Source organism: Homo sapiens, chromosome 3, assembly GCF_000001405.40.
Source record: "Homo sapiens chromosome 3, GRCh38.p14 Primary Assembly".
Lineage (NCBI taxonomy): Eukaryota > Metazoa > Chordata > Mammalia > Primates > Hominidae > Homo > Homo sapiens.
The window spans coordinates 135,332,198-135,620,555 of record NC_000003.12 but is presented as its reverse complement, the minus strand read 5'-3'; the positions used below and the strand labels follow the sequence as shown (position 1 = coordinate 135,620,555).

The window sequence follows — 288,358 nt, the reverse complement described above, 5'->3', positions numbered from 1 at the left end:
TTCTGTCCCATGGAGTTGGGGTTAGCATTTGGATGCATTCACCAACCTGGAAGCTCCTCATATCTCCTTCAAGAGTCTTTACAGAGCTTAATCTTCAGCTCCCCTACTCCCCTTCCTGAAAGTTGGGATGGGCTGTACAGTTCAACCCTTTAATCATTTGGTCATTCTGGTGACCAGGCAGCTAGGAGGCCCCACCCTAAGTAACCTTGTTAGCATAAATTCAGGTATGATTAAAACAGGGGCTTCCTATGAATAATAAGAGATGCTCCTATCACTCAGGAAATTCCAAGGGTTTTAGGAGGTCTGTGTCAGGAAACCAGGGCAAAGACCAAATGGATTTCTTATTATACCACAGGGACTAATTGACATCATGTGCCTCCTAATAAGACACACTGAGCAGGACACACCATCCTTCTGTGGTATTTCTGCTCAAAATGCGTAACTCAGATCTGACAATGAGGAAACATCAGACAAAGCTAAAGTTGAGGGGCATTGTAGACCACCTTCACTTCTCAGTGATGTCTCCTCTGGCCACTCCACATAAAATCGAGTCCCCTCCATGACATTCCCTATTCTTCTCTGCTGTATTTCTTCCTGTAACACCTATCACTGCTAACACAGTAAAGTTTTTATTGATCTTATTTATAGTCAATATGTCCTCATTAGAATATGAATGATCACAGTGATTGGTTTAGTGATAGCCATGTGACCCAGTCAGGGTCAATAAGAAAAAATGAGATTTTTCTGGAATACTGAGAGACAAGCATATCCTCTTTTTCTGTTGGTCTTGAACCTGTGAAGATATAAGCCTGGCTTTGCTGGATATCCCAATGCAGCTTGAGAATGAAGTGCAGACAGCACCAGAGCCAAAAGGTGGAGAGGACCAACTACTGAAGGCACATTTGAGCTCCTGGGTCAAGATAGGCCTAAAGCCAGACCTACACAAATGTATTGTGTGAACCAATGCTTTCTGTCTTTGCTTCAGTCAGTTTGAGCTGTGTTTCCATTAGAGGTAACTGAAAAAGTTATTGGACTTTTTCAAGTCCAATTGATACATAGAGCAACCTTCTGGTTCTGATTTGTCTTCTCCTGTTTCTTTGCTTATAGGGAAAGAATGCTGACCCAAAGTCTGGAGAGTTGGTTCCATGTTCTATGTAAATGAGTTGCTGGGCCTTTGGATGGTAAGAACCAAGACCTTTCTGAGTTGGTTGATGTCAGCCAGGCCCAAGATTGCATTTGCAGTGCTGACAAGATTTAAGGTTCTGGTTCTAGCAACAAGGCACAGACTCTGGGATGTGGCGAAATTCACTAAGGCCCACAGTAAGGGACATGATGGCGGCCTGGAGCAGTCTGCTCTGTGGACATCTTGAGAGGGTGCCATTATTCCTGGGATACATTGATGGTCTGTAGAATGATGCCAGGCTGCCTGCATTAGGCTCCCAGGGCAGATATGGGGCAGACTGAGTGCAAAATTATCTCTAATTCTTCACCCCTCCAAATACCCATGCCTCTGACAAAGGGACTTTGTAGCTCCTCCTGTGAAGACATAGTGTCTATTCCCTTTCCCCCATGAATCTGGGCTAGCCTCATGGCTTCCTTTGGCCAATAGAATGGGGTGGATGGTAGAAGCAGTGAGACCAGAAGTGCTACTCAGTTGACAAATAGATTCATGAAAAATAACAAATGTTTACTGCTTTAAGCCACTGAGTTTTGAGGTGGTTTGTTATGTAGTAATAGCTAACTAAAAACTGATTCCCAGGGCTTATCATCTGATATTCTAATTCTACTACCCTGGGGAGGGACTTCTGAATCTGTATTTTTAAAAAGATTCAATGTTGTTGCCCATACAGGTTCTGGAAGCAATTATCAACCCGCCACCCACCTGGAAGTTCTGCAGGTGTGTCATACACACAGGCCCTGACATTTTCAGCCAGGCTTCAACACTCATCTTGGGCACTGTTTTAGAACAATTGATGAGCCCCTGTAGCAGCAGACTTCTAAGGTGAGAAAGTCCTGAGATGTGGGCAGAAAGGGAGCCTGGGAGTCCCTGCAGTTGGAAATAAAAAAGAATCGAGGTTTCTAGACACTCGATTTGAACTCTATTAAATGAAACACAGGCCCTTTGAGAGAGGTGTTTGTTCTGGATTCAGCTGTGTTCTGTTCAGAGAATGGCCTGTGGGGACAGATCTGTCACAGGCATGCAGGTGTCTAGTTTAAGACGGAGGACTCCCTCCAGCCTGTTTGTGAGCCAGCCAATATTGTAATTGAAGGTGAGCCTGACCTCAGTCCTCCTGGCTCTGAGGAGAATGCCACTCGGCCTGGCCTTTGAGTGAGCTCATGAACAACAGTGTCTGCCTTCCAGAATACAAACAGTGCTTGCTCCATTGTAGCCCCTTCTACTTGGCCCCATGGGGACTATGGAATAATGTCAGTGGTCCCCACATAATGTGCATCAATAAGCAAACAATAAACAAAAATACTAGTTCACATAGACTTGCTGCCTGTCTTTCCAAGTGGTGACCTGTTTCATCTTGAGAGAGTTCTATCATGCAGAAATTCTTTATATATTTAATAGTAAGATACTACAGAAGGCAATTCATTAAGGGTGCCAGAAAAGAAAGATTATCGCTGTTATTTTAGCATTGATCTAGAAGCAACAACCAATGCAATGATAAGAAAAAGAAATAAGCATCAATATTAGAAAGGAGAAAACAAAACTATCAGTATATGCAGTTCATGCTATCACATACAAACCAAGAGAATTGACAGAAAAATTATTAGGAACAATAAAAGAATAGTAAGGTGGCTCATTATAAAATCAATATGTAAAAATCGATAGCTTTTTGTCTTTAACTTTTTATTATCAAATGTATCATAGTATAAAAGCATATATGTTTGTATATATAATTTAAAAATATATTTACAATTAAATTGAAGAGAGTAACCAATACTCCCTGATCACCTCTTCTTCTCTCCAGAAATATCCATTTTAATCATTGCCTTGCTTTATTTGCTTTACAGTGTTGCTACAATTACACATATCTGAATTAAAATACTGCTCATTTTGCTATTTTTGATTTGCTTCTTTCACTTATGTTTCTGAATCATTGATGTTGATCACATGGCTATAGTTTATTCATTTTCTTTGCTCTATAGTATTTCATCATGTGACTGACACTATTCCATCTCTAAAATTCTAAAAGTAAAGAACCTGACTTGAACTATTAAGGTATTTATTGATCCAAGTTAGTGTGAAAATGTATGTTTATACTGTGGAAATTTTATAAGTGTAAATTCTGAGTATGTGTTTGTGTTATATAAATGTATATTTGTATTTTGAATATGTATATGCATATACATTATCTATCTAGTATGTATATATACAGGCATATTATACTCGTTTTATTTTACTTCACTTATTGTGCCTCATAGATATTACATTTTATAAAAATTGAAGGCTTGTGGCAACCCTGTGTCTAGCAAGTTTTCCAACACCATGTACTCACTTCATATCTTTGTGACACATGTCTTTGTGTCACAGATAATTAAATATTAAAATTTCTCACAATATTACTAACTTTTAAATTATTATATCTGTTATGGTTGTCTGTGATCACTGATCTTTGATGTTACTATTGTATTGTAATAGTAATTGTAAAAATACAATTACTGTTGTAATTGTTTTGGGGCACCATGAACCATGCCCACATAAGACAGAAAATTTAGTCTATAAATATGTGTGTTCTGATTGCTCCATCAACCGGCTATTCCTTTCTCTCTCTCCCTCTCCTTCATACTCCTTATTCCTTGAGATATGACATATTAAAATTCATCCAATTAATAACCCTACAATGGCCTCTAAGTGTTCAAGTGAAAGGAAGAGTTGAATTTCTCTCACTTTCAATCAAGAGCTAGAAATGATTAAGCTTAGTGAGGAAAGCATGTTGAATGCTGAAATAGGCTGAAAGCTAGGCCTCTTGTATCAAACAGTTAGCCATGTTGTGAATGCAAAGTAAAAGTTATTGAAGGAAATTAAGAGTGCTCCTTGAGAGAACACGTGAATAATGAGAAAGCGAAACAGCCTCATTCCTGGTCTGGAGAAAGTTTTAGTAGTTTGTATAGAAGATCAAACCAGCCAGCCAAACATTCCCTTAAGCCAAAGCCTAATCTAGAGCAAGGGCCTGACTCTCTTTAGTTCTGTGAAGGCTGAGGGTTGGGAGGAAGCTGCAGAAGAAAAATTGTAAGCTAGCAGAGGTCAGTTCATGAGGTTTAAGGAACGAAGCCATCTCCATAATATGAAAGTGTGAGGTGGAGCAGCAAATGCTCATGTAGAAGCCGCAGCAGTTACCCAGAAGATCTAACTAAGATGATCATGAATGTGACTACACTGAACAACAGGTTTTTACTATAGACAAAATGGCCTTTGACTGGAAGAGAATGCCATCTCAGAGGTTCATAGCTAGAGAGAAGCCAATGCCTGACTTCAAAGCTTGAAAGGACAGGCTGACACTCTTGTTATGGGCTAATGTAGCTGATAACTTTAAGTTAAAGCCAGTGATCATCTATCATTCTGAGAATCCCAGGGCTTTTAAGAAATACATTTTGTAAGGCTACAAATAAATATAAACTGCCATAAATAGAGCTTCCTCTTATGGATCTGGCCAAAGCAAATTGAGAGCCTTCTGGAAAAGAATCACCATTTTAGATGCCATTAAGAACATTTGTGATTCATGGGAGGAGGTCAAAATATCAACATTAACAGGAGTTTGGAAGAAGTTGATTTCAACCCTCAAGATGACTTTAAAGGGTTAAAGACTTTATTGGAGGAAGTAACTGCAGATGTGGTGGAAATAGAAAGAAAACTAGAATTAGAAGTGGAGCCTGATGATGTGGCTGAATTGCTGCAATCTCATGATAAAACTTGAACAGGGCTGGGTGCGGTGGCTCACGCCTGTAATCCCAGCACTTTGGGAGGCCGAGGCAGGTGGATAACAAGGTCAGGAGATCGAGACCATCCTGGCTAACACGGTGAAACCCTGTCTCTACTAAAAATACAAAAAAATTAGCCGGGCATGGTGGCGGGCACCTGCAATCCCAGCTACTTGGGAGGCTGAGGCAGGAGAATGGCGTGAACCCGGGAGGCGGAGCTTGCAGTGAGCCGACATTGCGCCACTGCACTCCAGCCTGGGAGACAGAGCAAGGCTTCATCTCAAAAACAAACAAACAAACAAACAAACAAACAACAACGACAAAAAACTTGAACAGATAAGAAGTGGCTTCTTGTGGATGAGCAAAGAAAATGGTTTTGTGAGATGGATTCTACTCCTGGTGAAGATGCTATGAATGTTGTTGAATTGACAATAAAGAATTTAGACTATAACATAAACTTAATTGATAAAGGAGTGACATTGTTTGAAAGAATTGACTTCACTTTTGAAAGAAATTCTGAGGAAAATGCTATCAAAAAGCATCTTATGCTACAGAAAATCCTTCATGAAAGGAAGAGTCAATTGTTGCAGCAAATTTCAGTGTTGTCTTATTTTAACAAATTGCCACAGCCACCCTAACCTTCAGCAACCACCATCCTGGTCAGTCAGCAACCATCAACACAGACAAGACCTTAACCAGCAAAAAGATTACAACTCGCTGAAGGCTCAGACAATTATTAGCATAATTTAGCAATAAAATATTTTCCATTAAGGTATGTACATTTTTAGACATAATGTTATCGTACACTTATTAGACTACAGTATCGTATGAACATAACTTTTATATGCAATGGGAACCCTAAAAATTTATGTGACTCATTTTATTGTTATATGTGCTTTATTGTGGTGGTCTGGAACTGAACTAATATTTCTGAAGTATGCTTACATGCATATATGTATGTGTTTATACTTATGTATATGTATACATATGTGTACACACATTCTATTGTCTTTCTAAAATTTAAAAAAGCTCATTTTGAGTGTTTTGGATAAGACATTATTAATCTGTATTATATATTATTCATCCATTCTCACTTTGGTGGACATTTGGGTTGTACATACACTTTCATAAATGTTATTGCACATGTTCTTTTGGTGCACATATGCAAGAGTATAGACCTAGGGGTAGAGATGCTGGGTCATGAAGTATGCACATGTTTAGCTTTATAGAAAGACCTAGTTTTCTCATAAACCTAGTCAAAGATGACTAAACCAATTTTTATGTCTTCCAACAGTATATGAAAATTCCCTTTGCTCCACATCCTCCTAGCATTTAGTGCTGTTAGACTTTAAATTATTTTCAATCTGTTGAATGGATATTTGTATATCCTCATAGGTTAAAGTTTTATTTCTCTGGTTACTAATGAGGTTGTATAACTTTCCATGTGTTTTTTGGCTTTACAGAATTTATTCTTAGTGAAGTGCCTTATACATCTTTTGTTCATTTTCCACTGGGTGTTTGCCTTTTCCTTATTTATTTGTAAGAGTACTTTATGTGTTAAATATACAAATCCTTTTTTGGTTATGTATATATTATAAGTATCTGCTTCCATTTGTGACTTATCTTTTTCTCTTTCTCAATGCTATTTTTTGATTAACAGAATTTATTTTAATGTATTATAATTTATGTTACTTTAAATTTTGTTTTCTTTTGGTGTCTTGATGAATCTATTATTAACCTCATGTCATAATGACATTTTCCTATATTGTTCTATTATCTAACAAAGGTCTAATATCCTAACTCTACAAGTGTATTAGTCTGTTCTCATGCTGCTAATAAAGACATACCCAAGACTGGGTAATTTATAATGGAAAGAGGTTTAATTGACTCTCAGTTCCACATGGCTGGGGAGGCCTCACAATCATGACAGAAGGCAAATGAGGAGCAAAGTCATGTCTTACATGGTGGCAGGCAAGAGAGTGTGTGCAGGGGAACTCCCCTTTATAAAACTATCAGATCTCATGAGACTTATTCCCTATCACAAGAAAAGCATGGAAAGACCTGCTGCCCCATGATTCAATTACCTCCCACTGGGTGCCTCCCGTGACATGTAGGAATTATGCAAGTTACAACTGAAGATGAGATTTGGGTGCAGACACAGCCACACCATATCATTCCACCCATGGCCCCTCCCAAATCTCATCCTCACATTTCAAAACCAATCATGACTTCTTAATAGTCCCCCAAAGTCTTAACTCATTTCAGCCTTAACTCAACAGTCCACAGTTCAAAGTCTTATCTGAGACAAGGCAAGTCCCTTCCACCTATCAGCCTGAAAAATCAAAAGCTAGTTAGTTACTTCTTAGATACGATGAGGGTACAGGCATTGGGTAAATACAGCCATTCCAAATGGGAGAAATTGACCAAAATGAAGGGGCTACAGGCCCCATGCAAGTCCAAAATCCAACAAGGCAGTCAAATTTTAAAGCTCTGAAATGATCTCCTTTGATTCCACATCTCACATCCAGATCATGCTGATGCAAGAGGTGGGCTCCCATGGCCTTGGGAAGCTCTGCCCCTGTGGCTTTGCAGGATACAGCTCCTCTCCTGGCTGCTTTCTTGGGCTGGTGTTGTGTCTGTGGCTTTTCCAGGTGCACAGTGCAAGCTGTTGGTGGATCTACCATTCTGGGGTCTGGCGATGGTGGCCCTCTTCTCACAGCTCCAATAGGCAGTGTCCCAGTGGGGGCTCTGTGTGCAGCCTCCAACCCCATATTTCCCTTCCACACTGCCCTAGCAGAGGTTTTTCATGAGGGCCCTGACCCTGCAGCAAACTTCTGTCTGGGCACCCAGACATTTCCATACATCCTCTGAAATCTAGGCAGAGGTTCCCAAATCTTGATTCTTGACTTCTGTGCACCCACAGGCTCAATATCACGTGGAAACTGCCAAGGCTTGGGGCTTGCATCCTCTGAAGCCATGGCTGGAGCTGTATCTTGGCCTCTTTTAACCACACTGGAGTGGCTAGAGTACAGGGCCCCAAGTCCCTAGGCTGCACACAGCAGGGAGGTCCTGGACCTGGACCATGAAAGCATTTTTTCCTCCTATGCCTCCAGACCTATGATAGGAGGACTGCCACAAGGGTCTCTGACATGTCCTGGAGACATTTTCCCCATTGTCTTGGTGATTAACATTTGGCTCCTTGTTACTTATGCAAATTTCTGCAGCAGGCTTGAATTTCTCCCCAGAAAATGTTTTTTTCTTTTCTATTGCATTATCAGACTGCACATTTTCCAAACTTTTATGCTCTGCTTCCTCTTGAACACTTTGCCACTTAGAAATTTCTTCTGCCAGATACCCTAAATCATCTCTCTCAAATTCAAAGTTCCACAGATCTCTAGGGCAGGGGTGAAACACCTCCAGTCACTTTGCATAGCAGGAGTGACCTTTATTCTGGGTCCCAACAAGTTCCGCATCTCCATCTGAGACCGCCTCAGCCTGGACCTTATTGTCTATATCACCATCAGCATTTTGGTCAAAGCCATTCAACAAGTCTCTAGGAAGTTCCAAACTTTCCCAGATCTTCCTGTCTTCTAAGCCCTCCAAACTGTTCCACCTCTGCTTGTTACCCAGTTCCAAAGCCGCTACCACATTTTTGGGTATCTTTAGAGCAGCACCCTACTCTACCAGTACCAATTTACTGTATTAGTTTGTTCTCACACTGCTAATAAAGACATACCTGAGACTGGGTAATTTATAAAGGAAAGAGGTTTTATTGACTCACCATTCCACATGGCTGGGGATTCCTCACAATCATGGCAGAAGGCAAATGAGGAGGAAAGTCACAGAGTGGAATAATAGACGCTGGAGACTCCAAAAGGTAGAAGGGTGGGAAGGGGTGAAGGTTCAGAAATTGCCTATTGGGTACAATGCTCACCATTTTGTTGTTGGGTACACTTTTATCACAGGCTTCACCACTATGCAATATATGCACATAAGAAATCTGCACTGGTACCCCCAAACTTATTTTTAAGTTTCACATGGTGGCAGGCAACAGAGCATGTGCAGGGGAACTCCCCTTTATAAAATCATCAGATCTCATGAGACTTATTCACTATCATGAGAACAGCATGGGAAAGACCTGCCCCCATGATTCAGTTACCTCCCACTGTGTGCCTCCCATGACATGTGGGAATTATGGGAGCTACAATTCAAGATGAGATTTGGGTGAGGACACAGCCAAACCATATCAGCAAGGAACTCAAACAACTCAACAGGAACAAAACAAATAATCTCATTAAACAGTGGGTAAGGACATGAACAGACATTTTTCAAAAGAAGACTTACAAGCAGCCAACAAACATATGAAAAAAATGTTCAACATCACTAATCATCAGAGAAATGCAAATTCAAACTAAACGAGATGCCATCTTATGCCAGTCAGAGTGACTACTATTAAAAAGTCAAAAAACAACAGATGTTGGCAAGGATACAGAGAAAAAGGAACACTTATACACTGTTGGTATGAATGTAAATTAGTACAACCTCTATGGAAAATGGCATGGAGATTTCTCAAAGAACTAAAGATAGAAATACTATTCAATCCAGCAGTCCCACTACTGGGTATATACTCAAGGGGAAACAAATCATTATTTCAAAAAGATACCTGCAATCGTATGTTTATTGCAGTACTATTCATAACAGCAAAGATGTGTGTATTAGTCTGTTCTCATGCTGTTGTAAAGAACTGCCTGAGACTGGGTAATTTATAAAGGAAAGAGGTTTAATTGACTCACAGGTCCACAGGGCTGGGGAAGCTCAGGAAACCTAGGTCGTGGTGGAAGGGGAAGCAAACACGCCCTTCTTCACATGACAGCAGGAAGAAGAAGTGCTGAATAAAGGGAGAAAAGCCCCTTATGAAACCATCAGATTTCATGAGAAATCACTCACTATCACGAGAACAACATGGGAGTAAGCACTGCCAATGATTCAGTTACCTCCCACTGGGTGCCTCCCACGACATCTGGGGATTATGAGAACTACAATTCAAGATGAGGTTTGGATGGGGACACAGCCAAACCATTTCAATACGGAACCAATATAACTGCCTATCAACAAATGATTGGATAAAGACAATATGATACACACACACACACACACACACACACATACACACACACACACCATAGAATGCCATTCAGCTATAAAAAATAATGAAATAATATTTTATGCAGCAACATGGATGAGACTGGAGGGCATTATCCTAAGTGATATAACTCAGAAACAGAAAGTGAAATATCACATTTCTTTACTTATAAGCAGGAGCTAAACAATGGGTACACATGAACATACAGAGTGGAATAATAGATGTTGGAGACTTCAAAAGGTAGAAGGGTGGGAAGGGGTGAAGGTTGAGAAATTGCCTATTGGGTACAATGCTCACCATTTTGTTGTTGGGTACACTTTTTTTTGTCTTTTTTTTTTAAATTATACTTTAAGTTGTAGGGTACATGTGCACAACATGCAGGTTTGTTACATATGTATACATGTGCCATGTTGGTATGCTGCACCCATTAACTCATCATTTACATTAGGTATATCTCCTAATGCTTTCCCGTCCCCCTTCTCCCACCCAACAACAGGTCCCGGTATGTGATGTTCCCCTTCCTGTGTCCAAGTGTTCTCGTTGTTCAATTCCCACCTATGAGTGAGAACATGTGGTGTTTGGTTTTTTATTCTTGTGATAGTTTGCTGAGAATGATGGTTTCCAGCTTCATCCATGTCCCTACAAAGGACATGAACTCATCCTTTTTAATGGCTGCATAGTATTCCATGGTATATATGTGCCACTTTTTCTTAATCCAGTCTATCATTGATGGACATTTTGGTTGGTTCCAAGTCTTTGCTATTGTGAGTAGTGCCACAATAAACATACGTGTGCATGTGTCTTTATAGCAGCATGATTTATATTCCTTTGGGTATATACCCAGTAATGACATGGCTGGGTCAAATGGTATTTCTAGTTGTAGATCCTTGAGGAATTGCCACACTGTCTTCCACAATGGTTGAACTAGTTTACAGTCCCACCAACAGTGTAAAAGTGTTCCTATTTCTCCACATCTCCTCCAGCACCTGTTGTTTCCTGACTTTTAAATGATCACCATTCTAACTGGTGTGAGATGGTATCTCATTGTGGTTTTGATTTGCATTTCTCTGATGGCCAGTGATGATGAGCATTTTTTCCTGTGTCTTTTGGCTGCATAAATGTCTTCTTTTGAGAAGTGTCTGTTCATATCCTTAGCCCACTTTTTGATGGGGTTGTTTGTTTTTTTCTTGTAAATTTGTTTGACTTCTTTGTAGATTTTGGATATTAACCCTTTGTCAGATGAGTAGATTGCAAAAATTTTCTCCCATTCTGTAGGTTGCCTGTTCATTCTGATGGTAGTTTCTTTTGCTGTGCAGAAGCTCTTTAGTTTAATTAGATCCCATTTGTCAATTTTGTCTTTTGTTGCCATTGCTTTTGGTGTTTTAGACATGAAGTCCTTGCCCATGCCTATGTCCTGAATGGTATTGCTTAGGTTTTCTTCTAGGGTTTTGATGGTTTCAGGTCTAACATGTAAGTCTTTAATCCATCTTGAATTAATTTTTGTATAAGGTGTAAGGAAGGGATCCAGTTTCAGCTTTCTACATATGGCTAGCCAGTTTTCCCAGCACCATTTATTAAATAAGGTATCCTTTCCCCATTGCTTGTTTTTCTCAGGTTTGTCAAAGATCAGATAGTTGTGGATATGCGGTGTTATTTCTGAGGGCTCTGTTCTATTCCATTGATCTATATCTCTGTTTTGGTACCAGTACCATGCTGTTTTGGTTACTGTAGCCTTGTAGTATAGTTTGAAGTCAGGTAGTGTGATGCCTCCAGCTTTGTTCTTTTGGCTTAGGATTGACTTGGCGATGCAGGCTCTTTTTTGGTTCCATATGAACTTTAAAGTAGTTTTTTCCAATTCTGTGAAGAAAGTCATAGGTAGCTTTATGAGGATGGCATTGAATCTATAAATTACCTTGGGCAGTATGGCCATTTTCACGATATTGATTCTTCCTACCCATGAGCATGGAATGTTCTTCCATTTGTTGTTTGTATCCTCTTTTATTTCCTTGAGCAGTGGTTTGTAGTTCTCCTTGAAGAGGTCCTTCACATCTCTTGTAAGTTGGATTCCTAGGTATTTTATTCTCTTTGAAGCAATTGTGAATGAGAGTTCACTCATGATTTGGCTCTCTGTCTGTTATTGGTGTATAAGAATGGTCGTGATTTTTGCACATGGATTTTGTATCCTGAGACTTTGCTGAAGTTGCTTATCAGCTTAAAGAGATTTTGGGCTGAGACTATGGGGTTTTCTAAACATTCAATCGTGTCATCTGCAAACAGGGACAATTTGGCTTCCTCTTTTCCTAATTGAATACCCTTTATTTCTTTCTCCTGCCCGATTGCCCTGGCAGAACTTCCAACACTATGTTAAATAGGAGTGGTGAGAGAGGGCATCCCTGTCTTGTGCCAGTTTTCAAAGGGAATGCTTCCAGTTTTTGCCCATTCAATATGATATTGGCTGTGGGATTGTCATAAATAGCTCTTATTATTTTGAGATACATCCCATCAATACCTAACTTATTGAGAGTTTTTAGCATGAAGAGCTGTTGAATTTTGTCAAAGGCCTTTTCTGCATCTGTTGAGATAATCATGTGGTTTTTGTCTTTGGTTTTGTTTATATGCTGGATTGCATTTATTGATTTGCATATGTTGAACCAGCCTTGCATCCCAGGAATGAAGCCCACTTGATCATGGTGGATAAGCTTTTTGATGTGCACCTGGATTCGGTTTGCCAGTATTTTACTGACGATTTTTGCATCGATGTTCATCAGGGATATTGGTCTAAAATTCTCTTTTTTTTGTGTGTCTCTGCCAGGCTTTGGTATCAGGATGATGCTGGCCTCATAAAATGAGTTAGGGAGGATTCCCTCTTTTTCTATTGATTGGAATAGTTTCAGAAGGAATGGTACCAGCTCCTCCTTGTACCTCTGGTAGAATTCGGCTGTGAATTCATCTGATCCTGGACTTTTTTTGGTTGGTAGGCTATTAATTATTGCCTCAATTTCAGAGCCTGTTATTGGTCTATTCAGGGATTCAACTTCTTCCTGGTTTAGTCTTGGGAGGGTGTATGTGTCCAGGAATTTATCCGTTTCTTCTAGATTTTCTAGTTTATTTGCATAGAGGTGTTTATGGTATTCTCTGATGGTAGTTTGTATTTCTCTGGGATCGGTGGTGATATCCCCTTTATCATTTTTTATTGCATCTATTTGATTCTTCTCTCTTTTATTCTTTATTAGTCTTGCTAGTGGTCTATCAATTTTGCTGATCTTTTCAAAAAACCAGCTCCTGGATTCCTTGATTTTTTGAAGGGTTTTTTGTGTCTCCAACTCCTTCAGTTCTTCTCTGATCTTAGTTATTTCTTGCCTTCTGCTAACTTTTGAATGTGTTTGCTCTTGCTTCTCTAGTTCTTTTAATTGTGATGTTAGGGTGTCAATTTTAGATCTTTCCTGCTTTCTCTTGTGGGCATTTAGTGCTATAAATTTCTCTCTACACACTGCTTTAAATGTGTCCCAGAGATTCTGGTATGTTTTGTCTTTGTTCTCATTGGTTTCAAAGAACATGTTTATTTCTGCCTTCATTTCGTTATGTACCCAGTAGTTATTCAGGAGCAGGTTGTTCAGTTTCCATGTAGTTGAGCGGTTTTGAGTGAGTTTCTTAATCCTGAGTTCTAGTTTGATTGCACTGTGGTCTGATAAACAGTTTGTTATAATTTCTGTTCTTTTACATTTGCTGAGGAGTGCTTTACTTCCAACTATGTGGTCTCTAAGGACTTGCTTTATGAGTCTGGGTGCTCCTGTATTGGGTGCATATATATTTAACATAGTTAGCTCTTCTTGTTGAATTGATCCCTTTAGCATTATGTAATGGCCTTCTTTGTCTCTTTTGATCTTTGTTGGTTTAAAGTCTGTTTCATCAGAGACTAGGATTGCAACCCCTGCCTTTTTTTGTTTTCCATTTGCTTGGTAGAGCTTCCTCCATTCCTTTATTTTGAGGCTATGTGTGTCTCTGCACGTGAGATGGGTCTCCTGAATACAGCACACTGATGGGTCTTGACTCTTTATCCAATTTGCCAGTCTGTGTCTTTTAATTGGAGCATTTAGCCCATTTACATTTAAGGTTCATATTGTTATGTGTGAATTTGATCCTGTCATTATGATGTTAGGTGGTGATTTTGCTTGTTAGTTGATGCAGTTTCTTTATAGCATCGATGGTCTTTACAATTTGGCATGTTTTTGCAGTGGCTGGTACCGGTTGTTCCTTCCATGTTTAGTGCTTCCTTCAAGAGCTCTTGTAGGGCAGGCCTGGTGGTGACAAAATCTCTCAGCATTTGCTTGTCTGTGAAGTATTTTATTTCTCCTTCACTTATGAAGCTTAGTTTGGCTGGATATGCAATTCTGGGTTGAAAATTCTTTTCTTTAAGAACGTTGAATATAGGCCCCCACTCTCTTCTGGCTTGTAGAGTTTCTGCAGATCAATCCGCTGTTAGTCTGATGGGTTTCCCTTTGTGGGTAACCCGACCTTTCTCTCTGGCTGACCTTAACATTTTTTGTCTCATTTCAACTTTGGTGAATCTGACAATTATGTGTCTTGGAGTTGCTCTTCTCGAGGAGTATCTTTGTGGAATTCTCTGTATTTCCTGAATTTGAATGTTGGCCTGCCTTGCTAGGTTGGGGAAGTTCTCCTGGATAATATCATGCAGAGTGTTTTCCAGCTTGGTTCCATTCTCCCCATCATTTTCAGGTACACCAATCAGACGTAGATTTGGTCTTTTCACATAGTCCCATATTTCTTGGAGGCTTTGTTCATTTCTTTTTACTCTTTTTTCTCTAAACTTCTGTTCTTGCTTCATTTCATTCATTTGATCTTCAATCACTGATACCCTTTCTTCCAGTTGATGAAATTGGCTAATGAACTTGCCCATCCATCACGTAGTTCTTGTGTCATGGTTTTCAGCTCAATGAGGTCATTTAAGGACTTCTCTACGCTGGTTATTCTAGTTAGCCATTTGTCTAATCTTTTTTCTAGGTTTTTAACTTCTTTGCATTGGGTTCGAACTTCCTCCTTTAGCTCGGAGAAGTTTGATTGTCTGAAATCTTCTTCTCTCAACTTGTCAAAGTCATTCTCTGTCCAGCTTTGTTCCTTTGCTGGTGAGGAGCTGCGTTCCTTTGGAAGGGGAGAGTTACTCTGATTTTTAGAATTTTCAGCTTTTCTGCTCTGTTTTTTCCCCATCTTTGTGGTTTTATCTACCTTTGGTCTTTGATGATGGTGACATACAGATGGGGTTTTGGTGTGGATGTCCTTTCTGTTTGTTAGTTTTCCTTCTAACAGTCAGGACCCTCAGCTACAGGTCTGTTGGAGTTTGCTGGAGGTCCACTCCAGACCTTTGCCTGGGTATCAGCAGCAGAGGCTGTAGAACAGCGAATATTGCTGAACAGCAAATGTTGCTGCCTGATCGTTCCTCTGGAAGCTTTGTCTCAGAGGGGTACCTGGCTGTGCGAGGTGTCAGTCTGCCCCTACTGGGGGGTGCCTCCCAGTTAGGCTAGTCGGAGGTCAGGGACCCACTTGAGGAGGCAATCTGTCCGTTCTCAGATCTCCAGCTGCGTGCTGGGAGAACCACTACTCTCTTCAAAGCTGTCAGACAGGGACATTTAAGTCTACAGAGGTTTCTGCTACCTTTTGTTCAGCTATGCCCTGCCCCCAGAGGTGGAGTCTACATAGGCAGGCAGACCTCCTTGAGCTGCAGTGGGCTCCACCCAGTTCGAGCTTCCTGGCCTCTTTGTTTACCTACTCAAGCCTCAGCAATGGCGGGCGTCCCTCCCCCAGCCTCGCTGCTGCCTTGCAGTTCGATCTCAGACTGTTGTGCTAGCAATGAGCGAGGCTCTGTGGGCGTGGGACCCTCCGAGCCAGGTGTGGGATATAATCTCCTGGTGTGCTGTTTGCTAAGACCTTTGGAAAAGTGCAGTATTAGGGTTGGAGTGACCCAATTTTCCAGGTGCCATCTGTCACCATTTCCGTTGGCTAGGAAAGGGAATTCCCTGACCTCTTGTGCTTCCTGGATGAGGTGATGCCTCGCCCTCCTTCAGCTCACACTCAGTGGGCTGCACCTGCTGTCCTGCCCCCACTGTCCAACGAGCCCCAGTGAGATATACCCAGTACCTCAGTTGGAAATGCAGAAATCACCCATCTTCTGTGTCACTCACGTTGGGAGCTGTAGACTAGAGCTGTTCCTATTCGGCCATCTTGGAACTGCCCACCGGGCACACTTTTATCACAGGCTTCACCACTATGCAATATATGCACATAAGAAATCTGCACTGGTACCCCCAAACTTATTTTTAAAAAGTAAAGTTTTAGTTTCAACTTTTATAGTTAGAATTATAATTTACCTGGAAATAAGTTTTGTATATAGTGAGAAGTAGGTGTTAAATTTATTTTCTTTTTAAAATAAGGATAACCTACTGCTCCAGCTCTATTTATTGAGAAAACTTTCCCCTCTGATTTGCAGCATCACCTCTGTCATAAAGTACACACGCATAATTGGGTCTATTTCTGGGTTTCCATACTGCCTTATTTATCTTGTTTTCTTTTTTCCCTATTTCTATAGGACAAAAATGCCTTATTCATCTATTTGTCTCTCTCTGCATCAATTCCATACTGTTGTAATTATCACAGTTTTATAATAAATATTGATATTTCATTCTTCTTTAAGCCTGTCTTAAATATTCTTGGTTATTTGTACTTCGAGTCACTTGTCAATTTGCACACACACACAAACATAATGGGGAAAACCGACTTCTTTATAATATTGAGTCTTCCAAACTATAAGCAAAGTGTCTCTCTTCAGTTATTTAAATCTTATTTACTGCTTTTCAATAAAGCTTTATAATTTTCTTCACAGAAGTCTTAACACGCTTTGTCAGGTACTCAATTTTTTTTAATGCCTTTGCAAATGGTTGGTATCATTAAAAAATTTCAGTTTCTAACTGTTTATTGTTGGTGTACAGAAATGCCATTGATTTTGTAAATTGTTTTCTAAACAACACAATTAATGGGGTTGATTCAATACAGATGCATTTAGAAACATTTACCAATTAATTAAAGAAAGCATATTTTTGTTAAGCACACATGGAGCATCTACAAATATTGACCATGCTTTAGGTTACAAAACAACTCCAAAATACCAAAGAATCTATATCATACACACCACATGGTATGTCTATAATTTAAGGACATTTACAGAAAGAAAAAGAAACTTGGGATAAAAATCTAGTTCTTTTGGAAAATGTAAGGCATCTCTGAATCGACCAGAAAAAATATCATAAGGAGAAAAAATAATACTCAGAATTAAATAATAATGAAAATACTATATATCAAAACTTGTGACAGAGCTCACACAATACTTAAGAAAAAATTGTATCAGTCTTCTTTTAAATATTCTTTTTTTTTTGAGACAGAGGCTCACTCTGTCACCCATGCTGGAGTGCAGTGGCGTGATCTCTGCTCACTGCAACCTCTGCCTCCCGGGTTTGAGCGATTCTCCTGCCTCAGCCTCCCCAGTAGCTGGGATTACAGGCATGCACCACCATGCCTGGCTTATTTTTTTTTGTTTTGTTTTGTTTTTAGTAGAGACAGGGTTTTACCATTTTGGCCAGGCTGGTCTTGAACTCCTGGCCTCAAGACATCTGCCCGCCTCGGCTGCCCAAAGTGTTGGGATTACAGGCATGAGCCACCACACCTAGCCTTTATAAGTATTTTTAACAACTTTTATTAGAACAGGCTGAAGTTTAATGAGCTAGGTGTCAAAGCTAAGGACTTCGAAAAAGAACAAAAGAGTAAATACAAGAAAAAGAGAAGTAATGAGATAATAAAAAGTAAGAGCTAAAGGTAAAGAAATAGAAAACAAATATATAATAAGTAAGATCATCATGGCCAAAAGTTAGTTCTTTGAAAAGGGACCCCCAAATGATAAAGCACACACATGCACAAAATATAAATGAACAAAACTGGTATAATGAAAACAAAATAATCCTTCCACAACAAAACAAAGAAAATAAAACAAATCGATTCAGGTAGTTTTACAGATAATTTTTAAAAATGTTAAAGTAAAGGATAAGATTAATCTTGTCCAAAGTCATTTAGACAACTGAAAACAATGGAACACTTCCCAATTCAACTTATAGTATTAAAATAACCATGGCTCCAAAATTTGGCAGAGACAGTAAAAGAACAGTAAATTGTGAGTCAATTAACTTATAAACCTAGGTGCAAATATATTACAAAACCCCCAAAATATTGGCAGATTTAATCAGGGCAATATACATAAAAATATAGTAGGTGATGTCAAAACTGTTATATTGTAGGGACTCACGATTGGTTTAATGTTGAAAATTTCATTAATGAATTTACCACATTAATAATTTAAGCAGGGGGGAATTAGATGATAGTCTTAAAAGATTTGGAAAAACCATTTGAAAGACTTCAAATCCATTTATCATAAAAACTCTATGATTTAGAAATAGAATGATCTCCCTAGATATTTCAACTTGCATTATTAATTTATAAAAGTTTCATATTAATTGGAACTTTCCCCTTCCAAAATAATGCAAGGACCTTAGCACACATTAATTTTCATTTACTCTCTCTGACTTATATGTGTATTTTAATTTAAAGATACTTTAAACCTCTTGAGACTTTATTATTCCAGTTTCATAACTCAATATTTATATAGACTTATCCCTATTTTTATTGATCTTCATTCTGCCCTATAGTGTTATCCTTCCACAGAGATAATTTTTCTTCTGCCTCTGGAGAGCCCTTAGTGTTGCCATTGGTGAGAGTCCACTGGTGATGAATTCTGTCAGATTTTTTTCTGCAAGCCTTTTTTTTTTAACCTTTGTTTTTAAAAAATATTTTCACTGAAATTCTAGGTTTGCAGTGTTTTTATTTCTCTTACAGCACTTTTAAGAGGCCATTCAACTGAATTTTGGCTTCTATTGTTTCTGTTGAGAAATTAACTTTCAGTTTTATTGATATTCCTTAGAAGGTTTAGCTAACATTTTTCTTCAGCTGATTTTCTTGTTGTCTTTGCATAGCAGTAGTTTTATATGTCCAGGGTGTTTTTTTGTTTTTTTTTTGTTTTTTTTTGTTTTTTGTTTTTTTGTTTTTTTTGGCTCCTCCTGTTTGTGGTTCATTGGGCTTCTTGACTTATTGGTTGATGTCTTGCATATGTTTCGGAAAGTTCTCAACCATTATCTCTTCAAATACTACTGTCTTTTTATGGTCCATCTTGCCTCCTTCTAAGAATTCATTTAAACACAAGTTAGACTTCACAGAATCCTGAATATCTTTTGCCCTGTGATGGTTAATCTTATGTGTCAACTTGACTATGTTAAGGAATGGCCAGATAGCTGGTAAAACATTACTTCTGGTGTAGAAGAGATTAATATGTGAATTGATAGATTTAGTAAAGATGATCTACCTTCTCCAGTGTGGGCCAGCATCATCCCATGTGTTGAGGGCCAGGATGAAATAAGAAGTCAGAAAAAGGGAAACAAAACAATACAAAAACCAAAAACCATATATCTTCTCCTGCCTTTGGACATCAGAGCTTTTTGTTCAGACTCTAAGACCTACACCATCCCCCACCCCCACCCTAACCCCCGGCTCTTAGGCCTCTGGACTGGGAATGAATTACACCTGTAGCTTACCTGGTTCTCCAGACTGCAGGTGGCACATTGTGGGACTTAGCCTACATAACCATGTGAGACGAATCTCCTCTTATATATAGCTCTGTATATGCTATTGGTTGTTTCTTTGGAGAACCCTGACTGATGCATACCCTTGCTTCTGCATTTTTTTCCTCCTGTCCTTTTGTCTCCCCATGCTCTATGCTGAATATTTTCTCCTAACTTTACTTCTAAGCCACTAATTTGCTCTTCAGATGTTTCCAATCTGCATTTGAATTCATCTAGTGAGTAATTTATCCTTGTTATTTTGTTGTATTTTTCACTGTTAGGATTTCCACTTGATTATTTTCTATAGTTTCTAGTTCTCTTCTGAAATTCTGAATCTTGCCTCTTATTTCCTTGAGCATAAGCACAGTTATTTCACTGATAACTGATAATCCCAATGTTTGGATCCCCTGTTAGTCTGTCAGGGAAACATCAGCGCCAGAGACTGGGCTCTTCTCCCTGTACCTCTGTTCTCCCCCAAATACTAGCTTGCTAATTCTCCACTGTTTTGTTAACTTTTAAGTTCTTCTAAACAGTTAAAAAATATTTGATATGATTCTTCTGGTATCTTAGAGGAGAGTTGATCTGAATTACCTACTCTATTATTTCTGAAAATCAAAGTCAGGAGATTTTTACTATTCTGGTTTTTAAAATCATGTGCATATGTTACTTCTATAATTAAAAGCAAAGCTCACATTTAAAAAATAAGGTAGATATATGTGTTCTGACATGGAAAGCTTTCTGAAGCGGAAAGTGCAAGATATGCCAAAGAATAATATGTATACAATAATATTAAAACTAATATTCAATATGATTGAGTGCTTATTATGTACAGGAAACTGTTCTAAGGTCTTTGAATGTATTGAATAATTTACTTCTCATAAGATGCCTAAGAAGTAGCTACTGTTATTAGCCTCATATTGTAGATGAGGAAACTGAGGACAGGGAGGTTAATGAACTTGCTCAAGGCCACACATCTAGTATGTAATAGACACAAGATTGAAATCCAGGCTACAGCCCTCAAGAGCACATGCAGTAAGCCACTGTATTGCTTAGACATGACAGATAGCATACCACCCCGAAAACTGACCAAGAAATATACCAAACTATTAGCAGTGGCTTCTTCTTCTTCTTCTTCTTCTTTTTTTTTTTTTTTTTTTTTTTTTTTTTTGAGACAGAGTCTCATTCTGTCACCCAGGCTGGAGTGCAGTGGCACAATATCAGCTCACTGCAACCTCCGCCTCCTGGGTTCAAGCGATTCTTCTGCCTCAGCTTCCTGAGTAGCTGGGACTACAGGCATTCACCACTATGCCTGGCTAATTTTTGTGTTTTTAGTAGAGATGGGGTTTCACTATATGATGGCCAGGCTGGTCTCAAACTCCTTGCCTCAGGTGATTCGCCTACCTCGGCCTCCCAAAGAGCTGGTGGCTTCTTATTGACATTGAAGATAAATGTGGCTTTACTTTTTATTCTGTATCCATTCTGTAAAATATGGTAGCCACTAGCCACTTATGGGTATTTCAATTTAAGCTAATTAAAATTAAATAAAAATGAAAATCAGCTCCTCTGCTTCAGTAGTTCCATTTCAAATGCGCTCAATAGCCACAGGTGGCTAATGGCTACTGTATTGAACTGTGCAGATATAGAACATTTCCATCATCACAGAAAGTTTTATTGGACAGTGCACTTTGTAGAGTTCAACAGTGTTTGAATTTTTTATAATAAGTATACATTCATGATTTACTTTTGTAATTAAATAGAAAGGATCAATGAGAGAAAGGAAACTGTTTATTCAAAGCTAAATTTCTTTTTCCCTGTTACTTGACCATGACTTTCTTCCACCTTCTGGAGTTGATCGGTCTATTTTTTCTAACAATTGCCTCTTTGGGTATTCAAAAGCAACACAATGCATAAATCAGTGAAAAGCTCATTTGAATAAAACCATTATGGGTTTCCTAAGAATGTAGTGACATCTACATAGGGCTATATTCCTCTTGACTGTTTGGAAGCATTTAAAATGCGCCTTAGTTTAAGACATGTTAACCAAATCATGTGCATTTAAAAAAGGCTTTTTTGAAAGCACATTGGCAAAATATTTGTAATTTATTTTACTAAAAATCAAGCTAATTGATTGCATGTTTCTGTGAATTTTAAAATTGTAAAACTGAGGAAAATTTATTTTTAAAGTACTCTTTCCATTTGTGGAATATACAAGTAATCAGAGGACATTTGAACTAGAAAGAACATTTTTATTCATCCTAAAGAGTCAGAAGAACTTCAATCTCATCTTCTAAGTAATTTAACAAAGTAAGGACTGGAAACGCTTAGTTTGGACATGACTAAACTTCTAAAAACTGAAGAAGTTCTATGCTATGGAATACAGAGTGAATTTTTCTGGGTGGCTCCAGGTAGCAGAACTAGAACCAGTCGGGGAAAACCAACTGGAATATTTTAACAAGTTGAATTCCAGTAATGAAATGAACTGAACAATCTGATGACTTCCTTCCCTGATATCAAAAGAATTTGAGCAGAGTTTAAAAGGCCCAGGGAACTGGGCAAAGGATTGCTCTGTTGGATGCGAGGCTAATAGGATGACCTTCTTTAACTGTTAGGTTCTCCAATTTTATGACACTTCTTGTATTGAATATCCATGGCACTGTCACCAGCTGTACCTATAATTCAGCTTAGGCTAAGTTATTGTGCAATATCAAACAACTCCCAATCTGTGGCTTACAATAACAAAGGTTTATTTCCCTATCTGCATGGAAGTCAGTTTCACTGCAGATCAACTGTAGCTCTGCTCCACATCGTCTTCTTTTCAGGCTCCAGAAAGAATAATCAATCCCTATCTGGGACATTGTTGGTCTTGTGGTAAAAATAAGGAAATATGGATGAACCACACAATAGTTTTAAAGCTTCTGCTCTAAAGTGGTACATAACTTCCACTCACATTTCAATGGGCAACACTTGTCATATGGCTAAATTGGCTGCCAATGGGGTAGGGACTAAAATCTTCCTATAAGGATGGGCAGCATGTGCCTGAGAGCAATAATAAAATCTACCATACAAGTTAATGGAAAATAGTCAAATGTGAGCTGAAAAAGGGTTTGAATGAAGACACAGGTAAAATGGAACTGAATGCCAGGATTAATCCCTCCCTCTCTTCCTGTCTTCCTCCTCTCTCTCTCTTTCTCTCTTCCTACTTTTCACACATGCTTTCCTTCCTTTCTTTACTTCCAAAAGTGTATCCAATTATAGGCACTGAGTTACGGCTTGAGGATGCCTGAGGTTAATAATGCAAACTCTGTTCTAGACAAACTGATATTCTAGTGGCAGAAAAAGTAAGTAAACATATATATGTATATATCCACATCAAGTGCTATAAAAAGGTAAATACATAGTTATCTGAGTGCACAAAGGCCAAATATCCCAAAATTTTGTGGTAAGGGTTAGTGATTTATAGAACAGACCTTAATCTCAAACTGAGAGTTAACAAAGAAGAAAGGTCGCATTCTAGTTACAGGGAAGAGCATATGTAGAGACTCAGATGTGGGAGAGAGCAGGGCTCTATTTGGAGATCACAGGTTCAGTGTGCATGGCACCTGGACTGGAGAAAGAAAGACAAAGAAGGGTGAATATGGGTGAGGCTTTAAGTGATGACATTGTGAGGAGATGTATCAGCCATTCCACGCATGTTCATATAGTGCTGATTTGGGGCCAGCCTACTATTTACTGAGTAACTGCCATAAGCATTGTGTGGAATAAGGTCTGGTAGGGAAGGTTAATGTATAGAGAAAGGGGTGATGTTCACTGGTTTTATATTGAGAGACTTGTTTGAAAGGTGGCAGATTGACTACTTAGTTTTCATGTACTCTGAAACATCATGTAAGAGACAGTGAGGGATCCACAAAAGGAGAAAAATACCCTTATAAGGACAAGAAGAACAGGCAAGGATATGACATCTACAATAATACGGCATTGGGGAAGACTGTATGAGTGATAAATGACTTAGCCGCCAAAATAAAGCAAAATACTGTCAGTGACAGGAAAAGTCAAGAAGCAACCCAGCTTCTGTTGCAGAACTCTCAACAGTCTTTATAACTAGTGTTACCAGGTGCCCCTGGAAGTGGGGCTGAAGGCAGAGTTAAAATAGAACTAAGTGAAAGTCTACTTTATGATGAAATTAGAAGCTGCACAGCTCCCTCACCCCTCATCTTCTCCACTGCACACTGCCAGTCAGTAGACAAAAGGTTTACAGATTTGTTTTCTGGAAATATTAAAAGCAGAGAGTCTTTGAACCGATGTAACACCAGGCACAGTTGAAAGTGGGGGTACAATTGTGAAAGCAGGGTGATTAAGTGGCATTTACATATCAGATATTGAGATCCAAGTTTACCATCCTACTGGTAGCCAGATTTATGCCTGCCTTCTCTGCAGATTCTACTCCTTCTAAGAGGAAAGATGAAAGATAGCAACATTAGAAATACTCAGAGAAATGGTCCAGCCATACCATCCTATAACCCATGGCTGAGTAGGCCCCCAAAAATATTTTATTTGGTTTCTCAGTGTTCCATTTTTAAACATGAATGGACAGCTAGGAAATATCAGTCAATTGAGGAAGTATCTAATGTGACAGACTGGGGCCGAATCTCATAAATTTACCACTACTGGGAGGAAGCAGAATAGTAGAGAAAATAAAACCTGGGAAAATAATTATTAATATTCTCACAGAGATCAGAAAAGAATAGGAGGCTAAGGAAAAGTGACATTCAGAGAATACAATGACGGTACAATGACAGCAATACTAAAAAATTAATAGAAGGATTAGAAGATGAAGTTGAAACCATTTCCAGAACACCAGTCAAAACCACAAGATGGAAAATGAGAAAGAAGATAAACAAAATTAGAGGATAATTCATAAGACATAACTTTCAAATAACTGGAGTTCCAGAAAACAATAGAGAATTGGCAGGAGGGAAATCATCAAAGAAATAATTCAAAAATGTCCCAAAATAGAAGGAAGTGAGCTTCTAGACTAAAAGGGCCCACTTGTGCCCCACCTACACAATAGAAATTTACTGAGGTCAAGGCACATCGTGAAATTTTAAAACACTGGGGAAAATAGATCATTTACATTATCAAGATAAAAACATATGAAACCCAGTGATGATCAGGAATCAGAATGGTATCTTTTCAACACCAACACGGATAGAAAACAGTGGGAAATGTCCTCAGATTTCCAAGCAAAAATATTTTTCATCAGTTAATTCTATACCCCGTGTTATGAACTGAATGGTTGTGTCCCTTCCCCAAATTCACATGTTGAAACCATAACCCCTAATGTGATGGTATTACGTGGTGGGGCCTTTGGAAGGTAATTGAGCTTAGATGAGGTAGTGAGGGTGGAGCCACCATGATGGAATTAGTGTCCTTATAGGAAGAGGAAGAGACTAGAGAGCTCTCACTCTCTCTCTCTCTGCATGTGAGGATACAGCAAGAAACAGCCACCTGTCAGCCAGGAAGAGGGCCTTCACCAGAATCTGACCATGCTGGTACCTTCATCTCAGACTTCTAGCCTTTAGAACTGAGAAATCAGTGTCTATTATTTAAGCCACCCCATCTATGGTGTTTTGTTATAGCAGCCTGAGCTAACTAAGACATCCAATCTAACAATAAATTAATGTGAGGATGCAATAAAGACACTTTCAGACATTTAAAGTCTCAAAAAAATGTACCTCCCCTGTTTTTTTTTTTTTTTGTTTTTTTTTTTGTTTTTGGTGGTTGGGGGTGGATAGGGATGATAGTGGAATATGTGCTCCTTCAAAATTAGAGTAAATCAAGAAAGTGAATGACATAGATTCTGGAAATAGGGGACTGAGTATAGAATAGAAGCAAAAGGACCCTCCTGCATGATGAGGAAAGCAGATCCCAGGATGATGGCTGTGCATTAGGACGGAGCACTACCAGTTCATATTGGTGCAGGTCAGTAAGCTCATAAAGAAATTATCTTCAAGTAGATAAAATTGATACCTTAATGCATTTAAACAGATTTGCACAACTGGGAGAGAATTTGTTAAAGTTAGTATTTAGTACAAATATCTAGAAGCAAACAAATAACATAAAAGGCATTTACAAATGTGAGTGTAAACAAAAGGTACAGGAAAGGAGAAGTACACATAGTACATTACTCAACTCAGCTGAGAATGGCATTTAGATAGTTATGGTAATGGAATCACTGAATATTGATCTATAACTCAGCTTATTCATAGGCTGCAGGGACTGCCAGAATTTGACAAACATTTTTGTAAAGAGCCAAATAATAAATATTTTAAGCTTTGTGGGCAACATGGTCTCTGTCACAACTACTCAACTCTGCTATCCTGGCACTAAAACAGCCAGAGACAAGCATAAACAAATGGGCATGACTGTATTTCAGTTATATCTTATTTACAAAAACAGGTGGCCCTGGTTTGCTGATCCCCAGGCAAGAAATATGTGTGTGTAGAGAAAGAGGTGAGGTGGAGAACTAAGCCTTTGTATTTTATAGAGGGAAGACAAGAGTGAATGACTGAGATCGAAAAACAACAACAACAACGAAGTAGTAATCTAAGCCTATTTTTTCAAGATATGGAGATGAATACTAAATGAAAATGGGGGGATGTAGTGGGAGACTTCTCTTTATTGTATGAATATGACCTTTGTAGAACTGTTTATTTCTTTAAACCATATGCTTGTATAAGTTGAATAAAATAATGAAATTAAAAATTAAAAATATTAAAATTCATGTGGGCAGCAAACTGTAGTTCACATATGTTTAGGTGATTAAGAAAGATGAGGTCACGCTGAGTATTCTATGAGAAGGGGGAATTAGGACCCTGAAGCTCAGGCAGAGTTTTCATGATCTCCGTCTCCTCCTCCCCATCCCAAGGTGAAGACCCTGGGGTACATGGATAGGTTGCATGTCTGTTCTTCAAGGTTAGGTGTTTAGCAGTTGAAAATATCAACACCTGTAATGCCTTTTTAAAAAAAATTTTTAATTTTTATTTTAAGTTCCAGGATACAAGTGCAGAACGTGTAGGTTTGTTACATAGGTATATGTGTGCCATGGTGGTTTGCTGCACCTGTCAACCTGTCATCTAGGTTTGAAGCCCCACACGCATTAGCTATTTGTCCTAATGCTCTTCCTCCTCTTGCCCCCAGCCTCCCGACTGGGCCGGGTGTGTGTTGCTTCCCTCCCTGTGTCCATGTGTTCTCATTGTTCAACTCCCACTTATGAGTGAGAACATGTAGTGTTTGGTTTTCTGTTCCTGTGTTAGTTTGCTGAAGATGATGGCTTCCAGCTCTATCCATGTCCCTGCAAAGGACATGGATCTCATTCCTTTTTATGGCTGCATAGTATTCCATGGTGTATAGGTACCGCATTTTCTTTATCTAGTCTATCATTGATGGGCATTTGGGTTGGTTCCATGTCTTTGCTATTGTAAATAGTGCTGCAATAAACACATGTGTGCATGTCTTTATAGTAGAATGATTTATATTCCTTTGTGTATATACTCAGTAATGGGATTGCTGGGTCAAATGGTATTTCTGGTTCTAGATCCTTGAGGAATTGCCACACTGTCTTCCACAATGGTTGAACTAATTTACACTTCCACCAATAGTATAAAAGCATTCCTATTTCTCCATAGCCTCTCCAGCATCTATTGTTTCTTGACTTTTTAGCAATCGCCATTCTGACTGGCATGAGATGGTATCTCATTGTGGTTTTGATTTGCGTTTCTCTGATGATCAGTGATGTTGAGCTTTTTTTCATATGTTTGTTGACTGCATAAATGTCTTCTTTTGAGAAGTGTCTGTTCATGTCCTTTGCCCACTTTTTGATGGAGTTATTTTTTTTTTCTTGTAAATTTGTTTAAGTTCCTTGTAGATTCTGGATATTAGATCTTTGGCAGATGGGTAGATTGCAAACATTTTCTCCCATTCTATTGGTTGCCTGCTCACTCTGATGATAGTTTCTTTCACTTTGTAGAAGCTCTTTCATTCTATTAGATCCCATTTGTCAATTTTGGCTTTTGTTGCAATTGCTTTTAGCATTTTCATCATGAAATCTTTGCCCATGCCTATTTCCTGAATGGTATTGCCTAGATTTTCTTCTAGGGTTTTTATGGTTTTGGGTTTTATATTTAAGTAAGTCTTTAATCCATCTTGAGTTAATTTTTGTGTAAGGTGTAAGGAAAAGGTCCAGTACTGGTACCAAAACAGACATATAGTCCAATGGAACAGAGTCCTCAGAAATAATACGATATATCTACAACCATCTGATCTTCAACAAACCTGACAAAAACAAGCAATAGGGAAAGGATTCCCTATTTAATAAATGGTTCTGGGAAAATTGGCTAGCCATATGCAGAAAACACCCAAAATGTCTTAATGCCAGGCTCATGTTGGCAGTTTCCTGGTCTGTGACCTGCTAGTGGAGCTCTGGTGGCTGACACAGACCGCATTGTGGCCTGTACTTGTGGGTGGGTTGGGGATCTGTGGGTCAAGGCCCTCAGGAATGTCTGGCCTGGCATGATCTCCCATTAGCAGACACAGCTAGATCAGTTGCATGGCAGGTTGGCAAGGTTTCTGGAGAGCAGGCTGTGTGGGGGCAACTGCTAAGCATGGCTAGGTGGAAAGGCCCATGAGCAGGGTGAGGGTGCTGGACCTACACCTGAGCTGGGTTCAGGCTGGAGTAATAGAAGTGCTGGGGAGACTTGTGGGTCTGAGGCACTCCCTGGGTGCTGAATCATAATAGAGGGCTTACAGAAAATTAATGAAGCCAATTTCTGACTGGAATCATTGTTTGTGAATCATGTGTCTTTGCTCATTAAATAAATTATCGGTGTCTTCCCAGTCATTATGGATGCATTGTAAATTAGGGCTATTCATAAACAATTTGCTTCTGTTGTGTTTAAATGGGGTTGGGATTGGGGAGGAGAAGGAGGGTGACCAGTAGGGAGGAGAGGCTGGAGGCCAGAGTTGCTGAAAGGGGCAGCTGAGTTGGGAGGGGAGCAGGGTTGAGGAGGAGTCAGGCCTGAGGAGGAGGGGTTTGGCTCCGGCCCCTTCCCCCAAGTGGCGTACATTAGGTTCTACAGATCTGCCATCATTACCAACTGGGCAAAGACCTCCCTCAAAATTGTGTCTAAGACCCCATGCCCACCTCTTCTTAGCCCCTTTCCAATAGATCCAAATGTCCTTGATTGGAGGGTGGGTAGAGGGCACACGATTTCTCCGACATAATCAGCTGTGCACATCCCCAGCAGCAGAAGACTCGGGGAGCCCCTTGGCACTCTCTTCTTCCTGACCCCTCTCTCTGAGACCCTTGCTTCAAGCCCACGGGCAGCTAGGACCCCTGAGGTAAAGATGGTCAGGGGCTGACTGCTCATCCCAGGGGCCTTATGATGGCTGCAAAAAGACTGAGGAAGGGCCCAAAAGAGGAAAATAAGGAAGGAATGAAAAGCCAGTTGAAGCAGAGAGGGACAGAGGACGAAGAAGTAGTCTCCGAGATTGATTCTGTTTACCAGTGAGGAAAGCCCTTTCTTTTTTTTTTTTTTTTTTTTTTTTTTAGTTTTAAGGAGCAGGGAGTTTAATAGGCAAGAGAGAAGGGGGAGGAAAGAAAGAAAAAGCTCCCCTCTACAGAGACAGAGGGAGGGTGGCTCCAAAGCCAAGAGACAGAACCCCGCTTTCAGATAGTATCAACCAGCTATATTGGAAGGCTGGAGGAGGCGGTGTCTGATTTGCATAAAGCTCGGGGCATTGGTTTGACCAGGCATGTCATTCACGTAGCCCGCGAAAAAACTGGGCCTCCCATCCTCTCTTTTTAATATGCAAATGCAGGGCGCCATGATGTTCCACACACGTGGGGATATGTAGGGGCAGCCATACTGCCAGGCACATGTGGGGGCAAGGGCAAGAGGACAACGGTGGGAATTGCCATGTTAGGTGGACCCAGTTTCTTTTTTTTTTTTTTAATTATACTTTAAGTTTTAGGGTACATGTGCACATTGTGCAGGTTAGTTACATATGTAAACATGTGCCATGCTGGTGCGCTGCACCCACTAACTCGTCATCTAGCATTAGGTGTATCTCCCAATGCTATCCCTCCCCCCTACCCCCACCCCACCACAGTCCCCAGAGTGTGATATTCCCCTTCCTGTGTCCATGTGATCTCATTGTTCAACTCCCACCTATGAGTGAGAATATGTGGTGTTTGGTTTTTTGTTCTTGCGATAGTTTACTGAGAATGATGACTTCCAATTTCATCCATGTCCCTACAAAGGACATGAACTCATCATTTTTTATGGCTGCATAGTATTCCATGGTGTATATATGCCACATTTTCTTAATCCAGTCTATCATTGTTGGACATTTGGGTTGGTTCCAAGTCTTTGCTATTGTGAATAATGCCACAATAAACATACGTGTGCATGTGTCTTTATAGCAGCATGATTTATAGTCCTTTGGGTATATACCCAGTAATGGGATGGCTGGGTCAAATGGTATTTCCAGTTCTAGATCCCTGAGGAATCGCCACACTGACTTCCACAATGGTTGAACTAGTTTACAGTCCCACCAACAGTGTAAAACTGTTCCTATTTCTCCACATCCTCTCCAGCACCTGTTGTTTCCTGACTTTTTAATGATTGCCATTCTAACTGGTGTGAGATGGTATCTCATTGTGGTTTTGATTTGCATTTCTCTGATGGCCAGTGATGATGAGCATTTTTTCATGTGTTTTTTGGCTGCATAAATGTCTTCTTTTGAGAAGTGTCTGTTCATGTCCTTCGCCCACTTTTTGATGGGGTTGTTTGTTTTTTTCTTGTAAATTTGTTTGAGTTCACTGTAGATTCTGGATATTAGCCCTTTGTCAGATGAGTAGGTTGCGAAAATTTTCTCCCATTTTGTAGGTTGCCTGTTCACTCTGATGGTAGTTTCTTTTGCTGTGCAGAAGCTCTTTAGTTTAATTAGATCCCATTTGTCAATTTTGGCTTTTGTTGCCATTGCTTTTGGTGTTTTAGACATGAAGTCCTTGCCCATGCCTATGTCCTGAATGGTATTGCCTAGGTTTTCTTCTAGGGTTTTTATGGTTTTAGGTCTAACATTTACATCTTTAATCCATCTTGAATTGATTTTTGTATAAGGTGTAAGGAAGGGATCCAGTTTCAGCTTTCTACATATGGCTAGCCAGTTTTCCCAGCACCATTTATTAAATAGGGAATCCTTTCCCCATTGCTTGTTTTTCTCAGGTTTGTCAAAGATCAGATAGTTGTAGATATGCGGTGTTATTTCTGAGGGCTCTGTTCTGTTCCATTGATCTATATCTCTGTTTTGGTACCAGTACCATGCTGTTTTGGTTACTGTAGCCTTGTAGTATAGTTTGAAGTCAGGTAGTGTGATGCCTCCAGCTTTGTTCTTTTGGCTTAGGATTGACTTGGCGATGCAGGCTCTTTTTTGGTTCCATATGAACTTTAAAGTAGTTTTTTCCAATTCTGTGAAGAAAGTCATCGGTAGCTTTATGAGGATGGCATTGAATCTATAAATTACCTTGGGCAGTATGGCCATTTTCATGATATTGATTCCTCCTACCCATGAGCATGGAATGTTCTTCCATTTGTTGTTTGTATCCTCTTTTATTTCCTTGAGCAGTGGTTTGTAGTTCTCCTTGAAGAGGTCCTTCACATCCCTTGTAAGTTGGATTCCTAGGTATTTTATTCTCTTTGAAGCAATTGTGAATGAGAGTTCACTCATGATTTGGCTCTCTGTTTGTCTGTTATTGGTGTATAAGAATGCTTGTGATTTTTGTACATTGATTTTGTATCCTGAGACTTTGCTGAAGTTGCTTATCAGCTTAAGGAGATTTTGGGCTGAGACAATGGGGTTTTCTAGATATACAGTCATGTCATCTGCAAACAGGGACAATTTGACTTCCTCTTTTCCTAATTGAATACCCTTTATTTCCTTCTCCTGCCTAATTGCCCTGGCCAGAACTTCCAACACTATGTTGAATAGGAGTGGTGAGAGAGGGCATCCCTGTCTTGTGCCAGTTTTCAAAGGGAATGCTTCCAGTTTTTGCCCATTCAGTATGATATTGGCTGTGGGTTTGTCATAGATAGCTCTTATTATTTTGAAATACGTCCCATCAATACCTAATTTATTGAGAGTTTTTAGCATGAAGGGTTGTTGAATTTTGTCAAAGGCTTTTTCTGCATCTATTGAGATAATCATGTGGTTTTTGTCTTTGGCTCTGTTTATATGCTGGATTACATTTATTGATTTGCGTATATTGAACCAGCCTTGCATCCCAGGAATGAAACCCACTTGATCATGGTGGATAAGCTTTTTGATGTGCTGCTGGATTCGTTTTGCCAGTATTTTATTGAGGATTTTTGCATCAATGTTCATCAAGGATATTGGTCTAAAATTCTCTTTTTTTGTTGTGTCTCTGCCTGGCTTTGGTATCAGAATGATGCTGGCCTCATAAAATGAGTTAGGGAGGATTCCCTCTTTTTCTATTGATTGGAATAGTTTCAGAAGGAATGGTACCAGTTCCTCCTTGTACCTCTGATAGAATTCGGCTGTGGATCCATCTGGTCCTGGACTCTTTTTGGTTGGTAAACTATTGATTATTGCCACAATTTCAGCTCCTGTTATTGGTCTATTCAGAGATTCAACTTCTTCCTGGTTTAGTCTTGGGAGAGTGTATGTGTCGAGGAATTTATCCATTTCTTCTAGATTTTCTAGTTTATTTGCGTAGAGGTGTTTGTAGTATTCTCTGATGGATGGTAGTTTTTATTTCTGTGGGATCGGTGGTGATATCCCCTTTATCATTTTTTATTGTGTCTATTTGATTCTTCTCTCTTTTTTTCTTTATTAGTCTTGCTAGCGGTCTATCAATTTTGTTGATCCTTTCAAAAAACCAGCTCCTGGATTCATTGATTTTTTGAAGGATTTTTTGTGTCTCTATTTCCTTCAGTTCTGCTCTGATTTTAGTTATTTCTTGCCTTCTGCTAGCTTTTGAATGTGTTTGCTCTTGCTTTTCTAGTTCTTTTAATTGTGATGTTAGGGTGTCAATTTTGGATCTTTCCTGCTTTCTCTTGTGGGCATTTAGTGCTATACATTTCCCTCTACACACTGCTTTGAATGCATCCCAGAGATTCTGGTATGTTGTGTCTTTGTTCTCGTTGGTTTCAAAGAACATCTTTATTTCTGCCTTTATTTCGTTATGTATCCAGTAGTCATTCAGGAGCAGGTTGTTCAGTTTCCATGTAGTTGAGCGGTTTTGAGTGAGATTCTTAATCCTGAGTTCTAGTTTGATTGCACTGTGGTCTGAGAGATAGTTTGTTATAATCTCTGTTCTTTTACCTTTGCTGAGGAGAGCTTTACTTCCAAGTATGTGGTCAATTTTGGAATAGGTGTGGTGTGGTGCTGAAAAAAATGTATATTCTGTTGATTTGGGGTGGAGAGTTCTGTAGATGTCTATTAGGTCTGCTTGGTGCAGAGCTGAGTTCAATTCCTGGGTATCCTTGTGGACTTTCTGTCTCGTTGATCTGTCTAATGTTGACAGTGGGGTGTTAAAGTCTCCCATTATTAATGTGTGGGAGTCTAAGTCTCTTTGTAGGTCACTCAGGACTTGCTTTATGAATCTGGGTGCTCCTGTATTGGGTGCATATATATTTAACATAGTTAGCTCTTCTTGTTGAATTGATCCCTTTACCATTACGTAATGGCCTTCTTTGTCTCTTTTGATCTTTGTTGGTTTAAAGTCTGTTTTATCAGAGACTAGGATTGCAACCCCTGCCTTTTTTTGTTTTCCATTTGCTTGGTAGATCTTCCTCCATCCTTTTATTTTGAGCCTATGTGTGTCTCTGCATGTGAGATGGGTTTCCTGAATACAGCACACTGATGGGTCTTGACTGTTTATCCAATTTGCCAGTCTGTGTCTTTTAATTGGAGCATTTAGTCCATTTACATTTAAAGTTAATATTGTTATGTGTGAATTTGATCCTGTCATTATGATGTTAGCTGGTTATTTTGCTCATTAGTTGATGCAGTTTCTTCCTAGTCTCAATGGTCTTTACATTTTGGCATGATTTTGCAGTGGCTGGTACCGGTTGTTCCTTTCCATGTTTAGCGCTTCCTTCAGGAGCTCTTTTAGGGCAGGCCTGGTGGTGACAAAATCTCTCAGCATTTGCTTGTCTGTGAAGTATTTTATTTCTCCTTCACTTATGAAGCTTAGTTTGGCTGGATATGAAATTCTGGGTTGAAAATTCTTTTCTTTAAGAATGTTGAATATTGGCCCCTACTCTCTTCTGGCTTGTAGGGTTTCTGCCGAGAGATCCACTGTTAGTCTGATGGGCTTCCCTTTGAGGGTAACCCGACCTTTCTCTCTGGCTGCCCTTAACATTTTTTCCTTCATTTCAACTTTGGTGAATCTGACAATTATGTGTCTTGGAGTTGCTCTCTCGAGGAGTATCTTTGTGGCGTTCTCTGTGTTTCCTGAAACTGAACGTTGGCCTGCCTTGCTAGACTGGGGAAGCTCTCCTGGATAATATCCTGCAGAGTGTTTTCCAACTTGGTTCCATTCTCCCCATCACTTTCCGGTACACCAATCAGACGTAGATTTGGTCTTTTCACATAGTCCCATATTTCTTGGAGGCTTTGCTCATTTCTTTTTATTCTTTTTTCTCTAAACTTCCCTTCTCGCTTCATTTCATTCATTTCATCTTCCATTGCTGACACCCTTTCTTCCAGTTGATTGCATCGGCTCCTGAGGCTTCTGCATTCTTCACGTAGTTCTCGAGCCTTGGTTTTCAGCTCCATCAGCTCCTTTAAGCACTTCTCTGTATTGGTTATTCTAGTTATACATTTTTCTAAATTTTTTTCAAAGTTTTCAACTTCTTTGCCTTTGGTTTGAATGTCCTCCCATAGCTCAGAGTAATTTGATCGTCTGAAGCCTTCTTCTCTCAGCTCGTCAAAGTCATTCTCCATCCAGCTTTGTTCCGTTGCTGGTGAGGAACTGCATTCCCCTGGAGGAGGAGAGGCGCTCTGCGTTTTAGAGTTTCCAGTTTTTCTGTTCTGTTTTTTCCCCATGTTTGTGGTTTTATCTACTTTTGGTCTTTGATGATGGTGATGTACAGATGGATTTTTGGTGTGGATGTCCTTTCTGTTTGTTAGTTTTCCTTCTAACAGACAGGACCCTCAGCTGCAGGTCTGTTGGAATACCCTGCCATATGAGGTGTCAGTGTGCCCCTGCTGGGGGGTGCCTCCCAGTTAGGCTGCTCGGGGGTCAGGGGTCAGGGACCTACTTGAGGAGGCAGTCTGCCCTTTCTCAGATCTCCAGCTGCGTGCTGGGAGAACCACTGCTCTCTTCAAAGCTGTAAGACAGGGACATTTAAGTCTGCAGAGGTTACTGCTGTCTTTTTGTTTGTCTGTGCCCTGCCCCCAGAGGTGGAGCCTACAGAGGCAGGCAGGCCTCCTTGAGCTGTGGTGGGCTCCACCCAGTTCGAGCTCGAGGCTGCTTTGTTTACCTAATCAAGCCTGGGCAATGGTGGGCGCCCCTCCCCCAGCCTCGCTGCCGCCTTGCAGTTTGATCTCAGACTGCTGTGCTAGCAATCAGCGAGACTCCGTGGGTAGGACCCTCCGAGCCAGGTGCAGGATATAATCTCGTGCGCCGTTTTTTAAACCGGTCCGAAAAGCGCAATATTCGGGTGGGAGTGACCCGATTTTCCAGGTGCGTCCGTCACCCCTTTCTTTGACTCGGAAAGGGAACTCCCTGACCCCTTGCGCTTCCCAAGTGAGGCAATGACTTGCCCTGCTTCGGCTCGTGCACGGTGCTTGTACCCACTGACCTGCGCCCACTGTCTGGCACTCCCTAGTGAGATGAACCCGGTACCTCAGATGGAAATGCAGAAATCACCCATCTTCTGCGTCGCTCACGCTGGGAGCTGTAGACTGGAGCTGTTCCTATTCGGCCATCTTGGCTCCTCCCGCAGGAAAGCCCTTTCAAACAGGAGCTGTTACTAAAGGATGTGTGGTGATGTGTGGCCCTCAAGGAAGGCAAGCTGTAAGGATGAAGAGCCAGGAGCTGGAAGCCCACAGGGTACAGGATGATACGTTCTCGTTTTGTTTTGTGCATCTCCTCTTTCTGCAGCCTTCGCCTTCTCCTGTTACTCTACTGGACGTTTCAATAGATGAGAGACAATCCTAAAGAAAGTGGGAAGAGACAGGGGCTAAGCAGACACCCTAAAAGTATGTGCTTCATAAGACAAAAGCCTGAAATGGAGAAACAAGGAAGGCTTCCTTAGAAGGAAGGAAGGAAGAAGAGAATTGTCTACAGTGTTTATGACAACGTTAAAATATGAAGATAGAAGACATAAAGGATGATAAAGCCCCATGGGATTTTCACCTCTGAGATATGTAGAGAATATAGTGCCTTCTAATTTATGTCAGTGATTCTTATGAACCCAGAAAACCTGTTCCTATATAAACAATGTGTTAAGTGGAAGATGGGTTCCCAGGGCAGACTGTAAAAGCCTAGTGATCCCACCATGCTCCAAGTAGCTGGTACTTGGGAGCTACAGCAAGAGATCCCCAAAGTCCTAGAAATGGATGCACATAGGCTGTCCTCAGAGAGATGCCTGATGCCTGGACAGGAAACAAAGGAGGCAAAAAAGGACCCTGTCATGGTGGCTGGATTGAACATATTGAACCTGTGTCTAGAAATGACCCAGCAGTTAGGATACACCTGCTCAACAGTGCAATCCCAGATGAAGAGGGTCACATAGGCCCACCCAGGGGGACCATTCAGCACTGAGCAGTGCCATGGGGGCTGGTGCTCTGTCTTCCTGCACAGTCATCCCATCTTTTTAGTAGTTATGCACGTGTGTGTGTGTGTGTGTGTGTGTAGGGGTGGGCATCACACTTAAAGCCTTCTTTCTTGGACTTCCCACTTAGCAAGCAAACTTTCAGTAATGTGACCTGCCACAAAAGACCCTGTCATAATCAGGTATTCATGAGCATCTAATGGTTTAAAAAATTGGCTTCTGGCATCTCCATGAGTCTCTGGAGACATGTCTGGCATCCTGAGTCAGAACCACTCTAGGACCTGCCATCAATGAGATTTCTAAGCTCTCAAACCAGCTTGCCTTGTGGAACCCTCTTCAAACTTCTTCACAGTAGAATACCCATAATACCAATATTAGGGGTGTTTTGGGAGTAGGAGACCAGCCACAGAGTGTAAGAAGCAGAAAAAGGTAGAGCAAAATGGTGTGTTTTCCTGTTCAGGGTGCAGGGCTGGCCTTGGTGGTGGTGGGCAATGGAGCACTTTGTCCTACAATCGCATAGTTCACACATCCATCTGCTCCACAGTGTTTATTGAGCACTTTGTGCCAGGCAACAAAGTCCCTGTCAACAAAGTCCCTGGGTGTCAACAAAGTCCCTGTTCTCATGGAGCTTATACTCAGTTTGTGACTGTGGATGAGTTTATGTGTTTTGAGTTATACAGGAAATTAAAAATCAAATAAATGAGTCTGACAAATTCCAATGGTGATGAGTGCTATAAAGAAAATCAAGCAGGTGATGTGACAGTGACAGCAGAGGCTGGGTGGTCAGCAGTGGCCTCACTGAAAGGAGACATTTAAACATAGACCGAGTGAGTGATAAGGAGCCAGTCAGGGAAGAGCTGGCCAGGGACAGCCAGGTTCAGAGAGTTCAGGGAGAGGGAAGTGCAAGTACAGAGCCTAAAGGCAGAGAAAGCCACTGGCGCCCAGACAGGAGACAGGCCAGCACAACTGAGGCTTGACAGAACACAGGAGTGGGATTTTGTGAGGCTCGGGGAGAAAGGGGGCAGATTATCCTGGGTATTTAAGTCCAGGTAAGCAGTATGGGTTTTATTCTTAATGCAATGGGAAGAGATTCCACAGTCTGATCTGCATGTTAAAAAGCTGGTCTAGCTGCTAAGTGGAGACTGTAGGGGGGAAAAGAGGGAAGGAAGAAGCTGCTTTTGGTTATGGCAGTGATTCTGGGAGTGACTGAATTATCTTCCCTTTAGCTTTCCTCTGTCTTTTCCAAATAAACCTTGGTCTGGTAAGCACTGTCTATCTCAGGTAAAGGTTCAAAGGGAAGAAAGCAATCTCTTCTAACAAATTCTCCTTAGGGCTGGGTCATTAAACCACCCAGAGGTGTTTGACTTTTTAAAGACTGTTAATTGGAATGGATTTCTTATTGGTAGAGTTTTAGGCAGGAAGGGAAAGCATTTTGGCTATCTGGCCAGGGCTGACATTTACAGTAAGGCTTCTCAAACCTTTTGTCAAAATGCAGATTCCTAGTTAGCAGTCTTACAAAAGGGCCTAAAATGTTGCTTTTCTAACAAATTCCCAGGTGATGCCAATGCTGCTGGTTCATGGACCACATTTTGAATTATATGGTTTTAGAAGTCTGTTTCATGTGTTAAAGAAAGCTCTGAGTATTAAGAGCAGCTTTCTGGATATTTATTCATTCATTCTAAAGGGGATCAGGACATGTCACCCCAAAACATGCCACTTTGGCATAAGGATTATTTTGAGCTGAAGGCAACTGAGAAAAAGCAGACACAGGAAGAGATCTCTACCCTCCCCTTATCTTCCTAAAAGCAGAACATAAATTTCCCTTTGTGAAGGTGGCATAAATTTGCCCCCCTCTCCTGTACTAGTATGAGAAAAGCAACTCTTATCACTGGAGACAGAGGGCCCACACCTAGATGACTCTGCATAAACAAACCTTACTGAATAATTCTTATCTACCATTAGTTTCCTCCATATATTTACCTTCCCACAATTTACTGCTCCTGGAAGCCCAAACTCCCTCTCCTTTGACTAGTCACTTCTCCATAATTTATCATCCTTTGTTAAAATGGGATATAAGCCCCCAAGTCTAGCCACTTCTTTTGTTTTTTCACTTCTTTTCTGTGAAGCCTCCATGCACATAAAATATTAACACTAAATAAAATTTGTATGCTTTTCTTGTGTTAGTCTGTCTTTTGTCAGTTTAATTCACAGACTCCATTTATGGAACATAATAGAGTAGAGAAAAAGCTTTTCCTTCCCTACAGTTTGTTCATTCCAATGTTTCTTGGTTAGTAGACACCGTCATATTTAAGGGGATGAAAGAGTTTTCTGAGGAGGTTGCCAAAACGTATGTTTTTATTGAACCTTTGGAAAACCAGACACATCTGGAATCTGGTACTCTGAGTCCTCAGCCAGTGGTGTGCTGGTGAATGTTTAAAAACTGTCTTTCTGAGAAAAAAAAGTCCTGATTTGTAGCATTTGTTGATTTTTGTGATGTAAATCTCTTATCAGGGCTGATTGTCAGCTCCTAACATGATATCACTTAATGTACATACAGATAATAACAGATATAATAAATTAGCCCAAGAACATAGATAATTGTAAATTATATTCAAGTAATTAGGATAAAATGAGCTTTTAGTATCAATTACTTTTGTTTTCAATGTAATTTATTTCATTGTAAGTTTTATAATTTAAGTTTTAAATAATGGCTATGTTTAACAACTGGCTTACAAAAATCCTGAAAATAAAGCAATCTCTTCCTCAGTTATTTCTTGGCCTCAGGTTTCAAATAAAACCCCTGTCCTGTAAGCCTTGTACATTTCAGGTAAAGGTTTCCAAGGGAAGAAAGCAATCTCCTTGAACAAATTCTCCACTACTGCCTCAGGACCTTCCTATGCTCAGCCAATCCTCCCATTTTTGCTATTAGGTGAGTTTCTAGTCTCAGAATTCTAGTCTCTTTCCAAATTCTTGTTGTGAATGCTGGTGAGTAATAGCAGAGATGTTAGAGATAATGGATGACAGAGAAAATGAGGATGATAATGACAGAGGTAAATGGGGTGGGGGAAAGGAACTACCTGAGATGCTGCAAGTCTTGCACCCCTTGCCATTTTAACAATGTCTCATTAAATTTTCACAGCCCTGTGACATAGATGAGCAACCTGAGGCCCAGAGAGGGGACAGTATTTGCCTAAGGTCACACAGCTAAGAAATTTTAAACTTAGATACAAATCCAGATGTTTCCGGGAATGGAACAAAAATTGTCTTAACAAAAATTGTATAGATGTACATAATTAATATTTGGGCTGGGTATAGATTTCTTGGTTGGAAATCACTTCCCTGGAGGATTCTGAATACGTTGTCCTATTACACTCTAGCCTTGAGCAATTGATTGCCATTTAAATACCTGACTTTTTTTTCCTTTGTGAAAGTTTTTTGTTTGTTTGTTTGTGAGATGGAGTCTCGCACTGTCACCTGGGCTAGAGTGCAATGGTGCGATGTTGGCTCATTGCAACCTCCACCTCCTGGGTTCGAGCGATTCTCCTGCCTCAGCCTCCTGAGTAGCTGGGATTACAGGCGTCTGCCACCATGCCTGGCTAATTTTTTTTTGTATTTTTAGTAGAGACGGGGTTTCACTATGTTGGCCAGGCTGGTCTTGAACTCCTGACCTCATGATCCGCCCGCCTTGGCCTCCCAAAGTGCTGGGATTACAGGTGTGCGTCACCATGCCCGGCCTATGTAAGTTTTTAGAATCTCCTCTTTCTCCTCTGTGACTATTTTTTATTTTAGCTTTTACTTCCTTAGTGATGTCCTTGCTGTATATTCCACTCTACTGAATTTTTTCATTTTTGCAATCATATTTATAATTTCCATGAGCTAATTTTTTGTTCTGTGTATTTTTTTTTAATTAGGGCCTGCAGTATCTTCTCTTTTTACACTTTGAGAGTCTCAATTATTTAAGTTCCCCTTCTTTTTTTTTTTTTTTTTTTGAGACGGAGTCTCGCTTTATTGCCCAGGCTGGAGTGCAGTGGCGCGATCTTGGCTCACTACAAGCTCCGCCTCCCGGGTTCACGCCATTCTCCTGCCTCAGCCTCTCCAAGTAGCTGGGACTACAGGTGCCTGCCATCACGCCCGGCTAATTTTTTTGTATTTTTAGTAGAGACAGGGTTTCACCGTGGTCTCAATCTCCTGACCTCGTGATCCGCCCTCCTTGGCCTCCCAAAGTGCCGGGATTACAAGCGTGAGCCACTGCGCCCGGCCTAATTTCCCCTTCTACGTTCTTTCTGTTTAGTTCACATTGTTTTTTGGACAACAGAAGCCTTCTCAAATGTCTGATGATCTTTGTTTTTCAGTTGGTATTTAAGAATGGGCCACTGGTCAGAAGCAGTGTTTGCCTGGGCTGTATGTATTGATGGTAGATGTCACTGTATCAGGGTCTGTATGTCTGCTGGGCTGGTTATTTTGTCAGTGAGGCAAATGCCACCCTATTGCCCAGGAGGCATAATCTGGGTTGCCTGATTTCTGGGAGCCAAGTATGAGAAGGAGGCTCCTGATTCAGTATGTCAATTGGTATTTAATTTCCCTGTTTTTACCATGGCAGCCCTCCCCATAACTTTTCCAGGCCTCAGCAAGAATAAACTTCCAGCTTTGTGTTATGATGAAGTTGGGCATGTGGGAGTGTCAAAATGCTTCTTATAAAGATATTTAGCCCAGTGTTTTCTGTTGTGTCCCCACCTTCGGAAGTAGCTGATGCTTCTGATTTCTGAGTCTATCTGTGATTTTGTGGTCAAATCAGCTGCATGTCAGCTTTCTTTGATGCTGGCGTACATTCAAGCTTTCTTAAAACATCTCATGTATTTTTCTCCAGCTTTCCAGCTCTGAGAGACAGAGCAAGTCCTGAAGAAGTCCATCTCCCCAGTTCCAGTGTTCCTGAACATTACTCTCACCTCTGAGCTCTTTCAGGCTTGGTCAGTCTGGGAGCTACCCAGTATCAATTCTATAAATTCACCTTTTTGCTTAAGCTGGTTTAGAGGTTATTGTTTTTTTTGTTTTTTTTTTTTTATATATATATCACTTATAAACAGAAGAACCCTAAATGAATACACAGGGTTAGTTGGGCTGATCATTTTTTTAAATAAACAATCTAATACCACTTTGATCTTTTCCTATAGATAAATACCCCAATACTGCACTAGAGACTATCCCTAGAAGTGAGCACTAAGGGCTCTGAGTAGACCTCTGGCTTAGAGACCATTGGCTTTTCCCTGACAAGTCCAGATGAAGTCTCTCTGGGCTCAGTTCACGATCTGCATCCTTCCTTTTCTCACTTATCTGGCATTTAGCTGACTCTACCTTACCATCTCATTGTCATGTTAACTCTTTTTATTTTTATTTTTTTGAGACAGGGTTTTACTCTGTCACCCAGGATGGAGTGTGGCCGTGCAATCATAGCTCACTACAGCCTCAAACTCATGGGCTGAAGTGATCCTCCTGCCTCAGCCTCCTGAGTAGCTGGGACTACAGGCATATGCCACCATGCTGGCTTAATTTAAAATATTTTTTGTAGAGGCAGGGTCTTGCTATGTTGCCTAAGCTGGTCTTGAACTCCTGGCCTCAAGCAATCCTCTTGCCTCAGCCTCCCAAAGTATTGGGATTTACAAGTGTGAGCCACCACACCTGGCTGTGTTGTTTAACTCTTAATATGAGAACATCTTATCTCCCTAACTAATTCCTCCTGAGAGGTCCAGCCTAGTGCTGCAAATGTATGCAGCCAGTTCAGGAAAAAGGAATGTCTGTGGCTTTCTACTCTGGGTGTGAATGAGTTACCCTAACATCTTGCTCTTAGTATATCCTTTTAGCATCTAAGCCACTTTTAGAATAAAAAATAATGATGATACTACTTAATGATTGTTACTCTATGCCAGATCCTTGATCTTTTACCTAATCTCTTCAACAATGCTCCGAGATAGGCAATTTTTTCCCCATTTTATACATAAGGAAACAGAAGCCCAGAGAGCTATAACATATCAAGGACACACCATTAAGCAGGTGGTGGAGCCAGGATTTGAACCCAGGCTGGTCAGATCCCATGCTTTGCACCTCTAATTGCTTTAATTTACATCATGCTTGCTTCAGTTTAACCCTTTAATTTCTGACTGTTTCACCACAGAGCACAGCTTTATGAGACTGTGTATATTTTAACCATATAGGCACTTAGCAAATTTCAAATCTATCCATCAGTCCCTCTCCAAATTAAGAAAGAATTACAAACTACATGATGACAAGGCTGCTACAGCCAAGTGCCTCACAGAGAGAATGCAGCAAGAGCTATTGGAATCATTTTGGATGGTACAAGGAGCAGCTTATGAAATGGAGAAATTAGGATGGATCTTGGGTATACTTTCTAAGAATGAAATCTATTAGAACAGTCTCTCCTGGGGAGTTCTGTGATGAAAAATGCATTGTTGGAGTTATTTAAAAATGAACTATTGAAGCTCTTCAGGGACCAATCTCGTGCTGATAGGGGGTGGACAAGATACCTTAATAGGTCATTTTAGTCTCTGATTTCTGTAAAGACGACTTTTCTTATGGTACATTGAGATTTTCAATGAATTTCCATTTCTGTGTAAGTACCCAAGAAGTTTCCCAGACTGAGCTGAAAGTGAGTGAGGCATCAGGCTCTCGGATAACTGGGGGAAGCTTACCCTTGTGCGTGTATTCCTCTTTTGGGTTCTGTTGAACAGGCCCGAGGAGCCTGAGTCCTGACCAGGGCACCTTCTGGGTTTGCAGTGCTGTGGAAGCCGGTCTCATCAGTACCTGATTTTGAATGCTGTCACTTGCGTACACAAGTACACAAGGCTGTGGTCCCCAGCCAAGGCCCCAAGGCAGCTGGGAACAGTGACATATGCTAAATAGTCTGGTTCCCAAAGAGCTGGAGCAGGCCCGCTGAGAGGCCCATAAAATCTCTCCCTGCAATTCCCTGCCACCATATGCTCCAAGAGGTGTTTGTTCGGCATTTGTTCGGTTTCAGGCTGGTGGGTACAGAGGGAGCTTGACTAATGGTATTGTTTGCTGAGTTAATTGTTCTGTTTGATCTGAGGCTCTTTTAGGACGCAGAGGAAAATTAGGTGTTTGGTCAGGGTTTTCCTCTGCAGCAAAGTTTACCTCACAAGTTGGAAAAGGGAGAAAGGAAAATCGGAGTTGGAGAAAAAGGGGGAAAGGAAGTCAATGAAAGCCTTGCTGGGCGCCCTACAGGGCTGAAGGCTCACATGGTGTAAACAGTTAGCCAAGGCACTGGGGAGGGTCTGGAACCAAGTTAAAGCAGAAGTCTTCTCTGGCTGATGAATAAATGAAAAATAAACACCACATACCTCTATTTATCAATAATGTTTACATTATTTATTTCCAAAGAAGACTTTCATAGGTTGTAACAAAGGGTACATATGAAATAAGACTATTGAGACAAAAGATCAGATATTACACTGAGGATGGGGAGAAATAATACCCAAACCCTAGCCAGTTTGGCTACAAAAAGCTAAGTGTTCAACTAGTCTTGGGTACCTGGAAATTAAGCTAAGGCATAAATGAAAATACCCAGGAGATCTGATATTCACCATCTAATGAAGAGATACATGCCAGATCAGGAGGAGAGAAAAATTATTTTCTGATTTTAAAGTCTGAAAAACATAATGAGGGGATAATTTCCCCATTATCTTTACTCCATGAAATTGTTATAAAATAAATACAATTATTTAGGAAAAAGTATTTTCTAAAATATGCACAATAGTCACACATTTGGTGATCTTGTTACTGTTGGTGACATTCCTTCAACAGCAATTTTGTTTTTGGACTGGTTTCCCCAGGTAAACAAGGCAGGGTCAGGTATGCTGGGAGCATCTGAACTACCCACAATCTAGTTTTATTTGTTTTCAAACTAAATGGTTGGGGTTGGTGAGCAGAAGCTTTTTGTATAGATGCTAAGATCAAAGATCATGTTTGTAGAAGAAATTCGCTCTCATACAGAGGGAATTTCAGGATGGGAAGAGGAGTGAAGCCTGAGACAGCAGCCCCTAACGCTACCTAATAGTGACTGCTCTGACCAAATGCGGTGGCTTCCTTTGTAACCTATGTCAATATCCTTTCAATATCCTTTGCTTCTCAGCCTTTGTCTAGAGTAAATGGGAGCTAATCAGTCATTTGCAGATTTAGCAAATACCGTGTAAACCTTGATGCTCCTGCCAGGTTTAGCAAACTGTAGGCCAGGAGTTCTTGGAATAGATGTATTGATTGTGGATCTTCAGAAGATAGGGTCTGGTGTTTGTGTGTTTATATAAGCCCCAGTAGTGACTCTGATGTACAGCTAGTTTGAGGACTGCTGCCCTAGGCTCCACTGTGTGTGTAAATTTTAAGGTTGATAGACAGAGATGCTAAAAAGGAGGTTAGGAGACTGGAATTAAATAGAGATGTAGTTATAGCCCTATTTTTATGTACCACTACATCCATATTATTTTCAGGACTGCCAGAGAACCCAAAGCCAGTGTAACTTGCTATTTTAATACTTACAATTGTGAGTTTTCAACCATTTCCAGGGCTACCTATTTGGATGAATTATATTCCTAAAGTAAAGTATGTGGCAGCAGAAAGACTTGTCTTGAACTTCACTGTATGTATCATCCAGTATCCATTTACCCAATTTCCTTCTGAGGAGCTACTGTCAACTCCACTCTATCCATACGCACTTGAGGGAGTTGAACCAACTCTCAGCTCCAAAAATCAAGTTTTGACTCATCCTGGGCACTGAAAGCATCATATTCTCTGGTCACAACAATTGGTTTAGGGATGAGCATGTGATTCATTCAGAGACAATAAGGCACAAGAGCGCATCTTTTGGGACCATGGGGTAGGGGTATGCTCTTGCTACTTATTTGAGGCAGAAAGGATGAAGGAAGCCTGAAGCTGTAGGGGCCATTTTATGAACCCCCAAGTTGAAGGGTGAAGACACTGTGGAAGGCAAGAGTGAATGATGTAAAGAAACCAGGGTTGCACAACATTGCATGAGTCCCTGAATCAAACCATTCCTGAAGCTAGACCTTCCCCTGGATTTTTCTGTTTGGGGAATATGAACCCTTCTGAGCTCTGATTTCCTCATGAATAAAATAACAATGCTCACAGTTACTTCATTAGATTGCTGTGAGGATTGGATGCAAAAATCTAGCACACAGAACATGCTGCATAGTGGATATTCAATAAATGGTGGTCTCTGCTCACACCTCTCCTACCTTGCCAGCTGATGGGGGCTTTAAACACATCATGATTTCATGGGCATAGACAGGCAAAATGCCATTCCATTCAATTCAATTTAATTAAGCAGACATTCTCTGCACTCGGCCACGAGGTGCTCCCTCATCTCCTCCATGCTCCCCTGGTACCCTGTCCACATCTCTATTAGTGCTCCTATCACATGATGCCTCATTTTTTTGTCTGTCTGCCCTGTGGGACTGTGGTGGTGTCAGAGGACAGGGATGGTGTCCAGAATTTCTTCAGTGTGGCAGAGACTGCACTGGGCATATACAAAGGCCATTGCATTTTACTCTCACAATGACTCAGGGATGCTTCAGTTTGAGTTGAGGAATGCTTGAGCTTTTAAGCCTGAGCTTATACTTCTTCTCGGTGTAAAGGTCAAAATTTTTTTTTTGTACAAGTGCCAGAAATGCTATCAACTTTCATTAACCAAAGGGAAATTCCTGGCTCATGTAACTAAAAAGTTTACAGGTGGAGTTTATTTTAAACATGGGTAGATTTGCTGGTTTTCCTCCAAATTAGGAATGTATGTCCCTACATTTTTCACTCTGTTTTTCCTCTTGGATGAGCTCCCTGCATGTGGTGGCAAGAGCCACCAGCAGCTTGGGCTCTCTCCCTACTCATAATCCCACCAGAAAAAGAGATTCCCCCCCAATTCCTGCAAAAGTCGGTGTCTGATGCCCACTGGTAGGGGATGGGTCCTATGCCCAACTCAGCACCAATCACTGTAGCAAGAGGTATGAAACAGTCTGGATATTCCTGGGTCAACTGCCAGCTGGAGTGAAGGGCAGCTTCACTCCAAACCACCTGGGTAGAGGTGTGATAGAGTGTTGTTACCACAAGAAGGGGAAAGGATGCTAGAGATGCACAAAGGGGAGATGCTGACTTCTCTGGCCTGGCCTCCCCTTTCCTCGAGCAGCTCAGAGTCTTCCCTTGAACTCCCTGCAGCTGGGTAGGCTATACAGGCAGGTACCTACTACCAAAGTACCTAGAGCAGCTTCTGGGCCTGTCATTTAGTTCTTTCTGGTGGTGCTTTATCTTCTCAACCTCTCAGGGGTAATTTGAAGTGGTGGCTTGCATAATAACACCTTGTAGGACATACAAGTGTTGCATAAAACTCCTCAGCCCCTTACCCTTCTGGAATTACTTCCCTCATTAAGAAGTCAGGGGTGGCAAATAGAGCCCCTTGAGGAGAACAAAGCTTATGATGGAATAATGTCCCACTCATCAAGTGGAAGAAGTGGTCTGACCTTGTTCAGAGAGTAGGCAAAGTCTCCGTTTGTGTTTCAGGGTGGAAGGGATGGAGAACTCTATGGGTCTTTCTTGGCTGTCCTTGCAGTTTCAACTAATCTTAGTGGCCTGTGGTTGTTCATGAGACTTCTGATGTTATTTGTATGGTGCCCTGGCCCTCATCAAAGCCCATTTTCCATGCTCCAACACCCACTGCTCATTGTCCTGCAGCTCCTGCCTGAGTGATTTGGGCCCGAGTGAGCTGCAGATGTCGGGGAGAACACGGTCCCTCCAACGCTCTCTTGTGTGTTTCTTCGTTTCCTTTCACAGCAGCTTGTGTGAGACCTGTGATCACAGGCAAGCTTTAAACCACAAGAGTCTGTTTTCGGCTATTCTGTACCCTATCTGGGATTTTGTGGAAAATGTGTTCCTTAGTGCACAGGCGTTGGTGAGATGAACAGCTGCCAGCATCTGAGCTTGGTGATGACAAAAACCATTAATGCCAGGCCCGAGGGCCTTGCTCTCAAAACACTCTGAGTCCCTTACAGGATGGCAGACAGGCTGCTGGAGAGCGAGGACAGGGCTTGCATTGGCCCTGCTGTTGGCTCACAGGCTGAGTGAGAAACCAAGAACCCCACATAAGGCTCTCAATGCAGGGTCAAACGCTGTCCCCTTAGTCAACACAGGCAGGCTCTGACACTGGAACAGGCCCTTTCTCCCTGACAGTTTACTTTCACTACATTGTTTTTCATTTAAAATTTTTTTCCGGTTATCATTGTAATGCCTTGTAGCATTTTATGCTTTGCTCCCCTTAATCTTCTTTTCCTTTGGTTCATTTCAACACATTACCTTGTGTTGAAGGAGGGGCCTGGTGGGAGATAATTGGATCATAGGGGTGGTTTCTAATGGTTTAGCACCATCCGCTTAGTGCTGTCTCGTAATGGAACTCTCATGAGATCTGATTATTTAAAAGTGTAATGCTTCCCCTTTTGCTCTCTCCCTCTCTCTCTCCTGCTTTCATTGTGAAGAAGGTGCCTGCTTCCCCTTTGCCTTCTGCCACGATTGCAAGTTTCCTGAGGCCTCCCAGCCATGCTTCCTGTTAAGCCTGTAAAACTGTGAGTAAATTAAAACTCTTTTCTTCACAAATTACCCAGTCTCAGGTAGTTCTTTATAGGAGTGTGAAAAAAGACTAAAACACCTGAAAACTTGTTGGACAGGTATATTCTTGGTCCCTACCCCATAACTACTGAGTCAGAAACTCTGGAGATGGGGCCCAAAGATCTGTGTTTTAATAAGCCTTCCAGGCAATTCTGATGCAGCTGAAGTTTGAGACCTGCTGCTCTAGCATGGAGGTCTTCGAACCTGGCCACACTGAGAAACTTAAAAATCATTAATGCCCACGTTCCATCTAAAACCAATTGATTTAGAATCTCTCAGAATGGAGCCTGGGTAGCCACATTTTTTCAAAGCTCCCAGGTGATTCTGTTCTACAATAAAGATGAAGAACCTTTCGTGAAACCCAACCCAGCAGCTGGAGGTTCCTGGGACACATCCTGTGGGCAGGATTCCTCCTTGCCTTCGCTCCCCACTCACCCTTGGCTCTACCTTCCATCCCGCCAGTCCAAATCTTAATCCTCTTTCAAGGCCCAGCCTAAGTGTCAACTCCTCCATTAATCTCCCTGGGTGAGAAGTGATTGCTTGCTTTGTGCTTTCAGAAAACAAATGTGTAAATGCTCTGTAAATTCTCAAATATTAGTTAATATAATCATAACACATTAATCTTTTGAATCCTACACTAGTCATAACTGGCATGTATGAATGCTGACTCTGTACTTGGCACTGTTTAATTGCTTTAAATGGATAAACCTAGTTAGCCCTCTTGAAACACTACAGAAGAGGAAACTAAATTGAAGCTCAGAAAGGTTAATTAACCTGCCCAAGGTCACATAGCTAATAAGTGGCAAAGCTAGGATTTGAATCCTGGACATCTTGGCTCTAGAATTTATATTTTAACCTTTAAGCTCTAACACCTCAATATATACTATTATATGTCATAATAATAGCTATGTGAGTATCTCAAATATGTATACAATGGCACTTCCTGGTTTACAAAGCAGTTATAGTATCTTATTTTTCCTCAAGAGCCTTGTGAGGTAAGAGCTATTATTGCAAACCCATGTTCTGGAGAGGAGGATGAGGCTTAGAGTTGTTCAGTCACTTGCTCAGGCCACACACCAGTAGGGGTTGGAACTGGGGTTTGAGCCCAGGTGGTTGGTTTCAAATCCAGGTGTGCTTGGCTGGGCAGCCTCTGAAGTCTCTCTGAGCCCTCACCCTGGGCCTTTTCCACTTGGGCCTGTGCCTCTACTCTCTGCAGCTGGGCTGAGCTCAGCTGTGCTGAGCAGTGGAGGAGAGTGGTGGGGACTCAGTCTATGGATGAACAAAGCTGCAGACAGCTTGGACCTGCAGGGAAGATGGCAGAGGGTGAGTCTCCATTCAGAGCCGGTCCTAGCTTGGTCATCTGAGGGGCCTAGGGAGGTGCCAGAGGAAGACTGCTAAGTGGTTCATTTGGCAGAGGGGTCCCCAAGAGTAGGCAGGAATTCAGGTGGGGAGGAGTGGAGAGTCCAGGCAAGGGCCACTGCCTGGCATGGGGTTTAGGGCTGGGTGGGTCCATGGCAGGTCGAATTGGCCCACGTGTGACTGTTAGGGCCCTCTCAGTCCTGTGAGAGCACATATGTCCAGCAGACAGCTCTCCATCCTCACATGCAGACTTTGGTGACAGTGCTGTCTAGTTGGAAAATATTGTGTACCATTCAATTTCTCGGACACGTGTACCACAATATGGTGGAGTGTCCCTATTCTTCCCACAGAGTGGTGGTGAGGACTAAAATACATTAATACCCGTAAAGTGTTAACACTAATGCTTAGCTCGTGGAAACTGCTAAAAAAATTCACTGTTATTAGGAAAGTAGGGAAGGAAAGAAGAATGGAGGAAAGGAGGACAGGAGTAAAGATAGGAGGAAAGAAGGAAAAAAGGAATCTGCTTGGGGGGACAAAGTAGGCAGGCAAAGAAAGCTACACAAAGGCTTTGACATTTGAGCAGTGTTTTGCAGGGTGAACAGGAGTTTTCTGCTGGAGAGGGAGGTGAGGAATGGAATGGTGTTCCAGGTATAAATGTCTAAGTGCTCTGTAAACTTGCAAATGTTTGTTACTATGATCATTAGGTGAGAGCAGAGATAACATCTGTTTCTACTTTATTGTGATGATTCCCTGTGTTAGACAGCAAGCCGCTTGAATGACATCCTGTCTTTTTCATCCCCGGAAGTGTTTCTAGTACCTTGCATATAGTAGGTATTAAATAAATATTTGTGGAAGGAATAAATCACTTTCTTTGAAAGGTAACATTTTCAGCTATAGGATGTTCTACATATAAAATAGATTCTATAGATTACTTCTCATCATAAACACTGAGTAGGAACTTAGCTTTTTCCTGGAAAGATGTGAGACTGCCTCATTCATGGTGATGCTACTTCTTTACTGTTCTCTGTGACCCATTAAATGTCTCTCTCTGCTACTTCAAGTATCACAAATATGACTATGACAAATACTACCAAGGACGAGGCTAGCCCTCCACTCTGGGGCACAAGCCATGAGCAATTTTTTTCCCCTGGTGATGACAGGTTGTTAGCATTAAGTTCAGAAAAGATGGGTTTGCATCTAGGCTTTACTCAGCACCAGCTTCATTACTTGGTCTCTCTAGGTCCCCATTTCTCCGCTTGTCAGTTGAAGGAATTGTTTCTCCCAGGTTCCAGAGAGCTGTGGCTCTGTGCTACAGTCTTCTGCCTGTCTGGGATCTGTGTGTCTGGATCAGCTCCTTTTACCCCAAGTTACTGCTCCCTTTTAAGTTAAGCTCCTGATAGCAATGTGCTCACTGTAGAAGTCTGGCACTCCAGCCTTGGGATTGGGAAGACTAGCTGGGTTTGAATCTGGGTCCTGCCCGTTAGTGGCTGTCTGGCCTCAAGGAAGTTACTTGACCTCACTGTGCTTCATTCTCTTCCTCTGTATAATGGGAATAATATCAGCCCCTGTCTCATAGGGTTTCTGTGGCGCTTAAGTGAGTTATTACAGTGTTTAGAACAGTGCTTTCCATGTGTAAGTGTGAGATAAACCTTTCTGATTTGTTCTTTATCAGTCACTTGAGGAAGGAGCTAGTGCTGGGGGAATAGAAAGGCTGCCGGAAAAGCCCCCGACATGGCGGTTGGAGAGAGTCCAATCTGTGTTTCAGCTTGCCTGGTAGTCCTTGGAGATCCTAGAGGCTGTGTTACCTCCATCGCCAGAACATGGTTTGCCTAACCAGGTGCTGAAATGGAGAAAGAGTTCCTATCTTGTTGAAGGAGAGGGAGGCATTTGGAAGAATGAGAAGTGAATTTCTGTTGTAAAGACACAACGATTCACTAAGTGGAGACACATGGTGGCATAATATCTCAAAAATGAATGGCTGTTCTCTAGCCTTACTGTGTCCCCTTTCCCATGGCCTTTCTCCAGTTAACCTAGGCTATTCTGAGTTTATTTCTTAATGGGAGAGGTTTCATAATGTAGAGAAAACAAGATCCACTTTTGGTTTCTGGGTTTCAAAGACATAGTCCTTGGGGGGCCTAGAAGGAGCTCTAGGAGGTAAGAAGTGATTTATAGCAAGCGCCCTCCACCACCAAGGGCAGACTAAGATTCCTCATCCCGGGCTGGATTGGGGGCTGGAGAGAATGTGAAGAGTGTGCAGGTGTGGGAGGCTCCTGTGAAGCCATGAAGGTGTGCTGCTGGGTTCTCCTTTCCGGCAAGAACCTGTCTTTCGGCTGGGAGGAGTGCAGCTGGTTCACAGCCTGTAGATGCAGTGCCTCCAGGATTCACTGCAGCATTGGGGCCAAGCCTACACTTTTTCTAGGAAGCTCCAGCCAAGGATGATACCACAAGGCTGGGATACTAGGGCTTGGCCATTGTGCCCAATGCAGTGAGTGGTCTTTGCTCTGGTGCTCCTTACTGTGTTGGTGGAGACTTTCTTAGCTCTTCCTAGCAGACTGACGCTTTCCTGCCCAATCCTCCTTCCTTTCTCTTTATCTTTACATGTGTCCTCCCTCCCCATCAATAAACCTCTTACACTCCTAACTTCATTTCAGTGTCTGCTTCCAAAGGGATCAATGGGCACAGCTCCTGAGAAAGCTGCGGCCCAAAGAGGGAAAAATATGTTTGGGAATCCAGGGCAGAGGGAGTTTTACCGACACCTGGGAAGAACCCTGCTGAGGCAACTGAATCCCAGGGAGGAAATGGCTCCAGGTATATTATGGCACTGGGGGCCTAGCTTTATGAGTGTCTCAGCCTCACATGGTCTAGTATGGAGAGATGTGTGACAGTAGCTGAGAGATAGATGGACCTGAAGAGGCCTTATGGTCAGGAATCGGGGCTGACCTGAAGCAAACTGATTGGACAAATGACCAAAGACCAGATGGGCATGAGGACACCTTAGCAGATGCCAGCAGGAATACAGGAATATTTCTCTCCAACTCTTTCTATTACCCTAGCACTGTGTAAGAAAACTTCACAACCTTGCTGGTGTAAGGTTGGAATAGACCCATATTAACTAAGATTGTTTCTATCCCCCATGGATAAATTAGTAATGAAGTTCTGTTTTACAAAAATAAAGGAGATTATGAGACTAAATTTCTTGCCCATGTAAGCATGTGGCCTGAGATTTGCACCTAGTCCAGGTAACATCATCTGAAGGGTGAGAGGCTGTACCTTAAGAGGCAGGAAGATTCTCAAGACCAACAACTCGCTTGTCTTTCCCATTTGGGACACGTGCTCTCCCTCACATGGCACTCTGCAGGTCCTTCCCAAGCAGCTCCAAATCCCCACAGCTGGCCCTGGAGAGGCCCTGCCCCCTGCTGCGCTGTTGGGCCTGTGGTAGAAATGGCTGCTGCTGGGATGCTGGTTTATACTATGGCAGATTGTGAGCAGGCACGCCAAAACCAGACCTGCAGGAGACTCAAGGACGCAGCAGCAAGACCTGAAGCGATGTGACTGTATTCAGGAATCAGAGGCAGCGGCAGGCAGCCAGGAGCAGAAATGGGAGGGCAGAGTGTGGGCTGGATAGGAAGCAGCTTCAGCAGGTCTTGTAGGTTGGCCAGAGGAGAGTGGAGATGAATCAACCATGGGCAGGAAGGATTCGAGGCCCTGGCCAGCTCCAGGCTTTCATTGGCTCTGTCATTCCTCGAACCACAGAAAACATCTGGTTACAGAAGGGATGGAGGGCTTATGTTCATCTGCTAACCCCTGGACCAGAGCAGCAGATTGGAAGCCTTAACTTTTCTACGAAGGAAGATGGGGTCGAAATATGATAGCTGAATACATGAATAATTTGTCTTCCAATTTATCCTTCTTTTTACCGTGCAGATAGTCTTCTATTTTTCTCTACTTTCATTGTGTCACACTTTGCTTAAATAATTCTGATGCGGCCAGATGTGATGGCTCATGCCTGTAATCCCAGCACTTTGGGAGGCCGAGGTTGGCAGATGATGAGGTCAGGAGTTCAAGACCAGCCTGGCCCACATGGTGAAACCCAGTCTCTACTAAAAATACAAAAGTTAGCCGAGTGTGGTGGTGCATGCCTGTAATCCCAGCTACTCGGGAGGCTGAGGCAGGAGAATTGCTTGAACCTTGGAAGTGGAGGTTGCAGTGAGCTGAGATTACGCCACTGCACTCCAGCCTGGGTGACAGAGCAAGACTCCATCTCAAAAGAAAAAAATAGTAATAATAATAATTCTGATGCTTCCTGTTGCTTCAAAGATGAAAGTCCAGGTTTCCTCGGCCTGGTATTCAAGGACCTCCAGGGTTCCTGCCTTCTTTCCCACCATGACTGTTTTTCAGCCTCCAACTCCTGTTGAAATGACGTATGAGTCAGTTCCCCATGTGCCCTCCCCGTTCCTGACCCTGTGTTCTTGGTCAAGGCATTTCCAACTGCTGCCTTCCTCCATCTCCACCAAAGCAATTGTTTCTAATCTTGGAGATAAGCTGCAGTTCATCTCTTCCATGAAGCTCTTTGTGTCCATCTGCCTTCCAATTCTCCTTCTCGCTTCATTTCTCCCAGCTCCTGCCTTAAGTGTACAAGAACAAGCTGCTTCTCTTCACTGACCCCAAAGGAACACAAAACTGATCATCTTCTACCCTTCATCTCTTCTATAGTTCACTACACCCCCTTGTTTTTTTTGCCCAAATTAATTACAATATGTTAAACACCAAACATCAGTCTTTGATCATCAATGAAAAAATTAAATGTTAAATGTCAAATATTTTTAAAGATAAAAATTTTAACCACAGAGATGAAGCCATCTTTAGCAGGAATTAGTGTGCATTTGGCCATTTTTCCTGGCTCCATTTGCAAACATTCAGTCCCAAGAGGGGAAAGGAGATTTTCTTTCCATTTATGCTGCATAGCACTGGCCATTTGTAAGATCTGCAGAGGCATCTGGATCATCTCATTTTCATAAGCATCGAGATGTTTGTGGCTCTTTGAACACATTCAAGATGAGTGAGGAAGGCAAATGACCACACACGTTCATGTAAAAACAATTTGTATGAGTGGCAAGGCAGAGTTTTTAACGATGTTCTTTCGGACTTACTGGCCAGGGGTGGGCACGGTGCAGAGCCAGGGGGCTGGGTGGTGCTAGAGATGAAGACTGAGCTCTGATTCACAGGAAGAGGCAATTGTTCCAGATCCCTTTTTTTTTTTTTTCTTTCCATTGTGCTGGATGCAAGAAGCCTTAGCTCATGTGTTACAAATGTGGACCCAAGATACAAGGACAAGGGCCTGCAGAGGACCTCTGCTCCTGACAACATGCAGAGTCTCCACTCACACAGAAGCCCTGTAGCTTCTGGAAAGGAAGCTGCTTGGTGGAGTGCAAAGTGTGTGGAATTTGAAGCTGGACAAATCTGGGTTTGAATCTGATTCTGCTTCTCTGGTGGTGTGGTTTGTTTGGGGCAAAGTCACTTCAACTTTTGGAGTACCAGTTCAGTTTCTTTGACTCTAAAGTGAGAATCCAGTGTCTTCCACCATGGCTAGCACAGCACCCAGCACTTAGTGGAAACTCCATACAAGACCCAGCCTTTGGCAGCAGAACTGGATCGCAACAGGGGTTTATTCTAGAACTGCCAAGTCCAGGACCAGCTCACACGTGGCATACAGGCTGCTCATGGAGGGGATGGCTGACTTGATGAGAGGAGCTAGGAAACCATGAGCATCCATTTAGGCAGGGGGATTTTGGGCTTCTGGCTCTGACAAAACTTTGTTATTTGGAAACTGAACCTTCCTGCCACTCTGCCAGGAGACGTGCTGGGTTCCTAGACAGAGTTGTCTAGTTCTTTGCCTATTAGTGTGTTGTTTGTCAGCAAGGGGCCGAGGTAGCAGAATCCAGCGACAGCTTTCACCTCCTGACTGCCAGGAAAGGCAGCCACTTCACCTGCATGTGTTCTGCAGCCAGATCTGAGGCAACCTGCTCACGTTTGCCATGAGAGACATTGGAATCCTCACCAGGAATCCACAGGCTGAGACATTTCCCAGCACTGGTCAGTTAAAGTTAGTTATATTTAATTCAGGTGAAAGGAAAAACATTACTATGTTACACATATAGTCCACACTCTAAATCTCTAAATGGTTGCCTTTTTATAGTATAACTTTGATCCAGAAAAGTTAAATTTGAAAAATCCATATTTTAAATTCAGAGTAATTCCCTTTTTAATTATAAAATTAGAATAGTTCTTACAGGGGAAATGACCCTAAGGCATAATAAAAACACATTAAAAATGTAGTGATCTTGGATAAATTAATCTAATTAAAGTGAAAGATTTCAGTATTCAGTAAAATATCAATAAAATTTTTCAGTGTTGCTGAGGTCAATATGGATTCTGGTTCAATGAGGGGCCATGTGATAAAAGCACCAATGACTGCCTTCTCTAGCCTTGAGCACAGCTTGACTTCCTCACCTTGGTCTCCTCTAGGGCTGGAAAGCAGCCTATGAACTCACTCTGGTATTCCAGCCATCCCTTGGGGTCTTCCTACCCTGCTCCTGAACAATTCTAACCTAGATTAAATTGTTTTTTCTGTTTTGAACTCTGGGCTCAATGATCAAAGGCTTATTTTTCTCAGGCTCTTAGTCCTCCAGATTTGGAGTTTGACCCTCATCTCTCCAGTGAGACTGGGCTCAGTGCTTGGGTTCTTGTCTCCCTGTGCAGTCACCAGAAGTAGCTCCCAGCATCTGCACTGCCCTTTAGAACTCAATGCCCACCCCAACTCCCAAGGGTCTTCTACACTGAGTACAGAGGAGAAAACTGAAGAGAAGGGAAGATTCTCGTAGGTTGGAAAAATCTCCCTCCATACTTCTGTACTGTGTTCACCTGAGATGACAGCACCTCAGGTCAGCGAGGCTGGGTAAGTGGGGAGAGACAGGATGGAGGCCAGGGCCAAGGTAGGAAGGGGCAAAACAGGGAAGGCATAAAGGCATAAAATAACTTCTTTTTGAATTGTCACTCCCAAGAAATGAACCTGATCCACAGCTGAGAGGGTTGATGGTAGAGGGAATGAGTTGCCAAGGTACAGATGGTTGAAGAGGGAGGGGAGAAAGCGAAAGGAAAAAGAAACGAAAGAACACTTATTTTTATTGTTCCAAAATAAGGGTTGGAACCTAAGCTATAGAATAAACAACAAGAGCAACAATGTAAAAAAAACAAGCATAACAAGAAATACACTTTTCATCTTATTTTCTGCTTTTGCCCATCTTCTGTTCTTATTCACGTTTCTAGAAAGAGGAATCTGGGCCAGGTGTGGTGGCTCATATCTGTAATCCCAGCACTTTGGGAGGCTGAAGTGGGTGAATTGCTTGAGCTTAGGAGTTCAAGGCCAGCCTGGACAACATGGTGAAACTCCATCTCTACCAAAAAATAAAAATAAAAAATAAAAATTAGCCCAGCATCCTGGCATGCACCTGTAGTCCCAGCTACTGGGGAGGCTGAAGTGGGAAGATCACTTGAACCTGGGAGGTAGAGGTTGCAGTGAGCTGAGATTATGCCACTGCACTCCAGCCTGGGCAACAGAGCAAAGCCTTGTCTCCAGAAAAAGAAAATAAAATAAAAAGAGGGATCTGAACATCCTTATTTCCCATTTACTCATGGACCAATTGCCACCTGTCTTTTGTCCCTGTCCTGACATGAAACCATTTTTTTCAGTTACCTGTAGAATGTCAAACTCCATGGACTCTTTCATTCCTCATCTTACTTTACCTCTGAGTTGTGATGGATGACATTGATCACTCTTTTGTTCCTGGCTTCTGTGATATCAACCTCTCTTTATCTTCCTCCTTCTATGGTGCCATCTTTTCATTCTCCCTTATAAGCAACAATTTCACTCTTTGGATGTTAAAAATTGGTGGTCCCAACACTCCATTTCTTCATCTCTTCTCTCCATTCTCCCTACTGGTCTCAACTATGTCCTTGACGTCTACGACCATGTATGGACCATATCTCTAAACTCAATCTCTTTCCTGAGCTCTGGGTAATTGTAAATCTCCCTCAGATATGCCTAACCCTGCAAAACCCACTCTTCCTCCCTGTATTAGGTTTCTCATTGTTAGAACATGGGAAATTAATCATCTGTATCAGGTAGAGAGAAAAGAGAGAGAGCAGCAGCAGCAGTGAGCACGGTTGTTTCCAAAGCAAGAGATGCCTAGAAAGTCAGAAAGTAGGTTTCATGCAGATTTCAGAGAAAAGACAGGTCACTGGAACATGTTTAAGGGTCCGAATGGCTCTATTAATATCCATGCTCAGTAATTAAGATAGTGTTATATTGGTGTAAGGATAGATAAACAGACCAAAGGAACAGAATAGGGAGACCTAATTTATAGCAAAAGTGTCATTGCAGCTCAATAGGGGAAGAGGATGATCTTTTTCAGCAAATAGTGCTGTATTAGTTAAATATCCAGATGGAAAACAATGGACTTTGAAATCTACCTCACACCATACATAAATTAATTTGAGTTAGATAACAGAGCTAACCACGAAAGGTAAAATTGTAAAGCTCCCAGAGTAAACATACATGAACACCTTTATGATCTTACATTTCTTAAACAGGACATGAAAAGCACCAGCCATAGAATAAAAAAAAATTATAAATTAAACTTTATTAAAATTAACAGTGCGTATTCACCAAAAGCTACCAGTAAGAGAGTGAAAAGGAAATCCACATACTTGGAGAAGATATTTGCAATACAAATATCTAACCAAGGACTGAAACCCAGAATGTATAAAGAACTCTTAAAAGTAATATGTAAAGGACAAACAACTCCACTTGAAAATGACCAAAGGACTTGAATTGGTCCATCACAAAAGAAGTTTTATGAATGGCCCATAAACATGTGAAAACTTCCTGTCTTAAGTCTCTTTGGCTGTTTTTTTTGTTTTGTTTTTTGTTGGTTTGTTTGTTTGTTTTGGAGATGGAGTCTTGCTCTGTCACCCAGGCTGGAGTGCAGTGGTGTGATCTCGGCTCACTGCAACCTCTGCCCGCTGGGTTCAAGCAATTCTCCTGCCTCAGCCTCCCAAGTAGCTGGGATTAACAGGCACATGCTGCCATGCTCGGCTAATTTTTTGTATTTCAGTAGAGACGGGGGTTTCACCGTGTTGCCCAGGCTAGTCTCGAACTCCTGAACTCAGACAATCCAACCACCATGGCCTCCCAAAGTGCTGGGATTACAGGCGTGAGCCACTGCGCCTGGCCGTCTCTTTGGCTGTTATAACAAAATTACCACAACTAGGTGACTTATAAACAACAGTAACATTTGTTGCAGTTCTGGAGGCTGAGAAGTCCAAGATTAAGGTGCTGGTGGATTTGGTAGCTGGTAAGGGCCAGCTTCCTCAGATATGGTAATTTTTTCACTGTGTCTTCACATGGTGTAAATGGTGAAGGGCATTTCTTAGGCCTCTTTCATAAGGTCACTAATACTATTCATAAGACTGTGTCTCCATGGCCTAATCACCTCCCCAAAACCCCACCTTCTAATACCATCACCTTGGGGGTTAGGATTTCAGCATATGAACTTGGGGCAGACACAGACATTCAGACCACAGCAATTCCTCAACGTTATTACCTATCAGGGAAATTCAAGCTAACGCTATAACTAGATACTGCCACACAACTTCCTGAGTGGATAGAATTAGGAAGACTGACAGCTCAAGTGCAGACAAGGGTGTGGAGCAATTGGAGCTCTCAAACACTGCAGCTGGGAGTGTAAATGGGCACTACCACTTTAAGACACTGTTTGGACGTACTGTTCAAGCTAAACACATTTACTCTGTGACCTAGCAGTTATACTCCTGGAGGTATACACAAGAAAAATGACTCTTACGCCCACTGAAAGATAGGTATGAGAATGTTTATGGCAGCATTCTTTGTAGTAGTACTGGAAACAATCCAAATGTCTATCAATAGTAGGATAAATAGATAAATTATGCTATATTCACTCAATGGAATACTACACAGAATTATAAAAGAACAAATTATTGGTGTTTGACGTAATGTGGATAAATCTGACAGACATAAGGATGAGATAAAGAAGACAGACACAAGGATAATAAATTTTATGATTCCTTTATATAATACCTAAAAGCAGGCAAAATTAATCTGTGGTGACAGAGGTCTGAACAATGGTTACCTCTGGGGAGTCTGATGGGAGGAGGCATGAGGAAGCCGTCTGAAGTGCTGGAAATATAGGGTGATCTGGGTAGTAGTTAAAGAGGTGTATAAATCCATTAAAATTGATTGAGTTGACACTTAAAATCTGTGTACTTCACTTAGTTTTTAAGTTATATTTCAATTACAAAATAAAATAAAAATAAATATTCAATTCTATAGAATGAAAGTTGATGATAAAAAAGGAAGCCAAGGGAATGTCAAAAGCTACTGATAGTTCTCCTTGAGTATTTTTAATTGGAGTAGGATGGGGTGTATATAGAGGAATGAGGATGAAAACAGTTTTAAATAAGAAAGTTCATTAAAACAAAACTACATTGGATGAATTGGGCTTCATGGTCACCATGCCTGGCATCAGTGCCTGGTATTAGTGAATGGCAGGGGTCCAGGGTCAAGGGAAAGGCTGGCAGATACTGAAGGCCTAATGAGCGACAGTCACTGGCAAGCATGGCTTTGATATGAAATGCCAGTACCATCATCAGGAGACGAGCTGCTAGCATGATGCCAGCAGGTCTGTGAGTCTGGGAGCACTGTGTCCCTGGTCTAAGGGGAGTGGCCAGGGCTGGGCAGTCAGCACATCTGGAAGCGATGAGGATGAGCAGGGACCAAAGACAAGAGGCTGGATCCCTGCGGTAGCCTCACGGTCTTTCTTTTGGATCTCCTAGAACTTCCATGGGCAGAGAATAGTTCTGGAGGGCCAGTTTGCTCTCAGCACTGGGAATAAATAGATAAATTCCATGGTCTGGGAGGGTGAGCCTGGGCCTTGGGTCAATAGTTGCTTTTGGTAACACCTAAGTCTTCCAAGATGTGTAACAAATGTAAATGGACACACTTTGAGTGCTAATAAAATGTGCCTCGCTGTCATTGGCAAAAGATAAGTAAATATGGTTCTTCAAATGCTTTTAGCTCTAAAACACAATCCTAAAAACTCATAGTATGCCAACTCCTTAGAACCCCATATGAAAATAAACTTTTATTTTAAAAGTAAATTATGAATTTATGCTGAATAATGCAGAGGATTGCTTATAATCTGAAATAAATTACTAAAGACCTAAGAGTGGAGAGAACATGGGACTGTGCTTTAAGAAATTATTTTATTGTGCCAGAGCCTCATTTCTGACTTCTAAAGTTCTAATATTTATCATCACTTGAAGATTCTCTGAAGATAAATATTCTACAAGACAGAAAAGCAAAAACATATGACAGGGTTTAAAGCAATGCTTTTGGGGACAAGCACGGGCTTGACTCATAAACACTGGTAGAATTTCTTGAAAATCATTTTATTTCTGTAAAAAAATAAAATTATTCTCAAATGCTCCCCTGGTAACCTATAAAAATCCTCCTTGCTGTTCTGGTTTGGGGTCAAAACCACAAAAAGGAAATGTTTTAAATCTCTCTCTGTTCTGAAGCCTGTATCATGATGTCATAAAAGTTCCCTGCACAATTCCCTAATTCTTCATGTTCTCACATGGAACAAGCCCTGGGAGGCAGAATAAACCTTTCCTACAAATAGGAAGGTTCTCAAGGGGATGGGTAGGTCACTGTATTTCTGCTGCCCTGACATTAGAAGCGAGAAGCTACTAGCTTCAACTACGTCCATTTCCATTAATTGCATGTCAAATGTTTGGCCAAGAAAAAGGTCCAGTTCATTTAAGAATTAGCAGCAACTGTATAATAAATTACAGGATATAAAGAAGCAGAAAGTGGGGAACACAGTAAAATAGAATTGATGCACCTTAGCTATTTTGTCAATATGGCCTCAAAAGGGAGAAGATGAAGCATGAAAAGTGGATCTGATTAGGAAAAATACGCTCGAAAGAGACCATGATGAGAGATGCACACTGTGTTCTTTATTTCTTCCTGCCAGCAGAAATGAAGTAAATGGATCATGTAGGGGAAGTAAATGTAAGGCCTTTTCCACACAGAAGACAGCTCTAATGTGAGGCCAAGGCTCCAGCTGATCCTGTCTCTGGCTCAGTTGAGCTCCAGTGTTAGCTTTAGTTTTGCTGTGGTGGTTGCCTGGTTCTAAACAGACAGTGGAATCTGCTTTCACGTACAAATTTGGACGGCCAGATAAGGTTTTAAGCACCCTTTAAAATACCCAGAAGAAGGTATAGGAGCTGCCTAATGCATCTGAAGCTATCAAGTCTTACAACAACCCCTGCTGACTACTTGTGATGGTTAATTTTATGTGTCGACTGGGTCGCAGGGTGCCCAGATTAAACATGATTTCTGGGTGTGTCTGGGTGAGTGTTTCCTTATGAGGTTAGCGTTTGAATTCGAATTTGTAGACTCAGTAAAGTAGATTGCTATCCCCAGTGTGGATGGGCATCATCCAATCTGTTGAGGGCCTGAGTAGAACAAAAAGCAGAGGAAGGGAGGATTAATTCCCTTCCTGCCTGCCAGTGTGAGCTGAGACATGAGTCTTCTCCCATTCTTGGTCTGGGATTTACACCATTGTCTCCCTTGTTCTCAGGCCTTTAGAACTGGACTGGAATTGTACTTTCCTGGGTCTCCAGCTTGCAGATGGCAGATTGTGGAACTTCTCAGCCTGCATAATCGTGTGAGTCAATTCTTCATAATCTGTCTCTCTCTTTTTCTCTTTCTGCTGCCCCCCATAAGCCCTCTCTTCTATGAGCCTGCCAAATACACCACTGTATCTGGAATCCAACTTCTATAGGTGGGCTGAATATTTAAATTCCAAATGGTATTATTTCTCCTTGTGAAAAAAAGGACTTTGATGAGTTTTTTTTGTTAAACTTCCGGATTTTATCTTAGGCCTCAGCCAAGAACACCATTGCATTTAGCAGGAGGACACCATGTCTAGCAACCATTTTGAACTGCAGTGAAGGATATTACAATGAAGCTTCTGCTTATTTCCTTGAGTTCATAATTTAAGGCTACAGAGATATTTTTGAATCTTAATTCTATAATCCAGTTATCACATAGCCCTCCTAGTTTTATGTCACCCAAGAATGTGGTAACTATTCTCACTCTTGCTTCATAGGAATCATTTGATAAAGAATTAATACCAAACGCAGTTGAAGATCCTTACAGCAGGATCCAGGGAGGCCTTCCTTCATGGGAGAATGGACCCATCTCAGGGATAATTTCATACAACTTATTATTCAGCCTTAATTTCTTCATATTTACTACAAAAATCTTTTTCAGACTTCTTGAAGAAAACAAAGTGCATCAGGTTTATTTCCTTGATAAGAAAATATGGATGACCTACCAAAATGGAATTGTTTGTTGAACTTTGCTTAGTTTTGTTGTTTTTGGTGAGCCACTAGTAACCACTGGCCTTGATAATTCTCCCTGGGGATCATCATCAGGCTTTGTTTTTTTCCCCTGGGGAATGGTGACCATTCAATCCCTCAGCCTTTTTGGTATTGTTTTCTGGCTATTGTTTTCTGAGAACCAGCTACATACTAGACATTAGACACACCTTCTCCTATGTTTCCATCAACTCCAAAAGGAAAATACTAAGTGTCCTTCTGCTTCTATCCCTGTCCTTTCACCTAACTTTCCATACTAGGAAACTGGGGTTCTGAGTAGTTCAATGGCTTTCCGCAGACCACACAGTTGACCAGCGGTCGTACCATTGTTTGAACTGAGGACCATCAGGTACCAAATGCCACAGGGCCTTCCATTTTCTGTGCTTACCAAATCTTGAGAACAGCTTCACAGTCTTGTCTGTGAGTCTCTTCAGGGCCTTTGGGTGTGATTCATTGGCTTCTGGACATCTGAACTTATATGATGGAGGTCAGTGCTATCTGAGCATGTCTTTCTCTGCTTGTGACTTTGGGGCATTCTTGACCATTAAGCATATGCTCTGGGGCCGGGGCAGACCAGGCCTGCTGACTGCATGCTGCTTCTGTGGGAGGTGCTGTCCTCAGGACCACTGTCCACAGAGGCTGGGCCTAAGACTGCAGCAGAGGCAGAGGGAAGACTGTGTTCCCAGAGGAACCTGCCAAGCCCTACCTGGTTAGTGTTGTGGGCTCCAGGGACCTGCCCATCTTTCAATCACTTGGTTCTCCTTGGTAGATTCTTCTTTCGTCTTCCATGGGGGTGGGGGTGCTCACAGCCAACACAGCTTAGTTGTAGTTTCATGAGGGCTTCTCCTTTAACTGAGTCAGTGACTGAAATTACTCACAGCTCTCCTCTAAGTAGTTGAAACCTAGTTTCAAATTTCTTAGCTGTTTCCAAAGCCACAGCATATTTTACTGCTGGGAGGACAGATGCCTGCTCAAGTGTCTGATGAAGACACTTAAGCTTTATTGTTATTTGACATTCATTAGGGAACCATCTTCCGTAGGCAAAACACAAGACATTTTTCAGACAGAAGCCATAAAAGGACTAATGATGGGTCATAGGCCAGTTGGTATGAAAACAGGATGAACTGAGCCCTCGAGCCATGCCAGCTTGGTCCTGCACTGCCTCTGAGAACTGTGAAGAGTCTGGAGAAGAAATAAACAGAGATGATTCCAGTGCAAGGACAGTGAGGATGCCATTGCACAAACATGGAGCCACATGCATTGTGCTGAGAGCAACCATATCATCCAATGCCCTTTTCCAGCTGAGGTGCTGAAGAAATGCCTACCAAATTAATGATCAAGTTTCCTCCAGAAGAAGAGAACTGATGTTTACTGGACGCCAATTACATGTCAGCATACCCCTCGGGTTCTCACAGTAACCTGAAGAAGAATGTTGCTTGTTCCAGCCTTACAAAGCAGAAAGATAAGACTGTTGAGAAATGAACTTTACTAAGGACACAGGACTCATCAATGGTGCTGCCAGGATTTGACCCCAAGTGTGTTTGGGTCTCAAGTCCATAATTATTTTCCTTCACCTCTAGAATCCTGAGTCCAGGTACTCATTTTACTTCCAAAAAAAGAAGTGGAGTATGAAAAGAATATGGAGGGGGGAAAAATATAGAACTCATGACTATAGAATAGGAAAATAGAACCCAAATTTCCTCTCCCTTTGCTATTGGAATCTGGAGTCTCTTCCTTTTTCCTAACTGACTGTTGGGGTGTTGATGGACACATGAGAACATGAGAAGGCAGAGAGAGGAAAAATGTGCCTGTGAGCTATGGTGCTAAGTGGAAGGTGAGCAGTTTCCACTTAGATGAAGGCAAGAAGAAATGAAGTTGATTTGCCACAGGATGTTTTTAAATTAAATATATGGATAGAGGACTTTACAATGAAGATTCCTTTCTGATTAAATGTCTCTGGTTCCTTTAATCACATCTCTTTGGAAAGTTTCTCTTGCTACTTCAAATGAGGTCATGGAATTTTGCAATAGCAAGAGGAAAATACCTATCAGGCTAATATAACATTGGGAAAATTCACCTAGCTTATCTGTAAGATGTCTCCAGGCATGCTCACGCAGAGATGCTAATATTTCGTGCACCAACCCAGCTATTTTCTAACCATCTCTGCTTAGTTGCTGCTGCCTACTTATTCTTTTAACCTGGACTCTCCCCTCACTCTCCCCAGCCCCTGTCCCTTCATTCCAAGTTTACTATATGCACTTAGATGAAAGGAATCTCCCTCATGTTCAGAATTTCATAGTTGCTGGGACCATGTGACTTTTATTGGAAAGAAGTAAAGGAAAACGCCCTCCCTGCTACCCTTTCAGAGGGAAAGCTGCTACATTCTTTCTAAGACTCATTAAACTCCATCTGGTGGTTATGTCTTGAGGACATACTATCGAGGGGTTTCACCTCGATGCTGGTGAAGGTTTTCTCTGTCTGGGGGCACAAACCTCATATTATAAAATGTGGGAATTACCTGTTGCTCTCTGTCCATAAAGCCATGTCGTCAAATTAAGGAAATAAGTAAAGCAGATGTGAGTGAACCCACAACCTCAACATGGTTTCATTTTAATGCTAACTGTCCTATTTGGAGCAAGAGTAATTAGAAATCGGCAGCAAGTTAGTAGAAAAAAATTGCTGAGCTTCATAATTACTTGGGGTAGAGAGAGAATCCAGGATCCATTTACTGAAGGTTTCATTAAATTCTCCATTAGGAGAGTCAAACTATAGCCATCAGAGCCAGGAAAGAAGGAGAAGGGGGTGGCTTTGAAGGAAGTCAGGGATGGGGCCTGTGGTCACCTTCACTTTGCCCTAGGAAGCCCTAGGCTCACTGTGTTTTCCTTGCATTCTGCTAACAGTCACATACCTGTTGTGCCTGCATGCATGTCACGTCTGGCCAGGTACAGAGTGAAAGCTTCCATGTAGGTTCTCATCTCTTCTTTCGTCTTCCGTCTACCCCTCCCCCTTCCTTTCCTCATCAGCTGTCTCTCCAAAGTCTCCACTAATGGAATCTGCCCCATATTTCTTCTCTCCCTCCTCCCTGGCTGTGGCTGTGTTTGTGTATGTGTTTTAGATTTGGATATCTGTATCTCTCATTTAGTCCCCGGGGACACAATGCCTTTCTCATATACATCCTGTTGTAGATGTTCCCCCAAAATGTATGTTGGAGTCCTAACCCACTGTATTTCAAATGTGACCTTATTTGGAAATAGGGTCATTGCAGATGTCATGTTAAGGTGAGGTCATACTCAATTGGTGTGGGTCCTATTCCAGCATGATTGGCATCCTTCTAAGAAAAAACAGAGAGACACAGGCACACAACAGGACACTGTCATGTGATGATGGAAGCAGAGACTGAAGTGCTGCAGCTGCAAGCCAAAGAACGCCAGAGATTGCCGGCTAACCCCCAGAAGGAAGAGGCAAGGAACGTTCTCCCCTAACGACTGCAGTAGGGGCACGGCCCTGCCAACACTTTGTTTTTTGGCTTCTAGTCTCCAGAACTTTGTGACAATCAATTTTTGTTGTTCTGAGACACTCAGTTTGTGGCAATTTGTTGCAGCACTGTTAGGACACTAGTGTACACTCCTTCATAATAAATACCCAGCAGAGAACTTGGCGTGGGAAGAGCTTGCTGTTAGACTCTGTGGGGAATACAAAGACAAGCTAGGGAAGACCCTTGCCCTCTCAGTGATGCTCAGTTTTGTAGGGAGACTGACAATCATAATGCTCGTCCATGGAAGATGCAAATGTACATTATAACAGAGGGTTAAGTAGACAAAGTGGGGGGCATCTAGGAAGGCTTTGGGGAAAAGTTAGGATTACACTTTGAGAATACATGAGCTTTATAAAAAATGTGGACAGAAAGATACCATTAATAAGTAGAAATAGCTCATGTAAAGGTGTGAATTCTGGAAGCAATAGAGGATACATGGAGAATGGCAAGTGGGCTGCTCTGGTAGGTGGATAGGGTAAGTGGTGAGGATCATAGACATATATTTAAACAGGAAGAGTGAAAAAAGCAAGGGCAATGAGGGCTTGGCATCCACTATCCATATGCTTGCATGAAGAGATCTGGGGAGCCACTAATGGCTATAATTGCCTTCAGGTTCATCTTCCCAGAGGGAAGTCCAGAGCATCCTGGGTGTGGTCCAGGTCTTTGGGGGCAAGTCAAGTAAAGTGTAACAGAATGTGAGCTCAGGACCTGGGCTACTGTATCTCTGCTGCCCCATCACTTGACCGATAACCAGGAAGGGAAGGCTTCATAATCTGTAAGTCTACACCCAGGTTATTTCCAAAGCCATGATTTTATGCTTAGGATAGGAGTCACAGTGTTCCACCGTCTGAGTTTTACCCAGGCACCACCCATTCCCAATGGAGACAGGCCTGACTTTTGCCCTCCTAATGGTTCCCTCCCACCCTTGTATCCCTCTCTTGTATGGTCTCTCTGCCTGGGAACTCAGTTGTGGTCTTGACTATCCTATACCTTCTTGTCACTTTGGAATTCCTTAACCTGCTTGTCTCCCATTGCTCTGTAGCTGCCTTGCTAAGATCTTTTGTCCAAAGCACTACTCGACTCATCCTTAGCCCTGGGTCCTATGTTTCCTTTTAAGTCTCAGTCTTACTGTCATTTATTCATTCATTCAATTTTGAACACCACTATGATATACTTTCTATGCTAAGAGCTGGGGATACAGAGATCAATACAACAGCTGTCCCCAGCTTAGTATAGCTTATAATCCAGTGTGTAGACAGAAGACTTAATTGTCATCTGCATAATTAGAGATTGTGGTAAGTGCTGGAAAGGCAAAGAGCAGGCAAATGTGAGAGGGAATGATGAGGAGGGTTGCCTTACATTGGAGCCTTGAATAGGGTTGTGAAATAGGGAAGAACCCATTTTGCAAAGAGATAGAGGAAGACTATTCCAGAAAGAGGGAGTGACAGCCGATGCAAAGGACTTAAGATAGAAAGGTTTAAGGAACTGAAAGAGGCTAGTGTGGCTGAAGCATAGTAAGTTAGCTGAAGAGCTATGATAAGTAGATGGATTGAGGTAATGCAGAACTTTGGGCCATAAAAAAATGATGGATGTATACTAAGAACAATGGGAAAAAAACTGGAAGATTTAACACAAAGGAGTAATGAAATTTGGTTTAATTCTAACTGTATGCAGAATGGCCTAATAGGGTCAGAGGGGGAAGCCAGGAGCCAGCCAGGAGGTTATGGCAGTAGCTTAAGCCAGAGGCAGGGCTGGCTGTAGAGATGGACATAAACAGGTGGGATATGGGTGGGTTTTGGAGGTAGAGCCATCAGAACTTGTTTGTGGGTTGGTGGGGTAGGGTGCTGAGGGTGAAGGATGAGTGAAGAATTATAGCTCAAGTGATGACTTAGATTGGGACTGCTAGAGAAGAAATGGGTTTGAGAATGGAAAGTTTCAAATTCAGTTTGGGGGATGGGGATTTTGAGATTCTTGAGAAATTTCTGAGTATAGATGTCAAGCATGCAATTCAATTTGTAAGTCTGGAACTGTAAGGAAATATCTGGGTTGATTGTAGATTGTGTGTAAAGTCAGGGGAACAGATGAGATCCTCAGTGACAAGAGAGTAGAGCAAGGAGAAAGGAGGGAGTAGAGCCAAGATCTGAAGGACTCCAACACTTAGAGCTTTGGTAGAAGAGGAATTGGCACAAGAGATTGAGAAGCAGCATCCAGAGTGGCAGAAGGTTAACCAGAGGAGCAGTCTGCTGTGGAATTAGAGGGAAGGGGTTGTTTCAAGGAGAGAGCATCAAGAGTGTCAAATGTTACCAAAAAGCCAAAGGAGATGAGGACTTTGCACACCCATGGGATCTTGCAACATGGTGACCTGCTGCAATATGGCCTTTCCAACAACTGTTTCTTCTGCATCCACTTCATCATCATACTTTTCATCTTTACAAATGTTCAGGAGAGTTTAATTATACTCAACATGTACACATGCATTAGTTCATTTAATCCTCACAACAATCCTGTCAGATTGATATTGTTATTATGTTATCCCAATTGTATAGAGAAGGAAACAGGGTCATAGAGGCTAACTGTCTTGCTCTATATCTTCCTCCCCATTTCACAAGTCTTTCCCATAGTCTTCTGTTACATAATTGGGGAAGTCTAGAATTGGAAGGGAATTTAGAAATATTCTGGTCTTCTCTCATTCTTTAAATGAAGAAGCTAACCCCAGAGATGGAAAGAATTCATGCTTATTGACTAACTCTTATCCCTGTGCTGGGAGCAAAATGTACATTTCTCATGTAGTTCTTCAGGAACCCTAACGGTTTCTCCAATCAGGAAACTAAGACTCTGAAAATTGAGGCCAGTGCCCAAGTCGTATTGCTAACAAGCAGGGGATTTAGGATTTGAATCCAGAATTTGCTGACCGCAGTTTGTCTTAACTTTCTATGCCACATCACCTCCCAAGATCATGGCAGAAAAGAAACTAGAACCAAGCTTCCCTGGTCCTGACTTCTCCAACATAGATAGGCCCATCAAAGCCCCACGTCATCAGCTTTAAACACAAGCAGGTTAGGGCCCTGTCCACATGATTTCTTCAAAATGTGCAGCCCCTCCTCAAGTTGACAACATCACACACATGAGCAGATATTTAATTTTGTCTAATTTGGACCTGAATTTCCTGCTCCACCTTAGCTGACCAAGCTCTCAGATGTCCCATCCTACTGTTTTGGGTTTCATCTGTAAGTTGTAATCACTCCTCCCAGCCTGCCTGCCTCTTGCTTCCCTCATTTTCTGGCTTAGACTGTTCCTCATTATAGCTCATGTTTGCTTAAGATCATCCTTAAGTTCTTTTTATCTCTTCTTGGAGCTCCTTAAAAAAATCTTTCTGGAACTTTGATTTGTTGTGGTTTGATGCTTTTTTTCAAAGGCAGCTTTACTAAAGTCTTTTCTAGGCTTTTTGGCCCCATTCAATTAAAGCTAAGTATTCAGCCAGCTGTCTTATTTCTGATTTGAGGTCACTTAATGTGTATATTTCGACTCTTAACTCATATAGTTCTTTATTCTTGGCTTATTAAGTCTACTTGCCTCAGAAATACAGCCTTAATTTTTTTTTCAGCAGAAAAGTACGCGTTTACTATCATGATGAGTGAGCATTTTTTGACTCACAATGACAAGTTCTAGGCAGCCCAGGTGTCTATGATATCTTGACTAACTTTGATGGCACCTGGGCCTCCTGGGGGGTGGCGGTGGGGTAGGGACCCTGGGTGTGGGCAGGCTTTGTGACCTCTCTCTTCCTTGTTTCCCTCTGCCCTTCTTTCTAGTCTTCTTTTGAGGTCTCCCTCCTTGCCAGTTGTCTGCACTTCTCCAGCTCCTCCCCCTCCCTACTGACCCTTGTCAGTGTCATCCAAATGAGATGACACAGTGGGAGTGGGTGAGCTCAGTCTTAGTGAGACTGCTCCCCTGGTGGGAGGGAGGTAAGGACTGAAATTCTGAGCCGGGACTAGTTTCTTCCTGTACCGCCTCACCCACCACTCATATCTAACGTAAAATAGATGCTGCCAGGCCAGTGTAGGGATTCATTTCTTTCTGAAATCTCTCCCTGACCTTCCTGGGTTTATAAAAGAAATTCATATTCTGCACATTAACTTAAATTTTGTTCTACTTTTTGCCAACTAATACCCTGGCCTTATTATGGTAATAGTGTCCACCCCTTCTTTGTCTGGATTATGTCATGAAGAATTCTGCATTAACTTGACAAGAAAGAACCAGGAGCCCAAATTTACCTCCCCCTAATTCCTGGATGGAGGTGTGGGGAGTACATAATAAAGTTTTATTTTATCATGTCATGTAAATCTAATGAAGCTGCTGTAGATACAATGAAGTCAATTCACATAACACCCTGTGTAGTTGCCAGGCCTGTGCTAGGTAATGAGAATTTAGAGAGAAAAGAGGTCCAGTCTCTGTGGTAAAGAAGCTCAGAATTTACTGAAAAATGAAACAAAACAACAGTAAAAACAAAAACCATGAGAGGTCCCAGCAGGATACATGCCAAAGCTTAGATGTGCCAGCCCAAGGGTTTGAGGAACCTTTTGCAGTCAAGCCCTCCCCTCTAACTGGCATGCGACTAGGAGCACAGAAGTTGAATCTTGTCCATGGTTATGGTTCAAACACAAGTACATGCTCATTTGGGCCCCAGTGGATGCCATGTGGGGCCAACAAGCCCCCTAAGCAAGGAGAGTGATCAGCACAAGTGAGAGCCCGAGTGTGGAAGGTGGTAGATTGCTCAGGTATAGGTGAGGCTGTAGTTTAATGTAATCCGATGTACCTACCCCTGGGTAATGCTGTGAGGAGGGGCAGTCTGTGCAGCAAAACTGAGAGCTGTTGTATTCTCATCACAGAATTAAATCACATTGTAAGTGATGTAAATGATGTGTAAACCAAAAGTTTGGAGATGGACAAATATACATAATGTGCTTGGCAACCAATAATTTCAGCAGGGCAAGAGAGGTGAAATAGATTAGTGAAAAAAGAAGAGTTGATTCACTACCTGATACATGTCAGGTACACATTGTTCCCAAGGAAACCTATGGGAGTTTCTAATGTGCATATGAAGGTAATGTATAAAAAAGGCACCAGAGAAGTGAACAGCATGCACATTTACCTGGTTATGTATATTTGCACCTCATAAATTCAGCACCACAGTTGACCAGCTTGAGTTCTTGGAAAAAAGCAAATTGACATCATAAATTTGCATTTAGCTTTCATACAGCATAAGAGAGAAAAGAGAGCTATTTGTCCATCAGCATTGAATTATTGAACAGACAATTATATTTTTAAATGGTCAAATGATGCATACTTTTTAGTTTTCTTATTTATCTATTATGCAAACATATTAAATTAATAGGAAAATTCTCTATGAGGAGGGAGGGGGAAAGAAAAATTGGCCTTTGGGGCCCAAGCAGGTATCCCCCTTGCTGTGGTACCCTAGCCCAAACCAGTGCTTGGGACCCAAGAGGAAGAGTTTCCTCCAGTGGAAAAGTATGAGCCCAGGAAGTCGTGAGGCCAGTATAAGGTTTTGTAGGTGGTAGTGGTTGCGGCACAGTTGCAAGGCGAGTGGTCTAAGTGAATGGTGGGGAGCACATTGTGTCAGGCATTGTTGGTCAGAGCATCAAAAGGGCTAAGAAGGATGATGTACAGAGGAGGGGGAAGCAGCCTGAACTCTATGTGAGTCACCTATTTCCCCATCCACCAGGGCCTTCCAAAGAGAGATAGGAAAGTAGAAGGGATGAGAAGGCTATCATTCAGTGAGTGGGGTCATTGATTTGGCAGACTATAGGTCACAGTATTACAGTGACCTAAGCCAAGATTTTCAAATGTTGAACCTACAGGAAATTCAGGCTACATAAATATGTGAGAAAATAGTAGCATTATAATAATAGTTTAATAATAATTAATAGCTTAAGTCATTGTTCATCAAACCAGCTGATGAGTAAATACCCAGTGAGTAGATCATAAAATAAGGTTTGAGAGCAGGGAGAAGGCCCTGTGGGCTGGCTTGGTCTGACAAGATTTGATGGAGGGAATAGGTGAGGTAGTGCTTTCAGGTGGGGAGACTCTGGTAAGGTGAGAGGGTAAGGAAAGGCAATATTGTGATGAAAAGGGAGCGACTTCCAGTTTCAACCCTGATATGTAAAGAACTTTGAAGTCATCACTCCCAGTCTTATGGGGCAAGGAAAAGCTAGACAAGCTGAAAATCAACAACTTTTCTTGAACGTGTCATAAAACTGTGGCCACAGGGCAAACTAATACCCTCAAATCTGGAGAGACATAACATCCAGAAAGAGACTGCAACTAATATTTGCTTATCGGAGACATTCTTGAGCTATAAACTGGTGGGAACATTAATTGGGTGAGTTGCTGGAGGCTGAATATGTATCAGAGTGAGAGGGAAAGACCCATGAGAGCCATAGTCTTAGGGGGATCCCATACTTTTATAAGCTTTCCCTCTAGCAACCCCACCGTATTCTCACAGTGAGGATCCTAGAAAGATCCCCCCCTGTGGCTCTGGCAAGGGAAGGGGAAGAATGATCATTATGAAACAAGCCCAGAGCATCCTCCATAGCAAAGGCCCACTGCTCAGGAGAAGGGGTTTTGCTGGAGCACAATACTGAAACTTTATGCCAGCGGAAGAAAAGGATTTTTTTCTCCATCTTTCCTAAATCACACAAGGGAGAAAATACTCACAAAGTCGACTGGGGACAGAGCCTCAAGAAAACAGATTTGCAATAATGTAGTCAGGGAAAGGTGCAAGAGGAGGGGGAAAGATATACTACTGGAAGAGTATCAGAAGCCTTCCTGAAGTCCACAGCACCAAGACACAGGTCCTGTAAAAGACTCAGACTTAATGGAAAGATGGTAGAATGCTCTTCCTACTCCAACACCTTACCACCACCACAACAAGGCTCCAGTATAATAACAGTGGGTTGCAACTTAACGGGCAGCAAGACACAGACTCTTTCTGAGGAGTAATACATAGGGAAGCCCCTAAGACAAGAAGGGAGAAAAAAACAAGGACACAAGTGGAATTTGAAGCCCCTGGTACCTAAAACTACAACAAACATTAAACACAGTAAAACACCTAGCCAGATTAACATAAATCTTTACACTAAAGGCCTATTTACCTTAGTTTCTATTACCCAATAAATCATGTCTAACTTTCAGCAAAAAATTACAAGGCATGCCAAAAATCAAGAAAAGCACAGTTTGAAGAGACAAAGCAATCATTAGCATAGACTTAAATACAGTACAGATGTTGGGAATATCAGATAGGGAATTTAAGATAACTATGATTAATAAGTAAAGGGCTCTAGTGGAAAAAGTATACAAAGTACAGGAACAGATGAGTAATGAAATGGAAACTCTAAGAGAAAATCAAAAGCAAATCTTAGAAATCAAAAGCAGAGTAACAGAAATGGTACTTTGATAGGCTTATCAATAGACTCAAAATGGCTAAGGAAAGAATTAGTTTACTTGAAATAGGTTAATGAAACTTCCCCAAAACCAAAAACAGAACAGAACATTCAAGAACTGTGGGACAATATCAAAAGTGTAACGTATGCAAAATTAGAATGCTAGGAAGAAAAAGAAACATTTGAAGTAATAATGGCTATGAACTTTCCAAAATTAATGACAGACACAAAACTAAACCGTAGATCCAGTAAGCCCAAAGACTATCATATTCAATCTTCAAAAAACAGAAGACAAAGATAAAGTCTTGAAGGACGCAAGGGAAAAAATCACTTTGTTTATGGAGAAACAAGAATAAAAATTATAGTGGACTTCCTGTCAGAAACCATATAAGGAAAAGGACAATGCAGTGAAATATTCAAAAAGTTGAAAGAGAAAGAAAAACCCTGCCAATAGAGAACTCTATAGCCCATGAAATTATCCTTCAAAAGTGAAGGCAAAGGAGTCATTACTACTAATACCATGGCCATGAATATATAATAAAGGAATACTGTGAACAACCCTATGCCCACAAATTTGAAAATTTAGATAAAAGGAACCAATTTCTTTGTCTTAGTCTGTTTTGTTTTGCTAAAACAGAATACCTAATACTGGGTATTCATAAGGACAGAATACCTAATACTGGCTAATTTATAAGAACAGAAATTTATTTCTCATTATTCTGGAGGCTGGGAAGTCCAAGATCAAGGTACTGGCATCTGGTAAGGGCCTTCTTACTGCAACCTCACACTACAGAAGATGGAAGGGCCAAAAAGACACAAATGCTGCATCCTCACATAGCAGAAGAGCAGAAGAGAGAGAATCCATTCCCAAAACCCTTCTTATAGTGGCATTAATCCATTCATGAGGGGTCTGCCCTCAGGACCTAAACATTTCCCATTAGGCTCTACCTCCCAACGCTATTGCATTGGAGATTCAGTTTTCGACACATAAATATTGTGGGACATATTAGATCACAGTGTACTTGAAACACACATTACCAAAACACACATGGAGAGAGATGGGTAATTTGAATAGTTCTACATCTTATAAAGGAAATTGACTCAATAATTACTAACTTTCCAAAAAAGAAAGTGCCAAGTACAAATAATTTCACTGGTGAATATTGCCAAACATTTAAGGGAGAAATGGTACCAATTCTCCACAATATCTTCAAGAAAATAGAAGCAGAGGGAACATTTTCTAACTCATTTTATGTGGCAAGAATTAATACTAAAATGAGGTAAAGAATTATAATAAAGAGAAAAGCAAATCAAGATTTCTCACGAATACAGATGCAAAAATACTCAACAAATATGAGCAAATTCAATCTAACAATGCATAAAATAAATTATACTCCATGACCAAGCAGAATTCATTCCAGGTGTGCAAGGCTGATTCAACACAAAAATCAGTGAAGTCAACCACATCAACAGGCTGAAGAAGAAAAAACCATATGACCATATCAACTGATGCACAAAAACATCTGACAAAATCCAGCACCCATTCATAGCAACAACTTTCAGCAACTGAGAAATAGACATCATTAACTTCCTCAACTTGATAAAGAACATCTACAAAAATCCTGCAACTAACATCATTCTTAATAGAGAGGAATTGGACTCTTTTCCCTTAGATGTTCTCTCTGACTACTCCTATTCAACATGATGTTGGAAGTCCTGCCTGGTGCGGTAAGATAAGAAAAATAAATAAAACGTATACAGATTGAGAAAGAAGACATTAAAGTTTGTTTGCAGATGACACTACTGCCTACATGGAACATCCAAAAGAATAAACAATCTCCTGCAATGAATAAGTGATTATAGCGAGGTCACAGGATACAAGGTAATACACAAAAGACAATTTTTCCTACTATATTCCCAGTGAACAACTAGAATTTGAAATAGAAAAATTATCTTTTGTAATGGCAGGCCTCCAAAATAAAGGAAATACATAGCTGTAAATATAACACAATATGTGCAGGATCTATATGCAAATAAACTACATAACTCTGATGAAAGAAATCAAAGATGATTCAAATAAGTGGATAGACAGTCCATATTCATGGATTGGAAGACTCCATATTGTTAAGATGTCAATTCTTCCCAAACTGACATATAGATTCAACACAATTTCAATTGCTATCCCAAAAAGTTATTTTGTAGATACTAGGAAACTAATTCTAAAGTTTATATGGAAAGACAAAAGACCTAGAATAGCCAGCACAATATTGAAGAAGAATAACAAAGATGGAGAACACACATTACCTACTTTCAAGACTTACTAAATAGCTACAGTATGACAGCATGGTATTGATGAATGAGCAGACACATAGATCAATGGGACAGAATAGAGAGCCCCGAAATAGACCCCTACAAAAATAATCAACGTATCTTTGACAAAGGAGAAAAGGTCATTAAATAAAGAATGATAGTTTTTTTTCAACAAATGGTGAAGATAGACACAGCCCTTACAATCTGCACCAAGTTTAACTCAAGATGGATTACAAACAAATTTAAAATACAAAACAATAAAACTTCTAATAAAAACATGGTAGAAAATCTAGGTGACTTTGGATTGGACAATATATTTGTAGGTGTGACACTAAAAGCATAATCCACGAAAGAGAAAGTGGATAAGTTGGACTTTATTAAAATTAGAAATTTCTGCCCTGCAAAAAACACTGTTAGGAGAATGAAAAGACAAGTCACAGAGTGGGAGCAAATAGTTACAAAAGACATATCTGATAAAGGACTTGTAACCAAAACATGCAAAGAACTCTTAGAATTTAGCAATAAGAAAATAAGCTAATTGAAACATGGGCAGAAGATCTGAACAGACATCTCACCAAAAAAGATAATACAGATGGCAAATAAACAATTGAAAAATGCTTAACATCATTTGTCACTAGGGAATTATAAATTAAAACAACAGTGAGGTACCCCTGCATGTCTCTTAGAATGGCCAGAATCCAAACAACTGACAATATCAATTGTTGGTGAGGATGTTGAGGAACAGGAACTCTCATTTATCACTGGGGGAATGCAAAATGGTACAAACATTTTGCAAGGCAATTAAGCAGGTTTTTAATAAAGTTAAACATAATCTTGCCGTATAGTCTGGCAATTGTACTTCTAGATGTTTACCTAACTAATATGAAAACTTATATTCATAAAAAACATGAATACAAATATTTATTGCAGCTTAATTCATAATTGCCAAAAGCTGGAGGCAACCTAAATGATTTTTAATAAGTGAAAGGATTAACAAACTGTGGTATATCCACACAATAGAATATTATTCAATGATTGAGAAGAAATGAGCTATCAAGCCACAAAAGGACATGAATGAAACCTAAATGGATATTGTTAAGTAAAAGAAGCCAGTCTAAAGACATACTATATAATTTAAGGTATATAATGTTTTGTAAGAGACTAAACTATAGAGTCATTAAACAGACTCTATGGTTGTCATGGATGCAAAGGGAGGAAGGTTGAATACGTGATGCACATGGAATTATCTTAGGGTGATTAAACCATTCTGTATCATAATATAATGGTGGGTACCTGACATTATGCATTTGCTAAAACCCATAGAACTTCACAGCACAAAGAGTGAACCTTAATGTATACAAATTTAAAAATTCGTTTAAGAGGACAGGACGTTCCAAGATGGAATGCAGACTAGGGCAAAAGAATACAACTGTATTACAAATGTATGATACAACCTAATTGAAGAGATAGGGGAAAAAGATTCTGACCTAAGTATCTTTGGAAATAGGTGAAGACTGTAAAGATGAAAGGATCTGTACATAAAGACTATAATGCAGCTGATGATGTTGTTTCCCATTGGAGTGCAGCTTAACAATTCTGAAACCATTGTACATGTATACCGGAACTGAAGAATTAGGTATATGGATGGTGGATGATGAGAATCAAGTTTCTCACTCATGGACTGTAAGGTTATAGACAAGCAAGAGGAGGGATAATCCATGTGGTACTTGATTACAGTAGAAGACATTGGTCTATGAACTTAATGTTCAGCTTAATATAGAAACAGATGGATATATCAGAAATGTATATATATATATAAATATATAAATACAAATTATATATACATTTATATGTCATATATTACATATATGTGTATATATGTGTATATATAAATTATATATACATTTATACACACACACATATATACACATATAATACACATATATACACATTTATATATAAATTATATATACATATAAATTATAAATGTATATATAATTTATATTTATATAAATGTGTATATATGTGTATTATATGTGTATATATATGTGTGTGTGTATATATATATACACACACACACACATATATATACACACACACACATATATATGTAATATATGACACTCTGGTAGCAATGAGCATACCTCGATTGGGCTGAGATACCTACAGCCCAATCTTGGTTTCTAATGCTATTCTTTAATAAAAGGAACCAGGGATCCTGGAGAAGTCATTTATTGTAAGGCTGGGGCAGGAAATATAAGAGATGAGCCTGGAGCATCTTAATAGTCCCAGAAAGTAAGAAAGTGTTCAAAAACACACAATGATGGAGGTATGTCAAAGGGACATAGGAACCAGCTGAAAGAACTACTAATGGCCAAAGCAGGAATAAATTGAGCAAGAAAATAAATTAGGTGATATTGCATTTTAACCCAAAATATAAAGCAAAAATATCCATGAGACACAAATAAATGATTAAGTGAATACATGAACAGTATAGAATAGATAAATCTCCCATGTGAAAGAAGCCCAAATAATATATATAAATACTTCACCCTTCAGGAGGTGAAACATTCTACCCCAACTCTTACATGTGGTCTGTGAATAGACTTCCTTCTAAAGAATACAGTATGAAAAGGGGAGAAAAGTTACTTTGCAGTGGAGGAAACACTACCTCAGTCAAATGATCAAGATTAACATCAATAGTGGTAAGTCATGTTCATAGCTTGTACTCTGGATCTGATAGCACTTTGCCTCTATAAAAATCTTCCTGCCAGGAAAACCATAACTCTAGTCTAACCATGAGAAAAATATTGAACCAATCTAAATTGAAGGATTTCTACAAACTACCTGACCAGGACTTCTCAGGTTTTAATGTTAAGGCCATCAAAACCCAGGAAAGTCTGAGAAACTGCCACCATCTAGAGGAGTGTAAGGAGACATGATGACTGAATGCAATGTTGTGTCCAGGATAATATCCAGTCACAGAAAAATGACCTTAGGTAAAAGCTTAAGATATCTGAATAAAGTGTGGAGTTTAGTTGATAATAATGTATTAATATTGGTTTATTAGTTGTGACAAGTATATTAATGTAAGATGTTAGCAGTAGAAACTGGGCATGAAGGGTGAGAGAACTACCTGTACTATCTATGCAAATTTTCTGCAAATAGAAAAGTGTAATAAAATTAAAAGTTTACTGAAAAAGATAACTTTTTTAAAAAGGTGGTGGAGAGGAAGGGAAGGAAGGCAAAAATTAAGAGATGCTCAGCCCTATAGGAGAATCTAGCCAGATGTTGAAGCACAGATGTGAAAGGGTCCCCAAAAGCAGAGATTTGGCTGTCAGAAATGGGTCAATTCCAAGGAATCTTTGTAAAACTGAGTATGAATCCAAAGGTACTGCCCTGGAAACCAGCCAGAAGGAGTTCAGTGAGACTTTTATGGTCTATTTAGTGAGTGTCTACTTAGTGCCAGGCACTTTATAGACATTTTCTTATTGACTCCCTCAACAACTATGTGAAGCAATTACTCTTCTATTCTTTGTGCAGATGAAGAATTGAGATCCAGAAAAGTTGTATGTCTTGAAGGCTACAGCAGAGGACTGGCTGGAGTTGGAGCCCAGCTCTGTCTAAATCCAAATTCCTCATACTTCTTAATAGTTTCCATTTACTGAGCACATAAACTATCATCCAGTCCCCATGACAAATGCTTTAAATACATTTTAACATAAAATTCCTGATTTGGCTGTAGGTTCTATCATGATCCCCATTTTACAGATGAGGGAAGACTCTCCGAAAGCTTATCTGTAAGTTCTTCAAAGTCCCACAGATAGGACATGGTGGCGCAGATATTCAAATACAGGTTCTTTGATTTCCAAAACCCAAATGTTAAACCACTAGCCTGTATCACTTTCCATTATGGTGACTGGAGGTTTTCCCTGAGTGGTGTGTGGTTTCCCCTGCGTGGAGTATGACCTGTCAGGTCTGTCTCTGAACTACTTCCCCTAAGGCTAGGATTGACTAGAATGACCAAATGACTATAGAAGCCCTGCTTACCATTCTCATCTCTCATTGTATGGAGATCTATGTTTCACTCTGGAAGGCCAGCCTGCTGAGGGCATTGCTACAGTGAACACCCAGGCACTCTCCTGCCTCAGGTCATCAAAGGAGCAGCAATTTCCTCAACTGCCATCTGCAGACCTCTGGAATGGATCTTTAGATAAAGTCCTTTAGCAATATCTCAACATAATCAAATTGTACATTTTACTGTGGCTTCAGATGCCCAGAGTGTGGCCTGCAGTGAAAATGATGTCTATGACACACAGGGTGAAAACGACTAGTAATGGCCTCTGATAAACAGGTGTGCTCCTAGCTCTGCAGACACTGCAAGCCATTTAAGATCTGCCAATCGTATTTGAGCTGCTGAGTCCTACAGCTTGCACTGCTTGGCAATGCAGGATGCAGGAAGCAGATTCAATAGCAGGAAGAACATATAAAGAAAGCCAAGGGCTGGGCGTGGTGGCTCATATCTGCAATCCCAGCACTTCAGGAGGTCAAGGCAGGTGGATCTCCTGAGGTCAGGAGTTCAAGACCAGCCTGGCCAACATGTTGAAACCCCGTATCTACTAAAAATACAAAAAATTAGCCAGGTATGGTGGCGGGCACCTGTAATCCCAGCTACTCGGGAGGCTGAGGCAGGAGAATCACTTGAACCTGGGAGGCGGAGGTTGCAGTGAGCCAAGATCATGCCATTGCATTCCGGTCTGGGCAACAAGAATGAAACTCCATCTCAAAAGAAAAAAAAATTGAAAGCCAAGGACTCAAAGCTTATGAGAATGATGCCTAGGATATTCTGTACCTATGTGCCTGAAGCAGGCTTCAGAAGACAGTAGGGCTTTAATCCTAGACAGAGGGCCCAGGAGAAAATTCATCAGCAAACATCGCCATCCTCAACATGGCCAAAACATTGGGGATTATTAACTCTGGCAGTGATATGCCAGGATGCTTTCCATTAACATTTTCCAAAATATCAGTGAGCTACTTCCAAGATTGTGTTGAGCAAAGGGTTAGTCTTATGCTGTGACCCCGCTGTGTGGTAATGGCAATGTAATTTCTGTTTGCAACGGATACATTATATCCTAGAGACATTATCGCTCTTCCTTGGGAAATGCTGTTGCATAACAGTGTTGGGGCTTAAATTGTAAGCTGTGGCAATAGCCACATTTAATATGGGGATGCGCTTGTATTTTTACAATTTTGTGGGTTGGAATTGGTGAAGTGGTATTCTTATGTAGCCTGTTAATTCCCTGGCTTTTTGAGAAAATGGAACAGATGAGAGACTAGGTGGGAAGGTGGTGTCCTCACTTCCAGGGGAAGGTGGAGCATGCCACAGCTGCTGAAGAAGGAGTACAAAGGTACTTTTGCCTTGAGTGCGACCCCTCTGGCTGGGGTGAGCTGAAAGGAAAGCAAGTGGTGGAAGGAAAAAGTTTGCATATATTTTGGAATTTTACTCATGACAACAGGGGATAGAAAACTGATTTCTTTAGAATTTGGATTCTTCTGCATCAACAAGGGAAGGACTTGGAAGAAGGAGAAGGAATACAATGTTAAATTTTATGGGCCAGTTTGGGACATTTTATTATGTAGGCATTGTGTTCTTTGGACTATGTTGTTAATCATCTGCGGCATATTGTTTAACACTGTCTGGCGAGCTTGATTGGACAACATGGCTGGGCATTATTTAAGATGGGAAATAGGATAGCAGTGACTTCTTGGCCTACTGCCTGATGGTGTAGTTGAGGTTCCAGATATATCTTGGCATGAATAGAAAACTGGAGGGGCTATTCTGCCAGATTGCTGTGTTTAATGGAGACTGACAAGCCTCCTGTGTGAACTCACCCCAATGGGAGAAGGAGCCAGGCTAGTTCATGTGTCTAGAACAAAAGCCTTAGTTGTTGGCTGAGAGTCTTTATGTTTTCTCCTAGCCCAGTTCCCGTTTCACTCATCCCTTCATTTAAAACACTTTTACTGAGGCATTAATATGTAGCAGTCACTGTGTTATGTGTATAATTGCAACAGTGAACAGGATAGAGACAATGAGTATTTGTATTCTGTGGACATTAGGGAGGCTGAGAGTAAAATTTGAAAGAGCTGGTGCTCTGAACAGTCTGGCAGAAACTGGAGCATAAGCAGTTCGCTTTCTCTAAAACCAGGTGTTGAATGGAGAATGGTCACCCCATCACCCAAAGCTGACCACTTTGGCCCTTCAGCACCATAAGGACTCTGAGGTATTGTTGGTACTTTTTGGTAAAGCAAGAGGAGATTATATCCAGCAAAGCAGACATCTCTGGCTCTAGGACAGCATAAATGGAGACCATAGCACCTGCTATTTCAGTGACAAAGAGCACAATGCTTGGCAGATGTGCAGGTGAAAACAAAGGCCCAGCAGAGTGGTAATGTGGAAGATAAAGGGTCTGCAGTACCCTAAGGAGTAGTGGTAAAGAACTGGGATGAGTGTTGAAGGAGCAACAGTCATAGAAGGAGAATGCTTCGTTGTGAGTATATTTGTGAGATTCCCTGAAACCACTCAGAGACACTGGAGAGATTTTGCAGGACAGGAATATGTTTTCTTGTCTTTGATTTTTGCTGCTAATGTGACCTCGCACACACTTACAAACTGTTGAGCTGTGGGACAACTGAATTATAATACATATAATGAGAAAATCAACACAAAACTACCCTCTACTACTAGTGTCACAACCACCACAATTATTGCCATTATTGAATGCTTACCAGGGGCTAGGAACTGAGCCATGATCTGTAAGTATATTAAAGCATAATCCTTAGAACGATTACAAAGGACTACTTCTTTGGGCCCAGATAGAACCAGATTTATCTTTCTATCTGAAATAACCAAAAAATGACAAAATACATGAAATAATGGTTTTATATATATATATATAAAAATAATAGTTTTCAATACCATTATTTCATATATTTCAACAGAGGGCAGTAATACCTGAAAGATGAAAAACAAACAAGGTAATCCAATGATTTCCCCAGCTTCCAGGCCATGGGACAGGGAAGGGGAACTTTGGTACAGCCCAGCAGACAACCTGGATTAAGGAGGCTGCAAGTCTGAGAAGATCAGGACAATTAGTGTGTGGAACAGTGCACCAACAAGGAAAAAGCTGCACATAGAGAGACATCCAGATACCTGCAGAGGGTCTCTCTCAACTACTTAGCTGAGTACTGATCAGTATATGAGTATGGGGATAACAACTGAGGCCAGTAAAAGAATCACCCAAAAGGATTAGAGGTTACAGTGCCCAGTGTTCACACATGGCTGGGAATATGCCTGTTCGCAATAGTCAGACTGGAAAATATCATGATTTGAAAGGTGTTAGGTAGATTTCAGAAGAAATTTCCTTTAATAAGAATAATTAGCTCTAGAGAGCTGTGGTCCCATTTACCAAATCTTTAAAATGACACCTGAAAGGGTCAAACAGTTTCTAAGTAAGTTAGCTGCATCCTCAAACAAATCTCAAGAATACTTATAGGAATACGGAAATATCCAGCACCCAACAAGGTAAAGTGACAATGTCTGACATCCAATAAAAATTTATCAGACATGCAAAGAAGAAGGAAAATACAAACCAGAATGAGGAGAAAAATTTGTCAACTGAAATCAATTCAGAACTAATACAGACAAGGGCATTTAAAGAGTTGTAAATGTATTTCATGTGTTCAAAAGGTTAAGGAAAGACAGAAAATATTAAAAAGATCAAAATTAAACTAAAGACAAAAATTACAGTGTGCAAAATAAAAAATACACTAGATGAAATTAAGGGAAGATTAGACATTGCCGAATGAAAGATCCAGAAATGATCTCAAATGAAACAGAGACTACTGATAACATTATTCATTTGCAATACAACATGATGAATCCCAAAATAATTATGCCAAGTGAAAGAAATCACACACACAGACACACACACGCGCGCGCGCGCACACACACACACACACACACACATATGTATATATACTGTATGATTCCACTCATATAAAATTCTGGAAAATGCAAAAGAAGCCTGCAGATGTGGAGGACAAGAAAAGGTGGGAGAGGATTACAAAGTGGAGGAGAAAACTTTTGGAAGTAACGTTTGTGTTTATTGTCTTGATTTTGATGATAACTTCATGGGTGTATACATATATCAAAACTTAACAAATTGTACACTTTAAATGTTTGAAGTGTAATTACTGTACGTTAAATATACCTCAATAAAACTAAAAATTTTTAAAGGCATTAGAAGGTATTATCATATATATTTAAAGATGAGGAAATTGATATCCTGGGAAGTTAGTTGACTTACCTAAAACCAGTTTATCAGACAGTGACCAGGATTCTTAATTCTTCATGCCTTTTAGTGACATCAGATGGCAACATGAAAGCTAACATCCCTTGATCATACTTTTTGAAAGGATTGCATTTAAAACATATCTATAATCAACAGTGAGCATTTGTTGATGGACCCTCTCTAATATACGTCTACTGACCACCATCTGACATACTGCAAATATATTAATTTGTTAAATGTCAATCTTCCTGCCCCCCCGGCCAATAGAAAGAGAACAGGAATTGTGTTTAGTACACTATTTGTATTGGATATTTCTTATATATTTACCTCTGTCCGTACCTCTTTCCCTCTTGTCCCACCTGGCACTTTGGTGACCAAATATGCATAAACTCCAATGGTTTTACAAGAGACACAACTTGTCTCTTGTAAAACCATTGGAGTTTTGCCTCATGCTTGCATCTGGTGCCTCTTGCCTCATGCTCTAGAGTTTTATTGTTGATGCTGCTGCAAGACGCCCGTTCAGGTAACATATATTACTTCGAAGTGAGGTTTCCTTCATGGGATGAACCTTTTTAATGGGAGATGGGATTCAGTGGATACATTTTATCTCATCACTTCCTAATGGATGGACCTTACATTACTTCTCAGGGATGGTCCTGCAGGATTGAGCAATCAGCCTCACTTAGTGGTGGCAAATATAATGCTCCTGTATTCACTTCCCTGCCTTTCCAGCTTTAGTCTCTTTGACCCTCACTCCTACCACCTGAGATTGAACTCCTTAAGTAAGTAAAGCACATAAGCCCCTTGCATCGGGCTCTGTTTCCTGCTTTGAAAGCTGGCACTAGCAGTGGTTCAAGGAAGTCAACTCCTGGATGGCATTTTGGAGCTATGCTATCCATGCATTGGATGAGAATAAGAATTTTTATGCCAGTAATAAGTGGGATAGTGGTGACTTCTGAAAGGCAGTGGCATTATAACAACTAAAGTTTCTGTTTAGGTTTACTTGGGATGAAGTGCAGATACAAAGTGAAGTGTTATAATACATGGTGGTTATGGCTCTTGAACAGTACGGGGGCAATGATAATTATAGGAGTTGTATAATGTAATGGTTTAAAAAACCTCATTAGAGCCTTAAAAATGACAATCTCAGAACAGGCAACTGATAAATTATGTCGTGGAAATCAGAAATTCCTATGGAAGCTTTTAAAGAGATGTTTATCTCTGCAGCCACAGGGCAGGCTGTGCTGAGACCAGGCCCAGCATTTAATTGTAAGGGCATTGGAGCTGCAAAGGAAACAGAATGTGTAGCTGGACAAGTCTCCCATGTCATGGTCATGTCTTGCATGAAAAAATAGCGGAATCCTGAGACTTGGGAAAGGGCAATTTGGTAGATGAGCCAGAGGATGTTGAATTCTCAGATTTCTTTGAACTTTCTGGAATGGCAAAAGATTTCCATCCTTTGTTAGAGGACAGAAGACTCCTCTTTCCTGCAGATTGTGCAATGACCTCACCTGAGGTAGGCACCTCACTAGGTTTTGCTTGTTTTTCACAAGATTTTCTCTTACTCCTCCAACTCCAATTCATTTAGGCCAATAACAAAAGCCAGATGTCAACACATACTAAGTAGAGAAGTACAGCTCTTCTGCAGGAGAAAATAGCTTACAGTGTGAAAAAAGGACTTATTTAATATGTACTAGCAGGGACTAGAACACATGTGTCCATGGATCTTATGGGTGTTGAACCATAAAATAATATGACTAGATAGAAATTTATTGTTGGGGCACTTGCCCATGAATTAGGATTCAATGGTTTGACAGGGACACTTGCATTTGAAATTGGTCATAATAGTTTCCTTGGATGGCCCTTTGAAGCTTGTATATGACAATGGATTACAGTTCACAGAGATTTTCAAAGTGTGGTCCCAGACCAGCAGATTTAGCATCACCTGGGGACATGCAATTCCTCTACTGAATCAGAAATGCTGGAGTGGACTTCTACAATCTATGTTTTAATAAGCCCTCCAGGTTATTTGGATGATTACTAAATTTTGAAAACCACTGGCCTATAATAATAAGGTGGAGAAACTAGAATTTCTTTTGCACAGTATTTAAGGAAAGAGTCAGGGGCTCAGGGAAATGGAACTTTTAGAATGGATTTATTAAGTAAGACACAAGAACCATGTTGGATATATTCCCTTGGGGGGTTCTAAGTGCACCCTTTCCTTAAGGCAATACAGAAGGCACAGGCTAGGGGAACACTAGAATCTTTTAAGAAACTTGGTGGTGCTGTCATCTGTGGGACGGGGTTAACTACAGGAGATGCTGTCATGAACCTGGGCTCCCTAATGCCAATGGGATGATAAGATTATAGGATGATGGAGGCAGGTGGCAGCACTTAGGGTCAGAGGTTGCTATAATAGGCAAGTGGTAATTGGGGTGCATTGACTTACAGGGGCTTGTAGAAATGACTAAACAGATCATGGCAGTGGTGGGGAAGGGCAGTGTGCAGTGATAGAGGGATAGCTGATTACAGTGTTGCTCCATTTGTAAAATAACAAAAAAGGCCATCTCAGCTGCCACAATGGAAAGCCACAGTCCTTCACCTGTTCCAGTTCACAATCCCAGAGTCTGCTCTGTGAATAGAAGGCCACATCCACTCAGTAAAAACCTTGCGGTATAATTGCATGTGTGTATGGCAAGTATTTCACAGACCCTTCTCCACAGTGACCTGCAGTCATTTGCCAGGTTAACTGCATGCTTACAAAAGGGGAATACGAGATTAGCTTTGGAGTCTGAGCTGATGCTGATGCCAGGGGTACCTGCATCATCATGGTCTTTGAACCTAGAAAATGTTCACCACAGCAGCCCCATCCCTAATCAGTCTCAGCTTCCTTACAGTTAGATCTTCTCCCCATTTCCTGGCCCATATTCCCCAAGACCACTACAAAAAAATGATACACTATTTCAGCTAGCTTATATCTTCCTCATGCCTGCCCATAAGAGCATCTAAATTAATTACTAAGTCATCTACTTTATCTCACTTAGGTGAGACGGAGTTCAGTAATGTTAGGAGTCAAAGTCTCTCTTTGACAGGGTTGGGCTGATCAGCACAAAGTTATGTTATTCTCAACATTACACTTAAGTGTGACTTCTGCTGCTCTTTTCTCTAAATATGAAAAATGGTAATTGCCCATTCTCTGTTATTCTTTCCTTCTGGCAGGTCTCAGAGGTTAGGACAAGGAAAGCCACCCAGGCAACAGTTTTCCTGGATAGTCCAGTCCCAGGCCCATAGCCCTGGGCATTAGGAGAGGGAACACTCCGTTTTGCTGCCCCTAGCAATGAGGACTAGTTGGCAGAAAGCCAAAGTAATATGGCTCTGCTCATGATTATTACCTACACCGAGCTCACCAGGACCAGCAGGTGAAGTGGCAGGTGTGTAGTATCCCAGCAGCTCCCAATCAGGCTGGCTTGGATTTGTAAACATCAGAAAACCCAAGCCACTCCCTACCCAAGGTCTGCATATTGGCTCTGCTCAGCTTTCATATTACCATTACGTGGAGGTGGTTGTTTGTTATCCTTAGTACTCCTTCTGCAGTGATGACCCTGGCTGATTTTCCTTGAGAAGTGTGCAGACTGTAATGGACTTCAGTGATCTAGAATCTCCTCCCTATGACAGCTCTCTCACCCCAGTTGATATTAAACCAGCATATATCATTTTCCACCGTCCTTGTACTTTTCATTCTGTGGCAGAGCCTGTTTTTCTCCAGTTTATGTCTGTTTATAGCTGAAGTATTTTTCAGACATATTTGTATATTTCCTTTTATTCTTCATCGATGAAAGTATTATGAAGGAAAAGTCCTATACACAGACAGACCTTGCTGTACATTTCCTCATCCTCTAAGTTTGGATGATCACAAACAGAATTTTAAGAGATATCCTATATACAGATGAAACTGAGGATTTATAAGGCTCACAAATGAGCAGAGTAGACACCTCACTGTGCAGACTTCTTTGACCAATTTTCCTGGTTAAGTGCAGAAATATAAGTGTTGGTTGAGCATCTCTTGACAATTCTGGGAAGCAAGTCAAAGGGTATAATTCTAACCCTTAAGGATCCCATAGTCTAGCTAGGGAGGGACTGAGGGAGTATAAAAATAGAAAAATAATAGAACCATGTATAAGGTACCTAACAGGGGACAAAGAAGACATCTTTGAGGCGGGGATGCTTGAGCAAGATTTTGAAGACAGATAAAGTGGGAAAGCAAATTGCTAGCAGGAAGAAAGATATGACAACCACAGGCAACAGCATGATGTCTGTTGAGAAATACAGGTAGATAGTTTTGGTGGGGTTTAAAATATCAGTGGGAAAGGTGAAAGGAAATGAAGCTGGAGAAATAGACAGGACCAAGTCAAAGATTGTCTTATATACCTAGAAGCACAGCCTTTATTCTTTAGGCCAGTGGTTTTCAAAATGTTGTTCCTGGATCAGCATCACTTGAGAACTTGTTAGAAATATAGATTCTTGGCCAGGCACGGTGGCTTACGTCTGTACACCCAGCACTTTGGGAGGCCGAGGCAGGCAGATCACAAGGTCAGGAGATCGAGACCATCCTAGCTAACATGGTGAAACCCTGTCTCTACTAAAAATACAAAAAACTAGCTGGGTGTGGTGGCGGATGCCTGTAGTCCCAGCTACTTGGGAGGCTGAGGCAGGAGAATGGTGTGAACCCGGGAGGCAGAGCTTGCAGTGAGCCAAGATCGTGCCGCTGTATTCCAACCTGGGCTACAGAGCAAGACTCCGTCTCAAAAAAAAAAAAAAAAAGTAATGCAGATTCTCCACCCCTACTCCAGCAGCTGAATGATAAACTCTGGGGATATAGCTGAAAATCCTAATTTTAACAAGATCTCCAAGTGATTCTGATGCACACAGATGTTAGAACCTCTGCTTTAGGGGTTGAGGAGCCACAGCAGGTTCTGAGCATTGGGAATGCATAGTTTAAAAACATCTCTCTTACAGCAATGTGGAAGCAGGATTGGAAGGGGCAAACCCTGTGACAGAGTCACCAACTGGAAGACTGCTCCAACAGTCCAGTTGAGAAATGACCAAGATATAAGCAGGGCAGAAACAGAGGAACTGGGGAGAAGAGCACAGGGGTGAAAGGTGAAAATGTTTTTGACAGACTTTGAGACCAGTTGGATTTGGAAGGTGAGGGTCAGGGGACATTTGTTGCAGTGACTGAGGTTACAGTGAAATGGCCCAGTATGGTCAGGCCAGCTAATAGGGAGGGGGACATTCTCCAATGCACCTTAACACCCATGTGCTCATTAGGTACGTCTTTCCATTGACCTTCACAGTGAGGAAGCAAGAGCTCTTTCTGAGTCATCAGAACTACTTCACAAAGATGAGTGATTATTCCAGACAGAGAAAACATCTCAAAACCAGTAGTGCTAATGAAAAGAATGTGTAAAGTGTATGTGTGTGTGTGCACATGCACATTCTAGGGAATGCTATGGTATGGGATTTCTGTTTGGATTCCAATTATTTTGTTATCTTCCTGGTACCTGCATTTGTATGCAATAGGTGATGGGGTGAGGTGAGTAACTTAGCTGTTAGTGCTTCATGGTCTCAGCCTCTGTGTATTTGATTTCCAGCAAACAATGCAGATAGGTAAGTATGAGAACTTTTTGGGAGCATGGGGAGTGTTGGATGCTTCAGTTGTTGGTTTGTTTAGAGACTTAAACATCTCTTGTAGAAATGTTCCAAAATCCGGGCTGTAAGCCACAGGTTGTGATTGTGCTGCTCAATTGTTCCAGAATGGGGTTCCTGAGAGTCATATTAACAGATTATTACATTTCCTTAAAATATCATGTCATGGGTTGAATTTTGTCCCCCAGAAGAGATATTCAAGTCCTAACCCCAGTATCTGTGAATGTGACCTTGTTTGGAGATAGCATGTTTGCAAATATAATCAAGTTAAAATGAGGTCAAGCTTGATTAGGGTCAGCCCTAATCCAACGACTGTTGTCTGTATAAGAAGGGGGAAATGTGGATGCAGATGCAGGCAGAACAGAGAGAACATCATATGACTATGGGATCCATGATTGGAATGATGCACTTACAAGCCAAGGAACATGAAGGTTATAAGTTAGGAAGAGTTAAGGAAGGATTCTCCCCTAGAGGATTTGGAGATAGCCTGGCCAACACCTTGATTTTGGACTTCTGCCTCCAGAACTGGAAGGCAATACATTTCTGTTGTTTTAAGCCACCAAGTTTGTGGCAATTTCTTACCACAGTCCAATAAGTGAATACATGTCCCAAACCTTTAATAGGTTTAAGATACATAATTCCAAATTCAAAGCAGAAATGTAAAAAAGCAACAATAACCAGATATGATTTGAAACTTACACAAGACAGACTTTTAAATCAGGGGAGTTAGGGAGATGGAAGAGGAGCCTCCTGTGTGTAAAATATGAAGAAAATGGATAGTGTTTTTTTCTCAAATTGCCCAAAGGTGCAATAGACTGGCTTCTTCTAAGATGGAAGGAGAAATTCTCTGTAATTTTCAGGGAAAATAAGGACAACCAGATAACTCTCCTGTTCTGTGACAGCCTATCACCAAATGAGAGATGGAGAATAATAGAAAAGACAGTGATGATATAAAACGGGCCCCAGCCATGGAGCATTGCTGGATTAACTCCAGCAGCATTTGTGTACATTGTCATGTCAATAAAATTACTGAAATTGAAACCTGAAATTGAACAGAGTGTGAAAGAAAGAAGATATTACTCAAGGGACCTAAGCAGTAAATATTCCCATTAAGGGGAGGTGATATCATGGAAAGTTTCTGTGGTTTGTGATGCCATTGAAGTCCAAACAAAGCGGGTATAATTTCATTGTTTCCCTCTGTGGCATTTTTTTGCAGAATGAAGCACTTGGCTGTAATAAAATTGTGCTCCTGAGAAGTGAAATCAAAGTTCACAGATGCATCAGTAGGTTGGAGTGCATATTCATTTATTCACAAGCCTTGTGGGGCTGCTTTTTCTCAGCCAGGAGATGTGAGCTTTCTTTATGCACTAGCAGGAAGTTGATGGGAAGAACAGGCTCTGGGTTTCTCATTCTTGGACAAGGAAGAAAGCTGAGCCTGAACATGGCTGAGGTCAGCTTAGTGAGGTCGGCTTGGCAGTATGGCTGGAAATCCACCTCTCATCTCACCTCTCCTTGCTTAACTGTGGAATAATTCCTTTTTACCTACTCTACAATCCATGCAACCCTCACTAGATGCCCCCAGGCAACCCCTCTCTTTTTCTGCCATCTTAGGCAAAGGTTAGGGTGCACCATTCCTGAGGCTGAATCTGGGAACTACTGCAGGCCAGTTCCCTTTTTCCAGTCCAGAAAGCTCGTATGCCAGCTGTTTTCATCCCCAGCAGTCTGAGTGCTTAACTGGAAGCCTGATATCCCCACACCCCATGTGGCAGGACATTAGGAGCTCTGCTGATGATCTGTCCATAGGGTAAGCTCCTGACTCAAAATATACAGACACCAAAACCACTGCTAATGTTTCCCCTTGGAGATTGCTTTGTATTGAAAGAATTCACAGCCTGCTTAAAGTTCTTATCTTCTTATAGAAGCAAGTCAAAAGGAAACAGAACACAGCATCTAATCCATCATTAGATACATCTATAAAAGGCCCAGTGTTGTCAAACTGGTGAGGAAGACCTGTTTTGTCTTTCCTGGGGATGCTGAGCTCAAGATGACTGAACTCTTAGAAAGCAGTAGGAGATAGTTCATATTATGATTCTTATTTTATAATGGACACTGAGCTTTAGAGATGTTAAAACATTTGGCCAAGTTGGCAGAGTTAGAATTAGAACCTGGGTGTATATCTTGCCCAAGCCAAGAGGTCAAGAGAACCACTATGCCACATTGCTACTCACAAACTGCAATTTTCGGGGAAGCACAGAATGTCAGAGCTAGGTGACGGTCTTAGTCTGTTCAGGCTGCTATAACAAAATACTATACACTGAGTAGTCTATAAACAAAATAAGTTTATTTCTCATGGTTCCAGAGTCTGAAATGTCCAAGACCAAGGGGCCAACAGATTTGATGTCTCATAAGGGCCTGTTTCCTAGCTTATAGTTGGCAGCTTTTTGCTGTAACCTTACATGGTGGAAGGAGCAAGGCAACTTTCTTGAGCCTCTTTAATAAGAGCAAGAATTCCATTCATGAGGACATCATCCATATGACCTAACTACCTCCCATTAGGCCCATTTCTTAATACTATCATTTCGGGGATTAGGATTTTTAACATATGAGTTTTAGGAGGACACAAACATTCAGACAATAACAGTGACTTTAGGGGTCCTCCAAGCAACTCTGCTGCTGGTGCTTATAGCTCCTCTACAGCACTGCTGGAAAGTGGTTGTCTAGATTCTGCATGCTTACTTTTAGTGCCAGAGAATGCACCATCTCTTTGGATAGCCCATTATGTATATTCAGTCATACATAAGCATAAGAAAACACTATTTTGGTTGTGATTTGAGATCTGCCTATGTGTAACCTCTACCCATTCATTCTGTCTTCAGGGACCACAGAAAATAATCCCAATGCTTTGGCAGACTGTGGAGCATTTAAGAACAGGTTTTGGCTCTCAATAAATCTTCACCTTTTATTCAATCTTTGAACAAGACCTCATCCATAATGGTTTCCAGAAATTTTGCTTTTCTTGGAAGATGCTACAGTTTGTTAAAGTCCCTTTGTAAGTGTGGGAAACAGAATTTGAACACAATATTCCAGGTGTAATTTGGCCAAAAAATAACAAGGTGAGACTCTTGCATTCTATCTTTTTACCAACTTTGGGTCCTGGGAGTCAGCCTGGTATTGACTAAGTTTCACTTGAGATTAACTTGGACTCTGTTCTGAGTTACAATCTGAGATGACCCAGGAATACCTTTACACTATCGATGAATAGAGCAATTTTATGAACACAGGCCATGGTAAAAGTGCTCAGCCCTTTGTATATTTCATTGACCAACCTTTGTAAAGACATAAACAGTTCTTGGTTCAAATTGAACTCATTAAAATCCAACATCCCAATTGGTGTTATAAGTGTTGCTATAGAGATACCTCCTCCATGGCTATTTGCCAGGGACCATGACATAAATCTATAGATAAAACAATCTTATCAGTTCTAATACATTGGTTAGGGCAAATACTGTGGGTATAATATATCCATTTTGGACACAGCTTATAGTTTTCTATAAATCATCCAGTTCAGGAGCAAGAACCATTGAGAAGTCTAGAAATTTGTAAGAAATATGTTATCTTCAATTCCACATCTTTATCTTCTTCCAAATAGCAACTTACCCTTTCCTCTGAATCAACAGTGCAGTGTCTCTTCAGAGTCATTGTCTCCTCACTTTAAGATGGTTCTAACTGGAAAATATCTACGAAGATTTTTTTTCTAAAGTACTTCTGTGAATTTTGGAAGAACATACCATGTTCTTTTTTTTTGCTAAGATATGGTTTCACTCCACCTTCAAATAACAAGGAGGAAGCAATAAGTAAACATTTATCTGCCAGTCTCTCTCTCTCCATTCATGATCTTGTTTAAACCTCCAACATCCCTGTAAAAGTGGATAAAATTATTCCTATTCTATTTATCTATTTCATAGAGAAATCTGAGAAACAGGCTCAGAAAGGTAGGATGACTTGCCCAAGGCAAAGTACTGACAGAGTCAATCTTCAAACTCTTGTAAACTAATTCTAGGTATAGTTCATTCCACTACCCCCAGATTGTTTTACTGTTACAAATTGTAGTCCTCTAAAGCAGTTTGAAAGAGGCCAGTCATTTGCTCCTCAGAGGCAGGGTTTCCCCAACAGAATTATTCTATTGTGGTATCCATGAACTAATTTCGGGATTCATCTTAAAGTTAATCAAGGAGGACAAACACAGTTACTCATGCCACTGCAATTACTTTATCTAAATAAGATATGCTACTTTGGCTTCACTTTTCTCACTAGGTCAAATCAAACCAATGATTTTTAAGAATCTAAAAGTATTTTTGTTTAGAAAACAGGATAAAGTGAAATATTTCATTGAGTCATACAAAGATATTTTTGTCAATAAATTGATATTAATAAAATCTTTTGGATTCAAGATTTAAAGATAGAGGTAGAATGGGTCAAAAAATGCTTACTGAGTTTGACTGAACTGCAGACTAGCAACATCCAAAGGATTTGTGGCAGAAAGTGTTTCAAAATGCTGCAGAATACAGAGAATCTCTAAATCTTTGGGTTAGGATTCTCTTAGAATTTAGGGTCTGGGTCAGGGGTTCCCAACATTCCAGGGCCAGGCAGGTAATGTAAGTATGTGAGAGAGGTGGTATAAGTTTTTTTCTATTTTTTTTTATTATGGTAAAATACACATAAAATAAAACTTACCATTGATAGTGTAAAGGTATTCCTGGATCATCTCAGATTGTAACTAAGAGCAGAGTCCAAGTTAATCTCATGTGAAACTTAGTCAATTCCAGGCTGCTCAGTGGCATAATACTGAGTAACCATCACAACCATCCATTTCCATAATTCCTTTCATCTTATAAAATTGAAACTCTATGCCTGTTAAACCATAAGTCGCCATTCCTCTTTTCTCACAGCCCCTGGCAACCACCATTCTACTTTCTGTCTTTATGATTTTGATTACTCTAAGTACTTCACAGAAGTGGAATCACACAGTATTTGTCTTTTTGTGACTGGCTTCTTTCACTTAGCATAATCTCCTCAAGGTTCACCCATGTTGTAGCACATTGCAGAATTTTCTTCCTTTATAAGGCTGAGTAATATTTCATTATATGTACATGCCACATTTTGTTTACCCATTCATTTGTTGATGAACATTTGAGTTGCTTCCATGTATTAGCTATTGTGAACAATGCTAGTATGAAGATGGGTTACAAATATCTCTTCAAGACCCTGTTTTCATTTATTTTGGGTATATATACATTTATTTTGGGTATATACACATAAGTGGACTTGCTGGAGCATATGGTAATCCTATTTTTAATTTTTTGAGAGTGGATATAGAAAATCATGGTATATGCAGCTTTCTTTTTCTTTTTAAAATTTTTATTTTAGGTTCGGGGGTACATGTGAAGGTTTCTTACATAGGTAAACTCATGGCATGGGGGTTTGTTGTACAAACTGTTTCTGTAAAAAGGTATTAAGCCCAGCACCCAATAGTTACCTTTTCTGCACCTCTCCCTCCTTCGAACCTCCACCCTCAAGTAGACCCCAGTGTCTGTTCCCTTCTTTGTGTTCATGATTTCTCATCACTTAGCTCCCACTTATAAGTAAAAACATGTAGTATTGGTTTTCTGTTTCTATGTTAGTTTGCTAAGGATAATAGCCTCCAGCAATGCCTATATTCCCACAAAAGACATGATCTTGTTCTTTTTGATGGCTGCATAGTGTTCCATGGTGTTTATGTACCACATTTTCTTTATCCAATCTGTCATTGATCGGCATTTAGGTTGATTCCATGTCTTTGCTATTGTGAATTGTGCTGCAATGAACATTTGCATGCGTGTCTCTTTATGATAGAATGATTTATATTCCTCTGGGTTTATGCCAAGTAATGGGTATATTGCTGAGTCAAATGGTAGTTCTGCTTTTAGCTCTTTGAGGAATCACCATACTGCTTTCCACAATGAATTAATTTACACTCCCACCAACAGTGTGTAAGTGTTCCCTTTTCTTTGCAACCTTGCCAGCATCTTTTTTTTTTTTTTTTTAACTTTTTAGTAATGGCCATTCAGACTGGGGTGAGGTAATATCTCACTGTGGTTTTAACTTGCATTTCTCTAATGATCAGGGATATTGAACTTTTTTTCATATGGTTGTTGGCCACATGTATGTCTTCTTTTGGAAAGTGTCTGTTCATGCCCTTTGCTTACTTCTTTAAAGGGGTTGTTTGTTTTTCTCTTGTTAATTTGTTTTAGTCCCTTATGGATGCTGGATATTAGACCTTTGTCAGATGCATAGTTTGCAAATATTTTCTCCAATTCTGTAGGTTGTCTGTTTACTGTGTTGATAGTTTCTTTTGCTGTGCAGAAGCTCCTAAGCTTAATTAGATCCCACTTGTCAATTTTTGCTTCTGTTGCAATTGCTTTTGGTGTCTTTGTCATGAAATATTTGCTAGTTCCTATGTCCAGGATGGTATTGCCTAGGTTGTCTTCCAGGGTTTTTATAGTTTTGGGTTTTACATTTAAGTTTTTATTCCATCTTGAGTTGATTTTTATATATGGCATAAGGGAGGAGTCCAGCCTCGATCTTCTGCATATGGCTAACCAGTTACTCCAGCAGCATTTATTGAGAAGGGAGTCTTTCCCTTATTGCTTGTTTTTGTCAGCTTTGTTGAAGATCAGATGGTCATAGGTGTGCAACTTTACTTCTGGGTTCTCTATTTTGTTCCATTCGTCTATGTACCTGTTTTTGTACCAGTGCCATGCTGTTTTGGTTACTGTAGCCTTGTAGTATAGTTTGAAGTTGGGTAACGTGATGCCTCCAGCTTTTGTTCTTTTGCTTCGGTTTACCTTGACTATTTGGGCTCTTTTCTGGTTTCATATGAATTTTAAAATAGTTTTTTATTATTCTATGAATAATTCTGTTAGTAGTTTGATAGGAATAGCATTGAATGTATACATTGCTTTGGGCAGGGTGGCCATTTTAATGAAATTGATTCTTCCTATCTGTGAGCATGAAATGTTTTTCCATTTTTTTGTGTCTTCTCTGATTTCTTTGAGCAGTGTTTTACGATTCTCACTGTAGAGATCTTTCGCTTCTCTGGTTAGCTGTATTCCTAGGCATTTTATTCTTTTTGTGGCAGTTGTGAATGGGATTGCTATCCTGATTTGGCTCTCAGCTTGACTGTGGATGGTATACAGGAATGCTAGTGATTTTTGCACATTGATTTTCTATCATGAAATTTTACTGAAGTTGTTCATCAGCTAAAGAAGCTTTTGGGCTGAGCCTATCAGGTTTTCTAGATGTAGAATCATATCACGCAAACAGGGATAGTTTAACTTCCTCTCTTCCTATTTGGGTGCCCTTTATTTCTTTCTCTTGCCTGATTGCTCTGGCTAGGACTTTCAATACCATGTTGAATAGGAGTGATGAGAAAGGGCTTCCTTGTCTTGTGCTGGTTTTCAAGGTGAATACTTCCAGCTTTTGCCCATTCAGTATGATGTTGGCTGTGGATTTGACATAGATGGCTCTTATTAGTTTGAGGTATGTTTCTTTAATATCTAGTTTATACAGAGTTTTTAACATGAAGGGATGTTGAATTTTATCAAAAACCTTTTCTGCATCTATTGAGATAATCAAGTGGTTTTTGTCTTTAGTTCCGTTCATGTGGTGAATCACATTTATTGATTTTCGTATGTTCAACCAACCTTGTATCCTGGGGGTGAAGCCTACTTGATTGTGGTAGATTAATATTTTGATGTGCTTCAACCCAGAAGCAATGAGCACCCCTAGTATCCACACTATGGTCTCCAAGTATTTCCCTGAAAAGGACTGTTCTTTACAAAAAACGGCTTATTTCAGCTCTGAAACAGGAAATGAACAAGGCAAGCCTTAAGTATCATATTATACTAAAAATCAAGGAGATAATTAATGAAAGACTACTAAGGTTTTGTCAAAGACTCAGATTCCAAATTGAAAAGGCTACCACTATCCAAAAATGGAATGATTTGGCCACTGATACAGATACAGTTTAATGGATTGATATCATATCAAATATATTTGAATTCATAAATTCATGAGGTGGCTAAAAAGTAACAGTAAAGAAGAAACTCAGTAGTAACTGATAGAAAATTAGGAAATAAATTTATTATTCTGAAAACTGGTAAATACAAGGAAATTATCCAGGAATTATCTTTCCTTTCTACAAGAGCTATACCTCAGAGTAAGCAAATTAATGATAAAGGAAAGTTCTTCTTTATATTATTATACAGATAATACTAAGTGAAGAAGAAGTGATATAATTAGAACATTAATATATTTGGTAACCATGAATGAATTGTTGGATCTATGCAATGATCATCAATACTGCTAACAACACAGAGACACGTGGGCATTATGGATCTCCTGAAGAAAGTACACAACTCCACCAGTGAAGTGGTTTTGCCAAAAAAAAAAAAAAAAAAGAACAGAAACAAGAAAACAAACAAACTTGAATCTAATCAAGCCCTTAGCTCTAGCAATTTAGAGGAACAGAGGAACTCATCAAATGAAACCATGGGATCTAATTAGCAAAATCCAGACAGTGGAAAACCCTTTAGGAAAAACAATCCAGTTTACTTATCAACTAAATTACAAAGAAAAGACGAGAGAGAGAGGAAAGGGGAACCTTTAGGTTAAAAGATACTTAGGCTAGATATCAACAATTATAATATGTGGACCTTATTTGTATCTGAATTGAATCAAACTGTAAAAGATCAGAAGAAAGACAACAAAGAAATATGAACACTGATTTTTCCCAAAGGTCACATTTCCTATTACCATCTCATTAGGGGTTAGGATTTCAACAAATGAATTTTAGAAGGACTTCAGTCTATAACAACCAGTAACTTCATATTAAAGTTTATTTGGAAGCTGGTGTTTCTCCTACTTAGCTTTTAATTTAATATTTTGCTTTCCTGAATTTTGGATTTTTGCCTGTGCCTTTCCTACTTTGACCACTATTAATTTTCCATACATCTTTGCTTCAAGCTGAAGACCTCCCCAATTCCTTAAATCTATCCCAAGTTAACACTAACACATTTTGTGTGCACCGGAGACTTTTACTTAAGGACTGTCTATGGATAATGGGTAGAGCTTATAGGCAATCACTTAAAATTGAATAAGAGGCATTATAACTAATGCCACAATTCTAAAATTAGCCACAATCCCCAATAGGTCTGCCGTGCTGCCTTCTTTCTTCCTTCTGAGACTTCTATTCCATTTTCTGGCTCTCAAGTCACAAACCACAAACTCCCAGCTATTCATTTATTTTTTTCCCCAGAAGAAATAGCTTTATTGGGATTAGCATCTGGAGAAAGAAAGTAGTACCTGATACATCATAATGACTTGAGGAATGCAGATAGGGCAGGCATATGGTTATTAGACAAATGGACTCCATTTCCCAGCAGACTCTGTAGTAAGTCTAAGCAATACAAGGCCCTTTTGGGAAAATAGTTTCCCCACTCCCAAAACCCTCTACTAAGCTGCCATTTTTAAAAATGGATCAACAATCTTCATATGCCTTTTTTACCTCAACCACCACTATTATAAATACAAGGAAATATCATATTTTATTAATCTTAAATTTATCTTTTACATTTAGCTCCAAGTGTTCCTCATTTTCCATAGTTACTGTCCTTCTGAACCTGGGAGCCAGAAGTTCAACTGAAAATTTAGAAGGCAATCTTACTAGCCCACAGTGGCCTTTTTCCATTTTTCCTCATCGCTTAGGACCAAGTAATAGGGAGAGTCTTAGGCTTGGGCAATAGAGTTATTTGCCTCACACAATAGCACGATAAGGCATCAAATGTGGGATACAGAGCCAGGCTGGTGAGATTAGTAGACAGGAAAGCACAGATCCATAATTGGTGTAGAAAGAAGAGGGATGATTGCTGGCTTGTGTGTCTATGAGCTTTCTCCATCCTCTTCATCTTCTCTTCCAGTCCCGACCCTGCATTCCAGAAACCTAGAAATTCACAGAAGACTTGTCTGTGGTAAGTATGGAGGGGAGTAGGGAGTAGTGGGTGTCTGTGGTGGGGGATTAGTAGCTTGGATACTCTGGCTGCTACTTAAAGCAAGAGGGCACTTGATTTCCATGAGGAACCCTGGGTGGGGGTGGTGGAGAGAAAGAAAGAGAGGGGAAACAGAGAGAGAGAAAGAGAGAGATAGAGAGAAAGTGTATGTATGGGGGGACAGGATCAACAGGATTGTAGCCTTTGGGAATGTGGAGTTGGAGGAATATGGAGGACTCCCCAGTAGGCATGGACGGCCTCAGCTCCCCTGAACTGGGATTATGGTAGCTCAGTACTCCTTGTTAAGTCTGTGCTTGGACTCAATTTATCTTTATCTTCCTATCACTTTCTTAAACAGAGCAGTTCATTTCCCCTCTTCAACCCAAACCAAGCTCTTCACCCAGGTTCCTATATCCAAACACCCATTGAAGTGTCCGCTAAGCAGAGGGTCATCTATTCAGGGTCTCCATACATTCACAGTCCAAAATGCTGACAGAGGTTAGAAATCACATATTTTTGGTTACCTGATCACAGTCTAGTCTGTTTCTCTCCACCTTTCCTTCCAAAGCCAGATCCTAGAGCTTATGAGATTATTTTCTTCAAGTTACAGAAGCATCGGAAAAAGTGGAAACTTATGTACAGTCCAGAAAGTGTGAAAATATGGCAAAAGGTGGACTCCATGAGTTTTTCCTTTTTCATTTCCTCCCTTAGTTCCTTTTCTGAAAGAGGAGCTTTCTGTGTCCGCCTGAAATAGTGTGTTGCATAATAGCTGTCTCGGTCCTACTGTAGTTTTTGCTCCTGTTCTCAAGGTCTTGCTGCTTCCTGCAAATGAGCAATAACAAACAGATCTCAGATCTCTTAATGACAGGTGGTTTATCTCAGTTTGTAATCAAAAGGGTTCCACTACCACCATTAACACCCCCAAAATTAAACACAATGAAAAAAAGAGTAGATGTCTGAATAAACTGAACTTTAAATATATAATTAATAAAAATTGTATTTGTTCTTCCTTGTGAAGTGTGTCAATATTTACCTAAGTGTCACATGCCTAAGCCCAGTGGAAGGAAAGCCCTCTGTGGTCCAGGGTGTTGGATGGCAGAGACTCTGGCCTGGACCTACCCTGTCCAGCTATTGCCTGATCTTGTTATTCCTCTCATTATCCTTCAGCAGTCTGCAATCCCAAGCCAAGGGACATTCAGCCATACTTTGAAACTGTTGTTCTCAAGGGGACAAGTGGACTGCAAGTCAGATCCACAAACATCAGCTTATGAACCCTATCGTGGTTCGTGTCTTCTCCCAGCAGGCCAGACTTTCAGGGCATTGAGCACCATGTGCAGAGTTTCAGCAAGTGTGTCATTTGAGTCTTCTTTGAAGGAATCACTGCCTGACTGCAAGGTGGAGTACTTTTGTCCCCTGGTTTGGCCTTTACCTTATCTAGCTCAATAGAGAACAGAGATCTTTTGGAATGCAGATCCCCATCATATCAGCATGTTTTCTCCCCTGCTCCTACCTCAGCTCCAGAAGGATAACCCAGGTCTCACAGGGCAGAGATGGAATTGTTGGGTGGTAGGAGGGTGAGCACAGAAAGCAGCTGTCACTTGAAGTCCATCTGCCATAGAGACTTACAGTATGACTAGTGACAGTCCATTCCTGTATTTCACATCTGCTTTCCATAATGCTTTTTCCTATCATAGTCTTTATAACCATCACATCAACTTGTTATCTTGAAAACTGTTGAGAAATGCCACTTGTGGAGACCGCTCAGGGAGTGATTGTGACCTTTATTTCTCCTCCCACCTGACTGCCTAGAAACATCAGTTCCCATGGCCTCTAGACTGATAATTATGGGCAACCACTTTATCTTGAGTTTCTCTGTGTCTTTTCCTTCTTGTGTTGGAGGCCCGGAACATCTGGAGCACTTCCAGACCTGGGCTCACCATGCCTTGGATCTGAGTCCTGGCAGGGTCTAGGTCTAGGCTCCTGGGACTCCCAGCAGGACCTAACTTTTTACCTCTATAGGTTTTGTGTAATTCTAGAGAGTGTATTTTGGGAACCCTAAATCAGAGTAAATATCTGACATTTTAAACTACATTTATGGGACCTATGTAATAGAATATTTCAAATGAGCACTGACTGGGAGAACCTGTGGCATATGATGACCCTGGTGGGCACTGGCACCTGAATGATAATTACAAACTCAGCAACAGAGTGCTCTGCCACTGTGGTCACTCCATCCCATTTCTGAGAACCTGAAGGAGGTTGCCATTTCTGGACTTTGTACAGTTACTCATGGGCCATACATCCTCATCTGTGACTACATTTCATACCTGTAAAAAAAAGGCTTTTGAGTAGAAAGTCCTTAAAATCCTTTTCAGCTTTAACAGCTGTGTGATATTATGATCTGTACTTTTGATTTATTTTTCCTCCCCTTCCCATATATCCTGGAGAAATCTTAAGAATGAGGAAACTGAATCCTAGCTGACCACTGCAACTTCCCAGAATACAAAGTATTCCCCTCTTTTGTCTCCTAAGCCAAACGCAGATTTGCAAAAGCCCTATTGGGGCAAGTTGTGTCCCTGAATTGCTCACTCTGTTTATTTGGATTAAAAATTAGCATTGCACTGCATTAATAGAAGTAATATTTACAGGTTTAGCATGGATGCTGATCATTAATGGAAAAATAAATTAAAATCCCCATGCCCTCAATCTGAAGAATCTTGGCACACTTCTGGATAAGATTAATGTTATGAAACAAGGTTTTAGAGGAGATATAGGAGACTGTGTCCTTGATATAACAGAGCTCAGTGTACTTTATTGTGAAATTTCCAGGGAATTGATTTGCAGATGAAAGCTCAGAAGCCCACAACACTGGACAACAGAACTGTCTGTTGAGCAAGTCTGGGGGACGATAAGAGGAGGGGGGATAAAAGATATTAGCCGCCCAGGAGCTTTTAAGAACCATTTCCTCAGATAAGATATTCTTGTGTGACTACTTGGGGCCCTTGCTCTGAGAGTGTATCCTAAGCAGCCAGTGCTCCCTGCCATTCTACCAGATTTTCTGCTCCGGGAATGTATGGTTTTGGAGTCGGGAGCAGTGGCAAGTGAGGACCAGAGAGTAATCAGCATTCCTGCCAGTGTCGGAAGCTCTCAAAATTTAGTCTTGATTAAATGCAGTGCTTGGTATACCTCCCAGGCTTGGGGACAGGACAGGTAGGGTCACACACTCTTTCTTTCAACCCACATTTATTGAGCACCTACTCAGTACTGGCTCTGCCTCTGTCACATCCTCACAGAGCTCAGGCATATCAAGGAGGAATTGTAATACAGTGTGGTCAGAGCTATGATGAGTTAAATACGGGATGCTGTGGGAGCATGGAATGGGGATCCTGACCTTGCCTGGCCACTAGGGGAAATCCTTTAGAGCAAACACCAGCCCAGCCTCTAAAGACCATGCCTGCTTTAGAGACAGAGAGCAAGAGGAAGTGAGCAAGGGAGGTCATTCGCAATTCTGTCACTCCTAAATTTGTCTGAACCTTTTTGGAAGGCATTTGTATTTCCTGCCAGCACCACCTCTTGGGGGTGATGAATTCCAATAAGTTTCAATCCGTTTATTACTCACTGTGAGAGAAATTGCTTCCTTTTATGTCTGGAACTAAACCTGGATCACATTTCACAGGATATCCCCTAGTCACAGAGTTTTGGAATCTGGTGAGTAAATCCGTGCCTCATGAAACCTCAAGGTTCTTGTTTTTTCTTTTTTGTTTGTTTGTTTTGTTTTGTTTTTTGAGATGGAGTCTCGTTCTGTCGCCCAGGCTGGAGTGCAGTGGCAGGATCTCGGCTCACTGCAACCTCCGCTTCCCGGGTTCAAGTGATTCTCCTGCCTCAGCCTCCCGAGTAGCTGGGACTACAGGCGTGCACATCACACCCAGCTAATTTTTGTATTTTTAATACAGACGGGGTTTCACCATGTTGGCCAGGATGGTCTCGATCTCTTGACCTCATGATCCACCCGCCTCAGCCTCCCAGAGTGTTGGGATTACAGACGTGAGCCACCGTGCCCTGGCTGGTTCTTGGATGCAGATGTCTTCTCCTCTTGGCCTTCAGACTGAAGACTCTAACCTTTCCCCTTGTCTGATATTCCCATTTTATTTGTCTTTCTCAGAATCTCTAGTAGTTGTACCTTTCCGGGTTGTGGTGGCGAGAACATCTCTTAACTGCTTTGTTTAACAGAAAAACAAAAAGCGGCTTTGCATAAGGGAAGAAAGTATTTTTGCTTTTTGTTTCTGATAACACAGCATGAGAACACAAGACAACTGACTGAAATACTCTAGGGCAGGGCGCTTGCATCGGAAGCATCTTTACATCCCAGGGCCTCACCTAGAGCCTGTGACATGACCAGCACATGCAGGGTGGATGTCTGTAGAGGGTCGGGGTGAATGCGTATCCTGAGTATTGCTGCGAGCCCAGATTCCTTTACATTATGCTTAGAGTTTTGATTTTTTGTTTTTAAAATTTTATTTCTAACCCTTTTAATGTCTCACTAGATTTGTAGGTGCGTCCTCAGAGTCACTGATCTTTACTGCCTGGTGGACTTATTTGCAATGCTTTCTTTACCAAATTATTGTGTTTTTATAATTATGTAGTGGAAAATTTTCATTGTAGAGCATTTGGAAAGTACAGAAAAGATCAGATAGAAATGTAAAATTAGCCACAATTCAGCCACACCTCAATACATTTCTGCCCAGTTTTTTCTATGACACATTGATACTTTTTTATTTTATAAAATTGGAATCTTTCTATTATTCATTTTTTTTCATGTAATACCACACCATGAAAAATTTTCTGTGCCAAGGAATATTCTTTGGAAATATTATTTTAAATGGTTGCTTAATTGTCTGACAAATGGATATAAATTTGACTGGTTATTCATCTTTGAATAGACCAATTGTTTCCAATGTTTTCCTATCACAAGTATTTCTATCCTTCCTAATATTGACACAACCTACTGGGTCTGAGTCTGATTATTCTTGTCCGCTGTACATAATTAGAATGCTTTATCTAACTCAGTGGTCCCCAAAGTGAGATGTAGTCACCCAGTAAGCAAGGGAATATGGAGGGTAGGAAGAATATTATAATTCTGATTTTTATTTGTTTTTATCTTATACTTGTACTGTTTCTATTTTTGATGCTGTTTAAAACAAATCAACATGTTATATGGATATAACAGCATACAGGGATGTAATCTTGTAGTGAGTGACCCTAGTTAGAGGGCACATGCTCAGATTCTTTTTTACCTAAAGCAGATTGCAATCAAAATTATTTGGAGACCACTGATCTAAGTCATCCAGAAAATTTGTAAAGCTTTGTTTCCTCTTGGAGTTTTCCTGAAGTTCTTGGATTTTAGGGGAAGTTGGATTATGAAGTCCTCCAGGGTCTACTAAGCTCCTGGTAGCTTTTCTGTGTCACTGTAGACAATGGGGACTCTTGTTAAGCTGTGAGAAGCAATGGCAAAAACTTGACTGATCTCCCTTTCCCTGAACAGCCATCAGATAACGCCCATTCCTTGTGACTTCCTAATGCCATCTCATTCTACGGCTCCAGATGAAACTGAGGAGGTTGGGTTTTACTGCTTGGAGCCTGCCTATACTTATCTCCTCCAATCCCTGTTTTCCTTTCGTCTAGCTCTGAGGCACTTGCTTTTTCCCCCCACTCTCTGAAAACACTTTCATGATTCCCTCACTCTTTTACAGCAGTATCTTTTTATTTATTTATTTATTTGTTTGCGGGAGACCAGAGTTTTATTATTACTCAAATCAGTCTTCCCCATTCGGGGATCAGAGTTTTTAAATACAATTTAGTGGCTGGGGAGGGGCAGTGAGTCTGGGAGTGCTGATTGGTTGGGTTGGAGATGAAATCATAGTGTGTCACTGCCTTCTTGTGCTGAGTCATTTCCTGGGTTGGGGGGGAGGTCACAAGATCAGATGAGCCAGTTTATCAGTCTGGGTGGTGTCAGCTGATCTATCAAATGCAAGGTCTGCAAAACATCTCAAGGCCTGATCTTAGGAGTTTAGGGAGGGTCAGAACCTTGTAGCCTCCAGCTGCATGAATCCTAAACCATAATTTCTAATCCTGTGGCTAATGTTAGTAGTCTAGTACCCAGGCAGGAAGGAGGTTTGTTTTGGGAAAGTGCTGTTATTGTGTTTGTTTTAAGGTATAAACTAAGTTCCTCCCAAAGTTAGTTCAGCTTATGCCCAGGAATGAACAAGGACAGCTTAGAGATTAGAAGCAAAATGGAGTCAGTTAAGTTAGATCTCCTTCACTGTGTCAGTCATAATTTTGCAAAAGCGGTTTCAATCCCTCCTTTTAGGTTTTATAACACCTTAATCTTAGGGTGTTGGCTAATGAAGATGGAAAAAGGGTGAAGACTGCTCTAATTTCTTCCTGCTGATCAGGGGTGTAGTGGGGGTAGGTGTTGACCCCAAGGTGAAAGGAGTGAAACCACTTTGCAGCTGCCTGAGTGTACTCATGCAGGCCTGGCTGGGGTTCCAAGGCTTGCATGGCAAAGCCGTTAGTATTGTCATCTGTAGTTTCAGTATCGCATTTAGGGGAACAGTGTACTATAAGGTAAATACTGAGTGCTAGGATAAGGAGTGCAACTCCCAGTTTTAAAAGTAAAAATTTCCCCTTCCTGTGTCCATGTGTTCTCATTGTTCAATTCCCACCTATGAGTGAGAACATGCGGTGTTTGGTTTTCTGTCCTTGCGATAGTTTGCTGAGAATGATGGTTTCCAGCTTCAGGAAGGGGAATATCACACACCAGGGACTGTTGTGGGGTGGGGGGAGGGGGGAGGGATAGCATTAGGAGATATACCTAATGCTAAATGACGAGTTAATGGGTGCAGCACACCAACATGGCACATGTACACATATGTAACAAACCTGCACGTTGTGCACGTGTACCGTAAAACTTAAAGTATAATAATAATAAAATTAAAAAATAAAAAAATAAAATAAAATGAAATAAAATAAAAGTAAAAATTTGAAAGCATTAGTTTGGGGACTTGTAACCCACAAAGAATTTAGGATTTAGTTCAAACCGCAGAAAAAAAAAAAAACAAAACCAAAAATTCAAGTACAGCTAACAACAGGTATACTATTGTTTTTCTTTTGAAGTATAAGTTTTCTATCTCCAGTCCCCATTTAAAAGCTCCCCACTACGCCAAGATAACAAAATAAAATAAAACAAAAACAAAAGTATACTATCTCTTTAAAATGTTGCTGGTCCCTTGTACTTTTATAACTTGTGTTTTTAACAGCTTTATTGGGATATAATTGACACACAATAAATTGCACATTTTTAGCATGTACAATTTGATAAGTGAGGGTGCAGGTGCATGCATACTCCTGTGAAACCATCACCCAAATAAAAAAATGAGTATATTCATCACCTCCAGAAGTTTTCCCAAAGGGTTGTAATCTATTCATCTACCTGCCCTCACACACTCCTGTTGTCCACAGGCAACCACTGAAAGACTTTATGTCATTATAAATTGGTTTGCATTTTCTAAAATTTATACAAATAGAATCAAACAGTGTGTATTTTTTGACTGTCTTCTTCAACTCATAGTTATTTTGATATTTATCAATGTCGTGTCAATCATTCATTCTTATTATTGAGTAGTCTTGTATAGATGTAGCAACAAATTGTTTATTCATTTACCTATTGATGGACATTTGGGTTGTTTTCACTTTGGGCTTTTAAAAATAAAATTGTTGTAAACAAATGTTTACAAATCTTTGTATGGACATATGCTTTTATTTCTCTAGGGTAAACCCCTAGGAGAGGAATGGCTGGATCATATAGTAGGTATATGTTAACTATGAAATCCTAAATTGTTTTTCAAAGGGTTATACCATCTCACATTCTCACCTGCAGTATATGAGAGTTTCATTGGCTTTGCATCCTTTTCAATACTTGCTCATCCTCATCAATACTTGCTATGGTCAGTGTTTCTAACTTTAGCCATTCTAGTAGGTATGTGAGAGTGTCTAATTGTAATTTAGATATACATTTCTCTAAAGACAAATGATGTTGAGCACCTTTTACTTGCCATCTGTGTATCTTCTTTATTGAAATAGCTTTTCAAACCTTTAGCTCATGTAAAAACAAACTGGGCTGTTTTCTTATTACAGAGTTTTGAGAGTTCTTTACATATTTTGGAGACAAGTCCTTTATCAGATATATGCTTTGTAAAGATTTTCTCCCAGTCTGTATCTTGTCTTTTGATTCTCTTAACAGTATCCTTTGAAGAATAAGAGTTTTAATTTTGATGAAATACAAATTTATGATTTTCTTATGGATTGGGATTTTTGTGTCATATATAAGAAATCATTGCCTCACCCAAGATCACAAAGATTTTCTCCTGTGTTTTATTCTAGAAGTTTATAGTTTTAGGTTTTAAATTTAGGCCTATAATCCGTTTTGAAGTTATTTTTGTATATAATGCATTTTTTTGCATATAGTTATCCAATCATTTTAACACTATTTTGGAAAGGTAAATCTCTCTCCATTGAATTGCTCTTCTGCGTTTGTTGAAAATAATTGTCCATATATATATATATATATATATATATATATATATATATGCGTCTATTTTTGGATTCTCTATTGTGTTCTTTTGATATAGTTGTGTACATTGAGGTCTATACACATTGACTTGATTGTTGTAGCTTTATAATAAGTCTTGAAATTAGGTAATTTTAGTTCTCCACTTTGTTCTTTTTCAACATTGTTTTGGTTATTATTGGTCCTTTGCATTTCTATATGAATTTTTATAATCAGTTTATTTTATTCAAAAAAGCCTGCTGGGATTTGATTGAGATTACACTGAGTCGATAAATCTATTTGGGAGATTTAACATCTTAACAATCTTGAGTCCTCTGTTTCATCAACACAGTGTATCACTCTATTTAATTAGGTTATCTTTAATTTCTCTCAGTATTTTTTTTTTAGTTTTAATTGTATAGGTCTTTCACATCTTCTGTGAGATTTATTCCTAAGTAGTTAATATTTTTTGATGTTATTCTAAGTGGCATTGGTTTTTAAATTTCAAATTCTGATTGTTTGTTGCTAGTATATATTGAGCTTATAGTCTGAAAATTTTCTAAATTCACTCGTTAGATCTAATAGCTTTTTTTGGTGGAATCCATTGAATTTTCTACCTAGATGTTCATGTTATCTGTGAATAAATACAGTTTTAATTCTTTTTCCATCTGGATGTTTTTATTCTTTTTGCCTTATTGAACTAGCTAGAATCTTTAGAAAAGTGTTGAACAGAAGTAGTGAGAATGAATATCTTTGTCTTACTGTCAATATTATGCAAAAAATTCAGTCTTTCACAATTAAGTATGATTATAGTTGTAGATTTTTCATATCTGCCTTTTATTACATTAAAGAATTGCCTGTCTATTCCTAGTTTGCCAAGAGTTTTTACTAGGAATGGGTGTTTAGTTTTGTCAAATGTTTTTTATGCACCAATTGAAATGATCACATAGTTTTTCTTTTTGGTTTGTTAGTATAATAAATTATGTTGATTTTTTAAAAATGTTAAACCAAACTTGCCCTTCTGGGATAGACCCTACTAAGTTATGGTATATTATCCTTTCTGCATATTGTTGGATTTGATTTTCTAAAATTTTGTTTGAAATGTTTGTATCTATATTAATGAGATCTATTAGTCTGGAGTTTTCTTTTCTTGTAATATCTTTGTTTGCTTTTAGTATTAGGGTAATGCGGACCTCATGGAATTAGTTGGTAAGTTTTTATTCCTTGCTTCATTTCTTGTTATTTCTTTCTTTAATGTTTTCACCAGTGAAGCCATCTGGGCTTGGAGTTTCTTTATGGGACAGTTTTTAACTACAAATTAATTTTTTTGATATATATGAAACTATTCAGACTATCTATTTCTTCCTGAGTGAGCTTTGGTAGTTTTTGTCATTCAAAGATTTTGTCTATTTTACCTAAGTTGTAAAATCTATTGTCAAAAAGATGTTCCTAATATACTCTGTAAATATTTTTATTAACTGTAGAATTTGTAGTGATTTTACCTCTTTCATTCCTGTAATTGCTAATTTGTATCTCCCTTTCTCTCTTTTTCTGTCTCTTTTACTGATAAAAAATAAGCAAGAAGTTTTTGCCTTTTTTTGGGGGGGGGTCTGGCAAGAGGTTTATTGGTCTGCTCAAAGAATGAGCTTTTAACTTCACTCATTTTTTTCTATGTTGCATTTGTTTTCTTTTTCATTGATATTCACGTAGATAATTATTATTTCCTTTATTCTGCTTTTATTTGGCTTAATTTCTTTGCCATTTTTAGTTTCTTAGTGTGGAAGCTGAGCTCACTGAGTTGAGACATTCCTTTTCTTCTAATACAGGCATTCAGTGCTATAAATTTTCCCCTAAGTACAGCTTTAGCAGCATCTACAGCTTTTGATATGTTGTGTTTTCATTTACTTACACTTCAAATACTTCCTAATTGCACTTTTGATTTCTTCTTTGACCTGTGGGTTATTTGGAAGTATGTTGTTCACTTTTCAAATATTTAGTGATTTTTCAGAGATCTTTCTGTTACTGATTTATAATTTAATTCCATTTTGACCAGAAGATGTACTTTCTATGAACTTAATCCTTTTAAGTTTATTGAGAATTAATTTATGTCTCAGAATATAATCTATCTTGGTAAATATTTCATTTACACTTCAAAATAATGTGTATTGTGCTATTGTTAGGTGGAGAGTATTCTATAAATACCAATTAGATCATGTTGGTTAACAGTGTCGTTCAAGTTTTGTATATCCCTTACTAATTTTCTGTCTCCTTGTTCTATCAATTGTTGAGAGAGAGGATATTAAAATCTGCCACAATCAATTGTGGCTTTGTCTATTTCTTCTTGAAGTTCTATCAGTTTTTGCTTCTTGCTTTTTGAAGTTCTGTTTTCTGGAACATAAAAATTTAGGATTATCATGTATTTGCCTCTTTATCACTATGAGTTAAACTTCTTTATCCATTGTTGGGTGCTGGATATTTTTGTATTTCTGTAAATATTTTTGAGCCTTGTTCTGTGATACAGTTCAGTTACTTGGCAACAGTTTGATCTTTTAGGTTATTGCTTTTCATATTTGTTAGGTGAGACCAAAGCTGTGTTCAGTCTAGAGTTAATTATTCCCTACCAGTTAGGCAAGCCCTTTGTGAGTGCTCTACCTAATGCTGGTGCATAATGATGTTTTCCAGTCTTGCTAGTGAGAACAGGCAGTATTCTTGCCCCTATGTGAACACTAGATACTGTTCTCTCTAATCTTTTCTGGGGGTTCTTTTTCTATACTTGAGTAATTTTCTCAGTGCATGGTGCTGATCAATATTTTGTTGAATACACAAGGGGATCTTGGCTGACTTTAGAGTTCTCTCTCTGTTCATCTCTCTTCTCTCTGTCTTTGGAACTCTAGCTGCATTGTCTCCCAAGGCTTTTAGCTCTGTACCCTAAACTAGGGAAGTTTGCTGGTCTCCGCCTGATATCCTCCTTCTTGCTCCATGGTCTGGAAATGTTCTAAAGGTAGCAAGCTGGGGTAATTGTACAGCTCCCCTCACTTGTTCTGCATCTCTCAGGCATTGCCACACTGATATCTGTTGTTTTGCTGATAGTCAATGTCTTGAAAACTGTTCTTTCATGTGTTGTTTTGTCCTTGTTTATTTCAGACAGGAGGACAAAATTCAGTCCCTGTTATTTCGTCTTAGCCAGAACTGAAACAACTATAGTTTTTGATTCAACTTAAGTTTTCCAGCCTGCTTTCAGATAAAACCAGTTTTCTATAATTCAAATTTTAAAGTTAAAGTGATTCTCAACTGGGTTTTATTTTTTAAATAAACTTTATTGGGGAATAAGCTATATACAATAAAATTAACATATTTTAGGTGATTATTTTAATGAGTTTTGAAAGGTGAACATACCTGCTTAACCGCATTCAAGATATAGAACACTTCTATGACCCTATGAAGTTCCTTTCAATGAATTTTTAATGTGCAATTATGAGAATTCAGTTGAACTCTATGCATTGCCCTTTGAGCTCAGAAAAGGAGCCCAGTGACTGAGCTGCCTCCCATTGGTGGGTTGGCGTTACCCTGTTTTCCGCATTGCCCAGGTAGAGAAACACATGTGTAACTCCTTGCAGATTTTACAGGCTCTCTTGATGTATTTGTTACACAACGTTCTTGCCACAATAACTAATTGATACATGGTGCTTGATAGATATTGCCAGACTGCTTTCAAAAAGTTTCAAAAAATTGTTGTGTTTATATTTATACTGCACCAATAAAATATTATCTTTATTTTTAACTTCTGAAAATTTAATAGGGTAAATCATATTTTTGTTATCATTTTGTTTCTCAGACCCATGTCTGAATTTGTGAGGCACCTAGGAGCCATGCTGATATTATACATTAATGAATCTCATTTCCCTTCTGGTGGATGCACCAGAGGGAACCCTACATGGCAGCTGTTTGAACAAGAAGCCAAAAACACACTTTCACAGCAAATCATAAAGCCCCTGGGATTGTGTCATATTTAAACATATTACCTTGTTTCAAACATTCATTTATATTTTTGACTCCTTCTCCTCCATGTGCAATATTGTATTTTTAGTCCCACAGTTTTCTAGTGTTTGTCATGTGCCAGGCAGTGGGCTAGCCACATTAGGCACTGCATCCTGGAACAAGCAAAGCCACCTCTGTGCCGTTGCATCCCTCTTCTTGTTGTCCAGCTTCCTCCCACTCTATTGGCTACCAGTTCAGAATTCTCATTCTTGTGCTGTTCACTGTGTTGCTCTTTGCATCTCTCCTAGCCTATTAAGGACCTGGGGGCTTATACTCAAACAATGCCTCACCTTGCCCATTGAAATACAGCAGCAACAACGAGTCCTGCTGTGAGTGAGTAAGGCCGGGGTAAGAGGGGCAACCGACCCTTTCTTATCTCTGGATCCAGGTCCTATACCACACAATTGTTTTAACAGGCAAGGTTGGATATTTTTATATATTTTTATTTGCTAGTTAAGGCTTTCCTTATAGAAATTTTCTGTTTATGTCCCTTGCCTACTTATCTATTGAGGACTTTATTCTTTTATTTTTTAATCAATTTATATGAATTCTTTATGTAGCAAAGATATTAAACAATTTTTGCAATATTTCTGCAAAATTATTTCTCTGTCCAATATTTGCTTGTTTCCTTGGCTTTTGCTAGCCAGAAGATGTGTTTCCTGAGTGTTAGGTTTACTCCTATAAATAAGACGGACCATATTCAAATGTGTGTACCTTTCTCTTATCTTTACATAGCCTATAACATGTTTTCTCAGACAGTGTAAGTCTCACTCTGGAATGCTCAGATTAGCAGCCAAGGATGTATTCAGGGGGGAGGGAGAAATTGGATACTTCTGTGACAGGAATGGCTAGTGACATTTTCTCCCTGATGAGGTTCTATGTTCCACTCTTCCTTAATGCATTCTAAAATATTTATTGAGCATCTACTCTGTGCCAGGCATCACTGCCTTGTACATTCTAGGCCTTCGTTTAATGGCCACTGAGATTTAATTGAAGTTTGATGAGATGGATGCACTGTACACTATATCAGTAAAGTTGACTATAACCACGTTCTTAGAGTTATAGAGACTCTACAACTTTAGAGTCTGTAGAGATAATCTTGATTGAGCAAGACAGATATAGTTCCTCTCCTCCAGGGGTTCACAGAATATTGAAGAAGGCAGAGAAGTAAAAGAAAATTACAATAAAGTGTGGTAGGAGCTGTGATGGAGGACAGGGGGTGGGGACCTTGAAAATATATAGAGGGCACCTAGCTCAGATGTGAGGAACAAGGCAAAGCTTACTAGAGGTAGTGATATCCAAACAAAGACCTGGAGAATGTCTAAGAATGGCTGGGAGAACAAGATTGGAGATCAGAGTATTCTTGCAAAGGCACCAGCTCAAAAAACTCCTGAGGGTGAGAGAGAAAACTTGTGTCTTTGAGAATCCAAGGTGACAAAAAGCGAATCCTAGAGAAATGGGTTAAATATTATCATTATCAGCACTTGAATTATTTGACCCCCTTTCCTTTTGTTCCCCTACCCGTTTGTAAAATACACCACCATTATCATTTACTAATGAAAAGGGAGTTGGCCTGAAAATCAAGACACTTGGTTATTACTCCTTGTTCTGCCATAAAAGAGTTAGTTATGTGACTTTGGTGAGTTTAAGGTCCACTCTAGGCCTCTCTTCTGTTCTGTGAAAGCAGGGGACCAGGAAGAACAATGTCGCATACACATCACAGACAGTAGGCTGCATCTACTATCTTTGAGGCATAGTTGTTGAATGGCACTAGGGTCTGTCTTCTTCCCATTCATCATGTCTGTGTTGCTCAAGAAAGGCATCTAAACCTGAGGACAAATAGCCAGAGTCTAAGAAGAGGTGTTCCTATGCCCAGTGAACCAAATCCTCCAGCTAGAATCTGAACAGTCCCTACCCCCAACTCCATAAAACCTTACCCTGTGGGCTATTGATTTCCACAGACAGGAGTCAAGCCAATAAGTTAGAACTCCTGGAGGGCAGATAGGGACTGTTTGGGAGATTTTTCAGGCAGTACCTAATACATTAGGGGTCCTCAGTTAATATTCATTGAAGTTTCATTGAGGTTTGATGAGACAGATGAACCATACAATATGTCAATAAAGTTAAGTATTACCCTAACCACATTCTTAAAGTTATTAAAAATGTCAAGAGCAGGGTGATTTATTTCCTCATTCTATGGAAATATTGCAAAGAGAGTATGTATTAAAACGTGCAGAGCTTAAATAATAATGATTTATCTTTCTGACTCCATCTTGAGCTTAGTGTCAGTGACTGTTTCTGGTATCATCTGCCTCTTTCAGGTCTTTGGCCTTTTGACACCATTTTTAGCCCTAAGAGCAATGGGAGATTGCAGTACATGCTGGAGTTTAAGGAACTGGTGCAAATTCATTCCCCAGCCACCGCCTGTCTGTGGACGATCCCTAGCAGCTGCCAAAGTGTGACCTTTTACATTTGACATCATTGCCCCTGAGTAATAGGTACTTTAGCAGGGGAATGACAGAGCTCTGACCTTGAGCTGAAACCTGAAAAATGTGGTTCCTATTCTGACATAGTGTGTCTCCCAGGAGAGTTATAAGCAATAGCAACTGAGGGAACTCAGGAGGGAGAGGGAGTTAAGAGTTATTTGCTCTGGGAATTTGTGTTCATGTTGAATCCCTTGCAGCTGACTTGCAGCACAGCCTGCTGTGGAGCAGGGCTCCTGACAGGGCGAGCCTTGAGATTCTCCACCGTGGGTCTCAGCCACAGCTTCTCTAGGACACCAGGAGATACCGCCCCTCAGAGTATGTGCTTGTGTGTCTAAGATGCACATCCCTTAGGAGCTGGAATGGCACAAACAGCTTTGCACAGCTACAGCTAAGCACCATGTACCAAGAACCTCTTGTTAAAAAATAATTTTGATGCTTCGTAATAACTATGTGATTACAAACCCTGTGAAAAATGACAACGGTTAAAACAAAAACTAGCCTTGCAAGCTATGTGCAGCTTTGGCAAAGCATGTTCTCTTGAGTCCCCTCCCCAGCTGCTCAAGGGCACCCCTTCTTTCAGGATCTCCCCTCTGGACACGCTGCTGCCCAGGGCTTTGTGTACGCTGTACTCCAGCCTCCTGCCTTCCCCATAACCGGCCCAGCAATCGGTACCGTTCTCGGCCTCTCGGGGGCACCAGAGCTCTCTCATAGCAAGGTAGATGCTTCTTGAGACAAAAGACGGGGATTTTGGCTGCCAATTTGTCTTTAACATTGTGTAAGGTCTGTCTCTACACAGAGCAGGCCATATACAGACCCGAATCAGGGCGTGCATTGTTCTGGCTTTTCTGTTGCTGGGAGAGGGATAATGGTAGCACACGCCCTGAGGTGCAGGGGAGCTGGATTTTGGTGCCTTTTGCATCCGAGTCCACCTATGAGGGCGAGTGGCTGGAAGAACAGGTCCCTGGAGTCAGACCTCATAGGACAGGAGGCTTCTCTTCGCCCCTGCCTGATGCTTCATGGAGTCGCATTCAGCAGTGAAACAAAAGGTGCCAGAGAAACAAGGCAAGTGAAAGTGATAGGAGAAAACGGCAAAAGGAAAGGGGCAGGAAGAAAGAAAGAGAAAAAGGGATTGAAAGCTAGGAGCAAAATCAAGAATGAGACCAAGAAAAGCTAATGTATGGTGATTGTTCTTACCAGTGTTATGGATTTTGGAGCAAAACAAATTGTAGGAAGCAAACTTCCCCAAATGTGAGTACTTAATAAAAAAGAAAACAGAAGGATTGATAATGGAAATTAGGCTAATGAATAAACAAGCTGCTTAAAAAATAGGTTTCTCTCGCAGTCCGTTATTTTTAACTTAGTGGCAATTTGCATACTAGTTAATTTGCATATATTAAATACTGCTCCCCTTCTCCTTCCCACCTCCTCCACTTCAGAATAACATTTCATTACGGTGCTGCTGGGCCAGAGGACTCTGAGGCTCTGGAGAGTTTATTAATTTATCCAACACATGCTGTGTACATTTTTATCACTTGCCGCACAGTGGACCCGGTATCTTTGAAGTCATTAACAACACGAGGGGTGTTCTGCTCGAGGTATTCAAAAGAGAATGAGAAAAGCCAGCCTGCAATAACTGTACCAAAAAACAGGAAAAGATCGTGTATGGTTTATGTTCTTTCTAGGAATACAAAAATGAGCAAGGGATGACTCTCTCATCCGCATCAGAGAGCTTCTGTTTTGTTTATTTGTGTTTTTATTTATTTAAATTTTGAAGCAAAATGGAAATGATTCCCAGTGGGGTGCAGACATCCAAAAAAGCACTAGCCATGCATACTATTTCTCCTGCCTCTGCCCACACTGAAAGGCAGGCTAGAGAGTGTGGCTCTTGGGGGAACCTCCATTACTGCTGATGAGAATAATAAACCAACAGGTGAGGGCCACAAGCAGCCACTCTACTGTGGTCCTAGGGCTCTGCCTGCTGTCACTGCTGGGCGTCACGGGGACCATCCCTGGACTGCACCTCCTCCTTAGTGCGCTCTCCCAGGGCGCCCTCCCACCACTGTCTCTCTCCCTTGTAGCTTCGACCTACTACAATTTAGGGAACTACTAAATTGAGCTTCTACTGGCATACTTAAATGCCCTGTAGTGGGTCGTGCCACCTCCCATGGGAATAGAAGAAGGCTACCATTTCTAAGAAGGAGCTTTTAAAAAGTGACCACCTGCATTAATCCTGATGCCATTTTCTGATGCCATTTTCTAATGCCATCCTATCAGTTTAGCTATTTGTCCCTCTTTCTACTGTCCCAGGTGCTTAAGTTGAAGAGAAACCTGTGTATTTGTCTAGAGCTTGAAGTGTTTTCCCCAGATGCCAATGCAAATTAACAAATTTATTCAATCATTCATTCATCAAATATTTATTGAATGCCTACCATGTGCCAGACATTCTAGGCATGGGAAAAATGGAGCTTACATTCTCATGGGTGGAGACAGACAATAAACACATAAATGATAAAGTGATATTTTTCTAGAGTTAAAAACACTAAGAGGAAGGATAAGTAAGGTGTGGGGTAGCTAGTGACCTGAGCAAGGGAGCATTACTTTAGCTAAGCTCAGCAGGGATAGCATCTCTGAGGATGTGACATTTGAGCTATAACTAAGGAGAACTAGAAGTAGGCAGAGTTAATTCACGGTCTTGCGGCCATCTTTGTGCTTGGTTTGGTCCTAGTTGGGCTTTTAGTTCAGTGAATTTGCATTTAGCTGAAACAATCTGTCAGCCCCAATGTGTTCACCACCACTGATCCCAAGGTGAGTACTGGCTTGATGTTTCTGGCTTAGTGGAACAGCAGCTCTTTGGGCCCTTACACCATTCAGGTTACCTTTTGTGCAGAATGAGCAAGATTCAGACTTTGAATCTGAGAAGAAACTCCTCTGAAGGAGACAGTTATGTGCAATGGTTAAACCTGTCCGACAGCCTGGGTTGAATCTTACTAGGTTTGTGACTTTGGGTAAGTTACATTACCTCTCTGCAGTTTAGTTTCCCAACTTGTAAAGTGGATATAATAAACGTAGAGGACCTGGCATGTAATAAAGTCTCAATAAATGTGCCCAGGTTTTATTCTCCAGAACATGTAGACTTTCCTCCCTCCATCACCCTCAAGGATAAGGATTCTAGTCCATGAATGGAGGATGTGGAGACTTTTGATGTGTGATAGTAAGCATATACAAAGAAAAGAAAATCATCTAAGAGCAATTTCTAAGCCCCTTGTGTCTTGAATCAAGGAATCAGATAGCCTTGGGTTTGAAACCCACCTCCACCAGGTTATTAAAAATTTTGACTTCAAGCAAGTTACTTGATTATGACTCAGTTGCTCATTTGTAATATGGGGATAATCATAATGTCTACCTTATAATGCCATTACAAGGATTAATGATACAGTGTCTGTCAACCATAACACATAAATAAATGTTAGCTGCTATATTTAATATTATTTCACCTGCCTGGCCTGTGGCAATAAGTAGTTTGATCCTCTTGATTAACAAGCAATGCTTAAATTCTTCACATATTGTATTGATTTTTTTTTTTTTTTTTTTGCCAAATTACTCTCAAACTGGCTGCCACACTGCCATTTCAGTGTAGTTTTCTCCACCACCAATGCCTTTGTCCCTGCCTACGTCAATGTCTTCTTTCCCCAGGACAACTGCAATGGCCCTGGCTTGTCTCGCCACTTCTCCTCCTGCCCGCCTCCAAGTCCTTCACCACAAGGCAGGCAGAGGATCTTTGTAGAGTGTAAATCAGCCATCCAGTGGCTGTCATTCACTCCTCTAATAAAATTCAAACTCCTAACCCTGGCCTGCAGGCTTAATTGACCCTTCCCTTATATGTCCAACCTTAGCTCTTCTCACTTTCCTCCATGCCTGCTGTACTCTAGCCACACTGGCCTTTCTACCCTTAAACATGCCAAGCTTTTTCCTGCTTTAAGGTTTTCAGGCATGTTATTTCTTCTCCCAAAATGCCCTTTCTGTGCTGTGGTTGCTGGTATAATAGTGAGGGATTTCATTTGACTATGAATAACAGAACATTCTGATGACAGTACTTCCATATATACAGGGTTTTTTTCTTTTTCATTCAATTAGAAGTTTAAAGAGGTTGCCTTGGTCATTGGCTCAAAAATATGAGAGAAAAGATCCCTGTCTTTGCTTTTCCCTTTTGTTTGCAAGATGACTCCCATAGCACCAGCCATCTTATCCATATTTCAGATAAAAGAAGTTGCTGAAGAGAAGCAAGAAAGGGCAGTCCTTATATTAGGGAAGCAACACCTTCTCCGAAATTATAGCTTATACCTCAATGGCCAAAGCTGGGATATGCGTGTTTTAGTTAGGTACACTGTGCTGTGCACATAAGCAAAATAAGGAAGAAGTGAAATGTATTAGGCAAATGGTGGTGTCTGCCATAGCTGGCTTCTATTTTTTTGGGTTCAGGAAATGAGAGTGCATTTTCTTCTCAAAGAGGCCTTTTCTGAACATCTTGTCTAAGTAGTTTCGCTCCCTCTCATTATTCTCTGTCATAAGCCCTTTCTGTTTCCTTTGTAGTGCTTTTTATAATTGTTTAATTCTTTGTTTACTTGTTTGTCATATATCTTACCATAGGCACCATAAGGGCAGAGACTATGTCTGCTTGGCTTGCTACTGAATCCTTAGAACTCAGCTCAGAGCTGGGCATCAGTGGTTTCTCAAGAAATAATTCATTGAATGAATGGGTGAACCAGTTAATAAATGAATATAGGATACCTCTAGGATGTTGGGAAAGTTCTTTTTTCCTTTCCCAGACTACTCCAATCAAGGGGAATCACCCCCAGTAGAATTGCTAGGTAGAAATGAACATAGTAAACTAGTGTTAATAAGGGGCTTTGTCAAATTAACAAAAAACAAAATGTCCAGAAAATGAATTGCTAGATTCTTATTATCACATATTTTCACAAGTGCTCAGCTCTGATCATTGAGAAGTTTCAGTAGTTGAGAGTGAGTCAGATGTGGCAAGTTATAGAGATGTTCTGGATTACACAGGAAATGCAGAATCTAAGCTCAAAACTGTCCTTTGGGAATGTTATGCACCCAACACTTGGGTTGGGAACATATTGCACAATGATCTTGTTTCCACTTGTCCTTGAAAAACAAAACTAAACAAAATCACAATACATCATTTACTCTGTATTATATGTATTAACTGGTTAAATCCTTAAAACTCTCCGAAGAATAAAACTGAGGCTAAGGAAAGTTACGGTTAGGAAGTGGTGATGGAATCTGGGTTTGAACCTTAGTAACTAAGCTCCAGAGACTATGCGCTTATATTATGTTATAGTGCTCACTATTTTAATTTAGTGCAGAATTTCTTTAGGGAAGATTGGTTATATCAAATGGAAACCTATATTGTATTATACCTATGATTCTTCTGTAAAAGTCAGCTTTTAGGCAAGAGTGCAGAAAATGACTCTTTGGTGTATTACTGCAGAAACAAGTGCTTCAGTTGGGAGGTAGCTGTTCAGACAAAATGTAAAACAGGGAGTGGAGATGGTTCTTCAGGAGCCAGGACCAGCTGACCTCCATCCTCTTTCTGCCCTTATATCTAAAATTCTTGAGTTATCATCCTGAATTTAATTTCAGGGCCAGCTTCCTGCATTGCTGTAATCTATGTTTTCTAAAAGAGTGTTAATATTGCTAATCAAAGCTGTGTGGAGTGACAATTTTTTCCTGTGTGTTGCTGCAAAACAGACCATTCAAAAGAATGAAATTCTACAAGTAATTCAATAATTGCATCGCATGAAAACCTGGTAGATTTAGACTTTCCAAGCTAGAAAAGGCCTGCAGCAGGGATGAAATAGGCTGGAGGGTCGTGCTGAATTCAAATCCTGGCTCTGCAACTTGCCAGCATTATGACTTTGGGCAGGTTACTTAACCCTAGGAATCTCTGTCACCTCTCACTTAAAAGAGATTTAGACCTAACCAAGGGAGTATTGTGAGTATTTCATGTGGTAATGTGTGTCAAAAACCCTAACACAATGACAGTCACTGAGTAGGGGTTCAACCAGTGCCAACTCCATTCCCCTCCCCTTCCAGATGCCATGTGGCTCACTTAGTTAGTTGTCCTCTGAAAAATCTTAACAAAGAAGGCTCTTGTTTCTAAATAACTTCAGGGAGGAGACTTGATGAGCACTCTTGGTTGCCCATCCTATTGTCATTCACATCCCTAATTTTCTAGCCTTTAATAAAGTACTATGTGCAGTGGGGAACTCCACAGCTTGTGGGACATGCAGGGTTGGGGAGGGTCGATCAGAAGGCCACAGAGAAGCAGAAAAGTTTAGTTAAGAAGACCCTTGAGAGGCTGAAACTACTTAGGCCGAACCCTCAGGCCTGGTGTGAAGGATTTAAGCACAATACAAGACCCAAGTGTTCAGTGCAGGCACCAGTTAGGGACAGGAAGGCACAAGGATGCATGGATGGGCCGTAAATACAGACCACAAAGCCGCAGAGAGCCAGTTCAGGTCTGTGGTCACTGTGGTGATGGCACATCCTCAGGGTACCTGCCTGGTACTCAAGCTGTCTGTCCTGGCCCAGAGAACTCACATACCGTAAGCTAGGCCCACATCATAGCTTCTCTTAATTGTGAGTCTGTTTAACGTTCATTCAGTTTCTTCCTGGCATGTAGACTTTCATGGTAAACTGATATTTTAGCATTTTCTTATACAGCTGAACGAAAATGTGCTTTCTTTTAACTTTTACTCACTGGCTCCAGCCCTGCACCAAGGATTCACACAGAAAGAAAATTCCGGCCAGGCATGGTGGCTTATGCCTGTAATCCCAGCACTTTGGGAGGCTGAGGCGGGCGGATCATGAGGTCAGGAGATCGAGACCATCCTGGCTAATGCGGTGAAACCCTGTTTCTACTAAAAATACAAAAATTAGCCAGGTGTGGTGGCGGGCGCCTGTAGTCCCAGCTACTTGGGAGACTGAGGCAGGAGAATGGCATGAACCTGGGAGGTGGAGCTTGCAGTGAGCCGAGATGGCACCACTGCACTCCAACCTGGGTGACAGAGCAAGACTCCGTCTCAAAAAAAAAGAAAATTTCCTTTTTCTTGGGACAGTCTTTCAGACATTTAAAGAGAATCATCAACTGGCTAAACATCTCCAAGGTCTTTTAATTAATATAGTTTTCAGTTCTTTTCCCATTTTCTTTTCCTGCCTGTGACCTTTCTCCATCTGGTCAGTGAATACCCTGAACTACAGATCTCAGAACCTCTGGAAGAAGCAGACAGCAGTTAGTTACCACTGGAAAATGTAGTCCTGTGTTCCTATTAGCTTCCTTGGCAACTGCCCCCTTACTATTGAGTGAAACTGAGACAGTAGACTCAATTCTGAGGTCTTCTTCTCATGAGTTGCTATCAAGGTCTGTCTCCTCATCCTTTATGTGTGCACTTGATTATTTGAATATGACTCTGAAATGTTGGGTCAGGTTTGAACTACTGCTTTTGGCATGCTGATTCTGCCATCCCCCTCCACAGCCTCTTCTCTCAGCCTCATGTAGATGGGGTATGCAGGCTCAAGGGGACAAATATTTAATAATACTTGATAAAAATTTTGGACTGAATGAGGCAGAGGTCAAAATTCTTCATTATATCACAGTTCAGGGCATCCTATAGCGTCATATCACCCATTAATCGTCATCTCCAAATTTATTCAACCAGTTATAAATCCACTGAATTGTATTATCATGAGGTCCATATCTCTGTAATTTGTTAACAACAATATTATAGGAAACTCCATCAAAGACATTGCTAAAATCAATAAGCACAGTATCTACTGCATCTTTTTAATTCTCTATTGTGGTCATCTCACCAACAGGCATGTCTAATGGGGATTGCTCTTAGTGAGTCACAGTTGGTCCCAGGAAACATGTTCTTCCCAATAAGGGTTCACATTTCTTCTGTTACACAATCTTCTCAAGGAGTTTCTAGGGACCATCTTACTCTTTTGAAAATTAAAACCTGCCCTCTTCCCAAAAGATATTAAATAGATGAGGATAGGACAAAAGAGATTGAAATTAAACTTTGCAGAAATAATCTAGATCAGGCTTTATGAATAATTACGAGGCATTGTGCTAAAATTCTAAAAATGGCTATGATGTCACTTGCATAAATTATTAATAAATTATTATATATTTGATAATTTTTCTTTGTAGACCTGGAGGCAAAGGTATGGATGAGATCACATAGCAAGGAGATTGCTGCTGAGAAGGAGTCAAAGCCTGGGTTTTACTTGTGGCCTTGCTGCTACACCAACTTTACTGACATGCCATTCTGGGATAGTCTTTTCTCTCTGAGGCTTCAAGAGAAGATGAGAATACATTCCATCCCTACCTCTTGGAGTCATTGTGAGGACTCAGATGAAGTGCAGCATCACGCAACAGTAAGTGGTTATTAGTATGGCTTCTGGAAGAGTTTGTGTCTCCAAGTGGGATCCTTGGCTGTCAGATCCATGACTGCATCTATAAATACTGTGGGAAGTCGGAAGCACACACTGGGGTTGACCGTATTCTCTAATTGGGTGTCACCTTTCATGAGCCAAGCAGCTGCCAAAACTCATTGCCTCTGATTTAGTGTCTTGGAACTGATCAGCATATTGTTTTGTTAATAACCATCTGAAGTTCAAGAAGTCTTCCAAGTGGTACCACTTGAAATATAACAGCTGGCTCAGGGGCTGTTTTGTGGTAGGCTCAAATGGGACTTAGATGCTATTTCCCTCTTATGCACAAATGTGGTAACAAGCTTGAAAAGGGGGCTCAGTGATTCCCCACTGCCTCCAGTGCTCAGTAAGCAATTTGAATATTTCAATATGGAAAATATAACCTAGTTCTTTTTAGACCAATCTGCCTCTTATTCATAAATTAAATAGGATACACAGAGCTAAGGAACAGAATGAAGACAAGACAGTGAAGACATCATCTCAATAGCAGGAATCTATCCTGAGCCTGTCATTCTTCCATCTATATTCCTGTCCACCCATATGTCCATATATCTGTCAATCCATCTATTAATACATTAAAAATTAAATGAATATTTATGATACAAAAGACACTTAATGAGACCTAAGTCCTGCCTTCAAAGAGTTTATGGTTAAGTATATGGGAGAAATCGAATATAATTCACAGCAAAGCAATGTTATTACAAGATCAGAGAAAGATTACTTCCAGTTAGATAGAACCGGGGAAGCATTTAGGCTGAATCAAGAAAGTTGGATAAGATTTAGATGTATGGAGATGGGAGATATGGTTTTTCTAGGAAGAGGGAATAACCAACAATAAAGACATGAAGGAGGTAAACTATGGAGACTGCTTGGAGACTACTGTTCAGTATTGAGTTTTGCAGGAGATAATGAGAGTTAAGCTGAAAAGGTAGTCTGGGACAGAAGATAAAGGGCCTGGAATTCCAGGCTAAGGAGTTTGTACATCATTTTGGAGAAAATTGGGAGCCCCTGAGGATTTTTAAATATTGTAGCATTGTATCCAGAACTGTGCTTCAGAAAGAGTACTGCCGTTCCCAGTGTTAAATGTTAGAAGCAATACGCCAGAGCCTTGCCTCCAGGTCTTACCTTCTGGCTTTCACATGGCATTTGTTGGTGCCAGTGGCTGGGAAGATTATTCTATTTTACCCTGAAGGAGGAAGGTGGATGTAGTGGACCTGTGAATTCCAGTCAGATTCCCTTTCAGGACTGACACACTTATCTGCTCATGCTGAGAGTGTTGGCTACTGATGGCCATAGCCAAATCCCTGTCTGGGAACTGCATCTGGCTGGTGAGAGCTGCCTTTCCCAGGGTAATACTCTCTCCTTCAATGACTGGTTGATACAGGGGTTACAAAGGCCTGGCCCCTTTGCCTCAATTTGGAAGAGAACTCTGAATACTCCGCAGTCCATAACTCCCAAGCTTCCTGCAGGATTATCTGAGGCTTCTGCATTCCCTAGTGCCTGCTCCGACAAAACTCCTGCACATACATCTCCATCTCAGAGTCTGTTTCTAGAATCCTGAGCAAAGGCAATGGGTCTTCCTCTTCCCCAGCTTCCTCTGCAGTTGACTTATCCAGGGGATGGCTTGTGTCATCTCTCTTGTATCACCTCCCTTGGTAAGGGGCTGAAGATGGGCAGTGTTGCCCCTATTTCTAAGAGATTGTCTCTGTGAGTGTATCTGTGAGTGTAGAGTTTTCTCTTTAGGTATTGAGGGTCTCTGGACCTTCCCAGGCTGTGTTCCCCAAAATGTCTTCCATGGGATGTTTATGGAGGTACACCTTGAAAAAAGTGGTAGCCAAACGAGTACTCAGTATCTAAGAGGTTAGAATTGTAGACAATGCTTGAGTATATCCGATTATAGAGAAGTTTTCTCAAAAATCATGTCGGGGTTAAGGAACTGTTGCTTTATATGTTTGAGGAATTATTTGGGGCTGAAATACTCATTAGTGAGTATTTCATTAGTGAAAGGCAAGGCCAATGTCTACTTGGAATGATACTTGTAAAACAAGGGTTGAAAACTCATGTGGCTCGGCATCCGTTCAACATAAACAATGAGATAAGAATGTAGGGTCCTGGGGACCTGAAAATAAAGTATAGGCCTGTCCTAAGGGGACTGCTGCTATAGGGGTTCATGAAAAAGACTGGTGCTTCCATGAGGAAGTGCTGGTCCCTGTGGCCAGACCTCAGGTTTTGCAAGGTATCTGTACTTTAAAAAATGTAAATCTCCTGAGTTTTAATTTAATTTTTAGAAAATACTGTGTGCATGAAGCAAAATATATCTGCGAGCTGAATGTGGCCTTCAGGCTGTGGTTGTTTGCCTCTGTTTTAAACCACCGTGCATGCTGGAGAGAGCACCTGAGGCAAAAACAGTGAGCACATTTGTGTGCTCATCTCTAGAGGGGCCTCTGCCTGGTAATGGGCCACTGGGAGGCAGGGTGGGCTACAGAAATTGGGGGAGGGCTGGGGAGCCTATGCATGCATGGTCTGAAGAGCAGACAGCTTAAAACATGTTTCCAAATGTGTTTTGGCCGCTTTCGTTTATGAGAACTGGCGAAATCTGCAGGTTTAAAAAAATCTTATTTGTAAATTTACTTATTCCTTAAATTCCTTCTTAAAACATTATTTTATGTTATTTAATCTTCATGAGATCCTTCAAGGATTCCCAACTGTACCCAAGATAACAGTTGACAGTTAAATCCCTCCATGTTAGGGCTGCACATTCAATTCATTCATTCATTCATTCAGGTGTGAATTCCTTGATTTGACACATACACAAATAATTATACAAATAATTATTGAATGCTGTCTTGTACAGGGAACTGTATGAAGTACCTCTAGAATTGCAAAAATGAATAAGGTACTGTTTCTGCCTTCTAGGAACTCAGATGCCCTCACTGCATCTCAAATGCACTCAGGTAGGTACGATGATGGTAAGAGTTCATATTTACTGACTACCTACTAAGTGGTTGGTACTATTCCTAGTATTTTGTTTTAACTTTCGCATTTAATCCTATGACAGCATACCTAAGAAGTGACTATTATTTCTGACCTCCATTTAGAGAAAGCATGGAGACACATGCTGTTTCGGCACTTTCCCCAAGATCAGAGAGTTATAGGAGCTGGAGCTGGATAGAAGCCTGGTGTACACCTCTCTGACTATTGCTTCACTGGGCCACCTGGCATCCTGTGGAGGGGCTTCTGAGCACCTGTAATCTGATGGAGAGCATGGCAGAGGCAGCTGGATGCTAGACACTGAGGAGACACCTGAGTCTGACAAGTGGAAAGAGATGTGTGTGGGGAAAGGAGATCAGGCAAAGGCTCCGCAGTAGGAAGGCCAGAGTGGCCCCTGAGACCACAGGAAGAAAAGGGAAGCAATGCTGGACAGCCGGCCAGCTCCTGGGCTGTGGGGCCAGCAGCCATTAGAGACAGTCAGAGTAGAGGACCCTTAGACCCCACCAGACCCTGCAGAGGATGAAACAGAAGGATGCAAAGAGATTTGTCCTCTTAAGAGAGGAAACAAATACAAATCACAATGAAATGCCACTTTCCTGCATCGGATTAACGAATACTCGAAAGCTTAATACTACTTAGTGTTGGCCAGGACTTTCCTTTTGCACAATTTTGATGGGCGAGTCAATTGGGAAAGTGTTTGTGAGTGCAGTTTGGCAATATGTGTGTATCTACATTTTAAATGCACATACTTTTTGGTCCAGAAAAAGTCCCCTGAGGATACACATATACCTGCAGGATAAATGCACACATACATATATTTAGGGTTGGCATTTTTACAAACAGAAAATTAAAAATGATCTTCATCAGTAGGTTAAGCAAATAAATTATGATAATACAAACTAGGGAATACTGTGGCTTCGTATTACTCTTAAAATAAAACCCCAAGCCCTTTCCCATGGCCTATAAGGCCTGGGATGATTTGGTCCCTTCCCCGTTCTCACCCTAATTTTCCACTGCTCTTTCTCTCCTCCTGCTCCAGTTCCTAGAGGCTATAGCTGTTCCACAGACCAAGGCAGTTCCACCCTTAGGGCCTTTGCTCCTGCAGTTTCTCCTTCTTGGAAGGTTTTCTCCCCCAGATATTAATACGACTGTCTCCTCACTCTATTTATACCTCTGTTCAAATATCAACATGTGGTGAACAGCTTCGAAAATGACCCTTAACGACCTGCCCTCCTGGTATGGATTCCCTCCCTTCTAGTGTGAGCTGGACCTAGTGACTTACTAATAATGAATAGAATATTTTAAAAGGGGGGATTTCACTTCTGAGATCTTATAACAGAATACCATGACTTCATCTTGCATGCTCTTTCTCTCTCCCTCTGTCTTCCTCTCCCTGTCATTCTTGCTTGTGAGTAAGCAGGCTGCCATGCTGTGAGCTGCCCTATGGAGAAGTCCACATGGCAAGGAACTGAGGGATACCTTCAGCCAACAGCCAATGAGGAACTGATGCTCCCAGAGAACAGCCTGTAGGAAACTAATTCCTGCTAACAACCTTCAGATGACTGCAGGTCTGGCTGGCAACTCAACTGAAGCCTGAGAGAGATCCTGAAGCAGCGGGTGCAGCTAAGCCTCTGCTGGATTCCCATTAGACAGAAACTGTGAGTCATGAATACTGTTGTTTTAAACACTAAGTCTTGGGGTAATTTGAAACACAGCGATAGACCACTGATACAGAATCCCTGGGAGAAGTGTTCTATGACTATGCAATTTAAAACAGTATTCTTTGTTGCACAGTGACCCCTTAACCTGCTTTATTTTATTTCATAGCATGTATTTCTTGGACATTCTTTGATATCTTTTTGTTTGTGTATTTCTTTCTCTTTACTAGAATGTAAAGTTTTATGAGGACAAAACTCTTGCTTATCATTGTGTTCCCTCGTGCCTAGAAGAGTGCCTGACATTAAGTGGGTGCTCACGTTTGGTAGGTATTTGTGAAGGAATAAATATTGCAACCCATAAAAAGAATGAATAGTCATGCAGATCCAATATGGGGAAGGCTTCCAAAATATAACATTATGGCGGGAGAGAAAAGCAAGTTGCAAGGCAATCTATATATATCATGATCCCCCTTTCATATCTGAAAGTTTGCATATGCAATGAAAAATGTCTGAAAAGATACAGATCAAAGTGTGAATAGTGGTTTTCCCTACAAGATAAAATTATGGAGCCACACTGTCTTAAACATTTCTTTAATTTTTAATGGTTTTATAATTATTCTAGAATCAGAAAAATTCAATGAAGACATTTTATAGAATTCTTAAGGCCAACCAGCCACTTGCTCTTCAGTGTTCCTGTGTCTTCTCTTGGCAGACCTCCAAAGAGGCTACCTGCTGCTAGTCTGAACCCAGCAGCCTTAGACTTTTTCCTTATGGTGGCCAGAACCATTCTCCCTGCACCTCACCCAGCCAGCCTCCAGTCTCCAGGCAGTGCACAGGAAGAGCTCCCACATGACAGACTGTCAGAAACCTAGCATGTTTTCTGTGAATATTTCTTGGCAATAATTACTGAATAGGAAATAGGGAGTTGAAGAGAAATAAAAATACAGTACAGCAAAAATAACTGTTTTTGCAGTTCAGCCTTGAAGGGATAAAGGCTGCCGAGTAGCTGATGGATGGAGCACACTGCGCTGATCCTCTGCTTTGCTTGAGGGCGAAGTTCTCATGGGGACACTAAGGCTGGGCTTCATGGAAAGCTCCAGTGAGATCCCTGGACACATATCAGATTTCTCCCTGGTTATGCTGAGTGTATCTGTGCAGGAAGGTACTCAGAGTGCTCCATCTAAAGCCCAGCATTCCCTGTAGACTAAGAGTCAGTGTGGGAGAGAGGTGGGGGCGGGCAGCCTTGTCATTCTTCCCCTCACAACTTGGCTTGGGCAGTTTTTCATCTCCTTGCTATGTTATCAACTCTCCACTGCCTCACCCACTATATCCTATATGCTCTTAAATTTGCTGTATATGTTGACTGGGAGGCAAGGTAAGCCTCCAAGAGGAGAGCTGATCATAATCCTGAAAGACACAATCCAGAGTGCCACCATCCTGAATGTGGAAATCCTGAAAGATCACAATCCCAAAAATATAACTCTGAGAAAAACAATAAAAAAGTATTTTAAAGATATTTAAAAGGGAATTTATTTGAGAAACAAAAATGCAACAGAACACTTCACAGGCCACTTTATACAATAAAAGAGTCAATAACATACACATTTTTGGAGGCATAAAAATTCAGATATACTAATGACAGCCACATGGATATAACAATTATGAGCAGATGAACTGTATTCATAAAGAAATAGGTGAAAAAGGGAAATATATAAACACATATCACTATGGTTGTGTACGCAGCCTTATAACTGCAGTCATATGAAATACTGTTATGAGCAACCTAACAGTATTTTAAAGAGATCAATAAAAAAACAAAACCATGTTGGGTCACCATCACATATGCAGTCTCCCAAAGAGCCGAGATCTTGAGACATTTCTCACAAAAGCAGATGTAGCAAAAGAACATCTCTTCATTTATTGAGGAAATTTCAACATTTTTACTTACATGCACAATGCTTACACACAAAGTCAACGTTATGATAATGCATTTTCTGGAGTCAAATCTGCAAAAAAATGTGTAAAACCAATTAGAACTCTCCAAAAGTCTCTATGCAATTTATATCTTCAATATTGAAAATGATGTAAAGATGAAATACATAGCCTAGCAAATTGTAAAATACAACATTAACAATTTAAAATAATGAAAAAGACTAACAAAAAGAAAAGAAAAACATTAGACATGAAAAGTATATTAAGTGGATAGATAATGGCAATTGCACAGAGGTTGTCCATAAGGCTGGCTAACCTTCACTATCATTGACTATATTTTGAAGTCTTGCATCACGATGAATAGCTGCTTTTTTCTATTAGGACATGGCTTTCCTCAGAGAATATTTTCATATTCATTTTCTATGTAGTGCTGCTCTTTTTGATATTCTTCTGTGATTCGATATGCAACAACATGAACATTTCCTGTTAAACTTTCCCATCTTCTGTTTAGGAATTTTGATCTCTAGGGATTTCAGTATTTGGGATGATGGTGTTTGGAATTGTGTCTTTCAGGTTTATGATCCAAACCCCTCTGAGAGCAGGGACACAAGATGTTGTGTCCTCTGTGGTATCCTCAGGGCCTGTTATACTGACAGCACAAGTAGAGACTCAAGCAGTGTGGTTGGCAGAATGAATGGCCACTCTCACATTTGTGTATGTCCTTTCTAAAGTGTGCTCCAGCATGGCATGGTCTGACACTACGGAGTAGAGCAGGATTGTACACACCTTCTTTCTACATTCTATACTTCCATAAATGTAATCTAAGAGCAGATTTTTTGGGCAGCCAATTAAACAGTTATAAAACTTGTTCCTCCAACCTTTTCTTCTTAAAGAAGATGTCAGCTATTATTTCTTTAAATGTCACTTTAATGATGAAATATTTCAAACATATTATATTTAAAATATTCTGAACATAGCAAGTCCTCATGGACCTGCCTCTGGAATTTAACACATATTCTTTTTTTTTTTTTTGCTTTTTTCATAATTTTAATTTTCATATATTTTTCTTTTCCTTTTTATTTATTTATGCTTTTAATTTTTAATTTTTGTTGGTACATAGTAGGTATATATATTTTGGGTGTACATGAAATGTTTTGATGCAGGCATGCAATATGAAAAAAGCACATTATGGAGAATGGGGTATTCATCCCCTCAAGCATTTATCCTCTGAGTCACAAACAATCCAGTTACACTCTTCAAATTATTTAAAAATGTACAAGTAAGTTATTATTGACTTTAGTCACCCTGTTGTGCTATCAAATAGTAGGTCTTACTCATTCTTTTTACTGTTTCTGTATCTACTAACCATCCCCACCTCCCCTCCTTGCCCTCCAGTACGCTGCTATTTTACCATGATTACTTCAAATTTTTGGATAAATAAAATATACAGATAAAATCAAAGCCTCCTTTATTTTTCATTCTTTGCTTTTCATTCTTTCATCACAATAAATAAATATTATTCTGAAGTTGATGTATGTTCCTCCCACCCATGTTTTATAATTTTATTACATATATACTTATAAAATATCATATATAAAGTATCAAATCTTATTTGTCTGATATTCTGTAACTCACAATTATGTTTTCAATATTGATTCCTAGGAACCTAATTTTAGTTACTGAATTCTATGAGTGTGTCATAATTTGTCTATGCTCCAGTAGCTGTGTACAGGATTTCTCATTTCCCCATTTTCAACCATTCCTCAGTTTTATAAGGCTTTTTATTTACCAAGCCAGTAAATATGAAATGATATCTCATTTTAATTTGCATTTTCCTTTTACTAATAAGGTTGGACGTCTTTTCACGCATTTTTTTTTTGCCATTTGGATTTTTTCTTTTATCGATTTCCTATTCTTACATTGTGCTAGTTTGCAAAAATGGCCACAATAATTTCCTTCCCTGAATCGATATCCTTGGGTAATTCCCATCATACAGATTCTGGGCGTAGACATGTGATTTCCTTTGGCTAAGGAGATAAGAAAATGTGAGACTTGAAGAGGCCCAAGAGACTTGGAAAGTGCTTGTGCATTGGTGCTGTTTCTTGCTTCTCTGAAACCACCACCATGTGAAAAAGCCTGGGCTAGTCTGCTGAATGATGAGGGACACGTGGCCTGGTGACCTTCATTAGTCCAGCAAACTGCCAAACACATGAGTGAGGCCATTGACTGCCAGCTGACTGCAAACATGAGACTGAGCCCAGCTAATTTCTTGAGGATAAAATGAGCCATTTTTTTCTGAGCTCAGCCCAAACTGTCAACCCACAGAAATCAGAGCACATAGATATTTGTTGTTTTAAGCCAGTAGCCCTGGGTGGTGTGTTATGGCAGCTATAGCTCATTCACATTATTTTGCCCATTTTTTCCCCTTTTGGTTGCTTGTCTTTTTTTTATTGCTAAACTCTTTCTTTATTTCTTCTGGGTTTTTTTTTTTTTTTTTTTTGAAACAGGGCCTCACTTTGTCACCCAGGCTGGAGTGCAGTGGTGTGATCTTGGCTCCCTATAGCCTCGAACCTCCACCAGGCTCAAATGATCCTCCCAACTCAGCCTACTGAGTAGCTGAGACTACAGGTGCATGCCACCACACCCAGCTAATTTTTATATTTTTTGTAGAGATGGGGTTTCAGCATGTTGCCCAGCCTGATCTTGAACTGCTGGGCTCAAGGGATCTGCCTGCCTTGGCTTCCCAAAGTGCTGGGATTACAGGCATGGACCACCGTGCCCAGTCTGCTAAACTCTTTCTTAACATGACATTTCTCATTCAACTCTGTAAGTTTACGAGGCAGACATTATTATCATTATTATCATCATTTCCATTTTAGAGATGAGGGAGCTAGGATTAGAGGTTTAGTGATTATTCAAAGATCATGCACCTAGCAAGCAAGGAAGGTGAAATTTGAATCCATAAATGTCTGGCTGCAGGACCAGAGCTCTCAGGCCATTTCACTTCCCTGCTTCTCTCGCATGTTGAATTTACAGTCGCTCAGTTCGTGGAAACTCTTTAGGGCCAGGCACTATGCCACATTTTATATCATACTAAACACAGAGTTTTGTTTTAAACTTCGTTTAGGACTTTCTGTTTTCAGTGGTGTACTAGAACAAGCCCACAGCAGTTCACGAGAGCCAATGTTAGCTAGCATCTCTTCCCAATTCTGAGTTCAGGACATCACATGGTAACTTGACATCAGCTGTGGTAGGAGTCTTTATACCACAGGATTTAGCAAATACTGTGAATCAGGGGCTTTTATCTTCTAGAGAGCTGGTTTACCAGCACATAAAGTACTGGGCTGTGTTTATTCCTGTTCCTTGTATCTTGTTAGGTCTGTCCCTTTCAGTTGGTGGTTAGCATAGTGTTGGAACATTATTTGTCATCCAACATATTTGCTATTCCTATCCACTTTATATCATTTCGCAAATGGAATAAGTATATCTTCTATGTCTTCACTGGCTCACAAACTGAGCTTTCAGGGCTGGGAGTAGAAACTTTTCTCCAGGTTCACTTGTTCCATTAATCAATACGTTCATTCCTCTACCGACAGGCAATAGTCCTTGAGTATTTTCTATGTGACAAATAGTATTCTAAGTCCTTTACATGTATTAAATTATTGTAATCTCCTCAGCAACTGATGAGTTATGGATTTGAGGCACAAGGAAGTTGAATTCCTTAGGGGTCTACATAACTAGGTGATGGCTGAACTGGATTCAAATCCAGTTTGCTAGTTTGCTATCCTCTCTTTACTTAACTGCGCTACAATCCAAACTTTGAGCCTCTATCTGATCCATAAGGATACCACAGAGGAGTCTGGATTCAGTGAGCAGTGGGATTCAGCAGTAGTAGAGGGCCATTGTAAGTGTTTGAATGGGAGAGTGATACTTTTCACATGGTACTTAGAATGTTTTGTTACACTAGAGTATGATAGATTGTCCCAAGTAGGAGAAAGGCCAGGGGCAGGAAAAACACTTGTGGGATTGTAGCTATCATTTAGAGCTTGCTCATGTTTATGGAAATGAAATGACTCTTCTATATGGGGCTTTCACTCCAACTGGCTCAGGCTCCTACTGGCTCAGTCAAGTTGTCAAGGCTCTGTTCATGCTATTTCCCTGACCCACGGTACATTCTCTAGCTACTTCATTTCTTTATATATAAAAATAGTTAAAAAATAAACTACAGATATAATATTATTATTGGGCTCTTCCACAACATCATTCCCCTTAAATATTCATCATCTGTTTTATACACTTCTGATTTAATAATTTCTCACATATTTATTATTTATCACCAGTGAGTCTTTAAGTTCCTCAAGGGCAGGAACCATGTCTTATACTTTGGCATGCTCTGCAGTGCTGAGATCACCAGAGTTACTCCATAAATGCTTGTGGAATATAAAAATGCATAAATAACTCTTCTTTTTTTTTTTCCCATGGGCAAGCTCATTGACAGTAGGTACCTGGAGTAATATAATTAGGAAGCTCCAAAATAAAATTGTGTTAAGGAACTACTTAAATGCTGTAAAGGAAAGTAGAGAAGACAGCCAATTTGTATCTACGAGCACCCATGATTTCTATGTAATAGAAGAAGTCATTTATTGGATTTAGTTGACTTAGTTAAGTTCCTGGCTACAGGCTGCCCCCTGAGTCCTTAATTGCTCATCCAAAAGGAGGAAGTAGTGGCCCCACTCAGAGCCAAGTTATAAGGTATCCATTAGCAGATTTGAGAGTGTGGCTAGAGAATTGTGGAGGCTGAATGAGGGGAACAGAACCAACAACTACCAATTATCTAGCGTGTGCAAACACTATGCTAAAGCACATTTTCTTTTAGTCATCATTACTAACCTGCTAGGTGTGTTTTGCTATTCCTTTTGAGAGATGAGAAAACTGAGCTCTGAAAGAGTATGTAACTTGTTTCAGAGTACACAGCAGGTAAGAAATGGAGCAGAGATTCAAATTCGCTTTCATCTGGCTCTAAAAACAATGCTTTATTGTTTACCTATAGGGCTAGCCTAGTAATGTAAATGTGTGAATTGGGCTGGGTATACGAAAACTGGGAAAAGTTTCCAAACTCTGTTTAAAGATTCAGAATCAAACTTAAAAACTACACTTCCTCCCAAAACTTTTGCAGGCTAGCCTTCTCTATTGGATCATCACTTGCAACTCTTTTTTTTTTTTTGAGACGGAGTCTCGCTCTGTGGCCCAGGTGGGAGTGCAGTGGCGCAATCTCGGCTCACTGCAAGCTCCGCCTCCCAGGTTCACGCCATTCTCCTGCCTCAGCCTCCCGAGTAGCTGAGACTACAGGCGCCCGCCACCAAGCCCGGCTAATTTTTTTGTATTTTTAGTAGAGACGGGGTTTCACCGTGTTAGCCAGGATGGTCTCGATCTCCTGACCTCGTGATCCGCCCGCCTCGGCCTCCCAAAGTGCTGGGATTACAAGCGTGAGCCACCGCGCCCGGCCCATCACTTGCAACTCTTATTTTTAATAAAGCACTTTACCCAGTCAGAGGTGGGAGACATGGATTTGTCTGACATTTTCTATGATGGGATGCTGTTACTTAGCAAGGCCAGCCTGGAATTTCAACTAATTCTTGATGGGGAAAAGCATACCATTCAGAGGTTGTGAAAGCAAAGAGATCATCCAGGGACCCAAGTTAGATGGTACTCCTAAAGACAGCCAGAGATGGACTGTGCTAATAGACTTCAGCAAAGGCAGTGGGTGCAGTGATTGATAGGCTGGTCTGTAGCAACAGAACTGGGGGTTATGTCAAACGGAATACCAGGAGAGTCTGGGGACACACAGGTCATCTGGTTCCAGAGGAAGATAAACATAGCCTCAGAGACTGTGGGAAGATGATAGAGAAGGTAGATGGGAAGGTGGTTAGCAGTGGAATGGTCAGGAGTAGAGATCTAAACAACAGCACCAAGGCAGAGTATTCAAGGCTTCTCCCTCTGGATGCCAGAGGACTGGATGGCAGGCTCTATTCTGGAGAGCCAGGTGGGATTTACACTCAGCAGAAAGACATAACAGAGTTCTGGGAGGTATTTTCCAGAATATACCAAAGGCAAGAGTGGTCTCTGTCCTAATCCTTGCAATTTAAAGGACGATATATATCACGATCATGATCACACACACACACAAACACACTAGTGTCTCTCACTTGAGAACCAGCTGTTATTGCTGGCACATCATAACCTGGAACATTCACTGTCAATGCTATCACCATTCAGGCCCCAGGGAAATGCTTCTTCACATCTCTTGCTCCACAACACAAATCAATTCATTCAGGTATGTGGGTTTGCTGTTGTTATTAGAAAAAGACAAGGGAAACTTGAGCAGTGGAAGCACTTAGGTAAGGGAAAGGACAAATTAGTGTATCAAATCCTTCCTCTCAGGTACATGAATGCGATAGGTTCTGGCATAATAAAATAAGATTTTTTAGTAGTGTCACATATTCTTTTTTTTTTCTTTCTTTTTACACTCCAATTTGTGGGTTTTGGTAGTGCTTAGAGTTAATATGGTATTCACAAAAGTTGTTCACGGTAGATGAGGAATAGTTTAGGTCTGAATATAACATGCGTGAAGTTTGACACTGCTTCTTTTTTGTCTTTTAAAAATAATTATTATGGGTACATAATACTCATATATATTTATGGGGTACAAGTGATGTTTTGATATAGGCATACAATGTGTAATTATCAAATCAGGATAATTAGGGTAATCATCACCTCAAGCATTTATCATTTCTTTGTGTTAGAAACATGGCAATTCCACTCTTTTAGTTATTTTAAAATATACAATAAATTATTGTTAACTATAGTCACCCAATTGTGCTACTGAATACTAGATCTTATTCATTCTATCTAACTGTATTTTTGTACCCATTCACTAGCCCCACTTTACCCCCACTCCCTGCCACCCTTCCTAGCCTGTGGTAACCATCATTCTACTCTCTATCTTTATGAGTTCAATTTGCTTAATTCTTGGCTCCCACATATGAGTGAGAACACGCAAAATTTGTCCTGCTGTGCCTGGCTTATTTCACTTAACATAATGTCCTCTAGGTCCATCCATGTTGTTGCAAATGGCAGTGTTTTATTCTTTTTTATGGCTAAATGATATTCCATTGTATTTATGTACCATATTTTCTTTATCCATTTATTTATTGATGGACACTTAGGTTGATTCCATATCTTGGTTTGGTGATTAGTGATGTAATAAACATGGGAATGCAGATATCTCTTCCATATATTGATGTATTTTCTTTTAGATATATACACAGCAGTGGCATTGCTGGATCATGTTGTAGTTCTATTTCTAGTTTTTTGAGGCACCTCCATATTATTCTCCATGGTGCCTATACTAATTTACATTCCCACCAACAGTGACACTGATTCCTAACATGGTCAATTGCATGGGCATTGAATTCTCAAATTGCAGATAATCTTATTTTTATGACATATTTATTAAGCTTTAATTAAATTTTCAAAATATCGAATGAAAAATTAAAGATGATTTAAGTAATTATTTAAAAATGCAATATTCATTGATTACAATATATATTTTACCTCTAAATTTAGTAAGTTTGAATATTTTGTAAGAAAAATAGATTTATAATTCTTTAAGAAATTAATTTTACAAATGTTTGTACTCGATTTACATGTAGCTTAATTTATTTTATTTTTTTTTAAGACCGAGTTTCGCTCTTGTCACCCAGGCTGGAGTGCAATGGTGTGATCTTGGCTCACTGCAACCTCCACCTCCTAGGTTCAAGCGATTCTCCTGCCTCAGCCTCCTGAGTAGCTGGGACTACAGGCACATGCTGCCGTGCCTGGCTAATTTCTTTTTATTTTTTGTAGAGATGGGGTTTCACCATGTTGGCCAGGCTGGTCTCGAACTCCTGACTTCAAATGATCTGCCCACCTCAGATGATCCACCCAAAGAGCTGGGATTACAGGCGTGAACCACCACTCCTGGCGTCAATTTACATTTTAAATGAAAATTTATTCAAATTGTGTACACTTTAAATACAATTTCCTTGTAGAGTGAATGTCATTATTATCCTCATTTGTGTCAACTGAACACAAATTACATAAAACTCTTGATTATAGGAACATACTTAGTAATTTTACTTAACTGATGGAAAGAAAAATAAAGTTCACAGAATGCATATATAGTAATTTATGAATTATGTATGCATTTATTACTTAATGCAAATATTATACAACTATCAATAGGTCACCTACACATAGACAATAATGATTAAATTCAGTCTATCTTGATATTTTCTTTTTGGCCATATGAAACTATAGCTTGCACATATTTTTAAATTTTGTCATCATAATGGTATAAATATTAAGGTGAAACGTAAGTTATCTGCCAATTTGTCAGTTTGATTTATAAATTTTAAATATTTAGACATGGTATGTGGGTTTAGTAAGTTGAATTGTGGCCTCCAAAATGATGTGTCTAAATCCTAATCCCTGCTACCTAAGAATGTGCCCTCATTTTGAAAAAAGGGTCTTTGCAGATGTAATTAAGTGAAGCATCTCAAGATAAGATCATTCTGGATTAACCGTGTGGGTCATAAGTCCACTGACAAGTATCCTTATGGGAAGAGGTGAAGACACAGAGACACAGGACAAAAGGGCCTGTGAAGGAGGAGTAAGGACCAAGCCAAGAATACCTGCAGTCACTGGAGGCCGAACAAAGTGAAGAAGAATTCTCCTCTACAGCCCTCAGATGGCATGCTGCTGACACCTTGACTTGAGATTTCTAGCCTCCAGAGCTGTGACATAATAATTCTTTTTCTTTTAAAGCCACAAATTTTGTAGTAATTTGTTATAACATCCCTGGGAAACTAACGTAGAAGTCTTCTATCTGTATCCTTGTTCTGGGTCCTGCTAATATTAGGAGTCAGTAATATTAGTCTACTGGGTAGACTAGGCTTGGGGTGGGGATGTGTTACAAGAGCTTGGTTTAAAACCTGCCCAAATGCTTTCCCTGAGAGATTGTGAGATCTTTGGAGGCAGGTACTTATCTTTTCTTTATATCCCTAACTGCTAGCCAGGTACTCAGTATGAGCTAATGAAGAAATGAATCAATAAATGATTGAATGGTGGCCATCAAGCTCCAGGGCCAAACTTGCCTGGGTTAAAATTCAATTAATGGAGGTGGTTCTTAGGAGCACTACAGTGTGGAAAGCCCTGTTCTTCACTAACATTGGAGAGAAAGGAGTGCAAGACATAGAAGATGAGACATTTGTTCCAGGAATCAGCCCATCATTTACTGCCATGGGCTGCTAAATGTTTAACAACTGGCTCTCTAGAAAACACAAGACAAAACAAAACAAGTCCCCATTCTTTTAAAACTTTTCTGATTTCTATAGTGTAAATATTCCCACCACACCTGACTTTTTTTTCTTTCTTTCTTTCTTTTTTTTGAGACAGAGTCTTGTTCTGTCGCCCAGGCTGGAGTGCAGTGGTGCAATCTCGGCTCACTGCAACCTATGCCTCCTGGGTTCAAGCAATTCTTCTGCCTCAGCCTCCCAAGTAGCTGGGACTACAGGCATGTGCCACCACGCCCAGCTAATTTTTGTATTTTTAGTAGAGATGGAGTTTCACCATGTTGGTCAGGATGGTCTCAATCTCTTGACCTCATGATCTGCCTGCCTCAGCCTCCCAAAGTGCTAGGATTACAGGTGTGGGTCACCGTGCCCGGCCCTGATTTCAAAGCACTAACAAGAAGCTGCTGATTGTGGAGTTGGGAAAATATCATGGTGCACGATTTGCTCTCATAAGCCCCTCTGAGCTGGCTCCAGCACACTGTTATCTGTGACTGAAAATTGTCTACGATGGAATGATGTCAGCAAGATGGCAGAATAAGGGTTTTCTACTATCATCTCTCCACAGTTCACTGATTTTGACAACCACTGTGAATGAGAGTACCATTGTGGGAGCCTGGGTGTCCAGTAGAGAAGTTCTAGCATGCCATTGGAGCAAAAACAAAACAAACTAAACAACCAAAAGACCCAAAAATCCAAGAATAGATACATTGAATAGATTTCACTTTACCCATGTCACCACTTCCCCAAGGCATCACATCTCACTGCCAAAAGAGGCTCCTGTGGCCCATGAGTCCTTCCATGGAAGAAAGCAAGAGTAGTGAATGAGCAGCTGGATTTCCCAGCTGTGTGGAATGATACACAAGAGGCCCAGCTCTTCCGCACCACACACAGAATGCTGAGGGGATCACCATGGCTATATGGCTGTGAGAGGCTGGGAGCAGGGAAAAGTGGTGGGGACTCACAGCAACAGGGCTTGAAATTCAACAAATGACCATGTATTCTACTAACAACTTCACAGTCTCCTTCAGGAGGCTTACCCATGAGCCACTTGAGATGCCTTGCAAAGCCCCTTAACTGGCCCGCGGATGCCCTCAATGATCCATGCTCCTCACCTCCTCTCCCAGTACCCCTGCTGAATGGCTCCCCATGCATGTGCTCCATACAATAAGTGTGAGCCTTTGCAGGTGGCTTGCAGTCATATGCGGTCAACTGGCTTGACTCTGTGGGACTTGGAGGAGACACACAAACTTGAGCATTTTAGGGCATTGCCCTAAGGAAAACAAATGGGAGATTCTCAGCAAACAGTCTAGCTTTGCAGGATGCAGAAAAGGCACACAATTTTAATAATTCTCTCCACCAAAAAAGGAACAAGAGAGGTGGAGCAGGCCCATCCATAGAAAAAGTCTGAGAAAACCTCAGAATCCTCACCCTTGATGGCTACTGAAGGTGTTTCTTTCCCAAAGCCAGTCAATAAAGACTGTAGGAAGTGCCTGCTGTTTCAAATGTAAAGATAGCAACACAAGACTTCAAGGAACAGGAAAAAAAAGGAAGCATGACACAACCAAAAGCACACAATAATTTTCTAGCAACCAACCTGAAGGAAATAAAGACATATGAGTTGCCTAGAAAAGAATTCAAAATAATTATTTTAAGACAGCTCACAGAAATACAAAGGATCATAAGAAACTACTATGGACAATTACAGGCCAACAAATTGGACAACCTGGAAGAAATGGATAAATTCCTAGAAACATACATCCTACCAAGGCTGAATCATGAAGAGGTAAGAAAATCTGAAAAGATTAAAAATGAATAAGGGATTGAATCAGTTATAAAAATATCTCCCAGCAAAGAAAAGCCCAGGACCATATGGCTTCACTGGTAAATTCCATCAGTCATCTAAAGAAGAATTAATACCAATCCTTCTCAAATTCTGCCAAAAATTCAAAGAAAAGAAAATACATCCAAACCCATTTCACAAAGCCAGCATCATCTTGATACAAAAACCAGATAAGCACACTACAAGAAAAGATTACAGGCCAATATCCTGGATGAACATAGGTGCAATAATCTCAACAAAATCCCAGCAAACTGAATTCAATAGCATGTTAAAAGCATCATTTATCCAGATTAAGTGGGATGTATTCCTGGGATGCAAGGATGGTTTAACAAATACAAATCAATAAGTGTGATATACCACATTAAGAGAATGAAGGATAAAATCATATGATTGTCTCAATAGATATGGAAAAAAGCACTAGACAAAATTTAACATTTTTGATGATAAAAACCCTCAAATATTAGGCATAGAAAAAAAATGTACCTCAACTTAATAAAGGCCACGTATGATAAGCATGCAGCCAATACCAAAGGGTGAAAAGCTGAAAACTCTTCCTCTAAAATCAGGAACAATACAAGGATACCCAGTATCACCACTTGCATTCAACATAATACCAAACATAATACTAGTCAGAGAAATTGGCCAAGAAAAGAAATAGAAGGCATGAAAAATCAGAAAGGAAGAAGTAAAATGGTATCTGTTTGCAGATGACATAATCTTATACATAAAAAACCCTAAAGACTCTACCAAAAACCTGTTGGAACTAATAAACAAATGCACTAAAGTTGCAGAATACAAAATCAATATACAAAAATCAGTAGTATTTCTATACATTAACAATGAACTATTTGAGAAAGAAATTAAGGTGAGAATCCCATTTATAATAGTATAAAAAGAATAAAATACTTAGGAATAAATTTAATCAAGGAGGTGAAAAATCTGTGTACTGAAATTTATAAAACATTGATGAAAGAAATAGAAGAAGATAAATAAATGGAAAGCTATTCTGTGTTCATGGATTGGAAGAAAAAATATTGTTAAAATGTCCATACTACTCAAAGCAGTCTAAAGATTCAAACCAATCCTTATTAAAATTCCAAAAGCATTTTTCACAGAAATAGAAAAGACAATCATAAAATTTGCTTGGAGCTACAAATGACCCTGAATTGTTAGAGGAATCTTGAAGAAAAACAAACCTGTGGGCATCACATTTCCAGAAATTATATTACAAAGCTATAGACAGTAATCAAAACAATTTGGTACTGGCATAAATACAGACATATGGACCAATGGAACAGAATAAAGAGCTGAGAAATAAACCCATATATATACGTTCAACTAATTTTTCACAAAGCCTCCAAGAATACATAATGGGGAAAAGATAGTTTCTTCAATAAATGGTGTTGGGAAAACTGGATATCCACATGCAAAAGAATAAAATTGGACCTTTATCTTTTACCACACACAAAAATCAATTCAAGATGGATTAAAGACTTAAATGTAATACCCCAAACATAAAACTCCTCAAAGAGTTTTAGGGGAAAAATCTTGTTGACATTGGTCTTGGCAATAAGTTTTTTGGATAGGATAGCAAAAGCACAGACAACAAAAGCAAAAATAAACAAGTGGGACTACATCTATGTAAAGATATAGGGAAAAGCAAACTCAGTTTCTCCTTTTACGCCCTACTCTTACACAGTCACACAAGACTTCTGACACCAGATGTGTATGTGGAGGTATTTCCTCACACCCTAAGCAATCAACCAAATTCTCCAGATTCTGCAGTAGACACCAGCTGGGTGTCCTCTAATTCAATTCAGCTCAATTCTGACACTATCTACCTGGAGATATTGTCAGAACCTGCAGGTTAAGGGCTCATCCCCTACTTCAGATGCCAATTGCAAGTTTGGGCTTCTGGACCTTCTGAACAGTGGCCGTAAATCAGAGTTCCCATGACCCTCTCAGGGTACCCAGAAGCCCCCAGCCATCAGTCAACTCAGTACACTGAAGACACTTTTATCACTCTAGAGATTCCAAGGATTTTAGGAGCTATATGTCAGGAGACTGGAACAAAGGCTAAAGATATATTTCACAATGTCACAATCAAATTAAAAAGTTTCTGCCCAGCAAAGAAAACAATCAACAAAATGAAAAGGCAGCCTACATAATGAGAGAAAATATTTGCAAATCATATATCCAAAATATATAAGGAACTTATATATAACTAAATAGCAAAAACAACACAAAACAAAACACGAAAACACCACTAACAACAACAAAAGCAAAAGCAAAAACAAACAAATAACCTGATTCAAAAATAGGCAAACTATCTGTAATGTTTAATATTGAGTGCCAACTTGATTGGATTGAAGGATGCAAAGTTCCTGGGTGTGTCTGTGAGGCTGTTCCCAAGGGAGATGACATGATTTGAGTCATATATACATTTGAGTCGGTGGGCTGGGAAAGGCAGACCCACCCTCAATCTGGGTGGGCATCATCTAATCAGCTGCCAGCGTGGCTAGAATAAAGTAGTCAGAAGATGGAAAGAGTAGGCTGGCTGAATCTTATGGCCTTCATCTTTCTCCCATGCTGAATGCTTCCTGCCCTTATACATCGGACTCCAAATTCTTCAGCTTTTGGACTCTTGGACCTACACCAGTGGTTTGCCAAGGGGTCTTGGGCCTTCAGCCACAGACTAAAGGCTGCACTTTTGGCTTCCCAACTTTGGGGATTTTCGGACTCGGACTGGCTTCCTTGCTCCTAAGCTTGCAGATGGCCTATTGTGGGACTTCACCATGTGATTGTGTGAATCAGTACTCCTTAATAAACTCCCTTTCATATATACATCTATCCTATTAGTCCTGTCCCTCTAGAGAACCCTAATACAGGAACTGAATAGACATTTTACCAAAGAAGACACAAAAATGGCCAGCAGATATATGAAAAGGTGCTCAAAATCATTAATCATCAGGTAAATGCAAATCAAAACCACAATGAGGTATTACCTCACAACTGTTGGGATGGCTATTAGGAAAAAGACCAGAGATAACAAATGTTGGTGAAGGTTTGGAGAAAAAGGAACCTTTGTACACATTTGGTAGGAGTGTAGATTGGTACAGCCATTATGAAAAACAAGATGAGGTTCCTAAAAAGTTAAAAATAGAACTACCATGTGATCCAGAAATCCCTCTTCTGGGTACATACCCAAAGGAAATGAAATCATTATCTTGAAGAGATATCTACAATCTTACATTTATTGCAGCATTATTTACAAAGGCCAAGTGAATGAAGAAAGAAATTGTGAGGTATGTGTGTTTTTGTATATACATGTATTTGTATATGTGTTTGTGTGTGTGTGTATATACATATATATATGAATAGATCTAATGTACAGCATGTGACTATAGTTAATGTATTGTATATTAGAAATTTGCTGAGAGAGTAAATCTTAAGTGTTCTTACACAAAAAAGGGTTACTATGTGAGGTAATGGATATGTTAATTAGCTTGATTACAGTAATCATTTAACGGTGTATACATATATCAAATCATCCCACTGTACACCTTAAATATAAATAACTTTTATTTGTCATTCAAAGCTCAATATAGCTGGAAAAAATCAATTATTGGCTATTGGGCTGGGGCAAGTTTATATAACTTCACTCAACTCCAAAGTTGTAATTTGTCCTCTGTAAATGGGAATAATGGCACTCAGTTTTGTAAAGATCAAATCAGTTAATCCATATAAAGTAACCAGCATGTAGTAAGCACTAAATAAATGATAGACACCACCACTATCATTGTCCTCATTAATATTTTATAATGCCCCACCTCAGAGCTTCACTCATGCTGTTCCCTTTGCTGGGACACACTCCACTCTTTTACCAGCTCGTTCTTACTCACAGTCTGGTCTCAGTTTAAACCTCACTTCTTCAAGGGTACCTTCCCTGACCCCTGAGTTTAGATCGGTTGTAGGCTCCTGTACTTCTGTTCATTCATATTGCACAAGTCTGTGAACTTTGGGAGAGTAGAGACTATGTTCTCTTGAGCACTTTTCTGATGCTCTACCTAGCAAAGGACCTGACATATAGTAAACAAGGATAGTTATCGAATGAATGGTTCAACTCTGTTCAAGATGTGCCTGGAAGGAAAATTTCAAAGGAGGAGGGAGACTGTCTCTGGCAAGAAGATTGATTTGACTCACTTTTACAGGTGTTTGAACCCCTCACCTACATTTGATTTAAAGGCTGAATTTGGGCTATCTTTGCTCTCACAGCTACTTGGCAACCTGATTTTGGCTTGGGGAGACATAAGAGATGGGATCCAAACTTCTCAGACTACAATGGGCTCCATATTGCGTATAAAATGTCTGACCCTGGTCATAGTCTCAGCCTGACTCCCAGAGCGTCTATGTCAGTGCCTGGGCAGGCCTCTGTTGGAGAGATGGCACCCATCTGGATTGGAATTAAAAACCCCTGTATTTGACTTGCACGGTGGCTCATTCAATGACAGAAGCCAAAACAAATGAAAGACAGCATCAAGAATTGGCTGTGGTCCTGGATCTAAGTTGGGGCACTTAGGGCCTTGCCAAGGGATTGGGATGGGGGTGAGCATGATAAAATTATGATTAGATGATTGGATGGCATTTGTAAGACACAAGATAGACCAACCATCCACAGATCTCTGTACTGTTACATATGGGAACTGTTGCCAGGGACATAAGCCCCCTCCCTTCCTGACTTCCTACCTAGTCAGCAATTATGATCTGTCCTGCCTTCTCTGAGGGAACCTGGACATCAGCCACCTGCTGCAGGACACCACTTTGCAGCTGGGCAGGGAGTCACTGGCCCTCTTTCTACCAATCTTGAGCTGGTAAAGACAAGCTGCAGTGTGTGTATTATCAGGCAGTAACTGAGGACTGGGGCAGGTTTAAGAATTTAAGCTTAAATGGAATCTATATATAGTTTAAAAAACAAAAATCTTTTAGGTGCCTTCTTATCTTAGCCATTTACAACCATCTTCACAGAAACTTGACTTTGTGACCAAGAGGGAATCAAGGGCCTGAGTTCTACCCCAGCTCTGCAGTGCTGGCCTGCAACTTCCAGTAAGTCCTGTCCTCCTCCTCCTGATCTTCGATATAGTAGGGAGATAGGGCAGATATCCTTTAATATCTCATCTCATTTTAATATTTTGTTATTATATCTTAACCCTGTGGCCTGGAGCCTGGCTGAGTACCTGGCACATGGTAGGCCCTTAAGAAGCATCTGTATTAAGTACTTTTTGCATATGTAGCCTAGATTTTTGGTGAGCTAATAGATTTAGATAGAAAATTGCCTTGATTCATTTCTTCGGATTGTCAATGGACAGGTCAACACAAGTATCATTGAGAAGCAGGAAGCACTCTGTAGATACTGAGCAAAGTGCAAAGTAAAAACCTATTAAATTCCCAACAGCAACAGTTACTGAAATCTCCTCTCCTGGCCCTCCTGCAAAACACAATACCTTCAAGCCACTCTTTCATCATACTAGCAATTGACAGTATCCTGTTCTCTAAATCTGGAACTCCGATTCATAAAAAAGAAAAACAATGGAGACATTGATTTTTCAGAAGCAGGACTCCAGTCTGCTATGAAGGGCAGGTGTTTGGCCTATTCAGTTTCTGTTATTCTAAGCCTGGCATGGGTCCCCCCACTCCACCCCCCACCAAATGCTCTGACAGTGAGGAGGTAAGCAGGAGAAAAGGAATTAGTTCAGTTCTAAGTGTTAAGTGAAGCAATGGTGGGATCCATCTTCAGCACAGGGCATAAGGATAGAAGATGAGGCTGGCCCCAGAACATGAGGTTAAATGGGTCATCAAAAGCCGGTGTGACCCTCTGAGCTGCAGAGCCCAGATATATCCAGTGTGTTATAATAGAGACAGAAAAGATCTGCAAGGGACTATGTCAGTCACAGAGGTAGCATCAGGAGTTTGGAATTTTTTTCATTGTAACAGACTTGTACCTAAATGTGTGTACAAATCTGGGTGTAGTAGATATTTGTTGCATTTTCCTCTTAGCACCACTCTCCCTTACTGTGACAATAGGACTTTGATTTGATTGAGAGGAATTAATTCTTTCCTCTATTTATGCCAAGGGCTCTGACAAAGAAGGCAACCCCAGGGTGGAGCACATGACTCAGACTAAATCAACTGAGGGGGGCACTTTACCTCCAGCCCACCCTCTATAGTTTAGGGATGAACACTCAACCCAAGTCATGTCAGGTGGTATCAGTGAGTCCCAACCCAGGACTTTGGTCTGCTCTCTAAGGGAAGTGGGCTCTCCTAGACATGCTAATCATGATATGTGAAGATTGAAACTACTGGAAGACCCTGTGTAGATCCTGGACTTGGAGCCAACCCAGAGGCGGCTAAGTTGTGAGATGAACTCAGGGGATGTTGTGTATATCCTGGATTGTGCCATATCCAGGGGTGTTTCAGTTATGTGAGCAAATAATTTCTCTCTTGCCTAAGCCAATGAGCATAAAGTTTTTGTAACTTTCAACTGAAAGAGCTGACTGGCTCACTGACCTTTAGCTGCTATTCAATTTTCTTTTCCCCATGAACCAAATTCCTCTAATGTATGGGCTGGAACAACATAAAAATGGAGCTATGAAAATGTGTTTGAGGGTGAACTGTGACAGGCACTCACTCTTAGGGGAAAGTCCTATCTCACCAGTTTTGCTCAAATTACTCTTACCTTTGGTTTTCTTGATAATATCTGATAAAGGTAAACACTGCCTTCTGACACTCTGCATTTCTATATCTACTGTGAGTGCCATTGAGTGACAACCTGCATAACATTTATAGAAATATGTTTAATAGCTTTTCTTTTTTATTGGGATATAGGTAGAGAGGATTGAGATTCTTCACCTTTTCCAGGCTTGCTTTTAGGAGATATATATATATATATCTCCTATATATGCAGACTGGTGCTCCCCATACCCTTGTGGGAAGAGGCCAAGGCACCGGGAGCCATTTCCCACTCTGAGCAATATCTGTGTTGGGAGTGTCCTGATTCAGATGGTGATTTTAAAATCCATGCATTTGGAATCCCTGAGGTCACCGGATGAGAACACCCCTCCCCAAGCCTAATGTCAAAGACTCAGCCTTTCTATGATCAATGGTGGGATATGAATTGTTATGTTGGTGAAGGAGGAGTTGGCAGTGGTGTTGAGGTTGGGGGGAATTGTGAAAAATCCTGCAATGTGGAAAGTGTTTGGAGTGGAACCTTTTATGAATGTTTACTCCCGGAAGCTGGGATTGAGTTGGTGCCTGGTTTGGCTCCGCTGTGCAGATGTGTACCATGAGGTCAGCAAATCCTATAGTTCTATATAAGTCATACTGACTTCTGGGATCATAATGTTACCCAGGAACCAAAGGGAGCCATGATTACAGCATGGTTGGGTGTGGTGGTCTACTTCCTTGATACTTAAAGTGAGGTCTGAAGACCAGCAGCAGCACAGCATCATCTGTGAGCTTATTAGAAAAGCAGGATCTCAGATCTCATGCCAGACTTACTACATCAGAATCCCCAGGTGATTTGTATGCACAGTAAGTTTGAGAAATGCTGGTCTATGCCTACTGACTCCAGTACTTCTCTTGATTCAGCATATAATGAGCACCCACTGTGTTCTGGCATTGTGCTGAGTATTACAGATATAAAGATGAATAATCCCATCTTTTCTAAAGAGCTTTTCACTCTTTATGGCTTATTTACTTCTTACTTTTTCCTCCAGTATCTCCCCAACCCTCCACATTTTGGCTTTTGCTGTGTCTCTTCACTGAAATTCTTTCTTTGAAAACCACAAATGACCTGTTTGTTGTCAGATTCAATTTGCTCCTCTCTGTAGCATTGAGCATCTCTGATCAACACCTACTAAATGCTGTCCTCTCCTGGGTTTGCTGACATTGTGTCATCTTTATCCTTCCTTTCCCTCTCCCTACACCCCTGCCTCATATACTGGCCTGTCTTCATCTTGCCCAGGGCTCTCTCCCAACTCAATCCTTACCCTCTCACCAGGTCATCTCATCCAGATCCAAGACAGGAATTGCTTTTATTATGAAGTCCTTGGCCCTCTAGGAACTCCAGAACTGCTGATATTAAAAGGGCACCCTAAGCATCTCTTTCCTATAGACTTTTTTGCGAAGTTGTCAATTGATTCCAGTACGGAATTAGATTTGCTGAGTATCCATGAAATGAGGGGAGTAGGTATTGGTGGGTATTTCCGCTGCAACGAATTACCCTTTGGTGCTGTAACATTATCACAAGCTTGGTGGCTTTAAACAAATTTATTATCTTACAGTTCTGTAGGTCAGAAAGCTAATGTGAGTCTCATGGGACTAAATAAAATCAAGGCATCTGATAGCCTGTGTTCTTTCCTGGAGGCTGTAGGGGAGAATCTGTGCCCTTGCCTTTTCCAGCTTTTAGAGGCTTCTTAGATTCTTTGGCTCCTCCATCTTCAAAGCTAGCAACAGAGAGCTAAGTACTTTTCATGCTGCCATCACTCTGGTTTTCTGCAGCTTGGAAAGGTTCCCTGTTTTTTAAGGACTCATGGGATTGGATTGGACTCACCTGCATAATCTAGGATCCTCTGACATCTCAAGGTTCTTATCTTTAATCACATCACAGAATCTCTTGTTACAGAGGTTAACATATTCACAGGTGCAGGGATTAGCACATGGACATATTTGGAGTTTATTATTTTGTCACTACAGTGTGACTGAGCAGAGCAGAGGTTCGAGGAAGGGGACTGGAAGGGTGATGTGTTGCCGAGGTGTCCAGGATGAATCCAATAAAAAATGAGTTAACAGGACACCTCAGTGCCAAAATCAGAAAGGTGGGGTGGGAGTGAAAAGGAGGGGCGGGAAGGGGCAGAGATGTGGGTGAGGAGATGGAGAGCCTGGGCCCAGCTACTACTTACCCATGGCTCCTAAGTCTATGCCCAGTCAAATGCAGAACAACACTTCACGCTCATCGGGTTCAATGCTAAACTCATGGTGTCCCTTGTGTCTTTTATTCTTTTTGTTTTCCCTGTCTCTGTGAATGAGACCACCATTTCACTGTTATTCAAGGCAAAAATGTCAGTCATCCTGCTTTTCTCTTCCCTTATCCTCTCACCAACAGGTCCTGGATCTCTATCAAGTTCTGTAAACTCATGTTTCTCAAATACAGCCTACTGCCCCAGACACGCGCAGGCCTCCTACCCTCCACTGAACTGAGAGCAAAGCCTCGGGCCAGCCTTCCTGCTTCTGTGACTATCTGATTTCAGTCAATTTCCCATTCTGATGTCTGGTTATCTTCCACAAATCACCTTAGTCCAGCTTAAAGACTGCCCACTGCCTTCAGGACCAAGTTCAAAGTTGGCATGATTTTTAAAGCCTACTTGGCAACCATCTCCTTATCTTGCCTTATTTTTGACAAATTTCATCCTGTACTCTATACTTCAGCCTCACTGAATCTTTACTTTTCTTCAACCATGCCTTTTACTCTTTCTAGCTTTAGCAATGTTGCTCCCTTCACCTGACCCTCCTGATCCCACAAGACTCAGTTCAGCTACTCCCTCCCTTTGCTTCTTCCAGGTAAAGTTGGTCATGCCTCCCTCCCCAGACTTCCATAACTTTTTGCACAAATTGTGATTATAGCATCTAACATATTACCTTGTACTTGTGCCTGCATCAATGTCCCCTTCCAGACTTGCTAGGCAATGTTGGGAGAGCCCTTCTTTGTCACCATGAAATTTCATTTCTATATTTTGTTATGAACAAAGCTATTGGCACGTATGACTATGTCCATCTCCCCACTAGGCCACACCATCCTTCAGAATGGTGAATAAATGAATGCTCTTTTTTTATTCATTTCTGAGAGCTAAGAAATGAAGCCCCTACCTACCCACCCTGAGGAGAAAGAGACTTGTTCTACACTCCCCACCCTGAAGATCTATCTTCTTGGTCATGGTTTTGTCCTCTGGATATCCCAAGGAAGGTGTGAATTTTAGTCTTAAGGAAGGCTGGAGGGTCAGCCTAGAGGCAGTGACCTTTGGGGCCTCTTTCTAACTTGGAGATCTTGTAGAGTTATGCTTCTAGGGAAAGCTAATATTGGTTTCCAGGTACTATCACTCAGAAATAATTTGAGATGGATGCATGTGTCCTCTGCAGTTTTCTGTTTGGATACATTTAAGTTTGTATTGCCGTTTGTTTATTTAGTCAATTAATATTGGCTCCTATGTGCCAAGCCCCATGCAAAGCCAAGTGGAGAGGAGAAGGGAGTCAGAAAGGCTTCTGTCCTCATGGAGTAAAGTAGTCAAAATTAGCACTGTGCCAGGTAACAAATAACACTATAGGTGCTCAGGAGAGCTTAGGTTCTATTCTGAAGGCAGCAAAGAGCACTGAAGTAGTGACATGACTAGGTCAGACAGAGGTTGAGGGAAGCTTTGGAATGAAGTGCCATGTCGGTTGGGCCCAGGAGTGGGGTATGCATTTTTACAGCTAGTGAGGGAGAGGGGAGGGGTGCTCTGGAAGGAAGAAATGATGGGAGGAAATACTCAGATGTGGGAAAGCAAGAGAGTGAGTGTTCAGAGAATCCCTACTTTCTTAGGAGATTTGGTGAAATCCCTGCACAACTAGCCTGGAAACTACCCAGATGTGTCCACAGAGCAACAGCACATGTTTGACAGTTCGCATGTTCTGTATCTTGAAGGGCTCTTCCCAGGTGCGTCCACTGAGGGAGACTCTCACCCAGACATGAGAAATTATGGTCCGATGCTTTCACTTTGTATGCTGTTCTGTCACAACAGCAACAGTGGCTTCTGCTTCTTTGGGCCTGGCTTCCCTGGAGGTAGCCCCACAATGATGATACTCCAGGCTCCTGCTATAAAGAGAAACACTTGCTTAAGTTCAGCCTCTGTTCAGCTGAGGAGGCCCTTTTTTGGGAACTGGAAACTGCCGTGATTGCTAGGAGGAGTCAATTTTAGGAGAGGAGAAACTTCTCATGAAGACTCTGTATAGTAGATATATATAGGTCTTCTGATTACAGCCGCTTCAGTGACAGTGAAGCCTGTTCATGGTCCGCATCTTCTCTTTGGAAGTCACATAATGCTTTCATCATTTATATAGATAGCACTACTTTTGTTCTGCTCCAAAAGTTGTGGTGCTGTCTTAGGGGGCATATCCCGGACAGAACTCATGCCTGCCAGTTCTGTCCCACTGGCAAGGAGAGATGATGAGTGTTCTGAAGGTTTAAACCAAGGACCTGATTGGTGAAGAAATTACAGCCAAGGAACCAGGAGAAGACAGCAGGGAATGACAAACCTTTCAGTACAGTGGGCTAGGCAATGCATACAATCTATTAGATAAAGTTAGATGGTCCTTTCCCTTGATAACCCTAGTCTTTTGTTCCACTAGAGAGTCACAGGCTAAGATTTCAGAGACTCATAGCATCTGAATGTTAGTCAAGACCTGGGAAAAGCTCTGGCCCCAAATTTCATTTTTTTCTTAAACCTCAGCCTTGCAATTTAAATGGAAAATACCATGTATTTCCTCATAGAAATAGTTACACTTTTGTCAGTTAAGTGATTACATATGAATGTCTGTTTAGTGTCTCTATTTTGTGCCATCTCTCTAGCTTCTAGCCATCTGAATTTCAAAGGTTTGTAATTTTGTTGTTTTTAATGGGTATAAGGTTTAGGTTGCTAGTCCTTTCTGAATAATTTTTATTGAAGTGTAACTTACAAAAGTACAACAGGAAGAAGCATAAGAATATAGATGATCAATTTTTACAAAGTGAACACACTGATATATCCTCTACTAAGGTAAAGATATACATTACCAGCATTCTAGAAGCTTCTATCATGCCCTTTCGTAGTCATTTATTGAATGTATGCATTCATTTCTGTAATATTAATAGAGGTGAAATTGCTGGGTTATAGGGCATGTGTATATTTAGCTTCAGTAGATACTGACAAACAATTTTGCAAAGTGATTGTATCAATTTAGTTTTCCAACAGGAGTTTGTGAGAGTTCCAGTTCCTCTGCATCCTTGTCAACACTTGGTATTGTCAATCCTTGTCATTTTAGCCATTCTGGTGGATACAAAGTAGTACCTCACTGTGATTTTAATTTTCAGTTTTCTACCCACCATTAATAGTGAACAACTTTCCATGTGTTTGTGGGCCACCTGGTTACTGGCCATCCTGTTCAAGTTTGTTGTTTACTTTTTCCTAGGTTGTCTGTCTTTTAAAAAAATTAATTTGTAACATGATGCCTCCAGCTTTGTTCTTTTTGCTTAGGATTGTCTTGGCTATAAGGGCTTGTTTTTGGTTCCACATGAAATTTAAAGTAGTTTTTTCTAGTTCTGTGAAGAAAGTCAGTGGTAGCTTGTTGGGGATAGCATTGAATCTATAAATTACTTTGGGCAGTATGGCCATTTTCACAATATTGATTCTTCCTATCCATAAGCATGGAATGTTTTTCCGTTTGTTTGTGTCCTCTCTTATTTCCTTGAGCAGTGGTTTGTAGTTCTCCTTGAAGAGGTACTTCACACTCCTTGTAAGTTGTATTCCTAGGTATTTTATTCTCTTTGTAGCAATTGTGAATGGGAGTTCGCTCATGATTTGGCTCTCTGTTTGTCTATTATTGGTGTATAGGGATGCTTGTAATTTTTGCACATTGATTTTGTATCCTGAGACTTTGCTAAAGTTGCTTATTAGCTTAGGGAGATTTTGGGCTGAGACGATGGGGTTTTCTAAATGTACAATCATGTCATCTGCAAACAGAGACAATTTGACTTCCTCTCTTCCTATTTGAATACCTTTATTTCTTTCTCTTGCCTGATTGCCCTGGCCAGAACTTCCAATACTATGTTGAACAGGAGTGGTAAGAGAGGGCATGCTTGTCTTGTGCCGGTTTTCAAAGGGAATGCTTCCAGCTTTTGCCCATTCAGTATGATATTGGCTGTGGGTTTGTCATAAATAGCTCTTATTATTTTGAGATGCATTCCATCAATATCTAGTTTATTGAGAGTTTTTAGCATGAAGGGGTGTTGAATTTTATCAAAGGCCTTTTCTGCATCTATTGAGATAATCATGTGGTTTTTGTCGTTGGTTCTTTTTATGCGATGGATTACATTTATTGATTTGTGTATGTTGAACCAGTCTTGCATCCCAGGGATGAAGCCGACTTGATCGTGGTGGATAAGCTTTTTGAAGTGCTGTTGGATTCAGTTTGGTAGTATTTTATTGAGGATTTTCACATCAATGTTCACCAGGCATATTGGCCTGAAATTTTCTTTTTTTGTTGTGTCTCTGCCAGTTTTTGGTATCAGGATGATGCTGGCATCACATACACATACACATGAGTTCTTGGTCAGATATGTGTATTGGAAATATCTTCTCTCAAATGTATCAGTCTTTATCTTTATGGTTAGCACTTTTTTTATCTTGTTTAAGACGTATTTGCCTAGCTCAGGATTATAAATATATTCTCCTGTGTTATATCCTCTAGAAGATTTATTGTTTTACCTTTCATATTTAGGTCCATGATTCATCTGGAATTGATTTTTCTAAGTGATGTGATTGGGGTCAAGATTCTTTTATTCCCCATGAAAATATTCAGTTGGCCCAGAAATATTAATTGAAGACAGTAATTCCCCTACAGAAATCATAGTCACATCTTTGTCATAAATCAGGTGACTAAATATGAACAAATCTGTTCCTAGACTCTCTGTTTAATGCCAGTGCTTCATTTGTGTATACTGGCACCATTCTTTGCAGTCTTAAATATGTTAGCTTTATAAAAATCTTGCTATCTAGTAGTAAAAGTACCCTAACTTTATTGTCTTGGCCATTTCAGGCACTTTGTATTTTCATATAAATTTTAAATCCAGCCTGTCAATTTCCACAAAAATGCATTTTAGTTCTACTTATATATTAAACTCATCCAAGACATTATTTTAAAGTCAATATTTACTTTGTTTTATCCATGTATTTATTCTCTTGAATCTTCTTTTTTCTTTTCCATTTTACCTGTTTCTATATAAGGTCATTTTCCTTTTGCTGGAGAACTTCTTCTAGTATTTATTTATTTTAGTGTGGGCCTCCTGATAACAAATATTCTCAATTTTTGCCTGTCTTAAATGTCTTTATTTTGTTTTATTTTTGAAGGTTATATTTTTTGGGTATAGAATTCTAAATTAAGACTCATTTGCTTTCGTACTTCAAGTATGTCATTATAGTCTTCCCTTTTCCATAATTTCCATTAAAAGTAACATGTAAGTCATATTAGGTCTTTTTTTTTTTTCTTCTGGTTGCATTTCTAGATTTTTTTTTTTTTTTTTTGCCTGGGTTTATTGAAGGGTCTTAGTCCATTTGTCCTGCTATAATTACATGCCTGAGACAAGGTAACTCAAAATAAAAATTAATTTTCTCTTAGTTCTGGAGTTTGGGAAGTCCAAGATCAAGGTGCCAGTACATTTGGTTCTGGTAAAGCCTGCTCTCTGCTTCCAAGATGATATCCTCTTGCTGCATCCACACATGACATAAGGGGGCAAAAAGGGATGAATCCTGGCTGTATCCTTGCATGACAGAAGAGATAAAAGAGCCAGATAGCTCTGCAGTCTTTTTTATAAGGGCATTAATCTCATTCATGAGGGCAAATCCCTTCCTACTTGATCACTTCCCAAAGGCCCCACCTCTTAATACTATCACATTGAGGATTAACTTTCCACATGAATTTTAGACAGACACAAAAATTCAAACCATAGCAAGTAGTTTTCCTATTTTCTGCATGCATGCTTTTACTTATATTTCATCTATTTGGGGCTTACGAAGATCCTTGAATCTATGTATCGGTATCTTTTGTCAGTTTTGGTCATTTTCTCTTCAAATATTGCTTCTGCCTCACTCTCTCTTCTTTTTCTTTTGGGATCTCAAATACATATATATTAAATTTTTCTAAATTGTTCCATATACCTCATTACTTTTTTCTGTGTTTACCATTCATGTTGCTTTATGTTTCAGGTTGTTTATTTTTATTGTATTGATATTTCCAGTTTATTAATCTATACTTCTGCTGTGTCTAATCTACTGTTTAAACTCATACATTTAATTCTTAATTTCAGTCATTGTCTTTGTCAGTTTCAAAAAAAAAAAAAAATTTACATTTGATTCATTTTATCGATTCTGATAATTCTCCATTTGATATCTATTTTCTTGTACATCTTAATATTATTTTAAATATTAAATTTAATTACTAATTATTAATTTAATTATTTAAAAATCTGAATCTAATAGTTTCTAAGTGTTAACCTGTAGGCTTGTTTCTTTGTCTTTTTTTCCTCTTGGGTTTTGAAAATTTCATCCTGACTCCTGTCATGCCTGGTTATATTTTATGGAATGCTGGAAAATGTATATGAGAAATTACAGAAGTTCTGTTCGACATTATCTTCCTCCACAGAGGATTAAAATTTCTCTTCTGTGAAATAATTAAGTTAGGGGAAGGTCACCTTTACCTAATAGTGGCTAAAAATGTTTCAAAGTTTGGTTTCCTGTTTTAGAGGGCTCATTTATTCTCAATTGCCTTTAAACCTAAGGCAGAACATTTTAGAGGTCTTCAGTGAAGACATGCATTGCTTATCAGGGTATCTTCTCTTTGGTGGGCCCTAAACTTTGACATAAACTAGCATCAGTACACAAAATAGCACTTGATCACGATCCCTCAGCTTCCATACTGAGTCCTCTGAGGACAGTTAATCAATCCCCATCCACAGGAAACACAGCTGCTAATGAACCTATTCATACACAAAGGTATTACATCTTCACCTTCACTACCATAGAGTCTACCTCCATTCCCATTTCCATGGAACCATCCTACTTTTCCCCACTCTCTCCCAAACCCCAAGTACCAGACACTCTCATCCTATTCCTTCTCCATTCTATGCCTATTCCTATCCTATACCCTATGCATAGCTGAGGAATCCCATTTAATTTAATTTCTCCCTGTGAGCATTATTAGCTTCAAGGAATCGTACAGAGTTCTTCCTCCCAGATACACAGTGATTCAGGCCAGGCCTTGGAGACCTGCCATCCTATATGTTTCTATACCATTGAGGAATGCATTTAGGACCACAGCAATAACTGTTGTTATCCACCCTCCTCCAAGAACTATTAGGACCAGTCCCATCATTTCCGCTATTCCATACATCCCTGTTTAACTGGCAAAAATCAAATCATCCCTGGGCATCCATAATCTCCTATAGTCTCATCCCTGAACTATTTTGTACATCTACTAATCAGACTCCACATCTCTCCTACTCTGTGCCTGCTGAAACTCTCTCTGTGCAGTTATAGTCTCCCATATACTCACCTCTTTTCAGACATCCCTTGCATTTAGGGAACCAGACATTGTAGAATAGAGGTAAGCATTCCTGCTGTGTCATGCCTCAATTCCTGTCCCACATAATTTTTGAGAATATGTAACCATATAAAATAGCTTTTGTTTTACACTACTCAGTTGTGGGTTGTTTGTTACACAGTATTAGGTAAGCAAAACAGAGCCCATCCAGTCTCGGGAATATACATAAAAGTTTTATGCAAAGGACTCCCACATGTATGTATTAAGCGTAAACTTCTCTCCTGAGCTCCAGATTCAAAAACTCAGTTCTCTCCTTGACATCTGCCCTTGAGTGTCTAATAGGCACCTCAAGGTAATATTGAATACTCTCGAATATCTGACTCCTAAACCTGCCCCTGTCTTACTCCCAGTCTTATTTTAGTGCATAGCACAAATATCCACTTGGTCTTTTATCCCCATATCCAGTCTACTTGCAAGGTCTGTAGAGTCTGTCTACCTGTCTTCATCTCCAGGGTCACTTCCTGAATTCACGCACCTTTCATTTTGCACCTACATTTCTGCAAGAACCTGTAACTGGTCACTGTGCCTCAGAGCTCAACCTTTCTAGCTTCTCCTCCTCACTGCTCACCAAGTGATTATTCTAAGATGTAATTCTGGTGGGCTCACTGCTCAGTTAAAAGCACTTTGATAGTCCTTCAATACCTGATAAGATAAAACTCAAAGTCCTTGTAGTCACATGTAGGGAACTTCATAATCTGGATCCTTTATTACCTGACCCCAGACTCCCTCTTTCCCTCTTACATTGCTCTGGCTGCACAGAATCACCAGGTTTCCTGAAAACACTGTCCCCTTTCACACCACTGTGCTCGTCCATACTGTTCATTCGAACTGGCATTTCCTTCTCCCACTCCTCTTGCCACATACCTAGAAAACTCTACATCCTTCTGGACCTTGCTCAGGTGACATTTTTTGTGTGTGTGTCACATGGTTTCTTACCTCTACAACATCAGATAGCTGGAAGTTACTGGAGACTTAGCAACTAGAGAGAGAAATAATAAATCAGCTGTAATTGTTATATTCAATTTGTTTTATTTCCTTCTGTTTTCCCCCATGCCCATTTACACACACACACACATACTCACACACATTTATAACTATAACTTACATGCGGTTTTGTACTTTGCTTCTTTCACTTAACACAGTATCAACAAAGCATTATTAAAAGTGATTTAAGTGAGGTGATGCAAATGTTCTACGTTGTCATTGTGATGGTGCTTAAGTGACCATATACATTTGTTAAAATGTGATTGTATTGTGCAGTTAACATCTGTGAATTTTTATGGATCATACATTTTTCCTTAATAAAGTTGATACAAACTTTCATGTATGCTAAAATCTATAGTTTAAAATGTTAACTAGTAACTTGGAACCTGTTGTAGATTTTTGAGCTAATCTTGTTCCTCTTTTGTGATCTCTCTGTGCACATTAGTTTTGTCTTTTTATGTGCAGCTATTGGTTTGTGTGCCTACTTCTGCTACACTGTGAGTTCCTGTTTATTCACCTTTGTATTCCCCAAGGACATGACCAGGGCCTAACTCAGAGTACATGCTCTGTAAATGTTCCATCCGTTCAATAAAAAACTAGTTATTGCAACAAATTTTAAACATTATTAGCTCAGTAATCATTAAAGAACCTGACATATGTTGCTGCTCACTTTTGTGAGTTTGGTGGGTGCCTGTTCCTTGCAGGTTCTGTTCCTGTCTTGGTGGGAATCTATAAGAATAATAAATTTTATTTTACTTCGTAAAAACTTACATAACGTCTGTTCTAAGGGCTTTATAAATATTAATTTAATCCTCAAAGTGGCCCTGGAGGATAGTTAATATTACTGTTATCCCCATTTTACAGAAGAGTCAATAAAGGAGGCACATAGATGTTTAGAACTTGCCCCAGTTTGCACATTGAGTAAGTAGAGGAGCCAGGATTTGGAATGAGGCGTTCCAGCTTCAAGGTCTAGGCTCTTCTCCACTCTACTTGGGCATAGGATGAACCCATGTTGTGAAGTTTGTCCTAGAGGAGTTCCTCTGGGGACACATATCTGTGCCTCTTTCTGGAAGTGCCTGCCATGGTCACCTCCTGCTTTCATGTACCTCATCCTCCTGTTTTCTGCTTTCACGGCATTGGCTGCCCTCACCCTCCCTGGTCCCTGGCCTCTAGCCCTCACTTCTGTGGCCCAGATTTTTGAGACCTTGCCTCCTCCATGTGAAATTGGGGTGTGAGTTTCAGGGTATTCTCTGGCTTGCCTCAACCTGCCTCAAAAGGTGACCCTAGTTGGCATAGTCAACCTTCCACAGACTGGCTGTCTTCCTGAGTCTATTCCAGGCGCATGGGGTCAGATGGTGTTGCTGACCATTGAAGGTCTGTGATCTCATTACCCACTGCTAAGCAGACCTGCCCTGGAGTGGGTAACAGCAGGAACCGCCACGCCAGATTGATGACAGGACTGTCTTCATGGGGACCCGGGCAGAAGAAAGGCATCACCCTCCTCCTCACCTATGACACCCCAGGAGAATACACACAACAAAGCTTACAGACCTCTAACTAGGGAGAGAGTAGGGATGGAAGATATGGTTGAGGCTGTTCACTTCAGCATCTTGTGGATGGGAGGAGGCTGTTAAGAGCACACTGGGAACAATCTGTCTAAGGGAGGATAATACAATGTTCATGTTCTTCTCTTAGCCAAAGATTTCACATTCATTAAAAATGATACCCAACCCTCTTTCTCTCATTGCAAGCATTAGCCACCTCCCCTGTCAGATTGAGAGTGTTTGTATGTTTGGGAATGAGTGGGTGTTGGGAGGAGGCTGGCAGCATAGATTCGACAATCTCCTGGTGTAATAATGGAGCGGGCGGATTCAATGACGCCCAATTCAAATTAGTCACAAGGAAATGCATGATCATCAGTGTGCCAGCACTAGGGAATTCCTCCTATTTAGTGAAATAAAGTGTCACAAACAACGGCTAAGAGAGAATTGTGTGTTTCCACTTGTGGGAGTGCTGATTTTTAAATTTTATTTCTGGAAAAGGATTATAGAAACATAAAACAAAAATATTTCGACTTGAAAAATACTTCCTAATTATATGTCATAAAATAATTAGGTCATGGCAAATTAGCACAAATGTTTACAGCAAAATTGCCATGTAAAACATTATTGGTAATATTATGCTAATTGCTGCAGAAGCAAAAGCTGATTATGTTTCGGCAGCATTAAAATTTGCCACGTCTGCATTTCTCTCCAGCATCACCAGTTTTCCATGAGAGCACCAAGCCTGTGATTTCAGTAGAAGCTTAACTGCTCGTCTTTGAGGCACCAAATCTGAAAAGCGATCTTCCTGAAGACCATGCTAAGGCAAGAACATCCATATAAGGGAGAATTCCTGAAAGTGTTCTAACACTTCAGTGGAAACTCATCAATGCTCTGTACCCAGAATAATCCCATTTCGGAGGGTGCATGGATGGGGCAGATGCATGATGTGCCCTGAGGAGCAGAGGAAACATGGGCTTGGGTTGTGAAGGATCTCAGAGAAGCTCTCCTGGACTGGCCCAAATGTCTCAAACTTTAATGTGCACATAAATCTATTAAAATGCAGCTTCCACTTCAACACATCTGGAGTGAGACCAGGTATTCTGCATTTTTAACAAACTCTGGTGTATGCTGGCGGATGTCTGGAGTGCTGCTGGTCCATGGACCGCATGTTGAGTAGCAAGGCCCTGGAGGAAATCTTGTCCAAGGTTGCAAATTCAAATGTCTTGGGGACCAGGTAGGCAATGAAGAATGACAGAGATGGGAGTAAGACAATTTGGAATGGCAGAACCTGTGAGGAAATGGAGGACAAGCAAGTCCATTAAAGGTATCCAAAAGCATTGGAAGAAAGAGAGGAGAGAGAAAGAGAGGGAGGGAGCAGGCGGAGAAGGGAGGCTTTTTTCTGCAATGCTGCAGAAAAGCCTTTTAGCCTAGAGGGATGGAGCCCTGGGTTAGACTTCATGTTGGGGGTTCTTTGGTCCTGCTCTAGCCAGGCATCTGGGACCCTATGTATTGTCCTGTGTTCCGTCACTTTAACCCTGCCTGAAGTCCCTGAGTCTTGTCCTTGGGGTCCAGAGGGCTTCAGTTTTTAGTTATTTAGACTATTGATACTTACATTGGGTTTATCATTTGGTGAGTCCCCACTCTGTGACATGGACTACACTCAGGTGTTCATAGGAATGATTTCATTTCATCCTCACAACAATAGTAGATCGTCTTACTATGCCCATTTTACAGATGAGGAAACTGAGACATGGAAAGGATAGGCAATTTGTTCAAAGTCTCATAGACAGAGCCAGGGCTGAAATCCTGTGTCTCTAACTCTAAATCATGCCTGTGTCACCATGAAAGTCTGCTTCCCCTTAATTCTCACCCATGAGACCGGCAAGTGCCACAATGCTGTGTCTGTCCTCCTTGTAGTCCCAGTGTGTGGTGCAGTGCCTGGTGCTAAATATTTGTTAACGTTGCATGAGTCTTATTTCATATTGGTGGCTTCCTTCTCCAAGAGTGACTCCCAACATCTTGCAAAAGGCAGGTCTTTGTGAGAAAAGATGTTTCATTTCCCAAGATCAGTCCCCTCAACATATGCTGCTGCGTAGAGTTCCCAGAAGGGCGAGGGCTTGCAGAGCGAGGCTCCTGCCCACCACCTTCTCTCATGTTTGCATTTTGAGCATAAGATTCACAAAGTACAGTCCAACTGCTTCACATTATTTTTTTCTGCTCAGAATAATAACCCTCTCGATTATGTTATTCTTTTTTATTATTTATTGTGTGCCCTGGGGAATTTTCATTTTAACCAAGACATTGGTTCAATTGCAAACTGGCAAAGAATGATTTGTAAGGAGATCAGTGTTGGGAGCTTATTAAAACATGTATTTAGGGGATGGTTTGGAAATAGGAAAAGGAAATCTCTCAGGAGAGGAGATATTTTCCAGAGTTGAAAAGAAATTATGGAATATGAGGGAGGGAAAAGAAGAGGACAGGGGAGGAATATTTAAGAAATAAAATTGATAGCAAAATAGGAGGTACATGGAGGAAAAAAATCTAAAGTCATAGCTAGGAAAATAAACAAAACTCCTCAGAAATAAAATATAAATTTGACTTCATTTAAAAGAGAATGAAAAATGTACCCCTCCATCTTGCAAGCTCGCAAATGAGTTTGAGCCCTCAGCTGGATTATTCAGATGTTTTATCTGAAGAACTATTGAAATTCCTGGGAGGGGGCTTCATCCTTACTCTAGAAGTGCAGGGGTTAACCAAGAGCCTCCTGGACCCAGAGACGCCTGCGACGCCCCTCCCAGAGTGAGTGGTCTGGGCACAAGGACTGCTCTGGAGCCTGGCTGGACACCTCTGGAAGAAGAGCTGTGTTGTGTCGGCTTTGCAGAAACCACTCCCGTTCCTCCTCCAGGGCCCTGTCAATGTCAGTGGTGCCTCTTGGAGTTGTGCCACATGGTGGCCCTGTCCCCCTTCCCAGGGATCCTCCTGAGCTGACAGGGCAGCTCCCTTCTCTGGGAGGCTTCCTGCTCCCCTCCTGTTTGCCGGGCATCCATTCCTGCGCCGTTGCTCCCCAGGCCTCTAATGGCCTCCATGGAGCATCTTTATTGTGCAGCCGTGATTTATGGGGGCCGGCCAGATGCAGCCAGGCCCAGAGTGCCTCTGCAGGGGCTTTCCCACCCCGGTGTGCTCAAGAGGAGGAGTTAAGGAAGAGTGTTTTCACACAGGGAGCAGAAGAGCTTGTTACAAAAGGCTCCAAGCGTTTCGATTCTCATCAGTGAATCCATATTCAGAGGCCCTGTGTCAGGCTGCTGGGGGACTGACAGCCGACCGCTGCCCAGCCTCTCAGAGGCAGTTAACAGCAGTCAAGCCTGCGACTACAAACAGCAATTTGTTTTCTTCAGACCTCTGTTTCTGAAATGAGGAAGGCTGAATTTCCTGAATTCTTGGGCTTCCATGGAGAAATTAATTCAGCAATGAAGTCTGGGAGTCTGAGATGCATGTTTTTATTATGCCATTTTAAACAAGAAGGGTGCCAGGTACCATCTTCTTGTTCTCTCTTGGGGGGTGAGGGGGTGTTTTCAGCATTGCTTTCAGTACCTCACATAATCCCTTCCCCAACACATGTATACACACGTGCACACACAGTGACACCCACCCCCAAACACACTAGGGTCCTCTGCTGTTGTCTCCACTCACCTCACTCAGTCCAGGAGCAGCCTGGTCATCTTCACTGTTGGGCAAGGTGGCCTTTCCTCCACCTTCCAAATGCCTGAGTTTGTGTGCCCAGTCCTCACATTCCCTGCTTTTACATCCCTTGCCAGCACAGGAGCAAAAGTGAGCATGTGCATTATTAACTTTGTGGTAGGCAACATAATATTCCCCCAAAGACATCCACATCTTAATCTCCAGAATCTGTGCATATGTTATCTTACATGGCAACAGGGACTTTGCAGCTGTGATTAAATTAGGGATCTTGAGATGGGGAGATTATCCTGGATTATCTGGGTAGGCTGAATGTAATCTCAAGGGTCATGATAAGAGGGAGGAAGGAGGGCCAGAGTGAGAGCTGATATGACAACATAAGTGGAGGCCAGAGCAATGCGGGGCCACAAGTCAAGGAATGCGGGTGCCTTGAGAAGCTGGAAAAGGCTGAAGGAAAACTCCCTGCCGACACCATGATTTTCATCCAGTGCCACCTGGTTCAGACTTCTGACCTCCAAAGCCATGATGTTTGTGGGAATTTGTTAGAACTGCAATAGGGAACTAGTACAACCTGGGGCAAGGCCAACATGACAGGCGAAGGAAATCCTCCTTTTCTGTCTTTGAGCCAGCAGGACATCGCATCTGTATCAGCTTGCAGCATCTAGGCGGTGGTAGGGGCAGGCAGCAGGAATAGGTGGGGCTCAGTCATGTGTCATGAGGCTCTAAGAGCTGGGGAAGACTGGATGTCAGGTTGTAGAACTGTGGCAGAAAGCTAGTGAAGTTTTAAATTTAAAACTTGCTGGATTCAGGGTTCAGGGCTAAACAATTACTAACAGCCCTGAACCCAGGGAGTGGGAGGCAGCCTGTATAGGCTAATGGAGGAAGCATGGCCCAGGCAGGCAAGCTGGGGACGGGCAAACGGGAAAATGTGACACTTTCAGACCTTCATTTTTCTACTGCTATATAGTTTCCATGCCTGGCTGATGACCAGAATTATTTGGGGTACCTGATAAAAGTATAGATTTGAGGTCCCATCCTGAGGCACTTGAGGAACTCAATCACCGGCACGGTCTTCAGTAACTTTTGTTGCACCAGGTATGGTATCTTGTACCCTCCTATTCCCAGCCATGTGGATGGGTCCCTATGGCTGAGTCCCTGCCTCTAATTTTCATTCTTCCTGGCAGTCATCCACTCCCACCCCAGCCACAGCACCCCATTGAATGGCATTCTGACTTGACCAGGTGTGGGTCCACAGGCACCCAGTCTGCTCAGTTATCCATCCCAGGCCTTCCCAGCCTCAGCTTAATTCCCTTGTCAGGCAGCTGACCTGCTGAGGTCACAGCACAATGTCCAGTGGAGCTCAGAGGTATTGACAGCTCCTGCTTCTACAAATACATCACATTTCTACCTATGCTGGCTCAGATCCTTTTAATTCTTTCTGTTCCTTCCCTACCCTTTCCAACTGGACCCCAGAACTGGGGCAGCTGAACCATTTTTCCTCCAACAGTCAGGGACTGCTGAAATTCGTGCGCCATTTTCTGTACTAAGACTCCTGTATTCACTTCCATTTAAAATAAATATTTATCTATCATTTGTAGGTCATATGCCCGTCTATTTTAGATCTTGCTCCTTTGAGTGCTGGGAAGCATGGCATAGGCGTTAAGACTTGAAATCCCTCCTGAATAGTTCTTCACTGTTTGACTTTGAGCAAGTTCTTCAGCATCTCTTGATCTCAGTGTCCCCATCTGTGCAATGGGGATAAAAATAGAACCTTGCATATAGTTTTCTTGCCAAGATACAATGAGCTAATTTATTTAAAATCCTTAGAGCAGCACCTGGCAAGTTGTAGGTGCTCAATAAGTGTTAGGTGTTATTATGATTGGTGCCAGCCTTTGAGAGATTTATTTCAGAAACAGAAATTTTAAAAATTTCCCAAGTTTGATTGACTCCATCTTCTAAAACTCTCCTCTTGCCAGCTTCAACTCTCAGCAGACCTTCAAATAGAGAGTGAAAAGAGTGATTTCAAACTCAGCTTATCTTTCTGGCCCTACATCCTTTTTTATAGTTGAGCAAACAAATAGAAATAAGCTCAAAAGGCAGAGCGGAGGGTGGGAGAGGCCAAGGTTGCTCAAGATGAGACAGCTGAGAGTCAGCCGAGGCTGGTCCACATGAATCTAATCCTCACACCATCTGTTTGCTGATTTTCCCCTCTGCCCTCCTCTTTGAGGAGCAAGACATTCGGAGCAGACGGAATTGAGGGCCCTGCAGACAGGTGGTCCCAGCTCTTCATGCTGGAGTTTTCAATTATGATGCCAGTCAATGGGAGAGAGTGGAGGGCGAAAATGAAAATGGAATATTTGGTTAGCGCTCTGACAAGCCATGAATCAAAACCAGGTGAAATTGCTCTGGGGTCTCGTGGCCTGTCAGCCTCCATCATCCATTCTGCTTGCTCCTCAGCAGTGTAATTCTGCACGCAGACAGTGACGTTCACAGGAAAGCAGACTCCAGCCCCGCATGACTGGGTCTTCCGCGGCCAGCCCTGCCAGGTACATTCTCAGGCCAGGACAGACAATCTGCCTCCATGGGCCTGCCGGCAAGAGGAGGTGAAGAGGGCGGGAGGAGGGGCCGTCAGCAGGGTGGGCAGAGAGGTGTGTCTGACCCACATCACAGCGCTGCAATGCCTGCTCACCTCTCAGGGCTCTCTGTGGGCGCTCATCAGTTCCCTGCAGAGTGGCTATTCATTCTTACTTGAGTAACCCTGGCAGAGGCTGGGAGCTGTGTCTGCTGGGGTCAAGGCCATAAGGCTGCCTCTGGTCAGTAGGAGAAAGGGGAAAGCTGCAAAGGAGAGTGTCTTCTCCATCCTCTTCTGCTTCTCTTCTCCCCTCACAGCCCTGACTGATTGAACGTCCATCAAGGAAGGAGCAGAGAGTGCTGGACAGGGAGCCCATAAATAGTGAGTTTTGATGGAACACATGAGTGAAGGAATGCTTGGTAGAGAGGCCAGGCTGAATTCAATAAAGCAAAGCCTCACTCATTCAAGGGTCTGCCATCCAGGGTGTGGAAAGCTGGCTTCTTTTGTCCTTTTTGTCACTCATGTTCATCATGTAAACATCTGTTGAGCACAGTGAGGATTACAATATGATTCCAGCTCTCAGGACCCCCATGGTCTGGGGCAGCTCAGATAGTAAATTGGAGTAAAGAAGGCAGTGGAGAGGCCAGCCTTGGATTCCAGGAGGTCCTGCAGAGAAAGCTAGTGTCAAGTAGGCCTCTGGATTGTCAGTACCTATTAGGGAGATGGCAGTCAGGGCTGCTGCTTACAGTTATGCAGGTTGTTCACTGCCCAAGGAAAAGGCATGGGAGGACTAAGGTAGAGCTCACTTTCCACCCACTGAGCCATATGTTCTGGCATGGTTGTGTCTGTCCAGAAGAACAGGAGACTTTGGATTCACACAGAGCATCAATGGGCCAAGGATAGCCCTGCAGTCAGACAGCAGAGAAGTCAGATAGTCAGCACTGGAGCACTGCAGCAGAGAAAGATCATGAGCTGCCCAGAGCCTCTGTAGCTGCAAAATAAGGCAGGATCAGGTCCAGTGATGCCAGAATGAGGTCAACAGCAGCTGATGTTAAGTTGGAGAGACAGAGTAAAATCAGATTCCAAGGGGCCAATTAAGATTCAAACGGTGAATAGTGAATAGAAGGTGAGGAAAAGCCAAAAGTCTGTTTCAGGTTCTGGCCTATGATCAGTCATTCAGGAGGGCCCATTGCTGTGGCCATAAAGCCTGATGCCATTCACAAGTGTCTGCTTGGCTGCCACTATCTGTACTTGCGGCACCTGCCTCAGATGGGAATTGGGTGGGGTGCAGTAGTACAAGCCATGATCTGGTGGCTCAGATCATGCTGATGGTGCCTGGAGGTACAACCAGGATCAGTGGCTGAAAGTTTCTGGTAGGTGGATTTTAGCTCAAGATAGGCTACCTAGCTATGAAATCTGTCGCTTTGTTTGATGGTGACAGAGGTGTCACTGGAGGTATTCAAGCCCCCATCAGGGAGCTCACATGAGGGATTCCTTGTGCCTAGTGGAAGGTTGGGCTAGAAGTTTCTGAGGTCCCCTTTCAGCTCTGCATCATCTGAATCTGTGAAACACCAGTCAGCTGGATTTCCTCCTTGTCAGAGAGGATTGATTGCAGAGGAAGTTGAAATTGATGACTAGCACAGGGTTTTAGGTTTTAGTTGTATTTATTTATCTTCCTCCTCCAGGCTCCCTCCCATTTCCCAAATTTCAAATTCATTCCATGAATATTTGAGAGCAAATTGCTCATCCAGGTGCTAGAAGGATCCATGTGGTTATTATGCAGAGAGTTCCTGCTCATCTTCACCTAGGGCATTTTTTCAGTGCAGCAGGACAAGTGGCCATCTTGGCAGTGGGAGACCTAGGACATGGGGAACTAGTCATGCTGGACCTGTAGGAGAGAGGAAGTGTCTCATGTAGGGCCTCTGCTGCTACTTCTTCTAGGCTACAGAGTGAGGGCAAAGTCCAGCACAGGCCCTATAAGCTGTGTCAGCAAATGGTATTGTAGTGGGATGTTGCTGTACGTACAGCATCCATTTTCCCATCCTGAAGCTGTTCCTTGGTTTTCCTTTGGGGAACCATTTCTTTCCCCACTGCCAGGCCAGTGCATGTCTTCTCCAGCACATGTCAAAGGCCTAGACAATTCATGTCCATGGCCACAGCTATTGGCTCAACGTTGGGTATGTAACACCATCCAAGTCACTGAGGTGCAAATCTAGCATTTCACAGGAAATATGGGACAGTAGAAGCTTTATATTTACTAATGGGAATTGTTAAGACAGCAGAATATAAGCCTGAAGCTTCTAAAAGCCACTGCAAAGAAAAAGTGTGCATAAGAATGCAGCTAACACTGGGGAAAGCAAATTGAGGGATGGAAAGAGAGCAAAGCTCTGGACCAAGCTTCTCTTGAGGCTAGGCTTATCTCTGGACTTTTTAGTTACATGAGCCAATAAAAGCTTTACCTTGACTTTTTTGTTGAACCAGCTTGAGTAGAGGTTCTGTCCTTTTCACTTGAAAAAATCCTGGCTAGTTCAGGAATGTTCCTGGGGAAGCCCTGCCTCTGAGGCAGCAGCAGAGCAAGAGTAGGGAGCAGAGCTGGGATCCCAGCTATTGGGTAGCCAAGGCCTCAGCTGGGGCACCTGGCTTCCTTGGATGACTTGTGCCTTGGCCTGAGTGGCAGCCCCACCCAGGCAGCTGTCCTGTTTCTTGCTCATCATTCTCCAATCCATGAAATGACACAGAATGATCTCTGCAATTGGGGCATTTGACTGGAGACCTAAAATGTGTTCTGCAGAGCAGTGGGCCCCAGAGATGATCTAGAGCCAAGGAGCCTGTATACACAGGAGCATGGGTGCTGGTGTGTCTACATACCCCTCCTGGAGATTCACGCTGTGTGTTGGAATGCCAAAGGTTCTGAGAAGTCCAATAGGAAATGAATCTGTTTAACTTGGCATATCTTTTATTTTTCAAATATTTTTCGAATATTTTACCTCCATTTTTCTACCATCACCAGAACACCCTTGGGGCAATGCTGACCCGGGTTTCCTCATTTTACACTTGGTAATGCTTCTCATCCTGGGATATTGGGCTGTGGGAGCTTATCTAGTGGCTGGAAAATTATTATTATTTTTCCTTACAAAACTTGGGTCCAGTTTGAGAGAAGCTGCGCTACCCCAGGGATTTGTCCTCAGGGACCTTTTTTCACAAGGTACCAAGCTATCTCCCAGGAAAAGCAAGAGAACATGGAGGCACGTGATTTTGTTGTCAACATAAAAAACCAGGGCAATAGGGAGAGGTGGTTTTGACTGGATCCTACAGTCTCTTAAATATGACTGTTTCCCCACTATGGCACACGGTCCTGAGAGCTGAAGCTTCAGTGACGTGGGGGTGAGCAACTTTGAGCAAGGAGGGACTGTGTAGAGCCTTCACTGTGGACACTGGCCTTCGCTGAGAGTGACCTAACATCGGATTCCTCTGTTCTGGCATCAGCAGACACTGAGAGGGGATATCTATGAACAGCAGCACAAGCATTGGAGAACAAAGAAGAGGAGAAGAGGATGGAGGAGGAGGAGGAGGGCATGTCTCAAGATGTCTAGAGTGCAGCACCCATGCATCACCCCAGGACTTCCTAGAGAGATTTGGAGAATGTTTGGTAGACATGGGAGGAACTAGAATTGGGGAAAAGTGGTGGCGGCACTCCTGAGTGCAGAATTGTGAGGCTCACTTCCTACTCAGGCTGGTGTGGCCTGAGAAACAGGGTTTCTGGCAGGTTGACACTTCCCCACGGGAGCTTGATCCAAAAGGCTGCTGGCCCTTTGTCAAGATTCACTCTCCAGAAAAGGGACTCTGTCCCATAAGCAACACAATGGGATTCTGGGGCCACTTTTTCCAAGCAGCTCCAGCCCTGTCTTGCTGCCCTTGTGCCCTACTCACATCTCTGGCTCTGTCTTCCCACCATCTGAAGTTCCATCCCAGCCTGGGAGCCTCTTCTTTGGGGTCAAGGCAGGCCCAGAAGTTCATCTACTATTCTCAGCATGTAGAACTGTGAATGGCTCATAAAATGGTGTTTGGAAGAGTGGGTGGAATGGAAAAGTAGCTTGTTTAGCTGTAGTTAAAGGGGACAGCTAATTCTAAACCAGTTTGTGTCTGGCATTGAGCTCACGCCCATTTTGATGACACATGGTGGGGACCAAACAGCCTGCTGCTTTATCCTTCAGGTGTCCTTTTCCAGGAGCCTCCATCCCTGCTCCTCACCTGGCTCACTCCTGCTTCTCCTTTAAGACTCATGTCAGGAATCACCTCCTCTTAGACCTTTCTTGGCTCCTGTGGTGGACACTGCCTGATGCCATCCAGATCCCCCCTTTATCAAAGGATGTGTGGCCCCAGCTGTGGGGTTTGTGGTCAGTAGTAGCACTCTGCTGTCAGCCCCCTCAGGAATTGCCTCATCTGCAGAAAGCCACCCTGCTCAAGCTCATGCCTGTTATTAGTATGGCTCAATTCAATGATGGGTTGATGCAACAGTAGAAAGACCTAAAACTGCATTGGGCTGTTTTAGCTTCAGAGGCCTCCATGTTGTTGCCCAAGACTTTTGTTGGGTCTGATCATGGATCAAATCCTCCCTCTGCCCAACCCTGCTTCTGTCCCCTTCCTTCTACAGAGGTCAGTCCCAAAGACACTCTTTAATAAACCCTGCCTGCTGACTCCACATCAGTCTGCTTTCCGAGGAGCCCCAGCTTGTGAAACTCCTGGTCTGAGTGAGGTGCCCTTGACAGCCCTCATGTTTCCCTCTTACTCTGCACGCTGTGTCACTCCCTATACCATGAGCAAGTTGACTCAGGTGCTCTGCTTTCTCCGCGTTCAAATGCCTGATGTCTAGCACAGCACCTGAGCATAGCAGGCACTCAGTAGGTGATGGCTGGGCATGTGAATGAGTATCCCAGACCCAGGGGCTGTCACTATCCAGTGAGAGGGGTCAAGTGGTTTTTAAAGGCCCCTCAGCCTCCTTTCTTAGCTTTCTTTTCCTCTGTGAGGCAGTGATTTTGTTGGCAACAAGGTTGGGTCAGGGTACTGGCAGATGGTAGGGATCTGAGAAGGGTCAGAGTAGGAGTCTGACTTGAAGAAGCTAGAGAGGTTCTTTTAAAAGGGATGGCTAGGAGGCCGAGTGGGGCAGATCACCTGAGGTCAGGAGTTCGTGACCAGCTTGGCTAACATGGTGAAACCCCGTTTCTACTAAAAATACAAAATATTAGCCAGGCGTGGTGGCACATGCTTGTAATCCCAGCTACTCAGGAGGCTGAGGCAGGAGAATTGCTTGAACCTGTGAGGCGGAGGTTGCAGTGAGCTGAGATCACGCCATGGCACTCCAGCTTGAGCAACAAGAGCAAAACTCTGTCTAAAAAAAACAAAAAAGAAATGGCTTTGGCTTTCTGTGGTATCCTGTCCCAGCTCACCACATGTGCTTTGGTGCAGGGGCTGCACAGGGGAAGTGGCGTAGATGCATCCAATTCTGCCACATCCCAGTTCAAGCTCAGCAGTAGGTGGCAGGAAGGAGTGAGCCTGGCTCTGGCAGGGAGGTCCCCCACTTCCAGTTTCTTGGGTCTGGATCATAGAGTGCCATGTCCTGGGAAGCTGCCACAGGGCACCACCTGGTTCAGCCTCCTCCTACCTCTAGCTCAGGGGCTCCCCTCAGTAGCTTCCCTTCCCTGGGAAGCTCATAAAAACCTTTCGAGTGCCCTTCCCAGGGGCAGGGTTGTGGACACTGTGACTTCTCAAGCTCCTTCCTGTCTCAGGATCTGGATGTGCATGAATACATTTTAAAGTTAGGAACATTTGGATTTTTTGTTGTTTTTTTTTTTTTTTGCTTTACTACTTTGAAACAATCCACAGATAAGCAGTGAGGAATGATGGTGGAGATCAAATGTACATCAGTGATAATGGTTTGCATGATTGGGCCCTTTCTTGCCACTTGGAACACTGAGGCTGGATAGCATCCTTCTGAAACATTGTACTAATCAAACGTGAAATGACAAAACTCGGCAATACTGCAATCCATTATATAATCCTTTATGCTTTTCTGTTTAGCTATAATTAATTAATATTTTCCTAGATATTTCTGAACACATTTATCAAACAGGCATAAAGCAAGGTGCCTTATGTATGTGGATTAAGCCTAAGAGCTAAAATATAATGATAATAAAAATAGAAATAATCATCATGATAATATCTGTTCTGTTACAAATGCTTTGCCCAAATTATCTGTTTAATCCTGACAACAACCCTATGAAGTGGTTAACGTGATTATTTCACCAGGTGAAGAAACCGATGTTTGAGAAGTTAGTTGCTTGTCCACAACTGGTAAGTGGCGGAGATGGAGTAAACCCAAGGCCCTTGCTGCAAGCCTGTGCTCTCCTGGCTGCCCTGACCACCATGGGTTAGGGTCCACAGAAAAGGGCTGAGGACTCATCTCACCTACGAAGCTGCACATGAGTGAGGTGCTGTGGGTGGTTTCAGCAGATGGGGTTGACCTCCAAACACCATGAAAGAGCATCCTAGAGCAGGCAATTGCTGCGGTTCAGGAGAATGGAAACACTATGGTGTAGGGCCATTGTTTTCCAATTTTAAATTTTTTTATCAGTGAAATTCTTTATTTCTCTCAAATGACAAAAGAACCTTGGCTTGTAAAACAGGTAAGGTTTGATTGGAATGAATTGATTTTATAAGTTTAAATGTATGATATTCACTCATTGGTAACCAGATAGTAAGAAAAATGAGGCTGTTTAGATGAATACAGACTTTGAGATCAGTTTTTTTTTGGGTAATATTGGCAGTCTCAGTTCAGTCTCAGTATTCTATTTATGCCTGCATTTTGTTAGGCTGCATGATATTGAAAAAGTCCCGATTCACACAGCTAGATAGTTGTACATATTAATTCCCGAAAGCTTGTCTCATGAGCTCAGTATCCTCTTCCATTAAACTACTCCAGAGATTTGAAAGAGAAGTGGTAAGATAGTTTTGTTCCAGAGTTGAGTTACTCTCAGTCTCTCAGAATGGCCTGCATTCCTTAACTGGTAAGTGTACAAGCTGGAGGAAATTGATGAATGGGTTCTTTAGTTTAAAATCACAACTGTATGGTAGAAAACACTTTCCAAATTTATGTTGTAACATTATGAGATGTTTAACAATATCATTAAAAACTCTCATATATTCTAGTACCTGTCTCTGCCATACAGCCACTCAAAATTTCAAAACAGTCAAATTAATTTTCACTTTTCATTCATTTATTTGCTCATCTATTCATTTGAAAAAATTCATTGAGCACCTTCTATACCAGGCACTGAGTTGGGCACCTCGGATGTAGCAATAAGCAGAACAAAGTCTCTGCCTTCCTGAAGCATACATCCAACTTTGGTAAGATGAATAAACAAAAAATCCTGGCACTTGCCGTGGTGTAATAATTTTGCCCCACTTCTGTTCGTATGCACAATTTTATACATGACAAGTGTAAATACATCAATGAGATGAGGAAACTTTATTTTAAAATCTACATATTCATAAAATAATAAGGAAGCTTTATTTTGAAGCAGACGCATGAGCTAACCTGTCAACATGGGTTACCCATATTTGATATAAAATACATCGACTTTACATATTGCTTTAATTTGTAAATTTCTACATAAATGATTAAAATATATTAAAAGAAAAGTTGCATACAATATTTGTGGAATCCTTAGATCATCTCTTCTGGACTCTAGGTTCCTGGGAAATACAAACAGTATAATGGGGTTGGGGGGAGTATTAAGATCAGACAGCTGGTCTTTGGTTTCAACCAATCTGGTTTGAAATTTGGCTCTGCCCTTGTAAAGTTGTACAATGTCGGGAGTGCATGTAGACCTCAGGGTCTTCACCTATAAGGCAGAGAGAATCCATTTCCCACACTGGCTGGATGCCTGAAACAACATGGCACTCAAGACTTGTTGAAGTCCTTTTCCTTCTCCAAACAGCACAGCCTGGATCAGCCTTGGGGATACCAGTCAACAAGGAGCAGGGCTCTGGCCGTAGGGAATGGCTTGAGTCAGGGCACCAGTCTCTAGGGACAGAGGCGAGGGACCAAGAGTCACTTGGAGGATGGACAAGTTGTGGAGACAGGGACTTGGACACACAAAGCAAACCAGGAACATGATTACCAGAAAGGAGCCCCCTGTGGACACTGGCACTTAAGCAATCTGTTTAAAACCAAGTGGTTCCAGGTGTGAAAAGAGAAGGACTTTAGGGGCAGGGAAGTGAGCAGTGCTGTGCATGGACAAAAGTTGATCTGTATCTTTTAGACTTTGATGAACAATTTCTTCTCAAAAATAGCTTCCTGGTAGAAACCCATCTCCAGTTTATCTTATCTGCTTGGGCTTGGGAGTAAGACATGATTGTCATAGATGCCGCTATGATGGCTGAAGCTGGCTCTTCCTGGTTGAGGAGATGTGATTATGTACATCGTTACCTAAGTCCATTTTTTGGTGATGGCACATTGGTATCTTAAAATCAGTCGTGGTGGGAGCATTTACACCATGGAAATTGCCAAATGCAACAACTCAGGGCTTGTTCTTCAGAGCACCAGTTGTTAAACATTGCATGGTTTTGGAACTATCCTCTGTTGACTTCACCTTTTGGATGAAGATTACATGTGAAGTTTTCCATTTGCAAACTACCCAAACTTAGGTGAGTTTACCCTTAGGCTAACCCTTATCTCCATCACTGACTTCCTTATTGTAGTCACCACCATGGAGCTAGAAATAATCCACAGGTTCAGAAGGGGAGGGAAAACGGCGCTGTGAAAAACCAGAAGACGCTCATGGGAGAGCTGTTCTGTCTGCTGGCTGGTCCCCTGATCATTTTCTCTTCACTTCACCAAGCAGCCGGAAATCCCAGTAATGTAAATAAAGGCAGAAGGAGGCAATCAACCATTTATCTTAGTAAGAATTTATTCCCTGGGGGTTGGGGGAAGAAATTTGATAAGTAATTTTAGAACATGCCCTACCGGGGTGGAAGGTGCTGGAGTTGAGGGTAGGCTTGAAGTAATTCCACTGCTAGGGAGTGACCTTAGGGTTCCAGGAACTAGGAGAAAGTACCAGAGGGCCAAAGACAAAACTACATATTCTTTTTTTTTTTTTGAGATGGAGTCTTGCTCTGTCGCCCAGGCTGGAGTGCAGTGGCGCGATCTCGGCTCACTGCAAGCTCTGCCTCCCGGGTTCACACCATTCTGCTGCCTCAGCCTCCAGAGTAGCTGGGACTACAGGCGCCCACCACCACGCCCGGCTGATTTTTTGTATTTTTAGTAGAGATGGGGTTTCACCATGTTAGCCAGGATGGTCTTGATCTCCTGACCTCATGATCCACCCGCCTCGGCCTCCCAAAGTGCTGGGATTACAGGCGTGAGCCACCGCGCCCGGCCCAAAACTACATATTCTTAAATTTCTTCTAGCACTGGCCCAGCTCCCAAAGAAGAGATAGATTTTTTTTTTTTAATCCTTCTCTTTCCTTAGCTCATAGCCCTGGCCTATGGGGCTTATAGATTAGATAAGCGTTATTGGGACTCATGCTTAGAACATTTTGGGAAATATATTCTGAATATAAATCAGCATTCAGAGAACATAGAGTTAACAACTGTTTTTAGTTCTTCTCATTTAATCCGTGAAAATATTTTTTAAGTTTCACGTAGAACAAGATGGGTTTACTCACCAACTCACATGACAATTTCAGAAATGTCTTATTTTAATTTCTGATTCCTCCTCTGTGGGTAGAAGCTTTTAATCTGTTAGTATCCTCTGCACTCTGAGCATCCCTGTCAAATGGTTAATGATGTGAAAAAAGTACCTAAATGCACTAGGGTCTCTTGGCATTCAAATAAACACTTTCACGGAGAGTGAAGTTGCCCCACATGACCAGAGCCTGGCCTGTGTGGAATCTCATGGAGATTTTGCAGAGAGAGCATGGCCATGGCTGTGGATGGGTCTCCAGATGCTTCCTGCTGTGGCTGGTAATATTTTGCCTCCATGTCCTGGTTATCTACTGCTGTGGAAAACTCTACCAAAAATTTAGTGGCTTAAAACAATAACTGTTTTTATTATATCTCCTTTGGTGGGTCTGATAGGCAGGCAGGGCTTGGCTGGGTGACTCTCTGGCTCCCTGTAGCATGAGATGAGGTCATTCTGTGGTTCAGCTGCTGGATAGTTATTCTGAAGAGTCCAAGACCACTGACGTGTCTGATGTCTTGGAAGGATGGATGAAAGCTGGGATCAGCTGGGACTACCTAAAGGAGCAATTATCTGTGGCCTCTTTACCATAGTGGTCTCAGAATTATTAAACTTATTACATGGCAGTTGACTTCCCCTGGAGTGAATGTTGCATGAGAACCAGGTAGAGGCTTCATGGCCTTTACTGACTTTGTCTCGAAACTCAAGCAGCAACACTTTCATTTTATTCAGTCATTAACAAGTAGGTCATCAAGACAGCACAAATTCAAGGAGAGGGCAATTAGACTCCATCTCCTGATGCAGCATGGCAGGGTCAAGAGCATGTGGGATGGGAGCTATTGGGGCCATCCTTGGGAAAAACAAGCTGCCACATTGCATATCCTAAAATTGGTCATCTTTGCCTGTTGGCTGCCATATTATATCCTACTAAAAGCCTTGATTGACAGCATTTTCTGATGAGTTAACTAAGTGAGACTGAGCTTCAGTTTAAGGTCTGGATTAATTTCAACCTGATCTTCATCCTTACCACTACTCCATATCATGAAATCCAAATTCTGGTTTGCAGTAGCCCCATCATGTTGTCAATCATCTTGAGAGTTGTCATAAACATCCTAAAATATTACCATTAATTAAGTGATAAATATTTACCATTTATGCCTTTGAGGATTTCAACATTGTTACAGCTGCAATTAGACAAGCTATGACAGGGTATCAGTCTCAACTCTTAAAGAAAAAAATATGAAAATCACAGATGTGTAACCTAAATACTTGAATAGATAGAACACAGAGGGATGATTTTTCAGGGGTTGGGGCAAGCATGCAGGCAGATTTCTCTAAATGCAACTGGTTAAATTTCTTAAATTGAATTTTTTATTTGGCTAAGAATTGACATTTTTTTTTCCATTTTGCTAAACGATTTCTGTGCAGACTGTTGCCATTTTATTGTTTCTCTCCCACACGCAGAGATTAGGTTGTTCACGTTCGTGTTGATGAGCGTGAGCACCACTGTCACTGGTTGACACTGCGCTGCTGTGTGCCCTGCTCCTGGGGGCGGTTAATAAATTGTATTTGATGATTTGATGACATAACCTTTAGATCTGAAATTGCAGTTGTACTGGACTGTCAGGAAAAGCTCCTTTTGTCATACGTTGCCTGGATTTATCAGAAAACATATATTACTCTTCGGGTTTTTGAAGTCTTTTTGGTGTATTTAAATAATTCCTTGAGCAAATGTTCTAGGAATCAATTGAATTGTTTCTATTGTCTTGATTAAGATTTTTCTTTTTTAAAGTTGACATAAAGGTGCTTGATATCTTAAAGATGACTAGACTGAATGCTTAAATATCTGGTGCACTTAGGTGATCATTTGTCTTTTTTTGGTAAACATAAATCTTTTGTAAATTTTCTTTAAAAGTCTGCCAAATACAGTACTTCTCTAAAAATACTTGCAGGTTTTCATAATTAAATGTGCAGCTAAAAAGCATAAATTTGGTAGCATTCTGACATTTCTTTGTTCTTATTTCCCTCATGTCTACTCAACTTTTACAAATGCCACTTGTTCAGGGGCAGGGTGGGTTTATGTAGGAATAACTTAGAAGGCTATTAGGGTATCAATTTCCTGATTGGTCTGTCAGATGGGGAGGATAAACTAGCAGAAGTTTTTTATTTTTTATGTTTATTTTTTTAGAGACAGGGTCTCTCTATATTGCCTAGGCTCGTCTTGAACTCTTGGGCTTAAACAGTCTTCCCACCTTGGCCTCTCAAAGTGGTAGGATTGCAGACATGAACCACCGCATCCAGCCTAATAGAATATTTTTTAGGCCAGGCCAGTCATGAAACTGTAATTGGCACCAGGAGTGCACTGTGAAGTGAGAGCCCTAAGGGAATGAGACATTCAGGTCCAGGGGGAAGGAACAGAAGGGCCTCAAGCTCAAAGGAACACATTGCTTCTTAACGACCCTGGACCCAGGGCTTCCAAAGGAAACGTCTTTCAGCTTGCCTTGTCAGATAAGACTGTGGTTCTCTTAAACACCAACAGCCACATATCAGTATGAAGTTTGTTTCCTAACTCATGGATTCTCTGAATCTTTTAATCGAGCATTTCTCCCCCTTTTCTGGTGATGGGAGAGTGTTGGAAAGCTCAAATCCACAATTTTTGGCTCATCTTAGTACAGTGTACAGGACTTGTGTGTGTTGGGTTCCAACCACATCTCATATCTTAAATTTCCTTTGCTGTGATTTCATTAATTATTTTCCTGCTGCTGCTGCTGCTGCTGTGTGTGTGTGTGTGTGTGTGTGTGTGTGTGTAAGCACCCTCCAAATGAGTCCAGTTATAAAAAAAAAAAAGAAATCCTATGATCTTGTGAAGGTTTATGTCTTTAATGCTGTTAAATAGGGAAGAAAAATGTAAGGGGCAGAATTAGGAAATGTAGGAACAGTAGAGTGAGCTCTAGGACAGAGGGAATAATTCCCAGGTAGGTGCAGAGCTGTAGAATGATGGAATTTCAGGCCTGGCAGGGCTAGGAGGCCAGGTGGTCAGCATGGTGGATATCCTAGGGGAGAGAGATTTACTATGCTGGGTGTTCACTGTGAAACTTGGTGGAAATAAATAATGTTATTCTCACTTTTTCTTATTTCTTTTTCTTTTCTAATAATACATAGGTAATCAGTCACTACTGCATAAATACTAGAAAATGCAGATAAGAAAAGGTAAAAAATACTATGATCCCATCACCTATTATTAGCACTTTGGGTAGAATCTTCTGTACTCTTTTGTTTTACTAATTGTTTTCTTCCTGGGATTCTGTATTACTTTCTGCTTTTGGTTTGCTTATATTTCCACAGAATCTCTTTCCACCTCTTTATTTAGTATTTACTTCACTATTTTTTATGTTTATTGCAATAAACACCCAAGAAATAAAAATGTAAACAGTATAAAAGGATATAAAATGAAAAAAGCTTTCTTCCCCACCTTCAATGCTAGTAACATTTCAAAGACTTTTTTAGTTCTTATTTCATAATGCTAATATTTTTACATCTATTTGGGGAGGAGCCAAGATGGGGGGGAGGAGCCAAGATGGCCGAATAGGAACAGCTCCTGTCTACAGCTCCCAGCTTGAGCCACGCAGAAGATGGGTGATTTCTGCATTTCCATCTGAGGTACCAGGTTCGTCTCACTAGGGAGTGCCAGACAGTGGGTGCAGGACAGTGGGTGCAGTGCACCGTGCATGAGCCAAAGCAGGGCGAGGCATTGCCTCACTCGGGAAGCGCAAGGGGTCAGGGAGTTCCCTTTCCTGGTCAAGGAAAGGGGTGACAGACAGCACCTGGAAAATCGGGTCACTCTTACCCGAATACTGTGCTTTTCCGAGGGGCTTAGGAAACAGTGCACCAGGAGATTGTATCCTGTACCTGGCTCGGAGGGTCCTACGCCCACGGAGTCTCGCTGATTGCTAGCACAGCAGTCTGAAATCAAACTGCAAGGCAGCAGCGAGGCTGGGGGAGGGGCGCCCGCCATTGCCCAGGCTCGTTTAGGTAAACAAAGCAGCCGGGAAGCTGGAACTTGGTGGAACCCACCACAGCTCAAGGAGGCCTGCCTGCCTCTGTAGGCTCCACCTCTGGGGGCAGGGCACAGACAAACAAAAAGACAGCAGTAACCTCTGCAGACTTAAATGTCCCTGTCTGACAGCTTTGAAGAGAGCAGTGATTCTCCCAGCACACAGCTGGAGATCTGAGAACGGGCAGACTGCCTCCTCAAATGGGTCCCTGACCCCTGACCATTCTTTTCTTTAAGAATGTTGAATACTGGCCCCCACTCTCCTCTGGCTTGTAGAGTTTCTGCCGAGAGATCCGCTGTTACTCTGATGGGCTTCCCTTTGTGGGTAACCCGACCTTTCTCTCTGGCTGCCCTTAACATTTTTTCCTTCATTTCAACTTTGGTGAATCTGACAATTATGTGTCTTGGAGTTGCTCTTCTCGAGGAGTATCTTTGTGGCGTTCTCTGTATTTCCTGAATCTGAATGTTAGCCTGCCTTGCTAGGTTGGGGAAGTTCTCCTGGATAATACCCTGCAGAGTGTTTTCCAACTTGGTTCCATTCTCCCCATCACTTTCAGGTACATCAATCAGACATAGATTTGGTCTTTTCACATAGTCCCATATTTCTTGGAGGCTTTGTTCGTTTCTTTTTATTCTTTTTTCTCTAAACTTCCCTTCTCACTTCATTTCATTCATTCCATCTTCCATCACTGATACCCTTTCTTCCAGTTGATCGCATCGGCTCCTGAGGCTTCTGCATTCTTCACGTAGTTCTCCAGCCTTGGCTTTCAGCTCCGTCAGCTCCTTTAAGCACTTCTCTGTATTGGTTATTCTAGTTATACAGTCGTCTAAATTTTTTTCAAAGTTTTCAACTTCTTTGCCTTTGGTTTGAGTTTCCTCCAGTAGCTCGGAGTAGTTTGATCATCTGAAGCCTTCTTCTCTCAATTCGTCAAAGTCATTCTCCGTCCAGCTGTGTTCCGTTGCTGGTGAGGAACTGCGTTCCTTTGGTTTTTTGTCCTTGCGATAGTTTACTGAGAATGATGATTTCCAATTTCATCCATGTCCCTACAAAGGACATGAACTCATCATTTTTTATGGCTGCATAGTATTCCATGGTGTATATGTGGCACATTTGCTTAATCAAGTCTATCATTGTTGGACATTTGGGTTGGTTCCAAGTCTTTGCTATTGTGAATAGTGCCTCAATAAACATACACGTGCATGTGTCTTTATAGCAGCATGATTTATAGTCCTTTGGGTATATACCCAGTAATGGGATGGCTGGGTCAAATGGTATTTCCAGTTCTAGATCCCTGAGGAATCGCCACACTGACTTCCACAATGGTTGAACTAGTTTACAGTCCCACCAACAGTGTAAAAGTGTTCCTATTTCTCCACATCCTCTCCAGCACCTGTTGTTTCCTGACTTTTTAATGATTGCCATTCTAACTGGTGTGAGATGGTATCTCATTGTGGTTTTGATTTGCATTTCTCTGATGGCCAGTGATGATGAGCATTTTTTCATGTGTCTTTTGACTGCATAAATGTCTTCTTTTGAGAAGTGTCTGTTCATATCCTTTGCCCACTTTTTGATGGGGTTGTTTGTTTTTTTCTTGTAAATTTGTTTGAGTTCATTGTAGATTCTGGATATTAGCCCTTTGTCAGATGAGTAGGTTGCGAAAATTTTCTCCCATTTTTTGGGTTGCCTGTTCACTCTGATGGTAGTTTCTTTTGCTGTGCAGAAGCTCTTTAGTTTAATGAAATCCCATTTGTCAATTTTGTCTTTTGTTGCCATTGCTTTTGGTGTTTTGGACATGAAGTCCTTGCCCATGCCTATGTCCTCAATGGTAATGCCTAGGTTTTCTTCTAGGGTTTTTATGGTTTTAGGTCTAATGTTTAAGTCTTTAATCCATCTTGAATTGATTTTTGTATAAGGTGTAAGGAAGGGATCCAGTTTCAGCTTTCTACACGTGGCTAGCCAGTTTTCCCAGCACCATTTATTAAATAGGGAATCCTTTCCCCATTGCTTGTTTTTCTCAGGTTTGTCAAAGATCAGATAGTTCTAGATACGCAGCGTTATTTCTGAGGGCTCTGTTCTGTTCCATTGATCTATATCTCTGTTTTGGTACCAGTACCATGCTGTTTTGGTTACTGTAGCCTTGTAGTATAGTTTGAAGTCAGGTAGCGTGATGCCTCCAGCTTTATTCTTTTGGCTTAGGATTGATTTGGCAATGCGGGCTCTTTTTTGGTTCCATATGAACTTTAAAGTAGTTTTTTCCAATTCTGTGAAGAAAGGCATTGGTAGCTTGATGCGGATGGCATTGAATCTATAAATTACCTTGGGCAGTATGGCCATTTTCACAATATTGATTCTTCCTACCCATGAGCATGGAATGTTCTTCCATTTGTTTGTATCCTCTTTTATTTCATTGAGCAGTATTTTGTAGTTCTCCTTGAGGAGGTCCTTCACATCCCTTGTAAGTTGGATTCCTAGGTATTTTATTCTCTTTGAAGCAATTGTGAATGGGAGTTCACCCATGATTTGGCTCTCTGTTTTTCTATTATTGGTGTATAAGAATGCTTGTGATTTTTGTACATTGATTTTGTATCCTGAGACTTTGCTAAAGTTGCTTATCAGCTTAAGGAGATTTTGGGCTGAGACAATGGGGTTTTCTAAACATTCAATCATGTCGTCTGCAAACAGGGACAATTTGACTTCCTCTTTTCCTAATTGAATACCCTTTATTTCCTTCTCCTGCCTAATTGCCCTGGCCAGAACTTCCAACACTATGTTGAATAGGAGTGGTGAGAGAGGGCATCCCTGTCTTGTGCCAGTTTTCAAAAGGAATGCTTCCAGTTTTTGCCCTTTCAGTATGATATTGGCTGTGAGTTTGTCATAGATAGCTCTTATTATTTTGAGATATGTCCCATCAATACCTAATTTATTGAGAGTTTTTAGCATGAAGGGTTGTTGAATTTTGTCAAAGGCCTTTTCTGCATCTATTGAGACAATCATGTGGTTTTTGTCTTTGGTTCTGTTTATATGCTGGATTACATTTATTGATTTGCGTATGTTGAACCAGCCTTGCATCCCAGGAATGAAGCCCACTTGATCATGGTGAATAAGCTTTTTGATGTGCTGCTGGATTCGGTTTGCCAGTATTTTATTGAGGATTTTTGCATCGATGTTCATCAGGGATATTGGTCTAAAATTCTCTTTTTTTGTTGTGTCTCTGCCAGGCTTTGGTATCAGGATGATGCTGGCCTCATAAAATGAGTTAGGGAGGATTCCCTCTTTTTCTATTGATTGGAATAGTTTGAGAAGGAATGGTACCAGTTCCTCCTTGTACCTCTGGTAGAATTCGGCTGTGAATCCATCTGGTCCTGGACTCTTACTGGTTGGTAAGCTATTGATTATTGCCACAATTTCAGCTCCTGTTATTGGTCTATTCAGAGATTCAACTTCTTCCTGGTTTAGTCTTGGGAGAGTGTATGTGTCGAGGAATTTATCCATTTCTTCTAGATTTTCTAGTTTATTGGCATAGAGGTGTTTATATTATTCTCTGATGGTAGTTTGTATTTCTGTGGGATTGGTGGTGATATCCCCTTTATCATGGAATACTATGCAGCCATAAAAAATGATGAGTTCATGTCCTTTGTAGGGACATGGATGAAATTGGAAATCATCATTCTCAGTAAACTATCGCAAGGACAAAAAACCAAACACCGCATGTTCTCACTCATAGATGGGAATTGAACAATGAGAACACATGGACACAGGAAGGGGAACATCACACTCTGGGGACTGTTGTGGGGTGGGGGGAGGGGGGAGGGATAGCATTAGGAGATATACATAATGCTAAATGACGAGTTAATGGGTGCAGCGCACCAGCATGGCACATGTATACATATGTAACTAAGCTGCACATTGTGCACATGTACCCTAAAACTTAAAGTATAATAATAAAAAAAAATTGCCCATTATGAAAAATAATAAATTTCACTCACTTTTTGGATATAAATGTAAGGGGTACAAATGCAGTTTTGTTACATGCATATACTGTATAGTGCTGAAGTCTGGGCTCGTAGTGTAACCATCACCCAAATAGTGTACATTGTACCCCTAAGGTTATTTTGCATCCCTCACTCTTCTTTCACCCCCTCACCATTTCGAGTCTCCGATGTCTATTATTCCATACCCTATGCCTATGTGTGCACATTTTTCAGCTCCCACTTATAAGAGAGAACATGAGGTATTTGACTTCCTGTTTCTGAGTTATTTCACTTTAGATAATGACCTCCTGTTCCATGCATGTAGCTGAAAAAGACATAATTTCATTCTTTTTCATGGCTGAGTAGTATTCTATGGTATGTATCTACCACATCTGATCGTGTGTTGATGGACATAGGTTGGTTCCATATCTTTGTATTGTGAATAGTGCTGTGATAAACATCTAAGTGCAGGTATCTTTTTGATATAATAATTTCTTTTCCTTTGGGTATATACCCAGTAGTGGAATTGCTGGATAGAATGAAAATTATATTTTTAGTTATTTGAGAATTCTCCATACTGTTTTCCATAGAGGTTGTACCAATTTCCATTCCCAATCAACAGGGTATAAGAGTTCCCTTTTCTCTGTATCCTCACCAACATCTGTTATTTTTTGACATTTTAATAATGGCCATTGTGACTGATAGAAGATAATATCTCATTGTGGTTTTAATTTGCATTTCTCTGATGATTAGTGATGTTGAGCATTTTTTCATATGCTTGTTGGCCATTTGTATGGCTTCTTTAAAAAATGTCTTTTCATGTTCTTTGCCCACTTTTTAATGGAATTATTTGTGTTTTGCTGTTGTTGAACTGAGTACCTTGTAGGTTCTGATTAGTTCCTTGTTATATGAATAGTTTGCAAGTATTTTTCCCACTTTGCATGTTGTTTGTTCATGCTGTTGATTATTTCTTTTGCTTTTTAGTTTAATTAAATCCCATCTGTCTATTTTAGCTTTTGTTATATTTGCTTCTGAGGTCTTAGTCATAAATTCTTTGCCTAGCAAAGTCCAGAAAAAATTTTCCTAGGTTTTCTTCTAGGATTCCTGTATTTTCAAGTCTTACATTTAAGTGTTTAATCCATCTTGAGTTAATTTTTGTATATGATGGGACATAAGGGGTCCAGTTCCATTCTTCTGCATATGGCAGTAAAAATTTCCCAGTTCCATTTATTGATTAGGTTGTCCCTTCCCCAGTGTATGTTTTGTTGACTTTGCAAAGATCAGTTGGCTTTAAGTGTGTGGTTTTATTTCTGGGTTCTCTATTCTTTTCCATTGATTTATGTGTCTATGTTAGTACTAGTGCCATGCTATTTTGGTTAGTATAGCCTTGCAGTACAATTAAGTCAGGTAATGTGATGGCTCCCAGTTTTTTCTTTTTGCTTAGAATTGCTTTGGTGATTCAGGCTCTTTTTGAGATCTGTGTAAACTTCAGGATTGTTTTTCCTAATTCTGTGAAAAATGATGTTGGTATTTTGATGGGGATTACATTGACCTTGTAGATTGCTTTGGACTGTATGGTCAGTTTAATAATATTGATTTTTCTGATCCATGAGCATGGGATGCTTTTCCATTTGTTTGTGTTTTCTACAGTTTCTTTCATTTGTGTTTTGTAGTTTTCCTTGCAGAGATCTTTGAATTTCTTGGTTAAATACATTCCTAGGTATCTTTACAATAGCTATGGTAAATGGGATTGACTTCCTGATTTGGTCCTCAGCTTGATCATTATTGGTTTATAGAAATGTTACTAATTTTTGTACATTGATTTTGTATCCTGAAAATTTGCTGAATTTATTTATCAAATCTAGGAATATTTTGAAGGAGTTTTTAGGGTCTTCTAGGCATAAGATTATAACACCAATGAACAGAGATAATTTAACTTTCTCTTTTTAAATTTCTATTCCTTGCCTGATTGCTCTGGCTAGGACTTCCAGTATTATGTTGAATAGTAGGGGTGAACATGGGCATCCTGTCTTGTTCCAGTTCCTAGGGTGAATGCTATCAACTTTTTCCTGTTTAGTATGATGTTGGCTGTGGGTTTGTCATATATGGATTTTATTATTTTGAGGTATGTTCCTTCTATGCCTAGGTTATTAAAGGTTGTTTTTTAAAATTATGAAGGGATGCTGAATTTTATTGAATTCTTTTGTTCTGCACCTGTTGAGATAATTATATGGTTTTGTTTTTAATTCCGTTTATGTGGTGAGTCACATTTATTGATTTGTATATGTTGAATCATCCTCATACTCCTGGAATAAAACCCACTTGATTGTGTTTTTTTTTTAATTGATGTGCTGTTTGATTGGGTTTGCTAGTATTTTGTTAATAATTTTTGCATCTAAATTCATCAGGTATATTGGTCTGCAGTTTTCTTTTCTTGTGTCCTTGTCTGACTTTGTTATCAAGGTAATACAGGATTTGTAGAATGTGTTAAAGGGTTTCCCTTCTGCTCTGTTTTTTGGAAGAGCTTCAGAAGGATTGGTACTAGCTCTTCTTTGTACATTTGGTAGAAGTCACCTGTGAGTTCATTTGGTCCAGGGCTTTTTTATTAGGAGATTTTTTATTACTGATTGAATCTCACTACTTGTTATTGGTCAGTTCAGCATTTCTCTTTCTTCCTGGTTCAATCTTGAAAGGTTGTATATTTCCAGGAATGTATCCATTTCTTCTAGGTGTTCTAGTTTCTGAGCTTATAGTTATTTATATTAGTCTTCGATGATCTTTTGTATTTCTGTCGTATCAGCAGTAATGTCTCCTATTTCACTTCTGAATATGTTTGTTTGCATCATCTCTCTTCTTTTCTTGGTTAGTTCAGCTAGTGATCTCTCAATTTTGTTTATCTTCTCAAAGAATAAAATTTTCATTTTGTTGATTCTTTGTATTGTTCTTTTGTTCTCAATTTTGTTTAGTTCTTCTCTGATCTTTGTTTTTCTTTTCTTCTGCTAGCTTTGTGCTTGGTTTATTTTTGTTTTTCTAGTTCTTGAGGTGCAACATCAGGTTGTTAATTGTGGTCTTTCTAGACTTTTGATGTAGGCATTTAATATTATAAACTTCCATTTTAGCACTGCTTTTGCTGTATCCCAGAGGTTTTTGTATGTTGTGTTTCCATTTTCATTCATTTCAAAAAAATTTTAAATTTTGGTCTTAATTTCATTGTTGACCCAAAGATTGCTCAGGAGTATGTTGTTTAATTTCCGTGTATTTGTATAGTTTCAAGAGTTCCTCCTGGAATTTATTTCTAGTTTTATCCTGCTATAGTCTGAGAAGATAATTCATTTAATTTTCATTTTAAAAAATTATTGAGACTTGTTTTGTGGCCTAACATATGGTCTATATTGGAGAATGTGCCATGTGCTGATAAGAAGAATATATATTCTGCAGTTGTTGGGTAGAATGTTCTGTAAATGCCTGTTAGGTCCACTTGGTCTAAAGGCCAATTTATGTTCAGTGTTTCTTTGTTGATTTTCTGTCTTGATGATCTGTTTAGTGCTGTAAGTAAGATGGTATTGAAGTCCTCTACTATTATTGTATTGCTGTCTATTCTTTCTTTAGATCTAGTAATATTCGTTTTATGAATCTAAGTGCTCTGGTGTTTGATGCTTATATGTAGAGATTGTTATGTATTTTTGTTGAATTGACCCCTTTATTATTACCTAATGGCTTTCTTTGTCTTTGTTTTTTACTGTCATTGATTAAAAGTCTGTTTCGTTTTATATAAATATAGCTACTCTAGTTTCCTTGCATATTCTTTGCTTTTTTTTCTTTATCTGTTTGTCTTTACGGTTTGGTGACATTCTGTCATATTGCCATTTGATATTTTTCTCTTCTTCCTTTCCATGGTTGCTTTATAAGATCTCTGAGTTTTATACTTTTGAGTGTTTTTATGATGGTGAGTATCAACTATTTGTTTCTATGTTTAGAACTGCTTTGAGTATTTCTTGTAAGTCAAGTCTGAAGGTGCCCAGTTTCCTCAGTGTTTGCTCATCTGGGAAAGGCTATATTTCCTTCCTTTATAAAGCTTATTCTAGAAGGATATAAAATTTGTAATTGACAGTTTTTTGTTTAATTTAAACATTTTGAAAATAGAATTCCAATATCTTCTGGCTTGTAAAATTTCTCCCAAGAAGTCTACTGTTAATCTGATGGAGTTTCCTTTATAGGTGACTAGATGCTTTTCTCTTGCTGATTTTATTGTTTTTTTTTTTTTTTCTTAATGTTGATTTTGGAGAGTCTGATGACTATAAGTCATGGTGAGATCCTTCTTGCAGTGTATTTTCCTTGTGTTTGCTGAACTTCTTTCTGGATGTCTATATCTGTTGCTAGACTAGGGTTGTTCTCCTCAATTATTTCCTTTAGTAGGTTTTACAAATATTTTGCTTTTTCTTCTCCCTCAGGAATACCTGTGGGTCATAAGTTTTGTCATTTTATGTAATCCCATACTTCTCAAAGGCTTTGTTCATTCTGTTTCAATCTTTTTTTCTTTATTTTCATCTGACTGAATTAATTCAAAGACCTATCTTCCAAGTTCTGAGATTCTTTCTTCTGCTTGGTATAGCCTATTGTTGAAGCTTTGAATTGTATTTTGTAACTCCTTTTTTTATTTCCAGAAGTTCTGTTTGTTTGTTTTGTTTTACAAACATATCTATCTCATTGATAAATTTCTCATTCTTATGCTGAATAGTTGCTCTGATTTATTTGTATTGGTTATCAGGTTTCTCTTGTATCTCACTGAACTTTTTTAAAATCAGTATTTCGCATTTTTTTTTATTCTGGAATTTCCAAGATTTCTTTTTGGTTAGGATTACTTGCTAGAAAACTACTGTGTGTGTGTGTGTTTTTTTTTTTTTTTTTTTTTGAGTGTGATAGCATGTTTTTTTTTTCATACTTCCAGTATTATTACACTGATTTCTTCACATCTGGGCTAACATTCATTTCTTGTTTATTAATTTAATTTCTTTGGGGTGGGACATTTTATTGAGGATGTGTCTATGATGTATGTTGAGTAGGGTTGTTTGGCTTTGCTTCTGGGTACATTCAGTGGTGTAGACACTGTATGATTTCCTTGGCTATAAATAACGTTAATGTGGTAGCCTTCTCAAATTCCAATTGTAGTAGCAATGTATCAGGTGGGTGAGCAGGCTCAAAGACCCCTTAGAAGTGAGAGTGATGTGGGCAATGATGGAACAGAGGTATCACAAAGCTTGTCTCTTTCTTGAGTGCTGTGCAGTAGTGTCAGCAGATGAACTGTGCAGGTTGAACTTTCAGCTAGTAGGTAGCACTTGCAGGTGAGAGCCAGCTGTGGAGATTGTAGTAGGGTTTATGCTTGACCTTTTTTAACCAGAAGTGCTCAAGTGTCCCAGGCAATGTGCTGGGCTGTGGAACTCCCAGCAGTCCTGGTCCAATACTCTGCCTCTCAGGCAGGGGTGGGAGTATAGGCAATGCTGGGGAGGTCTGGGGCAGAAAAGCCTACATGTGGGCCCCCCATCAGTGGGCACAAGTGCAAGTCCCAGTGGAGGTCAGAAGGCAGTTCTCAGGCTTCTGGAACAATGCTCCAGGGAGAAGAAGAGCAATTGCTGCTATGCTAAATGGCTATCACTGGGAAAGCTGGGTGGCTTGGGCTCCATGGCCTAGTAGGTAGTAGTGGGATCCACCTCACTCTCATGCTCCTGACCTGGTGAGTATCCCTCCTGTGGCCTGTCACTGGCAGCAAGCTTGAGCAGCCAGCCAAGTCACAAGCAGTTTGTCTTCAGACCGAGAAACTCCCTAGGCCACAAAACTCCCTGTCCAGGACAAACCATGGCTCCTAGGCCAAATTCCTCCTGGTCTGGTCCTGCAAAAGGGTGGCACCCAACTCCTACACCAGCAGCTGGAGCCCAAATCACACTTGCTTCTCAATTCTGGCCATGAAGGCTCTTCCTCCTCTGGGAACAAGAGTGCAAATCGGATCTCCAAACCAGTGACTGCCTCCTGTGCTGGCTGCAGGTTCCCCAACATCCCACTATGAGTTAGGATCAGGAATGACCTCCTTCATACATGGAGCACTTCCCACTACCGTTCCTTCTCACAGTCTCCTAACTGCTCCCCAAGTCAGATTCAGGGCTTAGTAGGGTCAAGGAACTCCCCTGTGGCCTGGATTATCTGGCGCTCCAGCAGTAATGTGAAATTTTGCTTGCTTTTTATCCCCTTCCAATTTACATTTTTTGTTTGTCCTAAGTTTAGTTCTATCTGCTACTTTTAAAAGTGTCAGAGAATAATACCTCTCTAAACAATATAACTCTATCTTTATTACTTGATTTCTCTATTTAGACAACATCTTGACTCTTGACTATATAACAAGGCAATTAATAGCCCTTCTTTTTTTTCCATCTCTTCTTCCCTTCAGTTCTCAACTTCTGTTGTATGTGCCATTATTTTTAAATTTTTAGGTTTATGACATAGGCACAGTTAAGCCTTACACATTTTGTTTAGATTTATTCCAAAATTCAAATATCCAAAATTTATGGAATTTTCTAGATAGCCAGTGAAGTAACCTATAAATGGGAATTGTTTTATTTCCTCTTTTCCAGCCGGTATATATTTTATTTTTTTCTTAACTCATTGCACTGGGTAGGACTTTTTGTACAATGTTAAGTAGAGGTGGTGAGACAGTATATCTTTGCTTTTTTCCCAAGTTAGAGAGAAAGCATTCAGTCTTTATGTAACATTAAGTCTGATGTTAACTTTATGCTTTTTATAGCTGTCTTTTATCAGGTTAAAGAAGTTATATATTTCTAGTTTGGTGAGAACTTTTAGCAGGAATGGATATCAAATTTTGCCAAATGCCTTTTTTCATTTACTGACATAAGAGATATTGATCTGTAGTTTTTATTTTCTCTTTTTTGGAATGTCTTTGTCCAGTTTCTGTATCTGAATGTTTATTACTTTGATCAATTCAGATATTTCTTTGTATCCATGTATTGCTTGTTCTCTACTCTTTCTATTTTCTTCTTCTGGAGCTCTTTTCAGATGTATGTTAGACCCTTTGGTCTATTCCCCATATTCCTATTTCTCTTTCATGTTTTCCATCTGCAGTAATTTGCTAGGGTTAACAAAACCACAGATGGTGTAGCTTAAACAACAGGATTTTATTTTCTTACAGTTCTGGAGACTAGAAGTTCAAGATCAAGGCATTGGCAGGTTTGGCTTCTTCTGTGGCTTCTTTCCATGGCTTGCAAATGGCTATCTTCTTGCTGTGTCCTCACGTGGTTACCTCTCAGTCTGTGTGTTGTCTGTGTCTTAATCTTTTTTTTTTTTTAACGATACTTTAAGTTCTAGGGTACATGTGCACAACGTGCGGGTTTGTTACATATGTATACATGTGCCATGTTGATGTGCCGCACCCATTAACTCGTCATTTACATTAGGTATATCTCCTAATGCTATCCCTCCCCCCTTCCCCAACCCCACAACAGGCCCCAGTGTGTGATGTTCCCCTTCCTGTGTCCAAGTGTTCTCATCGTTCAATTCCCACCTATGAGTGAGAACATGCGGTGTTCAGTTTTTTGTTCTTGCGATAGTTTGCTGAGAATGATGGTTGTAACTCAAAATAATCTTCTCTTCTTCTAAGGACACCAGTCATATTGGATTAGTGCCCACCCATATGACCTAATTTTACTTTAATTGACTTTTTAAAGACCCCACCTTCAAATACAGACACATTCTGTGGAACTAGTGTTAGGACTTCCACATATGACTTTGGACAGAGGGCACAATTCAGCCTGTAGCACCATTTCTTTATTTTTCAGTGCCTCATTATAGTTGGTTGTTTTTAAAAACATAATTATTTAGATATAATTCTGTATTACCCTGTTCTTGCATTGCTGTAAAGAAATAGCTGTGACTGGATAATTTATAATTTAATTGGCTCATAGCTCCACAGGTTGTACAGGAGACATGATGCTGGCATCTGCTTGGCTTCTGGGGAGGTCTCAGGAAACTTACAATCATGGCAGAAGGTGAAGAAGAAGTAGGTGTCTCATATGGTGGGAGCAGGTGCAAGACAGAGTGAGGGGGGAGGTGTCACACACTTTTAAGCGACCAGATCTCAAGGGAACTCAGTATCATGAGGAGAGTATCAAGGGGGATGGTGTTAATCCATTCATGAGAAATCCACCCCTATGATCCCATCACCGCGTACCAGGCCCCACCTCCAATGTTGGGGATTACAACTCAACATGAGATTTGGTGGGGACACAGATCCAAACCATATCAAATTCACATACCATAAAATCAACCCATTTAAGGTATACAATCCAGTGGATTGTAGTATACTCACACAGTTGTGCAATTACCACCACAAACTAAAAAAACAAAATGCTCCACCTATTAGCAGTCACTCTCCATTTTGCTCCCTTCCTAAATCCTAGGCAACCACTAATTTACTTTCTGTCTCTATAGATTTGCCTATTCTGATATTTTAGTATAAATGGAATCAGACAGTATGTGGTTTTTCTATCTGACTTCTTCAGTTAGCATAATGTTTTCAAGGTTCATCCAAAGCGCATGCATCATCAAGTTGTTCTTTTTAATTGCTAAATACTACATCATTACATGAATATGTCACATGATGTGTATCCATTTATCAGTTGCTAAACATGTGGGTTGCTTCACCTTACAGTTAATATGAATAACACTATTAACATTGTAGACACACTTTTGTGTGGGCATATGTTTTCATTTCCCTTGGGCAAATACCTAGGATTGAAATTGCTGAATCATATGGCAAGTCTGTGTTTGACAATTTGCAAAACTGCCAAACTGTTTTCTCAAGTGCTGCGCCATTTTGCATTCCCACTTAAAATGCCTAAAGGTTTTGATTTGTATGTATCCTCCCCAACATTTATTAGTATGTGACTTTTTTTATTCTAGCCATTTTAATGGATATGAAGTTGTGTCTCATTGTAGTTTTGATTTGCATTTTCTTGATGACTAATAATGTGAAGCATCTTTTTATGTGCTTGTTGGTGATGTGTTTTTTCTTTATTCTATTAATGTGATATTTTATATTGATTGATTTTCATAAGTTGACCCAATCTTGCATTCCTAGGATAATTTCCACTTGCTTATGGTGTGTAATCCTTTGTATATATGGCTAGATTCAGCTTGCTGAGGGTTTCTTGCTTGTATATTTCTAAAGGATATTGGTCTGTAGTTTTCTTTATGTGATTTATTTGTCTGGTTTTGGTATCAGGGTAGTGTTGGTCTCGTAGAATGAGCTGAGAATTGTGCCCTATTCTTTTGTTTTCCGGAAGCATTTGTGAAGAATTGGTACTAATTTTTCATTAAGTGTTTGGTTAAATTTATCTTTGAAGCCATCTGGGCCTGGGCTTTCCTTGTGGCTGGCTTTTAAATTATTAATTCATTCTTTTCACTTGTTATAGGTCTATTCAGATTATCTATTTCTTATTACGTCAGTTTTAGTAGTTTATGCCTTTTTAGTAATTTGTCAATTTCATCTAAGTTATCTAATATGTTAGAATAGAGTTGTTCTTAGCAATATCATGTAATTTTTTTATTTCTATATGGTTGGTTGTCATTTCCTCTGTTTCATTCTTGATTTGAGTAATTGAGTCTATTCTCATTTTTCTTGGTCTAGCTTGGTCTAGCTAAAGGTTTGTCAATATTGTTGATTGTTTCTAAGAACTAACTTTTGGTTTCATTGATTTTCTCTATTTTTTCTATTCTTGATTTTATTAATTTCTACTCTAAATTCTTTCCTAATGATATGGTTGGATATTTGTCCCCTTCAAGTCTCATGTTGAAATGTAATCCCACTGTTTGGGAGTGTGGACTGGTGGAAGGTGTTTGGAGCATGGGTGCAGATTCTTCATAAATGGCTTAGTGTCATCCCCTTAGTGATGAGTGAGTTCACACGAGATCTGGTTGTTTAAAAATGTATGACACCTTCCCTGCCTTTCTTGCTACCACTCTTGCCATGTGATGCACCTGCTCATCTTCACCTTCTGCTATGATTGTAAGTTTTCTGAGGCTCTAACCAGAAGCTGAGCAGATATTGTTGGCTGTTTGTACAGCCTGCAGAACTATGAGCCAATTAAAACTCTTTTCTTTATAAATTATCCAGCCTGGGCATTCCTTTATGGAAATGCAAGAATGGGCTGACACACTCTGTTTGCTTTGTGTTTAATTTACTTCTCCTCTTGTGGTTTCTTATAGTGGAATTTAGGTTATTGATTTCATATCTTCCATCTTTTTTAATATAGGCATTTACAATTATAAATTTCCTTATGTACATTACTTTAGCAGAATCTTCAAAGTTTTGGTATGGTCTTTTTATTTGCTTTAATTCATCTCAAGATATTTTATAATTTCCCTTGTGATTTCTTCACTCACTTCTTGGTTATTTAGGACTGTGTTGTTTGATTTCCACATATTTGTGTTTAAAACAAATTTCTTTATGTAATTATTTTTTTAATTTCATTGTATTATGAAGAACACACTTTGCATGGTTTCAGTTCTTTTAAATTTATCAAAACTTGTTTTATGGTCTAACCCATGGGTGCTCCATGTGTACTTGAGAAGAATGTCTATTCTGCTCTTACTGGGTGGAATGTTCTATTGTTTGTTAGGTCTAGTTGATGTATAGCATTTTTCAAATCTTCTATTTATTTGTTGATCTTCTGCCTACTTGTTCAATCCATTATTGAAAGCCTGTCATTGAAGTCTCCAACTACTATTCTTGAAATGTTTGTTTGTCTTTTCAGTTCTGTCAGTTTTTGCTTCACGTATTTGGAGCTCTGTTGTTAGTTGATATTTGATTCTTTTTAGATAGTGCATTATTTTTTCTGCTTTTTTTTACATTTTAATCATTTTAATAATATTCATGTCATTTCTATCTTACAGTTTTATATCCGATGTTCTTGACCATCAAATCCTTTCATTGTGCCTGCTGATCTCACGAAGCAAAAAAAGCTTTTTCACATATTTTGTGAGTTTTTATTGTGAGCTCATGTTTAAATAATTTTATCTGTAGGAAACGTATACAGCCTAGATTAAAGGTATGTCTTTACAAATTGATTTTTATTTTGCATCTGTCAGATGCTCCAAGAATATCACCATCCTGGAATTGTTTTTTATGTATATTTGTAATGTAGGAAGGTCCTGCAGAAAGCTTAAATTTCATACCTATAATTGTGTAAGCATAGGCCCATGAGACACCTTTTTGTCCCACTGAGAGGCTAGACGAGAACAAGCAAACTTCCTTTTGTTTTCTCTAAGCTTTTGTTTTGATGTTTTCTAGACTATCCTTTTACAGAATGTGAACCCTTTCTGGAAATCTGGCTTTTATATAGAAGTCTCAGTTCTATTCCTCATCATAAGCAGGATCAAGACCTTGTTTCATTTCACTATGAGGTCATTAAAACTAATATCCCTGAGTTACTGAGACCATGAAACTCCCCTAGTGCTGCTACAGGATTAGTTCAGGCCCTTTGGTTTTTCCTTTTCTCCTTGTTTTTGAAATCTGGGAATTAATTTTCTTGGGCCATGTCTATGCATGTAATAGGATGGTTGTAATACATTAGCTGGCATTTGTAAAGAGTTTTCAAGTTTCCTACTTCAGACTATTGTCAGAAATAAAAATCAAGTCACTTTCTCTCCTTTTTTTTTTGGAAAATAAGGTTGCTTTAATAAAAATAAATTTAATTCAGAAAGAAATAGAAAATCACCTAATCACTACACTAATAATCGCTGCAGGCAAGATCCATTGATGAATATCTACTGAGGAATATCTATTTGGAGCCACAGCGACTCACTGAAACATCCTTTGCTGATGAGTGTTAGACATTCCACATTCTAGTCATTCATTCCTCCCTCTATTAAGTCCTCACTGCAAAACTTAGGACTCCTGTGAGGTGGCCCAGCCCTCACCTCTTCTTTCATTGATAGAAAAACAGAGTACTCTCTCTCATCATCAAAAAGAAACTGAATCTGATTACAGATACAGTGAAAGCTATATTCTTATTCCTATCATAACAATATTCATGTCCAGCTGTCACTATAAACCAACATTCTTCTCTCACCTGTGAGCAACTGATAGCAATGGCAGAAGTTGCTCTCTTGGTGGGCATGGAGGTGAGCCTCATGATCCAGGTAGTCTAGGTCCCATGGAAAATAGTCCAGAGCTCTTCCCTAGGAAGCTGAATATGACCACTGCCGACAAGCTGACAAGCATGCTACTTGTATATATCTGAAGAGACACTGAGGATCAGTTCCCTCAAATGACCATTGGGTGCAGAGAGTTCCAGATGTAAGGTTTAATGTATCTTGCTGAGGTGAATACCCATTGTGGACAGGGCCACCAACCACAGACACTGGACCAAGTCAGTGATATTTTTGAATGTTACCGGGATCTGGTTAGAGCCATAGTTTCCTACACAGCAGGTGAAGCAAAAGGTCCACTGAAAGACCTCATCCCAGAGTGTTCTTCTACACAGCTGAAATGGTTTTCTCAATAAGATCAATGGTTACAGAAATAACATTTGATCCAGCAATCCCATTACTGGGTATCTACCCAAAGGAATATAAATCACTCTTTTATAAAGATACATGCGTGCATATGTTCACTGCAGCACTATTCACAATAGCAAAGACGTGGTGTCAACCCAAATGCCCATCAATTATAGACTGGATAAAGAAAATGTTGTACATATACACCATGGAATACTACGTGGCCATAAAAAAGAACAAGATCCTGTCCTTTGCAGGGACATGGATGGAGCTGGAAGCCGTTATCCTCAGCAAACTAACAATGGAACAGAAAACCAAACACCGCATGTTCTCACTTATAAGTTGGAGCTGAACAATGAGAACACATGAACACAGGGAGGGGAACAAGGCACACTGAGGCCTGTTATGGGGTGCAGGGGAGGGAGAGCATCAGGATAAATAGCTAATGCATGTAGGGCTGAATACCTAAGTGATGGGTTGCTAGGTGCAGCAAACCACCACGGCACATATTTACCTATGTAACAAATCTGCACATATATCCCAGAACTTAAAATTAAATTAAATTACATTAAACTTAAAAAGATCAATGGTTACTACAATTCCTTAAGGGGATCCTGAGTTTCTCAATAAGATCACTGGTTCATACATCTCCCTTGGGAAGACCAGTTATGAATAATAAAGCTCATTAGCAAGTACGATGTTAATTGTTATAACTAGAAGATACCTTTTCTGGAGTAAAATATGTTCCTTCTGTTCCTTATTTCTAACAATTTATTTATTTATTTTTGGCCATTACAGTTTGTTGAATTTTCTGAAATGACCATATGGCTTTTCTCTCCTCTACTTTCTTACCAAACACACATTCCTGGACTTCATCTTGGTCATAATGCAATTATATTTTCTGTGCATTTCTATAAGACTGTTATTAATATATTATTTGGATATGTTTTGCATCTGAGTTTGAGTGGCATCAGTCAAAGATTTTTTTCTCAGACTCTCCATTGGGATTTACTATCAATCTCTCACTAACCTCATGAGATGAGTTGTAAAAACTTTTTCTTTTAAAAAATTCTCTATTAAGAAGAAATCAGTCCTGCCAGAAGCTTGTCAATTTTATTAGCCTTTTACAAAAGCAGTTTTTGAGTTATCAAAATTATCTATTGCATTTTTCTTTTATATTTTATTAATATTTGCTCATGTATTAAGATTATAATGGAGCTGAAAAATTCCTATCGCCCAGTATTTACTATACCATACTTTTTAATCATTATTTTAAACTGTATTCTTTCTATATATTTATGGCTTTATATATATACACACATATATATATACATGTATATATATATGTGTGTATATATATAAAGTTAACCATAAAACAGTCTCAGCAGGTCCCTCAGGAGGTTTTTCATTTCTTTCTCATGCTTTGAATATCTTATTTTTTTCATAAAATATTAAAAAATATATTTCTATTCTGTCTCTGTCATTTCGTAGGAAATCACAGCTCCATGCATGTTATTGTCCCTGAAGACCTTCCAGTGGGACAAGATGTGGAGGTGGAAAGCAGTGATATTGATGATTCTGACTCTGTGTAGGCCTAAGCTAATGTGTGTTTTTGTGTCTTCATTTCTCAGAAAAAAAATTTAAAGGTAAAAAAGAAATTAAAAACAGAAAAATGCTTACAGAATGAGGATATAAATAAGGAAAATCTTTTTGTGCAGTTGTACAATGCGTTTGTGTTTGAAGCTAAGTGTTATAAGATAATCAAAAAGTTAAAACTCTTTTAAAGTTTTAGAAGGCAAAAATGTTACAGCAAGCAAAATTTAATTGATTATTGAAGAAAGAAAATTCTAAAAGTAAACTTAATGTAGGTTAAGTGTAGTGTTTATGAAGTCTAGAGTATTGTACGGTAATGTCCTAAACCTTCACATTCACTCACCACTGACTCACTGACTCACCCAGAGCAAATTCGAGTCTTGAAAGTTCTATTCATGGTAAGTGCCCTATAGAGGTGTACTATTGTTTATCTTTTATACTGTTTTTACTGTGCCTTTTTTATGTTTAGAAATGTTCAGATACACAAATGCCATTTCTGTTACAATTGCCTACAGTATTCAGTATAGTAATATGCTGTACAGGTTTGTGGTCTAGGAGCAACATGCTATCCCATACAGCTTAGGTGTGTAGCAGGCTATACCATCTAGGTTTGTGTAAATACACTCTATGATGTTCACACAATGAATAAAATGATGTAGCAATGCATTTAGCAGAACATATCCCTGTCATTAAGCAATGCCTGACTGTATATAAAAAGAATCATAAACTATGACCAAGCAGGATTTATCCTGGGAAGGCAGGACTAGTTCAACATCTGAAAATAAATTAATGTAATATATCACATCAAATCATAAAAAACAAAAATCACACAATCCTCTCATTACATGCAGAAAAAGCATTTGACAAATTCTAACATCATTTTATGATTAAACTTTATGATTGAAAAAAAGCAACACTCAACTAAAAATAGAAGGGAGCTTCCTCCACCTAATAAATGGTATCTACAAAAACCCCACAGCTAACATCATATTTAGTGGTGAAAGACTGAATGCTTTCTCCCTAAGACCAGGGACAAGACAAGAAAAGTCCACTCTCATCATTTTTTTTGAGACAGGGTTTCACGCCTATGGCCCAGGGCTGGAGTGCAATAGTGTGATCCGTGTTCACTGCAATCTCTGCTCACTGCAATCTCCACCTCCCAGACTCAAGTGACTCTCCCATGTCAGACCCCTGAGTAGCTGGGACTACAGGCACATGCCACCATGCCTGGCTAAATTTTGTGTTTTTGGTAGAGACAGGGTTTCACCATGTTTCCCAGGCTTGTCTCGAGCTCCTGAGCTCAAGGGATCCACCCACCTTGTCCTCCCAAAGTGCTGGGATACAGGTGTAAGCCACCATGCCCAGCCTTATCACTTCTATTTAACATTGTACAGGACATTCTAGCCAGGACAATTGGGCAAAAATAAATAAATAAATAAATAAACAAAATTAAAGTGATCCATATTAGACGGAAGTAAAACTGTCTCTATTCAAACTATAGAAACTCTTAAGGAATCCGCAAACAAACAAACAAACAAACAAACAAACAAACAGAAAAACCCAAAAAAACTGTATTAGAACAAATAAACAAGTTCTTTCTCCCTGAAGTATGTGCTTCTCTCAAGTGTCTGTTGGTAGTAAACCATTTTCATTAGTACTTGGGAAAGTGCCTGAATTTCACCTTTGTGCTTGAAAGAGAATTCTACTGGGTATAATGATACTTAGTTGATACTAAACTAATTTTTTCCTAGTGTGTCATTCTCTTGCAGGTAATCTATCTTTTCTGCCTGGCTGCTTTTACGATCTTGTCTTTGTTCTGAAGCTATACTAAATTTTTCTAGATATCTGTTACTTCATCCTGTTGCAAGTTGTTGGACTTCCTGCATCTGAGGATTGGTATCTTTCATCAATCTGGGGAAAGTCTCAACCATTCATTATTTGAATAATGTCTTTTCCTTCATTAACTTTATAAGCTCTATCATATATTACAATTAGACATGTTGGAATTTTTCACTCGTTAGCCTGCATCTTTTAACCTTTTATGTTTTCCTTATCTTTGGGCCATATTTTCAGAAATAACTTTTGAGTATTACCTAGTTCATAGTGACCTTTGAAACTATATTTAACTTTCAACTTAATATTTATATAGCTCTAATTTCAATTATAGTTTTTATTTCTAGAAGTTCTATTTGGTATTATTTCAAATCAAACATATTGATTTTTCGTTTCTTCCTAATGCTTTGAATATCTTATTTTTTCCATAAAATATTAAAAATATATTTCTATTCTGTCTCTGGTAATTTTAATATCTGCTATCTTGGCAGGTATTATTCTGCAATTTGTTTTTTCTGCATATTTTGTTTTATTTTGCTTTTGCTCCTGGAAGCATTCTTCCTCTTGTGCTTTGTATATTTTGATTGCAAATGCACAAATGTTCTTCAGCCATGCATTTAAATGCTTTTTAAAAAATATATATCTTACAGTTTAAATATGAAGTGCCAGGAGCTTTTCTTTACCTATTTAGTTTTAAATAAGTATAGAAACAGTTGTCCAATCATCCCACTATCTTAAACTTCTTATGTCATTTTGTTTCATGTATGTCTTTTGTTAAGTAGCATTATTTGCATTTTTCACTTAACATATTTGAGATGCCTTAATAGGCTAGGTTAGCCTTGACAGATTTAATGTATATTTGATATATTCTGTTATACTTCTGTTATTTTTATACTTCCTTGTTTTTCCTTGGCTAAATTTTGCAGTAGTGCTTCAGACTTTCTTGGTCTTTTTGGGAATGTATTTTGGAAGTTCACACATGTTTTATTCTACTGACATTTAATTTAATAATGCACGTTTCTCTAAATATATTTACTCTCTGTATAAGGGAAGAAATGTATTCTATTTATCTATACTACTTCCCTGTCCTCCACTGTTCCTCAGGTTTTTTTGTTTGTTTGTTTTTGTTTTTTGAGGCAGAGTCTCACTCTGTCACCTAGTTCAGTGGTATGATTATAGCTCACTCCAGCCCTAAATTCTTGTATACCTCATGTTTTTATTGACTAATCTGGCCTTTTAGATTTACTTTTATTTAATTGTATATATTATATATTTTCTCTTTTAAGAATTAGATGTTAAATTCACGTTAAATTTTGTAATTACATTATCTTTGTTTAGACATCTATTCTAAGTTTTACTGGATTTATCTACTCATCACCATTTAATACTTTTTATAGTGGCTGCTATGGTCCACTGTCCAGATTGACTCCTTCAGATCTGAGGCGTTCCTTCCTTCAGCTGCTAAGGGATTTGCCTACTGACAACTCACAGCTGAATACCTCCCCAGGCATTGCCCTCACCCACGGGTGTGCTCTTTTCTCAGGAATAGCCTGTGATATAGGGGTATAAAGTCTTGGTCCTCTTGCCACAGTTAAGGCATCTGTGAAAATCATCTTGGCTTCAAAGTTTTACATAGGATTGGCTAGGCCCTCTGTTGCAGCTATGTCTCAGTTCAGTTGTTTCCTCTATTCATGCCTTTTTCCTTGATTTCCTTACCAATATTGTTTCCAAGAGCACCTTCCAATAAACCAACCTGCATGCAAATCTCCATCTCAGAACTACAGTACCAGGCTTATCCCTAGGGTGTTCAGGGTCCTGAGCAAATACTGTCAATATAACACTTCGACTAAAATCTGTATCACAAACTTCATGGGCCCATCTGAGGTGTAGTGAGTTGTTAATGACATAGGTGTAGTGAGTCTTTTAGTTGAAGATTGAGACTAACGGGTAGAGAAAAGGTACTTCTGTCTTTGTTCATTGTCCAGTCAATGTTTGTGAAGACTATGTAGTGTCTAGGCACTCTTCGTGCCTATTCAGGTCAAGGAACTGTCTCTTCCAGTTTTTATTAGTGCTCTCTTTATTGTCAAATTCACAGTGCCTTACTAATTTTATACCTCTCACCAGGAGAAAAAGTTGTGGTTATGTTGTTAGACACAAAGCTACGCCTCTTCTAAACTTGTTTGTATTGAAACAACATAGATTTTCTTGACTCTGAAGTTCTCTAATACCTTTGTTTAATGCTAGTTACATTGTTACTTACGACACTGCATTACCAAAGCTGCCTGTGCATACAGGTTTCTAAGGACTCTCAAAGGCTGTTACTGTGCTTTGTTTTTGTTGCCCACAAATGAAAGTCCTTCTCAGAGAGGGAAGGAAAATGTGCATGATAATTCATTTTTCTGGTCATGTTAAATTTATACCTTGAAATTTTATGGCATAAATGTAGAATAACACATCTTCCAACTGTGTCTTCTTGGGAACTCTTTAAGCTATAATCATTGCATGCTTGAATGCATTCTCTTGATGTTGACAGCACCCTTGCTGCAAGCAGGAAGGCTAGGTGAGGGGCCTGCAGGCAGAGCAAGAAGAGTGGTCTCATTCATCCAAAGAATGTCTGTCCCTCCTCCTGCACAGTTTAAGACTGATCCAGGAGAGCACAATGTTATATCTATTGGTGACAAGAGAGGACATCAGTTGAAAGGGCACTTTGGCATTGTAGAAAAATGGTCTCAAAAGCCCTCTGAAGAGCTTCATCACCCCCAGAGGACTGCCTGACACATGGTACAGAACCTGTAGAGGGGGTGGCACCACGACACTGGTGGTGAACACACAGGGTAAAGGACTACGGCCTTCCTCTCACTGCTCTCTGGTGCTGAAGATCAGAGGCAGCAGGCAGTCTGAATATGGTTAAGTGAGTGCCAATCCACAGTCTCCCATGTAGCCCAAACCCAAGGGCCAGTGGTGGACCAAGAGACTTGAACTCATTTTGTGTCCAATGTGAGTGACAGTCACCCAAAATCAGTATGTCATCACTATTTTGGTGGTTCAATTTCATGCCTTCCGATGAAAGAAATATTGCTTTGGCCAGTGGAAGTGATCTGTTCACCAGGTCACTCTCCTAGAACCAGATCCTGGCCCCAGGGCCCCAGGACAACATCATAGGCACCAGTGCCAGGGGCACTTTGCATGCAGTTCCAGGAAGACCTTCTCTGGGTAAGCTCTGAGGCTGCCCTCAAGTGATTCAGCAGGGTAGGGCTTCCTTCTGCTTCATGGCTCACCCTCAGTTCTAGACTCTATTTCTATGAGCTTAGAGGATCCGGAGATGAAAAATTCTGCTGAAGGTTTTGCCTAACTTCACTTTCCAGGGAGTCTTTTCCATAATTTGTATTGGAACAAAAACTAGTGCCTGATTCATCCATCTGGTTCTATTTTTGATTAAAATTATGAAATTTCCTCAAAGATCTTCCCTATTTTCTTTGGAGATTTTTGTTTCTTACTGTTTTTCCCTTTCTCTTGACCATTCCAATGGGAATTTGGAAAGAAGGGAAGCAAATTCATGTGCTTAAATAATAATTTATTATTGTTACTTCTTGTTTTATTTAGGAACCCATTCTATTCACATCTCCTCCCATTTTTGAGGGGTTCTGTGGGGTTTGCCATTTTGACCTAGGCACCAGACTGTTCTTCAGACTTCAACAGAAAATCTGCAGGGATAGATGCTCATTCTCTGTGCTGTCTCCACATAAATATGAATGTCATCTCATAGTGGGGGTTCCCAGCCTGTTATCTGTGGATCTCTGAGTTTTGGGGGTACATCCCTAAGCTGGTCACCACAATGGAAACTTCTGCACACTCACAACTCCAAGGTTGGTCTGGATCTCACTCCTAAAATTGCTGAGGATCTTTCTTTGAATATACTTCATTTCAATGAACTTCTTTTCTCCACACAATTCAGGGACATCTTTGACAAACTTTCAATGCCTTTTACTCTCAGAGGTCTCACAACCCCTGTGGGGTTAAATTGCCTGTTGAATGGGAGGTACTCTCACTGTAGAAAATATGCCTGGGTCTCAGACCTCTGACAGCCTCCATATAATTCACCCTAAGCCCTCCCTCTGCTTTGGGGGACTGTGTTTTTTTTCTGGTGAAGGGTCTGCCCAAAGTTTCTGGGCCTCCCTCAGGAGGCAGTGTCAGTCCAATCAGACTCTTCCTCTCTTAGCCCTTCCTGGAACACAGGGCCACCAACCCTCTGCAGAGCAGTGCAGTGGAGGGCCCAGTTATGCCTTTGAGCCATTTTCATTGCTCCTGGCTCATGGTTGTGCCTGATTCTCACATTCTGACATCGTTTCCACTCTCTCTTTGAAGTTCTTGACACTTAAAAGAATTGCCCACCCTTTTAATTATTAGTACACTATATAAGCATCTTGATAAAAAATTGAATGAATCCTGCATTAATTTTTCTGCTGGACCTGCCAACTGGGAACAGGCAGGATAAAGGGATTTTCTAATGCTGGCCTGGCTCTGAGGCAAGGGTGAATCAGCCAGAGATGCAGACGTAACATCACAGGCAGCCAGCAGTCACCTGTGGCTCAGGTTGCACGATTCCTACTGTGCAGCCCTGCAAACAGAGCCCTTTTCTAATGTACAGGCATTGGTCCTGGAGGAGCTACTCCAAGACTGTCCCTCTTTGCAAAGGAACTTATTTAGTAGAGCATCTCCAGGCTTTTGAGTCTATGTAGTTCTCTGCTGAACACTTCCTATGCTGTTCAAGAGTTTAGGAAAGGCTCAACTTTTTCAAGTTGAGAACCTTGCTACGGATACCCAAGTGTAAGCGATTTGGCTGTCTATCTTCTCTGGTCTTGTGTTTCTTCCTCAGAGGTAAAGGAGAAGAACTCAAGAGATATCTATACTCCTCTCCCCTGTCTTTTTCTCACTCATTTCTTCCTGCGCTTTGTCTGTGTGGCCATTTTGAACAGTCCCAAACATCTTGGGAATTCCCAGGAGGTGCTTTCATTCTTTCCTTAAGTGTTATAACTACTGTCCTTACATTTCCTACTTACAAACATAAATGTTTGTTGCAGAGAATTAGAAAATACAACAAAAAAAAGAATGAAAAATCACCCTAGTCTCACTATTCAAAGAGACAGTAATTATTGTGAATGTTTTAATGCATTTCCTTCTAGTTGCTTTTCCATGTTTATATTTATTTTTTACCTATGTTATATTACTGTACAAACTATTTTGTATCTTGTGATTTTCACTTGACAATATGCCCTGGACATTTTTCTCATGTTACTAAATATTTCTCTGTAACTCCTTTTAAAATAAGTATATCAGATGCCATTTCATAGCCGTAACATAAATTGGTTTTCTAATTTCTGGCTGTTTAACATTAAGGTTTTCATCTTCTTCTCTCTCTCCCTCCTCCTTTTTCTCTTTCTTCTTCTTTTTCTTGTTTGGTTTTAGTATTATAAACAGCACTGGGAGAGAGTAAGCCCCATTTTTGCACAAATCCTTGATTATTATTAGCATAAATTCTTAGAAGTAGAAATCCTTCATCCTTGTGTGTGTTAGGCTATTCTTGCATTGCTATAAAGACATACCTGAGGCTGGGTAATTTATTAAAAAAAGAAGTTTAATTGGCCCACGGTTCTGCAGGTTGTACAAGAGGCATGGCACTGGCATCTGCTTGGCTTATGGGGAGGCCTCGAGGAGCTTTTACTCAAGGTGACAGTCAAAATGGGAGCAGCTATCCCATATGGCAGAATGGGAGCATGAGTGAGGGAAGTGCTAAACACTGAAACAACCAGATCTGAGAACTCGCTCCCTATCCTGAGGCCAGCACCAAGCTATGAGGGATCCGCCCCCATGACCCAAACATCTCCCACCAGGCCCCACCTCCAACATTGGGGATTACAATGAGATTTGGCAGGGACCTATATTCAAACTATATCATCATGCATGAAACTTCTATGTTTTTTAAAAACACCATATTGTCTTTCAGGGAGGCTAGATTAATTTCTATCTCTGCCTGCGGTATGTAAGTGTTCATTGTGCCAATGTTAGATTATTATCTCTTATCCTTGTGTGTGTGTATAACATGTATACACACAATATATGTTTTATATCTATATAGCACATATATATAATTTTCTAGAAAACTATTCAGAAATGTATTGCTTCAATTTGTGTTTTTTTGATAATAAAACATTTTTCAGGTGGATATTTCTCATCTTTTGTGTCATGCATATTTATATTCTTTGTTTTTGCTATTCTTATTCATTTTTTACTTACCAGATGATTTGGAAGAGCTTCTATATATTCATGATGTTACTCCTTTGTTCATTTCTATAGTTGCTTTATAGATTTTTCTGACATGCCAAATTCGAATTTTGATAGCATGAAGTTCATTCCTAAATTTATTCAACAAAAAATAATTTAGATCCTATTATATGTCAGGCATTGTTCTAGGCAATAAAGCATTGACAAAAGAGACAATGACCTCCCTCATGGGGTTTAATTTCTAGTGAAGAGTGGTGGGATCACACAATCAACAAATAAAGTGTGTAAAATGTCAGATAATGACAAACACTAGGAAGCCAGGTGAAGCAGCACAAGAGAGCAGAGACAGCCTGACTGCTTGGACTGTGGCAGCCAAGGGCAGGTGGCACCTTCTGAGCAGAGACTTGTGTAAAGGGGATTGAGCTCTGAGGCCCTCTGGAGGAACAGCAACTGCTAAAGCCTGCAGTAGGAAGGCACTTGGCATGCGGAAGGGCTGTAAGGAACCCAGTGTGGCAGGAGCAAAGTGAAGAGTTGGAGAGCTGGGAGGCCTGGCCAGCATGCTGAAGGCTGCTCTCTCCTGTTCGGGAGAGCCCTTTGGCTAATTTTCAGGAATTTTGATAGTCAGTTGTTAAACATAGCCATGATCAAAAGTTAAATTATCTAAACTTAAAATGAAGTACATTGTATCAAAAATGAAGGCAGAAAATACTCAAATTTCTTCACTTTTTAATTGTCTTATTACAATTGACTATGAGCTCTGCTCTGGAGGTTAACTGCATCTATTTTATCTGCATGGTGTAAACACTGTACAACCATGAGCTACCGTGTGTACCTCCACTATTCTGAGCTCAGTGACAACATGTTGGTAGCTTGAAATCAGCCATGGTGAAAATATCTACACCATGGAAATCAGCAAATTCTATAAATCCAGGGCTTTTAAAAATTCTTATGTCGATTGTCTAGACTTCAAATGATAGAGAAAATGTTAATGTAGACTAAGCTTAAAAATGTGTTGTGTCTGTAGCATTTACATTATGAAGAGCACAAAAAATTGAGGAAATAATCTCCCAGTATTTACATATTATTATCCAATCCAGCAAAACGTTGTTTGCACCACTGATGAGCAAGTGAAGTTCTAGCATAAGTTTTCATTGTTTCACTTTCTTCTTACGAATTAATATAAAGAAATATGTCAAGCAACATTCATTTTGGAATTATACTCACTCATCGGTTGTAGCTATAGGTTTGCTAAGGATACACAAGTCTGGCAAAAAACAGTGAAAGCATTCTGTGAGAATTAATTGACTATATGGAATTTACAATGAACAATACTGTAGAGTTTATTGCCATTTGCAAATTGTGTGCAACATATCCTTTATATCAGTGAAATGTATAATAAACGCACATATGTATATATGGGCATACATTTTTTTCACAACTGGTTATTGAACCAGCACAGCACTAAAGCCAAGACCAGAACATACTGGGCTTTTGGAGACCAAGCAAGGATTTCAGCTATTTATTCTAAGTGTGATTGGAAGCTCTTAGTGGTTTTTGAGTAGAGGAAGAAAATGGCTAGTTATTAGTTTATAAGAATCATTTTGGCTGCCATATATAAAATGGATTAAAAGAGGTCAGAAGGGAAGCAGGAAGACCAGTGAGAAGGCTCTTACAGTGACCTAGGCAAGAATGACAGTGCCTAGGGTGGTGGCAGAAAAGTGATGAAAAGTGGCTGTATTCAAGATACAGTTTGTAAGTAAGTCCACAGGCTTTCCTGATTAATTAGATATAGGGTTTGGGAAAAAGAAAGAGATCAAAATGTCTCTGTGGGGCTTTTGATGTGAGCAACTATGAGGATGGCAATGGTGCCTGAGACTGGGGACCTACGAGAGGAATTTGGATGGGAATATTAAGAATATGGTTTTGGATGTGTGACATTTGTGATGCTGTAGGGACTTACAAGGGGGAGGTCAAACAGGCAAATGGGCAGGAGAATCTGCAGTTCCAGGAGAGATAGGTGCTAGAAATGAACATTTCGTGTTCAAAAGCACAGCAAAGGGTATTTAAAGCCTTGAAAAGAAATAAGATCATCAAGATATGAGTATAACAGACAGGAAAGAGTTTCAAGATGACATTCTAGAGCACCCAACTCCTAGAAACTGCAGATGTGAAGGGGGCACAGAAAAGAACCAAGAATGTGGAGTGGTCTTCATGCCCTTATGTAAACTGTCTTTGGCGTCTGCTTTTCTCAACTATCTCTGCACCAGTAATAAATTATTTTAATTCCTATAGGTTTATGATAGATTTTAATATCAGGTAGAGTAAGCCCCTGTCATTAGTTTTGTTATAATTTTCCTAGCTATTCTCTTGTGTTTATTTTCCTTGTTATGGTTTCAGATGGTGGTGTTTGTGTTAAAACAATTTGACGGTTAAATTTTAAATCATTTATTATTTAATTGATACCTTTACGATATTAAGTCTTACTTTCTAAGAAAATGTTATTTCTCTCAATTTATTCAAATATGCTTTTATGTGCCTTTGTAAAGTTTTAAGGTCTTCTTTATAAAGGCCCTAAATAATTTTTGATAAGTTTATTCTTACACATTTATTTTATTCTATTATAAACTGAATACTTTCTCCCCATTGTTTTTCTAGCCAGTTATTGCCAGTATATAAGAAAGTTATTCATTTTTATATACTCAGTTTTTGTCCAACTTACTGAATGCTCTTATTCATTATGAAGGATCTTTAATTCATTGGAGCTTACCAGAATGATAATGATAATAATTCAAATAATAGTGGTTAGATATTATTTTCAAATATTTACATCTTTTATTTTCAGAGTTGAGATAATTAACTAGGCTGAGAGCATATACCCTTATATTTTCCCTGAATTTAATGGGGGAAAGCTACTCTTATTTCAATGTTAACTATGCCATTCGCTAGTTTTATTGAGATTAGTGGTTCTCAAACTTTGGCGTTTATGAGAATTAATTGTATTTTTGTTAACAATACAGAATCTGAGAATTCATGTTTCAGGTGCAGAGGTTAGGATGAGGCTCATGTCTCTACATTTTCAGCAAGCAGCTTAAGCCCTGCCGAAGAGATACACTCATTTTCATGTTAAAATAACATTCTCCTATGCCCAGTTAAGTTTTATAAAACACTTTTTAAAATCCTCCATCAAGTGTGAATTTTATCCTCTAATGAAATAATATGATAGATTCTAATCTTGAAATAAATTTAGTTGAATTACTAAAATGTACTTTCAATTTTACTTAAAATTGCTTTTACCTCTATATTAAAAAGGGAGCTTGGTTTATACTTTATTTTCAAGGTTACTTTTGTCAGGATGTGTTTTTCGAAAGCAGGTACTTGTTCTAGCTTTTAAAAAATGGATCAGAAAACTTTCATATATATACTAATGATTTCATATATATTATATATTGACTTATGTGAATACATATAGAAGTTTTCTGTCTCTTAAAAGTTTGAATTCCTTTTGCCTATAAAACTCTCTGGGTCTGATGCTGTCATTGAAGGTATTCAATTCTTTGAAAATATTTCCGACTTACCACCCCACTCCTCCTGGCCAGGTTATCAGTTTAGGTCTTCTTCAATCTTGAGTCAGGTTGGATGATTTATATTCTTCTAGAAAATTATTTTCTAAAATTCCAGCCTTTTGAAAACTGATTTTTAAAAAATCTCTATTTTTGATTATGCACCTTTCTCAACTCTTAATTTTATGTATTTCCTGATTAGCTATTTTATTTACTAGGCATATAATCTGCTGTTAGATTTATTTTTTATCAGTTCTACAGATTTTATTTTATAATTTAGTAACTTATGCTTAACTTTACTAGTTTTTCATTTTTCGTTATATTTATTAATGATTTCTCGATTTAGTTATTTAGTTAAAACTAGGGGATTCAGTTGTTTTCATTCATTTGTGTTTAACGTTGAAAGCATTTGAGATTCATTAGATTTTCCTTGAGATTAGTTTTAGATGCATCCAATATGTATTAACCTGGAGTCTTCTTATTATTACTGTTGTTTTCAAAATTATATGCAAATGAAAAATGTTATTTCTTCTTTGATCTAAGAATTATTTAGGAGAGTGGATTTTAAAATCTTTCAAAGTGTTTGGGACATTCAATATAAATTATGAAATTAAGTTTAAGTGTATTCACTGTGGCTTGTACGATTTTTATCTCATCTTTTTTTGTGGACTTATAAATGATATATGATGAGTATATTGTAGGTGTAGCATGGGCCATTGAAAAGAATTGTGTAATCTTTGCTCTTGGAGTACCGATTTCAAATTATATAGAAATGTACACATATGCATAAATACATATGTATAAAATATATTAATATTCTCTTGTAATATATTATTTATATCATCAATATGCTTGCTTTGCAGCTTATTTAATATGTCTAGTATTTACAAAGGTATGTTCAAACTTCCCACCACCATTGTGCTTTTGTAAATTTATTCTTCTACAAGTTATTTCTAATAGTTTGCACCTTACATATCTTGATGCAATATTTTTCAATACACAACGATTGATGACTATTATCTTTTCACTGCAAATTTTCAGTTTATTAATATCAAATTCAAATCTTTCTTCATAGCAGTTGATTTAAATTTTTATCCTAACGTTAAATTCATATGTTTCAGTGCTTTTTTGGCCTTGATTTCTAGTTTTTCAACTATCAATATTGCAATACACATTTAAGATTTACACTTGCTTACATATATTTGCCCATTTTTCTGCTTTTCAACCTTTTGTATCACTTGTTTCAGGATGACATTAAAAATATTATTTATTTATTTATTTACCAGAGTTCTAGTGTTCTTTCCTCATAATAGGAAATTTTATCTATTTATATTTAGTTCTATAATGCTTTAATTTTTCTCATTCTTTGTAATGCTCTTGGTTAGCTAGGCTTAGGTTTTTTGTTTGTTTTTACTTTGCTTTAGATTTTTTACTATAAGGGCAAAGATGTCTTTACTTTTATCTTGTCCTGAGGTTGGAAAAGTGTTTACTCAATTCTTCATTTGGTAGTTAACATTAAGTTTTTCTATGTACTCTTCAATCTATTTTTAAGGATAAAATATTATCTTTTGAATATATATATATAATCTGGGGTTTTAAAATAATGGAATTGTTATTTGATATGTTAGAATTATCATTTCTAACATATCAAAAAACATTTATAATAATGGCTTTTGAAATTGGTATTTAGTTTTGTATATATTCTCAATTATTTAGATTTTTCTCTATTATAATTCATTTCAGGACTAGCCGTCAGTCCACTCATATCTTGATTTTATAATTATTGGACTCTTAATTTGCTTCTTCCTTTAGCTGGTAAAAGTATAGCTTCCACTAAATCTTTCAGGATTGGTACTTGCATAACTAGAATAACTTTCTTTTGCTTTTACACTGGAAAGACAAATTTGTTATGTGTAACATTATTGGATTGGAAACATCTTTTTATCAAAACTCTAGATATTATTAATTTTTTTTTTAATTTTGGGGTCGCCAAATTGTGTGGATTACAAAGGGGATATTGAGACTGGTGATATGGTTTGGCTGTGTCTCCATTCAAATCTCAACTTGAATTGTATCTCCCAGAATTCCCATGTGTTGTGGGAGGGACCTAGGGAGAGGTAGTTGAATCATGGGGGCCAGTCTTTCCCATGCTATTCTCATGATAGTGAATAAGTCTCATGAGATCTGATGGGTTTATCAGGGGTTTCCACTTCTGCTTCCTCCTCATTTTCTCTTGCTGCCACCATGTAAGAAGTGCTTTTTGCCTCCCGCCATGATTCTGAGGCCTCCTCAGCCATGTGAAACTGTAAGTCCAATTAAACTGTATTTCTTCCCAATCTTTGGTATGTCTTTATCAGCAGTATGAAAACAAACGAATACAGTAAATTGATATCAGTAGAGTGGGGCACTGCTGAAGAGATACCCAAAAATGTGGAAGCGACTTAGGAACTAGGTAACAGGCCGAGGTTGGAACAGTTTGGAGGGCTCAGAAGAAGAGAGGAAAATGTGGGAAAGTTTGGAACTTCCTAAGACTTGTTGAATGGCTTTGCCCAAAATGCTGATAGCGATATGGACAATAAGATCCAGGCTGAAGTGATCTCAGATGGAGATGAGTAACTTGTTGGGAACTGGAGCAAAGGTGACTCTTGTTATACTTTAGTAAAGAGAATGGTGGCATTTTACCCCATCCTAGAGATTTGTGGAATTTTGAACTTGAGAGAGATGATTTAGAGTATCTGGCAAAGAAATTTCTAAGCAGCAAAGCATTCAAGATGTGACTTGGGTACCGTTAAAGGCATTCAGTTTTATAAGGGTAGCAGAGCATAAAAGTTCAGAAAATTTGCAGCCTGACAATGTAATAGAAAAGAAAAACCCATTTTCTGGGAAGAAATCAAGCTGGCTGCAGAAATTTGCATAAGTAGCAAGGACCCTAATGTTAATCTCCAAGACCAGGGGGAAAATGTCTCCAGGCCATGTCAGAGATCTTCACAGCAGCCCCTCCCATCACAGGCCTGGAGGACCAGGAGGAAAAAGTGGTTTCTTGGGCTGGGCCCAAGGTCCCCATGCTGTGTGCAGCCTAGGGACTTGGTGCCCTGTGTCCCAGCCGCTCCAGCCATGGCTGAAAGGGGCCAACATAGAACTCGGGCTGTGGCTTCAGAGGATGGAAGCCCCAGGCCTTGGCAGCTTCCACGTGGGGTTGAGCTTGTGGGTGCACAGAAGTCAAGAATTGAGGTTTGGGAATCTCCAGCTAGATTTCAGAAAATGTATGGAAATGCCTGGATGCCCAGGCAAAAGTTTGCTGCAGGGTTGAGGCCCTCTTGGAGAATCTCTGCTAGGGCAGTGTGGAAGGGAAATGTGGGGTCAGAACCCCCACAGAGAGTCCCTACTGGGGCACTGCTTAGTGGAGCTGTGAGAAGAGAACCACCATCCTCCAGACCCCAGAATGGTAGATCCACCAACAGCTTGCACTGTGTGCCTTGAAAAGCCACAGGTACTCAATGCCAGCCCATGAAAGCAGCCAGGAGGGAGGCTGTACCCTGCAAAGCCACAGGGACAGAGCTGCCCAAGACCATAGGAATCCACTTCTTCCATCGGCGTGACCTGGATGTGAGACCTGGAGTTAAAGGAGATCATTTTGGAGCTTTAAAATTTGACTGCACCACTGGATTTCAGACTTGCGCGGGCCCTGTAACCCCCCTTTTTTTGGCCAATTTCTCCCATTTGGAATGGCTGTATTTATCCAATACCTATACCCCCATTGTATCTATGAGGTAGCTAGTTTGTTTTTGATTTTACAGGCTCATAGGTGGAAGGGACTTGCCTTGTCTCAGATGAGACTTTGGACTGTGGACATTTGGGTTAATGCTGAAATGAGTTAAGACTTTGGAGGACTGTTGGGAAGGCAAGATTGGTTTTGAAGTCTGAGAACATGAGATTTGGAGGGGTCAGGGGCATAATGATATGGTTTGACTGTGTCCACATTCAAATGCCAACTTGAATTGTATCTCCCAGAATTCCCACACATTGTGGGAGGGACCTAGGGGGAGGTAATTGAATCATGGGGGCTGATCTTTCCCATGCTATTCTTGTGATAGTGAATAAGTCTCACAATAGCTGATGGGTTTATCAGGGTTTTCTGCTTTTGCTTCTTCCTCATTTTCTCTTGCCGCCACCATGTAAGAAGTGCTTTTTGCCTCCTGCCATGATTCTGAGGCCTCCCCAGTCATGTGGAACTGTAAGTCCAATTAAACCTGTATTTCTTCCCAGTCTCAGGTTTGTCTTTATCAGCCGCATGAAAATGAACTAATACAACTAGTATGATTTTTTTATTTTGTAGGTGACCTGTGTTTTGCTTCTGGAGGTGATTTTATATGGAGGTTAGATGCAGAGAGCTTGGAGAAAGAAGATTATTTGTGTTCAAATCCTGGCTCTGTCGTGTAATAGTTGTGTGACTGTGGGCAGTCACTTAACCTCTGTGCCTCTGTTTTCTTATCTGGAAAGTAGAAATAATAAGAATATTTTCTTTAAATGGATTGATGTATATGTGTGCGCGTATGGGTTTGTGCCTGTGCATGTATGCATTTGTGCAGGTGCTTGTGTGTATTCATGTATGTGTGTGTAGATTGCTCAATATATGTATGTTCTTATGTGTATGTGTATGTGTGAGTGCCTACATTCACATGATACATGTGTCACATATACACACATGCATCCATGTGTATGTGTGCATGTGTGTGCATGTGTGTGTGTGTGTGTGTATATGTTGCCCAGAAGTTAACCACTGGAGAGCAGGGGACCACAGGAAGACACTTTCCAAGAGGCTGCTAGTAGGACCAGTCTTATGAGGCCAAAGACCAAAATAGCTAGTGCCTCTCCTCCCTGTTGCTCCTGTCCTTAATGTTTTATTTTGGCTGCTTATTTTTATTCTGCTAATTTAAAAAGAAGCCTATCTCTTCCATTTCTACTGTCACTTTTCTCATCAGCTCTTGCCTCAGTCAATGCAAAAGCTTATTTGACTTGTCTCCTTGCCTCCAAGTGTGGTCACCCCTAACTTTACAGTCTCAAGTGTAATGTTTTAAAAGTTTAGAGCTCTTTGCAGAACATCCCAATTTCAAACCTTGTAGTGACGTCCCTATACCTGCACACAGTTTTCCATGTCCTCAGCACACTGCACACACCTTTTGCACCTTTGCCAAGTTTTCTTGCTACTCACTCATGCTTAAAGACACTGTCTTTCTCCCATCCCAAATTCTGATTCAGCTCTTAAAACCTAAGTCAGGCATCACCCTTCCAGAAAGCCTCTCCAACCCCCTCCCTGTCTAAATTAGGAAACGCTCCTCTTCCTTAGGCCCATGTATGTTCTACTCTTATCTCTATCACTGTACTAACCACATTCTGTTATAATTCATTTGTTCACCTCTCATTCTAGATTATTATAATACCTCTTGATGTGTATGTATGAGTGTATAAATATGAATCAAGGGATGAAATAATGTTTTCTTCAACCTAATCTTCCCTCCACCTAACACAGTACCTGGCACACAGTCAGCACGTAATACATGTCTGTTGAGTGATGAAGGAAAGGGGTGCTGTGCATGAGATTGGAACTGAGCCAGCCTTACACTTTACTGTTACTCCCCTGCCCCTGTCTGTTGACTTCTTTACTATGAATAATTCAGACACAGTGAAGAAACTGGGGGTCCAAGAGTGTACATGATTTGCTAAATTCCACAGAACTAGTAAGTGGCAGAAGGGGAATTAAACTCTGGGCTTCTAACCTAGAGTCCAAGGATGATTAATTCAAAGTGTGGCCCCATCCCTGAGCAGGTTGATGTTAAAAAGCTGGGTTTTGAGGCCCTGGTGCTCAGGCACAGAGAGTACCATTGGCTGCCTGCATTTCTTCACCATCATTCAGTAAGAGCTGTGCCAGGTTCCAGCACAGAGAAAGAGATGAGTGCACTCTCCTAAAAGGAGGTGGGTGGAGGTGATGGGGTCTCCACTGTAATGAGCAGTGGGCTGGGCTGAGCACTGGGGAGGGTTAAAGGTTACTTCCCAGATGATTCCACTAAAAATTTCAATTCACTCACTTAATTCAGGTAGCTCGACAGGCCAAGTCAAACTAGAGCAATTACAGCCCATGGGCATCCCGTAGGAGAGGTAGGAGAGCTTTAACAATGCAATGCAGGGAAGATTACTCCAGGAGCTCTTTATTATGCCACCTCTGAGCCTTGGGGAGGGATGGTCTTTGTGTCTTGGGCTCGAGAAATAGTTTGCTCTTTCTATTTCTGAGCCAGAAATAATTTTTGGCTTCTGTTTGGTAATAATAACAATGAAACTCATAATAATAATAAATTAGAACAGTTTAACTTTACCAGAAACTGTAATTTGCTTCAATCCTGTGTTGAATCTCAATTCTATTTAACAGATACTTTTAAGCTATTAAGGTGGTCAAACAATTAACTTCTTAAGGGATCAGAGGTAGGGCTGGTGAATTAATGACTTAAAATATATAAGAAGAAGTAAAATTTGCATAACACTATGCTGTGATACATATTAACTTGTTTTCATCCTCACAACAACCCACTAAAGTAGACCAGAAGCTGTTGCTAGAGTCAGATTAGAATTATCCAGGCCAAGGGGACGGTTCCAAGATGGCCGAATAGGAACAGCTCTGGTCTACAGCTCCCAGTGTGAGCGACGTAGAAGATGGGTGATTTCTGCATTTCCAACTGAGGAACGCAGCTCCTCACCAGCCACGGAAGAAAGCCTGGATGGAGAATGACTTTGATGAGTTGAGAGAAGAAGGCTTCAGACAATCAAAATTCTCCGAGCTAAAGGAGGAAGTTCAAACCCATCACAAAGAAGTTAAAAACCTTGAAAAAAGGTTAGACGAATGGCCAACTAGAATAACCAATGCAGAGAAGTCCTCAGAGGACCTGATGGAGCTGAAAACCATGGCACAAGAACTATATGACGAATGCACAAGTTTCAGTAGCCGATTCGATCAACTGGATGAATGGGTATCAGTGATTGAAGATTAAATGAATGAAATGAAGTGAGAAGAGAAGTTTAGAGAAAAAAGAATAAAATGAAACGAACAAGCCTCCAAGAAATATGGGACTATGTGAAAAGACCAAATCTACATCTGATTGGTGTACCTGAAAGTGACGGGGAGAATGGAACCAAGTTGGAAAACACTCTGCAGGATATTATCCAGGAGAACTTCCCCAATCTAGCAAGGGAAGCCAACATTCAAATTCAGGAAATACAGAGAACGCCACAAAGATACTCCTCGAGAAGAGCAACTCCAACACACATAATTGTCAGATTCACCAAAGTTGAAATGAAGGAAAAAATGTTAAGGGCAGCCAGAGAGAAAGGTCAGGTTACCACAAAGGGAAGCCCATGAGACTAACAGCTGATCTCTCAGCAGAAACTCTACAAGCAAGAAGAGAGTGGGGGCCAATATTCAACATCCTTAAAGAAAAGAATTTTCAACCCAGAATTTCATATCCAGCCAAACTAAGCTTCATAAGTGAAGGAGAAATAAAATACTTTACAGACAAGCAAATGCTGAGAGATTTTGTCACCACCAGGCCTGCCCTACAAGAGCTCCTGAAGGAAGCACTAAACATGGAAAGGAACAACTGGTATCAGCCACTGCAAAAAAAAAAAAAATGCCAAATTGTAAAGACCATTGATGCTAGGAAGAAACTGCATCTACTAATGAGCAAAATAACCAGCTAACATCATAATGACAGGATCAAATTCACACATAACAATATTAACCTTTTGAGAAGTGTCTGTTCATGTCCTTCGCCCACTTTTTGATGGGGTTGTTTGTTTTTTTCTTGTAAATTTGTTTGAGTTCATTGTAGATTCTGGATATTAGCCCTTTGTCAGATGAGTAGGTTGTGAAAATTTTCTCCCATATTGTAGGTTTCCTGTTCACTGTGATGGTAGTTTCTTTTGCTGTGCAGAAGCTCTTTAGTTTAGTGAGATCCCATTTGTCAATTTTGGCTTTTGTTGCCATTGCTTTTGGTGTTTTGGACATGAAGTCCTTGCCCATGCCTATGTCCTGAATGGTAATGCCTAGGTTTTCTTCTAGGGTTTTTATGGTTTTAGGTCTAACGTTTAAATCTTTAATCCATCTTGAATTGATTTTTGTATAAGGTGTAAGGAAGGGATCAAGTTTCAGCTTTCTACATATGGCTAGCCAGTTTTCCCAGCACCATTTATTAAATAGGAAATCCTTTCCCCATTGCTTGTTTTTCTCAGGTTTGTCAAAGATCAGATAGTTGTAGGTATGCGGCGTTATTTCTGAGGGCTCTGTTCTGTTCCATTGATCTATATCTCTGTTTTGGTACCAGTACCATGCTGTTTTGGTTACTGTAGCCTTGTAGTATAGTTTGAAGTCAGGTAGTGTGATGCCTCCAGCTTTGTTCTTTTGGCTTAGGATTGACTTGGCGATGGGGGCTCTTTTTTGGTTCCATATGAACTTTGAAGTAGTTTTTTCCAATTCTGTGAAGAAAGTCATTGGTAGCTTGATGGGGATGGCATTGAATCTGTAAATTACCTTGGGCAGTATGGCCATTTTCACGATATTGATTCTTCCTACCCATGAGCATGGAATGTTCTTCCATTTGTTTGTATCCTCTTTTATTTCCTTGAGCAGTGGTTTGTAGTTCTCCTCGAAGAGGTCCTTCACATCCCTTGTAAGTTGGATTCCTAGGTATTTTATTCTCTTTGAAGCAATTGTGAATGGGAGTTCACTCATGATTTGGCTCTCTGTTTGTCTGTTGTTGCTGTATAAGAATGCTTGTGACATTTATGCAGCCAAAAAACACATGAAAAAATGCTCATCATCACTGGCCATCAGAGAAATGCAAATCAAAACCACTATGAGATATCATCTCACACCAGTTAGAATGGCAATCATTAAAAAGTCAGGAAACAACAGGTGCTGGAGAGGATGTGGAGAAATAGGAACACTTTTACACTGTTGGTGGGACCGTAAACTAGTTCAACCATTGTGGAAGTCAGTGTGGTGATTCCTCAGGGATCTAGACCTAGAAATACCATTTGACCCAGCCATCCCATTACTGGGTATATACCCAAAGGACTATAAATCATGCTGCTATAAAGACACATGCACACGTATGTTTATTGCGGCATTATTCACAATAGCAAAGACTTGGAACCAACCCAAATGTCCAACAATGATAGACTGGATTAAGAAAATGTGCCACATATACACCATGGAATACTATGCAGCCATAAAAAATGATGAGTTCATGTCCTTTGTAGGGACATGGATGAAACTGGAAACCATCATTCTCAGTAAACTATCGCAAGAACAAAAAACCAAACACCGCATATTCTCACTCATAGGTGGGAATTGAACAATGAGATCACATGGACACAGGAAGGGGAATATCACACTCTGGGGTCTGTGGTGGGGTTGGGGGAGGGGGGAGGGATAGCATTGGGAGATATACCTAATGCTAGATGACGAGTTAGTGGGTGCAGCACACCAACATGGCACATGTATACATATGTAACTAACCTGCACAATGTGCACATGTACCCTAAAACTTAAAGTATAATATATATATAAAAAAAAAGAAAAGTAGAAACAGGTGAGATTTATTATAATAAAACTTTTTATTTAACCAGAAAAAAAAAACCAATATTAACCTTAAATGTAAATGGGCTAAATGCTCCAATTAAAAGACACAGACTGGCAAATTGGATAAAGAGTCAAGACCCATCAGTGTGCTGTATTCAGGAAACCCATCTCACATGCAGAGGCACACATAGGCTCAAAATAAAGGGATGGAAGAAGATCTACCAAGCAAATGGAAAACAAAAAAAGGCAGGGGTTGCAATCCTAGTCTCTGATAAAACAGATTTTAAACCAACAAAGATCAAAAGAGACAAAGAAGACCATTACATAATTGTAAAGGGATCAATTCAACAAGAAGAGCTAACTATCTTAAATATACATGCACCCAATACAGGAGCACCCAGATTCATAAAGGAAGTCCTTAGAGACCTACAAAGAGACTTAGACTCCCACACAATAATAATGGGAGACTTTAACACCCCACTGTCAACATTAGACAGATCAACGAGACAGAAAGTTAACAAGGATATCCAGGAATTAAATTCAGCTCTACACCAAGTGGACCTAATAGACGTCTACAGAACTCTCCATCCCAAATCAACAGCATATACATTCTTCTCAGCACCACATCGCACTTATTCCAAAATTGACCACATACTTGGAAGTAAAGCTCTCCTCAGCAAATGTAAAAGAATAGAAATTGTAACAAGCTGTCTCTCAGACCACAGTGCAATCAAACTAGAGCTCAGGATTAAGAAACTCACTCAAAACTGCTCAACTACATGGAAAATGAACAACCTGCTCCTGAATGACTAATGGGTACATAACGAAATGAAGGCAGAAATAAAGATGTTCTTTGAAACCAACGAGAACAAAGACACAATATATCAGAATCTGTGGGACACATTTAAAGCGGCGTGTAGAGGGAAATTTATAGCACTAAATGCCCACAAGAGAAAGCAGGAAAGATCTAAAATTGACACCCTAACATCACAATTAAAAGAACTAGAGAAGCAAGAGCAAACACATTCAAAAACTAGCAGAAGGCAAGAAATAACTAAGATCAGAGCAGAACTGAAGGAGATAGAGACACAAGAAAACCTTCAAAAAAATCAGTGAATCCAGGAGCTGGTTTTTTGAAAAGATCAGCAAAATTGATAGACCACTAGCAAGACTAATAAAGAAGAAAAGACAGAAGAATCAAATAAATGCAATAAAAAATGATAAAGGTGATATCACCACTGATCCCACAGAAATACAAACTACCATGAGAGAATACTATAAACACCTCTATGCAAATAAACTAGAAAATCTAGAAGAAATGGATAAATTCTTCGACACATACACCCTCCCAATACTAAACCAGGAAGAAGTTGAATCTCTTAATAGACCAATAATAGGCTTGGAAATTGAGGCAATAATTAATAGCTTACCAAACAAAAAAAGTCCAGGACCAGACAGAGTCACAGCCGAATTCTACCAGAGGTACAAGGAGAAGCTGGTACCATTCCTTCTCAAACTATTCCAATCAACAGAAAAAGAGGGAATCCTCCCTAACTCATTTTATGAGGCCAGCATCATCCTGATACCAAAGTCTGGCAGAGACTCAACAAAAAAAGAGAATTTTAGACCAACATCCCTGATGAACATCGATGCAAAAATCCTCAATAAAATACTGGCAAACTGAATCCAGCAGCACATCAAAAAGCTTATCCATCATGATCAAGTGGGCTTCATCCCTGGGATGCAAGGCTGGTTCAACATATGCAAATCAATAAACGTAATCCAGCATATAAACAGAACCAACAACAAAAACCACATGATTGTCTCAATAGATGCAGAAAAGGCCTTCGACAAAATTCAACAGCCCTTCATGCTAAAAACTCTCAATAAATTAGGTATTGATGGGACCTATCCAAAAATAATAAGAGCTATTTATGACAAACCCACAGCCAGTATCATACTGAATGGGCAAAAACTGGAAGCATTCCCTTTGAAAACTGGCACAAGAGAGGGATGCCTTCTCTCACTACTCCTATTCAACATAGTGTTGGAAGTTCTGGCCAGGGCGATCGGGCAGGAGAAAGAAATAAAGGGTATTCAATTAGGAAGAGAGGATCAAATTGTCCCTGTTTGCAGATGACATGATTGTATATCTAGAAAACCCCATCGTCTCAGCCCAAAATCTCTTTAAGCTGATAAGCAACTTCAGCAAAGTCTCAGGATACAAAATCAATGTGCAAAAATCACAAGTATTCTTATACACCAATAACAGACAAACAGAGAGCCAAATCATGAGTGAACTCCCATTCACAATTGTTTAAAGAGAATAAAATACTTAGAAATCTAACTTACAAGGGATGTGAAGGACCTCTTCAAGGAGAACTACAAACCACTGCTCAACGAAATAAAAGAGGACACAAACAAATGGAAGAACATTCAATGCTCATGGATAGGAAGAATCAATATTGTGAAAATGGCCATACTGCCCAAGGTAATTTATAGATTCAGTGCCATCCCCATCAAGCTACCAAAGACCTTCTCCACAGAATTGGAAAAAACTACTTCAAAGTTCATATGGAACCAAAAAAGAGCCCGCATTGCCAAGTCAATCCTAAGCCAAAAGAACAAAGCTGGAGGCATCATGCTACCTGAATTTAAACTATACTACAAGGCTACAGTAACCAAAACAGCATGGTGCTGGTACCAAAACAGAGATATGGACCAATGGAACAGAACAGAGCCCTCAGAAATAATACCACACATCTACAACTATCTGATCTTTGACAAACCTGACAAAAACAAGAAATGGGGAAAGGATTCCCTGTTTAACAAATGGTGCTGGGAAAACTGGCTAGCCATATGAAGAAAGCTGAAACTGGATCCCTTCCTTACACCTTATACAAAAATTAATTCAAGATGGATTAAAGACTTAAACATTAGACCTAAAACCATAAAAACCCTAGAAGAAAACCTAGGCAATACCATTCAGAACATAGGCATGGGCAAGGACTTCATGTCTAAAACACCAAAAGCAATGGCAACAAAAGCCAAAATTGACAAATGGGATCTAATTAAACTAAAGAGCTTCTGCACAGCAAAAGAAACTACCATCAGAGTGAGCAGGCAACCAACAGAATGGGAGAAAAATTTTGCAATCTACTCATCTGACAAAGGGCTAATATCCAGGATCTACAAAGAAGTCAAACAAATTTACAAGAAAAAAACAAACCCCATCAAAAAGTGGGCAAAGGATATGAACAGACACTTCTCAAAAGAAGACATTTATGCAGCCAAAAGACACATGAAAAAATGCTCATCATCACTGGTAATCAGAGAAATGCAAATCAAAAAAACAATGAGATATCATCTCACACCAGTTAGAATGGCGATCTTTAAAAAAGTCAGGAAACAACAGGTACTGGAGAGGATGTGGAGAAATAGGAACACTTTTACACTGTTGGTGGGACTGTAAACTAGTTCAACCATTGTGGAAGACAGTGTGGCAATTCCTCAGGGATCTAGAACTAGAAATACCATTTGACCCAGCCATCCCATTACTGGGTATATGCCCAAAGGATTATAAATCATGCTGCTATAAAGACACATGCATACGTATGTTTACTGCGGCACTATTCACAATAGCAAAGACTTGGAACTAACCCAAATGTCCAACAATGATAGACTGGATTAAGAAAATGTGGCACATATACACCATGGAATACTATGCAGCCATAAAAAAGGATGAGTTCATGTCCTTTGTAGGGGCATGGATGAAGCTGGAAACCATCATTCTCAGCAAACTATCGCAAGGACAAAAAACCAAACACCGCATGTTCTCACTCAGAGGTGGGAATTGAACAATGAGAACACTTGGACACAGGAAGGGGAACATCACACACTGGGTCCTGTTGTGGGGTGGGGGGTGGGGGAGGTATAGCATTAGGAGATATACCTAATGTAAATGACAAGTTAATGGGTACAGGACACCAACATGGCACATGTATACATATGAAACAAACATGCATGTTGTGCACAGGTACCCTAGAACTTAAAGTATAATAAAAAAAAATTTAAAAAAAAAAAGAAAAAGAAAAAAAAAAAGAATTATCCAGGCCATAGGACAGAATGGTAACACCCATAGGTTTTTGGACTTTAGCTTATGTGTGAGTCTCAGCTCTGCCCTATTACAGCTGTAATACTCACTATGAAGTACCATTGTCTAATCCTCAACAAAATGAGGATGACAGCGGAATTACCATCAGGCTGGAATGAGATAGTGCCTAACATGGGATAAGACTCAGTGAATGATACTGTTATTACCAGTGGCTTGTCCCAGGTCACAAAATAGCAAATGGTGGAAGTGGAATTTGAATCTGAGCCTTTTGATTCCAAGTTTATTAGCTAACACACCTAATCAGAATTTGTAATTTCTCACTTACATAAATCTTAATTCATTCATCAAATATTTATTGATGACCACTACACCGGCCAGGTTCTGAGGTATAAGGGATGAAGTAAACACAGATTTGTTCTCAAAAAAAGGTTGACATCTAGTGAGAGACAGAGAAAGAGACACCAGAATGCATTGTAGCCCCACAGGATCCGTGACTGAGGCCTGCCTGGGATACAGTGGATACACTGGGGAAACTGAGATAGTCAATGAATTATAGCTCTTGGTTCAGGTACAGAGACTGTGAAGCCAGAACTAGGCTTTGAGGGTTGTGTAGGTATCAGAAGGGTTGAGAAGAAAGGATGGTAGATGGGGGTGGGAGAGGCTTTTCTGGCAGTACTGGTGATATGGGATAGATGTGTGGCTGGCATATAGTATAGGTGTTTTGGGGGACACAGAGGGAGGGAGGGCATGGAAAGTGTGAGGCCAGAGGAGTGGGTGGATATCAAGTCATGAAGAATCTCCTATGTCCTGCTGGAAGCGCTTGTCCTGCTGCAAGGTTTGCATTTTGCTCTATAGAGAATGGAGAACCATTGAATAGATTTTAACAAAGCAGTGTCATCATCAGATTATAATTTTAGTGGGCTTTAGAAGAGACCAGTATGTAAGAGGAATCACAGGGTGAGGAACTAGACTAGGGAAAAGAGCAAGGACCCAGATTCCAAGCAGGGTGTGCTGAATCTCAAGAGCTGGGACTATAAGCCCCTGCCCTGGGGTGCACCCTCATGGTGAGGTAGGAGCATGAGGGGAAAAGAGGCTGTGAGAGCAGGAGACTGAATTAAGGGCTGGGGGTTCACGAAATCACAAATGGGAGAATGCTCAGCAATCTTAAAATCCAGGGCTGGGCCACAGAGCAGCCTGTAGGAGTGGAGTGTGAGTGAAAGAGGTGATAATCAAGGAGAAGGAACCTTGAGGCTAGAGGTTTTATGAGCAGGGACATTTAGGTCCACAGTGAGGTAAACTTGAAGTGAAAATTCAAAATGGAAGTCAGGTGCCAATATTTTAATATTTGAATAACCTTCAGGTCAGTAGACAGCACAAGGAGAAGTGCTTGGATCACCTCTGGATCCAAGGAGAGCTGGGGTGTAGGAGAACGAGCTGCCTCCCCTCGAGAAAACCTCCAGAAACAGTATCCTTGCAAGACACTGGAGGTGAAAGCAGAGACCCAGATTTTAGATGAGTCAGAAAATGAATAGAGTGACCATGAAGAGGTTAAGGCTATAGGAAAATTCGTTTATAATAAACTGGGGGTTCTGGAGGACACCCCAGGAGAACTAAAGGGAAGTCAGTAGTTAAAGCAGGATAAAAAGACATGTTCCTATTTTTTCCCATGGCCCTTGGCCTAATTTAATGCTGTTGTGTTTGGCTGACTTCACTCTCTTTTGTGAAACTCTTTTCTATTTTTGTCTTCCTAGCGTGACTCTCTCCTGGTTTATTGTCTGTCTCTCAGGCTGAGACTTATTTATTTTCATCCACTAGATTTTTATTGAAAAACTTCTTTGTGCTTCCTGGCCCCTTCTTCACTCCTCTCTTGTTAAAAACAAGTTCTTTGACTCTTTTCATGTTTCACTCCACTGACTCTCACTCTTGGGCACTGTAAATGTTCTCATGGCTTCCATTCCTACCCGTGTATGTGAATTCTATGTTGAGCTCAGAGCTCTCTCTGAGCTCCGGCTTACATCTCATCGACATCTCCACCTGGATGTCTGAAGCCCCTGCATCCTCCAGAGTGCCAGATTCCCCCACACTGCCCATCAAGGCTGCTTCTCCTCAGATGTCCTCTCTCCATGAATAGCTCCCCACCCAGTCGCCCTAAAGCACAAGAAAGATATAAATTCCAAGAGGTCAAGAATTTTTATCTCTTGTTTACTGATATACCCACAGGACCCAGAACAATAATGCCTGGCACAGGATAGGTGCTCAAAAAACATTTATTGAATGAATGAATGAATGAATGAGTGAATCAATCAATCAATCCTTGGTTCCCCCTCTCATAACTGCTCACATCCAATCAGACGGTTTTGCTTGATTCTTCTCTGAAACCCATTCCCCCTTCTTGAGCACTTCAGCCTTTCATAATTCACACTGTATAATTTTCCTACAGCAGCGTCCACCTTCCTGGAACTCCTGCCAGGTGGCTTTGCTGCAGTCTACACTCCACGCTGCCACCAGGGGAATTTTAATAATTAACAGTTAGTTCTCAAAACATTTAGGATTGCAGGGCACCTGGAAGTCAGTACTTTACTCTCTGCAGAACACCATGAAATATTATTCTTCTTAATAATACCACACAACCATTTTGTAGGACTTTATGGCATTTCCCACAGAGGGTTCTGCAGAACAGAAGCTCCAGAAAGTGCTCTGAAAAAGGTTTCCATGATCAAATGTGTCTAGAAAAGTGGAACACCCAATCCCTATCTCGAGGAATCATACCACACATGTGAGTGTCATAGAAGTTGATCATTTCGAAAGTAAAAATTTTAAAGTTTAACCTTTTGAAATCGAGCATTTCCCCCCAGTTTTTGAAAAACAGAAAAGTTCTGGGTAATTCCAACAAATGGCTAACAGGATTATCATTCTGTGAAAATTATTTTGGAAACAGAGAACTATACTCTTTTAAAGTGGGTCTTGCCTTTGTCAAAAACACATTTTTAGAAACCACATTTTGGCAGAATAAACATAATAAACATGAGCCCAATGATCAAATCTACTGTCAAGATGAGGCTGGCAGGCTGCACAAAGCTGATGTTGGATGAGACCTGGCCTCTTTAGCTTCAACTAGTGATCAGTGGTTGAGAGGTGCTGCCAGCTCCAAAGTTTAAGGAAATGTGATGGAAAAAGAATTTCAACTTTTTGAAAAATTGCACCCATTAACTTAATCTTTGGAAAGAAATAGATGATTATTTTATGTGTGTGGTGGACTTCTTGATCTAGCTGAAAAACCACAAATCATCAGCTGCATATTGAGAGAACAAGTGCACTGAAATACATATGAGACTATACCCCTGACATGCAGAAAATACACACCGTGACCTGCTTTTTGGTTGTTCCCCATGTCCAGAGGACTCAGATGTGCCGGAGTCTGTCACCATGAATCTGTAACTGGCCCTTCGTGTATCCTGTTTGACAGCTTTGCTGACTCAGCCACCTTGCCACATCTCCCTGTCCCTCAGATGCCACTGTTTGCCCAGTGCTGGAAGTCAGAGTGGCAAATGTGAAACTCTCCTGTTAGATGCTAATGGGTTGATAGTTTTGGGGTCTCAAGTGAGATCCTTCCACATCCCACACAGTCAGCAGGTTGACTGTGTGTTCAATTTACACTAAAATTGATGCGCTTTTTTTTCCCCAGGCTGTGGGGAAGATATTTTAAGAAGGACAGTTCTAAATTTCTCAAATTCCATGTCTTATGCCGGTGGTTCTAAGACTGGTGGCTCCAAATCCTTGAACCTAAGTGACATAAAGGTGAGAGACTAAGAATTATTTCCTAGTTTCAAAAGGTCAAATGATCAACCATACACTAGTACATTAAAAAGCCACTTCTGGGTCATCCATTAAGACCATCAGTATGTTCACACGTTTGATTTGATATCCCCAATGCTGCATATGATCAGCAATGATAGATAAACAATTAAAAGCAAAAAGGATACCAACAGGCTCAAACACAATATAAACATGTCTGCATACCTCAAATAAGACAGAAAGGCAGGGAAATGAGCAAAGCTGAAGGCATGTGTCTGCTCCTCTCTGTGTCTGGCAGAAAGTCCAGAAGTAAGCCATCTGTTGGATAATGGAACTAAGGGGCTCCATGCAAGATGAGAGGCCAGAAAAAGCCTAATGCTTGATGCTAGGGCCTGGGAAAGGACATCCTAGCTCATGAAAAACCCTAAAGAAAAACCCCAATGATCCATGGCCTGCCACAGTGATGGCCCCAGCAACCTGTGAACCTGGGGGACAAGGAGTCAAGACACAGACTCAGCCTGTGGCAAGACGTGCATTAAGCCTTCCACAGCCTTGTGACTGGATCAGTTCTATAACTGACATCCTTCTGGGCAGGGACTCTAAGCTGCCAGTGTAAGGCAAGAATTTCTAGACTGGGGAACCTCCAATGGGAGTACTGAACAGAGGCAGCCATACAATTGCTGGACAGAGTCAGTGAGTACTGAGAATGGAGAGAAAAAAAAAAAAATAGGTGTAGCAACCCATTTAGACCCTCTTAAAGTGAGCCTAAAACCCCAAATTCTAAACATCTTGAAGAAATCTAAAGCCAAGAAAGACCAATAATATCTATCAGAATAAATATTTACTCAAGCAAAAATGCATTTAAGAGTGAAAGAAAGATTTGAAAAGTAGGTTTAAAATCTGAGACAATTAAATAGCTAATTTCAGTTAAAAATAAAAATTAGGAAGCAAAGTCAGTGAAATGAAACAAGAACAGATACATACAATAAAAATCAGATCAACAAATATTAGAAATAAAAATTATAGTCACTGAAATACCCAATGAATTATATAAATTCTAAACTAGATATATTTGAAGAGAAATGGTGTAAATTAGAAGATGACACTGAGGAATGTGTCCAGAATTTAGAACAGAAGGGGAAAGAGGTATAATGAATTTTAAGAGGAAAGTTAAGAAAATATGGAGAATAGTTTAAGGCAATCCAACAAATATTCATAGGGACTTCAAGAGAAAATAGAAGTCACAGCAGAGAAGTTGTTGTTAAAGAGAAAATAGCTAAGACTCCTTCAGGCATTACTAGAGAACAAAGACAGAGCTTGAAATAAGCAATCAGATTGACAGCAGACTTCTCCTCAGCAACAATAGATGCTAGAATAAAATAAAGTAATGCATTTGAAGTGTTGAAGTGACAAACTGTATACCTACGCACACTTCACTTTAGAGGAGGCAAAAAAAGACATTTTAAAATATCAGAAAAGAAAAGATAATTTTTCAATCACTTGCCTCTAAAAGTAAAAAAACAAGCAAACATAAACAAAAATCTTGGGAAAGACTCAGTATAAGGAAGGACAGTGAATCAAGAAGGAAGGCATGGAATAAAAGAAACAATGGAGAGCACAGAAACTAATCAGCTCTACAGATAAACAGAGTCAACTAATTATAATAGAAAACTACATGGAGGGGTCAAATAAAGTAAACATTAAATTTTTTTTTTAAATTAGGGTAGCTAGAAAGATTAAATAATTTTGTTTTATTCAAATATAATTAATTATAAATTATGAATGTTAAATATTTTGTGTAATTCCATTTTTATATTTGTTATTTTAAAATAATATTATAATAATATCATTTCTTGCATGTAAGAACCTTACAGTAGTATTTGTCCACTTACCCTCTCCTGATCTTTGTGTCATAATTGTTATATATTTAATTATGCATATGTTGTAAACCTTAGAATGCATTATTACTTCTGCTTGACAGTCTATTATCTTCCTAGTATAATTTTTTTTTTTTGAGACACAGTCTTGCTCTGTTACCCTGGCTGGTAACAGTGGCATGATCTCAGCTCACTACAACCTCTGCCTCTTGGGTTCAAGCGATTCTTTCACCTCAGCCTCCCAAGCAGCTGGGATTACAGGTGTCCAACACCACACCCAGCTAATTTTTGCATTTTTAGTAGAGATGGGTTTCACCATGTTGGCCAGGCTGATCTCAAACTGCTGACCTCATGTAATCTGCCTGCCTCGGCCTCCCAAAATGCTGGGATTACAGGCTTGATCCACCCCGCACTGAAGTAGAATTTTTAAAATAAGAAAAAAATCTTTTAGATTTACCCACTGTATTAGTTTCCTGTGGCTGACATAACAAATTCTCACAAACTTGGTGGTATACAGCAAATTAAATTTATTCTCTCACAGTTCTGGGGCCCTGGAGCCTTAAATCAACGTGTCAGGTGGATCAGACTTTCTCTGGAGGCTCCAGGAGAATGCACTCCAAGCCTCCCTCCTGGCTCCTGCTGGCTGCCGGCACTCCTTGGCTCTCCTTGGCCTATAGCACAGCTCTCCAATCCCTGCCTCTGTCTTTACATCACCTTCTTCTCTGTGTGTTTGCTTCTGTTCCTCTTCTGTCTTACTTTCCCCTGCCTCACACTTATAAGGACAATTGTGATTGGATTTAGGGCCCACCCAGATAATCCAGGATGATGTCATCTCAAGATCCTTAACTTAATTATATCACAAAGACCCTTTTTTCCAAATAAGCTAACATTCCCAGGTTCTGGGAACTAGGACATGCCCGTATCTTTCTGGGGGCTACCATTCCCCCTGCTGCCTTTACATCTTTACCATTTTGCTGCTCTTCCTTCCTTCGTGTGGATCCAGATTTCCATCTACTGTCGTTTCCTTCTTCCCGAGGGACTTCCTTTAACATTTCTGATAGTGCAGCTCTGCTGGTGATGACTTTTTCAGCTTCTGAATGTCTGAAAAAGTCTTTTTTTGCCTTGGTTTTGAAAGGTATTTTTTTCTAGGTGTGTAATTCCAGGTCGACAGGTATTTTTGCTTTTGATACTTTTAGGATGTTGCTTTGTTGTCACCTGGCTTACATTGTTTCAAACTAGAAATCTGCTGTTATTCGTATCATTGCTCTGTGTGTGTGCTGTCTTTTTTCTCCAGCCATTTTTAAGGCTGTTCTCTTTATCACTGGTTTTATACGATTTGATTAGTTTGCCTTGGTGTTACTTTCTTCATTTCTTGTGCTCAGGCTTCATTGACTACTTTGGATCTGTGAATCTAGACAATTTTGAGAAACAAGAAGATGGAAAGATTTGCCTTACCAGGTGTCAAGGTTTATTGACAACACAGTGTGGTTTTGTTTCAGGAATAGACAAATAACAAATGGAACAGAATTATTGTCTAATTTTTATAAATGTTCCATGTGCTCTTTAGAAGGTGTATTCTCCATTATCAGGATGTGTTGTTTAAGACATATACCCTAAAGAGTTAGCTTGTTAATTAGACTGCTAGACCTTTTATATTCTTTTATACCTTTTGTGCACTTGGCTTACCTTGTATTAAGAGTGCTGTATTAAAATCTTCTATTAAAAGTGTAGGCCAGGTGCTGTGGCTCACGCCTGTAATCCCAGCACTTTGGAAAGCTGAGATTGGTGGATCACTAGAGGCCAGGAGTTCCAGACCAGCCTGGCCAACATGGTGAAACCCTGTCTCTACTAAAAATACAAAAAGTAGCCAGGCATGGTGGTGCATGCCTGTAATCCCAGCTACTTGGGAGGCTGAGGCAGGAGAATTGCTTGAACCTGAGAGGCAGAGATTAATATAAAGGTAACTACTGGAATAAAAATATAAACCTCTTACCAGAAAATATTTTAAGCCCAGTGAGCAGAGATTATGCCACTGCACTCCAGCCTGGGCAACAGAGTGAGACTTTGTCTCAAAAAAAAAAAAAAAACTGTATTTCTATCTATTTCTCTTGTCATTTATGTTTTATAAAGGTAATTGTTGTGTTATTTCATGTGTATATATAAAGAACTGTTATGTCTTCATTGTAGAATGCGGCTTTTCATTTGTGAAGTGGTCTTTTTGTTTTGTATAATGCTTTTTGGATTGAATTCTACTTAGCTGATAGCACAACCACTATTCCTATTTTTTGTATTACTTCCATTTGTTTGGCAAATATTTGTCCATCCCTTTATTTTTTAGCTTTTTTGAATCACTGTGATTTAGGTGTATCTCTTTTATAGAGCTGAATTTTGCTTTATGAGCCTACTTGAAAACTCTTTTAATAGAGAAGTTAAACTCATTCACATTGACTGATAGAAGTATTATGTTTGTTGTCAATTCAGTAATATTATATTAGGATTACTGTGTATACTATGTTATATTTTTGTCATACTCATTGTTTATCTTGCTGTATTTGGTATATTCTTTTGGCCTTTTACAATTTTTTCTGGTATTTATAGAGGTTTATATTTTTATTCCAGTAGTTACCTTTATATTAATACTTTGTATGACACTAAATCCTCTTTTTCTTACCTAACCTTTCATTATCTGGCATATTAATTTTAAATGGAATCCTTTAACTCCCATCTATTAACTATATGACAGTCAATGAATAAAAATATCTAGCCCTGAAATAAACTTATTCAGTAAATAGTACAATTGTATAACCATTTAAAACTAAAATTATTTCCTCAATTCATGCCGTAAATATAAAAAAGCAAAATGCCGCCCATTTTAGAAGAAATATATAAATTAACCTTATGACATTAAGAATAATTATTTTCAACAAGACACAGAAAGGGCAAAAAAATTATTAAATCTTACCATATTAAAATTAAAATTAAAATATGTATCAATGAAAAACACCAAAGCATAGTGAAAGTCAAGCAACAAAATGGAAGAAGATAAAAGTAATAAAGTGTAGCTGTTTAAGAATTAGTATCAGAAATAGATAGAGAATATCACCTTAAATGTCTTCTTTTGAGAAGTGTATGTTCATATCCTTTGCTCACTTTTTGATGGGGTTGTTTGTTTTTTTTCTTGTACATTTGTTTAAGTTCTGTGTCATTTCTGGATATGAGACCTTTGTCAGATGGGTAGATTGCAAAATTTTTCTCCCATTCTGTAGGTTGCCTGTTCACTCTGATGATAGTTTCTTTTGCTGTGCAGAAGCTCTTTAATTTAATTAGATCCCATTTGTCAATTTTGACTTTTGTTGCAATTGCTTTCAGCATTTTGGTCATGAAATATTTGCTTATGCCTATATCCTGAATGGTATTGCCTAGGTTTTCCTCTAGAGTTTTATGGTTTGGGGTATTTATTTATTTATTTATTTTTATTTTTTTATTATACTTTAAGTTTTAGGGTACATGTGCACAATGTGCAGGTTAGTTACATATGTATACATGTGCCATGTTGGTGTGCTTCATCTATTAACTCATCATTTAACATTAGGTATATCTCCTAATGCCATCCCTCCCCACTCCCCCAACCCCACAGCAGGCCCCAGTGTGTGATGTTCCCCTTCCTGTGTCCATGTGTTCTCACTGTTCAATTCCCACCTATGAGTGAGAACATGTGGTGTTTGGTTTTTTGTCCTTGCGATAGTTTGCTGAGAATGATGGTTTCCAGCTCCATCCATGTCCCTACGAGGGACATGAACTCATCATTTTTTATGGCTGCATAGTATTCCATGGTGTATATGTGCCACATTTTCTTAATCCAGTCTATCATTGTTGGACATCTGTGTTGGTTCCAAGTCTTTGCTATTGTGAATAGTGCCGCAATAAACATACGTGTGCATGTGTCTTTATAGCTAGCCATATGTAGAAAGCTGAAACTGGATCCCTTCCTTACACCTTATACAAAAATTAATTCAAGATGGATTAAAGACTTAAATGTTAGACCTAAAACCATAAAAACCCTTGAAGAAAACCTAGGCAATACCATTCAGGACATAGGCATGAGCAAGGACTTCATGTCTAAAACACCAAAAGCAATGGCAACAAAAGCCAAAATTGACAAATGGGATCTAATTAAACTAAAGAGCTTCTGCACAGCAAAAGAAACTACCATCAGAGTGAACAGACAACCTACGGAATGGGAGAAAATTTTTGCAATCTACTCATCTGACAAAGGGCTAATATCCAGAATCTACAAAGAACTCAAACAAATTTACAAGAAAAAAACAAACAAGCCCATCAAAAAGTGGGCGAAGAATATGAACAGACACTTCTCAATAGAAGACATTTATGCGGCCAACAGACACATGAAAAAATGCTCATCATCACTGACCATCAGAGAAATGCAAATCAAAACCCAAGGGAGAAACTTAATCCTGGAGAATTAAGAGAACAATCTGGCAGTATCTAGTAAATGTATATACCCAGTAATTCCTTTCTCATGTCAGAAAACGAACACACAGAAGACAGAAATGTTTTCAGAAGTCAAAAGACTGAACTCAAGTAACAAGTCAGATCTTTTCTCCAACCCTCTTCTTGCTAACTGTTCATGTGGAGACCCCTAGAAAGTTTTGCCCTAATGCTGGTGTCTTTCCTCCTTCCCTGGTCCCCCGGTAACTATCTATTATGTGTCTAGGGTCAACCATGCTTCCATTTCCACTGATTTTAAAAGAAAGTGGCCCTTAATATTTTGGTATTCATATTTTTCTACCCTTTGCCCTTTCAGCGCATCATACAGTGCTCTCTAAATGCACTTATTGGTGGTGCTCTGGGGCTGTGGGGGTTTACAGAAATCTCTAGGAAGAGTCTCATGAAAATCAAACAGTCTGCCTTTATTTAGCTAGTTTGTTCATTTGTTCAAGAGGATTTCTGTAAACAGTGCTTCCTTCAAGCAGGGTCCACCTGCCTTCCCTATCCTTACTTTCTTGGGAGGTGCCTGCAGTGCCATCAAGGGAGCTCAACCCAGAGAAGAGAGCTCACAGATGAGATCTGAGGCCCTTTAAAGATGTGGCATCTAAGGGAAGACGATTTCCTCGAACAAGCAGGAAACACATGCGCAGCAGTCCCAGAGAGAGACACCAGAGCAGAGAGCTCTCCCCTGTGATGAGGGCATTCAGGGATGAAGCAAGGGGAAAGCAGATCTGGATGCACTGGGCTTGCTGTGTGTCACCCAGGCCCAGGCCAGCAGCCTGATGGGAGAGCCTGGTCAGCACTTTGCCCCAAAGGGAAAGAGCTTGGCATAGATCCCACAGTAGGATAGTGGTCAGGCTGGGCAGGGACACCGAAATAATAATGACACAGGCTGAGTTTCTGGGTAAGACATTTCTCTCTTGTCCTATTCTCTGATTTTAGTCTCCATCTTCGGAGCTCTGTACCACTGATAATCTGATGTTAAGACAGAGACCTGATATCCTCTCTTCTACTGTTAAATCCTCTGTTCTTTTCTCCAGAGCAGATTCTCCGTCTCCAAACTTCCTCATTCCAGGCTTGTCTTTGTCAGCCTTACACTGATCCCGGGATCTTATCACACTGGGTGTTCAGGGGCTTCTTTTGCATTAACCTGGTGCAGCACATAGGTGGATGGTGGCAGCTCTGGGCTTTGTCCTAGGAGTCTTAACAAAGCACCTGAATAAAGACACCTCAAGGCCAGCTCCATGTCACAGGGCTGCTCCTGATGATTGCCCTAAATCCTCCACCTTCTGTGAAGTCAATTATTGCCAACAGCCTCTGGGCAGGATGGCCCAGCAGCCATCCTCACGGAGTAGTTAGAGACCTATTCCAGCATGTACATCTGACTGTGCCATCACTGCCCTTCACATACATACTTCACAGCATCTACACCTGAAGTGACTCCTGTTTTCACTCGGAATAAAGCCTAGGCTCTTCATCAAGGCTTGCAAGGCTGTTCAGCACCTGGGACTATTCACCTCAGCTTCGGCCCTCACACTGAGCCCCCAGTGTCTTGGACGCTATCAAACTAACCTTGGTATTGAGGATGCAAAAGATTTGGATCCTGTATCCATGTTGTTCCTGCTGTCTGGACTGCTCCTGCCTGCACTGCCTACTTCATACCTCTCACTTCCACTCCTTCAGGGCACAGCTAACGCAGAGCTGAGAGGTCATCTTGCTCAACACACTCTCTCTAGAGATGAGAAAACTGAGGCCCAAATCCCAGGTCAGTTCTCCTGACTTTGCGATCAGACAGCAGACCTCAGTGTCCAATGCTGCACTGCATCTGCAAGGAAGCTCTGGTTTCCAGGTCCGGCTTCTCTTTCAGACCTGTCACATCACCTGCGAAAGAGGTTTTGAGGCTTTCTGCACTTCCCTGGCTGGTGTTCTCCCACTGCCCAGGGCACTTGGTGGGAAAGGTTGTCCATGCACTTTAGGGTTTTTTTTTTTTCTTTTCAAAAAAGTTTTCTTCTATCAATATTTGATAAGGGTAATTTCAAAGACTTGTTTAGTATGATCTGCACATAAGGAGCCCTTCCGAGTATTTATCACGCTTGGGGTATAATTACATTCAAATCCTGAGACACTGTTGCTAGGTTACTGTTGCTCGAGGTTCCTCCAACCTCCATGCTTGAAGTGCTCCTCCCACCTTGTGGCATTAGGAGCAGGGGACCCGCAGTTTGGGGCTTATGATTCCCTTTAATAAAGACAATATTCTGGAGTCTCTTCTGTTGGAGAAAGAGAGGGGGAGAGAGAGAGAGAAAGCGAGCGCTAGCAGGGGCATTTTGCACCCCTCCCCAGGTAGGGCTGGAGCTGTGAATCACATCATGTGGTTCCTGCAAGTGAGATTAAAGAGACAAGAGATAGGGAGGGGACAAAAGGAGGGAGTTGCTGTCGTGTGAGACTCCCCAGGAGAAATCATCTCTGAGTCTTCCCTTCCGCCCTGCATTCTCCCTGAGAACTGAACATGCATCCTGCCTTCTTCAAGGGTCCCAGGAGGAGTTCCGTGCTGACAGCAGGAGGCCGCCCTTGCCCAAGGACAGGCAGCATATGAGGGGAAAGTACCTGCTTTCCAGGCTGAGCAGCACTGGACACTTAATCTAAGGTGAAAAATCAGGATGAAGAGGCCAAGGCCAGCCCCTCTCCTCATGAGGCTCCTCCACGTTAAAGCCACTTCTATTAACCAAAGTGTCCGAGGCTCTCTGGTGGATCATATCTGCACTTTAAGCTGGGTTGGAGATGGCTGGTCTTGAACTTGCCCTGTTTTCCCCAGTGCCTCTGAGAGGCAGGAGCAGGGACAGAAGGCCCTTTGTTCAGGCCTCTTATCTCCAGAGGTCTCAAGTGTAAACTTTTTGTTCTTATTTTCGGTGAGGCTGAGTGTACAATCAATGCCTTGCTTCTTTCCTTCCTTCCTTCCTCCCTCCCTTCCTCCCTTCCCTCCTTCCTTCTTTCCTTCCTTCTGTCCTTTCTTCTTTCTTTCTCCACCATTAAACAAGTCAACTTGTTAAATGCACACCTTTAAAATATAACATATATTTATAATTCTGTTTTGGCATTAAATTTTTATTTCAACCAACTAGGTCCTTTAAGGAGAGGAAGTGGGTATGCCCCTAACTACCTCTAAAGCCTGGTTTAATTTCTCCCTGCATGCGCTCAGCACCTTGCAGTAGATTGCTAACCCTTGGATGCTGCTTTGTGGCTGCACATTGATTAATGGCTGGTCAGGGCCGAACTCACACATTTGTGTTTAATGCACTACTGAGTCAGCACCGCTGGCCTTGGGGAAGAAGAAAAGGAAATAAAACCTGGGCAGATGGGTTTGGGATGGAGTTTAACATTGGATTTGCATTTTCTGACTCTGCTGCCCCATCTATTTTCCACTGGGCTTTAGAAATGTGCTAGATTGAATTGTGTTTCCTATTGCAAATTTTAAATAAGGTGGATGAGACAGTAGGCATCACTATCCACAATCCCTTGGGTATAGATGCAAATACACTTTTAAACCTCAGAGCAATTTCCCCAGTCATCACGGAACAATAATTGCTATTAAGCAGAATATATACCCATGTACACATACACAATGTTTATAGCTCATGAGTGGGGAATATCAATTGTTGTCAATGTTTAATGCAAAAAATAATTAAAGGCTTACATTTGTTTCAGATATTTACAAACAGCTTTGCTATTAATATTTATCTTCAAAACCACAAGCAAGATCTGGAGATAATTCTTTGAGACATCAGCTGGGTAAAACATATTTTGTTTCAATATTAAAAGTTTGTAAACCAGCCTGGCATGATGGCTCATTCCTATAATCTCAGCACTTTGGGAGGCCCAGGCAGGCAAATTGCTTGAGCCCAGGAGTTTGAGACCAGGCTGGGCAACGTAGTGACACCTCATCTCTACAAAAATTACAAAAATTAGCTTGGCATGGTGGCGCATGCCTGTAGTCACAGCCACTCGGAGGGGCTGAGGCGGGAGGATTGCTTGAGCCCGGGAGGTGGTGGTTGCAGTGAGCCAAGATCACTCCCCCCTGGGTGACAGAGCAGGACTTTGCTCAATAAAAAAAAAAAAAAAAAAAAAAAAAAAAAAAAAAAAGTTTGTAAGCTTTCATAGCAGGAGACACTGCAGAGTGTGGATGTTCCTAGTCGAGAAGGTTAGTTAAGCTGCTGAAGGCTTTTTCTGTACAAAATGGTCAAGGATTCCTGGATTCTTCTAAATTGCTATGGAAAGTGGGAAGAGGAGGCAACCTTAGTTAATTGTGGGAGTCTTTGTTTTAAAGAATAACATATTTGAAGCTTTTCAAATGCGGGTGTTCACCCACGAACTTACCGGCAAGGAGAAGAGCCAATTTTGCTTTTACTGGCTGCAGGCTTTGTCTCTGTTCCTGCCCAGGAGATCTTCCCAGTCTTGTGAAAGAGGGCAAGGCAAATACAGAAATAACATCTGTAACCATCAGGGAAACAGAACCCAAACCAGCAAGTTTAATTGAGGGAGTTTGCTATGGGAGAATAGTTATAGCAGGTTTGGAATAACTGAACACAAGGGACCATGAGGCAACCCAGAGATTAACAAGAGAAACCATTGCCCCTCAAAGCTGGTCAGGCAACAGGCAGAGACAGTGACTGGAGCCCAGGAGCTGGGGCTACCTGGTGGAGCCAAGGTGGGCACAGACCTTGCCAGTGATGTCTCTCCCCAAAGCAGAGAGGGGGAAGAAATTCCCTGGATTCTCTTCTCTTCCTTCCTACCAAGCTCTCATCCATGCCTCCTACTGGCTGGCCCTAACCAGAAATTGGTGGGCACATGTCGCTGGGAAATGCAACTTGTTGTGTCAGGCCTCTGAGCCACAGAGCAGAGGAGTGGGAGGCAAGGAGTGGATATACAGGTAAACTAGCAAATGACTTGTATACTAACTCAGGAGGCTGCACATGGTGCCAGGTCAGGAGAGGGGGACAAAATAATCAGGGGAGGGAGTGGATGCTTTCCACTGGGGAATCCAAAGAAGGCTTTCTGGAAAAGGCACCACCTAAGATGGGTCTTGAAAGATTTAGCGGGTCCCATCAACAAGGCTAGGGGTGGGAAATAGAAAGACACTGTTAACACACATCTGTAATTGAAGGTAACATCCAAGATGGCAGGAGAGATTGTTTTCAGATGGTAGGACATGGAATCAGGTTCCATGGGGTATGAGACTAGAAAGGGATGGCTTTCCCTGAAGGCAAGACAGGGAAAAGGGCTGTCACAGATGGGTTGCTCAGGAAGCAGACTCAGACAGATATTGGCATGCAGTACATTTATGAGGGAGTGCTCTCCGGATCGTTCCATATAAGGACAATGGAAGCCATCCAGAGTAGACAGTGTGGAGTTGGGCTGTGATGCAGTCATGACAAGGGCCTCAGCCAACCCCATGGGGAGCTTTGGGGCTGTGATGACCCTTCAGAATTGTCCTGAATTGGGATAAGGGAGCTGGACCTTTATACATTTGCATCAACTGGTCACTGGGTAGAGGCTGCCCCAGGAAAAGGCATAACCCTGAGTGAGTCAACTCTCTCTCTTTGGTCAAGGAAGATTCCCAGTGAGGGCTGGCAACCCCAAAAACACTTTCATCAGCTGGGAATGAAGTTTTTCAGTCCCAATTTGAGCAACACACCAGTGTCTGTTATAAGAGGTCAAGAGAAAGGAAGAAAAATAATGGCATCGAGTACCTACTATGCACCTGGCAGTATGCTTTACTTCACATATATTCCTTTACTTCCAGGCTACACCCTGCAAGGTCATTATCATTAGCTGCACTTTACAGGAGAGGAAGCTGAGGCTCAGAGAAGGTAAGTAGTTTGCTCAATGTCCTCAATCAGTAAGTAATGGGGTCAGGACTTGAACCCACATCAGTCTGCCCTTATGACAATAGGAGTAGTCTGAGCTCTCCCATGGGGAGCCTCCAATCTCTTTAAATAAAGAAATGAGGATATGATCAAGTAAGAGAGGTCAGTGATTAGATGGCGGAGGGTTTGTAGAAAGCGGAAAAAAATCTGAAATATAACTACTGAGCTGAATGTGGTACGTAGAGAACAAATGGACTGATTGCCAAGTAACAGAGAGGGCCTCAGAGAGGTTAGATTGCACAGATATTTTCTGGCGTATCCTGGACTTTTCTATTTTTTTTTCTTTGGCTGCCCAGCAAACTGCCCTCCTACTTATGTTGAAGACTTTCCCATCCTATGAGCCCAGGTGGGAGAAGCTGAAAATGGCAGAAGGTCACTTTTCCAGCTGCCCTGTGCCTGGTGAGCCTGTGACACAGACCCCGTTGCTCACATATCCACCCAGTTTGGTGCCATAGGTGGTAGGTAAGTGGGAGCCCCAAGGAAGCTGCTCTGGCAGCATGGTGCTGGTGGCCTGGCCTGGTGCCCTGTGCTGGGTAGGGGAGGGATACTGGCAGCATCTCTGGTTTGGGGAAGGTAAGGGGCCCCAGAGGTCTGTTTGGCAGGGCAATTTTGACCAAAATTGGAACATTGCTTTTAGCTGGGTAGCCCCAAGTCTGGCTCTATAGCCTTTCTACCAATTCATGTGATAATCAACATCCTTAAAAAATCATTATCTGGGAACAATTTCATACTTATAAAATATTGCAAAAATAGTACAAAGAATTCCCATAAACCTTTCACTTAGATTTCCAAAATGTTAACACTTTATCACACTTGCTTTATCATTCTCTGTCTTTTGCTTATCTATCTACCTATCCACTTTACTTTAGTAGTAATTGTTTCAGATAAGATTCATCAATGGATGTTAAAATAATGACTGAAAGAAAGACGAGAAATAAGATATTTACATAGCCTCCAAACACATTCCTTCAATTGTATGGGGGAAAGAGGAACTTTACAGTGAAGAAACCTGGTAGGCACCACCTGAACTCAGTGATAAAACTTAATATCCTGAGTAACGGAACAAATCAACACCAGATGCCTCTTGATAGAATGCAGTGAGCTGAACACACCATCACTTCCTGGAATTCCCGCAAAAATGCACAACCTGAATTTACTCATAGGGAAACATCAGAAGAAGCCAAACTGAGCTTCAGTCTACAGAGTAACTGGTTTGTTTTCCTCAACATCATTTTAATAATTTTTATTAAGTTTTTTTAAGGTGTTAGGCCACCCAGGTGTTTTGCAACCTGCATAGCACCGAACCAATGTAAGGGCATTCTTAAAGTTTTGGTGTTGATGAAGGCCATGCTGATGAGGAAACTACCTAAATGGGCACTATTCCAGGAACTGGACTGTCATGTTTCAAGGGATCCTCAGGTACAGCAGGTGGACTGAGAGGGAACAGAGGAGAACGAGGAATGTTGGAGAGACGAGGGCCCTGAATACGGTGTTCAGCATCTAGATCACAATTAATAACTTTGTGTCTCCGTTTTCTACCCTCATTTGTGCTCCACGGCTGCAAAACGATGAAATATTGATTCCTTCCTCTAGTGAATCAATGTGGATGTTGTATGGCAAAGATGAAGGCAGAGAGCTCATGCTTTCTTTGTGCCCCACCCTGAACACTATACTACGAGCCAGTGTGTTGCAGTGGTTAAGCGCTCAGGCTCCGGAATCAGTTTCTTCATCTGTAAAATGCGGATAATGATAATGCATGGTTCATAGGCATGATGTGAGGAGTAAATGGGATATTGAGTATAAGGTGCTTAGCACCATGCCTGGTCCACCATGAACACTGAATAAATGTTGGCATTGAGTGTGACTAGAAGGGCTAATGCTTGTACTTTGCATGCCAACATTCTCCTCTGGTGTGAAGTACAGAGAAATTAAGAGTAGCAAAGGGAATTTGGACTTAAGATCAAATACTCATTTCACAGACAAGGAAGCTGAGTGCTGGGGGAGATGTCTGGTCTCCCCTGGGTTAGCACATGGTGCACCTCCAACGTTTCCCCTCCCTATTGCCAGGGTCCTCTGTCACCTCCACTTGTGCTAACCTTGGTGCTTGGAGAGGTGGGCAGGGAGCTCGTAACTCCATAATTGCCTTGTGGATTTTATGGGGCCATATAACGGTGTGCTGTGCAAACTTTTATGAGTATTTATTTTACAATGTCTATTGAAACCATTAACACTTTCATTAGCTAGATTCAGGGGCTGAGAGAAGCTTGGCTTCCCCACTAAGATCAATTTTGTCTGTAATTTTAAATAAAAGTTTACAAAAACATTGCATCTTCGTCCCAAGGAAAGGAGATGTTCTTAGTGTCTTGCAGTCCTAGATGGAATCAGGAATCCACGATCAACTATTTATCCTTTTCAATTCTGTGCTGGACGGAAGGAGACAAATGGAGATTACTAGGCCAATCAGTCCATAATATTTATTACTTCTCCTTCAAACTTGAATTCTGCCCACAAAGCTGATCTCCAAGTGACCTTGTGGTTTCTGAGACTGCACTTTCATTTTGGATTCCATAATTTCTGGTAGGTAGGAACTTAAGCACAGCATACAAAAAAAATAAAAATATAATTTCTAATTCTTTTTAAAAATGTATCTGTACATTATGGGAGACTATACCTGATAAAATGAGGATACAGTTTTTAATATACTTCCAGTATATGTACTTCAAAGTCTCACAATTGTTTATCAGAATTTCTAAAAAGTAGTGAGCTCAAGTTGTTAAGAGAATTATTGTGCTTGGAGGAAGTGATGATTATGGAGAAGTGATTAGGTAGATAAGCCAGTACCTGGAAGTGTGTCTCCAGCTGGGTAAGATGAGGACATGAATGGTTTTTCTCAGCACTGAGGCATGTTATGGGGCTTGCCTGGTTAAAACAAATGCACTTTTTCCACCTCTACTGTTGCCCCAGTAATGTGCAAAAAATTGTCCCAAGCGCTGTAAAGAATTATGCAAAAATGAATTGAATACTAATTGTCTGAGATACAAGTTGTTTTGTTGATTCTTTTTTCTTTGTGAATTTTGGCTGCAGTGAGTGGCGTTTATCTTCCTTCTCAGTTCATTGCCCATTTATTATCACTGGGCCAAGCCAATGATGGGCATGCCAAGCTCTTCTCTTCTTCTATTTATTTTTTCTTTTATCTCCCATGCCACTTTCCCATTTTCCTCCTCCCCATAGGAAACTGCATTATTGCCTTTGATGTCTATCTTTTTGCTTGTCTATGTATTTACAAAATGTTTACTGTTTGCTGCATGTATTTTTAATGTATGTAAATGATATTGTGTTATAGTAATCTCATTCCTTTTCTTACTCTTCTCACTAAACAATATGTTGTTAAGACTCACTCATATTGCTATGCTTAAATCTAATCTGTTGCTTCTAATTGCTGCATAATGTTCCATTCAGATTTGATTTGTGTGAAATGGTAGGCTATCTGGAGGAAGAGGTCTATCTGAACTTTATGAAAATAACTATCCTGATTCCAGGGAGAACAGATTGGAGTCAGTGGGAGAGAGGGCAGCTAGGAAGAAATTTTAATAATCCAAATGGGAGGTAACATGGGCTTACTAATGGGGAAGAAAAAGAGAGGATGTGTGTTTGAGCTATTTAGAGGTCAACTTGATATATGTTGCCTACCTATTTGGTAGAAGGAATGAGGAGGAGCAAGGAGTCAAAGGTAATACTAGCATTTTGAGCCTGAGGATGGGTGGTTTCAAGTGCCAGTGATTGAGAGTAGAAGCACAATAGAAGGGTGGATCAGGTTGGGGAGAGGAGGAGGGAAAAGAAGATGGCATTAAATCTAAGCATTCACTATTCATTCATTCAGTCAGTCAGTCAGTCAACATTCATTGAGCACCTATTATATGCCTAACATTCAACTAGCCCACCAGGTAACAAGGCAGGGTGGGATGTTCAGAGTTCTCTAAACTCATTGAGTGGAGAACATAGACAACAATCACAAAATAAAAACATCATCACTAGTTGTAATAAGAGCCCTGGGAAGATGAAAGTCTCAAGATTTAGGTAGAAAGTCAGGAGAATATTTTCTGGGACATGTGATTTCAGCTGAAACCTAAATAAGTAGAAGTTGCCTGGGTGAAGAGTGAGGGGTAGGGGGTCATACTGAGGAACAGCATGAGCAACGTCCTGGAAGCAGGAAGGAACTTGGCACATTGGAGGTGTTGAAAGAAGGCCAGTGTGGCTGAAATCCAGATGGGCTGGATCCTGCAGAAGCTTGTGGGCCATGTTAAGCCTTTTGAACCACCCTCCAAGAGCAATGGGAAGTATTAAGAAGTGTTAATCAAGGGCTCACCATGCTCAGCTGAGCAGTTCAAAGCATTGCTGTGTGAAGAGAGGATTTTAGAGGCAGTGTGGAAGTGTGGGAAGAACTTTTATTGGGGGGTGGGGGGTGGGGTTGAAAGAAGCCCTGAAGGTGGGAAATAGCTTGGTGTGTTGGGGGAGCTGAAAGAGGCGAGTGTTGGCTGAAGTATGGAGAATAAGCACAAAGAATGAGCAACCTGGAAACAGAATTTAGACTAGGTCAGGACTTGAAGGCCAACCTGCAGAGTTTGGATCCTATTCTAAAAGGAAACCATTAGGCAGCTTCAGGCAGGAAGTGACCTCATGTGACATGGGGGTTGGGCATCAAAATCTCATTTAGGCTGCTGTGTAGAGCACAGATTGGAGAGTAGGTAGAGAAATTCTCAAGAACAGTGGCAGTTTTTCAGTTGAGGGGTAAAGGTATCTTGGATTAGGGGTGGAAGAAGAGATGGGGTGAAGATTGATTTGAGAGGTTCTGAGGTCGAGTTTATGGGGTTTGATGATGGATTGGATGGGGGGTTGCAGCGGGCTCTGTGTCAAGGGTGGCAGGTGGAGCTTGAGCTGCCTGTCAGATATGCAAATATAGGTGTCCAGGATCACTCGGATATGACATTCTGACATATAGGAGATGGCTTGGAGGCAGCAAGATCAATTTCAGAATCACTTGTGCTGTGGGAAAACTGGAAACCATTAGAATAGGTGAATCATCAAGGAAAATTGCATACAGACATAAATTGGAAAATGCCTATTTGGAAGATAAATTTTTATTTGAGATTTTAAATTTTGTTATTCATTTTGAGACATTAAAAATGCAGTTGCAAGCAAAGAAAAAATGTAATCTCATATTCTTATCATTATAAATATATTTGGTCAAATCTGCTAAGTTGAAAAAAAAAAAAGAAATAAAATATTACAACCCCCACCCCCATCCCACCTGCTGGCAACCACTCTCATAAGTTCAGGGTGGCAGGATACTTTTTTGATATACTGATTCATCTTTGCTTTCTGTTTTTCCTTCCCTCATTCAGGCAGGTTGCAAACTCTGCGCTTATGTGCCTCAAGAGACAGGGCTCTGGATGTATGAGGTCAAGGCTGTCTGAAGAAGATGAATATGGTAGAGATAAGGAGGATTTTCCAGTGATTGAAGAGAGACTTCCTAGTCAAGGACTGTGGTTTTGGAGCAGAGCAGCAGGGTCGTGTTCCCTGTCTCTGGCAGTACTCTGAACATTGGCAGGACCTCAGAGTGGTGGCCCAAGGTGCCTAGGCTGCCAGCCTTGCCAAAACTTCCCTTCAATCAGCTTGGTGAGGAAGGAGAAGGGGCTGAGGCAGTGGGATTCTCAGTGGTAATCCAGGGTGAACCAATGTTCTATAATAATATTAGAGGGACCTCCCTATGTCTGGGCCCTGTGTCCTACCTTAGGACCATGGCACAACTCCCTGTGGGGAGAGGGAAGAGAAATCCCTGTGAATCACTCAGGCTGAATTTCTCACCAACCCAGCAAGATGGAAGCTCAGAGTTGAAATCAAGTTGATTAATAAAACATTTTAAAAGAAAGCATTTCTTAAACACTTAAGTCTATGGATAGAAATTTATACCAAATATACTTAATGAAAAGAGACCATGACAAAGACTGAATTGGAAGAGCTAAATGTGGAGGCCAAGAACCAGAACCTCCTGGGGAAGAGACAGCTCAAAAGGAAGAAGTGGTCAACTCTGTCATATGGAGCAGAAAGTTCTGAAAGGGAAGGCCTGAGAGGTGGACAGTGATTGACCCCGTAGGGACACTGTCCTCTAAAGGATGGGAAGACTGAGAGGATAGAAGGTGTACGGCAAGTGGCTGAGAAGAGAATGGGAAGGGCAACTGATGTAGGCTCCATTCAAGAAGCTTGTTAGTGAAGAGAAGTTTTTAAAAATATGTTTGTTTTGTTTAGGGCTAGGAGAGATGAAATTTCTGTCCTGGCATACAGGGAGAAATAGGAGAGTCTGATTAAGAAAGATAGAGTGGATAACTCATGGAGGGAAGTGCCTGAGCTATGGCAGCCAGGATGCACTGAAGAGGGCTGGTCCTATAAGGAAACAGGCACACCCTTCAGAGCTTGCAGGAGGGAGGACTGCAAGGCTCCATGTAGAGGAACCCTTGAAGTCCAGGGGAGGGTACTGAGGGAGCACATGGTGGATGACCTTGATCTTCTTTACAAAGTATGTAGAGAAGTCAATGTCTACCCATAAAGGACTTGGGAATAATAGAAATGTCTTAGGGTCAACACAGAGAAGAATGCAATAAGGAATCATCAAAATCAAATAAAAGTACAACAATAATAATGTTACCATTATGATGGTATCCTATATGGTAGGCACTGTTCTGTGCCTAGTACTTACTAATTTATATAGTTTACTTCCTAGACATTATTGTCTTCACTTTATTCATAAGGAAATTGAGGCTTAAAGAAGTTAGATAACATAACCTCATTAAATAATGAAACCTTTTGTTGTTATACAACAAGGAATTCGCAGAGCCAGAGTTTTAACTAGAGTCTACTGGACACCAAAGTCCATCTTAATCCTTCGCCATACCAGAGAAACATAGCAGTTGTCTTGGTTCATTTTATGCTGCTTTACAGAACACCACAGACTGGGTAATTTATAATGGACGGAGATTTATTTCTTACATTTCTGGAGTCTGAGAAGTCCTTGATCAGGGTGCTGGCATCTAGCGAGGGCCTCCTTGTGCATCATCCCATGGCAGAAGTGGAAAGGACAAGAGAGCATGAGAGAGCAAGAGGGGCCAAGCTCACTTTATAACAAAAACACTCATTCAATAAGGAAGCCAATCCCTCAGTAATGACATTTCCATTCATGAGGACCGAGCCCTCGTAACCTAATCACTTATTAAAAGTCTTTCCTCTCAACACTGTTAGGTTTGGGATTAAGTTCCAACACATGAACTTTGGGGACACATTCAAACCATGGCCCTGAGGGAGGTTGAAGTGAATGAGCTCTGTTACAGGATGTTCTCCAGCAGCATGAGGTCAGAAGAACTGCTGGATGCTAGGTGAACTGGTTTTGGAATTCCCAGCCATTCTGATCTCAAGACATCTGTATGAGGCTGTGGGGTATGATGGATGTGGGACCTCTGACCAGACTATTCAAGGAGAGACCTGGTAGTCTGGCAGAACAAATAGCATGAAGGAGTGAAAGAACTGGAGACCAAGGCGAAGTTGGATTCCAGGGTTCATCTGTGCATAGGTGGAATCTAAAGCCACAAGGTTGATGAGCTCTCCAAGAGAGAGAGGTTAGAGTGTGAGGATGAAGGAGCCTAGGACCAAGTCTGGAGGAAATCCAACATTAAGTAGTCAATTTTAAAAGGAGAAACTTGTAAAGGATCCAGAGAAGAGATTGCTAAAAAGTCTATGAGTGAGGCAGTGGTATGTCACTAAAGCAAAAGGAAGAGAGTGAGTATCAAGAAGCAGGCATGTCCAGCAGGGCCAGTGTAACTGACAGGGGCAGTGAGCTGGGACTGAAACATGCCCTTTGAATTTGGAGGCCTCCGGTGACCCAAGCAACAGTTGTTCCAGTGGAGTGATGGGATCTGAAGCCAGCCTGGAGTAGGCTGGGGAGTGAGAGGGGTGAGTAACTGTAAAGAGGAAATAGGGAGGGACTTTTTCAGAAAGTTTGGTTTAAAGGGCAATAGGAGGAGGGGTATTCAAGGTTGTAAAAGGTCTATTTTTAAATGGAAAAGACTTACGGGTATTTAAATACTATTGAGGGAAATCCATTTGGGAGGAAACTAGAGAAAGAAGAGATCATGGACAATGTGCTTCCCAAGAAGGCAGGAGAAGATGGATCTTAAGCCATGTGGACAAACTAGCCTTGTTTGGTGGGAGAGAGAAAAGGCCAGGGAACAGGAGGGAGGTGGGTGGGCTTGTGTGCTTGGTGGTGGGAAGGCAAGAGAATTCTGTGAAATGGACTCAGTGTTCCCTGTGAAATAGGAGGCAGTGTTGTAAGCCAAGAGTGAGCAAAGAGGTGGGAGAATCAGAGGTTTGAGGAAGCCAGCTCAAGAAGAAAGTGTGTAGCAGAGCTGATGAGATGAAAGTGGCATGCTTGCTGGGCAGTGTTGAGAGCCCATCTGAGAATAGTTATAATAAATACATGGTGAAATTGATCTGCCCTGTTGTAGCACTTTCTCAATAAAACTGAGCAGCTCATGCCCTATCTCAGAGCAAGAGGAGAGTTAGATTCATTGAGTTGGATTTTTGCCAGATGAGTGTGATAAAAAGATTGCCAGAGTTTAGAGTTCTGAAAAAAGTGTTATGGAGTGGTGGACCATGAGATCTAAGTTTGAAAAGGATGGGAATGAGAAAAGAAACTAGCTGATAGAGTGGCAGAGAGTGGAAGGAATTAATTGGTTGGAGGTTCCAGTGAGAAGATACCTGGAGAAAGAGTGAGATCTATGCATAAAATGAATCATAATGACAAGGCTTAGCTGGTTTGGGGACTAAATGACCAATGTGGAATAGAGAAAAAGGGGACGAGGAAGCTAGAGTGTTGGATGGTCATCCATGTAGACCCTGAGGTCTTGTGATTCAGAGGCCAAGGTTGTATATGAGTGAGGATGGCAGGGAGGGGACAGCGCTGAGGAGGGGAAGAGGGCACTACAGCCAATAGCCCTGGGCAGAGACTGTATGCCCAGCCAGAAAGAATTGAGAGCATGCTTATGCCTGATATGCCACAACTTGAAATTTATTTTTTGACTGAAGATGTTGTCCCCTTTAAGTTGCAAAGGTCCTGAGAAAGAGTAATACACTAAGCCTTGTGAATCATTTACTCTTTGGTATAAATTAGCTTCTCAATCGTTTACAGAGAATACTTTTTGGCCAGGAGAACTAAAAAGGCATATGGAGTGAGAGGAAATGGCTAAGCCTAGAAAATGTCATCACAGTCATCTTAGGAACCAAGGCAGGGCAATTGGCTCAGTGAACCAAGCAAATTGTAATCAGGCAGGTGGAGTTCCATTGGCTCACAACAGCGCTTGTGAGCAGACAGGGGGCACCATGATACGGGACCAAGGCTTTCCAACTCTTTGGCTGGACTAGTGTGAAAGAAATCTGGGCAGAGATCAGGATCCCGAACAACTCAGAGGGACTTCAATCTGCCCCTCTAAAGACCATTTCTAGGCTGCGGACTGCTGATCCCGTGGCTGTAAACATTCCAACAGGGAAGGGAGAAGTATAGAGGCTGGGTTATTATAGGTCTCCCTCATTATGAGAAGCAGAGCACATTCATACATTTTGGAAAGCAGATCATGTCAAACTTTTATGTCCATCTATTCATCCATCCAAAACTAAACATTGATTGATTAATTTCTACATGCAGGTCTTTTGATGAGGAGTATACAAAGATGAATGTAACACGATCCCATCCTTCAATGAGATCATCATCTAGGCAAGGGAGAGAGAGAGAAGTTGGACGAATAATTAAAATGCTGTTTGATAAATTCCATAATAGAGGATTATACAAAATAGCTGTGGAATATAGCAGAAGTAACTAGCTTTGTGTATAATTCTTGTTCCAATTAGGATATGGAGAGACTAAAACAATAGTCAGAAATGTCCAAAAAAAAACCAAAAAAACAAAAAACAGTAGCCATTTGAGTGGGGAGTAGGTGTAGTATGCTCTTTCAAAATTATTAAAAATAAAGAAGGCTTCAAAAGGTCCTAGTATCTGAACAATCATGCTGATGTTAGTATGAAAGAGATATGTTTTGCTGCAGTTTTGAGATGAAAAATATTCCAAATAAGTAGGCAGAAATATTTTGTGAGTTAGAGAACCTATAGAATGAAGAGAATCTAAGCAAAATAATATAACAGTGATTATACTTTTTGGCCAGGAGACCTAAAAAGTTTCTGCTTGGGAACTTGTCAAAGTGTCCTTGAGGCTGGTTGGAAGGGGATCCCAGAGATGTCCCTATACTCTCTATCTTTAGGACATGGAGCCTGAGATCTTAACAGGACCTGTGTCTCTGAAAACTTCCCCACTTGCCTCCTTTCTCCTTCATTTATCTAAGACCATGGTTTGCGGCTTGACATCATAGCAAGCACAAGGGTGTGTGGTCCACATTTGTAATAATTAAAGTAATTTCTGTCTTCCTCCAACAATAGTTTCAAAATTATTTTTATAACAATATAACTTTCACTTATTCATATTTGGATATGTTTTTTTTTTTTCCAGTGGCAGAGAAGGGGGTGGATTTACAGTTTTGGAAGGAAATTTTGCGTGGCCTGCCACTCACTATTTTATTTCTGCCACATCTTTCCTACCACAAGGAGCCATTGCTGTTGAGCTGGCAATTGTCAAGGACTACACAGGAAAGGTTCAGTCTGGGATTGCGTGGGTTTTGTGTTGCCTGTTCTCCAGGTTTAAATAGCTGGATATCTCCGTGATAGTGCTCATAATGCAGTCAGTCATGATTCTTCTATACAAAGAAATCTTTTTAAAGAATAACAATGTGCATTAATTAACTTTATCCTCTTGGAGGTGAATAAGTTCAAGGTTGCAATGGAGTCTAGAAGAAAATAGAACAGTAAGGCACAGATTGGTGCCTTCGAATGTGAATGTGAGCTGTGACTAATTACTACTTGACCTAAGATTTTCCTCTCATCCTCCAGGAATCCTTTTAACAGTCTTCCTAGCTCTTGCCTGTCCTGAACCTCTGGCCCACGTTCCTTCTGGGTTGGCTTTTGCCTGGGATCTCTGCTCCTTCCTCTCTCTTCAAGTCCTTTAAAAGACAATTGACTTTTTTGTTTCCTTTCCTTTTGTGGTCAGAGCACAAAGAAAATGAAAAGCTCCTGTGGTTCACAGTCTGGTTCCCTTCCTATCAGGTCGTGGTTACCTGAAGGCTGAGTCCCCGGCAGAGGAAGTTTCTGCTCTCTGCCTCATGCCCAACTCCCTCTACTCCCCTGGCCTGCCTTTTCTGATGAATAGACTCCTCAGATACACTAAAGATTCAGCTCCAGAGCCTGCAGTGTGCAGTATTGTGCAGCCTTCTTCTGACAGCCCTTTTCTTAAAGAAGCCAAACTCTTTTGGCCCTTCCAAAATTTAGAATATAGATTAAATATGCCAGAGCATGTGTTAAGCAGAGCTGTATAGTAGTTTTCCTATATCCAAGTTACTAATTTTCTGGGACTGCCAACATTTCCATTTTAGGCTTGTAAGATTAGAAAGAATAATTTGAAAATATGTCAAAATTTTACATTTTCTTTACATTTTACATTTTCTCATAGGCCCATGAGTGCAGATTATCTAGGAGTAGATTTTTTTGGTTCCTGGGCCATTTTTCTTTTCTTCCCATGGATTGTCACCCCTTGCCCATTCGCTGGAGGTTAAAGAGTGTATAAAACAAACTCACAGCAGTCTGCATTATTTTAGTAAAGGACTAAAGTTGAAGCGAATGGAAGATGGTAGGAATATAAAACCCATACTAAAATGAAGTGTTACTTAAGGTTACATTGCATGAAAGAAGCTTTGATGGCTGATAAGTGGTGTTGAGAAAGAAGAGTTGGGTAGTGCTTCATTAGTGCTGTCCGTGGAAGAAGATGTGACCCCTCTGGAAAGGGTGACCTCCATACCCTGTGCTTGGTCTTCTCTTAGACCCTCGTTCATCAGTGCTTTCCCCATAACACACATGCTCACACCCCTTCATACACACAGGACATACCCTCACCTCCACTCACCCCCACTCACACACACAGATGCAGACACAAGCACACACGCTCAAACCTCTCACATCCACTCATACTCATTTACGAAGATGCACACTCATACACACTCTAACACACACTTATACCCATATGCATATACAACACTTTCTGTAAAGTGTGATCTGAGGACAGGGTATTTTTCTTTAGCAGAATGAAGTGTAGAGGAGATCTGACTGATAATGAGATGATTTGGTTAACTGTGTGATTTTAGGCCGGCCCTTCCTCTCATTGAGGCCTCAGTTTCCCCACCTGGGCAATTAGGGCTATGAACCACATAATGCTAAGTGTGTTTCTAGTCCCAGAGGAACAGGAAGAGAATCTTTTTTCATCAAGGTGCTCTCCCAACACTCCTGCACTGAGGAACCCAGAGGAAATGCTGAAAAGATTAATGAGTGAATGGATAGATGAATCTGTTTCAGCCTTCCTGGTTAATGATTTTGTAACCTGCTGAGTTGGTCTGGTATCTTCAGACCTATTATTCAGGGTGACTTCTTGTCAGCTTTTTCCAGTCTTCCAAATGATTCCCCTGGGCATAGTGCCCATCCCTCCTTCTTTCACCCCCAACTGGCGGTAAGCTGTGCTGGAGACCAGGCCCACACTCAGGGCTGTTTGGAGGTGGTGGTGAGGTTGCCACTCTGGCTGCAAACAACAGAAAAGTGAGTCACCTTGGGGCACTGAACTTAAAGGGAGAGGCATCAGTGACTGCTGCTCGGCCTTCTAAATGCCCAGGATGCACAGGGTCGCTCCCCTTTCACAGTACTTTGCCATAGGCAATGTGCATTCCGCATGTTCACAGCTATTAATTACTTCATTTGGTTCTGATAGAGCTCTGAAAAGAAGAGAGTTCAAATATTCTTATTGTGATTTTTGATAAAAGGTTAAGTGATTTGCCTTTTGGTCACAGCTAATGAGGATTGGAGGTGAGGCTGCCATGGATGTTTTTGATTGACAGACCAGAGTCTCTCCTGGAGCTTTTTATCATCTCTTAAGACTATGGATGCCTGAGACTCATCCCCAGTGGTTATGGGGCTTGTGGTCGCAGGGTGGGGAATGAATGGGAATCCAGCTTGTTAGCTGAATCCCCAGGAAACTGTATCTTGTCCAGAGGACAGGACATGCTTGGTGTGGCCAGGAAGCTGTCAGATGTGGGAAGAACATTGGGTTTCTAATGCTGAGGTCTGGCTTGGAATTCTACTTGACACTGGACTCACCCTCTAACACTCAACCTCTTCATTTGATCATGAGGAAAATGAAGCCTACCTTGCCTGGGATAGCCCCCCTTGTAAACACACACACACGTGCACACACACACACACACATGCCCAAGTATTAGCTCAGGAAGGTAATGTTTGAGAAAACCCTCATTATGCATGTGAAGGATTGCATTAGTTAACTTCTGTTGTGGTAACGAACAGCCTCAATGGCTCATAACCATTAAGCACTTATTTCTTATTCACATTCATGAGAGCTGCAGGTTAGTGAAGCTTTGTTGGACTCTGTTGGGCTGGACGGAACTGGGCTCTATGTCCAGAAGAAAGGAGTAGCTACTCTCTGAGACATGCTCTTCTTATGGTAGAGGGTAGGAACAAAAAGGACAGAGCCAAATCACACAAGTATATTTTTAACTGCTGCTCAGACATGACTTATATCACATCCACACTCTCATTTTATTGCCCAAACAAGTTCCTTCTCTTACCCTAAAATCAGCAGGGTGGGAAAGTTTATGCTTCACCTGCAGGGAAACATGGACTGGGTGGAGAGGCAGTGAATAATTGTCAATACTCAATACAGTTTATCAGAGGGGTGTTATTATACTGCCCACGGTTATAGACCTCATAAGCTACTACTCCAGGGGCTAAATCAAACTCTCCATTGTCTGACTGGGTGATTGTCTTCTAGTCTGAGTGGTTTCAATCCCACCCTGGCACTTTTGTGGCTGTTTCTGTCTCAGTGTTTCTTGCAGACCCTTCTTCTCTTCGGTCTTCTGCTCCAGCAACGCACATGTCTCAGAAGAAAGGCTCTCACCTTCAGGGTCCATGCAATATAAATGTAAACAAGGAGAGGTAGCCATAAATCTCAGCAGCTTTTGTGAGTTCTTGGCACACCTATCATTCAGTTTGGCATGGACAAACGTACTCATGCTTCTCTTTGGCAAGAAGGACGCCTGCAAGGTGAGAGACCACAAAGAGAAGAAAACGGACCAGCATTCAGGACCCCCATGGGTGAACCCATTGTAGTTCAGGGAGGCAAGAAACCTGAAAATACTTCAGTGAGAGGAAGAAGAATATTGTCAGGATGAATTCTCCTGCCCACCATTCTGGGACACAGTCTCCCAAGATGAGGAGGGGACCTCATGGCTGGGACCCGCAGCACCTGTGGTTACTGAGGGAGGCCTCAGCTAGCGTACATTAAAAGAATGGTTAGGAATTGAGTTTCAGAGGGCTCAGAATCCTGTAACAAGCCTCACCTTTGTGTGATGGTGTGATCTCTTCAGCAGACTTCATCATCATTGGACATGTTATCACTGAACAAACTTTTATCCATACCTAATATCACTGTTTCATGAGCACATATTAAGTGCCTCTTGGGGGCTGCATCCATCTCTAAGGCTATGAAGATGAACAAGCCCTGACCTGAAGGGCTCACATTCTGAAGCTCCAGACAGAGTCATGATCCATAGCTTATATCCCAGCAGAGGCCCAATCAGAGACATATGCACATCATCCAGGGGTGACTCAGACAAGAAGTTCTCTTCTCCAACTGCCTTGTTCCTATTTCCATAATGATAATAATAACTAGCATATTCAGAGGACTTTAGTCTCTTTATTTCATTTTCTCCTTATAAGTAACCCTAACCCCAGCATACCTGACAGTGTAGCAGCATGACAGAGAGACAGTCCTGGAATTTTAATCCTGACTCAGCCACTTATTAGCTGTGTGACCCTATGTGAGTTATTTAACGTCTCTGAGCCTCATTTCATCAACTGTAGAATTGGAATAATAAAACTTTATTTTCAGAGGTATTGTGAGAATTAGAGCCAAAATGTACGTGTTGCCTAACACAGTCACTGGCACAGTCTTTGCATAGTGTCTACTTTCAGAATGTTGTGTTTTCTAAATTTGATCACTTCCCACCAATCTCACTGTAACATCCTTTGCTAGTTACATGAATTCTAGCTGCTGCAACAAACAAACCTCTTGACTTCAATGGTGTAACACAAGAGAAGCTTATTTTCCCCTCATATCAGAGTGTATGCAGGTGTTCACAATTGGCAGGAAGCCTTCTCCATGGGGGCTTCAGGGACCCAGGCCACTTCCATCTCCTAATTCTTCAGAGTTCACTGCTCCCAGCAGACAGGCAAAGAGAAAGCAGAGACGACATGCTGCTTATTAACCACCTTGGCCCAGAACTGAAATGCAATACTTCTATGTATATTTCATTGCCCAAAAAGTCAATGTCCATATGTAATGGCAAAGGAGGCTGGGAAATGCAGTCTCCTTGTGAGTAAAGGGAGAAGGTTTAGGTGGTGGTCTCTGCCACACACCATTTCTCCCTCAGAACACTGCAAATGGTCTCCTTGCACTCACTGTCACCCCAGGATAGGTATCTCCACATAGTAGCGAGAGGAATCTTTTACAAGTGTGTGTTGTGTTATATTATGCTCCTGTGCAAAACCCTTTAAATCTTCTTCCACATCCATGATAGAATCTAGTCTCTTCGCCATGGCCAGCAAGGACTTGCAAGATCTGTCCCCTGCCTATCTTTGATCTTATCTACTATACTCTGCCTTTCACTCACTTTACTCTAGCCCTACAGATCTTCTTCCTGTCCTCTAGAACATGCTGGACTTATTACCAACTCAGGGACTTTGCCCTTGCTGTCGCCTTAGCCTGTGACAAACTTCCATCTTGCATTCCTTTGGTTCTTTGCTAAATAAAATATTGCCTTTCTAAAAAGGCCTTGTTTGACCTCTTAACTACTTCTCATCATTTAAAAATTTGTATTAGGACACATTACAAACAAAAAGTTATAGAGAATATTAAAGTGAAGATCTCTACCAACATTCAGCTTTATCAAGGCTTATAATGAGGATCTTTATAATTCAGTTTTGACTATGGTCCAAAATCAATATGATGAGTGCCAAGTAGTTTCATATTCCAAAGCAGGGTGATAGCATTAACTGGTCACCCACCACCAGCTTATAGAATGGCTGAGGCTGAAGAGGTCTGAAGAGAGAATTTCTTTGTAAAGAATGGCTGGGGTAGTGGCATGTCCTCTCCCCTGTCTGTGGAAGAAAGAGAGGAATGTTTCCTCTTAACTTAATAGATGGTTGCATTATAGGACCACTCAGCCTGTCCTGTGTCTCTGGAGCTAAGGCAATTGGAACTGTGAAGCTGAGCAGAAAACCTGGCTGGAGCTTGCAGCCTGGCAGCAGAGCTGAAGACTGTCTAGGGGAGGGAGTGCGTCTTCAGAGTGAGCTGCATGTCAAGTGATTGGGGAAGGGTGCACATTCTCCCCATCAGATTTTGATGTGAGGAAGGGAGCCAGTGTGGGCCCTACTCAAGAGGGCTACTATGCAAGCTCCTGTTTCCTGTCAATGACGTGTCTGGGATAGAGGCTTTCCGTACAGCTTTTCCATTGCTTTGTCTTCCATTGGAGTCTCACTTCCTACTGGGTAGTTGGTGCTAGAAACTGGCCTCTCAAACAACTCCCTGTACAGTCTGAAACTTAGATGAGTTAGAGCTTGAATCTAAATTGTTCATTATTCAGATGAGGCTACTGCCAGGCACACACCATAAAAGATAGAGTAGTAGAGGGGAAGGCTCCCTCCCCTAGAGAACAGCCCTCCATGTATCTACAGCTGGTCCCCTGACTTGCCTTTGCAGTAATAGAAATTGAATAGTGGTTGACTCTGTGTAAGAAATGACTAGAAAGGGTCATGAAGGAACTTTCTAGAGTGATGGAAATGCCATCTATTTTATTATGGGTGTTGGCTAAATGGATGTGTACATGTGTCTAATTTTGTTGATAAATTATGATTTGTGTGTATGTTTGCAATTTTATTATGATGTGCCTAGGCTTGGCTTTCTTTGTAGTTAATTCTACCTGTGATTCATAGAACTTTTTGCATCTAAAGCTTGATGTTTGTAACCACGTTTGAAAACTCTTCATCTTTATGACCTAAAATACTCTCTTCTATCCAATTTTCTTTCCTCCTTTGAAACCACAATTATATGTATGTTAATGTGGAGGACGCCATGGGGGACTCCCTCAGCCTACACTACCTTAGTGCCCTTTTCAGCTATACTCTTCCTGTGCCTTTGGGGAGCCCACATACCTTTAGGTCTCCATCCTAGGGCTGAAAGGTCTTGTTCTCAAGTCAACAAAACTCTACCTGTCAAAATTTGTTTCAGGGTAAACACTCAAAAAATGACCATTCATTATCCTTCTTGTCCCATGGGGAAGTTGCATTGTCATAATAAGTCCTCATACCCCAAAGGCATCATGACCCAGAGAGGTGCAGATGCATTGGCAGACTTTTACACACCATGATCTCTGAAAAGGAACCATTGGGTAGAAAACATTGTAGTTCCTGGTCCTTTGGGCAGCCATTTTGCCTTCCTCCTTTGAAATATAGTCTCATTTCAGTTAATAAAAATAGTATTTGTACATAATTTTATAATTTTAAAGGTTATTTCCCATAGATTTTAAATAATTCAATGTTTAGATGGCATATAAATAAATATTGCTCTTTTATAGAGATGGAAGGTGAGGGTCTGAATGCCTCCTGGTGTGCTGGGTGCCTTACAGACATCACCACACTGGCTTATCAGGAGATGCATGTTCGGTGGAGCTTCCCCAGCCTGCTCACAGCTACCCAGCCACTTGATTGAGTACTGGGTTCCCCCTTGGGTCTAACACAAAATTCACAACTTGCTATCACACCACAGTTCCTTAGAGTCTCAGAGTTGGTAAATGATTCTAACCAAGGCTGACAGCAAGGTTACTCTAACCTAAATATGATTTTCCTCCTTTCCCCCCATTTTTACCTTTATTAAGAAAATAACAGTATAATAATAAAGAAAAGAAAAGCAAGGGGAAAAAATAAATAAATTTATATGTAATACAATTATCCTAAATCAACTGCTTTGATTTTCCTGTCTCCTTCTATTCCTTATCCACATGCCTTCATATTTTATGTTCCTTTGATGTACCCCAGATATCATCCTGGATTTCTTCTCCTGATGTTACACCATGGGCATTTCTCCATGTTGTTGTATGATCCTCGATGTTTCCATGCTCTGTGGCTGTAGGCTGTTCTGCTGCGAATCACAAGCTTCCTCTGTTCTCTCACCCTGCTCAGCCTCCCCACAGCCTCCCACAGCTGGACATCAGACTTCAAGATGAAGGCACTGTGTCCCTCTGTGTGTTTAGAAGGGAGCACATTTCTGAGAAGTCTCTTTTCCTAAGACCCCAAACTGGAACATCAAATAAGAACAAATATGTCTACAATGATTTTTACTAGGGTGGCTCATCAACAGGTGAGCCTGTGCAAATATCTGCTTGTAACTGCTATATTGAAGTCCAGGAGGAAATGGAAGGTAACGACTCTCTAATGCCTTCATTTGCCCAGACATTCAGCAGGAACGGCAATTTCACTTAGGGGAAAATTTCAGCAGGAATCAATTTTTCTAAATCAAATTCAAGGGTCACTGATTGTTAAGGCAACCATGGGTACGCTAATGATGCTATTCATAGTTTGGTTAATACGTATGCATAATAAGAGAAAATTATTTACAGAGATGATGAATTTAATATTGGGAGTGAAGCAGATTTACAGCCTGGAAAATGTAATTGCTTTTTGATATCAATTAAAGGACTGTTTCAAAAATCAATAAGAATTTTAAAGAATAGCATGAGCTTGAATGAATGATAAGTAACTTGAAAGCAATTTTAAAATCTTACAGTGAACAATTCTCCTGAGCCCCATGAAGGGCCTTATGGGCCTTTGAGGAATAAGGTAAGATTTTTAAAAGTTTCATTGATTCAAAATGAAAGCAAAGTTTGCACACACCACTGAACTGCCACTTCTGTTGCTACATAAAGCCATGTTGGACATGGAGCTCTGGGAGTGATGAATCAGAGGGAACTGGAGAGCTTGGGAGTAGGTGCCTTGTAAGCTGGAGCCAAAGAGCTGCTAAGGAGAACAAGGCCTGATTAGGGGGATGAGGGGAAGGTAGGCAGCCCCTCAGTTCCGGAGCTGAGCATTGGAAGACAGGGCATCCAAGAGATATCAAAGCATCAAAGGCATAAAATTTTGTCACTTCACTGACATCCATTGTGCATCTACCAGATGGAGGCTCCTTGATAGGCTCTGCAGAGACAGGGATGAGCAAAACAGGGCCTTGTCCTTGAGGGGTTTGTGGGTTGGAGGAGAAGGCAGATGTACAGACAGCAACAGGATGATGAAACAAGTGTTCCAATTTATGGAGAACTTACTAATATTACTACTACATAACAGGCAATGCACCAAGCACTTAGCATGCACTGTTCATTCAGTCCTCATAAGAAGCCAATTATCTCCATTTTACAGATTTTAAAAATGGAGACAAAAAGAAGTTAAACAATCTGCCCAAGATTACTTGACTAGTAAGTGCAAGAACTGGAAATCAAACTCAAGCATTTTGTTTTTGTTGAAGGAGATAACACAGTGGGATTTAAGCCTTGAACCTTTGTTTTGTGATGCCAAAGTAATGGCCACAAGACCAAGGAGAGGCCCATAAAGGTGAATGCCCAATGCTGTAGGGTTGCCCAGGAGAAAGAGAATCACTTGGCCTGGAGGAGGTAGGGGAAGGCTCAGCTAGCCAAATTTCCCAGAGGCAATGGCATTTGACCAACTTTTCAAAAATGAGTGGGCATGGGATTGGCAAAGAACATAAGGAGGGATATTTTACAAGGACAGAATTATAGCATATGCAAGGAGGCAAACATGAGCCATGGGATGGCAGAAAATATTCTCTCTGAGTCATCTCAAACAATTGGTATTCTCTCTGTTTTTAATATTCCCCTTGACATTTGCCTGTGACAATGCCCATTGACAAGTGATTCCTGACTACCATCTGAAGGTGCCTGATTCCCATGGAGCACTGGGTCAGGAATTTGAAGACTAGGGTAGGGGTTCTGCTGCCTCTCCCTAAGTGGGTAACAATGGGCAAGTTATTCAACCTTGCTGAATCTTGATTTCCGTGTTTGTAAAATGAATATGTAATATCTCATTTCTAAGATTTTGTGTGAGGTTTAATACCAAATATGAGTCTAAGATGTCTGGGATGGGGTCCAGAAGAGAATAAAGATATGTATTGTATATATTAATATCTGTGTCTATATATATGAAACCACATAACATACTATCAACTGAGATAGAGAATCATAAGATCCTACAGACTTGGAATGAGGGGACCCCTAAGAGCTGATGATTTGGTTCAGGCTCTGGATGGTGCCTGATTCTCGGTTGAGCATGCTTTCTAGCACACCATATTCTAGTATGTAGCATAACTCCAGGTACCAATGAAAATTTTAAAATAATAATAAGATAAACATAAATCCTGATTAGGTACTTGGGCATGAAATAAGTCTGCCAACAATTGAATCCTGGGTCCATTATCAGCTACCTGTGAGAGCTTTTGTAACTTAGTAAACTTCACTGTGTCTTTGTTTCTTCCACTTTAAAATGGAATACTAATTATACCTAGCTCATCAGATTCTTGGGAGGATTAAATGAGAGGATGAATATACATGTTTTAGGACAATATTTGCTCTATATAAGGTGTTCAAAAAGTGTCCATAATAATTAATATCAAAACACTGCTCAGTTGCAACAAATGGTTTACTTCTTCTAATGGGTTCTCAACACAACCAGTGTGGGCCTATCGGTACAGTTACAAAGTATTTGGGCACTGGCCTAGAGGTTTCAGCTAAAAGGTTCAATCTAGATTCTGTTTTCCACAGGGGCTTGCAGAAAAGGACTCCCATTGATCCTAAACAAATTTAGATAAATTCTATTGGTTTACAAATTGATCTTATGTGAGTGTTGGCTTGTCTTCTACTGTAATGTTGCCAAGAAGAAATCAGCATCATATTGGGATGGAGGAGGTACAGGAGGATCGATTCTAAAATCATTGTAAAGAAAACCCAAGAAGCAAGCTATGCCACAGAGAGCCTCGCTCATCTGAGAGAGCTGGTATAACAAAGGGCTAAGTGAATGGATTCTGGGGGTACCTTGGGCAAGTCACCTTGCTTTGTTCTGCCTCAGATACCTCATTCATGAAATGGGGATAATTATAATATCTAATTCACAGGTTTGTTGTAAAGGTTAAATGCATGTACATATGAAGTGCTTAAAAGCTAATAAATGCTGAATACTCATCAGATATTACTGGTAACACACAGATCAAGTGCAGTAAGCCTAAAAGGAGCTCCATAAAGGTAGGTATAGGGAAGGAGAGGATGGGAATTCTCGCTTCTTCACCTTTGATTTCTCCCACCCTTCTAATGACATCACTTGCATAAGTTCAGTTTCTAGCAGAAAGCACTTACTAAGGACTAGCTATGGGCCTGGCAGTGTGCAAGATTCTGTAGGGAACCCACAAGGAGGAGCAAGATGTAAGTACCAGGCACCATTCCCACCTCCAAGGAGCTTTCTATCTGAAATTAGGACACTTCTAAGCAGTGTGTGCGTATCTGGTTGTAGGCACTTGGTATCGCTTTTGCTCAGGCAAAGAGAGAGCAAGAGCTGGATACATACTCCGCTTTAAGCAAGAATCCAAGATGGGGTGAGGACATTCCAGGCAAGAGAACGTCAGAAGCAAAGCCAGAGAGCCTAGTGTGAGAAGTTAGGGGGCTATGAGGAAACCAATCTTGCTGGCAAGATAATTCATCTTAAGGGGCCGCTGCAGATAATGCTGTTAGCTGGGCAATGAAATATGGCCATGCTGATTGTTAAAGTACCGAAATCTGCTCCACATGCTGTCAACAACCTGGGACAATTGCTTCCCCTGACCTCCTGCCCCGAGAAGTTTCCAAAACCTAGAGCTAAAGATTAATGCTTAGCACCACAGGGGGCCTTGAGGTCCAGTATTCTTCAGCACTATGGCCACTGTCCATTTTGATTGGTCAGTGGAAAATCATCCCAATTGTCCATTCACAGAGGGCCTCGAGGGCCAGGCTGGGGAGATTTTGCTTTATTCTCAAGACTCTGAAGACCCACTGACAGTCTGCTGTTCATAAAATTCCCTTTGTCATGGAAAGACACAGCCAGGTAATGATCCCTGCTGCATGGCATTTGCCCCGTCCAGCCTCAGTGACAGGAACCTGCTCTCACCCACAGGTTTTCCCATGGGATCAGCTGTGCCATTGATGTCCACACTGAGGCCCCCAGACTAACATAGGACCACAGGGCTGCTCAACTGTCCTTTCCCTAATCCCAGTTTTAGCACTGTAATGGTTAAACAGTCACCTCTCCCATTTTTAAAGGAAGAATATTGGTGGTCACTTTGCATCTGCCTCTGCCTTTTGCTTTCCCTGTGCAAATAATTGGTTGGTGAAGTTAATTCTTTCTCACAGAGTTTTCTTGTGTGTGTGCTTATCTTTCCCAAACTCAGGCCAGCCCTTCTCTGTGGACCAGGGAGACCCCTCCAAACCTCTTAATCAGTCAGCACAGCCCCCATGGCTAAGTCCCCTCTCGGCATCTGCCACTTGATCTTGTCTCCTAAGCTCCCTCCTTGGGCAGAAGGAGGAAGGGGCTAATAGGGAGAGAGTACAGATGCTGGCTAGTCCTAAGTTGACACACCTGTTGATGACATGAATGGCCCTCAAAACATGCTAATGCACTAGAGAATCGTTTGGACCAACCTGGAAACTTCCTCAGGGACAAATTGGAAATTGATTTCTGATACTTTTAACTTGAGGGAGGGAAATACTCCTTATTCTTAAAAAAAAAAATCAGTAAGTTCCGGTAATTTTAGCAAGGAGGTTGCTTATATTGGACATTTTGATTGATTCAGAAACATAATTATTTTAATTCAGAAATACACAAAGTTACCTTGGTTAAAATAATCATATTCCTATCTTGGGCTTAAACCAATTATAGGATTCTTTGTTCCGTTCTTTGTAGGTGGTTATTGAGCAAAATCTGGATCTCCCAGCTGCTTGATTTGCTTCTTTTTCAGACTCAAGGCACAGAAACAGTGCTATTTCTTTTCTCTCCAGCACTTCAGGGCCAAGGAGTTTGAAGAAGTCCAAGGTAGAGCTTTCTGGAAAATCCTCTGGAGAGGTTGATCAGAAACCTTCTCCCACATAAACAAAGGACCCAGGAAGAAGCTAAAAATGGGCCATGAGATTGTCTTTATTCATCAAGCCTGAAGTTTTCTGACTCTATCTTTCTTTTCCCGTGGCCACTGTTACCTCTCCAGAACAGACCCCATCACCTGAATTCTGCCTGAGCCTCGACAGATATGCTCAGCTGCTCTCCCATGCTGGCTGTTGTTACCCCAACCCACTTAAAATTCCTTGAGGTCTTAGAAGCTCTCTCCCACCAAGGTGCCGAAAGAAGTATTTCACAGGTTCTCAGTGACAATTGTTTATTGAAATTTACACTGATGAGAAGTGGTCCCTATTAAGGGAATTCAATCCAAGGAGATTGGCTCTATACTTTGAACCGCTGTGGCCAAATAAATAGATGACTGCTTGCTGCAATTATATTGCTGTGGTCTTTGTATAAATAGATTACCAAGAATAGGACTCCACACATCTATCACCTTGGAAAGCTGATTTGTATAATCTGGACAGGTGGCAAGGAAACGTAACTGTCTGCTCAAGGGAGAGCCTGCCTGGGGCAGAGGAAGAGAGTCTGAGTAGCATCCCAGTTAAGTGCTCAAGCCCTGAGGTCAGGCTGCCTGCATTTGAATCCTGATTCTGCCACCAATTTTCTAAGTGGCATGGCAATGTTCTTAAACTTCCCTTTGTGTCATAGTAAGCAACCGAAAAATGGTGCTGAGGATAGAGAACTCCAAAAATAGAAATTATTGCTAGAAGGTTCCCTTGCAGTGGATATCGGGGATTCAATCTGTTAGTATCCAGAAACTAGTTTTTCTGTTACTTTTGTGAAACCACTCAAGATCTCTGTTTAACAAGCCTCCCAAAGATCTTTTTTCAATATGTTTATATGTCTTGGGGATTACAGCACTTGTGGGTTTCAGCAGAACTCTTTTTGCAGAGGTCTGGTGGTGTAGGAAAAGGGCTGTAGACTAGGATCTGGGAGACAGACATGTCTATGTTGAGACCTGCCTCTGGAGCACTGGCCACCCTCTCCAAGCTGCTGCAGTTCTCTGAGATCCAACTGTCTCCCCTGTTACATAATCACCACAGTTAAAATATCAAAGTTTATATCAACCCCAAAAGTTACCTCCTGCTTCTTTGTAATCTTTGCCTCCATCCACCCTTATTCCTAGGCAACCACTGATCTGTTTTATGTCAATACAGATCATTTTGCATTCTCTCTAATTTCATATACATTGCATCATACTTTATGCACTCTTTTATCTGGATACTTTCACTTAACATAATTATTTTCACATGCATTCATGTTGTTGTGTGCAACAACAGTTTATTAGTTTTCATTGCTGAATAGTATTCCATTGTGTGGATATACCACATTTGTTTAGCCACTCATCTGTGAATAGACATTCGGGTTGTTTCCAGTTACTTGGTTATTTCAAATAAAGCTGCTTTGAACATTTATATATAAGTCTCTGTGTTTTCATTGAGTAAATATCTAAGGGTAGAATGGCTTGGTCCTATGGTAGGTGTATATTTAATTTTTGAAGAAACTACCAAACTGTTTTATTCTTACTAGCAGAATATGACAGTTCCAGTTCCTCCACATCCTCTCCAACCCTGCTGTGGCCAGTCTTTAAATTGTAGACTTTTTAATGATATCTAGTGGTACTTCATTGTGGTTTTATCTCACATTTTCCTGATGACTAATAATGTAGAGCATCTTTTCAAGTGCTTGTTGGCCATTTGGATATCTTCTTTTATAAGTGACTGTTCACATTTATTTTGCCCATTGGTTTGTCTTATTATTGAGTCACAAGAATTCTTTGTCTATCCTGGATTCAAGTTCTTTGTCTGATGTTTGTGTTGTGAATCTTTTCTTCTAGTTTGTGGTATGCCTTTTGTTTCCTTAATGATGTCTTTCAAAGAGCAGAACATTTGATTTTGATGAAGTCTGATTTATCATTTTTTCTTTTATGGTTTTTTTTTGTGTTCTATCTAAGATATCTTTGCAAACCTCAAGATCACAAAGATATTCTCCTATGTTTTCTTCTAGAAATTTTATACTTTTGAGTTTTACATTTAGATCTATGATTCATTTTGAGTTAATTGTTTTGTTTGGTGTGAGGGAAAGATCAATGCTCATTAGTTTTTACCACACAGCTAACTGGACATCATTTTTGAAAACACTCTCTTTTCCCTATTGAATTGCCTTAGCATCTTTGTCAGAAATCAGTTGATCAAATACGTGCAGTATATTTCTGAGCTCTCTATTCTGTTCCTTTGTTCTATATGTCTGTCTTTTTACCAATATCACACTGTCTTGATTACTGAAACCAGCTGAAGTTCTCCAATGTTGTTCTTGTTAAAATTTGCTTTCCAAGAACTCTGCATTTTTATAAACTTTCAGAATTTATATAGAATTTAGAATTTTTACATACATTTTAGCTTGTCAACTTCCATAAAAATGCTTACTGAAATTTTGATTGAGACTGTGTTGAATGTAGAGAGAATTAACATCTAATAATATTCCAACCTATAAGAGTAAAATAATATATTTTTCCATTTATTTAGGTCTCAATTTCTCTTAGCAAAGTTTTATAATTTCAGTATAGAGGTCTTAAACCTCTTTTTTAGAGTTATTCCTACATATACTATATTTTTGGTGCTGATCTAAAAGGATTTTTTAAATTTCACTTTCTATTTGGTTGCTATTGGTGTATAGGAATAAACTGATTTTTTTATATTAATCTTATAATTCATGCCCTTGCTGAATTCATTCATTAATTCTAATAATCACTTTTGTAATTTCCCTGAGATTTTCCAGATGAACAATTACGTCATCTACAAATAGGGGAGATTTTGCATCTTTCTCCATTTCTAGTCTGTATTTGTATTTTTTTCTTGCTATAATACCATAACTAGAATCTATAGAAAAATGCTAAATAGATGTGGTAACAGTGGGCATCCTTGGCATTTTCCTGATCTTAGGGGGTAAAGCATTCAGTCTCTTACAGTTAAGTATGATGTTATTTGTTTTTTTGTTTTGTTTTGCATTGTTTTTAGATACAGAAGCCTGGGTTGAAAAAGTTCTCTTCTATTTTTAACATCATGAATGATTGTTTAGTTGTGTCAAATACTTTTTCTGCATCTATTGAAATAATTATATATATATTTTTTACTTTTGTATTTTGTTAGCATGGTAAATTATGTTGATTTTCACATATTAAACCAACTTTGCATCCTTGGAATAAGCCTTACTTAATTATGGTACATTGTCCTTTATATATATTGTTAAATTCAACTCACTGTTATTTTGTTAAAGATTTTTACATCTATAGTCATGAGGAATATTGGTCTGCAATTTTCTTACCTTTGCTATGTCTTCGTTAGGTTTTGGTATTGAAAATATTCAGCAAATGAATTAGACATTGATCCTTCTCTATTTTTAAAAACTTATGTGACATTAGTGCTATGTTTTTCTTGACTGTTTGATAGGAATAACCAGAAAAACTATTTATTTACTACTGCTGCTATAACAAATTACCACAAACTTAGTGGTTTAAAATAACACAAGTTTATTATCTTACAGTTCTGAAGGCCCAGACTCTGAAGTAGGTCTCATTGGGTTAAAGTCAAGGCATCAGCTGGGCTGAATTTCCTCAGATTCTGAGGGAAAATCTGTTTTCTTGCCTTTCCCAGCTTCTAGAAGCTGCCTACCTTCTTGGGCTCATGGCGCCTTCCATTTTCAAAGTTAGCAGTGGCCAGGTGAACCTCTCTCTCAGGTGCCCTCACTCTGACACTCACCCTTCTGCTTCCTTTCACATTAAGGACGCTTGTGATTACATGGGGCCCACCTGGCTAATCCTGAATAATCTCGCCATTTTAAAGCCAGCCGATGAGCAAGCGACGTTAACTCCTTCTACTGTGTTAATTCCTTTTTACCATAACATAGTCACGAATTCCAGGGATAACATGTAGACATCTTTGGAAAGCCATTATTCTGCCTCCCACATCATCTCCCGGAGTTTTCTTTGACAGGTAAATTTAATTTTTTAAAAAAATAACAGATAAAGCACTGTTAGTTTTTGAGTTTGTTCTTACGTCAATTTTGGTGAACTGTATTTTTCCAAAAAAAAAAAAAAAAAGAACCCTCCATTTCACCTAAACTGTCAAAGTTTTTAGCCTAAAGTTATCCATAGTAGTTTCTAATTATTCTTTTAATGTATGTAGGATTGGTGGTGATAAACACTTTTTTTCCTAGTATTAGTGATATGTGTTCTTTCTCTTTTTTGCTTAGTCTATTTAGCTAGAGTTTATCAATTTTGTTGAACTTTCCAATAGCCAGAGCTAGAAAATTAGTTTCCTATACTAATTTTCTATACTTTTTATTCTAAACTAGTTTTATTCTAAACTAATTTTCTATACTTTTTGCCTGCATTTTATTTCATTGATTTCTGCTCAGAGCTCTATTATCCCTATCTTTCTACTTACTTTGGGTTTACCTTGCTCTTCCTATTCTAGTGTCTTAAGTTGAAAGTTTTAGGTAATTGATTTTAGGTCTTTCTTTAGAAGTACAGCTTTGCCTGCACATGACAAATTTTGATGTGCTGTAACTGTTGTTTTTTAAAAAGGTATTTTACCCATTGGATATTGTGGCTCTCCTGCCTCCTCAAGAGAATTCTTTAAAAACTGGAATATGAAAAATGAGGATATTTCTGTACCCCAAAGTATTTTTGGAGTGAAATTATTCCCTTGAACATAGAAAACACTAAAAACCAACCAACCAACCAAATAAAAAACACTAGCTCCAGACCTGAGACCTTAGTTCACTGGCTATTTCCTTGCCCTTAATATCTTTTTTAAAAGAAATAATTTTATAATTGCCTCAAGTACATTTCAGGTATTGACCCCACAGTTGGAAATACACATCTTGAATAATCTGTTATGATTCTTCTAGCTATTGAGAATTATAAGAATTAGCTTTACTGATGTGTCCTATATGCATCTGTCTCCAGCTGAGCTGGGACTGACTTTTTTTTTTTCTGACACCTATTTGGGCTACTTCACAGTGCTAAATAGGATGTACATGGGCTCCTAGAGTATGTATATGGTGGGTGAGAATAATTCAAAGTAGGACTTTAGGGAGCAGAATTTTCTGAGTTATAAAGTAGAGAAAAGCATGTGGGGCCAGAAGTCAGTATCTGGGCTTAATCACAGCTCTGCCATGAGCCTGTCCTGCCAAGAGCATGTGCTGTGTGGTCTTCAAGGCAGAGTGTAGTTAAAATGTGTGGGGTGACTATTGTCTGGCATGGCTCTCTGCTTTAATCTCACCACCTCTCAGCTCCATTTCTCCAGCAGATCTTGACCTGCAGGGCTGGTTTCTGGGTACATGACATATGCAGCTGCACTGGGCTCTGTACTCAAAAAGGCTTGCACTTGGTTTCATGCTCTGCTGTCACAGTCTTAATAACTTAATAACAATTCTTAATAACTTTGGAGCAAGGAGCCCCACATTTTCATTTTGCACAGGGCTCCACAAGTCCTATAACTGATATCTTTATCTGGAAAGTCCCCTGAAGACATTGTAGCAATTTGGCAAGTTAAAGAGTATAGCGAGGCTTGGGAGGCAAGGCTCATAAGTGGACAAAGATGAAACTGAGGGCAACTTGGGATGATGTGTCACGTTTCCAAGTCTTAAACAACTTCCAGCAGCACCTCTCCCGCCCCCACCTCCTTGTAAGCATAATAGAATTTTTGGAAGGCTAAATCATACTTTTCCCAGATATTTCTCACCATACACCTGCCCCAACAACTCCCCCAGTGCTCGTTCACATCCAGCAACCCAAGAATCAACAGCACCCATATGGTGCATCCTCTATAAATGAAAGCTCTTTTAATTAGTGATGGGACACCTCAAATAATTTCAGCAGATGCTTCCATTTCATGAAAACAGGCACATGTCTTTGCAAATGGGCAATATTGTTCTAATTATATCATAGCCTGCAGCCCAACTTAGACAGTTTTTCTGAGGGAGGGTACGTGGGTTGGGGAGATCTATTTTATTCTCTCTCCCACCCACACACTATGATATCTCTTTTCAATATTTAATGTTCGTTAACTGCTTTGTGTTTTGTTGTTGTTGTTGTTTGTTTTTATTTCCAAGTGCTTTATACAATCAGGAAAGGAAAAATGGAAAGGACATAATTATTTGGCACCAGAATAGATGAGGAGAGGAGTCTCTAGGATTTTCCTTCTTTTTATAATTTTCTTAAAAAGAGTGAGTCTACTTCTTCAAGAAGGCTGCAGAGCAGACTGGTTAACATTCTTTTTTACTCTGCCCGATATCCTGAGATTCTGTAACAGAGATGACAGGACCACTTGCTATAATTAAAGCTCCCCTAGGATGGCTGAAAGACGAGTGTGGTCTTTGAACAGACCAGGTTTATATCCAGAGGCATCAGCATGGTTCTGTGTAGTTCTTGGCGCACGGTGTGAGAGGGACCTGGAAGGCTCTCCATGCTTGGGAAGGCGGGTTGTCTGGATCCACAAGATGCTGGTGTGGTTGTTTACTAAATATTTCCAGCTTGTCTTTTACCTTCTGGTCACATCGTTGGACCATGCCTCTGTCCTTTTTTGAGGTTCTATGGGGCTGTGTGATTTACATTGGCCAGTGAAATATGAGCAGGCATAAACTGTGCCCCTTCCAAGTAGATTATTTTAAGATCCAGGCTTCCTTCCCACACAGTGATGATCATGAAAGCACCTGTCCAAAAGAAGCCTCTATTACTCTGTGTTCTTGCATGTCTAATCTTAGCAGAACTCTTATAGGGGCTTACAACATTTTTGTGTTACGCCACTGAGATTTTGAAATTTTTGCTGGTGCAGCATAACCTAGTCTATCTTGACTGATCCACTAGTGACCAGAGCTAGCCCAGCTTCACTCTCTGGGAAGTTCCTACAGGGCCACTCTGAGCTGAAGCATCCACAATATCAAAACGAGCCGGAGAACACCTATTGCTATACATCTTAGGTTATTTCTCTCTTGTTCTGGAAGAAGGAATAGCTAGCCATAAGAGTCTCAGAATATTTTAGGCAAGAAAGAGCAGCTAGACTCTGGAGCAGAGAGGCACAGATAGGACAACTCATGTAAAGTTGAGGAATAGGCTGAATGAAGCTGTGTCTGATGCTACCTCAGGAGAACCCAAGGTCTCCAGGCAGTCCTGGCAGCCTTATCCTCCCTGGTGACCAAGGCAGGCCTTGTCCTTTGCAGTTTGGTCTTGTCCTTTGCAGCACTCAGGCCAGGCTGTGGTCGGGTGCCCCAAGGACAGCTGGAGAATGCACCCAGATGTCCCCATCTGGCACAGTGTTATCAAGGGTGCCCTAGCTTGTTTCCCTCCCTCTTGGTTGTGTAAGTCTGTGGTTTCTTGATGAATACTCTGCCAATATGGTAGACTCACTTGCTTTCTTAATCATCCTCTGATGACTCCCAGGTTCAAAGGCAAGATCAAGGTGGTACTTTCTCATTTCTGCCTCAACTTACTTGAGTTGTCTCTGGGAACTACCATTAACAAAGCCTTATAGAAAATGTGATCTGGGCTTCAAGCAACCACTTGAACAAGAGTGTTTTGAGCATTGCTCCATTTGTAAGATGAGAAGCCTCATGAGGATTTATAATACTCCTTAAGTGCCTCAATTTTGTTTAACCAACGTAGGACATAAACAAAAATGAAAGCAAATAAGAGAAGAAGAAAGCTTTGTATTTCAAACCACTTCTACCACACACTTCAATCTGCTTTATTACCAAGATAGTAAAAGTAATGGGGTTAAATTTAGATAAAAGCAAGGAGACATAGTAAATTTCAAGTGGCACATAATGTATTTTAAACAGTTTCTCTGGGTAAATACTCTAGACTGAGCCTCGGTCCAGCCCTGTAGGCTTCTCCTTCTGCCCATGGACAGTGGATGCTCAGAGGATGGGTCTGCAGCAGTGTCAGCACCAGGCGTCACCCACCAGCATTTGATCTGTGTCTTCTCCACACTGACTTAGGTGTACTGACAGATTGTTGTAAAATAGAGCCCAGAAGCCTCCTTCAGTCCACCCCCAAGGCAGGGGGCTGGATGAGATGACATTTCAAGGGGTCTTCCAGCCTGAATGAATAATGCATAATTAGGATAAAAAATAGGGAACTAGGGCAGGCACGGTGGCTCACGACTGTAATCCCAGCACTTCGGGAGGTTGAGGTGGGTGGATCACCTGAGGTAAGGAGCTCAAGACCAGCCTGGCCAACATGGTGAAACCCCATCTCTACTAAAAATACAAAAATTAGCTGTGCGCGGTGGCGGGCGCCTGTAATCCCAGCTACTCAGGAGGCTGAGGTAGGGGAATCGCTTGAGCCCAGGAGGCGGAGGTTGCAGTGAGTGGAGATGGTGCCACTGTACTCCAGCCTGGGTGACAGAGCGAGACTTTGTCTCAAAGAAAAAAAAGAAAAAAAAAGGTGGGGAACTAGAAGAATTTGAACTTCTTTGTGTTTCCCGTCTGAGGTGGCACTGTAAGAAGATAAGTTTGTTCAATACCCAAGTGATTAAAAATATTTAGGGTATGTGCAATATGGACACATATAATTGCTAATGGGGTTTCAGGGCATCATCACCATATGCTAACTTTATGCCGAGTCTCTGCCATTGGGAGCTGACTGTCTGGTAGGAAAGACAGACAAGTATATTTCAAAACTGTAATCAGGGCTATGTTAGAGACCTATACAACTGCTGTCAGAGAGCTGATGAGGCAAGGGGTTCTGACTCCTCCAATGAGTGGATCCCAATCTGGGCATTGAAGGAAATGGGACTTAAGTGACAAGGGTGTGAGAGAGTGGCACTCCTGGTACTGCAAGTGCTTTCCCCAGGAGGATGTGACTCAGGAAGACACATGGCAGAGGGGAAGCTGGAAAGGACCAGGGTCAGGTTGAGAAGACTGAATCAGCCAGAGGGGCAATGTAGATTTCATCCTGAAGTGATGGAATCTGGGGAATTATTTTAAGCATGGAGAGGCATGAGCAGATCAGCAATATCCCTCAGCTTTGGGTGGGGAATGGCTGGAGAACAGTGACATTGGATGAGATACTCCTTTAAGAAGCTCCTGTTCTAGACCAGATAAGAGATGAGCAGTCCTGAGGCAGGAAGGCAGGAACAGTATCAGAATCTCCAAGAGGAAGGATGAACACATCTTTTGCCTTTGCCCTTTTTCAGGGAGGAAGCATGCCTACATGGCAAGCCTGCTGGTGTCTAGCCTGGAAATGCTTCCCCAAAACACATGTATCTGTGGGTTTGTTGGAAGTTACCCCAGCAACAACTAAGCTGGTGGGACTTTAAATGTCCTCGGTCCACTTAGTGCACAGTGGCTTACCCTTGGCCGAGGAGTACCTCCTAGCTGCCAGGATGCTGTGGCTCTCCTCACTGTCCTTACAATAGTGTCTCTCAGCAGTGGCTCTCGTGTGGCTCTGAAGTTCTGGACTTCAATTCTGTGTCACAGTTCCCACTGTGAGGCCTGGGAGATCACCCTGTCCAGACCCAGTCTATCTTATTGGCTACCCAGAGTTGTCTTAGTCTATTTGTGTTGTTATAAAGGAATACCTGAGGCTGGGTAACTTATCAAAAGGTTTATTTGGCTCATGATTCTGCAGCCTGTGCATGAAGCATGGGGCCAGCATCTGCTTCTGATGAGGCCTCAGGCTGCTTCCACTCATGGTGGAAAGAAAGGGGAACTGGCCTGTGCGGAGATCACATGGCAAGAGAAGATGCGAGGTGAGGATGGGGGAGATGCCAGGCTCTTTATAATACCAGATCTCAGGGGAACTTTCTTGGGAGCTAATAGAACAAGAATTCACTCAGTAACACCCTATCCCAGGGAAGGCATTAATCTATTCATGAGCGATCTACCCCCATGACCCAAACACATCCCATTAAGCCCCACTCCCAACATTGGGAATCAAACTTCAGCATGAGACTTGGAGGGCAAACAAGCCAAACTATAGCACAGAGGAAGCAGCAAAGGCTAGAGCTGACCACACAAGTCCCAAGACTGGGATACTGGGTCCCCATCCAGGCATGCAATGGTTCTCCCTTTCCCTGGGCCTCTGTTTTCATTTCTGTGAGATAGAAAGCTCAGTCTAATGATCTCTTAAGGTTCTTTTAGTATAACGATTCTCAAACTAGAGACTGCATCAAAATCTTCTCGGGCTTGTTAAAACACCGACGGCTGGGTCCCACTACCAGAGATTCTGATTTAGTAGGTCTTAGCTGGGGCCTGAGAATTTGCATCTCTAACAAGTTCCCAGGTGATGCTGATTCTGCTGGTTGAGGATCAAACTTTGAAAACCATATTTTCCACCTTGCATTCTTTGACAGAGCAGTTTTTAGTCATGCCATCTGGGTGGCTCAGCCCTTTAAAACAGAGAAAGCAGAGGAATTGTCCTATTTCGGCCAGTAAGTGCAGGATCCAGGTTGACTCTAATACATGGGTGCTATGCAGGGTTCTCCTGACTCCTGTGCCTGGAAATCCTCTAAGGGCAGTGGGCATGGCTGGGAGAGGTTGAGAAGTCAGAGTGAAGTCAGGAAACATGCAAGCCCTGAACCAAACTGCAGAGCTGTGTGGTCATTTTACTTTTGCATACTCATCCATTCCCTATTTCGTGTCCTCTCTTGATATGTGGAAAATCAATGTCCACAAGGTATTACAAAAACCATCGGATTGCCCTTACCTGCCACCAGGTGACACCTGATATTGATTTAGCTTATGAAAATGATTCACAGGTTTGCTGAAGCCTGGAAAAGATCAAATGTTATGAGCCTCGTGATCCCATCCTCCTTCTCTGCTCTCAGCTAACATCAGAAGAGGTAATTGGGAAATAATAGACCAAAGAAGCTTTTTTGGTGAGCACACAAGGAGAACAAAATACAGGAGAATCATTTCATTGGGAGAGAAGGGATTTTAGTATCATTCGTTTTTATTTAGAGCAATTTTCCCTTTAAGTGCAACAGTCTCTAGACATGACCATTATAGAACAACAATTTTAACACAACCCGTAAATCAAAGAAAAATTACTGCAGAGGGAAGCTTTTTACAGATGTTCCAATGGTTATGTACTAGGCAGGTGACTTAGAGCTGGGAAAAACTGGCATCTTCCAGGGAGACTATGCTGGGGTCACCTAGCCCCTTGGAAAAAACAGTCTCTCTCTTTTAAGTAGAGGGAGTACTAGTAGTAAGACAAATATTTACTCGCTTATAACTTCAGGCAGTTCCAACATCTCTGAGCCTTGATTTATAGTAATAAATAATAAACTTATTTGGTAGGATTGTTGTGCAAACTGAGATAATGAAAAGTAGCTAATGCCTGCCACATAGCTGAACAAGTGTTAGGTGTCACTATCATTATTTTTATGGCATTAGAAGTAATGGCGAAAGAAACAGAAGCTATAGCAGGAGGGCAGAGTTTCCATTTATTGAATGCCATGGTACCATAGCGATATGTGACCTCCATATGGTTTCATCTTTCTGAACACACAGGGAGACCACATGTCCCAGCTTCTCTTGTAGTTAGTTTAGAATCATATGACAAAATTCTGACCACGGGGATGTAGATGGAACTGATGTTATGAGCTGGCTCCAGGCTGGTATTTACAAACATTAAAAAAAAAAAACCCCTTCAAACATTTCTTTCCTGACTGCACTGATCCTGGAGATCACATATTCCATGTGTCTTGGTTGCCAGATGGAAGGGGGCAATATGACCTGCAATACAGTTTATGTGAGTGATAAATGAACCTTTTCAGACTAAGACCATGAGGCTTAGGAGTTTATTCGTTACTGCAGCATTGTCTTACTATACTGAAAAACCCAAGTGTCTACCATGTGTTAAATAGTAAATGAGACACATGAATAAATAACATGACCTCATTTAATCTTCACAAAAACACTGCAAGTTTCCTGGTCCTCCTCACCTGTTGGTTCTTTACCTTGACTCCAGACATGATTTGTGTTGGTATATACTATACTATCTAGAGCTACTTTAGTGGAAAAAGCAGGATTTTGAAAACTGGCTGCTGTTTTGCTTAAAAGTTCTTTTTCTTATTAGCAGAGGTCAGATGTGCCTTCATTTAACCATTAAGATTACACGTTTTTAATCACATAAGTTCCATGACTGATGCAATGGAATCTCGGTTGATAACTTGTGATTGTTATATTTTATTTCTAGATTGTTCCTTTTATCATTTTGGGCAACCATTCGTTACTCTTATAAGTTATTTTGCGAAGCATAATGAAGTATAGTATCTTGAGTAAAATTAATATCCCTACATTAGCATTCTTTTGTTTAAAATTTGATTAAATGTTATTGGACATTCTTTCACTAATTCCCTCTGTAAAATAGTATTCCCAGTCACTCTCTAGTCTCCATGTCTTGCTTTGATGTAATATATATATATATGTATGTTTATTTATTCATTGTTTATCTATTTTCCTTCACCACTTCTAGTGGTGTATGCATGCGCCAAGCAAACAGAAACATCATCTATTTTTTGTTTTTCTGTTTATGGATTTGTCCCAGTGTGTCCCATACTGTGCCATGTATGTAGGAGGCACTAAATAGACATGTGTTGATTATCACTGGTAAATCATTTTCTGTCCCTTCATTTTCAATCTTTATGCTTTGTTTTGTTTCAGGTATGGCTCTTGGTGACCTTGATGTCTTTAGATGCTATTTTAATTAATTTATATTGTGATTACTGATTTGGATTAATTTATACCATATTTTTTGTTTAATTGAGGTATCTACAGATTCACATACAGCTTTAAGAAATAATACAGAGAGATCTATGCCTAGTTTTCCTGGATGGTAATATTTTGTAAAACTATAGTGTAGTAGTATCTAGATATCAACATTGATACAGTCCACTAGCCTTACTCAGTTATCCTGGTTTTACTTATACTTGTGTGTATGAATTAAGTTCTATATAATTTTATCACCTGTGTAGGTTTGTGTATCCACTATCACAATCAGGACACTAAACAATTGCAATACCATAAGAATCCCTTTTGTAGCCACCCTTTTATAACCACACACAATTCTATCTCTTACTCTGCCACTCTACAACCCCTATTCTGTTCTCCACTTCTAAAATTTTATCATTTCAAAAATGTTACATACGTGGAATCATACAGTATGTGATTTGGGGATTGGCTCTTTTAAAAGTAGCATTTACATAACATAAAATTAACTACTTAAAGGTGCGAAATTGGGTGACATTTAGTAATTTACAGTGTGCAACCATCACTTCTACTAGGTCCAAAATATTTTTATTACACAAAAGGAAACCTGTACCTATTAAGCAGTCGCTCCTTATTGCCCCCTCCTCATGGCCCCTGGCAATCATTAATCTGCTTTCTCTGTGGATTTACCTATTCTGGATATTTCATATAAATGGAATCATATAATATGTGACCTTTTATATCTGGCTTTTTTTTTACTTAGCATAATGTTTTCAAGGTTTATGCATGTTGTAGCATGTATCAGTAGTTCATTCCTTTTAATGATTAAATCATATTTCCATTGCATGGATATAACAAATTTTCATTTACTCATTTATCAGTTGATGGACATTTGGGATACTTCCACTTTTTGTTATTGTACATAATGCTGCTGTGAACATTCATGTATAGGTTTTTGATGGAACATCTGTTTTCAATTCTTTGGGGTATATATCTAGGAATGGAATTGCTGGCTCATATGGGAATTTTGATACTTTTTGAGGAAGGAACACTTGTTATTTTCCATTTTTTGATTACAGCCGTTTTAGTGGGTATGAGGTGATATTTTATTGCGGTTTTTATTTCCATTCCCCTAATGACTAATAATGTTCAGCATCTTTTCATGTGTTCTTCTCTGGAGAAACATCTATTCAAGTCCTTTGCGCATTTTTTGAATGAGTTGTCTTTTGATTGGTAAATTGTAAGAGTTCTTGACATATTCTAGATACTAGTCACTTATTAGATACATGATTTGAGGATATTGTCTCCCATTCTGTAGGTTTTTTCACTTTCTTTTTTTTAAATTTTATTATTATTATACTTTAAGTTTTAGGGTACATGTGCACAATGTGCAGGTTTGTTACATATGTATACATGTGCCATGTTGGTGTGCTGTACCCATTAACTCGTCATTTAGCATTAGGTGTATCTCCTAATGCTATCCCTCCCCCCTCCCCCCACCCCACAACAGTCCCCAGAGTGTGATGCTCCCCTTCCTGTGTCCATGTGTTCTCATTGTTCAATTCCCACCTATGAGTGAGAATATGTGGTGTTTGTTTTTTTGTCCTTGCGATAGTTTGCTGAGAATGATGGTTTCCAGTTTCATCCATGTCCCTACAAAGGACATGAACTCATCATTTTTTATGGCTGCATAGTATTCCATGGTGTATATGTGCCACATTTTCTTAATCCAGTCTATTGTTGTTGAACATTTGGTTTGGTTCCAAGTCTTTGCTATTGCGAATAGTGCGGCAATAAACATATGTGTGCATGTGTCTTTATAGCAGCATGATTTATAATCCTCTGGGTATATACCCAGTAATGGGTTGGCTGGGTCAAATGGTATTTCTAGTTCTAGATCCCTGAGGAATCGCCACACTTACTTCCACAATGGTTGAACTAGTTTACAGTCCCACCAACAGTGTAAAAGTGTTCCTATTTCTCCACATCCTCTCCAGGACCTGTTGTTTCCTGACTTTTAAAAAGTCAGGTTTTTTCACTTTCTTGATAGTGTCTCTTGAAGCACAAAATTTTTAATTTGGGTGAACTTCAATTTATCTATTTTTTATCTTTTGTTACTTGTCCTTTTGGTGTCATATCTAAGAATCCATTGCCAAGTCCAAAGTTGTGAAGGTTTACCCCTATGTTTTCTTTTAAGTGTTTCATATTTTTTAGCTCTTACATTTAGGTCTTTGACCCATCTTAATTTTTGTATATGGCATGGGTAGAGGTCTAGCATCATTCTTTTACAAGTGGGTATCCAGTTATTCCAGAACCATTTGTTGAAGAGACTATTCTTTCCCCATTGAATTATCTTGGTACTCTTGTCAAAAAATGAATTGACCATAGATGCATGACTTTATTTCTGGACTCTCAATTCTATTCCATTAATCTTTTTTTCTATCCTTATGCCACTACCACCCTGTTTTGATTAGTTGTAGCTTTGTAATAAACTTTGAGATCTGAAAATGCCAGTCCTCCAACTTTGTTTTTCTTTTTCAAGATTGTCTTGGCTATTAAAGTTCCCATACAATTTTATATTAATATTAGGATCGACATTTTCATTTCTGCAAAAAAGACCATGGGATTTTGATATGGCTTGCATTGAATCTGTGGACTGCTTTGGGGAGTACTGCCATCTTAGCAATATTAAGTCTTCCAATCCATGAACAGATGTCATTTAATTTATTAGGTCTTATTTAATTTCTTTCAGAATGTTTTGTAGTTTTTCAGTATTCAAGTCTTGCATATTCTTGGTTAATTTCATTTCCTAAATATTTTATTATTTTTGATGCTATTGTAAATATAATTGTTTTTTAAATTTCATTTTTAGATTGTTGCAAGTATATAGGAATACAATAAATTTTTTGTGTGTTGATCTTGTATCCTATATATCTTTGATGAATTTGTTTATGGCTTTATGTGGATTCTTTAAGATTTTGTACATAGAAGATAATGTTATCTCTGAATAGGGATGATGTTATCTCTTCATTTCCCATTTGGGTGCCTTTTATTCCTTTTCCTTGACTAACTGTCCAGGCTAGAACTTGCAGTACAATGTTGAATAGAATCGGCAAAAGCAGCCATCTTTGTTTCATTTCTTATCTCCTGGGGAAGCTTTCAGTCTTCACTGTTAAGAATTATTTTAGCTGTGGGTTTTTCATAAATACCCTTTAGCAGGTTGAAGACATTCACTTCTCTTCCAAGTTTGTTGACTTTTTATTACAGAAGGGTTTTGGATTTTGTCAAATGCTTTTTCTGTATAAAATTGAGATTATCATGTGCTTTTTTGTCTTCATTCGATTAATATGGTATATTACAATGATTGATTATTTGCTATGTTGCCTAGTGTAATATCGCTTGATATAGTGTTCATAGTAGTTACTCTGGCATTATAGTATACATATGTGATTTATAAGAGTCTACTGTGTATCAGTTTCCTGTTGCTGCTATAACAAATTATCACAAATTTAGTGGCTTAAAACAACATAAATTTATTCTATGATAGCTCTGGAGGTCAGAGGTCTAAAATCAAGGTATTGGCAGAGCTGCATTCCTTCTGGAGGCTTCAGGAAAGAATTCATTTCCTTTTCTGGCTTGTCAAGGCTTTGCACATTCCTCTGCCTGTGGTCCCTCCCTTCATCTTCAAAGCCAGAAGAGTGGAATCTTCTCTCCTTTCTGATCTCTTCTTCCATTCTTTTATCTCCTTTTTCTGATTCTGATCCTTCTCTCCCTCTTATAAGGACCCTGGTATTTACATTGAGCCCTTGCATAATCCAGGATAATCTCCCCATTTCAAGACCCTTAACTTAATCACATCTACACAGCCTCTTTTATCATGTAAGATAACCTACTCACAGGTTCTGGGGACTAGGACATGGGCATCTTTTGGCCACTGTTCAGCCTACTACAACTGGTATCAACATTTTGCCATCTCCACTGAAGTGTGGAAACTTTCACTTCTATTTAGATCTCTTTACCTTCTCCACTTTTAAATATTGTCTCAGATGTCAGATGGTGTTATAATTTTTGTTTTAGTCATCAAATATGGTGTATAAAACACATGAGGAAAAGGGTAGTTAGCTGTGTGTACCCATCCATATATCTACTTTTTTCATTGTTCCGTCTTCCTGAAACTACATTATTTTTCCATTTTCTTGCCGTTCGAAGTATTTTCTTTAGCCAATCTTTAAGGATTTATATGCAAATAATGAATTCTTTCAGTTTTTCTGTGTCTGAGAATGTTTTCATTTTCCCTTCATTCCTGAAGAATAGTTGCACAGGATACAGAATTTGTGTTTTTACAATTATTTTCTGTCAGTATCAAAAAAATATTGTGCCACTTCTTTCTGGCCTCCATGGTTTCAAATGAGAAACCATCATTCCAATGGGTATTCCCATACAGGTAACTCATTGGCTATTTTCAAGATGTTTTCTTTATCTTTAGTTTTCAGAAGTTTAATTGTGATGTGCCTTGGCATGGATTTATTTGGGTTTATTTTCAGGGGTGTTCACTTAGATCCTTAGTTCTATACATTTGTGTCTTTTACCAGATTTGGGAAGTTTTCAGCCATTATTTTTTCAAATACTCTTTCTGCCCTACTCTTTCTCCTCTACATCTGGAATGGCAGTCACATGTTTAGGTTTAGAAAGCAGGTCTTGGACTACTTTGTAGGCTGTGGTTTCAAAAGCAGATTAATTTTCAATGTCTTTATGGTATTATTTTGGTTTTCTTAGTTTGTCTACTACCACTGGGGTTCCCATTGACGGTTGCTGATAAGGCCTTAGTGGGGCAGAAAGAGCTTCCTGAGGTGGGGCCACCAGGTATCCCTCAATAAGAGAGGAGTGTGGTAGAATCCCCTGACATCCCTTGCCCCACTTTACATCATCACACATACCCCCAGGTTGTCTTGGGTGGGAGATGGGATTCTAGGGCCGGGGGGAAAAAGAAGCTTCTGGAACCAGGCTGCTTGCTGGAGCTGGGTCCCTTGCCTCTTGGCCTAGGGTCTCTGGGCAGGAGAGGAGAGTCTTAACACATAGGGACAAAGGGGTTTCCCAAATCAGGCCACCTGCTGTAACTGCATCTCTCCTGCTAGCTTCACCTGCCAGCCCCTATACTTCTTGGTGGAAAAGGTGACCCTCAAGAATGGGAGTCGGAGCCGGGGGGGAAGAGTGCCTCCCCTGGCTGCTTATTTCTGGCAGGGCTTCTAATGAATTCCCCTTGCCAGTGGTGTTGGGTATGCCTCATGTTGTTAGGACTCTCGTTGGATCCAGAGGAAGAATGAGCCTTCTGTTGCCAGATTGGCGGCTGGAAAATACGAGGTTGGGGTAGCTTTCTTCTCTTGGGTGTGGGAATGCAAGACACTACCTCTTTGTTATTGGTCTAGTCTTAAAGTCCCAAACCAGTTCTTCTTTCTCTTACCACTTTTCAGAGTTCTTCTTCAGTTGTCTCTTGCTCTGTTTCCAGGGTTTATAGCTGTGCTTAGCAGGAATAAGGAGATAAAACAAGGCCTATGTCATCTTGTCCAACTAGAGTGACATTTTTTTTTTGATGATTTATCTTCATTGACTTTACTCTCTCCTACTGGAATGCTTATTAAATGGGTTTTGGATTTTGTTTTCTTACTTCACTTTTGAAAACGTTTACTCTTATGTTTTCCATCTCTGTCTTTTTGCTACAGAAGATTTTCTTATCTTCTCTGTCACTACTTTAGTTTTTATATATGTTTATTCCATTTTTTTGCCCAGCTATTTATCACTTCAATTTTCAGATTTCAAATTTTTAATCATGTTCCCCCCACCACCCCATGATTGCTCCTTCTTCTCTAATGAAGCCAAGAATTCAAATAAGAAGTACAATTTTAAAATTGCTTTCTTCTTGTTGTTTATATTTCTTTAATTTAATGTTGTTTTGGTTCATTTTGTCCTTCTACTTTCATGCTGTTGATTTTTCTTAAAGGTCTGGAGACTCTGGCTGACTTTCCACATTTATGAGTGAAGGGCACAGCTGTTTGGTATGGGTAGTGCATGAGGAACCCTTTCCTATTGTGGGTAAGGCATGGCAGGATGCCTGATGCTGAGCTTGACAGACAAGCAGGCTCATCTCATGATTTCCACCCCTGGCTGAATACAATAGACTTGACCCGTGTTGGAGTGGCACTGTTGCCAGGTCTCATTGCAGTTCATCTGCTGAGGAGGTTGGTTGAATTCCCAGTCTCTTCTCTCCACTTTTCTCAACATCCACACTGTGAGCTTCAGGGTGTCAGCTAGGTTTGGATGCTTCAGCCAGCTTCCTTGGACCTCAGGAAAGTATGGCGTCACCCAGCCCAGGGGATAACACCCCAGTGAACGCTGGTGGGTATTATCCCTGAGGGTTGTGCAAGCTGATCCACTTGGTGTGCAAAGAAAATCTTGGAACTTTTACCTACCTGAATGTTAGCTAAAATATGAAAGATATCAAAGCTTACTAATTTTAATATATGGATTGTCATACTAATTTTAATATGGATTGTCATTCCTGAGGTAAGAGGTAAGAGTTCCATAATCCACTTGTTTGCTTCTTTGATTGTCTTGTGATGAATTGCAGTTATATCTTCTTGGTTAAAGGGATTTATGGATAATATGTTCCATTAAAATAATCTAATCCTTGCAAAATGGTTAAGTAATTAAAATTTCTGGCATAGAAAATGTGGATCAAGGATAACTCAAAATGCCGACACTGGTAAACAACTAGAGAATAGCAAAGCTGATACTTCTAACCTTTATTCACCCCATTATGTGATGCAAATATTGATGATTTCATAAAATCCGATGAGAATTTGGCCCCATAAAGTTCAAAACTATCATGAAGACTATTTATTTTGAAGATAAATTTTCACTCATGATCATTAATGATTAATCTCACCCAAATATAAATTATGTTGAGATATTTGCTAATGAGAATAGCAATATGTATATTGCTATATATAAAAATATGTATATATTTATAAATACATTTACGTAAATTGTAGTTGTGTGCTTCATGTTTTAAAAAACATAATGAGTACATTTTTTAAAAAACATAATGAGTACCTGATTCAAAACAATGTAAAAACCACTGCTGTAGACAGTCCTCCAACTAATGATCCTGATTATCACTCCACAGCCAAACTCAAGCTGAGAGACCCTCTGGTGCTCCCCTGGGAGGAACTGCACTTACTGCTGCTAGAGCCTTCTCCCTTGTGGGTTTTGAGTTGCGACAATCCAGTCACATCTGTATTCCATTGTACATAAATTTTTTATCACTTCTGTTCCATCGATGACACGCTTCCTTATGTTTAAGTGCTGGCATGAATTTATTCTTTTTTGCCAAATGTTACTGACACTTTTGTGGGGTCCTGAGGGGAGAGGGGGCAATGCATATGCATAGGTCACCATCCCAAATCTAAAGCCAAAAGATTGCCATTGAATTTGCAGAACAAGAAACTTCCTACTGGCTAAAGTTTCCTTTGTAAACAATATTTTTAAAAAAATTTCTGTTGGTATTTAGTTAAACAAAAATCAAAACAAGCCAACATAACCTGACTCAGGAGCCAGGGACATGCAAGCTTGGATTTAGTAAGGCACTAAGAACTCCTGGAGCCCAGATGTGGCTTAGTCATGTTGTCCAAGGGTAAGGTGAGGCTGGTGAAGGGAAGGGCAAGTTGTTATTATCATTGGGGGGAGTGGGTGCTATTTAAAGGAAAAAAGGGAAAGACTATTTTTTTTTCCACCCAGGAAAATCTCTCCCACCAGTGTGTGGCTAACACCAGAATTAGAACCAAGCATTCTCTACCCACTCCTACCACAGCCATAATAAGAGTCACCTTCTGGTGCCCTTGCCTGCTACAATCCTTGGATGCTCCTGTGTTTGCTTTTAATGAGGGAGGCTGTTTCTTTACAAGGCCCTCCTATTGCTTTGGCTTTATGACACACACACTCCCTCCTAAATATGTCATGTAGCACATTCAAAATGAAAATGAATTTAAATTAATTGGGTTTGAGATTCCTTTTCAGAGAATTTCATGAGGGCTTTTGAAATAACAGAAGTGTCACAAACACAGGTTGGAATGCAGACATCGGGTACAAAGAGTATGCTAGAGGAAGACACAGTTGTCAAAAAGGTATTTTTCCCCCTGCAGTGACAGGTGGCTCTGACAGCTCTGGTTTGTCAGCAGGCAGACACATGAGGATGAGGGGATCATGAGGATGAGGGGATCAGAAATGAAAGATGCCGGTGGAAATAATTCCTTCCGTGGCTGTGAAGTGATCATGACTTTGCTGTATCATAACGTAGCTCTGAAGACAGGATCAAAATGAAATCTCTCAACCTGAAGAAGAAATTTCTACCTGATAATGTCCTCCCTGCAGGCCTTTCTATATCTGCTGGTGTCCTCTGAGAGTGAGTGGGAAGGGAAAAGACTGAGGAGATGACCAGCTCAGGTCCATGAATTTCTAGAGGAGGCTGCTTCAGACAGGGTGTGATTTTCAGTCTTGTCTGTGTCTCTGAGAATATGGTCCCAGGGAGGCTGGAGTATCTAATAGGGTTGTAGTAGGTTGTAGTCTCCAGGCTCCGGCACCAGAAAGAGACCTACCTTTCAAATCAAGAGGTGCTGACGCAATATGACGGTCCATTTGTCCTAGGCCCTTCCTCGCCTTCTAAGGGTTGCTGATTGTAGGAAGGGTATTCATTTTATTAGAAAAGATGGTCTTCAAAAATTGTTCTCTCCTTAAGGCTTCTGGAAATAGCTGATGGCTAGTATAGTTACTTTTCTAAGTGAACAGAGGCTGAAGAGAGGGTCTCTGCCTTGGGGGCATCAGGCCCATGTAAGTGTAAGGTTACCACGAGGGAAGGAGAGGGATTACAAGCAAGTTTATAGACTGAATGTTGAAGCCACCAGCCTCTTCTCACTTTCAGGTCTCAGAACCTCAGCAGCTAGATGTTACCTTCCAGGAAGGAGATCAGAAGAATCTTGTCTGGGCAATCTGACCAGACTAGGAGGACAAATTGAAGGATAATGAAATTGAGGATGCCCAAAGTAACAGATCACAGCACTCCATACGTGACATCCACGATGGGGAAGCCTAGCCACTTGCACAGCACTGCCAATCAGACTTTTAGTTTCCTAATTTAAAACATAAGCAGACAACTAAGAATTACCAGAAAGTCAAAGATGTTCTGTAACTGAAAACATAGAGACTAAAACAAGTGGGGAAATAAAGTAAATTGGAGGGAATAAAGAAAATGCAAGAATAAGAAAACTTAAAAGCTGTCATCAGTATTATCTGATAGCTAGTAAAATACATTATCTTTATGAAACAAAAGAATAGGAGACTATAAAAATTAGCATTCAGATAGCAAAAAATATAATCTTGAAAATGAAAAATATGATGACAAAAGTGAAAAACTTGATAGAAGAACTGGAAGATAAAGGTGAAGATATCACCCAGAAAGTAGTACAAAAAGAAAGCAATATAACGTTGAAGAGAAATCAAAGAATATTTTAACAATGTCTCAGAGATCCAAAATCTAAATAATAGAAATTCCCAAGAGAGAGAACAGAGAAAATGGAAGGAAGGCATTCGTTAGTGAAGAAATTAAGGAAAGTTGCCTGAATTAAAAGGCATCTTTCCTGAAAAAAAATGACCAATTGAGTGCTCAGCAAAAAATAGAGCCACATTATCATCATTAAAATCTTTATCATCTTGCGGGCCTTAAGACCCTCCCCAAAGAAGGTCCTGCCCTACACTCTGGGGGAGGGAATGCTGATATCATGAAGCTCTCACAAAAACTCAAGAGAACTGGGTTTGGAGAACTTCTGGACGGCTGTGGTTGTGGAGGCTCCTGGAGGGTGGCATTCCCAGGGAGGGCATGAAAGCTCTATATCCCTTCCCCCATGCCTCACCCTATACATCTCTTTATCTGTATTCTTTGCAATATCCTTTATAATAAACAATTAAAAGAAAAAAATCATTAATATCATCATCTATAAAAGTGAATAAATACATGTAATTGTTTAGAGCTATTGGAAAATAAGCAGAGCAGAACTATAATTCTTGAGACAAGGAAACTCAACAGGAGTTGGTCTCAGGTTCACCTTACTTTCTGTCTGGGGACACTTTCCCTACCTTGATACAGAAAGGTGGATCCCAGGTGGACCATTATTTCACTCAGCTAGGGAGGCAGATAGCTGACTTAGAAGCTGCTGAATATCTGGGAGGGATGGCTCTGTGTGCATAGAGAAAGGACCTGTAGTGGCCAGCAGGGAGTAGGTGCTGCAGGGTGAAAGCTGGACAGGGCTCTCAGAGGTCTTACAGTGTTCAGAGACCTTAGAGTTTGTATCTAGTCAGGGTGAAGAGTCCTTGCTGAATCCCTGGAATATTCAAATGACAACCCCACAAAAAAGCCCACATCTTAGGTATAAAATCCACATACATTATAAGAAAAAAAGATAATAACATAAACAAAAAATCCTTAATGAAATATTAGCAAACTGAATCCAGCACTATATAAAAACAGTAAAACAATTGACCAAGTAAGATTTATCCCAAGAATGCAGAATTGAAACCAGCACCTTGTAGAAATATCTGCACTTCCGTGTTCATCCCAGCGTTACTCAAAATAGATATGGGAGCAATCCAAATATCCATTGATGGATAAATGAATGAAGAAAATAGGTGTATACATCTAATGGAATATTATTTAGCCTTTAAGAAGAAAGGAATCCTACCATTTGCGATAACATGGATGAAACAAGAGGACATTATACTAAGTGAAATAAGCCAGACACACACAGACAGATAATACATGACACCACTTACCCAATGGTCCCAAGTTCACCTGGTTTTCTGTCTGGCTTTCCCTACTATGGTGCAGAGAGGTGGATCCTAGGCAGATCATTATCTCACTCAGCTAAGGAGGCAGATAGCTGACTTAGAGGCTGCTGAATATCTTGGAGGGGTGGCTCCAAATTTATAGAAGCAGATTGTAGAATGGTGGTTGCCAGGGGCTAGAGAGAGGAGGAAATGGAAAGGTATTAGTTAAAAGGTACAAAGCTTCAGTCATACATGATGAATAAGTCCTAGAGAACTACTGCATATATGGCATAGTGCCTGTTTTAAATAATGCTGTATTACATACTTAAAAATTTGCTAAGAGCGTACATCTATGTTAAGTGTTCTCAACACAAAATCATCATAATAATTAATGAAGAGGGCAAGAGGAAACTTTTGAAG

The 288,358-nt window shown here is 40.4% G+C and overlaps 1 long non-coding RNA gene across 5 annotated transcripts, besides 3 other annotated features; it reads left to right on the top strand.

Moving 5' to 3' along the window:
* The first annotated feature begins 104,177 nt into the window (after nucleotides 1-104,177).
* Nucleotides 104,178-265,764, top strand: LOC105374122 (uncharacterized). Of its 5 annotated transcripts, none has more exons than XR_924528.4 (7): nucleotides 104,178-104,406; nucleotides 124,061-124,287; nucleotides 127,261-127,298; nucleotides 128,756-128,993; nucleotides 240,709-240,775; nucleotides 241,129-241,294; nucleotides 264,235-265,764. It is a non-coding gene; the product is annotated as an uncharacterized LOC105374122 (long non-coding RNA). The 5 variants fall into 5 exon arrangements; XR_924527.4 differs by having other exon boundaries at nucleotides 128,753-128,993; XR_007096111.1 differs by lacking the exon at nucleotides 264,235-265,764 and having other exon boundaries at nucleotides 128,753-128,993; nucleotides 241,129-243,155.
* Nucleotides 105,876-107,075: an enhancer, noted in NCBI's record as "P300/CBP strongly-dependent group 1 enhancer chr3:135232323-135233522 (GRCh37/hg19 assembly coordinates)". NCBI's record gives its function as "activates an origin of replication core promoter dependent on BRD2, BRD4, P300/CBP, MED14 and CDK7 cofactors, with strong dependence on P300/CBP, by STARR-seq in HCT116 cells {active_cell/tissue: HCT116}" and the evidence as "EXISTENCE:reporter gene assay evidence [ECO:0000049][PMID:35650434]".
* Nucleotides 116,635-116,929: a silencer, noted in NCBI's record as "tiled region #765; HepG2 Repressive non-DNase unmatched - State 20:ReprD, and K562 Repressive non-DNase unmatched - State 13:Ctcf". NCBI's record gives its function as "represses a minimal TATA promoter and a strong SV40 promoter by Sharpr-MPRA in HepG2 and K562 cells {active_cell/tissue: HepG2 | K562}" and the evidence as "EXISTENCE:reporter gene assay evidence [ECO:0000049][PMID:27701403]".
* Nucleotides 167,402-167,909: an enhancer, noted in NCBI's record as "NANOG-H3K4me1 hESC enhancer chr3:135171489-135171996 (GRCh37/hg19 assembly coordinates)". NCBI's record gives its function as "activates a minimal SCP1, AML or CMV promoter by ChIP-STARR-seq in primed H9 embryonic stem cells {active_cell/tissue: H9 hESC(primed)}" and the evidence as "EXISTENCE:reporter gene assay evidence [ECO:0000049][PMID:30033119]".
* Nucleotides 265,765-288,358: the final 22,594 nt, after the last annotated feature.